Source organism: Cryptomeria japonica, chromosome 11 (genome assembly GCF_030272615.1).
Source record: "Cryptomeria japonica chromosome 11, Sugi_1.0, whole genome shotgun sequence".
NCBI classification, from domain to species: domain Eukaryota; kingdom Viridiplantae; phylum Streptophyta; class Pinopsida; order Cupressales; family Cupressaceae; genus Cryptomeria; species Cryptomeria japonica.
In genome coordinates this window covers 199,964,012-200,248,893 of record NC_081415.1, presented here as the reverse complement: position 1 = coordinate 200,248,893, position 284,882 = coordinate 199,964,012, and the positions used below count along the sequence as shown (strand labels likewise).

Below are 284,882 nucleotides of genomic sequence, written 5' to 3'. Positions count from 1 at the left end.
AATTTTTATGCAAGAAACTTTGAAGCAGAAACTGGAAAGTTAGTCAAAGGGGTTTAAAAAATCGACTCTATCTTGTATATGGAAAATAAGTCTGTCTCTTGTCATCTAGGAGATATGGAAAGAGAGAAACCGATGTATCTTTTTAGATAAGATGGAGCCCCTTGATAGACTGGAATATAGAATAAATCATGCCATAGAGGAAACAGTTGGAGCAACAACATCTCAGTATTTTAACCCGAAGGTCCCGTTAACTCAAGAAGACAAAAATATTCAAGCTTGATGACCGGGCATTCGACTTAGGCCCGTTAATGGGTGTGGTTGGGTTCAATCTAGCTCCTCTTCTATATCTAAGGAGATTTGGAAGCGACCTTTGGAGGAGTGGTGGAAGATTAACTTTGATGGTGCATCTAAAGGTAATCTTGGACCATCTAGTGCAGGATTCATTGTTCGAGATTAGAAAGGGGATGTGGTGGCTTTGGGAGCTCAAAAACTTGACCCATGAACTAACAATGTTGTTGAAGCTTTAGCTGCATTGATTGCAGTCAGTTTTGTAGGAGGATAGGTGTTAGAAGGTTGCATTTAGAGGGGGATTCTCTGATCATCATTCAGACAATAATGAAGGGGACAATTGAGGCATGGCATCTACAAAATTCAATTCTCAGTATTGTGGAAGAGTTAAATAACTTTGAAGACTTCAAAGTGAGTCATGTCAAAAGGTCGGGAAATGTGGAGGCGGACATTCTTTCTAAATGGGCATTAACCTTTGATGAGATAAGTGAAATGAGATTAGAGGACCTTCGACATATTAGCATTGACGAGTTTTATATTTTTAGAAACTACCGAAGATTGAGTAGTATCTGTTTGATACACTTTGAGTACGAGCAGTGGAGATGTGTTATCTTTTTTGGCAGCGGGTAATTATGTTGTGTAGGTTCATCAATGAAAGAGAGAGCCGAATTAAATTTGTCGGCCACTTTCTCTTCTCATTGTTTGATGTTCATTCTAAAACACTGGTGGAGAAGTGTGGAGATGAGTGCTTGAAATGCTTTGTAGGTTTGGAGGCTCTGTGAAGGTTTGAAGGTGGTTTTAGTGTGCAAGGTGGTGAAATGGAGGCGAATTTCACCCTGCAAACGCAAAAGCAATTATGCCCCTTCTAGGTGGATTTAACTGTGAAAAGAGTGCAGAGTTTTTTTAGGTTTTGGGATGAACATCTTACACCATGCATTTACCTCATCATGGATAAGGCTTTTGATATGATAAAGAATTGATACAAGACAAGGATGGATGTTTATTCTTTGATAATGGTGTGGGGTCTGGAGGTTGGTGAAGACACAAGAATAGTGATATGGGTAATGGAGACTTTGGTTCCAAATGAATACCTAGGCGAAATGGAGACCTTTTTGGAATGGTCGGTACTAGTGGAGGGCTTCAATATTGGTGAAGGTGTGGAGTAAGAAGGGCAGGGGATTAAGGCAGTAATAATCTCGTTCATGAGATGGATGCAAGGACAATATAAATTCCATTGCAAGGCAGAGGCACAGAAGGGATGGGATGCCCCGAAGCTCCTGGTGCAGATTAAAGAACTGGATGCAATAATTGAAAGAGCTAAGGCCAAGGCAGAGGGTGCAGGGAGGAGGGTTTTGCATCTAAGGAAGTCGAGAGCGTGTACCGGGTCAGGTGGCGAAGCGAATTCCATGAAGAAGTGCTAATGTTGTTTGGAGTATGTATATGTTTTTGTCTTCCAGTGATTTTTGTTGATCGTGTCTTTGTCAAAAAAATTAGTAACTCTATTATGGTCTTTATATTGTTTCATCGGAGGTTTGATTTTGACATGAATTATGTAGTTTGTGATGTAAAACATGTCGTTTGCGGGTTAGTTGGATCAGATGGGGATGTATCCCGTTGATACTTTTATTGTTTTGGTCTGATGAAATCTAGACTTTAGACTTTGTATATCTTTTTGAATATTAATAAAATTATATTTTACCATTTTTAGCATATATTTTTATTAAATACTTTGTGCTATATATAGATGCCCTTTTTCTTATCATTTGAGCATTTACTGTGGGTGTTTTATATGTAGGAGTGTATTGAAGAAAATGGAGTTGTCCAAAGATTAACTGGCATTGCCAAGACACCCAAACCTGGGCATATAGAACGGTGGAAAAGGCTTTGGAAACTTTCAAGTGTGTTGCGCTAGCAGAGGGAAAGCCTTTACCCCACATTGTTTTTGGGATAAGCTCGTTTAACGTTTAAGTCCAAAACGACCCGTATGATAACTGTCGAAAGATAAAAGGCTTTTTGGCGTGAAGAAGGTTGAAGTTGGTGGACCCCACGTGCACGCGTATCCTGAGGAAACCAAAGTTTTACAACAGACTGGCGAGGATGGAGGTTAAAGATGGAGCAAGTTTGACTGATCGGACGATGATCGCGGAGGATCTGACGGTCGTCGCTATGTCGCAGGATAGAGATGCACGCTGGTTTAAACTTGCAACTTAGTGACTAAGCACATGCAAAAAAGGGGAGGTTAACGAGCATGCAAGTTCGAAGTGGATCAAAAACCATCACTATACCGCAAGATGAAGTTGCACGATCTATATCCCCCGCAACATAGCGACTGCCAAGGTGGCAGATGAGGTGTCGTCCCAGTAGATCTGCAAGCGAGTCAAGATGTGCCATGTGGTGGAGCGCAAAAGAAGAACCCAGGTCCAGTGGTGGATGAAATGGCAAGACAGATCGGGTCCAGTGGTAGTCAAGGTGGATCCGCAGGTGAACCAAAAAGTGACACACGACATGGACAGACAAAGAAAAGAGAGAGTCACTCAGGCAGGGTTAAAGGTCGAGCAGATAAGGACGATCAGATGGTCGGGTGAATTGATCCAATGGTGGTCGCTATACCGCGATCGGAAGATGCTCGATGTGTATTCATCGCGACTTGGCAACTAACCGCTAGTGGTAGACAGTAGACTGAGGTAGTTAAGGCAAACGGTTGAAGTGAAATATTCTGGTGGCGCAAAGCTTATCGAACAAACTCAGGCAGCATGGATCTCAAAACAGACTCACCGAAAGCAACAATTTCATCGACATGAGATTCATCGAAAAAATCAAACGTGGTCCCATCGAAAACAAAAGGTATCGATAAAACAGAAGAATCGATAGGACCTGTGAATAGCTCGCCGATGAGGAAGTTTGGCCAAAAAGATAAAGGGTGATCCTCGAACGAACCTAAAGAAGATACGTGGCACGAATGGATGCACAACGAAGGGAAAAATTCCTGAAAATAATAAAAGGGAAGTGCTTTACGTTATTTAAAAGTGCATTAAAGATAAAATTTATTTATATTTGAATGAATGCCTTGAATATACATCTTAGGGTAAAGTATTGTTTTTTATATAAATGGATGTTATATTTGCTGAATTATTTTCTTAAAATATAAATACTTTGGTTATACTGGACTATATTAAACCAGTATTTATACAAAGATAATTGACTTTTTAAAATTTAAGGTGGAGTATACCTAATTTTCAAATTTAAGGAATTTGATTAGCTTATCTTGTGTGTAGGAAATAATGAGAGGATGATGAATATTTACCGAAGATTATTATCGAGATGGAGAATAGAAGACACATTATTAAAGCATCATTTAGTATTTTTAAAGGTTCTCATTTGTATTTTTTTGTTAAACCAAAGGGTGTGTCCTTTGGAGGGAAACTGTTTGTGCATGAAAGGGTGTGTCCTTTCATATATGCCTTTTGATTCAGATACTTAGGAGTCATTTTTTTATGTAAAAGGTGGGGGGGAATTCACGAGAACAACATACCGCTGTAAGGGCTGAATGCCATTTTGTATTAGGGAGCTCTATAGGAAGAAGAAGTATCATTTTGTGCAAGCAATCTGTAATTAAGTATTTACAAGTGTAGCTTATGTATGCAATTATTTCCTGAAGATTAATATAGAAGGTTCACTATCTCTTTTTCCAAATATTGTGTACACTTTTGCGTTGATGAGTTATCTTTGTCCTATTGATAAATATGTTTGTAAGACTTGCTATGATGTGAATCACATGTCGTTGCATTAAGTGGAAGATTGAGTTCTTATTGTTTGTGTAATGCAAACTGAACCTTCATAGTTGATGAGAAATTGTCTCTTGAGTTGATAAGATATTTTGTCCACAAAGTGTCATATATATCCCTGGATAGAGGCACTGGTCTGTTGTTGATCTTTTAAGGTTTTGATTTGTATGCATTCAAGGTCCTTGATAGAGAAATGTTCTTCCCAAATCCTATATGAACTAATCTATGCAGCTTTCATTTTAGTCCTAAAAGCAATCTCATTTTATATATACATTCACAATTATTTATTTTCAAAGCATTCAGTTAAAGCACATAATAAAGCATTTTTGCAAAACAATAACTTGCAAGTTGTGTAAATTTGCTAAAACGTTTAAATCCACTATAAATAACCTCTTTTGTGCTTGAGAGGAAGAGGCACACCCACCTAGGTTCAGTGGAGCCTAAAGTGCAGAGGAATTTGGTCTTCAACCATTCATATTCGTTGGCCAAGGTTGGTTGGACTACTTGAGGATTTGGCAAGTCTTTTGGTTTTCCAATCTATGGTTTTGGGCACCAACATACCGAGCAAAAAAAAAAATCAAATTTGTAAAGAATAAATAAATATTTATATTTATCAAATTTTTATTTTTTATTTTAATGATAATTATAAAATATGACCCAATCATTAATACTAAAAATTATTCTACAATTAAATTTTAAAATATTTTAATTGTAATTGTATTGCATAAATAAAATATTGTTATATTGCATTATATAAATAAATAAATAAAATAATAGAAATTGGACTTTACTTTAAGTAAAATATTAAAAATAAAAGTAAACTATATGAAAAAATTTAAACTTTAAATTTTAATTTTTACATTAAAAATTACAAGTAAAACAAAACTATAGAAAATAAAATAAAATGCAATATTGAAAAATAAGAAGCCCCTTCATATTTCTTTTAAAATTTATGATTAAAAAATTAAATATTACATTTATTAGTTTTTTATTTTTATCTTAATAATAATTATAAAATATGATGATTAAACTTAAAAGTAACTTTTATATTCTTAAAATATTATGTAATTATTATTACTATATTAATATGTAATTTTTTTTGTAAACATTAAGTTTCCACAATCCATAATTGTATGGTGAAAGCTTCTGGATTTGACTGAGTGTGCTTTTTTGTTATCAACGTTTCGAATCATACTCTATGATTCATCATCAGGATGAGCTAGAGAAGAGAATGAATTAATATATAATTTTTTACCTGAATTAATCAATAAATAAATGCTGACAACAAAAACAATATATATCCTTTACTATTTCTATTATTGCATGTACACATCATTCAAACTAAAGAAAAACATAAAATCATAAAGTAATTACACCTAAAAAAATATTCTAATGACTTGAAAAAATAGGTTAATGCTCAAGCATCAAACATAGCAAATTAAAGGCAATTGAATTTATTGCTCTAATAAATTCATGTGCCTTGTTCACCGTGCAAGGGAAAGGGTTATTGCAAGAAGTACACTTGCTTTTTCACAATTGAATGCATAAATTTTTATTTTATTTTATTTTTTTGAAAAAATAAATTTTCTCCTTACTAGAAATTATTAACAAGAAAGCAAAAAAAGATATTTTTAAGCCATGTAAAATAAAAATTAAAGGAAAGATTTCTCACCCCGTATGAGTAAGGAAAAATGGGAAATGTTTAAAAACATTTTGGCTTCTAAGACTCTGGTATTTTGAGAAGGCAATGATAGAGTCATTTGGACAATGTCAAACAATGGGCAAAATAATTCCAAAGATGGGTTCCAAACAATATACAAGGAGGCGCAACAAATCAGAGATTCCTTGCCCATTTCCCTCTGCTGAGATAAGTTATGTCTACCTAAGACAGGGGCCTTGCATGGCCTTCCATGCAAAAAAGGATCTTAACCTTCGAATACTTCAAGAAAATTGGCTTTCAAGGCCCTTCATGGTGTGTTATGTGAAAAGAGGCAAAGGAAGATCCTAATCATCTTCTTTTAACTTCTTCTTTCTCCAGTCAATGTTGGATTTGGCTCGTCAACAAACTAGGGTGGTCCACTACCATCCCTTCGAGTATTTTGCAACGGTTTTTTGCCTGGCCATCTCTGAAGAGATCAACTCTTTTTGGAACTTTATGGATTGCAGCACCTCTATATTGGTCTGGGAACTTTGGAAGGAGAGAAACAAAAGAATATTCAAGGACAACAAATTATGTGTTGATAGGTTGCTTAATAAGATTGAGGTAGTCATAGTAGAAGTAGTAAACAACAGAAATCTCAAACATATCAAGAGAGAGTACAGGTTTTCGGAATGGGATAATCTTATGAGGAAAAACTGGCTTGGTCTTTGCATTCCCCCATTTGTGGGTGATATTAATAATGATCAACAAACAACAAGGATGCAGTGTGTTTGGTTGGCTCTGCAGTTCGGCTAGCATAAACTCAATTTCAATGGAGCTTCCAAAGGTAATCCAGGGGTTGTTGGGGTTGGTTGCATCATCCGCTCCCACGAGAAGAAAGTTATTGCTTATAAGTCAACTATCCTAGGAGTACCCACCAACAATTTTGCAGAGATGAATGGATTAGTTGATGGTATCCTGCTTTGTAAACAATTGAATATCTTGAAGATTGAGATTGAAGGAGATTTGGCCATTATTGTCAATGCAATTAGAAAATGAGATATTCTCAATTGGAAGCTCAAAGGTCTCCTAGATCGAGCTTTGGAAATTTTAGATTCAATTAAGGACTATACAATCAATCATGTTTATTGGGAAACCAATATATTAGCTAACAATTTAGCTAATAAAGGTGTGGATGGAGAAGAGGTGGTGGCCAGCTCAGCTCCCACTACCACATAAGTTGGAGCTTATTTATTCACCATTTTTCAAAAGAATATGCAATTATTTCATTTGATTTTCACATTTATTGAATGGTTAATAATTATCAATTAAACTGCGTGTGTATGAATTTTGAGGCAAGTTGTTAATTAAACCGCGTGTGTATGAATTTTGAGGCAAGTTGTTAATTAAACTGCATGTGTAGGAGAGTATCGAGAGTGTTCATGTCATTATGATTCGCTACCCGCTCTTCGATAAAAGCAGGTATAACTAGGCTTGCACTTGAAGTGAGCTCTAGAAAAAAATAAGAGTTTTCCAAATTTAGCTTGGTTCCATGGAGTCTACCCCGCGTCTACTGTTAGCTAATAGGCAAATGGCCTTCCTTGGACCCATCAAAAACAAGATATGGAGGGAAATCTTGGAGTCAGAGGATGATCTCGTCAATAGGATTGTGAGACAAGTCTTGGGGGAAGAATTTATTGAGGTAGAGCACCGCTATTGGGTTAACATAGATATCCTGGCAGTTTTCGTCTCAATTCTTCTAGTCATGGGCTTGAAGAAATTTGAGGCTACTCTTATGTGTAGAGCTCTCTTTTAGAAGGAAATCTTAGGAGATCTTAACTTGGTTGTTGATAATGTGGATAAGGACTTGCAGGCCCTGTACCCAGAGGATTATGTGAGTAGTGATGGGCCTAGGGTTTCTAGTAACATTCCCAAAAGACTAATTCTCATCATCAAAGATGAGGTTGCATTTGAAGAACAAAAGCTGAGCATAGCTCAGAATATTGAGTTTCTGCAAAGATGGCTAAGGCAGAAAGCCACCCCAGGTGGAGATTGGTGGACTGAATATATGATTGTTGAAGGTTATGTGTCATGGTCTCCAAACATGGCAGAAGACAGGGAGGTGGAAGAAGTTTTAGAGGTCCCCCAGTACCTCATGAAGAGGCATCATGACAAACTTTCTCGAAAAGACCTAGAGATGGAGGCCTCTTGAGTTGCCAAGCAACAACTCCCCTCGCATGGGGACTATGTTTTTGTGGACTGAGGCGAGATGGAGATGAAAGGCAAAGGAAAGAAACATGGCCAATTTCGTGGATGCTCCTCTGCAAATAAGGACTAAAGTGTTGTTTTTATATATGTTTTAATATCTCAGAAGCCTGGATTTTTGTTTTCTCTACTTCCAAGTTGTAGTTATATTAGATTAGGCTTTGTCAATTCCAGATAAGACGCCTCTATTTTTAGCAGTTATGGACAGGCACGACATGGTTTTCAATTCCCATGCTTATTAGATCGTACATTATGTTGGTGGCTAGTAGATAGTGCCATATAGGGCACCTAGATTATGAAGAAATGATATTATTTGCGTATGCAAAATTTGTATCTTTTATTTTAATCATCAATATAATATCGTTGTGCCTATGATTTAACAAAAAATAAATAAATAAAATTAAAGGTTAACTATAAGATTTTTGTTCAAAAAAATTAATTCATTGTATGATTGGTTAAATTTATCGAAAAATAAAATTGAATGAATGTAATAGTATCCTTTGGCACCTGAATTAACAATAACAAAAAGTAAAGGTTTTTGGTATAGACAAATTATGTACGTCTACCATGGAAAAATATATTAGGAAAAAAGAGCAAGTGTTATTTTGATAAATTTAATTTCATTTATGATCCTCAACAAAATATCACATTTTAGTGAAGAACAATCTAACTTTGCTTTCAATGTGAAACAAACAAACAGGAGAGGTCAAAAGAAGAATGGGAAGAGAGAATTTGTGTATATTGCATAGTTGGGAAAATCAAACAAATAAAACATTTTGTTTTAGAGTGTGACACGTAGAATGACATATGGGCCAATTACACAAGAACTTTAGCAATAACTTCCTTGCAAATTTTGTTCAAATATTAGATGAGTAAGAGAAGAAAAGAGTTCATTGTCATATTAAATAACAATGGAATAACAATACAAAAATAAGGTGACGAGATTTGTTGTATCATAGGATTCTTTAGCTTTGTGGATGTTAAAAATATTCAATTAGATTCTATTGATGACCCTTTTCTAGATTTACTTTTTAAGATTTTCATCATTTTATTATCATTTCATTGACCAATGTGACTTGCCTAACATACATATGCATGTGTGGTTCATGGAATTAAGATATCTCATTGATTGAGGTCAATTTGTGCAACTAGGTAAAGGACGAGACCTTGCAATACCAAGTGAAATTTTAATGGACAAACTTGATAACATGAAGTTAATGACTCCTCAATAAATATACTAAGATTTGATCTACAAAACAAGATACACTTATATGACTACATGGGTATAAGATAGCATAATAAGGTCGAAACTCCATCTTTTGTCATTTCCATTACTTGACCACAATAACCACTCTCTTGCATGATACCCTCTCCCTACATAGAAACAAAACAACTCCCAAAATCCAACAAAAGGTATGGATTAATTTCCACAATAATACAATTACATCATATAAGTAATCATACACAAAGAAAATTCTACTATAATTTACATCACAATGTCATAACATGCATTAACATAAAATCAACTTAAATTAATAATCAATGTTTGAAAATAAAACCTCATTATTTGTAATAATAGAATAATTAAATAATAATAATGTGTATGGGGTCTTACATGATCTATACATATACATGGATAATACATTAGTAGAACCTACACCAAACATCAATAGAAAAAGCATAATAACTTTACTTTTATGTAATTATTATCGCAAGGTGTGTGCCCTTGGTCTCCTTGCATTGTGTAGCGCAGCGCTCAAGTTTGTGACATAGCTTAACCACCTCTTGTGGATTCTAGAAGTCTAGTTTTTGTATCGGGCATTGGCAGGTCGATCTTTTGGTGCAACGACAACCGCACTTGTAACAATTATATCATCCATCAAATGTAAAGTAAATAAAAAAATGTGTAGAGTTGAGTTTAAAATTTGGTGTAGAATCCATGAAAGTATCACTAAAAAAATATGTGGTTTAGGACCCATAAAAGTGTCATTTAATAATGCCGAAGGTGTCTCCTTATATGAAATGGACCAACTGAAATAAAAGATCTATGATTGAAAATGCTCCTTAGCTTGGTAAGATGATTGAAATCATTTGGAGTGTCCATTTCCAATGGCTCAAAATTTATAAAGAGCTTGCAAGACGGAAAGGTCTATTCCCACTTGTACATCCATGTCTATCTATATTCGTTGCTCTATCAATGACTGTTAGAAAGTCGTCGTCCTCTTTCCTTGTTAGCCGATAGGCTTTTGTTGTGGACTTTCAGTCCACAAACTGTCTGAATACATGTCTCGCACTTTGAAACCAGTAGAATTTTTTTCTGAAACATTTTGACGGGATGCAAATCAGTCTTCAGGACAAAACAAAAAATAGATATTTTTTAACCCATAAAATATCTGTTGAGGATTGGTATATGAGGATTTTCTTTGTAAACTCGCAGCAATGAGAACAATAAAAATGCCTTGTTGAAAATCAAGGATAAACATGCTACCGTTGGTGCACGACTGAGAAAATATTGAGACTGGTTGAGATTTTTTTGGAACTGATAGAACTTTTGTAGTGCCTCGCTATCTTCTACTGCCTTCTACCACCACCATTTTTTCCTATAAATACTGCACAGTAAATTATTAAGTACATCAATGCTCAAACAAAACTCACACACCTAATAGGTACGTACAATCTTCCCTTTGTTGAATTGTTGTCCTGTTTGTTGTCTAAGAGTTAATTTTAGGGTTCGTTGAGGTATTTTGTCAAACAGATCACCCACCTTTTGTATGCTTCTCATGCTCTATTCCCAATATTATTTCCTCTTTTTGGTTGTAGGATATTAGGTTGTTATTTAGTATCCTTAGCATGATCTTAATGCACCAACTTTCTTCCTTTACAAGATTCTAAGATTGAGGGTCTTAAATTTTTATTTTCATAGAAGTGAAGTCTAAAAATTCTTCAATTGCTTTTGTGCTATGTGCAGGGGATGCGATCATTTGTTGTGCCTTATGTTAGCCTCCTCAAATGGTTCAATAACTAAGCCCTTAAAGCTATGACTCAGAGATTACACATATTTACTAAGAAGCTATCAGACTCATTATGAAGGTCCGTTTAACTTATCAACCCAGGAACGTGAACTTGAAATGGGTCAGCACAGTATGTGCACTAAGACTCTATTATGGGCATCATAACTTAAGCAAAGAACAATACTGGAATTGAAATACTGCAAATAATTAATGAAGGAAACTGAACTTAAGTTGATAACTAATCTGAATACATGAATCTTAAACTAACACAAGGTACAAGAATGAAATTCCAGACAAACAGGCATGAAACTACTCTGCTTGCTTTGGCTGCAGGAATAGGCATAGAGTGGAGTTTTTTGGTTGCAGGAACAATCCACTACTGAAATGATATTAATTACTAAATGAAAAAGAACTACTAAACTAACTGAACAGAGTTCTCACCAAGTGGTGCCCCTTGAGTGAGACTTCCAAGATTAACACAAGTGTTGGAAACTCGTAATATAATCATATTCATCAAAACATAAATACACAAAATATGACAGCATGTTCTTAAACTATATTTCAGAGTTGAAAGTAAACTTACAACATCAGAGATCAATCCCTTTCAAGAGATCGTCTGAGCTTTTTTAATAGAAAGAAAAACTACCAACTAATTCTAACTAACTAGTCGACCAACTCCACAACATAAGGACGGTGCCATTTATTGAAAGCATGAAAAGAGGAAAGGAAAGATCATGCATGTGCTTAGCCAAGTCAAATAGGACTCCCTCAATAGAGATATAGAACAACATGCCCCTAAATTGACTCACTAGCTGTGCATAATTAATAAAAAAGGTAGTTGCAACATTAAGTAGACAAAGTGTTAAAATTTATGATTGATGAATTCCACAGTGCCAAATAATCACCTGCACGCAAATACTTGCCATGTACAAGAGAAAAATCTATAAACAAGAGAGTGCAAGAATAATTGGCAACAATTGCAAGAAGAATCAGAATTGAATTAACTTTCCAGAATGAATAATTACAATGAGATCAATCTTTTAATAAAGGAGATTGAAACCCTAAAGAAAACCCTAAGGGTTGAATGCATAAAATAAAATAATTATTAAATGCCTAAAAAAGCTTCCTAAATTTAGCTAAAGTGAAAAAAGAAAAGGTGACTTAATTAATTAATCAATATGATTAAATTAATTAAGTAAATAAAACTTTTTACTCTAACACCCCCCCTTAAGATGAATTTAGGGGTTTGCCAAAAAGCTAAGTGCATGAAAGAAGCTACATGCAAAAAATGCAACTACATGCAACAATGCAAATTTGGGTCCTAGCAACAAGGCTTGATGAGGTACCCAATCACAACATGCAAATATTTGTAAAGTGGAGAAAATGAGAAAACGCAGTGGGAAAAAACTCCTATCCAAAAAGAGATGGAAAAAAGAAAGTACAAGTGTCTCAAGAGACTCTTTGAAGAACATGTGTACAACCAACCCCCCCATGAGAGAGGTTTGAGACTGCAAATCCCCCCCAGAATGATAGAACCCCTGTGACGATAGTCAAACCAATGTGTCTCCAATATAGGAGAAACAAAGGTTGCAGACAAAGAAGAGGATACCCCTGAACAAGAGATGAAACCGGAAGGCCTAGATGATGCTCAAAGGAGAATTCATGATGATGTTGTAATGGAATCCCCAAATGATGGTAGGACAACAAATGTATTGAATCTTTCATCTGAGAGGGAATGAACATCCTCTAAAATATCCTCAACAACTAGAATAGGTGGCTCGATGCATGGAGCTACGATGTCAGGCAATGTTGAAGAGGAATCCTATTGAACATAAGCAATCTCAACAAGAGGTGGAGGTGTAGAAGTCACAACACTGGTCTCAGGAGCAACACACAAGTTCAAGTGACCTGACTTCACCTCAACATGGTCTCTTGAAGAAAGAGAGTGATTCTCTGACAGTGGATATGGGGGACCAAAGTGAGAGAAAGAGTACAAGCGGGAAGAATGATCAATTGTCCTTATTGCAACAATATTCCAGTTTCACTGCCTCTGATGTGCATTGAATCTCGGGTGAACTCAACTGTCTTCCTTGTCCTACTATGAAAAATTTGATAAATGGAGAGAAGGTTAGAGGACAATGTTGGAACACATAATACATCATGGAACAGACCATCATTGATGTCGATAGAACCTTTCCCACATACAATCATAATAGTGTTGTTACCCACCAAAATTTGTGGTGTAGGAGAAGCCTGAAAAGATGAGAAAATATCCTGAGAATATTGCATATGATGTGAAGCACCTGAATCAAGAAACCATCTAGAAGAAGGTGGACTAACTGTTACACATAATGCATGACCCTTACTTCTATCCTATCCATCTATCTGGAATGAAGAAGAAGAAGAAGATCTGTGAGAAGTAGAAGAAGAAGAAGGAATATTAATATTGCTCTTTTGAAGAATAGTTGTCAAATCTGAAACCTGTTTTGCATATCCGTCAATATTCTTCTCATAGCACTAAGACTCATCATGATTTGGCTTGTTGCAATAAGCACACTTAGGTCTATCTTTATTCGATTTCCCCCCCTTAGGAAGAGGTGATCCAGAGGACTATTGTGAACTAGAATCTTTCCCAGGTTCTTTGTTCTTCAGCTTTCGTTTTTGCTTTTGTGGCTCCTGAGATGACTATAAAACCAAGGCATGGTTCTGTGATCCGGTGTGAGAGTCCAAATGGGACATATGGGCCTTCTCATGAGTCAGATGATCACAAAACACCTCAAAAGTGGGCATGGTATGATGTGCCCCCATAGCATCCATGATGGAGAAAAAACGTGAGGAGAAAATCTGAAAAGGACCTCGAAGCTTAGTGAGAATCAGGTAGATGCACTATGTATCTGTCTTTGCAATACCAACACCATGCAACTAAGATCACAATGATTCGAACTTCATCAGGAAGTCATCGATGGTAGGAAAGGAATTAGGTGCTAAAGAAGTCAACTCTGCCTCAATATGCAGAGCCCGAAACTTGTTGATGGTGCTAAAGAGAGTCTGAAACTTGATATACGTGGGTCGAGGTGCAGTGCAACCCTCAAGGTGGAACAAAAGACTATCTAAAATATTCAGGGAAATCATCCACAGGGCCTCATCCATGCGGTTCCGATGTTGCATGATCTCAAATGCACGAGTCAACTGAGGTTGAACCTCATCCAAATAGGACCATAATCCCTTTCGCCATGACAAGGTGAATCATATGTTCTTTCCAGTTGTGATAATTGTGTGGAGTGAGTTACTTGATAGAGGAAAGGTTTTCCATGTGAAATAGAGGAAAAATGCCCCCCACAATACAGAAACCCAAACCCTAGCACAAATCTGAATGTTGGAAAGTGCGAAAAAGCAAAAAACACAAATGACTAATCTTTGTGCACCTGATGAATTTTCTGATAAAATTGTCTGCAAATCTAGATAAATCTCAAAAAGAGCTTTCCGACGATAGCTGGTTTTTTGAAAACAAACTCCGGATGCAAAAGATATGGCCCCAGGAAGCTAAAAGTCAACTCTAACTTTGAATGGCAAAAATAGGTGTAAAACGTCAAAACCAAAAAATATTACCTCCAGATTCGAATACGGCTGGGAAAGAGCTTTCTAATGATATATGATATTTCCATTTTTGCCTTAGTATGCTCAATATATCGCGAAAAAAATGCCCCCTTGTATAATAGGCCTTAGAAAAAACTTTTGCCACCCCTGGCGGCAGCCCGAGGAAGGTGGTGGAGAGGCGGAGCGCGACGGCAAAAGTGACCACTACTGGTATGTTTTGACCGCTGGCAGTTCAACAGAGCCTGCGATTGAAGCCGCTACAGTTTCTGTAAGCTGCTGCCTATTGGCGGCTTAAGAAGTCGTTAGTGGGTTGAACCGTCGGTGGTTAATAAAACCGTCGATGTTAAAATATATATATATATATTTTTAAGGTCGTACCCGTACGGATTTGTATGACACAAACCTAAAAAAAAATTCCTCTTGAAGCTGCTGACGCCAAAATAGGTCGAGTAATATGTCAAAAAGACTATAAATGCCCTTTGGAAGCCAACGGTGAGGTCTTTTTTGGTCCAAACTGCTCCAAAAAATAAGTGCCCCCCTGGATCACAAAAAAAGTTGAATTTTCAAACCCTCACAGATCTTATTTTTGAGATTCAAATTGACCCAAGATGCACAAAAAACCTCATTGTAAGGAAAATCTCAAATTTGACGAACAATGTGCATCAAGTCTGGAGCTCCAATACCATGTTAAAATTCATCATTGATGAATTTCACAATGCCCAATAATCACCTGCATGCAATTACCTGTCACGTACAAGAGAAAAACCTACAAACAAGAGATTGCGAGAATAATTGGAGACAATTGCAAGAAGAATCAAAATTGAATTAACTTGCTAGAATGAATAATTACAATTAGATCAATCCTTTAATAAAGAAGATCAAAACCCTAAAGGTTGAATTCATGAAATAAAATAATTATTAAATGCTTTAAAAAGATTCCTAAATTTAGCTTAAGTGAAAAAAGAAAAGGTGACTTAATTAATTAATCAATATGATTAAATTAATTAAGTAAATAAAACCTTTTACTCTAACAAAAAGCTCACTATGTTGATCACTTCTTGACCTCTTCAACAACCACCCAGCTAGTAAGAGTCCTGCTCCATGTTGCAAGTTTCTTCATGGATTGTTTCAAGGTCAAACTTAAGCCCAAAAGATAACAGTTTCTAAGGGAATAACACAGTAAATAGTGTCATCGCAATATCAAAATATAAAGTATCATCATGGACATCATAATAAATCCTTAGAAAATAGGACCATAAACTTGTCTCATCACCTTCCTCTACAAATTGTGAATTATTTTGTCCATTTAGCAATTTTATCACTACTCTTTTCTCAGCCAATCCCTTTTAGCTATAAAACTCTATTTTTGGCCAATCTACTTTATTTGTATTTATATTATTTGTTTTATTTTTTATATTGTCACCGAGGCAAAGTATATTTAATATGCATAGCTCTTAGAATGGTTACATGCAAACTGGGGAGATTGAATTATTAAGTTTACTTGAGCCAGCGTAGCGTTCATAGTAGAGTTTGTATAGGTATGTTTACCAAAGTTTAGTGGTTTGCTCCTATGAGTTGTACTTCTTAATGCGCATTGGATTCTTCTGAAATTGATATTATAGACCCCTAAAACTTGCACAATTAATTAAATAAATTTTAATTATCATTTATCCATCCTATTAGTTAAACCAATGTTTAATTAATATTCCATTTCCTTCTATCTAATCATTAATTAAATACAACATTTAATTAATATCCCCTTTCTTCCATTAATTGAATAAATTCTATTTATTCTCTTCCACAATTTTAACAGCAAATAAATAAATTTTGATAAACCCCACCGCCCCGCCGCCCCCCCCCCCCCCCCCCAACTTGCATTTTCCTACAAATGCAAGTTGCATAAATTTTAGTTGAAATAAATCCTTTTATTTTAAATAAAATTCCTATTTATCCCACTTGCATTCTCCTACATTTTCAATTAACCTCCTAATCATTCTTCTAGAAGTCCTCAAAATCCCACTTAACTAGCCTAAGTTCCTCTAATCATGTCACATCCCTAAAATTGAGGGAATTACTTCTCCAAATTTTGGGAAAGTCTTCAAAATGTGTTGAAGACTTAACCTTTTTCAACAAGCTAACTTGTTGAGTTCCCCAAATTTGTAAGGCTCTTACAAGTTAGCCCCCAAAATCTTCTAAACCATTTAATGGCTCTTACAAGACATCACCCTAGCCCATGATGGTTGTCCCTTTGGCCATCTTCCAACTTTGCACAAGAGTTTAACTCTTGGACAATAGCCCTCATCCTTGGATAATAGCTTTATCTAATGGTTCATCCTCTTAAGGTTAACCCTCAAAGCTTAATAAGCATCTAATGCTTACTTAACATCCTTTCAAGCCTCCTCATGGTAACATTTGTCAATATGAGATTGGGTTGAAGATCTCACATGGATTGATAACTTTCAATCCTAACCCTTCTTAAGCCAATTCAATCTTGCCCATCCATTTGACCAATTCCTCTATAAATAGAGCCCATTTCTTCAATCCAAAGATCCAAGTTTTATGCATCTACACTGTAATCACATAACATTTAGCATTTTTAGCCTCTCTTTGAAAATAGTAATTAGATCATTTAGTAGCATCATAATATTATAATAATCATGTTTTGCATATCATGTCTTAGTAGATCATGCTAGTCTCATATCATATCCATATCATCTTCATGCTAGTTTAATCTCACACCAATCTTATCATTTTGCAACATATCATAGTTTTGTATCTATATCATTATCGCATAACTAGGATCTTAGTTGCATTCATTTAGATCTTAGATCATTCACTATATCTCTCATTGTTTGAGTAGTCATCCCAAGATCAAGTGCTCTTCCAAGTTGAGAGCCACCTTGAATCTAAAGGGATCCTTGCAGATAGAGGACAATGAGACGCACTTAGGGATTTTGATTTCATTTCCTTGTTTATGATTTTCTAACCTCTAACATAATAATTCATTGGTGTGTTTGAGTGGTTTGTGTCTCTCTTGCAGGTACCACACTTCTTGGTATATAGATATATAAGTTTATCAAAGTTGATTTTCCATATTCTGGGACTGGTGTCCCTTCAACACACTGCACTCCACAATATATAAGTAAAACTTGACCTTTCTATTAGTTTTGTTCCCTAAATTACCCCAATATCAATGTCAATCATCTATTCCAAGTTTGAACAAGAAAAATAGATTCCCTAATTACTTCCATGCATCATGTGCATTTCCATTGTTCACTATGCACTGTTTTGTTCTTACCAATCAACTCCTCGTTGTCTATTCTTCCAAACTCCTATATCTACAAACTTTGAATTCTTCTCTTGAATGTCTTCTCAATTCACTACTGTGCATCTACTGACAATTTTGTTTTCTCCATGCTTCAACCCTGTTACTTAGTGGCTCACAACAAGAACTCTTGTTTTGTTAAGCTTCTAACTTATTCATTGCTACTATGTAGCCTTCTCTATCTTCCTCTTCCTCTTACGCTAGAGAGTTTCTTCTCTTTCCTTTTCTCTTACTACCTTGCAAGAGATGTTAGACTATATCCCCCTTCTCCACACACTCTTAGACTTGTACTTTGTCCTCTTCTCTTTTATTGGTGTTTAATTTTCTCTTCTTTCAATCACTACACAATTGCAAGCATTCTTCCCCTCTTATTTGGCGTTAGGTTTTTCACCTTAAGCGTAATTGCTTCTATGTCTTTTTGCATTCAAATTAGTCTTTTTATCTTCAAGTGACATTCGGTGGATGCTCCTACATCACTATAGGCAAGGGAGAAGGTGTTGTAGGTGTATGGCGATATTCACAAGGACAAGTTCGTTGTGAAAATGCAAAATATCGAAGGGGCAATTTTTTTTTATGAAAGTTATTTACGATTCACATTTACTATCTCACATAAATTTGGAGAAATCAAGAATCTACATAGAATATCAAGAAGGTGATTTCATAGTTACTACTATAATTATTGTTAGTGTTTTTGTAATCTATGTTGTCCTCATTTTTGTAAATAAAAAATGAGAGCAAACCCCTTGATTTTTTTTGAAAATTCATCCTTTAAGTCTTTTTGCATGCTTCCCAAGGTTAAAATTTGTTTTAAATCTTGCCTATTTTGGGTGTGTGCCTCTCTTTGATCTTTTTGCTTTTAATTGTTTCGAGTCTTCTTTTTTGTACCTTTAATGCAAAATCGGGTTTCAAAGGCCATAGTGCAAGTTGGGGTCTCTCTAAGTGCATAGCAAGTGAAGTTCATTCACTTCTAATTGGGTCTTTAAGACCCAATTACAAGTAGAGTGGGTTTTTTGTTAAGTCTTTTAATAGTTGCAATAATAACCCCATTTCTCCTTTGAGCCTTTCTTTTTATTTTTAGTCACTTGTAATCGAGTGTTTAAAACTTGATTACAAGTCTTTATAGCACTTGTAGTCAGGTCATTTTACCCCAAATACATGTCATTTTTTTTAAAAGTTGCAAGCACAAGTCTTTAAAACACTTGTAATCAATGTAGGATGACCTGACTACAAGTGCTATTGGGTTTTCAAACAACATTGCTCCTCTTTGAACTTGCATCGAGCTTCATAAAACCTATCTCCCTCTATCTTGACTGCGTTTTTCAAGGGATTCAATAAATGTTTCAATCTTTGAAGCAAGTAAGGAGTGGTTTTCCTCTAATTTGCGTATTAAGTTCCTTGCAAGGGTTTCAAAATCTTAATCAAGATCACATTGACATTTTTGTTGTCTCTCTCAAGGGTTTTCTTTGGCAGCTATTTCTTTCTTTTTTTCCATTTTTGTTCATGCTTTTGTAGATGTTTTGAATAGAAGTTCTCTTTTATGGTTTCTCATATATGAATGTATTTATTGAAAGATTGTGTCTTCCAGAGTCGGGTTGGAATGTTCATTTTACCTTGCATTTTCATCTCATATCATATCGACCTTTTGCATTTTCCAAATCGCGCCTTGTGTATGCATCTCGTGGTTTTCCTTAAAGTTTGTAGTCAGGCCTTGCCAAGTCAAGTGACAAACATGCAAGTTCAATTTTGTATTCGTGTTTTCCTAAATCCATCGTTTGAAGCTATAAGTGCAAGTCTTTAAATGCAAAATACTTGTAGTCGGGTCTTGTAGACCCGACTACAAGTATTTCTCATGCATTTTGGTTCCTTACAGAGTGCTCATTATATGCAACCTATTATATTTTATGCTTTGGCAATTCCAAGATGACTCGTGGTTGGGTTTCCAAGATCCGACTACAAGTAAGAAATTGTCTTTGAGTATGGTATTATTATTGAAAAGGCAAGTTATAATATGAAAACATACTTGCAGTAGAGTCTTGTAGACCCGACTACAAGTATGCTTTGGCATCTTACTTTCCCTCATATGTGCTTGGAATCAGATTACAAGAAGAAGATTGCAAGTTGTATTTCTAAGATTTTGTAACTTCACTTGCAGTCGGGTCTCTAAGAATCGACTATAAGTAAATTTTACCACATTCAAAGTTGTGTCTCTCATGTACATGTTATATGCATATCGTTCTTCCCCATTAAGTTCTTGTTGCAAAGATGAACAAAAAATTTTCATATGTTTGGCGCAATAATATTTACTTGAAGTCGGGTCTTGGAGGCTTGAGTACAAGCAAAATATAGTGTATTACCCTTCATGCTTACTTGTAATCGGGTCCCCAAGACCCGACTGCAAGTACCTAAAATAATCATTTCTCATTTGCTTGGTGAACTCATATTACCACTTGCAATCATATCCCTTATGAGATAATGCTTTTCAAAAAAGTAATTTCATGCATTATCCATTTGAATTGGGTTTTGAGATTCCAATTACATGCATGCATCATTGCTTGCTTTCAAACTTCATTATTCCACTTGCAGTCGGGTCTTGGAGACCCGATTACAAGTGCGAACTGTGTAAGATATTCCACTTGCAGTCACCTCCACAAGATCCAATTTTCCCTCCCATCGTTGTCCAAGCTTATCCATAAAGTATCTTTCAGTCAGCCCAAGTTGTTTCATAATGAAATCCTTCCCAAGTTGTGATGTGAGCATTAGTTTTCAAGGCTTCAAGACTATGGAATCTCCAATTGTTGTTGAAGATATTCTTACCCTTTTGAATTTTCATCACAGTGTTGCAGATTCTTATTCGATGTCAGAAGAGCCGACATCACCTTCAAACAAGAAGATGAAATATAATATGACAAATATCAAAATGAGATTTCTCCCACTCAAGTGGTCTCTCTCATTGATGAGATCCATGACACGGAGATTGGACACATTAACATGTTGGAATTCTTGGAAAGAATAGAAGGTTCACCTACACACAGGATGCCATTGCTCCTGAGTAGTCAAATTCATTTAGTTTCATCTTTCCCAGTGGTTGCCCTATAACCTAAATTTGTGCTTGCATGCACATCTCACTTTGATAAGGAGACTAGAACAATCAAAGATGATGATGGGAACCTCATTATCAGGTTGGATGAAGAGACTATTGATAATTTTTCAGAGTTCCCACAACTCCAATGTATGCAGATATCAAGATGAAAAATGCCCTTGATCATTACAATCAGAGAAGCTTAGATTTCATCAGGCATATCAATGCTAAGTGGCTGAAAATTCCCAGGACTTGCTTTTCGAGATGGCCTAATCTTTATCGCTGTGACTTCATTGAAGAAGTTGGAGATATGATCATCCTTATTAGCAGGATTATGGGTCTAAAACACTCTAATGTGGTTGAGATCTAGAAGTACAAATATATCATGATCATGCAGAAGGAGCAATGTCACATTTTCTGGGGAGATCATCAGTGACAACCTACGTGAGAAGTTGTTGCAAGTTCCTAATAACCTCACCTTCTATATGAATTCATATCTGGTGTATATTTCAGCGTCACTCAGATAGTTTCTTGGTCTTTCCACCAAGGGTGACAGATCACCAGTGCTCGTATAGAAATATTATGATCAGCTGACTCTTAGACCCAACAAAATTCATTATAGGAGAGTGTAGGATGCGTTCTTTGGATACTTCATGTGTCTCTTTGATAAGACCCTTAAGAATAAAAAGGGTCTCTGAGGCATCTTGGAAGAAGGTGAATGAGTATGGTTGCTTGTTTAGGCAGTTCCCAACTTTCACCTACATGAGAGTTGGATGCTTTGAAGGTCAGCCTTACATGCTACCAAGGTACCCTATAAATAAAATCATCCTGATGGAGTTGCAAGACAGTTGATGGTAGTTCATGCAGTACAACTTTCCTATCATAAGCTGGGTATCAATATTTCTTCACACCATATGTTGCAGATTGGTCGGTACTCTTTCAACACTTCAGCAAGAGCCAAAGTAATTGAAATTGAGCTTCAGGAGATTAGGTTTAAGAAGTTTGTCGAAAGGAAGGATTTTAATTACCGAGGGATGAAGGACAAAATTAAAAGAGCCTTCACTCATGTCCATCGTCTGGAAGATATCTGGGTTGATCTTTGTACGGAAGAAGAAATCAGAAGGATGGATTACAACCGACTCACCTTGGAGCAGATTGTTGATCTTGATTTGACCCAGATTTTGCAAGGCATATTAGATGATGGAAAGATCCTTGATTTGGAGTACATAGAACAAGGAGTTTTTTAAAGCTCCTCTTCCTTCTCCTCAATGTTCAAAGAAGGAATGTGACTCTATCTTTGATAGATTTTAACCTATTCTCGCAAATACTAATGCTTGGCTAAAAAACAACAATGTCAGGACTATCAAGGTCAAAGGTGGAGCAAAAATTAATTCAGTTGGACCTATTGGACGAAGATCCAAGGTTGAGATCAAGTCTAAAGAAGGTGCCTCTTCTTCCGGCATAAGAATCAAGTTGAGAGTCAATAGGGCTTTAGTTATCCCTCTGCCAAAAGTGTCACTGAAAGGGAAGAAGAAACCAAAAGTACAAATACAAGTTATTGATGTTGACAATGATACTTGTGAGGAGAGCACAACAGGATCACCTCCTTTTATGGGTTTGGAGTCCCCTCACAGAGCTCTTCCCCAATTATCATTGGATGTATTTATGTCTCCAATTGATATAGGCGTAGATTCTTTCCCTACCGTTCATGTGGAACCTATGGAACCAAGTACATCTACCCGCACTAGTATAGAAGTACCTTTTGAAACCTCTCGTGGTGACTTGGAGAATGTCTTTGATATAAATCCCTCATATTCCATCCAATCTAATGTTTCTCTTCTTGAGATCAATACTTATACAATAGGTTTTGATAAGTTTATGATGGAGGCAAGTCACAATTTGTCATCTAAGTAGACGCTCATTGCTTGTTAGACATAAGCTCCTCCTCGAGTCACAACTATGGTACATGTAGAGCTTGTTTCTTCATAAACCACAATTGTTGTCTTTGATACGAACTCATTAGAACTACCGACATGTCTGAGTTCAATCACACCTAAGAGGAAGAAGCAGGAGATCTCTCCTTATATCTTTGATTTTTGACAAGTTGTGAAACTTAAGCCCAGAGCTACTAAGAAGGCAAAGACAATTTCGCAGGTGGTAGTGGACAATAATAGAATGAAATATGCAAAGGTAGTAGAGCCACTAGCTGAGAAGCCTCCAGAAGAGATGTTGTTGTCAAATTATAGGCTCACCAGGATAGAACTTGGGAAACAAACACATTATAGTCTCAAGCATGATGCCCAATATTTTGTCACTTCTCTAGTCTAAAGCTATGACGAGCTACTTAGAAAGAAGTATGAGCTTAAAGAGAATAATTCACGACTCATCACAGTGATCCAGAAGATTGCAAACTCTTTAGAGTAGGTTGATCCATTAACCTCCTCCACCTCTGAAGAATCTATCAAACAACCGGAGAAGGCTACTCGAAAAGCCAAGGCAGTGGATTCTTGGGTAGATTAGTCGATTGATCAAAGTACCCAAGTGGTGAAGAAAGCATTTCACGTACTAAGTAATATAAGAACAACAAAGGTAAAACTGAACCAGACCTTGGAAACTTCTAATCAAAGTCTCATTTCAATTGAGAATGACTTGAAGATCTGGTATGAGATGGATCAGGTCAAACTAGAAATTCTACGCAACAATATGGTGATTTCGAATAGGGAAAGATACGTAGAATTTGAAGAACTCATGACAAACAAGTAATTGGTCATCAAGGATCTCATCAAATATGTGCAAGCCACCCTTGAGATAAGTGATGAAGCTAAGCAAGATATCATCTCTAGTTTTGACAAACTATCTCGCAAAACCATAAGTCATGATGGAGAGCTACTTGTTGAAAATATGATTCTTAATGACTTAGTGTTGAGCCTTCGTCAGGTGTTAGAGTTAGAGCAGTTTGTTGTAGCTTCAATTCAAAAGTTTACGAATTATCAGGCATTCTTTGATAAAATGAAAACCACTCTCAAAGAACACAGAGAGGCAATAGTGAGGTGTTTTGATGTCATCATCAAGATTGTTACAGTTGCCAGAAATACAATAGGCGTTGATCTTGATGAGTTGCAAAGATCTATTAGCAATTTACAGTCTTTCAGAGTCAGGAATGTAAAGGAATAAAAAGTGTCTCATGACACTTACTCTTTGTTTTATGTATTTTGTTTTTTCGACAAGTTGCATGTAAAGACAAATTTTGTGACTGCAAGTGTTACTTTCACTTGCATCCTTATCAAATGTAATTACATGTAAGACAACTACAAGTTGAGTTAGATTAGGACTGTAGTTGGAACAAGTCATGGTGGTTGAGAGAATTTCTCAAGTTAGTTAGGATCCTCCCTTTTTCTCAAAGCCCCTCTCCTATATATACTCGAGGGTGCTCTATGCATTTTTTTAATCTTTTTGGCAAGCAAGAAAATTCTGTAGAATTTTGCACTTGTAAAGACTTTGAACTTTGAAGTTGTAAATTGTTTATCCTCAAGTAATATGAAGGATTTGGAATTTCAGACTTTGTGTTGAAATCTTACTTTGTGTCCTTTGTGTTCTTATGTCACATTGGAGAAGATTGTTAAGAAGAGCTTCACCCCAAAATATTTGCAGACTTTGTGCTGCAAGTATAAAAAGTGGAATTAGCTTAGTTTGTTGTTAGAAGTTGAAAAAAGTTGCAAGACTTTGCGCTTGTAGTAATTGTCATCTAAAGTAAATTGAAGGTGCATCATACTTGCAAATTGTGTGCTGCCATATGTTGTACGTTGTTTTTATTGCATCATACTTGCAGACTTTGAGTTGTTATATGTTGTAAATTATTCTCATTGCATCATTCTGAAAAGGGTAGATAGGAATTTAGGAACTCAATACTTTGTGCTTTATTGTTGTTTTCCCATCCCGGAGGAAGTGACGAAAGTATTTGTGCTTTTAGGAAACTTGATTTCCTTTCTTGATTTTATCTTAAATTGTTGCTATTATTATCTCATAAATGTTGCTTATTTTCTGTGAAGAGGAAAGAGCATAATCTTTTATGAAAAAAGAGACAAGGTTGTTGTCCCATCCATTTTAGATTACATTAGTATTATTTAAGTGTTAGAAAAGGAGGATCTTTCCCTAAATTAGGCGGTTTATACTCACGTGATGTGGTTGAAACCATAATTTTTGCACATCCTTGTGGGTGCACAAAATTTTCAACCAACAATCTACATTTTCATAATTGCCTTTTGTGGAAAAGGTAGCAATTTTGGTGACTTGATTTGGATTTAGAAGGTTATAACTGCTTTTTAGTTGTAATTCAAAGAAATTCTTGAATTATTTATGATGATGTTTTGATTCGTAGAGTTGTGCATGATGAATTACAATTTTGTAAATATATCAACATTCAATGGATTTAAGTCGTATTACTCCATAAAATAAAAAAGCAATGTGAAATTTATGAGAAGGAAGGTGTTCATCAGCATTGTTGCATTTTATTTTATTAATCAAAACCTTGTTGCATTTTATTCAAGGCACCAAACAAATGACTATGAACAAAATGAAACATTAAAATTTGTTATGAGATTAAATTGTTCATTATGTAAGATTCTTTTGAATAAAACCATGCAGGTGATTTAAGGTCTCTATTATATTATTGATTGAAATTTTGATAAATACGATAAACGAAAATTAATTTTGTGAAAGATAGATGTTGAAAATGTAAAATGTGTTTGGTCTCAAAAACATGTTATAAGTAATCAACTACTATTTTACATTAAAATGAACATAATTTAAATTGAGAAAACCATCAATGTGAAATGAAGAACATATAAGAGAAGAGTTCACACACAAGAAACTACAAATTAGGCTAAAATTGGAATTCATATAGATTTCAATTTAGAATACAAAAAAATATTTTTCTTTTATTTCTATAAATATTAATACCATGACTGAAATTATCAGATAAATCATTTCTGGCATTATCATCATCCTCTTTGTGACTCAATGAAAATAAATTACAAATATATTTAATATTAGTTGCATAGTCAAAAGAAGAAAACATTAATGAATAGGGCATATGAAAATGATAGCTTTAGGAATAGTAATTGAAAGTAGGAAGTACAAGACAAAGCAATTAAATAAATATGGGTTTACAATAATACTTGCTAGAATAATTGAGACCTCCATAGATAGCATGAAGAGAACCGTTGAATATAAATACATATAGATTAACTATAAATAGCTCAGTAGAGTGGGATAATGGTTTTCAAAATATTATTTTTCAAATCAACTGTATATGTTTGTATATCAAAACATATACAATGGGTTTATGAAATAATCTTATAAATATTAAATAGATTGAAAAACTCATACCAATCATCATAATTATTGTGACTAAACACCATTACATTATTTTACCATCATTCCTTTAATGTCATTGCTCTATTATGGTTTTTTATCTATATAGTTAAAATTCCCTTTTACTTTACTAGTATTGTAATGAATTGATAAAAAGACATCAAAAGATAGTTTGAAACAAGACTAGAAAAACACCCACACCACATCCACATTTGTAGCTATTTCTTATGTTCAATTGCAATCTTTCCATGTATAATCTCTCCATGTATTCTAGTCATTCGATGTGTGTTCCTAATCATTGTCTTAATCCAAAGATCAAGAAAAGGAAACAAAGAAGATCTACCCTCTTTGTTAAAAAATAAGTTTTTATCCTTTACATTTACATATCTACTTAAATATTTAAGAATAACATATTTCTAATTCATTCCTTTTGTTGCCCCTTGTAAAATAGTTTTTGGTTCCTTGGTTGAGGGGTACTGGATAGGTGACAAATGGCAAAATATTGAAGGTATACACCCTGGCCTCATCAATCTCAAGAAACATTTGTTTTCTGCTTGGCTGAATAATGAAGAAGATATTCTTATTTGGAAACTTGAGCCCAAAGGCAACCTTACCATTTCTTCCATGTATGGAGTCCCGACTCCAGCCCCCTCAGAGAACCCCTTCTGGTCTAAAGCTTGGATTAAGGGTCTTATTCTGAAGATCAATATCTTCTACTGGACTATCCTCTAAAACAAAATTTTGACTCTAGATAACTTGAAGATTAGAGGTTTTTATCTCCCCAATAGGTGTGTTTTGTGTCATGAGGAGGAAGAGTCTGTGGACCACTTGGATATTCACTGTTCTTTCACTGTCTCTATCTGGGAAAGTTTTCTTAAGAATTTTTGTATGGTTTGGGTGTTCCCTAATTCTATTTAAGACTTGTTCCATTCTTGGAGCTACCATTGGTCTAATCCCTCTTTGAGAACTTTGTGGTAGCTCTCTCTTCCTCACATCCTATGGGGGATCTGGAAAGAAAGGAATAGCCGCATCTTCAGTGATACTTCTCTCCCCCAAGCTGTTGTTTTTCAGAAAATTCGAAGGGCTATAGTGGAGAAACTCAAGACCATTGGAGAACCTTGCACTCCTGTCAATTGCCTGGAAGCTCACATCCTCAACTCCTGGAACCTGAAGAGTTTTGTTAGGATTGATACTAAACAAAGTAAGAGACTAGAAGCTAAGTGGTACTCTCCCCCTTCTGGATGGTTCACAATCAACTTTGACGGTGTTGCTAAAGGCAATCCTGGACTTGCGGGATGTGGTGCAATTCTTAGAGATGAAAATGACATTTGTAAGGAAATTGTTGTTGTTCCTATAGGTTTCCAAACTAACCATATGGCAGAAGCTATGGCTGCTCTCCAAGGCATCCTTCTGGCTAAAAGGTGGAACTATCCTTATCTCTAGATCGAGGGTGACTCTAATAATATCATTAACAGCCTTAAAGGAATTACCAAGCCCTCATGGACTATTAACAATATTATTAAGGTTGCTAGGGACCTTATTAAAACCTTTGATAAATGTTTTAACTCTCACATTTATCGGGAAGCAAATGGCCCCGTTGATTGGGCAACTAACGTGACAGTCACTCATGATAGCATGATTACCTGGAAGGGTGAAGAGGATCTTCTTAATGATGCCAGATCGATCATTTTCATGGATCGATATAACAGCACCTCAAAGATTTTAAATGGATTATATAATGATAAATGACATGACTTTGAGGACTAATATTAATTATTATTATGTCAGTACTAATAATGATAAGACGAATGCCACCTTCTCCCACACTTTCTGGGTTTTTGGGGCTGCATCTAGAGATTTATTTCCATTAGCTATCTGTAACTCTTGAGTTTCTGGTTTGAGCTATGAAATCATGGGAGGTAACAGGCGTCGCTACGAGCCTAGTAATTGTAAAGAATGGAAACAAAAGGAGGAAATATGGAGTATCTTGCAGAAGGGCGGGCTAACAAAGTACATGGAAAGAATCCATGGCAGGGATGCTAAAATCTCTAAGTTTTTAACCAAAAATTGGAGGAAGGGCTCCCTGAAAATGGGAGATAAAACTATCACCATCAACGAAGACCTCATTGCTCAGGTGACGGGTCTCCGGAGGGAGGGAAGTAATTTCTACAAGGATAGAAATCTTAGTAGGGAGGCCATTGAGCGATACCCTGAAACTACTAAGGAGAAGTGTCTGTTTAAGCTTAGAAAGACCTACTACCCTCCCAGGGCCTTTGCTAAGCCTTAGAGGGAGGTTCTGTTTGCAATCAAGCGCTACATCACTATGGATGGCAGATTTACCAAAGTCTACGACTACCATTTCGTGTTGCTCAACCACTTCAGGTATGAAGACAAAGTTAACATGCCCTATTTCCTGATTTTCTCGATGAATGCCACTATCAAAGCCCATAGAGAGAACCCTAAGGGAGACATTGCTATGCACCAAGGTCTAATGGTTCTAATCTATGAACATATTAAAGCTAATCAAATCACTCGCCCCCCGCTTTTTGTCTCTGAATTTGAGGAGGAAGGGTCGGACTCTGAATTTTTTGTGGGTGAGGATTCTGCCGGTGATTCGAAAAGTGAGGTCGAGGAGAGCCTGGAGGACTTCGATGTTGAATTGGGTAAGAAAAGAAAAGAGGAGAGTAGTAAGCCATCCTCTTCCAAGGGTAAGAAAAAAAGCAAAGAGAAGGTCTTCCAGATTCACTCTTCCTCCTCGGAGGAGTTCTCTAAGGACTTTGAAAAGGATGACTCTCTGTCCCCTCAAAAGAAGAAACCTAAATCTTCTTCTCAGAAAAGGAAAAAGCAGAAAAGGCAGGGCAATTCTGAGTCGGAGATGGAGGACAAAGAGAAGAGCAAGGATTCAGATGTGGAACAAAATGTTGAGGAGGAGATTATGGGGGATGGTTTCAACCAGAGTGTTGGTGGTGATGCAGAACAAAATACTAGTGGTGAAGACCCCAAAACTGATTAGGCCAAGGTTGGTAGAAAAATCCCCCCTTCTAACCCTTCTGTTGAGGGTTTGAAGGGGTTTGTGGACACCCTCGACTATCTCATAAATAGTCACAAGAAAGTTGTGGAGGAAAACAAGAACCTGAGTCATAGGATTCAAATTCTGAAGACTATTAGCATCGATGAAGGTAAATCCATGGCTCAGCATGTTGATGATTTGGGAAAGACTATTGCCAGAGATGGAGAGATTAGGGACACTTTCAATCCAAGGTTTGAGCAAGTGGAGAAGGCCCTGGAGGAAATAAAAAAATAATGACATTGTTAGGGACCAAAGAATGGTGGATGCTGAAAACAGACTCAACAAAATCGATACCTGTCTCAGAAGCATTGCTGAATAAAGTTATAACATTCTGAAGGCCTCGGCTGACAACATCAAAATCTTGATCAGTAAGCTGGAGAATGAGAATGGATCCCTAGAGTAGGAACCTGACATGGAGGGTGTGGAAGGTGTGCAAGGACCACACACGAGAACCAGAGGCAAGAAGAGGGAGAAAAAGCCAAACAAGGAAATCGAAGAGCTCAAAGTGGCTTCGACGAATTATGACCTGTTGGTCATCAAGGCTGCTAAACTTCTTAAGTCTTTGTAGGTGTTGCTAGCTGACTGGGTCTTTCTTTCCGGTTTTTTCTTCTTTGTTGTTCCTATTTTTTTGTTGTCTGTTCGGGTTGTTGGCTTTATTGCCAGTCTTTTGTATGTTGTCTTTATGTTGGTCTAGTTGATCTTTGATGATCTTTCTTTTCATCTTTTTGTTAATGGTTTCGGGTCCTTAAAACCTGTTTTTCTAATTAATCAGAACTTATTTCTAATTCGTTTGGAATTGTCTCACACCTAAAAAATGTAACATTGCAAAACAAATTCGAGAACTTTAGCTTGCAAACTGTACCATTGAATGTCTACTGCCAACAAACTGCAACTCTATGTCATCGAAATGTTTTTGAATAGATTGAATTTAAGGTGCCTCATTATTAGCAAGCCAACATAACACTAAATCTAGAGTATCTTCCACCGTCGTTCTTCACTGCACCTTTGAACTACCATCGAAGTCTATAAAGACAACAAATTGTTGTTACTTACTGCTAAATTTTAGATGGAAAGAAAGAAGCAAGCATCTCAACAATATCCTAAGCTGCCTCAACACTTATTGGTTAGCATCAAAAGCTTTTTAATCAGTGGAATCATAAAAGCGTTTCTAGAAGAGTCATAAAAACCTCTGGCCATCCTTCAGTCAACTCTGCATTCTTTCTACAATTCTCCTAAGCTTTGTCTTTTAGTGTTTTATTTATGCAGAAGATAACGACTACAATTCAAACAAACATATGAGTTCCATCATAATTAATACCATTACTCCTATATAATATTGCTAATGACATTGTAAATAAAGCAGCCTCTATTATTTCCTCTAACTTGCAACTAATACATTACTATATCCATAACGAACAATCATTTAACCAATAGATTTCTTACAGTAAAGTTCACCAAGAGGAAGCTTTATAGTTAAAATTAAAGCAACTCTTTACTAAGATTGCTCAAAACGACCATGGGAAACAACAATAAACTCCCTTATATTTAAAAAATAGCTCAGTAGAATGTTCCCTTGTTTTTTTCCCATTTGACCCTCCATGCCTTTTTGGCGTACCACACAAGCTGCAATTTCTAGTTAATATATCTATGTGATATATGCCCCTCAAATTAGATGCATACAAAAAAAAGTAAAAGGTTATAAAGTCATTAAAAATTAGATGCATAAAATTATTGTTGATTTATTTTAAAGAAAAATAAATGGAGGCATATGTTGGACCTCATGCATAAGCTAAATATAATTCATGATATCGCATATTAAGGGTAACAAAGGATTGCCTATTCGTACTAAAGAAAAAGCATAAAGTGCAAGAGTATAAATATGTTGAGATGTCATGGAAATAAGAATATGTGATATCAAGTTTCATAAGAAAAGTGATAAATGTATCATGTTGGAAGAGTAATGGCAATGTATCCATGTAAGATGTAATCATGTAAAGATATGTTATAACCAAACGATGAATTTTTTCTAAAGTGAAAAGTAGGGAATTAGTAGACTTGGATGGATAGTATGTTATGGACCCCTAATATTCTATCTTCCTCAATGTAATAAAGGCAAGCAATTGGGTCATAACCTTAACATTTTTATTTATTAGATTTATTTGTTTCCTTAGGTCAACCCAATTATAACAAAGTGTGTGATTATGCATATAAATAAGGAAGAGCAAGACTCTACAAAACGTCATTAGTTATCTTGTTCAATCAATTTAATTATATTTTGAAAAGCGGAGTCACCTTCTCGAAGTAGAGAAATATCCTAACAAATTATATCATAAAAACAATTAGGACAAAGTAGTTTTTTATATCTATCAAGCCATTATAATTTTTCCACTAATTTCTCAACAAATTTGAGAATCTATGCAAGAAAGTCGCTATCTAATTTTTTACATTTTGTGATCATGTTTTATTGAGTTATTTTTTATTTTACTACTTTTCACAGAGTTAGTTTAAAACTTATAAGTTTGTAGAATTTCAAAGATTTTTTTTGTAATATGAACTAAAAAAAGAAAAAAATGGGTGAAGTCTATTCTTTATAGTCTTAATTTTTTTAATAAAAACACATGTTAAGGGTTGAATCTATATGTTTGACTTTACTTATCTTTTCTTTTTCTCTTTTATCAATCTTATTTTTTCACTAGTTTAACCAATCATAATAGAAAATTAAAAAAAAGAACAAATTTAATTCTTTATTTTAAATAATTGTAAAAATATCATTTATTTATCTTTCTATTGACTAAAATAAAAACAAAAATAAATTTTTTATTTTCTTAATATTACATATTCAATTCACAAATCAAATGTCAAATGAATCAAAAATTTATTTATAATGTAATTAAAAGTATTGAACAATGTTATAACAGCATTTAATGACAATTTATGTGATAAATATAACGAACTAAATGTCACTAAAACGATGGACTCGGAGGGACAAATTTAATTTGTTCAAAGTTTATTTCTAACTCAACCTTTTGTAAGGTTTTCCTATCTTCATCGTGTTTATTTTATGGTACTCATTTATCTTGCATAAAATTTACAATGATTAGAAAGTGGCATTGGGATTTGAATTTTATGTATTACAAAGTACCTATGTTTTTTTATTTCCTTTATTCGTTCTTCCAACTATAATAATATTTTCTTTTTGTTTTCAGATTTTCAAAATTTTAAAAATATCTTGAAATACTAATATTGAGAAATATTAATTAGTATATATAATATATTATTATTAATTTATATTTATATTTTAATAATTTGATATTTTATTTACAATTATTTAATATGTAATTTAATTCATTATTGATTTTTTTTTTTTTTTTTTAAATTTAAGAGTTATTATTATTTTTGTTATATAGTTTCTCAAATTAGAGGTCAAACTTGTCATAGCTAAGAGTTTGCTTTCATTTTTGAAAAATAAATGTAATTAGAAAGATACCATCATAATTTTGAAAAAATAAATTGATCAATCATTTTCATTAATAATTAAAAATTATTTGGTCCGTTAAGGGGTCTCGCTGGGTAAATTCAGTTTTAAAAGAACAAACAAATGGGAGGACGGTGACCGTGGCAACAGGGTGTTGTTGATTCTTTTTATAAGGTGGCCAAGAGGCTTGTGTCAAATCCACCGCAGAGCAGAGGCGAAGCATGGTTGGGAGGCTCTGAAGCTTCTGGTTGAAATTAAGGAGCTAGAAGTAGTGATTGAAATTGCCAAGGTCGGAGCGGAAGGGATAGGGAGGAGAGTGTTGCGTCTAAGGAAGCGAAGGGAGATAGAGTTGAAGAAAACCTAAGACAACTCTGGTTCTCGTCCTAAGAGAAGATCGTGAGTTGGTGTAATTACAATTATTTGGTCTATTTTGTCTGTAGTTAATCCACTTTTTGTTTACATCTTAGATTACATGGATTACTGTAGAAAGGGGCAATTTTTTGGTAGAGTAGCAGTAGTGGTAGTTTGGGAGCATTTTGTTATAGCTTGCCTTAGATGCAGAGGATGTTTTTTAATGATTATACCATGAAATTTATGGAAGATACTATATGGTTATGTACTGCTATATTTGAATATTAATCAAATATAAATTATTACTGAGCAAAAAAAAAGAACAAACAAATGATGCTTGGGAAAAACCGATGGAGGGATGGTGGAAAATTAATTTTGATAGAGATTCTAAAGGGAACCTTGGACCATTAGGCCCTCGATTCATTGTTCGTGATTGGAAAGGGGATGATTTGGCTTTGGGAGAGAAAAAAATAAAGGATGGAACAAACAATGTAACATAACCTTTAGCAGCATTAATGACTGTTAGAATTGGTAAGAAATTGGGGGCTCTGAAAATTCACCTAGAAGGTAATTCACTCATAATCATTCAGGCAATCACGAAGGGGAGAATCAATGCATGGCATCTTCAAAATTCAATTGCTAAAATAGTGAAAGAATTAACATCACTTGAAGATTTTCAAATCAGTCATGTTAGGCAATCTGGGAATACGAAGGCTGACACCCTATCAAAATGGGCTTTATCTTTTGGTGAGGTTGGCGAATTTAGGTTTGAAGAATTTAGGCAACTTTCCTTAGAGGATTTTTATGAGTAAATTGGTGGCAGGTCGAATCTTTTATTGAAAATTCTTATTACATGAGCATAATAAATGCATTGTCTGAAGATGATATGTGAAGAAGGGCGGCAGAGTATAGAGGACACCCAACATTAATGATCATTTTTGTAACGGTTAATAACCTTAAATTTAGCTTGTCCTCCTTTCTCGATGCTTCAACAATTTGTTTCTATGTTGGAGAAGCTTTTTTATTTTATGGAGAAGGGTGGTAGAACTATGGCTACAACAAAACCATGGGGGCAAATTTCACTTTGAAGACAAGCAAACAATTATGCCCTTTCTTCGGAGAGGTGTCTAAAACGAGGTTGAGGGGAATGTTTTTCTATAATGATGAAAAATTGGTTAAGTGTATGCAGTTGATTCTGGGCCAGGGGTTTGGTGTTTTGAGGCATAGGTATAAACCAAACATGGATGTATACTCTTTAATAATGGCTTGCAGACTGGATTTGGGGGAGCCAAAGAGCACGATGAAGCGGGTAATGGATGCAATTAGTCACATAGACTATTTGGATGGATTGGACTCCTTTCTTGAATGAGTAATACCAAGGGAAGGTTTTGATGTTCGGGAAGGTGTAGACAATGGTGAGCAGGAATGTGATGGGGAATGTATTCCTTTTGTTTGTTGGTCGAAGGGGATCTGCAAAGAGCGTTGTACAGAGGAAGCCAGACACGACTGGGAAGCTCTGAAAGTTTTTGTGCAAATAATGGAACTGGAAGCGGTAATTGAGTGGGAAAAGGCAGAAGCCAAGGGCACTGGTCGTAGAGTGCTTCGATTGCAGAAGAGAAAGGCAAAAGATGTGCAAATGGCTGGTGCGGACCTGAGGACCTCTCATGGCGCTAGATAATTTCCCTACTTGTTCCACATTTAAATTTACAGTTCCTTTTGATATTCGTCTTGTCTTTTTGGGGGTTTAGCCCTGCTTTGTTACAAGATGTATTAATCAGGTAGAGCAGGTTGGTGGGGGTTGGTTTTCAATCTGTTAAAACTATAAACTATGTGAGTGGTTTTTTGGTAAAGCTCGACAAAATTGTAAGGGGACAAAATTGTAAGGGGGTATAGGTAGGTAGAGTTTTAGTGTGGTGTTTAAGTTGGAACATATGGCTAGTTTTTGGGTGTTAGCTGTTTTACTGGAAGTTAACTCTAAGTTGTGGTGTACTCTTTTCTGGAAAATGAATAAATAAAAACATTATGACTGAGCAAAATAAAAATAAAAATTATTTGATAGTAAGTTATAAGATTTTGTTGTTTTTTAAAAACCGATGTAGAATATTTAATTAATTTTTTTATGCATTTTTATCAAACGTCATGATTATATATATATATATATATCAATTTAATTTTTGAGTGTACATTAAGCAATTTAACTATAAAAAAAGATAATATAAAAAAGTTGTAATGCTTCAAGATTTGTGCTTAAATTATTAACCCTACTAAATTTTTCGAAGACAAACATATAGATATTGCATGTGGCAAAATAATTTATTTTGAAAGTTATTTCTACTTACAATTTAACAATTTGCAATTATTTTGTTGATTTCAATTCATCCACCGTCTACATATGAATTTTCCCACATTTTAATAAATTATATTATTCTGGTTATATTTGTGCTCTAAGTTTTTTTCATATTTGTATTCTTTGGTTAACGTATCATCTTTTGGGATTTTCATCCTCAAAGGTTAAAAACTTAAAACATATATATTTCATAATCTTTAGACTATTTTGCAAATCATCTTTTGATATTTTCATCCTCAAAAGTTAAAAATTTAAAAAATATACATTTCCCAATCTTTAAATAAATTGACTGAATCGTTCTTAGTGATCTTAACCCAATTCTTTACTAACACTAATTAAATCTTTAGACTAACACAAACAATCACACATTGGTTGGAGCTTGACGCAATGCATCTCTTATTCATAATATGAAACTAAATTTTTTCCATTCACTCTAATATTTCAAAATTAAAATACTTAATAGTATGTTTAAGTCATCTTGCAAGTTAAGTTAGTGGGAATGTACTTAACTATTAATTTAAAGCACCTACTTCTTCTTGACATCATACTAACTTATTTAAAATGTCTGATAAGTAGTATGGTCTAAGTAAATGAAATACATAGTTTCCTCCCAATATATATTAGTCCACAAGTTACAACTCTAAGGTTGCAATTTCATGGAGGCGGCCTCCTTAAAACAATTAGTGGGTGCTATTGAGATTTTTTCTAGAAACATTTTGAAATGGGTCGTCTCATTAATTTTTTAGTATGGTTATGCTTAAAATTTTTAGCCCCAAAATTTATGGAAGCTAATTGGTAATAATTTTAAATATCCAGATAATTGATAAGTGGCCCAAAAAATATTCCTAAACTAGTGGGATAAATTTCTAGCCGTGCCTCAAATGCACCCCCTTAACATTACAAACTAAATATTAGGGGCTCCTATTTATCAAGAAAATATTTTAATTAATCTTGTAACTTTTTTTTTTGCCTCATGAGACCCTCTATTCCATAAAAATAATTCTTTAAACCGTTCCATGGGAGTGCACCCTAAGCATGCATAATACATTGTAAAAACATTCACAACAATTTCAAATTAAATAATTTTTAAAATTTTTTTATAATAATTGTAACATTGTAAACACATTGAAGAAATTGAATTGAGATACAATAGAGTATTTTTTGCCCTAATTTTTATCTATTAATTATATAAGGGATTTTTTTATCATCAAAGTACAAGTGAATGTTTCCAAGTTATTGAAGGTCAAAATAGATCCATACTAAAAGCATATCAATAAAACCAATAAACATATAATAAATCAATATTAATGAGATTAATTTGGAAAGTACAACACTTTGTGCCTCATCGCAATGCTTTGTGCGGTGATTTATGCAATATCACACCCACACATACCTTTCATCAATCATTGTTATGTTATAAAATTTCAACTTACAAATTCACAAGAAACATAGATTACAAAAAACTAATTAAAAATATTTCAAATCTCCTTTTTAGGTAAAAAATAAAACATGCAACAATGATATAACTACTTAATTTTATAATATTTTTAGTAATTGACAATATGGGAGCTTATTCGTAATAGAATGTTGAGTTATGCAAGATCAAACGACAAGATAAATGAAGTAAGTGAAACTTTTCTAGCTTTGTACCTAATTCTCACCACAAAAAAATAACATTTTTTTCTAACCTATCAAAAATTACTATTAAAATCCTTTTGCATAGTCCCCAAATAACTCAAAGCAATTCAATAAACATCTTTTTATACTTACGGTTTTAACTTTAAAATGGAAGTAATTAGAGAGATTCCCAAAAAAAAAACATGATCACAAGTAAATTAAAATTAAAAGCTTTAATTTCTTAATAGATTCTTCTAGTTAAATTTGGTACATTTCTCATAATATACATTTAAAAAATAAAAAATAAACAAATTAGCATCAACGAAGTCAAAGATAAACATCCAAGTCAATTGCACAAGCACTTTAGCAACAAACTCCTTACTTTTTTTGCTCATAGGGGAGACAATCCAAAAAATAAAGGATCTTGTCATCAATCTAAATACCAAAGGAGTAAGCATTCAAGAAAATATGGCGACAAGGTTTAATATTTTTGGCCTCATCAATGTAAAAAATCTTCTACTCTATTTTATTGATGACCACTTTAAATTGGATGAATTTTTAAGACTTCATCATTTCCTTTTTCTTTTATTCAACAATATGATTGAGATCACACATAATTAATAAGTCTCATGATTGAGATCAATTTATTATTACTATGTGAAGGACGTGTCCTTACCATACTAGGTCAAAATTTTATGGATATAATTATAATCTATGGCTTGTCAATCAACATGCTAATATTTGATCTATAAAACAAGATACATTTCTATAACTACCTTCATGTAGGATAGCTTGATAGGATATTTAGACTCCATTTGTTTGCCCTTTCTATTAGTTAACTATGTTAAAAACTCTCTCACATGATACCCTCCTTCTACATAGGGATATAACAACTTCTAGAATGCAATACAAGGTATGAATTAGTTTTCATGACTACGAAATCGCATCATATAAGTAATCATACATAAAAAAAACTTAAATATAGTTATATCATTATGTCATAATATACAAAAAAGTGACATAAACACAAAATCAAATTAAATTTAAAAATATTTTAATATAAAACATCTTTATTTGTAATAATAAAAACAATAGTATCAATGATATTAAATTTCCACAGTTCATGATGAATATTATGACAAGCTTCTGGATTCAACTGCGTGTATTTTGTTTGCACCAACATTTCAAATAAAACTCCATGATCCATCATCAGGATGAGAGAGAGTTGTTGAGAGAAACATTGATGCAAACAAAATACGCGTAGTTGAATCCAGAAGCTTATCATAATAAATAATAGCATCTTTATTACATAATCATGCATATACATGTTGAATTCAATAATAGCACCTACACCAAACATCAACATAAAAAATCATAATAACTTTACACTTATATAATTGCGTCATCCATCAAATTTAAAAGTAATAAAAAGATGCATAGTTGAACTTAAAAGTTGGTATAGAATCCATAAAAGTATCACTTTAAAAAATTATGTTGTAGGACCCGTGAATGTGTCACCTTAACAAACATAAGAATGAAATATATTCTCCCAAATTGGATGCATAAAATTATTGTGGATTTATTTGAAAGAATCAAATGGAAACATATTTTAATATAATGGACATAATGTATAACCAAAAGATAATTTGTCAAATCTCGTTTAAAGGTAAATAAAAGATTGTCCTTGCATATGAGGAAAAGTTGATACTAAAGAAAAAGCATGTTATATAATCATGTAAGTTCCATAAGAAAGGTGACAAAATATACTAGACTATGAACTCTTAAGTGATAAGATATGGTATAACCAAAAGAAGAATATGAACTAGACTATGTAAGTTCCACGTCGGAAAAATAATGGAAATGTATAGTGTAAAGATATGGTATAACCAAAAGAAGAATATGAACTCTTAAGTGATAAGTAAAGAATAACTAGACTTGAAAGAATAAATATGTTATGTTCGTAATATTTTGTCTTCCTCGATGTAATAGAAGTAGGTGTGACATTAATAACCTTAATATTTTTATTTAATAAATCTAGTTATTTCCTTATACCAATCCAATTGAAACAAGGAATGTGAGCCTACTTAATTGTTTATATAAATAAGGATGATCAATAGTCTATCAAATCATCAAAAGTTATCTTATTCAATCTATTTAATTATATTTTAAAATATGGAGATCACTCTCCACCCGAAATGGTCTGAGCATTTTTTATATATCACAAATCACCATAGTATTTTTTTTACTATTTTTCAACAAAATTGGGAATTTATGCAAGGAAGCTACTATCTATTTTTTACCTTTTTGTGATCATTTTTTACCAAGTTACTGTTATTTTACTATTTCTCATAAATTTACTCTATAACTTGTAATTTTTTATAATTTTAAACCATTTTTTCATATTTTAAATAATATCATTAAAAATTAGGATTTATAGCCTTCAAAATATATGTGGTGGTCAAATTTTGGTCAAGGGAGGAACATCAAATTCAATTATACTTCATGTTTTAAATTTATATAGATACCACCACCACCAAGTATTTCTCTTCTTTGGCTTTAGATAAAAATCTAGAGTTTGGAAAATAACCACATTATAAGCCATGTCATCTTTTAGATCAAAGAATTTTTCTACAACCACCAAATCCAATGACTCTTTTCTATCCACCACATAAAGTTGAGAGAAAAGTAAACCAAGATTTGAAATAATAGTAGTATTTTATCATAGATATTTTGTGTGCCCATTTACAACAACTTTGAATGGGGATTTAGATAAGTTTAAATAGGAAGCACTATCTCAATTGAAATCAAAATGAAGCACCTTGAGGTAAAACAACCAACAAACCAAACTAAGAGATAGGGTAAGCTTTTTGAGGTAAAATTTTCATCCTACTCAAAACATATATTCATAAGTTTGATGGTAAGGATGTGACTTCATGGATAAGTCTCATGGAATAATAATTGAAGATTCACCAAACACTAGATAACCTTACTACATTTAGAATTTGAACCTTATCCATGGTACCAAGGGATGATGATTAATAAACAAGGTTAGGTACAATGATTATGAGAAATCATTGTAGTTGATTATAACCTTATAATGACTTAGCAACCCATTATGAGAAATCACAGAAGGGGAAATTATTTCGCCTAGTTGAAAAGTCTAAAATGAATAAGATTTGTAGTTGAATATAATATTGAGCTTAAGAGATTGGTCATCCAAACTTAATATGTGAGACCTCATCAAGGGTTGTAGTTGTATATCAATGGATTTAACAATTGAATTAAGTATGATGTTTAAAGTATTGGAACTTTACATAGTAAGGATAGCTACAAACTAAACATTTGACAATGACACTCTATCACCAAAAGATCCACATAAGATCAAACTACAATACATAGATAAAGAAATGTGACGAATCGAATTGAAATAAATATGACCAACTCTTTTCACCGAAGGAAAATTACTAATTTTTCTCCTTGATGTGGGAACATCTCAAGGGTTAGGCAATCTTGAACCACCCAAAAAGAAAACTATATCCTTGTGTTTTTTCTGTTATTTAAAAAGAAAAAAAAGGAGTTCTATTAAGAGTGGCTTTTTCGTTTTTATAATAATCTACATCAATCCTATGAATGCAATGGCCACAATGCATGAGGGTTGGTTAAGAGTTAGTTACATTACGTGAAGAGAAAAGGGATTATTAATATGCTTGCATGCCTCTGTAGTAATATACTTGGAGCATTTCACCATTAAGTGGCTATATGGTAACATCGAAGAAAGTATTCCCCCTAGGCATGCTATTTAGAGACACCATGAGTTTAAATTTTATGATTAGAAGTGCTAAAACTTTGGTTATTCACATTAAATTTATAGTAACACAATGGGGTATTTTGGCCAATAAGAATTTGCACAATAACAAATAGGAAAATACTCGTGATAAGGATTTTTTATATTCATATTTCATGATCTATGGTGGTGTAAATTTGAATTGCTCAAACTTATATTAATTACCATTTATCTAGAGGTGAGAGGAATATAGTATATGACATATGGTGAATAATAGGGATAACTAGAGTCATTTCCAAGCTACAAGTATACATGTTTGGTGATTTGGGGCCATAGTATTCCTTGTGAAAGACCTAATTGCTGGTGCAAAGAAGTACACGCCTTTTCAATGCTTTTGAATTAATGAATGAAGGGTTGTAAAAGATAATTTTTTTATGAGATTGACTTAAAATATTTTGAGTGCCTTTCCTCAAGGATTATCTAGGAATTACATATATAGACTTGAGATTTGGACTTATTCAAGAAAGAAGGGTTGAAGTGAAAGGTAATATCTTGGATTTTAAGTGAAGGAGGCATGTTCCAAGTTGAAAGGAAGTCAAGGTGTAGAATATGTTCCCTAGACTATTCTAGTGAGGAGATATGTACATAAATTAAACCAAACATGCTATAATGGAAAAAAACATAAAAGTGATTACTTATATGGGGAAAATCCTTTCAAGAGAGAGAGCCCACGATCCAATACAACTCAATGTATTATTTGATAATTAAAGGTTATAACACATATGTAGTGTATAATTATTTACATAAGTTCCACCACAACTCAATGTATTATTTGATAATTAAAGGTCATTAGACATTTGTAGCATACAATTATTTACATAAGTATCACTAAACAAAGATCTAGATTAATTCTATCAACATAAAAATACCTACGAAATTATGAGCAAATGATGAACAGTTAGTACCAAACCGGTACTGAGAGGGGGGGGGGTGGTGAATCAGTACAAGCAAAAACACTTTTCCTGAACCGATTTGACTACAAACAGTGCACTTTGACTGGCAAGCACTAACACCGGTCTAAACAAGATTACTACCAGTAAAACATAGTAAGAATGTCAAACACATAAACAATACATACTTAGCTTTCCATACAATCTAATACCTCATTTCCTCTTCACCCTTATGCATAAACAAGTAATCTATCATCAAAAATATAATGACTGCTAGATCAACATATTTTACCAGTTTGACATAAAACACTAACCCATCACATGAAAGGCATCACACATGACACACTGATTTTTCACATGGAAACCCAACTGGGAAAAACCACGGTGGGGATGAATACCCACAAGATGTTCTTGAACTCTTTTGAAGTCCGCTCTTTTAGGAGCCTAGTTCGATTAGAGACTCTTACAATAGGTTCTGCTAGGAACCGATCTTGCTAGGGATCACCCGGTTACGGGATGGCTAAATACTCGGTTAAAGGTTAGAACCCTGTTAAAGGTTACCTCGCAAGAGGATTTAAGGAACTCATTGAATTGAGTCGCCCTGTTAAAGGATTTACACAAAAGCCTGTTAAAGCTACCCGGTTAAGGGATTTTCTAACTGCTGAAATGGTTAGAAGTTAATAGGTAATACACTGATCTGATAACAGCACTCAATGCCAAGGCAGATCCACTTAAGCTCCCTCTCTTCTGCAATCACACTCTGCAAGTATCAACACACTTATGCAGTCTAGAAAGAATCAAGTATCACTCACTGGGATACACACATACCATTTGCCAACAACCTCAAAATGAAAAACATCATCGACCTTATAGGAAACAGATAGGTCGGTAGCATAAACCCTAAGCCCTAAACATTTAGGTTTTACAATCCAGTCGGTTCAATCCTGACCATTAATCACACTACATCGAATACAATAGTCTTGAACGGATCTCAAGACGTTCTCCAACGTTCATTCTTTGTCGCTTCAAGAAGTTGATAACCCAGCATGCGCTCTCCACCGTTTACAAAGACTTTGCACATTCTCGAGGTAGATAGGATCAATCTCCATGCAAGATCCTCAAGGAAATCCTTCACGCGCACAAGGCTGACGTGGCAACACTATCTGATCTTCATTGCAATGCTAACTCATCACAAGATGTCATCGATTGAATCACACGGGCTTGGAATGCATGAACCGAAAACCCTGAAGTTGAGACTACCAACCGGTAGTCATGCCAAATGAAACCCCAATGCAAAACTTCCATTTACCGATTCTCATACCAACATGCTGGTTCACCTTGAACAAACATACCGCTTCACTTTTTCACAAATACTGGTTTACATCATCATACTGATTCTCTTGCCAGTTTGCTTACTACACCATACTGGTTCATACTTCAGCATATTGACATCAATGACAACATACAATATCATCATGTCATCATGCTCTGCACATATGCCAACAATCTCCCCCTTTGGCATTGATGGCAATATACAAAGATAGCTTTTTGCTTCTGCTTCACATCTTCTCCCCAATACTACAGATATCTTCTCCACTTCACATCTTCTCCCCCTTTGACAACAATGCCAAAGTGGAGGCACAAACAACTATGTCCCACTATGTTGCTCCCCCTAAGGAGTAGCATCCTTCAACACACCAATCCTGAAAAAGATATATTAATGTAAGTCCTGACTGATGTGGAGTACACACCTTTAGTTCACCTCTTGAAGGGGCAACGCCCCTAATTCAACTCTCAAATAGGTAAAGGTAGCTTTCGGTAGAGGCTTGGTGAATATGTCTGCTAACTCCTCCTTACTGGAAACATGTCCTAGTACAACTTCTTTGTTTTGAACCTTCTCCCTCAAGAAATGATACTTGAGCTCGAAGTGCTTGGTTCTAGCATGTAAAACTGGATTCTTGGAGATGTTAATCGCACTTGTGTTGTCACAAAATATACTTACCGGTTCAGATACAGGAACTTTGAAGCCATTTAATACATGCTTCATCCAGATTATCTAGGTGCAGTTCATAAGTGCTACAACATACTCTGCTTTTGCTATAGACTGAGAGATATAGCTCTGCTTCTTACTCATCCATGAGACTAGTCTACCACCAAGAAAGAATGCACCATCGGTTGTGCTCTTCCGGTCGTCCACATTACCAACCCAGTCAGCATTTGTAAACACTTTCAGGTTGAAATCATTACTGTATGGATACCATAATCCATAGTCAATAGTTCCCTTCAGATATCTCAGAATCCACTTGACTGCTACCAAGTGGGATTCTCTTGGACTTTTCTGGAACCGTGCAGTAATACCCACTGCATGTGCAATGTTGGGTCTACTATGTACTACATAGTGCAATTTACCAATCATTGATCAGTATTCTTTCTCATTTACCAACACTGAGTCATCCTCTTTTGATAATTTACAACTAGTCACCATCGGTGTACCAACCAGTTTGCTGTCTTCCATGCCAAAAGTCTTCAACACCTCTTTGACATACTTGGACTGAGTGATAAAGATTCCATCTTTCATTTGTTGAATCTACAGTCCAATGAAGAACTTAATCTCCCCTATAAGTGACATCTCAAACTCCTTTTTCATCTCATCTGCAAAATCATGACTCATCTTTTCATCTCCTCCAAAAATTATGTCATCAACAAATGCCTCACAGATTAGAATCTGATCTCCTTCAGACTTAAAATAGATATTGCTATCTTCACTTGTTCTCTCAAATCCAATCTTCACAAGATGGGAGTGCAAGCATTCATACCATGCTCTAGGTGCCCGCTTTAGTCCATACAAGGCTTTATGTAGCCTACACACCATGTCATTGTCTTCTGATAGGGAAAATCCATCTGGTTGCTCTATATACACCTCCTCTTCTAGTATTCCAGGAATGCAAATTTTACATCCATTTGATATACTTTGAATCCCTTGAATGTTGCATATGCAAGAAGCATACGAACTCCTTCCAATCTGGCTATAGGAGCAAAGGTTTCTCCATAGTCTTCTCCTTCTTCTTGAGCATATCCTTTGCACACCAGTCTGGCTTTATTTCTTACCACTGTGCCATCTTCATTTAGCTTATTTTTGAATACCCATTTGGTGCCTATGACATTTTTATGCTCGGGTCTGGGTACCAAAGACCATGTACCATTCTTTTCTATCTGGTCAAGTTCCTCTTCCATTGCCTTGATCTAGTCTTCATCTTTATGTGCCTCTTTGAATGTTTTAGGCTCAAATTCAGAGATCATGCAAGAGTTTTCTCTAACCTTTCTTCTTGTAAGAATTCCTGCATCCTTGTCTCCTATGATCTACTTTGGATCATGATTAAGCTTTACATACCTAGGAATGATCTTAGTTGTTTCCTCTTGCTTTTCTTCTTCATCCTCATCTTCATCAGCATCAACATCTACTGGTGTAGGAGCACTATTATTGGTGCTAGGCTATTTTGCAACCGGTTCCCAGAAGGTTACTACCGGTTCATCTCCTACTTGCTCACTGTCGGTTTCCTTAGATTTCTCAGAGGTTTCACCAACTCTAATATTGATGCTTTCAACAATTCTCTAAGTCCTATTGTTGAAACATTTGAGAGCTTTGCTCTTTGTGGAATACCCTAGGAATATTCCCTCATCACATTTAGCATCAAACTTGCTCTGATGTTCACTCGTCTTGATATAATATTTGCTACCAAACACTCTAAAGTAGCTTACCACTGGTGTCTTACCGATCCAATACTCATAAGGTGTTTTATCCTTACCCTTTTTCATGAGTACCCGGTTCATTGTGTAGACTGCAATGCTCACCGCTTCTCTCCAAAAGGTGTGAGCAACCTTCCCTTGGATCAACATTGTTCTAGCTGCTTCAACTACAGTCCAATTTTTTCTCTCTGCTAGGCCATTCTACTGTGGAGTCCGGGGGACAGACAGTTGCCTCTTGATGTCGTTCTCTTCACAATACTTGTTGAATTCACCGGAAGTGAATTCTCCTCCTTGATCAGTTCTCAGGGACTTAATCCTCTTACCACTTTCTTTTTCAACCAGTGCTCTTAAGGCTTTGAACTTTCCAAAGGCTTTAGAATTGTCCTTCAAGAATGTGACCCACATCATTCTTGAGCAATCATGAGTAAGAATCATAAAATACCTATCTCCCTGCACACTCCTAGTTTTCACAGGACCACACAAATCAGTATGCACAAGATCAAGTCAATTGTCTACAGTGAAAGATTTACCTTTGAAGGTTGAGGAAGACATTTTCCCCAGTTGACACTCTCTGCACAAAGGATTTTCCAGTTTGCTCAACAAAGGCAATCCTCTAACTGCCTTGATCTTACGGGCCTTCACAATATTATCAAAGTTTACATGGCAGAGTCTCCTATGCCATATCCAACTATCATCAAACTTAGCCATTAGACATGTACTGACATTAGCATTCAACTAAAATAGGTTACCTTTGGTCTGCATACTAGTGGCCATCAGTTTCCCACTCTTACCTTTTATTTTACACACTCCATCTCTGAATTCCAGAGTGAGTCCATTATCATTCAGCTAGGCAACACTCAAAAGGTTGTGTCTGAGACCTTCTACCCAATACACATTGTCAGCACTGCTTTTTCCATTCAGAGAGATGGACCCTCTGCCTTTTACCATACATGGTGCATCATTACAAAAATGAACCACACCACCATCATACTCTTCTAGAGATAGAAACTTACTCCGGTCACCAGTCATATGGTGAGAACAACCACTATCAATAATCCACTCATTGGAATTATCAAAGCAGGAGACAAGAGCTTTCTTGTCTAACACATCTTCCTTAACTGCTACAAACACAATTTCTTCACTTTCTTCATCTTCTGAATCCTCATCAGTGACACCTTCATCAACTGCTACAAAACAGTTTCTCCAGTTTCCTCCTTTGAACTTCTTGAACTTTTTTGATTTGTCCTTATTATCACCAGTAGGACAGTTTACAACAATGTGTCCTATCCTATTGCAAGAAAAGCATTTCAAAAGAAGCTTAGCTCTGTATTTACTGGTTCCCTTAGGAAGTCTCTTGGCAAGAAGAGCTTCAAATTCTATCAGGATCTCCTCATCATCCATTTCTCTATGTTGTCTTGGTTCACCATTGGTACTAGCTTCTTTGCCCTTTCTAGATGGTGCAACAGATGCTCTAAAGGCTAATTCAGTCCTCTAAATACTGCCAACATAATTATTTAGCTCACATGCAGTTAACTTTGCAATGATGGAGTCCAGGGATACCTTTGTCTTGTCTACAGACCTCAACTCCTGAATAGCAGCAACCCTTATTGCATAGACTGGTAATAAGGATCTCAAAACTTTGCTAACAACAGTGGAATCTTCTATTTTACCACCTGCACTCTTGATATCTCCAACAATAGTTTTGATTCTTATTCCATACTGTTGAATGGTCTCTCCTTCAACCATCCGCATGTCTTCAAACTTTCCCCCAAGGCTTTCTTCCTTAGCTTGTTTCACATGCTCATCACCGCCATAGATATTCTCAAGAGCATCCCATACTTCTTTGGGATTCTCTTTATCCTGAACATCAATAAACTCAATGTCAGATAAACTGCTGATTAGGGATTCCATGACTTTCCCATTCTCCTGAATCTCTCTTTTGATCATCGGTAAGATTACCGGTAGGGATAACATAAGCATTCTCAACATAGCTCTAGTGTTGAGCACCCATGCTTCTGATGTATATCTTCATTTTGTCCTTCCATATTTTAAAGTTGTCTCTGTTGAACTTTGGACCTTCCCTCTTCATCATTAGAGTAGAATCTTTTCCTCAAGCAGTTAAGCTTACAACAGAGAGGACCTCGAAGATGCTCTGATACCAATTGATGAACAAATGATGAACAGTTAGTACCAAACCAATACTAAGAGGGGGGGGTGGTGAATTAGTACAGGAAAAAACACTTTTCCTAAACCAGTTTGATTGCAAATAGTGCACTTTGACTGGCAAGCACTAACACCGGTCTAAACCAGATTACTACCGGTAAAACATAGTAAGAATGTCAAAGACATAAACCGGTAACACTTAGCTTTCCATACAATCTAATACCTCATTTCCTCTTCACCCTTATGCATAAACAAGTAATCTATCATCAGAAATATAATGACTGCTAGTTCAACATATTTTACTAGGTTGACATAAAACACTAACCCATCACATGAAAGGCATCACACATGACACACTGATTTTTCACGTGGAAACCCAACTGGGAAAAATCACGGTGGGGATAAATACCCACAAGCTGTTCTTGAACTCTTTTTAAGTCCGCTATGTTAGGAGCCTAGTCCGGTTAGAGACTTTTACAATAGGTTTTGCTAGGAACCGATCCTGCTAGGGATCACTCGGTTACAGGATGGCTAAATACCCGGTTAAAAGTTAGAACCCTGTTAAAGGTTACCTTGCAAGAGGATTTGAGGAACTCATTGAATTGAGTCACCCTGTTAGAGGATTTACACAAAAGCCTGTTAAAGCTACCCGATTAAGGGATTTTCCAACTGCTGAAATGGTTAGAAGTCAACAGGTAATACACTGATCTGATAACAACACTCAATGCCAAGGCAGATCCACTTAAGCTCTCTCTCTCTCTCTCTCTCTCTTATGCAATCACACTCTGCAGGTATCAACACTTTTCTCCGATCTGGCAAGAATCAAGTATCACTCACTAGGATACACACATACCATTTTCCAACAACCTCAAAATGAAAAACATCATCGACCTTATAGAAAACAAATAGGTCGGTAGCATAAACCCTAAACCCTAAACATTTAGGTTTTAAAATCCAGTCGGTTCAATCCTGACTGTTAATCACATTGCATCGAATACAATAGTATTGAACGGATCTCAAGATGTTCTCCAACGTTCATTCTTTGTCGCTTCAGGAAGTTGATAACCCATCACGTGCTCTCCATCGTTTACAGAGACTTCGCACATTCTTGAGGTAGATAGGATCAATCTCCATGCAAGATCCTCAAGGAAATCCTTCACGTGCACAAGGCTGACATGGCAACACTATCTGATCTTCATTGCAATGCTAACTCATCACAAGATGTCATCGGTTGAATCACATAGGCTTGGAATGCATAAATCGGAAACCCTGAAGCTGAAACTACCAACCAGTAGTCATGCCAAATGAAACCCCAATGCAAAACTTCCATTTACCGGTTCTCATACCAACATGCCGATTCACCTTGAACAAACATACCGCTTCACTTTTTCACAAATATTGGTTTCACAAATACCGGTTTACATCATCATACTGGTTCTCTTGCCAGTTTGCTTACTACACCATACTGGTTCATACTTCAACATATTGACATCAATAAAAACATACAATATTATCATGTCATCATGCTCTGCACATATGCCAACACAAAATTCCCCCCCATAAAGGTTTGATGGGTGAATTTGATTTTTAAACTTAGAGTAGATACAAGATGGGTCTCAAATGATAGAGGATGGGTTAAGGTCAAATTTGATAGAGCTACCCAAGGTACCTAGAGGCTCTTAGTATCGGGTTGTGTATTCAGAGACCAAGAAGAGAAGATTTTAGTAGTGGAATCTAGAAAACAAAAGGCCAAGACCAATAATAAGGTTAAGTTTCAAGAAGCTTAGATTGCGTTAATAATATGTAAAATGATGAAATTCAAGAGTATTCATATTCAAGGGGAATCCCAAATTATTTTGAATGTTATTTGACATCAAAGTAATTCTAGTTAAAATAAGTAAAATCCTTCCCTTTATTTGGAATTTGTTGGAAGAGTGTGAGGATTTTCACATCTCCCATAGTTTTAGGGAAGGGAACTCTCTAGCTAATGTCCTTGCTAACTGGGTGATAGAAATGAAGGAGGAGGAGGATGAAATTGAATTAGAGGATATTTGGAATGAACTTGGCAAATATGCAATGGATAGTTGGATGAGAGCATTAAAAGATACTAATGTAGGTTTTGAGTGTGTTCTAATGTTTTGAAGGCAAACTTAAATGAGTGGATATGGTGGTGCCCACTATTTTGTGAAATGATGGTGGGATATATTTATCAAGAAGTCAAGTGTATGAGGTCATATGATAAGAGTGTATTCCATGATTTGTTTGAAGGCTACAACATATCAATTGGCATTCCATTAAAAAAGGTTAGATGGTCACCCAAGGAAAGTCTTTTTAAGTAGAATGAATATGATGTTGTAGGCCATCAAAATAATCCTTGATGATGAGGATTTCATGAAATTTTCATATAAATAATAGAGTAACTCATATGTGTGCCTTGTTTCTAATGGTCTAGCTATTGAAACTAGAGGAGAAGGACATAGTTTAGTGGATAATGGAGACACTAGTCTATGTGAAATGATGGGGATATAAATCATTTTTTAGAGATGGTGATGGTCAAGGGAGGCCTCTAACCACAAGGAAGATGTTGGCCAGTATTCTATTACATATTCAATAGCCTATTGATTCAGTTTTGATATAGCAGATTAATATGGGTGAGGATGCGAGAAGGGGCCAGGAACAATAAGCATTGGGTTTTTTAAGGAAATATTGGGCTTCTCCCAAGGGGTAGAAGTGGTTAATTCTCTAGCCCTTCTACAAGATTTGAAGCGCTTTTAAGATGCATATATGTAAAAGGGTCAATATTTTCATTTTTTGTTATGGAGATGATAGATGGTAAGAAATTCAATGGTATCCTATTATTTTTTATCACATGCTAATGGGCATAGATAAGGGATTTTAAGACTAAGTAAGGAATATGTTGGGCATATTGGGTATATTCTCTATTTTGGTTATCACTATCTTTCCTTTCTCTATAGAGAGATAATTTTGAATATGTAAACTAATGTGTTGTACATTGGGTGTGATATCATGAAACATCAAATGGTAATTAGGAAACCATGAGTAAAATGTGGCATACAAATCCCAAGATAAGAATCCAACACCTCAATCCCAAGATGAGTCCACATTCTAAAAATAGTATTTTCTTCCATTTGCCATGAGTTCATCATAGTCAATTTACCAACTTGGAAAGTCCACTATTTAATTTAAATATACCTTGTGATGTGTCATGACATGCATCATAAGTTCAACAATGTAACTATCTCTTAAAACTCTTGTGTTTTTGTAATTTTTCTTGCATTTCCAATTAAGACACCCAACTTCAAAAGGCCATAATTTTGATTTAGGAGACCAATTTGATTCCTTTCTTGGATTCTAAACCTTAAAGAGATATACATATTGGGAATCCGGGAATCATTGCCGAATAACCTAAAATATTTATTTTGGCCAGAAATTACCTCTATAACCCCAAAAATAAATTTTCCGATTTTATAGTCTAAAAATTGTATTGTTTATATTTTGAACATTAGGAGAAAGGTTGAGATAACTTACCTAACATAAGAACCCGTGTAAGTAATATTAAGGTGAAAGGATAAAATCTTTAAGTTTGAGTGTAGAAGGCTTGCTTTAAATTAGGATGCAAGAAATAAAGATGAGAAACCTCATAATGCATTTGTCAATATATTATTGTACATTACTTGTGAACATAAGGTGCTAAAGATTGTGATGCCCTCCTAAATGGCACAAGATTAGTCTATGATCAAATAACACAAAAACACACAAAACATTAGTGTTAGTCAATCAAAAACTAATCTAAAAAGGCATACCAAAAGAGACACAAAAGACATGCTAATTTATCTAATAAACAAAACACAGATTATGAGGCATCTCCAACTGCCTCTTAGCATGGCTTTAGCTTCTTCTCCCTTGTTCCTCTCCTCTCCAAGTTCCAAAATAGTGTAGCTCTCAGCAGCTTTTTGCACTATGGATGCTTATGGAGGATTGAGATTGTAGTATAGCTCTAAATGTGAAATAAAAAGCTAATACTAATGCTAAAATGATGTATTTTAACCAAAATGATAAGATGTTAGATTGCTTATGCTAAATGCTCTCTAAAAATGTCTATAGCCTAAATGCATACAAGTTTTCAGGATTTGGATTATGAAGGAATGGGCTTTGTTTATAGGAAAAATGGAGCAGTGGATGGCCAGGATTGAAAGGTTTAATCAAGGGTCAAGCTTGAAAGTTGGGGATCCATGTGCACAATTTGCACCAATGACATGATGACAAGTGTCAACATAGGGTTGGGTTGAGAGAAGAGGTTGGAGGCATTAAAGGCCTGAGAAGACCTCATGGTTATCTAAAGGCTAAGGGTCAAGTCTAAATTAGGATTACCCACTGGATTAGGAGTTAATGCAAGGATAAACCTTTGTGCAAATGATTAAGAGATAATCATGGTCAAAGCATTAAAGGCTTGATGAGACCCTTGGGTTGGATAGAGGTTGAGTCAAAACAAATGTTTTAACCATGTGGGAGGGTTTGGGTTAACCATTAATGGTTATTGGAGACTTTGTGGATTAAGTGGTTGAAGGTTGGAAGCTTTCAAAGGTTATCCAAGACTTTGAGACATTTAGTGGTTGAAGGTTGAAAGCCTTTAATGGTTATCAAATACTTTGAGGGTTTGAGAAGTGACTTCCCTTTGCTTAGGAATGTGACAATATTTAGGGGATGGATTAGGCTAATTAGGAAAGGGGTTAGAACAATCTAGAAGGGGATTAGATTTTGCAAGTGGATTTGGTGGGTGAGGGAAAATAGGATTTTATTTAAAATAAAAATTCATTTATTTCAAAATGTGTGCAAGTTGCATTTGTAGGAAAATGCAAGTGGGGTGGGGATAATGATTTAAATAAATGTTTTATTTAATTTATTTAAAAGAGGAAAAGGGGGATTTAATTAAATAAATAGATTTTATTTATTTAATTGATTTGTATTTGGTTTAATGAATTAATTAAAATAAATTGAATAATTTATTTAATTAATAGAAGAATGTTTGGGGATAAATTAATTAAATATTAATTTAATTAATTGATGGCTAGTGGATTTTTAATCAAATAAATACGAAATATTCATTTAATTAAGCTGGACAGATTTATGTGACTACATTTGCCCCTCTTTGAGACGGTGCGGTTTATCGCGTCGTTTCAAAGAAAGAAAAATAGGTGTGAAGAAATGCCCCATAAAATGTAAATTTAATGGGTGGTATGCCCCCTCGAGAGATGGGCTGAAAAATTTCAAAAAAATCGGGCGATCTCGAGAAAAAGAATGAGAAGTGGAGGGGAGGTAGAATAGAAGAAATTAGCAACAACAGTGAAAGAATGGAAGAAAAATAGAGTGAATACGGAGAAACAACAAGCCAGCGAGTACCCTGAGGTCATGCAAGAGATACATAGCAGATGTAGTGTGGGGTTTGGATTGGTGCTATATAATTGATCAAAATTGGTTGGACAATCTGGTGCAATCGGTTGAATTGCCCCGGTCAAGTCAAAGCATGACAGTTGATGTCAGTTGGTCGCTTGGACATGATAAAGTCTGAGTAAGTGAATCAAAGTGACCTAATGTGACTTAGACAATTGATGTAATTGCCCGATGAAGTCAAGGTATATGAAGCAAAATACTCGGTGAGACGTAGACAATTGATGTAATTGTCCGTTGGATTGTGTTTGATTGGTTGATCAATTGATGGTGTGTGCATGTGATGGATGGTTGTGGGGAATCAAGGCAACCCCGTTGAGACTAGGTCATTATGATAAATGCTTGTTGTAGTCTAGGTTTGCCATAATCAATTACTTGTTGAGACCCAAAGATACTTGATCAGAGTATCTGTTGATAGTCTAGGTGTGTGTGAGTCAATGTACCTGTGCAGACAGAGTAACTTGCTTGGCTTATTGGATGACTTAGGATAGGAAACACAATCCCTCCTATTTAGAGATGGATGGTGATGAATGTGGCTTGATTGGGTTGATTGAGAAACGATGTAGGGTATGTGATGCTGATTATTGAGATGGGGAGGGGAGGGGGGGGGTTCAATGTTAGATAGAAGAAATGGAAAACCTATGACTCATTCCTATGGAAGAAGAGGAAAATAGAGTATGCATTATTATGACTATGTATGCATGATATGTAGCTATTATGAATGTATGGATGGGTGGAATGCAACGAAATGCAATATATACAGATGAGATGAGATGACGATACATAGTGCTTTATTTTCATCATTGAGCTTTAAAATGTTGGAAGAGAATACAAGCATCTTGACATAATGATTCAAGATGACCTGAGTATTCCTTTCATGGATTTTATATAGCAAGTTAATACAAGCAACTTGATATAATGGATCAAGTTGACTTGAGTATTGCTTGCGGAACAGACAAGGATTATCATCGTTCATGCATGACTTGGATCGTCCTCCTTGATCTTAGGCTGATCATATCCTAAGACAAGTGCATACCGTACTAAGAGATAAAATCCTTTATCCAGTTTGGATGAGGTAGGAGGAACCAAAGGAAGAGCATTGCACCTGCAAACAAACAATATATACATAAAGAATAAAGAATAAGGATCCTTGGTAATGGTTCATGCCCATATGGTCGAGGTATACGCTGTAGTCAGCAAGCCGTAGTGATCTAGGATTGCATTTGGCATAAGATCACGTAGCTTGGTGAACTTCCCACGTAGACACCATTAGTACATGCCCCAAAACTTCATCGGAAATAATGCGCAAACAAAACAAAACAATGCTGAAAAGATCCCGATACAAATAAACGAACGATTGTACTCACAAATCAACCAAGTATTTGATAGCTTAACATAATTTTCTTGTCAAAGAAAACGTCACTTTTGTCTTTGTTTTGGTAAGGAAGGATGCATCCTTGTTGATGACAGTTTGATTGTTGATGTTGATTGTGTGGTTGATTGGTAAATGGTCATTGTGTGAGTAGTTTGTCAATGTTTATTTTGGTATCTGCATGGATGGGTATGTACAAGGTGTTGCCATGTTTTTGTGTGATTTTTCAATGGTTTTGTCGATGTTTTTGGATTTTGAATTGTTTTGAATGTTTTTGGTATTTTTGCGAGATATTTTTGAATGTTTTTGGATTTTTGATGATTGTTTGAATGAAGAACTTAATGAATCATAAGACAATGTAGAATCCACTTCCATTAATAGGTTAAAGGCATTGCCCCCAGTTTTAGACATGACTTATGAAAAAGCGGAACGCAAGATGCATGGAGTACTATCATAATTACAGAGGAATAACAAGCCATGTTTTTTGGATGGATGGATGTATGTATGAAGTAGATGCGATCGCAACAAGTCTGAAAGACAATGGAGCCATAGCCTTTACGAGTGGCGCCTGTTCGCCAGGTTTTCACCATCGTACTTACCCAAGGTGCCACTAGAGTGGTTGTTCACCGTTTGGATGGATGACTTTTCTTTACTTTTTTGAATGTTTTTGTATTTCTTCAGGACATTTTTCTGAATGTTTTTGGTATTTTCTGGTATGCAGGGGAGCCTGATGCTCTGTACAGCTTAGGTATAAAACCGTTTGAGGTGCATGCTGTTGATTGGATCTGCAAGCGGTTCTCCTTCTGATGTAGCCAACTGATATGCCCCGGACCTGAACACAGCAGTGACAACATATGGGCCCAACCAGTTTGATTCATACTTTCCCTGATGTTCTCTGTTTGGTTGGTTGCAAGGATTCTCTCGAAGAACAAGATCACCTACCTCAAATGTACGAGGTCTAACTCGGTGATTGTAGCTTCTGCTCATGCGCTGCTGATAGGCTTTGAGATGGTTGTATGCAGTTTGTCGCTTCTCATCAAGTAACTCTAAGTCCTGAAGATGGGATACTCTATATGGTTCACCATCTATCAGATTATGCAAGGAAACCCGTAATGATGGTATCTCAACCTCAATAGGTAAGATAGCTTCTGCACCATAGACCAACGAATAAGGAGTTGCACCTGTAGGGGTTCGAATGCTAGTTTGATATGCCCATAGCGCTGGATTGAGTTGAACATGCCAATCACGACCGACATCATTGACTATTTTCTTGAGGATCCTTAATATGTTTTTATTGGATGCTTCGGCCTGACCATTGCCTTGTGGGTAATAGGGGGTGGAAAAGCGGTGTTGGATATGAAATTTCTCACAAAGTTCACAGACATCTTGATTTTTGAAAGGGAGACCGTTATCTGTGATGATGGACATGGGCACACCATACCGGCAGATGATGTAGTTGAGGATGAATGAGGCGATCTGCTTGCCGGTGACTTGGGTAAGTGGAACAGCTTTGATCCACTTTGTGAAATATTCGGTGGCAGTAATAATGAATTTATGGCCATTGGATGAAGATGGATGAATCTTACCCACAAGGTCGAGGCCCCATTGGCAGAAAGGCCATGGTGTCGTGATTGGTTGCAGTTCCTGAGCTGGTGCATGTATCAGGTCGCCATGAACTTGACATTTCTTGCATTTTCTGACAAAGTAGTAGAAATCCTTTTCCATAGATGGCCAATAATATCCATTGCACAGGAGTTTCTTGGCTAGTGACGGACCACTTGAGTGAGTCCCACAAATTCCTTCATGTACCTCTTCCAAAGCCTTTGTTATCTCACCTTGTTCCAGACATCGAAGGAGAGTACCATCAAGACCGCGTCGGTATAGGGTTTCAGCAATAATGGTATATCGAGCAGTTTGGCGAATGAAGGTTTTTCGTTGGTTATTTGATTGGTTGGGAGGAAGGGTGTGATCACGGAGATAGGTGTAGAACTCACCGTACCATGGGGATTCAGAACCGACAAGGCGACATATCACCTCGGATTCAGGGATATCATAAGCGGGGATCCAAAGCTGTTCTACCAAGAACTCATAGCGTGTTGAATTCTGTGGAAGATCTAGGAGAGATGCGATGGTAGCCATAGCATCTGCAACTTGATTCTGATCTCTTGGGATCTACTCAAAGGTGATAGTAGTAAATGATGACTTTAGATTGTCCACCATTTGCTTATATGGCATGAGTTTATCATCCTTGGTCTGATATTCATCTGTTGCTTGTCGAATGACCAGTTGGGAATCGCCATATACTTGCAGTTCTTGTAATTTCCATTGTACGGCTAACCTGAGTCCTATGATCAAGGCCTCATACTCTGCTATGTTGTTTGTGCATGGAAATGTGAGCCTGTAAGACTTCAGGATGCTATCACCTTGAGGTGTGATAAACAGAATGCCTGCCCCCGAGCCGTGCCTGGTGTATGACCCATCAAAATATAGTTTCCATGGTTGTGCTGTTGTGATCATGAATATCTCTTCATCTGGAAAATTGGAAATAAGAGGATGATCGCCTGTGAGTGGTGCATCGGCCAACTGATCTGCAATAACTTGACCTTTGATAGCTTTACGGTCTACATACTCAATGTCAAATTCACTTAGAATCATCACCCATTTGGCCAAGCGGCCTGTCAATGCTGCTTTGTTAAGTAAATACTTGAGTGGATCAATCTTTGCAATGAGTTGTACCTTGTGTGTTAACAGATAGTGCCTCAGTTTAGTAGCTGCTAGGATTACTGCTAGGCAAGCTCGCTCAATAGGTGTGTAATTGAGTTCATAGCCAACCAGTGTGCGAGAGATGTAGTATATAGCACATTCTTTGCCTTCTGCATTATGTTGTGCCAGTAGTACACCCAATGCTGTACTTGTTGCCGAGATATAGAGTAACAATGGTCTACTTGGATCTGGTGGGATCAGCAATGGTGGATTCATGAGATAGTCTTTAAGTGTCTGAAATGCTTGCTGGCATCGAGCATCCCACTGAAAGCGGATGTTCTTGTGTAGCAGATGTGTAAATGGGTGACACTTATCAGCCAATTGTGCAATGAATCTTCAAATGGATTGAAGTCGCCCTTGTAATGTCCTTAGCTGACTGATATTCTTTGGAGGTGGCATGTCCATGATTGCTTTAACCTTTGTTGGATCGACCTCAATGCCTTTGCTTGAGACAATGTATCCTAGAAGTTTCCCAGAGGTTACTCCAAAGACACATTTCTTTGGGTTGAGTCGAACATGGTATTGTTCCAGTCTATCAAAGATTTTATCTAAGATGTGGAGATGTCCTTCTCTAGTGAGTGATTTTGCTAGTAAGTCATCAACATAATCTTCCATCATGGTATGCATCATGTCATGGAAGATGGTGGTCATTGCTCTTTGATAGGTGGCTCCTGCATTCTTTAGACCGAAGGGCATTACATTCCAGCAATATGTGCCCCATGGACATGTGAAGGCTGTCTTATGTTGATCTTCTGGTGCGATCTTTATTTGATTGTATCCTGAAAAGCCATCCATGAGTGAAAGCATGGCATGTCCTGCTGTCAGATCCACTATGATGTCGATATTTGGTAGGGGGAAGTCATCCTTAGGACATGCCTTATTCAGATCTCTGAAGTTAGTACAAATGCGGATGCCCCCTTTTGGTTTGCCAACTGGCACGATGTTGGAGATCCATTCTGCATAATCAATTGGTCTAATGAAACCAACATCCAGGAGTTTCTTGAGTTCTGTTTTGACTAGCACTGCAATCTGGGGATGCATCTTATGAAGCTTCTGCTTGACAGGTTTGGCTCCTTCTGCGACGGTGAGGTGATGCATGACTAAATCAAGATCAAGCCCAGGCATGTCCGCATATGACCATGCAAAGTTGATCTGACGCTGCTGGAAGAACTCTATAAATTTAGGCTGTTCCTCTGGAGTGAGAAGAGATGCCAGATGTATGATATGAGGATTTTCAGGAGTCCCCACATTGTATTCATTGGTTTCCTCGATGAGAATCATTGATCGTTCCTGTTGTGTACTATCAGGGAGAATGTCAAACCCTTCATCCTCAGGCGCCTCAGAGAGGTTTTCACCGTTGGATACGCTCTTTCTTTTTACTTTTGTTGGATCAAATAGTGCCACATTGTGGTTTTCACTAGAAGATCCATGTTTTATTGTTATATTTTTGCAGCTGAAGGGTTTGGCATCCGCCCCGAAGTATGCTGCGCTATTAAGTGCAATGGCGAATCCAGCTTTGTGATCCCTGCTTGGTAGATTATCCTATAATTCCAAAAAGTAAATGATAGCCTCATCGTTCTGGAAGAAGTCAAGACATGGGGGATTTGGGTGGTTCCATTCGATGAGTTCAGGGTGGACAATGGGCATTACTTCATCAACTAGATTAAGTTCGTTAGAGGTATCAGTGAGGGTCAAGACAGTGTGGTGAAGGTCGTTGATGGTACTTTCCCTGTTAGAATCAGGCGTAGGATGAGACGTAGGGTCTGTGGAAGACGTTTCCAGCTCAGGAACCCAAGTGGTCTGTATCTGTGCTTCTCCGTAAACAGGGATGTCTTTGTGTGGCGGAGGTGGTGATGTGTCTTCCTCATCTGAAGTATTAAGCTGTACAGAATCAAATTCCCACTCATGTGAGTCGGTCTCTGAATCACTTTCCAGCATCCGATTGCTATACCATACTGGGATGTCTTTAGAATTAAACACGGCAGGTGTGATTGGTTTATGTATCTTTGTAGTAATCGATGTGGCAGGAAGTTTGATAGGGATGAAAGGATTTGTTACTGGAAGTATTGGTAGTGTTGACTCAGTGACTTCTGCTGGAACTACTGATGCCATAGATGTTGCTGCGGGTTCTGATACAGTTGCCGCTGCTAATGGTGCCGCTGATGGAATTACGAGTTCGTTTGATGGGATGAGTGACATTGGTGATGGTTGCGGTGGAGTTGTGAGCCTCGATGGGGTAGTGGGGATAGTGTTTGATGGTGCTTTGATTATGAAAGGTGTCCTCTTTGCAGTAGGTGGGCAAAATGGTTTGCTGGGTTTTCCTTTGAATCTGAGTTTAGGAAGGATCTCTTTTTCAAAGCCAAGGCCTGTATTACCTTTGGGTTTGAATCCTGGTAGTAGAGGTTCATGTCGCCCTTGTTTGAAATATCCCAAAGCACTCTGACCATCATACCCCATTCTTTGCATAATGAGGAGACCTTTGCCATACTGATCCGTAGGAAGTGTAACTCGTGGTATATTAGTGGTGATGGGATCTTTATAGATCCATTCCGCCAGGTCCTCATCTTGTGTTTCTTCCTCTTGACTCTTTCCAAGAATGAAAGGTGTCAAAGCACATGCTGGTATGTTTAGTGGTTGCTGGAGTAACTGTTGTGGTTTACCATGAGTTCTAGGAGAAGTGGGCATTTGTCCCACACAAAAGAGTTGACTCAAGTTATATTCTCCAGGACCTTCCTCTGCGATCTTCATCTTAAGCTTTTCTTGCTTCGATATAGTGGTGTTTGAACTGGCAAGAGAGGCGGGATTTATATATGATGTGGAGGAAATGGCTTCTCTATTATTAGGAACGGTAATCTCTGGTTGATGGCTGATATTATGGCAAAATGCAAAGGGATTTGCATCGCCCAGGATTGTGATCTCTACACCGTTATGTGGGAACTTGATACATTGATGGTAGGTAGATGGAACGGCTTGCATGGAATGTCTCCAAGGTCTACCTAACAATAGATTGTATGGCAGAGGAAGGTCCAAAACTTGACAGATGATGTGCTTTACCACAGGGCCCACGCGGATTGGTAGTACCACAGCTCCTTTGGATGAACGCTCTGCATCATCATAGGCTTTGATGGTGATCTTCTTGCGAGGATCCATTGATTCTATTGCATATCCCAATGCTATGACCAACTGTAGTGTGCAAATGTTTAGGCCTGCTCCATTATCGATCAAGACTCGCTTGATCCTGTGTTGGTTGATAAAGCCTTCAATGTGTAGCGAAGCATTATGAGGTTGTTGGAAAGAAGAGTTGTCACTTGCGGAAAAAGTGAGACAAGGTGATGACTTTAGATTTCCAACCATGGCTTGAAATTGGTCCGTGTTCAGGTTTGCAGGGACTAACACCTCTTGGAGTGCTTGATCCAAGATTGTTTTATGAGAGGGTGACAGACGCAAAAGCTCCAAAATGGATATAAGTGCAGGGGTTTTGTCTAATTGTTCCACAAGATTGTACTGCTTTGGGATGGAGGTGGTGCCTTGTGGAGCTGCCTTTATGGTGACCTTGCCACGACGTGTAATAACATTGCAATTTGAGGTGGGATTTTTGAAGGTGATAGTTGCAATTTGTTCACTGGCATCATACAGGTGATTTACAGTGTAGTTATACGCAGCCTGCGTATAATCAGTGGTATCAGTGCCTCACCGGGAAGTGGAAGGACCCCTTTGATCTTGTGATGGAAGTGGATTTTTGAACATCAGATGATCATTATTGGTCGTTTTTGGGTCATGTCCTTCAATTTCAATTTCTCCTCGATCAATAAGATCCTGAATGAGGTCTTTCAATCGGTGACAATTACTTGTCTCGTGTCCTCTTCCTTGATGGAACTCACAGTGTTCAGTATCTCTCCACCATGCTGGTTTGACCTGAGGCTCATAGTTTGATAGCTTAGGTAGAGTGACCAAATTTTGAGAAATGAGTTGTCGCAACACTGTTTCAATGGGTTCCCCTAAGGGAGTGTATGTTCGTTTTTGTTTTTGTTGACGAGGTCTTGGTTCATCATGAGACGTGATGCGACCTTGATTGGAAGGAACATTTGTGTTATTCTGAGGTGGAGGGTTTTGTCCTGCAAACCGAACCACAGGTTGTGCATTTTGGATAGTTCGAGCATCCACAACCCCATCGTTGACGATATTCTTGTTTTTGTTCCAGAAGTTCGGTTTATCACTATTGAAGCGCGGGCGAGGACCATCTTTTGGTTCATTAAAGATTTTGATGAGTCCTTTCTTGATGAGTGCCCTTTCACATTTTATACCTTTGGTGATCATATCGTTAAAAGAATCTGTGTCTTTGACATCTAGGTGAAATTCCATTTCTTCGTTTAAGTTGGAAATGAAAATTTCCACTAGTTCTCGTTCAGGTAACTGAAGAGAACGTTTGCTAGACATTTGGCGCCATCGTTGCAGGAATACTGAGAATAATTCACCTGGTTTTTGTTTGGTGTTGCATAGATCAGCCATGGTGATGTCGCGTTTAATATTATAAGGGTAATGAGATAGGAACTTCTGGATGAGTTCCTCAAATGTTCTAATGCCACCTAGTAGTCGGGAAAACCATGATGTGGTTGTTCCTCCCAAGCTTTGGGGAAAAAGGCGCATTAGGTATGTGTCTTCATATGCCACTTCAAGGCAAGCAGAATGAAATTCTCGGACATGATCACGGGGATCTCCCTTTCCTCTATATTTTTTGAATTTTGGTGTTTCAAACCCGCGTGGAAAGGGTGGCATATAAAGATTCCTATCAAACGGATAGGGACAGATGTCGTTAAGTGAGAATTGATTGGTCTTAACACCACTATGAAGTTGTTGGGCGAGATTCTCAACTTGTTGCCGCAACATCTCCATTTCATTTGGAGGAGGAGGTGGTGGGTTACCTCGAGGGATGTTATATCTGATTGGATCTCTACGCCTTTCCTCCTCATGGCGACTTTGTCTTTCTGATGCTTGTCTTAATTGGGAAAGATCAAAGTCTGAGGGGAGTTTGGCTCCTTCTTGAGCAAGTCTTAAGAAGTGAGCATCCGCATTGCTTCTGAGTATTTCGTCAAAAAGTTTGTTAAAGAGAGGGTTATGCTGAGCCCTTTCTATTGTTGCAGGAGTGGGAGTATTTGGGTTTTCGTCATCTGCATTTCCTCCAAGTGCTTCTTGAAATTCATTGATATTTTCCTCTTCTTCTTCTTCTCTTTCTATTTCTCGTTGTCTCGACTGTGATCGGGTTTGAGCCATTTTGTTTACAAGTTTTTGTTGAAGTTGATTGAAGATGATGATGAGTTGTTTGATGAAATGAAAGATTGATGGTTGATGATTTGTGTTGCACGTAGATCTCTAGCACTTTTAAGGTAGATGTAACCGAAATTCCTTCTTTGAATTGCTTGCTTGTTTTGATAAGTTTTGATGTGATAAGGTGTAGAGAAATCTGAGATGTGTTACAGATTTAACTACCTAGTAATGAGAGGATTCACTCATGAACTAGTTTTAACCTGCGTAGATGTGTCTCTTAGGATGAGCTTATCCTAGATGTAGAAACAATCTAAAAAGTGATGTGATGTGTTTGATTTCAAACAATATCTAAAAAGGAATTTTGGGACAAGAACCTCTTAATGTTTTTGAGAGTTGGGACGGATTGATAATGAAGTGATGATGTATGAGTGAGTTGATTGATGAAAAATGTTTTTCAATTTCAATAAAAACTCTGTGTCACAAATGGGACAAACTCTACCTCTTCCCTTTCGGGTGTTGGTGGTATTTCTTGAGCTGTGTTGTAGGTGATGCAGACGTTTGGAAAGAAGTTGGGATTAATCTTTCTTCCTTGATTTTTGTGATAACTCAGAGCTCTATATTGCATAAAAGCTTTGCGGTTCAATGATTCTAAATCAAATTCGTTTATTTTATCTTGAAGGTATAGGCACATGCGATGTAGAAAGACTCTATGGGAGACAAAGATTTGTCAATTGATATAGAAGAATTTCCTCCTTTTGATTAAAGCCTTTGAGCTCAATGGTCTTCTTGTTAAGTTGATATTCCGATGACACTTCTTCTTTCGCAAGATGTGAAGAATGGTCATAAAAGTTGTGACTCTGTGTTGTTTGTACCTTGTTTTTGATGTTTTTTGTTGTTTTTGAAAGATGTTTGGTTGGATGAATACTTGTTTTTGGGATTGATTTTCTGATTTTTCTTTGACAAGAAAACAAAGCAAGCACACAAACATAAGATTGTAGCCTCAAAGGCACAAATGAGTATGGGTCTAGATCAACCCAATCCTTGGACTTGTTTCTGACCCTTCTTTTAGATGTATTTTAAGATGTATTTCCAAAGCCTGAAGTCGGCTCAATTTGCACTAGGTCTGTAAAACGAACACACTTCAAACACTTTTTATCCCTAAGGTCAAATGGCCAGTTGTGATAAATTTAGCCCACATCTTGATATTTCTTCGACTTTGGTACTACATACCTTATGAATCCCGCCGTGGCAAGTAAGGATGTGATATATTAAGTCTTGCACGTGCATAACAAATAGATGATCCCTATGATGGGGGAGTCACCACTTTTATCAAGCCACAAGTGACTTTTCAAAAAGCTATGTTTCTACTCAAGGAAATATGTATGGTGAATATCTTGGGAGCAAAACCATCTATGCTCTTGCACTAAATTATATCTCAAATATCCTCAATCAATAGAACAGGTGGGCTACTACTTAAAGGTGTTTAGTCATGTTCGATGTTTTTGGACATAAGTTCATTCTGCAGTGACTCACTTAAGAGCCTTGTAACTGGTGGTGGGGCCCATTTGTCCTTTCGGCCAGTTACACTGTAGGAACAGCTATACCCAAGGCTACAGCTTTCGCTCTCACCTGATTTCTATAGCGGCTCGAAGGATTTACCGCTCGAGGTCGTTTCCAAGAGTATCGATCCCTTGGCAGGCCTCTCTTAAAAAGATAAAATGTGAGCATTACTAACACTTTTCTCTTGCACCTAGGACCACGAAAGCCAAGGGAGAGGATAGTGTGTGTTAGAGGTAGGACCACTCGACTGACTTTTGTGCACAAGCGTGCCAAACACGTAAAACACTTGTTCTTTTTGATCCAGCATTTGCAAATGTGATCTAACTATTTGGAGATGTTGCTCCAACAGTCATGGTGTTCTTTTTAACTTCAAAAAACAATGTGTTTTTGTATTCTAGAATTTGAAATCCTGGTCAACTTAATGGAAAACACGTTTGCATGAAGTAAAAATCGCTTGCAAAAATCAAAACAAGTGGATCGTGTATTTTATTTGCACCAAAATTTGAAGTGTGGTTTGTAAATTTTAGGTCCGAATTAATGCAAGGAAATCAAATTTGTGTTGTTGATTTTAAGCACCAAAAATAAAGATGAGTCCTAACTAGAAAACAATGAAACTTCTCTTTTTTTTGTTTTGTAGTTTTAAATTCTTTTTAAGCACTAAATGACAAATTTGTGATTTTTATGGTGAGTTGTTAACCTATATCAACAAAAACAAATTAGTAAAAATCGGTGTTCAAGGGGGGCTTCCACAAGCCTAAGATACTCAATTTTTCGGTTACAAATTTTACAAATCCTGATTCTGAAATGCCCTGAAATTTGACTAAGTCTGAAATTTGGAGGATCTTCCAAAAACTAGATTTTGCATTACAACTCCTAGAGGTCTGAAACCCCTCTCAAACATCCTGAAAGTATATATGGAATATAACTTAAAGTACTTCTCTTTTCTCTTTCTTATACTTAAATGTTATATTCCATATATATTCTGCCTCTCACAAACCTAAGAAAAATAATTTTATCAATTACAAGGCCTTTTTTTACAACATTCTGTTACAATAGCGCTAGTCTGTGTGAAAACAGAAGCGCTACTTTAACACAAACGCGCTAGAATATTACAAAAACGCTAAAATAAAAGATTTTTACAACAATACAAAAGCGCTAATATAAATACAAAAGCGCTAATTAATGAACAAAAGCGCCAAAATACTGACAAAAGCGCTAATTCTTTGACAATAGCGCTATTGTAAGAACAAAAGCTCTAAAAGACAAAAAAACAATAGCGCTAAAACGCGACAAAAGCGCCAAAGCGCGACCTGTGTGTCAAGTTCAACATTCAAACATGTTAGGTAACAAAAAAATATCAGAAGGTTGCGTGTTCGATTCACGTCGGGTTCACCAAATGATGCCCTCCTAAATGGCACAAGATTAGTCTATGATCAAATAACACAAAAACACACAAAACATTAGTGTTAATCAATCTAAAACTAAACTATGAAGGCATACCAAAAGAGACATAAAAGACATGCTAATTTATCTAATAAACAAAACACAGATTATGAGGCATCTCCAACTGCCTCTTAGCATGGCTTTAGCTTCTTCTCCCTTGTTCCTCTCCTCTCCAAGTTCCAAAATAGTGTAGCTCTCAGCAGCTTTTTGCACTATGGATGCTTATGGAAGATTGAGATTTAATATTAAGCTTCAAATATGAAATGAAAAGCTAAATACTATGCTATTGATGCTAAAATGATATATTTTAACCAAAAATGATAAGATGTTAGATTGCTTATGCTAAATGCTCTCTAAAAATGTCTATAGCCTAAATGCATACAAGTTTTCAGGATCTAGATTATGAAGGAATGGGCTCTATTTATAGGAAAAATGGAGCAATGGATGGCCAGGATTGAAAGGTTTAATCAAGGGTCAAGCTTGAAAGTTGGGGATCCATGTGTACAATTTGCACCAATAAAATAGTGACAAGTGTCAACACAGGATTGGGTTGAGAGAAGAGGTTGGAGGCATTAAAGACTTGAGAAGACCTCATGGTTATCTAAAGGCTAAAGGTCAAGTCTAAATTAGGATTACCCACTAGATTAGGAGTTAATGCAAGGATAAACCTTTGTGCAAATGATTAAGAGATAATCATGGTCAAAGCATTAAATGCTTGATGAGACCCTTGGGTTGGGTAGAGGTTGAGTCAAAACAAATGTTTTAACCATGTAGGAGGGTTTGGGTTAACCATTAATGGTTATTGGAGACTTTGTGGATTAAGTGGTTGAAAGTTGGAAGCCTTTAATGGCTATCAAAGACTTTGAGAATTTAAGTGGTTGAAGGTTGAAAACCTTTAATGGTTATCCAAGACTTTGAGGATTTTGAGAAGTGACTTCCCTTTGCTTAGGAATGTGACAATATTTAGGGGATGGATTAGGCTAATTAGGAAAGGGGTTAGAACAATCTAGAAGGGGATTAGATTTTGCAAGTGGATTTGGTGGGTGAGGGAAAATAGGATTTTATTTAAAATAAAAATTCATTTATTTCAAAATGTGTGCAAGTTGCATTTGTAGGAAAATGCAAGTGGGGTGGGGATAATGATTTAAATAAATGTTTTATTTAATTTATTTAAAAGAGGAAAAGGGGGATTTAATTAAATAAATGGATTTTATTTATTTAATTGATTTGTATTTGGTTTAATGAATTAATTAAAATAAATTGAATAATTTATTTAATTAATAGAAGAATGTTTGGGGATAAATTAATTAAATATTAATTTAATTAATTGATGGCTAGTGGATTTTTAATCAAATAAATACGAAATATTCATTTAATTAAGCTGGACAGATTTATGTGACTACAGATTGTATTGCTCATGTTGTGAAATTTTTCATAATTGTAGTCTAGGAAAAGTCCTTAGTAAATAAAATTGTAGTAGATTGTAAGATCTACTATATTATAACAATTTAAGGATGGATTTTAATGCCTAGTGACTTGGTATAGTTATTGTAAATGAAATATTACAATATTTTCTACATTTCTATTACTACACTCAAATTTTATTTGATTAGATATAGTTGCTAGTCAATTAGGTATATATTTGGGATGCATGGTTGGGTGCCTTTAATTGGAACCTCCATGCATGACTACATCAAGTGGTATCAAAATGACGATTTCTGAAAACGTGACACCCCCATAGAAGAGGAAGTTTTGTGCATTAGTTACATTTTAGGTAATCAATTAAGAGGGTTGTCTAACTTATTCTTATGCATATGAAATATTGTAGGTAATTAATCAAGGAGATGAGTCATAGAGAAAGAAATGTGTTTCTCAACATTGTAGTGTGTAATGTCCCCTACTAGGAGGCTTCCTATTTCCCAATAATTAACATACATTATTATACCTTAAATCAAATCACTAAACTATAGAACATTTAGTATTTGCAATACAATTGATAGCTACTATATTTAGTCCCCAATAATTACTTATTTCCTAATCATCAATCCTAATGGAGGATGCAGAATTACTATGTTAGGGTGCTAGAAAAACTAATTTCCACAAATAGGCCCAAGGGTTTCAGGATCACTCGTCCATACCACCTTTGGGGCCTCAACTACCTTGCGAGATATTAATACCACCTTTTCCTAACAAAACCAAACTATCCTTATGAGGGGAAATAGACAATGATCAAGGATTAGGATATGAATATACTTATCTCTCATGTATTGTGAATATATACGTAAATGAAATTAAACGTAATTGTTATATAAATATGACTAAAAAATATAAATCTTATCATTTTTGTTATATGTGTCTATAAGAATAAATGTAACAATTTATATTATAGGCTATATATCTACCCCTTAATCGTAGTAGAATTCAAATATAATATTATTGTAAATAAGCATTTAGTTCATAAATGAGATACAACATACCAATCTACTGTTACAATAATTACTTCTACTAATATAATATGATATGTTGCTTCCATGATCTTCTCTTCTCATTATGATCTTATATCTACCCTCATGTTTATTTGAAGAGACGTACCTCTTTATAAAAGCACGTCTTTTAAAAATATAACAATTCATACCCTTGGATCGTACCTCTCCATGATCTCTTAATTATTATGGTGAACAAATTTATTTTATTATGAGAAGGGATTCACTTAAGGAGTCATCCTCATTTCCATAAATCACACCTTTTCATTAAAAGGTTTCTCATGTTCACAATCACACTTTTAATTATAATTGGTTAACTTACCTTCTCTAACCAACTCCTGCTTATAAAATGCCTAACTAACTGTCAAGTCACCATTGTTTATTTATGAGAATTTGTCGTATGTGAATCATTTATTAAGCCTCTGCAATCACCATATTCTACACATGGGAAAATCACATTAATCACCCTATTTTTCTTCTTTCAATGTTCTCACTGTCTTTAGATCATTACAATGTATAAAAATAGTGAATTCTTACTTTGTAAGACCATTTTTATTCTGCATCTATTAGGGTGTCATATCGGGCACATGACAATCCTTAGTTCCTGAATTTGGTTGTCATAAAGCAATGTTATTCATAATTTGTTAAAATAAATTATTTTACCCATAATTAGGAGAGAGTCATCTCACAACAGACCGAGGATTGGAATTTTGCAACGATCATAATTATAAAACAAGTTGCATCATTTTGTAAATGGTTTGCACAACATCATAGATATTTTTCGTGAACTTACATATTAAGATGAGGATTAGAAGCATGATACACATCTATGGTCCGAATTCTTTTTTGGTCTACTTTTGTTATTTTCACGTTCAATATCTAATCCAATCATAAATTTGCCAAAGTTCTTCTTTTTCACATGGTATTAACTTTGACCTTAAAATATAAAGATATTGCCTTGGTCATATTAAAATATTTTTATCAACCCTTGTATGAGTGTCCTAGAGAGATTTATATTTATGCAACTCATCCTTAAGGTCCCTTATATTTGTACTTAGGAATTTGTTTTAATTAGTTGAGAAGATTATTTCTTGAATGATAGTAATCAATAGTTCCTTTATGAGAACTTATTTTGCCAAAGTGTGTTTGGGAGGGATTTACCTAGAATCACAATTTTAGTGCATAGTAAATACAATAGAGGGATACTATTGTCAACTAAAGATTGGTCTGGAACTTGTAGAACATATTAGTCAACATTTATATTATGTTATGCTAGATCATATATTCAACATTCTTTATATATTGCCTACTTTATATGAAGGATTCAACAACCCTTTCTCTCCCTACACCTGTCCCCATTATGGAGCTCAAGGAGCATCACACAAGGTGCCTCAAGTCTATCCCTTTCCAACAAGCCCAACAACACCAAGGACCTCGTCAACTTGGCCTCTTGGCCCACACTTGGGGTTGGCGTACCTGTTGGAGCCTAATGCTCTTACTTCTTTGTATTCTCCCTCCATAATTGGATGGTGAGATTGGAAGGTATTATAGAATCCATCATATAATTTACTTAATCATGATGTGAATAGTTAGTGATAGAAAGGCATTATTACACTGTCATACATATTGTAGTCTATATTAATATTATTATTAAATTTTGCATAAGAACATTATCAGGAATCATATATTAAGCACACATATTAAGCATATCCCCATGCATACCACCAAGAACAAGTATGTTATTGCCTGTAACTTAATAACAGTTCTGATCGATGGTGATTTCAATGAATATTTTTTATTCCTTTCCTTTATATCTCTCAATGTGAGGGAGAGGTCACACCTCTTCATAATGTATGCCCTTTGTCAAGAGACACGTCCTTGCACCAATAGCACCCTTTGAAAGAGTGTAACTCTTCATTATTTTTGCACTTTGAAAGGGATGCAACCTTTCACAATCAGATCTGCACTTCTCATTCCCAAAATTATCCCCCTGCAAATGAGTTCTCTTCTCCCTTTTACACTTCATATTTAGGGGAGTCACAACTTAACATTTCATGCCTTTTGACCATTCATTAACTTTAATCAAATTTAATTATATTTTAATTTAATTTTTTTATTTATATTCTTTTGTATTTTAATTTAATTATTATTATTTATTATTAAATTATATTCCAAAGTGGAGACATTACACCGTACCATGCCTTGGTTCTAAAAGTGAGGACTCTAGAATGGGGGAAGACATGGAAGATAATGAGGATGTAGGGTAGATAGGTGTTGTGAGTAGAATCAACATTGCAATTAGGCCTCGAAAACCCAAACACCAAAGTGAGATCTAGGTGAGGACAAATTTGTAGGCGAGCACAATTTAGGATACTAAAGGAGTGTCATCACAAAGCTTGAAGGGATAGCTAAGTGGATTCAAGTATGATCGAATTTTCGTGCAAGGAACCCGACTTGCAAGTTCTAGTTCTATTAGAGTGAGAATGCCTTCCACGCTCACATTAGGCATACACGAGCATTTTGGCTATGACATATGTATCATTATCTTGATTAATTTTATTCAACCAAATATAATGAGTTTTTACTTATTAAGGAAACCCCTACATGAGATATCCTTAGGCCCCTTTGCGCCCCCAAAAATGCTAGGAGCTACTCCCTTATGACTATAGAGTACCTTCATATTAGATTCATCACAACTCACACAAAAGAGCATGACACAAAAAGCAAGGCACCAAAATCTAGTATAAAATAATTTAACATGATTTTAAATTGATCCTTGTGAAAATCCATGAAGGAGACATGAAATTCCCCATCACAAAACATTAAAATTCAATGTTTGCAAATATTTCTTTCTACTAAAAAACTAGAAATTTCACATGGAATCCGTAGTCAAGACCTCCAAGTTTTAAAGTAAAACAAAAAACAACAAAAAAACAACAAAAACAATAAAAAAACAACAAAAACAACCAAAATAAAAATTAAAAATAATAATAATAATAATTTGGCTTAAAAAATGCACAAGACCTATTCTACGAAGTCAATTTATATTTTTGGACATTTTAAAAAATCAAGCATCATGAAGGAATGACATAGGCAATTTGAAAGTTGTCAATTACAATTTAGATAATTTAATCTAACTGCATAAATTGAATACTACAAAGGAAGTCTTATGCTTTCTAAAGGTTGATCAAGGCATCTAAATGAAAAAAACATTATTAAAATAAGAACAAATGAGGAACTTACCTCATTCTGAATGCACGTCCAAAACAAGAAAGAACTTGTAATTTTTCCAATTTTAGAGGATGGAGTTCTACATACACCAACACAACCCCATTCTTATCCCATCCAATCAAATCCCACGTTTCTCCCATGTCAAATCTACATACACCAACACAACCCCATTCTTATCCCATCTAATCAAATCCCACATTTCTCCCATGTCAAATCCATATGACTTCCTCAAATTCAAATTTTTTGATGAAGGGGTTCGAAGAGATTTCTTCCAATAAAGAAAATTGACAAAACAAACTAAGCTATTTTCTTTTGTTCTATGTTTGACCTTTTCCCATTTCTCTTTCTTTTTATTTTTCACTTTATTTATTTCTCCTTATTGTTTCTCTATCATGCAATTGATACAAAACACATTCAACCATATCTTATTGCCACATTTAAATATACAATTGAATCAATTATATGTACTCTTATTTAACAATATATTCTTAACACAATTAATTTAATCTTATTTTTAATAATTTTTATAATGATAAAATAAAGTTCAAAATGCAACATTTTAATCTATCAAACTTTATATATGGAAAGCAAGGAAATTAAAACATCATTGAATTCATGTATTTATTGGTATTTCTAAAATAATAATAGATTCTAGAATTGCCTCTAATTTGGGTTTGGGTTAGCATAAGTCAATCATCACACATCTCATACTTGAATAGAGTACGATTGAGTATAACAAAGGAAAGACCCAATGTGACATCTCCGAAATAACCACCATTAGGGAATAACTTAGAACTATGTAGCTAGGTGGAGAAATAAATCAATACCTATAACCACTCAACAAACATGTTAAGCATACCAAAAAAAATGGGGTTCCAATAATTTTTTAACCTCATTTTACCTTTTTCTACTCTATAAGCCTATAGTTTTCCTTTGTTTCAGACCTAGGTTTATTATTGATTGGAGATAATTGATGTTAGGCTTGCATGTTTGTGAGCTTCCTTCTCCCTTATTACCTTCCGTTCTCACTTCAATCAATTACCCAAGTTGAAAAAACAAAAATGGGCTAAGTGTAGAGTTTTCTGAGATTTTGGAGTTTTAATGTTGTTTATCCTTTCATACCTTCTCTTTCAATCTTGACTCCTCACTCCAATCCTTGATTCACCCAAGCATTTGACCTTCTAGAGTCTCATGCTTTCTCATGTATTCCTACCATCCCTTCCTTCTCTAGTTCTCTGAAAGTCTCTTATCTTTCAAACTTTTAGACTTCTTCATCCCTTCATCCCTTCATCCCTTCTGAACTTTTACAATTTCTTATCCTTTCATACATTCATTTTCAATCTCAATACCCCAAAGGTTCACCTTTCCTTTGATAATATCATGTTCATGTCATCCATCCCAAGCTATCCTATTTAATGCGTACATGATGTTGACATCATCATTTACTAGCACCATTGCCTCTTCAAAGTTTGAGTCTCTCATCCCCCTTTTTGTGATAGATAGTTTGATGGTGGCCTAATGACCAAATATTTGATGGATCAATGCTTCATTATGATATTATGTAATAACCCACTATACTTAACCCAACAAATTTTTTGACCCTTTTTTTTTTTAATCATTTGTGTTAGATTCAATCGCATACTTTGGGCATCTATCCATTTAGATTAGGCAATCATCCATCCGAAATGAACATCTAACCATACGGGTTAGGCATTTATCCATACGAGACAAGAGGTTTCAGCTATCCAATATAGGATAGGCATCTACCCATACGGGGTAGGAATCTATCCAACTTGGGATAGGAGGTGCTCTGGCTAGAGACTTAGACTCATCGGGACCATTCGGGTCCTGAGTCACTCACTAAGAACTACACTCCTTTAATAGGTGTGCACCAAGGTCGTTGTCCTTAGGAGCAAGTAAAATATTATATTGCAAACTTGAATTCCACCTCAGAATTTGGCCTAAAGCCTTGGGAAGTCAAGCGAACCCATACGGGATTCCTTCCGAGTATGCGTTGAATTACTTTTCCTTTTATTACATTTATCTTTCAATCAAGATTCTTCGCAATCCTTCTTCTTACCAAATCCTAGACCCCATCCACGAATGCCTGAGTACTAGGGACAACTTCGTCCCTAGACTACCTACATACTCGTTTCGGCACGAGATCAAGGTGTAAAGTATGTAGTTCTATTTTTTAATCTATAGTTTAATGTAAACTGTTTGGTGGGTACGCAACCCTTTCTAGGGTCAATGTCCCAGATAGTTTATCTGTGGTTGCTACCCACGATGGTAGCATTTAAGCAAAGGCTCAATATGGCCTATTTCTTGTGACCTAAAACAACTAGATCCTAATACCTATCATAAGCGTCACCCTTGAACCAATTTTCAATCGTCAACAACTCTTCGAGATTAAGTCAAATCTATAAAAACATTTCACTCAATCAACCCTAAAGGGGTTTACTATGGTTTAACTAGTGGATGTAAAATCATTTAAGGATTATCTTATTAAATTATCGATCCAAGGGGGAATTACCCGCCCCTTGGATTTTAACTTCCAAGTGTCCCTTATTACTTCCCGATGATTTATAGGGATGATGCCACAGACGTCGTTGATGCAACTTTATTAGGCGTTAAATGCAGTAGTTCAACACGATGACATTACCCGTAAGCGTGACCCAGAGGCACCGTAAATACCGAACGCTGCTAGGTTTTTATTTTCCAACTCCCTTTGTTAAGTTTTCTAACTAAGAGGTCTAACTCTTATATTCAAATGAAATTAACCTTATTCTAATGTAAATATGATGAAAACCAATATTGAGAGTCAAGCCACAAAATAAACTCTACGTACAAAGAAAAAAAAGTTTCTTGAACTAGAATAAATGAGAGATCTACCATCTAACATCATGAATTATGCAACTAGCATGGATAAGTGAGAAGGTGTAACTTGTATAGAGATAACAAGAAAAGAATAAAAGTGCCCCCAATGGCATTAACTTCATCTTATTCTAAATTTATCTCTTTTATTTTTCTGAAAAAAAAAACCATTGATACTTAGAAAGGGAAAGAAAGATTTCTTTAGTCAGCTTGATCAAATCAAAATTCGAGAATTAAATGAATCATCTAATTAAAAGGCTCTACTTAGAGGAACTTTATGTTAAAATTATTGTGAATGAATTCCAATTAAATATTCCTACTTAAGTTTTCCAAATCACTTTGACAAACAAAATTTCTCCATTTATCTAATTTTAATGTTGACTCAATTTTAGGGACCAATTCCTTTCTCCCCTTTAGAATTTACCATTGATAATAAAACTAGGTTTTTTTTTTTTTCAAATAATTGTAAACATTCCTTTTTTTTTTTTATATATGTATATTTTATATTATATAAAACCCTCAAGTCATTAACACCATTATTATTTTATTTATTTATTTATTATATCTCTTTTTTTTTCATTTATTATAATTATATAAACGCAAAAAATTAAATTAAGAAAAAAGTAATTTGATATGAAAAATAATTCAAAATATGGCTTTTATTGCCAAGCGGGAAGTGGGGCCACGGGTCCCATCACCACTGCGGACCTGCAGGTGCAGGCCTGCAGTGATGAAGGGACAACCGTGGGCCCCTCCACTCCCTCTGCGGCCACTGCCATAGTAGTGACCATAGGGGTAGTGGAGAGTACCACTCCCCAGCGGATATATTAACTCCGCCCCCCTTCGTTTGACTATTTAATTTATTTTATAATTTTATTTTTTCTGAAAAACTACTTTATTTTATTTTTCTTAACGTATAAATTTAATATTGCAATATATATATATATATATATATATATATATATATATATATATATATATATATATATATATATATATATATATATATATATATATATATATATATATATATATATATATATGGTTTTATTCCAATTTTATTAACAATTTAAGAGGGGTATATAAAAATGTTATTATAAAAACAAAAATAAGAATCTACTCACAAGTATGAAAGATAATAGAGAAAATTGTTCCAAATGATTTCACGGGAGCACAAAAAAAATACATTATGCTTGAAATTGATGCAAGAAAATACAACAGAGAGGAGATTTTATAAAATTTCTCTCATGACAACCATGTTCATTTACAGAGAGGAAGGAATTAATTAAAGGTTTTAAGAAGATCAAATCAAAATTAAGAGAGGAAAAATGGATTTACTCTCAGGAATTAAATAAGTTTTGGTACACATGAACAAATTTAAAATCAAAGGAAGAGATTTTCATTTGAATGATTTCCACATGAAGAAAACAAGATTCTTACACGAGTAATTAATTTTCATTCACAGTAAGTTTTATTCACAGGAAAGAAAAGAAAAAAAAAAAGAAAACAAGATTGAAATTAATCTTTAATCCCAGTAAGTTTCATTCACAGGAAAACAGGATTTCATACATGAGAAATTTATTTATTTATTTTCATTCACAGTAAGATTTACTCACAGGAAAGAAGAGGGTAAAACAAGAAGGTGAGAATAATCTTTATTCCCAATAAGTTTCGTTCACAGGAAAACAAGATTTCATACATGAGAAATTAATTAATTTATTTTTATTCACAGCAAGATTTATTCACAGGAAAGAAAGAGAATAAAACAAGAAGAAAGATTAAAATTAATCTTTATTCCCAATAAGTTTCACTCACAGGAAAACAAGATTTCAAACATGAGAAATTAATTTATTTACTTTTATTCACAGCAAGATTTATTCATAGGAAAGAAAAGAATATAACAAGAAAGCAAGATTGAAATTAATCTTTATTCCCAATAAGTTAACCCGGATACTTGAAGCTTGATGTAGAATTCTCTCCGAATTCTTCAACTAGCCTCCCTTGATCCTTTCTTGCAACTTTTTTTGAATTTCTTCAAAAACAACTACTTAACAATCCTACAATGAAATGTGACTACCAGAAAAAAAAACTACTACTTGAGAAAACTTTTCTTCAAAAAAAATAATCAACTCCCTCTTTTTGAAAATTGCATACAATATATAGGAAAAACCCCTTAACTCCACTATCTAGAGAAATTAATTGAAAATGGGATTCTTTTTCCAATATTGGATCCATGCAAAATTGATTAATATCCTAGTGGGGGAGTTACATGCAAGGGAATTAAAGAATGAATATTCCTCTAGAAGCTTCTAATTTCTCCTACAACATGTGCCATAATTGGAAATGGGAAAAATAAATAATTCCTATTTAAATTATATTCTCCAAGTGTGTATGTGGATCCATTATTTAACCCTTTATAAGATTCATTCAACCATATTCAATAGCTCAACCACAAAAAGATATAATAGTAATTGTATCAAATCAAAAGTGATAAGGGAGGGTTATGACATATTAGATATGAACATGCCCACATCCTTGGATTGATATACATGTAAATCAAAGGATGTTTGATGGCCTGGTTTCACAAGGGGAGTGCTAACTTTTTTTATCGAGGCATCAAAGGATTTTATGTTCCTTTCCTAGGTTTGATAGTTAGATAATTAAGTTGTGGCCCAATAGTTCATCGATAGCAACCAGACTACTTTAAAGATGTGTTTCTTCCACCTATGACTCCACAACACCATTAATATTTATTGCATGTTTCACCTTTTTGAGTGTCATTGATGCTAGAAGCAATACCTATAAATGGGAAACAAATTCCCATAATCCACATGTTTAGTAAGGACATGTCATGAGGTATAATTGAAATAAAAAATTATTCAAGAATTTGACATGCAACCATGGTTTCCATCTATACTTGTAGGACCTTTATGCCAGTCTACATGTTTCCCATTATGGGGGACCTATATAGGGATATATGCAAATTGAATTTATCATTTTTCAAAAGGAAGATGAAATTTTGGATTGGAAAAGGGCATAACATAAAGAGAAGTGATCCAATAGAATTAAATATTTCACAACTCCATATTTGGGTATTGCATTTTATTATTGTAATGATTTGGGTGTATCCCATATTTACAATACAACATGTAACCATTCTAAATCAAATGATTACATGTATATTCAACATTGATTTAATGTCTCCTTATACACGATGCACATTTTTAGATGTGTTTATGTTAATCGGTTAGCTAGACGATTGTAAAATCCCCATAAAGATTTTGTAAAGTATTTTCTTAGAATAATAAAGGAAATGTATGGGTATGTTCTTGAATTACTAGGTGTGTGCATGAAAAGTGGACATGTATCTGTATCTGAATACACAACACTTCAATAAGTCATTAGATGCATGGTTAGTAAATCAATAATCAATGAATAATAAAACCATTACAAAGTGACCTATTGTCTTCTAATAGATGTGAGTTTTAGTCTTGCTCTCAAATTTCTTTATGCAACACTAGTGACTAGACAACACCTAAATGAAGGATTTAATCTATATGAGCACAAGATTGAGCTAAATGAATACAAGATTAAGATAGATGAATGAATATTGAGCTAAATGAATTAAACTAATCATGATTAATATGCAATAAACTAAGATGTAATATTCTCAATGCACAAAATCTCAATGAACCTAGAGCAAAAACAACATAATAATAATAAATCTACAGGGTCCTCTGAATGAGAGATGAGAGCCTGAATTTATAGAAAATCCAGGGAGAGACCAACGGTCAAGATAAATTAATGATGAGCGACAAAGATTCTCCAAGAGGAAGCACAATTCAGGTGAATTGATGTGATCGGTTGCTTTTCTCAACTTTACAGGAAATTGAACTAAATTTAAGATAAAATCAGAAAAAACTGGTTTATTCCATATTTTTATTCAATTTTGATATTTAATTGATTTAATTGCTTTTCTGGGATTTTTCAATTTAATTCCTTTTTCAATTTAATTCCTTTTTCAAATTTAATTCTTTTTGCAAATTAATTCCTTTTTATTGATTTAATGGCAAAATTGATTTATTAATTAAATATGCTAGGATATTTAATGAAATAAATAGGATAATTGATTAAAATGATTTACTTGGGTTGATTAATTAATTAAATAAAAAATTAATTAATATAGAATGATTCATCTGCCATGTGACATTGACGATTGAGAAATTAATTAATTAGGTGCTCATGATTGACTTAATTACCTTTGGTTAGGACCTTGGTGATGTAGCCGAGATTAGGGGCCCATGGTTTACGTGACCATTTTTAGGGTATTATATTTGCCCCTCTTTGAATTGATGTGTGAGCAATGCATTGATTCAAAGAATAGTTGATGTCGAAGAGATGTCAGTTCTGAACTTGATGGATCACAAACCGATGAAGAGCGAGATGTTCAGCTTGATTTGAAGCGATGAAGTTGAACAGGTTGATTAGAGCTATACCAATCCCAAACTTGATTGAACTAGGATCGTTGAAGAGCGAGATACTGATCTTGAACTTGATGGATCAAGAAACAAGCACCAATCTAGAACTTGATTGAACTAGAATTGGTTGAGCGAAGAGATAAAAACCGATTCCGAACTTGACTGAACAAGAACCGATTAGCGAAACAGAATGTCTAGCTTGATTTGATGCGATGAAACTGAACACCGATTTGAAGATTGATTTAGATGAGGACAAACTTGATATTCCCCTAGAGATTGACTGAAGTTCGATTAATCTTTTATTGAAAAGATTTTTTGCTCGACTTTGGATGAAGATTTGAAAAATTTCTCAACTTTTGATGATGTAATCACTAATAATGTTGACGTAATATGTATGCCCCCTCGGGAGCAAAATCGAAAGATAGCGAGATCACAGTGATTTCAGGCAATTTTATTTAATAAAATAATTTAGCAATGATCATCTTAGCATGATGATTAATTGGAGAATTAAATTGAGATCAGAAAATTTTTGAGCGCAAAGTGATGTGAAGATGAAAGTGTCAAGTGGTCAACATTGTGAAAATTTGACTAGAAAATTGACGTTAGATTTCAATTTCGATCCCAAAAATGGACTTAGGACAGTTGATTTAGCTAAGAGTACAAATTTTGTGTCAATCGAAGCAAGTTTAAAAATTAGGGTTCCGCCTATATAAGGGGTTGAAGGGGTCATTTTCAGTTCATTTTTACCTCTCAAAGTTCAAAATTTCAAAAACCTTCTCTGGAGCAAAATGGAAATTCATGTTCCAAATCATCGATTCGAGTACCAGAGACGACATAATTGACCTCAAAACTATCTAGCAATGATAAGTGATTGATCCTAAGCCTCTTTTATTCCAAATTTCTTGAATTTTTTATTGAATTGTTCGTTCTAAACTTCATTCAAGTTCGTCTCTAGTTGTTTAGTCGTATGGCCAACTAGAGTTTGTCGTACGAGTAACTGGCTAATTTTCTTTGCTCATATTAAGTCATTAGTTTTGTCGTATGGTGTATATTCTTGAATCGTACGAGTTATTTCATCATATACCATTTTTTCGTCTTGTGTGGAATAGAAACTTGTATAGGATAGTGTACTCGTACAACTTGTAGAGTTTGCTCGTATGAGTTGCTACCCCACTGTGAAAACTCGTATGATAAACAGTGTATATTTTTGAAGGCATAAACATGAATTTTTTATTTCCATGATTGATAAGTTGAATTTGTGAGCACTTTTTACACCTTTCTAACTTAATTTGTATTGCGTACTGACGATTTTGTGTTTAATTTTGCAGGTTCAGATGCCTAATATTCAGTTCAGATGTACATATCTGCCTATTATGAGATTAGTGCGAGACTTATCAGATGCACAAAACAATCACATCAAATTGTGTGGATTTGGAAACTTGTTGCAGATGCCTGATATCCGTGTGAATCACGAATTGTTGATTGCATTAGTTGAGCGATTTCATAGCGAGCATAACACATTCCACCTATCGAATGGGGAGATGAATATCACTCCTAAGGATGTATACATAATTTTGAGGATATCATTTGCTAGAGATAAGGTTGATTATAATGCGACTCCAAGACAGGGCATTGAGGCACTTAGACGCATATTTCATGATGGCACTATCTTGGATCAGTCTATCACTTGGGATGATCTGTTGAGCAGGTATGGAGCATAGTTCCCTCTTGCTTGTGTTTTGGCTGGCATTATTGGTTGCTTCATGATGCCTGATAGGGGACAACAAGGATTCTTATGTGGATGGGGTAGGATGCTGGAGAGATTGCTTATTCATCCAGTCAGATTAGGTTGGGGTTCATGCTTACTTGCGCATATGTACCATGAGATGCATGAGATCACCTATAGAGGGGTAAAGAGTATGGTTGCAGGTGTTCTAGTTTTGCAAATTTGGGCCTGGGAGCACATCCCAGTTTGCAGACCGATTGTGGATGATTTGCAACAGGATGGGCAACCTATTGTATATAGATATTTTAGTTATTTCACACAACCCCACCTGGGCAAGATTGGTTTTTGGAGGAGACAGTTAGATGACCTGATAGCAGTAGTCTAGAGACTGTACAGGGGTCTAGAGTAGTGGGATGACTGGAGGAGGCAACAGAGAGATATGTTTACGACACAACCACTTTTGGGTAGATCTTTGGTTATTATTGAACGTTTTGTAGTTAGTAGGGTTTTGAGGTAGTATGGGAGGCCATAAAGTATCTCCTAGGGGTTTACAACTTACGCTATATTTATGGATGAGGAGAGACAAGGATGGGGGACTAGACTGTCATATGCCCTGACCATGCAAGACTTAGAGGGTTTACAACCACAGAGATGGGATTACCTTAAGGATGTTACATATAAGAGAGTATTGCCCCAATATAAAGATTGGTTTAAGAGACATCCCTTTCCTTGATTCACAGATCTTGGACAACATGCTCCTCATATAGATGAGGGTGACAATGTGTTAGCCCGAGCTCAAAGAGAGGCGACACCTAGGAGGGGTGGAGGAGATCCAAGTGTGAGTAGCAACAAAGCACCAGTAACTGGGCGACAATGGCAGAGGGGAGAGGGAGGATCATTAGGAGCAATTGGCGGAGATGCAAGTGGGGATAGGGGAGGAGAGACCATAGTAGATGTTGAGATGGGTGAGGCAGAAAACCCTGGCAGTGAGGATGCTCCTAGATAAGTATGATGGAGGAGAGAGGAGCAGGGTGGTGGAGGTGAGGAGGGAGGAGCAGGAGGTTAGACACTTGCAGATATCATCCATACCTTGAGGGGTAGAGTGTGCGGCTTGCAGACATAGATGATAGTGATGCAGGAATAGATCACAAAGCGTGAGCGACAGTTGTAGAGCCTAAGGATAGAATGGGACCAAGAGATTCAGAGAGTGAGAGATGAGCAAGACCAGAAGATTGAGAGATTGAGAGAAAAGCTAGTTGCCTCTCAGCGTGAGGTCCTTCACTAGTCTAGCTGAGCAACATATTCTGTAGTAGCTTATAGTGCAACAATGTCGACAAATAGTCAAGTGGTACCATATTCCCAGTACATGGCTCGATCAGAGGGAGATAGGGCACCTAGACAGGATGATGCCCCTATTTAGCAACCACCACCTCCTCCTCCAGGCGATGAGGGTGAGGCAGAGAGTTAGATTTTTAGATATCTCCCAGATTTTGTACTCCTTTTTTATAGTTTATATGATTCTTGCCCCAATTGATAGAATTTATGACATTTGATATTATTTGTACTCTTTGACATTGATGAGATATATATATGAGTCTGTGATTTGAGCTCATTCGTACTTGTGTTATTGATATGAGATGATTTATGAGATGTCTTTCTTTATGATGTTCTATATGAATGCATTTCTTTTTAGTATGTATGAATGTAATGCAGATGAATATGAATGTTTTTGTTTCTTGTTCATATTCAAATAAATGATTTGATGAAGGAAAATGACGATTTAATAATGCAAATGTTTTTTTTTTTGTTATTTTTCATGCAATAGTATGAATGCAAATGAATGCGTAATAGGCTTATGGATCTATATGATATGCTCATGTATGCAAAATGGGATATGTATGAAAACTAGGACTGAGTCACTAGATTTTAATTTGCTTTTTATCATCACTAAGCGGAAATGTAGGAATAAACACAAGAACCAAGGCACAAAGAGCGAGGATGACCAAAATGTCACGTCTTTTTTAATGTAGCAAGCAAACATAAGCATCAAGGCATAACGAGCCAGGGTGACCTAAATGTGGCTTGCGTGCAAATACACCAGACAAAGCAGAGTACCTTCCTTGTCATATGCAATATTGATTATCTTGTCCACAATGACCCTTGTACCATTCTTATCCTAGGACAGATTAAACATGTATCCGGATTGGATGATGAAGAAATTTACTCAAAACAGACAAGGAAATGATTCAAACCTCCCTGTAGCGTACAAATAAATGGAGTCAAGGTATGTGTGGTGATTTCACCTTGATGTGAAGGCACTTATCATAGACATCCAACTTATGAGATGTTTTCAGATCATTGGAATTATTCCTACAAGCAGAAAACAAAGAAAAATATTATGCCCCCAGTCCTTGCTCCTCTTAGTCAAGAAAGACTTCCTCGAGTTACTCAGAGGGAATAATAATTGAAAACCAATTGAAAAGACAACACACAAAGAAAATTTCAATCAAATCTCAAACAGTTTTACTGATTGTTTTCATTGTTCTTGTTTTGCTTGTTTACTCAGTGGTAAAACTTTGTAGTGGATAAGAGATAGGTGATTGACTCAAATTGGATGACCTGGTACTACTGACAGAAAGATGACTTGGTAAAACTGCTTAGGACATTTAGATTGATCAGTTGATTACCCTAAGACTAGGACGTTGATTGGTTTCAAGCCATGAGAGTTCTAAGAAAAACCAGGTTGTCACAAAAGTGATTGAAAGATATGTGCAAGCTAAAGAAAAAATGCAGCACTTCAATAAAAGAAATAAGACTAACCTGGACAACATCCAACAACCATATTGGTCTATGTCATTGTTTTGTTTTGTGTGATCATTGATAGGAATGTCTGGTTTCAAAGAGTGAGTACCACGTATAAGACCGATCTGTTTGGTTTCAAGTGTACCCTTCCTTGTATAAGACATGTTGATATTTGATAGAGTTTGATAGATTGATTAACAAGACATACGATAAGTTTGATTGCAGATGTTGAGAGTTTTTTTGTTGTTGATTTGGTTTGAAGAATGGTCTATGCTTTCTTGCTTTGATTTGTCAGTGATGCTCTGCAAAAAGGATTAGAAAATCTGTTTGATGGCAACACACACAAGAGCACAAGAAACAAACGTTAGTGTTAGCAACAAAAGATTATCCTAAACAGGCATATCAAGAGAGATATTAAGCATGAAATAGAAAGCATATAAACATAAAATGAAATAGCTAATCAAGATGCTCATAGTTGCTCCTCCCTTGTTCCTCTCCTCTCCAAGTCCCAAATGAGTGTAGCTCTCAGCTTTTAGCACTAGCCATGGATGCCATATGGAGATTCAAGATGGTTGAATATGATAAGCAAATACTATGCAAGAGTAGATAGTGATGCTATGAAAAAGCTCTATGCTAATGCCAGTATAACAACAATACTCTAAATGCTTCTCCTTTGCTTGAGAAGAAGGGTTCTATTTATAGAAGAAATAGGGAAATGAAGGGTTAAGATTGAGCAATCTTAACAAGGGTTAGGATTGAAAGTTGGGGATCCATGTGCACAATTGGCACCAATAAAATGGTGACAAGTTTCAACATAGGATTGGGTTGAGAGAAGAGGTTGGAGGCATTAAAGGCCTGAGAAGACCTCATGGTTATCTAGAAGGTAAGGGTCAAGTCTAAATTAAGATTACCCATTGGATTAAGAGTTAATCCAAGGATAAACCTTTGTGCAAATGTTTAAGAGATAATTATGGTCAAAGTATTAATGGCCTGATGAGACCTTTGGGTTGGGTAGAGGTTGAGTCAAAACAAATGTTTTAACCATGTGGGAGGGTTGAATTAACCATTAATGGTTATTGGAGACTTTGGGGATTAAGTGGTTGAAGGTTGGAAGCCTTCAATGGTTTTCAAAGACTTTGAGCCATTTAGTGGTTGAAGGTTGGAAGCTTTCAAAGGTTATCCAAGACTTTGAGGGTTAATTTGTTGAACACACAAAGCATTAATTGCTTTTCAAAGACTTTGGAGTCTTTGAGAAGTGACTCCAATTTGCTTAGGAATGTGACAATATTTAAGGGATGAATTTAGGCTAATTAGGAAGGGTTTAGAAGAATCTAGAAGGGGTTTAGGCATACAAGTGGATTTTGTAGGAAAATGCAAGTGGGAGAAATTTTGGTATTTTCAATTAAAATAAAATCATTTATTTCAATTAAATGGTGTAATTTGCATTTGGATAAATATTCAAATAAATATTAATTTATTTAAATGAGAAAATGAAGATAAAGCATTTAAATGCTTGAAGACTTTGAGGGAAACCATTAAAGGCTTGAAGACTTTAAGGAAAACCATTAAAGTCTTAAGAAGACTATAGAAGGAAGCCATCAAGTTTGAAGACTTTAAAGCCATCAAGTTTGACTACTTTAAGGGAAACCATTAAAGGTTTCAAGTGGGTGAGGATAAATAGGATTTTAAATAAATAATTTATTTAAAATAGTTGTGCAACTTGCTTTTGTAGGAAAATACAAGTGGGTGGAGGATAAAGGTGATTTAAATAAATTATTTATTTAAAATAATTGTGCAACTTGCTTTTGTAGGAAAATGCAAGTGGGTAGAGGATAAAGGTGATTTAAATAAATTATTTATTTAAAATAATTGTGCAACTTGCTTTTGTAGGAAAATGCAAGTGGGTAGAGGATAAAGGTGATTTAAATAAATGTTAATTTATTTAAATGTGAGAGGTGGGATTTTGGGGGATTTAAATAAATATTAATTTATTTAAATGTGAGAGAATATTTGATTAAATAAATATGATTTATTTATTTAATGAATGGTCTGAATTTGGTTAAGTGAATTAAATCAAATAAATTGAATAATTTATTTAATTAATAGGAGAAGAGGGTTAAGATGAATTAATTAAATATTAATTTAATTAATTATTAATTGATGGTTAAATAATCAAATAAATACTAAGTATTCATTTAATTAAGTGGACAGATTTATGTGACTACAGTCAGTTTTTGAGTTTGTGCAGTTTTGGATTTTTTAGGATTTTTTCAAGATATTTTATGATTTTATTTATTTATTATTTTTTTTTGGTTCTTTTTTTTTTCTTCTTTTAATGATTTTTTATGATTTTTTTTCAGCTATGCCCCCAGTATGTAGACCTATATGACATGATGATTTGCAGAATGCATGTGGAGACAATGAATTTTTGATATCACCTATGTTAATGCAATATGCATGATGAAGATGCATTTCCTATTCGAACAAGGATGATTGTGTTTATTTAGCATTTCGTAATACACCAATTGAATTAGACGTACAAAACATTTCATAGATAAGCTGTCAATTGATCCTTAAGGTCCCTTGGAACATCCAAATTAACACACTTAGTGACTATGGTTTACAAATGGAGATGCAGAAAACTTCCCCATTGATTCTTGAAACTTTGATCTTCTTCTGCCCATGTGAGTGCAAATGAGTTAATTCCCAATCTTGTGCTCACTAAAGATCCTTAGCATCCTATATGACTAGCTACGCAGATTATCCTAACTTCAAAAGCATCTCGAACAAAGCCTCACTGCCGGCAAGCTTTTAGAGCTTCGATGAGGTTAGAGACTGTAATTTCTCAAATATTGCTCCATTACCAACAGACATTCATAGCCCTGATGGATTTACTCGCATGTTCCCATAGTCAATCTTTTTGTCGCACTTGTATGCATGATATTTCAGTTATATATCATTGTTCTTTTGCCTTAATATGAATATTTGGCATAACACTTTTCTTTTCTTTTCTTGCCTTGACTTGTAAGTAATGAAACCTACTTGGGTGTGACAATTACAGTGGCGTTGAAGTAGAATTTTAGATTTTTCACTAGTCATATGATCAACTAGGTGTCTAGAATGAATTAGAGGTTTTTTTAATGTGTTTGAGATATAACAATTGATAGATTTTGGGTTAACAAGACTCAAATAGTGAAATTACTACCCAACCATAAATATATTGGCAATTGACACTCATTTGGTTTCTTATGTTGTCATTGATGACAACATTGGCAACATTAGCAATATATTTTGGTTTACCGTCACCGATAGACACTACACCGACATCAAGGATTTCAAAGTAACCGAAAAACTAGGTACCGATATGGGAAGCCAACATCACTTGGAGATCCGGCAAAGCATTTTATAATTCATATGTATTTATAATGAGTCGACATGTATTATCATTTTATATGTAAGCTGACATATGGTATAAATATTTGTAAGGGTATATAAGTCAGTCTATTAGGTCATTTAAGATATAACATTTTTGGAGATAAGATCTAACATGCGAAGTTTATGTATGCGAGATCATTTGTATGCGAAAGCCATATTCTGTAATGATCTGTAGATGATTTCTAAGGTACTCATAAGGTGTATGTTATTTTGGCAAGGGTTTAGGGTTTAAGAACCGGAATAGTCAGAGCCTTAATCGGAACTCAATCAGACATAGCAGATGCATTATATGAGTTCAGTTTTGCTATTTTGTATCAGAAAGTGATTGTAGTCAGTGAGACTCTTTGTGATGAGCAATGTGCTCTAGGAAGTGTGCCTTTCTGCATGTGCAGACCCCTATTATATGTAATATCTCTTCATATGGCCAGTGAACTGATATTTTGGGTCACAAATCCCACCCTTGTTTTTCCTCATTGAGGTTTTCCACGTATAAATTCTTTGTGTTATGGTGTTCATTTATGCGCTTGCATTATTTGTTTCAGTTACATGTATTTATGTTACCAATTGATGAATGAATATTTTGATAAGGCTAAAATCTTATATTTTGGTGGAACACTAGTTCACACCCCCCCCCCCACCACCTCTCAATCTTCTTGGATTCCAACAATTGGTATCAGAGCTTTGTGCCTCAGAGGAAGCCTAACATCTTGAGGGAGATCCGAGATCTGAAATCCATGGAGATGTGTTTAAGGCAACAACTTGAAGTTTCTCTTGAAGATTTTGAAGTTGAAAAAGTTAAGAACATAAAGCTTGAAGATGAACTTAGATCTGCAAAAGAATTCATTATCACTTTGCAAGAAAAGCTATCCAATACTTAAGCTAAAAGGAAGGAATTTTGGGAACAATTGCAAGATCAAGATGATCAAGAAAAGGACACTCTGAAGAACCTATGTCAAAAGATGAGTCAAGAAAATGAATTTATGAAGAATGAAACACAAGCCCTAACTACGAGGATGGCAAAAGAAATTGAAGACATAAAGACAAAGGAAGAAGACCTTGCTAGATCATTGAAGGACAAATCTGAAGACTGCATCAGGTTAGCTCATGAAAATGTTGTGTTGGGAACAAAATTAGTGCAATTCCAAAACAATGAACAAGAACTTGAAAGACAAATGACAATCCTAAGAGATTATCTGACTATTGCAAATGAGTATAAGGACAAATTCAAGGCTAGTTTACCACAACTTAATGAATTATTGGAGAGCCAAAGGTAGAATAAAGACTCCAAAGGACTTGGATTTGAACAAGGTCGGAGCTCCAATACTGCAAATGAAGATCAGACATCTGGTAAGGAGAATGATCAGAACAACCACAACTAGAAGACACCGATAAGGCAATTCAATGCTCACAAATTTAATGGTAGATATTTTGTTTGTAGTAAATTTGGTCATATGGCTAGACAATGTAGAAGTAGAGCAAATCATAATTATAACTATGTCCCTAGTCAATGTTCCAAATGCAATAAGTATGGTCATAAGACAAAAGATTGCAGAATGAATGTAAAATGCCATGCATGTGGAAAGTTTAGACACATGGCTAATCAGTGCAAGTCTCAAGCAACTATTTTGGATATAGAAAAGCAATTCAAATGAACCATGTTACATGTTATGCATGCAACAAGATTGGACACATAGCCAAGTTTTGTAGAAGCAAAAATCCATCGGTTAGCAATGATGGATCAAATGATAAAGGAAAGAAAAAGATCAATGAGATTCAGCATGATTGTACCAAGAGATAGGTTAGGAAGTCAGATGATAAATTGAGAGGTGAAACTGCTCTGGTTACTCAACCGACAGAGCAAAATGTTCCCGCACCAGCAGGAAGCTTGTCTGGCAAAGGGGGTAGGCAAATTTCATGTAAATCCTGCATATTCCTCAAGAAAGAGATCTGGAAGGAAGTTTCAGACATTTGAGAAGTTTATCCGACATATATATGTTAAATCGAGATCTAGTATGTCTCACCGGAAGGCATTTATGTTAATGGTGAATTAGGGTTTCTCGAAGGATGAAAAGTATGATCTGTGTGAATGAATGAAAGAGGAGCTAATTATGAACTTAGGCAAGATTAAGGGAGAAACAAAAGGAGTTTTATGGTATGGTAATCTGTTAGTATGCTCAATGCTTTTCTTTTTCAATGAGATACCGGGTTTGGGCAAAAGGCAATGGGCCTTCGATATACCTCTAGGTAGGCAGATTAAGGGTGCTATCACCGGTTTGGGGAACTTAAGAGATGACAAAGTTTGGGGGTACCTCAAATCATTTTAGAAAACCATGAAGTCAAGGGAAAGAATTCGAAAGCACATAGTTGAGAAATACTCAACTGAAATCTATTTCATGGTGAAAAAGGATGAAACTCTTATGGAAACTGTGATACCCCAAAAGATATGGATTGAGGAAATGGGTTATGATGTAGATGCAAGCATTTTGGATGCATATGCTAGGATTCTTATTGATGCGTCAACAGATGAATCTAAAAAATATTTTGGAACTGCAAAGAAAAAGGAACTTGAAGTTAAAACTGAATTCAATCAGAAGAAGAGAGAGAGGCAATAGAGAAAAGTTAGTCAATTTGTTGAAAAGGTCTCAAAATATATTCAAACTATTATTGATGCCTCATTAGCTAAATAAGTCAAGAAGAGGAAACAACCTAAAGCTCTCCTTGCACCAATTACTTCAGATACTGAGATTGAGGATAAAATTCCTCTCTCTTTCAATAGGGTGCAGAGAAAGAAGGTAGAAGATCCAAAGGAGAAAGCTGAGAAGACAAGGAAGCAGCCGACAAGGAAGGTAACCATTAAGATACCGACAAGTCAGCCAACTAAAAGGAAGCCTACTGAGAAAAAAAAGGCCAGTGAAAGTAACTCCTGCATCATCCAGTAAGAAAAAGAAGAAGAAGGAAGACATAGATGAAGCTATTAAAAGCGGTAATGTATCTATCATTCCACCTATGTCTTGTGTTGAGTTAATAGATGAGATAACAAGGAATGGTATGTTGAAGAACATTCCACATTATTATGAACATTTGGATGATAACGAACAAAAGGAAATTGAGGAAGTAGTTTTGTTATACTTGGACATATATAAGAAGGCTTTATTAGAGATTGCAAAGCAAATACTGACACAATTATATAATAATCTAAATGCTAGAAGATTATCTTCTATGGAGGAAGTTCGACACATAAAGATTCAAGCATTATTAACTAATTGTGGCTCAATTACCTCAGAGGAGATGGATGGGTGTCTTAAGACTGCTAATAGAATGATTTTCAAAAGCAGGCACATGACAGTTAGCCTTATGGTAGGTAGAGTTAAAGAAATAATTAGTGAAACCAATGAGGCATGGGTTAAATTCTTTATTGAAAACCCTAATTCATTTACATCACCCGAAGCTAATCCTAAGTCTCACACTTCAGACATCCCGATTGATGGCAAAGGCAAAGGTGTAGTGGATAGCCCATCCACAATTTTGAAAGATGCCAAGGAATTAAATGCAAAATCTCCGACAGAAGCAAATGTACAGAATAAAGAGGAGATACAGGCAGAAAAGGTTAGTGTATAAAATGAACAAGTTATAGATGTTGAGGACAATAGTCCTCCGGATCATAATGAACAGGTTGTGGAAACAACACATGTGGAATCGACAGTAACAGATGTTGCACCAAGTGGCAAAGCCACTAGTGCAAAAGAAGATGATATAGGAGAAAATAAATTGGAAGAGAAAGATAAAGAGAAAAATTGGGAAGGAGAGAAGGAAAAGGAAGTTAAAACTGAGACAAGTGCTTCTGCACAATCATCAGAGAAAAAGGGAGAGGAATCCGGTAGAGAACCGATAGCCCAGACTACATTGTTGGCAATTACCACTGCAAATGCTAAGCAAAAGAGCATAACAGAGATGAGTTCAACCAAACTCATGATGATTGCAGCTCATAAAATGATCAAGGAAGGGACTAAGGAAAAACAAATAATTGATCATTCCATTCCAATTTTGCTCGAGTTAGTCCTAGAATGCCAAATTAATAAGGGGGCAAGTCCATCCAACAAGCTCAAAATGTTGACTAAGCATATTTCAAAGGAATTTCAATCACTGTAGCAGATCTCTAACCGACATGCTCTAGACCGGTTTGCTCAGGCCAAGAGGGCCACTTTTAATAAGTTGATTGAATCAAATAAGGTATAGATAACAGATAGATTGAAAATGATAGATGATGCTTTGAGGCAATGTACAAATATTTGTCAGGTATGTTGCAATTCAAGTTTACTCATAGCAGGTATAGACAAAAGCATTAAAGATGTACAAAATACAATTGCAAGCATTGTAAATAACTTTGATGGAGTAAATTCTTTAACCACATCTGTATATGGACAAATTTTATTGTTAGAAGTCCAAATTTCAGCTCTTGAAAGAGACGAGGATAAAATCATACGGAGAGCTAAGGAGCTCAGAGGGTTAGTGAGTCCCCAGTTGGACACACTGTATGCACATAAGAAGGTGTGTATAGATATGATGGGAAAGACCACACCAACAGAACTCAAGGAGAAAGAATCTCATGCATATGCCCTAAATGGACTTGTGTCAATTTAAGGGACATTCAAATCCAGTTGAGACACATGCTTGGATTTTTTGAAGAATGCTTACCCGGAGATCTTCAAGCTCATTCAACTCCAATAAGTATTTTTGGGAGACATTCCCCTGTACAAAATTTCATTGATTTATTCATTCTTTGTACCAATTTTTGGCATTGATTCCAAATGGGGAGTGGTGTATGTGAAAAATAGAAAGGAAAAATGTATGGATCATATTTCAGATGGCATATATAGCTCATGGGGAGCAATATCACATTCCAAGATCGACGGGGCAGATAGAAACCATTTTTCACATGAGTGTTGCCATCAATGCCAAAGGGGGAGATCATTGGTAATTGACACTCATTCGGTTTCTTATGTTGTCATTGATGGCAACCTTGGCAACATATTTTAATTCACCGGCACCGACAAACACTTCACCGCCATCAAGGATTTCAAAGGTAACCGACAAACTAGGTACCGGTATGGGAAGCCAACATCACTTGGAGATTCGGCAAAGCATTTTATAATTCATATGTATTTGTAATGAGCTAACATGTATTATCATTTTGTATGTAAGTTGACATATGGCATAAATATTTGTAAGGGTATATAAGTTAGTCTATTAGGTCATTTAAGATATAACATTTTTGGAGATAAAATCTGACATGTGAAGTTTATGTATGCGAGATCATTTGTATGCGAAAGCAATATTCTGTAATGATTTGTAAATAATTTATAAGGTATTCATAAGGTGCATGTTATTTTGGCAAGGGTTTAGGGTTTAAGAACCAAAACAATCAAATCCTTAACCATAACTCAATCAGGCATAGCATATGCATTATATGAGTTCAATTTTGTTGTTTTGTATCAAAAAGTGATTGTAGTCAGTGAGACTCTTTGTGATGAGCAATGTGCCTTCATGTATGTGTGGGACCCTATTATATGCAATATCTCTTCATATGGCCAGTGAACTGATATTTTGGGTCACAAATCCCACCATGGTTTTTCCTCATTGAGGTTTTCCATGTATAAATTCTCTGTGTTATGGTGTTCATTTATGTGCTTGCATTATTTGTTTCAATTACATGTATTTATGTTTATTGGTTGATGAATGAATGTTTTGATAAGGTTAAAATTTTATATTCCGAAATACCGATTCACCCCCCCCCCCCCCCCCCCTCTCAGTGTTCTTGGATTCCAATAAAGTAAAGCGTTGTCACGGGGTGATGTTGAAAATGAATGACCTTAGGACCTCGAAGACTTCATGTTCGAATATATAAGAAAGGAGACGACCCTTGTTTGTCTTGAATGCAAACAAATGATAAACTCGAATAGTTGCCTTGTTGTATTGATGTTGCTATATGCAAATGCAAAAAATTTGCAAATATGATGCATTTGAAAAAGAAACTATATGTGATTCAGTGCTTTGAATAAAATGAGATGCAAGGCAAAAAGCAAAACTGAAACTAACCTAGCCCTTAGATATAATATCGTTTAAGGTGCATGTTATTCATAGGGTTAGGTAGTTCATTGGTCTTTACATTTAAAGAGTTGGATAAAGATGTCTTTTCCAATAGGATATAAGGACTCAACTAAGTGTACATGTTCAACATCTCCCATGTTGATTTCCTTAGTTCTTGGATTTTGTGATGAAACTAGGGTAAAGTCTTATGCAAAGGATTGGATAAGGGGGATGGAAGAGTGAAAAAGAGGTGTTGGATAATGGATCAGATATTGAAAGGTTGGTGCATGAGTGAATGGAAATGTTGGCGAGATCAACATTGGAACGCATCTTGAGGAGTGGTGTGATGAAGGAAAAGTGGATCTCAGATTTTAAGATTTGGATGGAGGCACAACCAGGGATTTTGCGACATAAGGATCCAAAATGGATGAAGGAGGTGATGGAGAAATATATTTGGAATACATTGCTTATACAAGTGCCTTAGGAACCCATATAACTTTTGATTTTTCTTTCTTTTGCTTAGTGGGCCTTTGTGTCCTTTTAGATTTGTCTTCTACTTTTTGGATCACATTTTGCTTTGTTTTGACATGTCGATTAGATGGGACATGTTGATCCTTGAATACATGTGGATTACTTGACTTATGACTTTTATACTTGGCATCCAAATTGCTTGGAGGAGGAAAAGAATGAGTGGATGGATAGGAATGATTCAAAGGTATTATGGATGGATGGAAGATGCTCGAAGATGTATACCTTTATTGATATTGCATAAGGGATGGAGGGATATAGGGTCCTAAAATGGATGGAAGAGGTGAAGGGGAAGGCATGTATTTGGATTTTGGTTTAGTAGGGATACCAACATATTGAGGAATGCCACTGAGGCAATGACCCTTAATATTTTATTTAATGTGGAGAGGTTCTTGCTTGTCAAGGTCTACCCCTTTGCCTTTATAAATATTTTGACTTGTAGGATACACTTAGCTTTGGAAGGATGCGAGTCCATTATGAGGTGGAGGTGGAATGTAGGGAATGATATGATCATGAGAGGGCTATGTAGGCATGGTGGATCCTTGAGGTAAACTTGGAAGATTATGACAAGGAGATGAAGAGATACTTTGATCTTGACATGGAAGAGGACCATTGGATAGAGTAGGAAGGATGTTTGATTCTTCATTTTGAATAGGATCATTTGAAAAGGTGGAAGAGGCATCATGATCTTGCTTAGGAAGTGGATTAGGAATGGGATTTGGAAGGATTATTTGCTCTTGATATGGAAGGGGGTTATCTTGGAAGAAATGGAAAGGTATAAGGGGATCACCATGGGATTCTAGGGAGGTAGGATCTTTTTCAACCATTGGATGGGATGGCCCTTGAGATAGCCCTTGAGGGTCAACATGAGAAGTTTCATCATTAGGTACATTATTTGAGGGATATTGTATGGATTGTTGCTGAGAAGCCTTAGAAGATGGAGGCATCATGGAAGAGATGGAGGTGACATGTGGGCCATTGCTAGACACAAGTTCATAAATTTGATCATGCTTGGTAATGACATCTGGTTTCTCCCTAGGTGTATTATTAGGATCTTCAATTTCAATAACACCATCATCAAGGAGGTCTTGAATTTTATGTTTTAATTCCATACACATTGAAGTTTTATGTTTGTTATGCCTATGATATGCATAGTAATTACTCAAACTTTCACATCCCCATGCGGTCTTGTTAGGCAATATGATAGGATTATGCTCAAGAAGCTCTTCCAAAGCTGACTCAATAGATTGCCCTAAAGGTGTAAACTGTCTATCTAGGGGATAGATGTCTTTTTGTCTTGGTGATGATGTCTTGTGATCTTGTATGAGATTTGGCTTTTGATTTTCAATTACTTTTTGTTCCACCATATATAATTGTTTTAGCATTTATTAAAGTCTAGTGTTCTTGATATCATGAAATTTTATCTCAAGAGGGGTCATTGAATCTTTTTGTTGGGCTTGAATGTCATATGTTTCTCTCTTGAGATCTTGAATTTGTTGGGACGAGGTAACCATGGAGATTTATGATAGTTTTGATTTACAAGAATGGATTAGTTTGCAGTGAGTAAGATTGTCCTTACTTTTGTCAGCTTTCTTATGAGAACTTATGGTTTGAACAGACATTTACAATTGACGTGACCAAGAGCTAGGAGTGATAAAGATGTCAAGATCAAATCAGAGCTAGTTGTTCGTTTGCGGTTTGATTAAGGAGATGAAGACCAAGTTTAGTTTTAGGAACGATCTATCATATATAAGACGTGATCTAAGCAGATCAGATTGATCAGATTTGATGAGTGGTTGATTGAACTAGCTGAGATATAATTGACAAAGTCATGTAACACAATGACAAGGGTACACTATCAAGATTGTTTATGCTCAAGATTAAAATGACTAGATATACGCTCACTGCAGACTGATTAGGCAAGTATGATAGATCTGGAAAAGTACGCAAAAAAGACAGGCTTCTGGATTGATAGAATTAGAGGTTCGTACGAGAAAAGATTGCTTATCAGATGACAATTTAAGGACTTTCAGATGACAAAATGGGAAATTCGTATGAGTTGCTGCTTATTTTCGCACGACAATTAAATTCTTCTCAGACAACAAACTGTTAAAGATGATGATGACTCATATGATAGTTGACAGTTAACCATACGATAATTCCCACTAGGTAGTACGACAAACTAGCAAAGATAAACCCTAGGTGTTAAGACTCATATGACAGTTTGATGTTAACCAAACGATAATTCCCACAAACCAGGACAACAAAGTAGAGGACTCGTATGACACAGGACCGGACATGGACGAGTTTCTGACAAGGATGAAGTTTTGACCACTACATTTTTTGATGTTTTTGATTGTTTTCCAGTTTCAAAGTTTCAATTTTCAGTTTCCAGGACAAAAACACAACAAACATGCAAGATCTAAAGAGACTTCAAACACAACACACTAATTCTAAGGAAGTTGGCTAAGAGAGAAAACCTTTGCTTGCAGACTCAAGACATGCCCAATAGCTAATCAGAATACGACCGCTGAGTCTCACACAATGGATTCTCAATGTCATATTAGCCAACTCCAAACGCTAATGGGGGCACGAAATGACAAGTATCTTGGGAGAGTTATTATCTCTCTTGCACAAAGATTATCCACCTTTTGGAGGTGAACCAAGTAGCTACTATTTTAAAGTTCATAGTAAGGATTTTCGTTTGATATTACCCCTTGAAGTCGCACAAGCGTGATTGAGGCCTATAGATCGACAAGGTACCAAAACAAGATGTAGTCACACAAGCGTGATTGAGACCGCGAGGCCCTACAATATGCCCGATATGAGAGATCTCAAAGAGAAAACTCAAATAATCTCGTCCCTTGAGACTTTAATTTTGAAAGGCCTATTTATTATAGTAAGTTAGAATGCTTGGGTTTATCTATACTCTCTTGGGTTGTTCTCACAGAGTGATTACTTTTTCCCACTGTGACAGGCCCGCTAAAGGAACACAAATCTCAAAACTAGAGAAGCTTCAAGGGTCTAGATTTCTAATTATCTATACAGACAAGAGCATACTCTCCTACCTTTTAGACTTTTCTCAAACACGAAAGATAGATTTGTTCTTTTACCATATCGCAATTTAAGTGCCTAGAAATGAATTAAAGAATACACAATGTTTACTTGAATCTCCTTAGGCAACCTGCAAAAATAATGAATCAATAGTCGTATTGTTTTTTAGCAATGGATTCTTAGACAGGCGTAAGCTTGATTGATAGATTCGTTGACAAGTGTTCTGCAAAAAACCAGTTAGGCTTTGAAAATCTCTTAGATAGACAGAAGATAGATCAGGGTTATCACTAGTAAATCAAATTCAATTCAAGAAACACCCTAAAAAGTATAATGTTTCTAAAATGAGAAAATAAAAAATTCGTACGACAATTCTCACAGAACCAGACGAGTATTCCCAGCGAACCAAATGAGTAAATACTAAATAAAATGACAGAAGCAGAATATCGTACGAAGATTCCCACATAACCATACGACAAAACTCAGAATTCGTACTATGTGATGTAAAAGCTCGTACGACAGTTTGCAGAGACTGTACAAACGAAATTTGGAAAATAAAAGGAAATGATTGTAAGGAAAAAAATTGTAGTTTTCTGCCCCATAGTGGGCACCAAAATGTGTGTGTGAAAAGTGGATCTATATCTATATCTGAATACACAACACTTCAATAATTCATTAGATGCATGGTTAGTAAATCAATAATCAATGAATAATAAAACCATTACAAAGCGACCTATTGTCTTCTAATAGATGTGAGTTTTAGTCTTTCTCTCAGATTTCTTTATGCAACACTAGCGACTAGATGACACCTAAATGAAGGATTTAATCTATATGAGCACAAAATTGAGCTAAATGAATGCAAAATTAAGCTAGATATGCAAGATTAAGCTAGATGAATGAATATTGAGATAAATGGATTAAACTAATCATGATTAATATGCAATAAACTAAGATGTAATATTCTCAATGCACAAAATCTCAATGAACTTAGAGCAAAAACTACATAATAACAATAAATCTCCAGAGTCCTCTGAATGAGAGATGAGATCCTGAATTTATAGAAAATACAAAGAGAGACCAATGGTCAAGATCGATTAATGATGAGCAGCACAGATTCTCCAAGAGGAAGCACAATCTAGGTGAATTGATGTGATTGGCAGCTTTTCTCAACTTTAAAGGAAATTGAATTAAATTTAAGATAAAATTAGAAAAACTGGTTTATTCCATTTTTTTATTTTTTATTTTATTTTTTATTTTTTGATCGGTAAAAGGCCGAAGCCTGAATTTTTTTATTAATTAAAAAAAATGATTACAAACTCCATTTAGTGTGGGCACTAGTAGGAAAGAATGGAGGAAGAAAACCTCTAGTTTTGCCCAAATCCCTTAGAGGTTCAGAATCTAATGATACCCATAAACAAGAAATTGAACCAGATACAATATCCCTTAGGAAAATCCCATCCGTCGGAGCTATATGACAGAGAGATATCATTCTAGAAATTTAGAAGTTCTGAGTGAGTTGCTCCAGCCTAAAAAATGATGGCTGGTTCACCCATGATAGCCTGGATCAAATCCTCAGAAGGAGGTTACAAATGATCTGCAAAAGATCTTTCGGCCAAGATTAGTGTCAGAGAAAACACTACAAAGCTTAAATAAGAGAGCAATGTCAAGAAACTCCCTGAATGAGTAATGAAGCACCAAAAACCTTAAGGGGAAGGCCCTGCAAGGCTTATCGTGACCAAACCTGCATAAAAACCTTCAAACTAATCCTACAACAAGCACTTAACGAGATGTTAGCCCGAAAAAACCACACAACTAGTGGTGCCAAACCTTCACAATTAATTTGCAACATCCTCAGAGACTATAGGAGATTTTAAGACTAAAAGCTCATGTCATAAAAAGCTAAAGACCCTGAGCCAAGCTACAGGAAGAAGATCACATAATCACAATAGAAGCTTACAAAAGCATATGAGGACAATCACCTAACCGAATCATTCAATAACTTTTAAAAGAAAGCAAAGGCCAAGCACTACTTAGACAAAACCAGACATAAACCTGTATACATTTATATAAGAAATTTTACTTATACAAACCCATCTCCAAAAATATTGATTTGTGAATATATATGTGTGTGTGTGTGTGTACATATATATATGTGTATATACATATACATATATGTATGTATATATATGTGTGTGTGTACACACACACACACATATATAGATATATATAAATACATATATGTATATGTATATACACACATATATATGTATATACATGTATATACATATATATATATATGTATATACATATATACATATATATGTATATACATATATATATATACATATATGTATGTATATACATATACATACATATATGTATATATATACATATATACATATATACATATATACATATATATGTATATACATATATATGTATATACATATATATGTATATACATAGTACACACACACACACACACACACACATATATATATCAGTTTAAATTTAAATTTATCAACTGATTAAAAGCTTGGAATGAGTTGAAACGAGCTATCAGACATCAAGGGCCAACAATTCATCCAAGATAAGTAAATACTGCGAGAGTAAAAACGATAAACTTAATCATAAACATTTTCAACATACTAAGTCTGACTTACGAAGGAACGACCCAACTAAAGGAAAAAGAAGCAGAGCTATAGTTTAGAGTAAAATATCTTCGTTAACAGTCATATGTCTAAAAAAGTATTGACTATTATAGGTCGAAAGAAAACTATAAACACTTGAGAGACTTAAGGAGGTGGGAAGCTTGAAACCATGACGAGCACCTCTAACCAACCCAACCTCTCCTAACCCGCTCCTGTGGAGCCTTTTCTCCAGAGTTGGTTGGCAAATTAGCAGGGGGGAAAGCAGGAGAGGAGGAATTACCACATTGTCTGGAACCACTTCGATCTTCTCAGCTTCTAGATAGTTAGCAAACCATCTATTGCACGTCGGTTTCTTAACCTGCAGAAGCAACATAAGGAAGAAGAAATTCCTTCGCCTAATTGGTTTGTAGGTTTCATAAGCTATCGGGTCCTCTATTGACAAAATTGGGTATCTCGGCACCCGATTATTCATCCTGATGAGAATATCATAGTCATGAGGCTTTGGGGCAATGAGCTCCTTGTCGATATTGACTGCCACCCTCTCCAATTCACCAAGTAGTTCCTTCTTGAAGACCTTTTTACAAAGTTTCATTACCACATTCCCGTCATTCTCAAAATGCATAGCCATTGCCAAGAACATTGCGGCAATGTCTGGATTGGCTCTAGTGCGGTCTTCATTCATAATATAGTCATTCCCAAGGGTTTTCAAAACCTCCCTGATGACCAGAGGGTTCAGATGGACCAGGATGCCTTTCAATCTCTCCTCCTTAATTTCTCCTCCAAAAGCCATTTGCCACTTGAGCCCTATTAGTCTTAGCAGAGTATCCATCAGAGCTTTTTGAAAAAACATATAAGCCAAAACCAAGGCAAAACAAACTTAAATAGAGCTAGAATTAAATGTATCGAGAAATATAGCTCATCTTACCATAGAGGGACGATAGATACTGATAGAGGACAGAGATTGAAGGGTCAAGATACGATGAAAGCAATCTCCATGATCATGGTAATTATTACCACCGCCTCTACACGAACGAGCTATTACGCAATTGCTTGCGAACGCAGAAAGGAGGTCACATCAACATCACAAGAATGTCGTCAAGTTGGTACTAATAGAGGGGAGTCACTGACAAGAGATGTCCCGAAAAAGGAATCAATTGCCTCTAAAAAATGGCTAAAAGTCATAGTAAATATGATCTAAATCGTTGCTAAAAATAGAATAATAAAGTAGATAATACTAACTCTTGAAGCACCATAATCTCTTATTCCTATTAGTATACACTATATCTATATGAATATTAATACATATACATCTATATACATCTATATATATATATATATATATATATATATATGCATGTCTATATAAATATGCATATCCATATATACATATGCATACTAATAGACATAAAATCTTATAAGGCTCTAAGAGGTGATCTTAAGAAGATGTATGAAATTAAGCTTTCCACGAAAAAATAAAAACTGAGAGCTTAGAGACACGCTCACTAAATTCTTCGATCTTGGGTTAGCCTCCTAAAGGAACATAGACTCTCCTCCTCCACAAGACCACCCAAGCTGACCAAGGCCCAAGGGCTGGGATAACCCAATTGGCTAAAGAAATTGGGGAGGACCCCCTCCTAGCTGATGAACTGCCCATCAGCTCCTGTATTAGCTAACTCATTCGCTTTGGAATTTCCTTCTCTATAAATATGGTTGAAGGTCTTTTTCTTGAAATCTTTAAGCAGACCAAGAGCTCTAGACAAGAGTGCATTCAGCTTCCAATAAGACAGAGAGCCTTTTCTAAGGCCATTGATAATAATGGCCGAGTCTCCTTCAATGGCCAGTTTGCAAATACCTCTATTTTGGCAAAGGAGACCTTCAATTAGTGCTAAGATTTCAGCCTTGTTGTTGGATTCAAACCCTATGGGTTTTTCTACCCTAGCCAATTCCCTCCCACCCTCATCATGTAGATAACATTCAATGCCTATAGGACCAGGATTCCCTCAGGAGGCACCATCAAAGTTTAGCTTAACCCAACCTCTTTTAGGGGTTCTCCACTTGCAGGCATTTCTTAACTCATGATTGTTAGAGTTGCCAATTCCAATAAAGGAAGGTATCCTCAAACCAAACCACCGCCCCCTCATCTTCTCATCCTAGTAGGTCATCTCTGAGAGATTACTAGGAAATTTAGAGGTTCTACTATTTAAAGTCTCCACTATTGAGGCTTCTATTTTATTCACCAGAAGGGTCCACTCCATCTTTTGCTCCTTGAAGAGTCTCCTATTGTGCTCCTTCTAGAGTTCCCAGATAATCAAAGAGGGGGCTAGGTTCCAAAGCCCCCCATAAAGGGAGTTCTTAAAAAGGATTGGCCATGCCTGAAACATCCCAAGGATGGTATTGGGAAAGGCTGAGAACCACCCTAGTTTGTTGCACAACCACAACCAACACTTAGAGGCATAATTGCAATTGAGAAGGATGTGGTCTTTGTCTTCTTCAACCTCTTCGCACAAGGGACATCTGCTAGGGCCTACATAGCCCATCTTTCTGAATCTGTCTGCCGTTAAAATCTTATTCTATAGAGCTAACCATGAGAACTATCCTGCCTTTGGTAGACACATCTTGTCACAACACAAGGCTGCAGGGACAAAGGTGGAAGAGGAAACCTGCTGGCTTAGGAGGAGATTATAACTATCTTTTGAGGTATATTCTCCTGATTTCGACCCATCCCAGACAAGAATATCTGACCCTAAGTTGAAAGTGACCATCCTTTTCTTAAGGATGTCTTGAAGCAACAATTTCTCCCCAACAGGGATGTTTACTTGATCAAGGGATCTCCAATACCAACCCTTAACTAAGTACCCCTTAGAAGGTGTGATGTAGTCCTTGACATACCTACCCCACATAGATTCAAGCACTACTCTTGACGATTCCAGGTTAACTTTTTGATGAAGGACTGGAAAACTTCCCCAAGAGTTAGACCAGAAGAGGGCTTTATCCCCCTTTCCCAAATTCCATGATAATTTGTCTATGATAATTTTCCTACAATCCAGCATAAAATTCCATATACGCGAGCCTCTTGGAGGGGAGGAATCTCTGAAGAGGCTCGTATGGTCCCTACCTCAAAGACATTTATGATAGAGGATTTGGGCCCACTTAAGATGAGGAGATCTGAACATTCTCCATACTAATTTGGCCCCTAACACCTTGCTTTGGACCTTAATGTCCTTAATCCCAATACCCCATGCCAACTTAGGCCTACAAATCTTGACCTAGGCCATTAGGGAGATTCGTTTCTTCTCTTCCACCCCTTGCCAAAAGAAAGATCTTATATGTTTGTTTAGTACTTCCTTTTTGGACTGGGGCAGGTTAAAACATGAAAGCTGGTAGATAGGCATAGTAGCCAGAACCGATTTAACCAGAGTAGCTCTGCCCATAGAGGATAGCCACTTTCCCTTCCAGGTTGCTACCCTACTTTTAATCTTTTCTACTAATCCATCCCACAGATTAGATGACCCAGACCCATTATCCAAGGGCAAGCCTAGATACTTACAGGGGAGGCTTCCTAGATAGAAATTCAAAATGCCACAAATGTCTTTTTGTAAACTTAACTTAGATTTAAAAAATAAGACTTTTGATTTAGCTGGATTGATTTCCTGACCTGAAGCCTTTGAGTGAGAGTCCAAGATTTGCTTAAAAGCCTGAGCCTCACCTAGATCGCTAAGCCCATATAACATAGTGTCATCCATAAATTGCTGATGCGTTGTAGGGTCAAGGTTGCTGGTGATTCTAATTCCCGTCACCTAACTATTCTCCTTGGACCTAGGAATTGATCTCCCCAAGGATTCAACCATAATGATGACGAGAAAAGGGGATAAAGGATCTCCCTACCTCAAACCCCTAAAGGAACTAAAAAATCCTTCAGGAGTGCCATTAACCATTATTGAGAATTTAGGCGTAGAGATACATTCAAAAATCAAATTAATCCAGACAAAAGGGAATCCAAAAGCTTCTAAGCATCTGCATAGAAATCTCCAATTCACCTTGTCATATGCTTTCCTAATGTCAAGCTTTAAGAGCATATTGGGATTACCATTCTTTTGGATAGAGTGGATAGCCTCCTGAGCTATAATAAAGCCATCGTAAATAGATCTTCCATGAACAAAACCTGTCTGTTCCTCACTAATCAGTAGGGGAAGGAGTTTCTGAAGCTTATTAGCTAGAGTTTTAGAAAAAAAATTATAGATAGTATTGCACAAGGCGATGGGTTGAAACTCATCAAAACGCTCAGGTTTATCCTTCTTTGGGATAAGGGCCAAAAAGGTATTATTAATTTCTTTGAGGATATTACCTGAGTTCCTCATTCCTTCTAGAGTTGTCGTTACTTCCACACCTAAGAAGGGCCAACATTTTTGAAAGAAGCTAGTCGGAAAGCCATCCGGCCTAGGGGATTTGTCTGGGCTCATCTGCATAAGAGATACTTCTACTTCTGCTAAAGAAAATTTAGCAGTAAGAAAATCAATTTGGTCCTTACTCAGAAGCTTTGGGATACACTTGACAAACTTGTCTTGGACAGAACCATGAGGGCTCCAATCAGAATTGAGGATAAGAGAAAATAAATCTACAACCTCTATCACAATGGATTTAGGGTTAGCCACCTCAGAGAAATCATTTAACTTAATCTTGGAGATATGATTTATGACTCTTCTCATCCTCACACTGTTGTGGAAGAATTTGGTGTTCTTATCACCCTCCTCCAGCCATGTCTCTCTAGATTTTTGTTTCCAAAAGACCTCTTCTTTCGCAAGAATAGATTCATGATCCGCAAGGAGTTTTTTTTCTTTGAGAAACAGGGCCTCATCCATCCCATGTCTCATCACTTTCTCATTAACTTCTACCAACTCAGCTTCCACTTGGGCTTTATTGTTAAAAATATTGCCAAAGTGCTCCTTATTCCAATGAATGAGATTCTGCTTAATAATCTTAAGTTTGTTAACAATCTTAAAGATCCTAGACCCAAAGACCTTGGCCACATTCAACCACTCCATTAGAAGCTCGAGGATGTTATCGTCCTTCAACCACATATTCTCAAATTTAAAAGGGCATCTTTTTGGACCAACCTCGCCCTGAATACCAAGTTGAATAGGAAAGTGATCCGATCCTGAGAAAGGTAGAATAGAGGCATCCAAGGTATAGGGAAAGTTGATGAGACTGCCCAATACAAAGAATCTATCAAGTTTCTCTGCAATGTTACTAAACCCTAACCTACGATTATTCGAGGTAAAGGCTTCCTTAACCATATTAATCTCAATCATGCCACTCTGATGGATCCAATCTGCAAAGTCAAGAGAAGCACAAGCATTTATACCTAAGCCTCCTCGCTTCTCATGATGATGCAAAATTGCATTAAATTCCCCACCTAAGATACATGTCTGATTAAGGGTGTTTGTGAAATTCTCAATTTCCTCCCATACTCTTTTTTTATCCTCATTAAGGATAGGCCCATACACATTAATAATGACAAAATCTAGATTGTTTTTGAGGCTAGTAACCCTCCCGCTCATCCAATTGTTGTGAGATTCTATAAATGAAAAGAGGATACTGCGTGGGTCCCAAATTATAGCAAGTCCTCCAGAGGCCCCATTCGCTGGGGCCCTTGTAATCTGTCTAAAGCCTAATCACTTGTCGAAGGAGACTAAATCTTCGTTCCCTAATTTAGTCTCCTATAATAGAGCTAATTCTGGACTGAAAGAGGATAGACATCGCTTGACTAACCTCTATTTGTTAGGAGCATTCAGACCCCTAACATTCCATGAAACAACTTTCATGATGCCTTGGGAAGGACCTTCCCCTTCCCTGCATGAAACATGTCCGTGAGTTTAACCTGACCTTCCACGGTTCCATCATTGGCTCTTAGCTCTGATAAGGATTTCCTACCTCTCTTTTTGTAGGACTTGGCACAATCTGGAGTGGATTTATCATTTGCCCAGAGTTTGATGCCTAAGGTTTCATTTTCCTTGTTATCTAAATCTAGAAAAAGTTCCTCCATGTTTGAGACCACAGGGGGGGGGAGAGAGCCAATATCACCTTTCTAAGATTTTTTTTTCTAAAGATCAAGTTCGTCCTTATCTATTATTTCATCCAATAATTTATCCATGATTTCCTCAGTAACTGAGTCACATAGATAGTTAATAATGTAGTTAACCTCTTCCTCTTTGTGGGCTAGATCCTCCTCTTGATCAACCCTTTCCACAATAATGGGGACTTCCTTGAGATGGGGAGAATTATTAAAGTTGTTTCGATCATCCAATCTAGTAGCCTGATCCAAGGAAAGAGGAAGAGCTTCCATCTCCCTACCCATCCCATCTTTAAAAGCTGAAGAAAGTTCACCCTTCTTGACAAGGGGTATCACTGGATTAGCAATCATACCTAGCTTATCCAATAGAGATTCCACAAGAAAGAAAGGAGAGGAGGGGATCAGCCGATCATCCCTGCTTTGGTCTGCTATAAATTCCCTCTCTTCTATCTCCTCAGGTTGCCTAGGCGGCAAAGAGACTTGCCTAATCACAAACCCTCCTTGCTCCAAATTGAAACTAATGTCTACCCCAGGAATCTTGCTAGATATTGATTGAGAAGAGGGGAATTATGGATCAATGCGGGAGCAAGGTCTAAATCTAGAACTCCTTTGTAAAATTTAGGGTAGATAAGGAAAGATGACATCCCTAATTTAATTTCGATAGGTTTTAAAGTTTTAACACTAATATCCATGTTAATTATCATTACACAGTTCGAGTATTTCCTATTCTTATCACTAATCTCTACAAATTTACCCAAGTGATTACCTATTTTCCTAATAATTTGGATGTATCCAAGTGATTACCTATTTTCCTAATAATTTTGATGTCCATTAATTCTACTGGTAAGTTAGTGATCAAAACTGGTCTATCTATCTTAAAAGATTTCAAATTGTTAAGGTTAAAATCTGAATGCCAATCTAAAAAACAAAAATCAAAACCTTTGAAAGTTGGAGATTTACCTTTTAAGAATTCTTCCTTATGTCTTGAATTTCCACAATCAATATAAAGAAAGCCCTCAATCAAGATAGCCATACTTACTATCCATTTGAAGGAAGACATAAACCAGTTTGCAATAACCTCTGACAGAATTCCAAGTCCCCGCCATCTAGCGAAAACCACAAAGGCTTTACAAAACTGTTGAATCCTCTTAACCAAGTTATCATTAATCTCTAAAATATTTGCCACATCTGAATTAGGGTTCCTATTTGTAACCAGCTCGGCCATTGAGGTTTTAAGAGGTGTCACAACTATTTTTCCCTTGCCATTAGAAGCCTTAGGTCTGGATTGAATATCAACCGACCTTCTATGATTATTATTTATTCTTATTCTAACATTATTGGAGTCAAAGCTGGCCCAGGGAGTTCATTTTATGAAACCTTCCTCAAGATTTTGTAATTGATAAAACCTATTGGAGATGGCCAACTTAGTATTTCCTCGGCAACAGTCATTGCTAGTCACAACCCTCGGAGAGTTTTTAATAGTTTCCCTACGTGACCTCCTAGGTTTCACCACTTGCCAATCTGTCTGCTCCTGAGACAGGGGAGCCCTAATCCCCGGGTTGCAAACCCTAAGCGCATATTTGGTTTGCTCGAAAAACCACTTCTGTTGGGTCAAGTCTGGCGATTTCCGCAGAGGAAATCGTAATGGAAAATTCGCTCGATATTTTCACTGCATTTTCCAAAAATTAGAACATAAAGTAATTCTTTAATTTATTATTATCCTAGCCTAATTTAATAAAATGATTTATTATTTTTATTCAATTTTGATATTTAATTGATTTAATTGCTTTTCTGAGATTTTTCAATTTAATTCCTTTTTTCAAATTTAATTTTTTTTGCAAATTAATTCCTTTTTAATGATTTAATGGCAAATTGATTTATTAATTAAATATGCTATGATATTTAATTAAATAAATAGGATAATTGATTAAAATGATTTTCTTGGAATGATTAATTAATTAATTAAATATTTAATTAATATAGAATGATTCATCTGCCATGTGACATTGATGATTGAGAAATTAATTAATTAGGTGCTCATGATTTACTTAATTACCTTTGGTTAGGACCTTGGTGGTGTAGCTGAGATTAGGGGCCCATGGTTTAGGTGACCATTTTTATGGTATTGCACTAGGTAGACTCGTTTAATAGTTTGCAACTATAATTTTTTTTGTTTGAATGTTCATGTAGAACCTAGCTTGCATGTGTATTTTGAAAGGCACAATCTTTTGATTAAGGCATCACCTTGGTTTCAGTTATTGCATGTTTGAATGAATTTAGAGACTGTTGTCCAATTGGATAAAGGCATCGGTTTGTTATTGACTCTTTCTCCCCATCATCCTCTACACACTTAGAATAAATTAATTTAAACATCTCTTCATTCTTATTAGTTTTAGTATGTTCCAATTGACATGTATGAATGCCCATAATATAAAAAGGGGCTATCATTAAACATGTCAATTGATAGTTATTTAAAAAATCATCTATTCTAATATGGTTCTTAACCTTGAATATTGCAAAGCAACATAAAGCCACAAAGTGACAAGTGAGATAGGGGTGTATTATGTAGTGGGTATGGGTTGTATTAGGGTATGTGTTGTGATTTTGTGGTGATATCTAATATAACATCTCAGGGAGCTCCCCCCTTGGTCTTGTAGAGTCAGAAGTGAAAAGGGTGTTACCCACCTCATTAATTGGTCCCAAGATGCCCAACTTGAATATAGGTTTGTGGTAACCTTTGTATGCTTGACACCCTTGACAATTGAGAGATTATTAGGGCTCAGGGATTTGGAGTCCATAGCTCATATCACCAACATGTTCTCCTAGGTCAATCCCCTTATTAGGTTAGGTTAATGATGAAAAATGATATCAAAGACAATAAACATGTTATATGGTTATGTGACAATTGTGCAAGTTATAATTCGTTGTCTCTTAGAAAATTGTTTATTCTAATGATTGCCTTTTTTGTTATTATATATGAATTAATTACAAATTGAATGTTTCTAAATATAAAAACATACAAACATGTCACATAAACATGTGTTAAGTTCAATAGGTAGGAGAAAAAGGGTTGAAATCTTAGAAATTTACTTTAAAATTTAAAATTCGTGTTTGATTCTCATACATTACATCGTCAATCGCAAGCATTATGAAAATAAACCTAGACAATCAAATGATGCTTTTGAGGCACACATTGAATGCATTAAAGATATCTATGCAAATGAGAGGTAAATGTCAAATAAGGATTATAGTTGTTGGAAGTATGTGCTGATGTATTGTTGTGGTTGTCATTGATGTAAAACTTGTTGTTCTGGTTTGGTCTAGAATGTCTGTGGTGTAGAGATATCTTGCTATGTTGGTGCTATAGGTACTCATTGGCTGTTTCAGAAGTGTTTGGGTCTGGAAAGTGTCGTTGATGTTGTTTATTATGGTTATCTTTGTTGGATATGGTTTTTGTATCATGGATATGATTGTTTTGTGGTCCGGAAATATCTTTGTGTTCTCTGGGTTTTGTAGAATTGTTCGTTGTTGATTGTGATATTCTATGTTAGACCTATCCTTAGGTCCAAATATGATTTGTGGGAGATTGTTTGATGTGTTATGGGTCTCACTGTAGTGTGTGGAGATTTGGATTTGAGTTGCTTCTATTAGAGAGAATGTTTTGACCATTAATTGCTTGTTTGGATGTGTAGCTTGTGGATATGTTATTGGTTATGTTCTAGTGATTGTGGATTGATTAATTGATCTTTGGGAGATGTGTTTTGGTCCTCTCTTTCTCTTGGAGTGGATCAACATGTGTAATTTTGGTCCAAAAGGTATATTTTGGGTTCAGACCAACTTGGTTCAAGATTTGATGATCTATTTTGTATATAAGGACGTGTATTATTGAATTGTGTGTAAGGAAATAAAGTGATGAGGTGTGGAATGCAGATGCATGTTGTGAAGATAATCAAGGAGATTCGGTGAAGGGAAAAGAAGAAGAGTTATGTTCAAATGATATGTGAGTTGTGCTGAGACTATGGCAGCGATATGAGATAAAGTATTGGCAGTTGAGGTATGAGTTGTGTGTATTCTGATTTTGGTCGCTTGATGTAGAGTTCAAGGACAACTTCATGATTAAAAGATCCTTCATATTATTTTTGTATTTTGCCCTGAGTGCAGTTAGATTCAGGTTTTGTGAGTCCTCTTTTGCATCTTGTGCCACAAGCAATTAGCCTTGGTTTGCAAGTCCGAAGCAATTAGCTCTTTTCTTTGTAATCCGATATACATAGTGGATATATTTTGTGGGAAAGTGCTCAGCGTGGTTTTTCCCTATTTGGGGTTTCCACGTGGAAAATCTTGGTGTTCATGTGTTGGATGTGTTGAAGTTTAATTTCCTATGTGTTTCATTTAGTTTTTTTTTGGACTGATTCACCCCCTCTCAGTCCTATCTTTGGGTTCAACAATTGGTATTAGAGCAAGGTTCCTCTTGAGTAAGCTTAATCGCTTAAGGTAGATCCGGTATGGTGCAAGACCTACATTACAAAGTTTCAATCTTTGATGGTACAAACTTTCTATATTGGAAGGAGAGAATGTAGTCCCATTTGGAGACATTGTATAATGGAATTTGGGAAATCATTTAGACCAAATATATACCTCCGCAGGGTGGTGCTTAGACTCTGGATGCGATAAAGTTGGAGACTAATGCGAAGGCTAGAGCTATCATTTTTAGTTTTATAAGTGATTCAATGTTTTGAAGGGTAAAATGATTGAAGGAAGCAAAAGTTGTATGGGACAAGTTGTGTTTGGCATATAAAGGAGATCCGAAGACAAAGTAGGCTAGGCTAATGAATTTGAAGGAGAAGTATGAGTATTTGAGAATGCTGGAAGATGAAAGTGTTGAGAGCTATATTCATAGAGTGAGTGATCTTGTTGATGGCATTAGAGTTGCTAATGGACATTTGAAAGAATGTGATGTTGTTCATAACATCTTTCCAACTTTTCCTAAATCCTACAAGCCACAAAGATGTGCCATACAAGAGAGAAATGATTTGAGTAAGTATACTATTGATGAACTTATCGGTACTTTATTAGCCTATGAGATTTTAGAAATGGACAAAGAGAAAAGGGAAAAGAAAGAAGCGACATTTAATATTTCAAGGCATGATGATCTGGAATGTAGTGGAGATGAAGGTAAAGCAAATTTTGTGAGAATCTTACAACAAGGCACTAGAAAATACAAAGCTAGGTTACATCTGAAATATTTTTTCTTATGGTATAATTGGCATTATGCTTCTAATTGTACTCACAAATAAGACTATAAGAGATCAGATGATGATGAGAAGAAAAAAAAGTTTAATAGACACAACTTTAATATAAGAGAGAAGAAGGGCTTATGTTCTATTGAGGAGCATACATCAAAAGATGAAGTTGATGATGATTCAAATGAAGAATCCTTAATTCTGACAATTGAAGATATCGAGGATGCTTTGAAGAAATTAGAAGAAGAGAGAATAGTTAAGATTGCATTGCATGCTAAGATGGAACCGATTATATGGATTATAGACTTCGAATGTTAAAATCATATGATCGATGATAAAGACACATTTATTAATCTCAAGAAGTATGATGGAAGATTAGTGAAGTTTGCCAGAGAACATGGTGTAGCTATTCGAGGTATTGTAAGTGTTTCTATTGATGGTAAGCATAAAACTGATGATGTTTATTATGTTGAAGGATTATGACATAGTTTGTTAAGTGTGAGTTAGATGTGTAGAAAAGGATATGAAGTGTTGTTTAGTAGCACCGGATGTGTGATCAGAAAAGAGAAGTTTTGTAAAAGAGTTGCAGAAGGAGTTAGAACAGGTGGAAATGTATACTATATCAAGGATAGAAAGGAGAAAAAGTGTTTGCTAGTGCAAAAGGTTGAGATTATTCCAACTATTCTTGAGAAGACAAGTGATATGGAAGAAAGCAAAGAGAAGGAAACAAATGATGATGAATAAGAAGACTTGAGGAAAATTCGTCAAAATTTACTACTAAATATGTTCATGTTGGTGTAAATTATTCCTCATAATTACACCTTACTTAAGTTGACTTAGGGTAATGCATATCGTACTAGTTTGGATATGAGACACTTGGGGAAGTATGGACATAGGGATGATGTATGTAGGAGAAATTCCACCTTTTGTGGTCTTATCTTGTTGTTACATTCCACCTTCAGTGGGCGGTCCACCTCTTGTGGAATATTTTATTACTACTCCTACCTACCCTACCTACCCTTATTTCTCATTGAGCCACATGTCATGATCGTGTGCTCATATATCCATATGGCCTTGGCTTTATAAGCAGGCTCATCTACATTGTAATTTTAATGATCCAGTTGATAGTATTTGCATATTGATTAGAATACAATTTATTCTTATCAAATATATTTGTCTCTCTTTTGTGCTATTCAATGGGCTCTTGATCTTGGCTATTTTCAACAAACTCTTGCATGGTATCAGAGCCATTAGAGTGCCATTAGTTTGCCAATTGAGAGAAATTTGATGCTATTTGGGGTTTTGCATTTTGGACATTTCAATTGCAGGTTATTATTGAAGCTTGTTGGGTCAAATTTGAGGTCACCATTGGATTGAGGAGGTTCAAGAAAGTTAGAACCCTCTTTTGTTTCGTCCAATTCTGACATCCGAGGTCAAATCTAAAGCCTTTTGAAGGTGGAGGGTGGTGACTTGTACCGATAATGATCTACAATTTTGGAGCATTTTTGGCAAAATCGGTCATCGCCATTGCGCTTAGAAGGCCCAAAAACCTTAAGATCGCTTGTCCATTTGTCCAAATCGGAGCTCATCATTGAGTTAAAAAAAAAAATCCCCCCAGCCATATGGATGTTGCAGGTACCATCTAATTAAAACAAATATTTTTTTATTTTTTTGCTTTTAATATCTATAATTTTTTTTTATTAAATTCATTTTATTAAAATCAAAATTCGTATTTATTAATTTGTTGGAGGGGGGAGTCATTTTTTAAAAAAAAATTTAAGTTTTTGTTTTAAATTTTTTTGGGGGGTGTGTGTTTGACTCATAGTTTTGCGGCCCCGCAGGCACCTGTGGGTCAGCCTTTTAATAATATTTTTAAATTTTTTCTTCAATTATTTATAATTAATGGTTTTTTTTTCAATTTTTTTTTTAAATGTGTGTTTTTTCTTTGTTTTTTAATGAAGTGTTTTTAAATTTTTTTTTTTTAAAAATCATTTTTCTTTATTAGTTTTATTGTAAAGTTTTTTGCATATGTTTTTTATCGTGGTCCATGAAACCACATTCTTCTTAGGCATTTGGCTAAACAGAATGCAAGCTTCTTCGATCCTCTCATTCTGTACATAGCCAGATAACATTGCAGTCCAGGAGATCACAATCCGTTGAGGCATTTTGTCAAACAGATTGCGCGCATCATCCACCCTTCCATTCTGTGAATACCCGGAAACCATTGCAGTCCATGTGATCACATCTCGTTCCGGTATTTGGTCAAACAATTTGCGGGCATCTTCAATCCAACCCTTCTTGGCATAATTTGTAATCCTTGCATTGCACAAACTCAGATTGGCATTTATCATTCCTAATCTGTTGTTATTGTTTCGAGAGGATGGCAGACGGTGATGGCATCCAGGGATATTCAAAGAAACCCTTAGGAATGGCGGAGAGGCAGATGTGCCATTTGACGACCATGATTTGGCTCAGTTACAAACTTCTAATCATTGGAATGGCGGATAGGTAGATGCAATGGGCAGATGTGCCATTTGACGACCATGATTTGGCTCAGTTACAAACTTCTAATCATTCTCCTCGATGGGTTGTCAAGGATGGTCGTTGGCGTGACTTGGCTTATGACAAATTCCTGTCGGCTTCGTCATATTTTCGCAAATTTGCAGGTAATTATGTTCCAAAACCTTCACGTTCTTATTATAAATCTTCTGTTCCCAAGGCATTAATATTTCAGGGCATTTTGGGTCCTTCTCCTGTTGATCACCCAAAGACTCCTTTTAAGCATTTTCATTTCTTTTTTGGTTCTAAAAAACCTAGGAAGCATAGATATGTTTCGCCTCAACCGCCATTCAACATTTGTGATGGCTCCCCGCATTCTGATGGTTTTTCCCCATTAGCTTCTTCTAGATCTTCCTCCCAGGATTGTAATCCTTCCCTCCCATCTTATGTCACCTGGCCAAATAACACTTTGGTTTCTAACCCTCACTTCCTTTCTTCCCCGAATGACATTCATGTTGTTAAACGAGTTCCCTTCCATCCAAATACACTTCCCCATAACTCTCCCTCTACATTTTCCAATTCGATAAGGGGTAATCCGCATTCTTCTGTGCAGTATAAGGTTATATTCCCTGATTACATGATTCAGGACTCTGTGAAGTTATTGCATTCTACTGCCCTCATTGGTAAGCTTCTTTCTCCGGTTTCTTTTGGTAAATTGTTAACATGGGCAAAGTCTAATTGGGATGGTATGAAGGATTTATTCCTGTTTGATAAAGATTCTCTATATTTCACTGTGATTTTCGATTCTGAAAAGTATAGGGATTGTGTGCATAGATTTAAAGGGTGGTTTTGTTTTGGGATAGGAATTTTTACCTATGGTTGGTCTTCTCATTTTGATATTCAATCGGTGAAGCCACAGTTTATGCCCTTTGGGTAACTTTCTCGGGTCTTCCTTTGGAGTATCGTGATGTGTATATGGTTGAAATCCTAGCAAACAAATTGGGCATCTTTATTAAGCATGTTTTAGTTCCTTAAAACGGCCTCATCTTTCGGTTAGGGTTTGTTTGTTATTAAATCTGTCTAAACCCATTCCCTCTGAGATTACTATTTGCTCCAAATATGGTGCGTGGATTCAGCCTATGGTAATTCAAGATTCAATCGCTATTAATTATTGTGCTCCGTTACTTGGCCATTTCACCTCTCAATGTTGTGATTCTGATGCACCTTTAGAAGTTTGTTTAGATTTTTCATCCGATTTTTGCCTTTGTTCCCTTTTTAAAAGTAAGGATCGTCAGTCTTTGAAGGATCATAATGTTAAGGATTTTGCTCCTTTACCTCTTTCTATTACATCTCTCGTTCCTTTTTCTGGATATACAGTATGTGATTTGTCTTTGATGGATTTTACTTTTCTCTGCTCTCTGGCCGTGTTCTTCTTTGTTTTGTCTGCCATTCGTCGGTTTTGTTCCGTTTCTTCAAACTCGGTTAAGTTTCTTCCCAGTCCTTTCAAGGATTATTGGTCTTCTGAATTTCGTTTTGAATCTTTTTTGTTCTCCTCTGTGAGTTTTTTTTCAAATTTCTTGTCCTTCGGTTCGGTTTCCAAAATTGTTGTTACCTTCAATTGGTTGCACAAACCATTTCTCTATTAATTCTTCTCCTCATTCTTCTTTTGTGGGTCTGGCGAATGATACCAAAATTGTTCATAGTTTGATTTTTGATAGTGATTCTTTTTTGCCCATTCCAAGGTCTCCTTCTTCTCTTTCCGTTTCTGAAAAGAAGATTCAACCTATTACTTCAGATATTTTATTTTTAGTTTCTTCTGATCTATTTGATGAGATTGTTGCAAAGAAATTTCCTGAATTTTCTTTTTCTTCTGCATCTGCCTCTTCGAGGCCTGTCCATGATGGTTGTCATGTTTCCTCTTCTCAACCAAATTCAGTTGAAGGTGTGGATGCGGATCTTATTGATAGTCCTTCTTCAACTATTTCTAATGTGTATGGATTTGATTTCTCTCAGAAGTTAGCCTTGGAGCAATCTCCTTCTGTTTCCCCCCTATTGTTAAAACTCCTAAGAAGAGGGGTTGGAAACCAAAATTGGCTAAAATTGAGGAGGAGATTGCAGCTAGTATTCAATCCACTATTTAGAGAAATTTTCTTCCCAAGTCAAAACAAGGAAGGCATGTTGCTCTCCTTGTGATAAATGAGGATTTTATCTTGGAATGTCAAGGGCTTAAATGCCCCTGACAAAAGGGGAAGGATGAAGAAATTTCTTGATTCTTCAAAAGTGGACATCATCTTATTGCAAGAGTCTAAACTTTCTCAGGATTCTTTTGATAACATAATTTCCAAATGGTCCCTTTAGAAAGTTGTTCATGTTCCTTCTTTGGGTGCTTCTGGTGGTCTTATAACTTTATGGAATCTTAAATCAGTCAAAGTTGAAATGTTATCTTTTTCTTCTCATTGGCAATTGTTAAAGGTTGACTGGTTTGAAGTCTCTTGTGTTCGGTTTAATATTTTTGGTCCGACTTCTCCTTCAGATAAAATCGACTTATGGGATTCCTTATCTGAATTATTTTTACGATATGATGATTTTTTTGTTGTGCTTGGGGGTGATTTTAATGCTCTCCTTTCCTCGGATGAAAAAAGAGGGGGTAATCCTACAGCTCAGAAGGTTATTGATGACTTTTCTTCCTTTCTACAAGACAATGTGTTATTCGATATTTTCCCTTCTAATGGTTCTTTCACTTGGACTAATAGGAGATCTAAATGCCAGATTGCCTCTTGCCTTGATAGATTTCTTATTTCCCTAAACCTACGTTTGAGCAACTTTTCCTTTTCTTTTGAGATTCTTACCTCCTCATATTCTAACCATTTCCTAGTTTTGCTCAATTTTGATTTATTGGATCATGTTCCCTCTATTAGACCTTCTTTTAAGTTTGAGAAAATGTGGTTCACTCATCCTCATTTTCTTTCTTTATTAAAGCAATGGTGGATAAGTGCTCCATTTTGCAAAGGTACTAAGATGTTTCAATTTTATTCCAAACTAAAATTTGTGAAATCTCAAATTATGGCTTGGAATAAATTGGTCTTTAAGAATATTTTTCATGAAAAAGAGGCAGCTACCAATGATTTGAAGGTTGTTAATGAGGAGATTATTAGACATGACACTAATTCCTCCACTAATTATGTTCAAAAGAAATTGCAAGCTTACTGGGATATCCTTTGCTCCCAGGTTGAAATCTATTGGTAGCAAAAGTCTCGTGAGGTTTGGCTTAAAGAAGGTGACAGGAATACTGCCTTCTTTCAAGCTGCAACCAAGCTTAAACAAGCTGCTTCTATAATTTTTAGTATTAAGGATTCTAAGTTTGGTTATGTCCTTAATTTAGATCAGCAGATTAGAGAGGAGGGGGTGTCTTTTTTTAAGAAAATGTTATCTCCTTCTTTTTCTTCTTCCTCTATGGATCATCATGTGGATTTGCTTTTAGAATCTATCCCCTCCCTTATTTCTCATGAGGATAATGACTTTCTTATGAGGCCTTTTTCTTTAGATGAGCTTCATTCTGTTGTTTTTTCCATGGCCACTGACAAAGCTTCGGGTCCTGATGGGTTTACTATCTTGTTCTTTCAGAAATTTTGGGATTTTATTGGTTTTGACTTATTAATGGCTTTGGAAGAGTCTAGAAGGGGTGGGTATATCCTTAAAAATTTTAACACCACTTATATTGCCCTTATCCTGAAATCTAAGAATCCCCAAACTTTTGCTGAATTTAGACCCATTTCTTTGCGCAACTCTATTTACAAAATCTTCACAAAGGCTATTTATTTAAGACTTAAAATTCTCCTTCCTCATATCATCTCTCCTCAACAAGGAGGTTTTGTTCAGGGTCGGGAAACGCATGAGGGAGCAATTGTTGCTCATAAAACTTTGCATTCCATAAATTCGTCCAATATCCCAACTTTTGTGGTCAAACTTGATTGATGAAGGCTTATGATAAAGTTTGCTGGGTTTTTTGCTCAAAGTTTTGAGAAAATTTGGTTTCTCTAAAAGCTGGTGTAAATGGATCAAGAGTTGTATTTCTATTGCTTCATTTTCTATCATCATTAATGGAGCTCCCTCTGGATACTTTTCTTCAACCCAAGGTGTTAGACAAGGAGATCCTTTATCTCCTTTCTTATTTATCATTATGGCAGAAGCTTTTAGTCGATTGGTTATTAAGCAAAGGGATCTGGGCTTTTGGCAAGGGGTGTTAATTCCTAACTCTGATATTTCAGTCACTCATAACCTTTTTGCCGATGATACACTTTTATTTGGGTCCTCTTCTATCCAAGATGCTACTCATATTAAATTTATTCTGGATACTTATACTGCTAGATCTGGCCAACAGATTAGCCCCCATAAATCCAAGATCTTCATTTTTAATACTCCTTAGTTGGTGGCTGATAGACTTGTGAATATCTTAGGTTTCCTAGTAGACTCTCTTCCTTCTACCTATTTGGGGATTCCTTTCTTTATGGGATCTGCTAAGTCTTCTTTTTGGAATTCGGTTATTGAGAGACTTAAATCTCGTATTTATGCTTAGAAGGCTAGGTGGTTGTCTCTTTCAGGTATGATACTTCTCATTAAAATGGTCCCATCTGCCATTCCTAATTACTATATCTCAGTTCTTCAAGCTCCCAGATCAGTCATCTCCCAAATTGAAAAGATTATTCGATCTTTTCTTTGGAAAAATAACATGGCAGAAGATAAAAAGATTCCATTGATTTCTTTGACCAAGATGTCACTTTCCAAGCAAGTTGGCGGTGCTGGGATTCAAGACTTATCTAAAAGAAATAGGGCTTTTGGGGGCAAACTAGTTTGGTCTATGTATACTAAGCCCCATAATTATTTGGATTCCCAAAATCCTGCTAGGAGCTTCACAATTTCGAATCCTCCACAGGGGTTTACTATTTAGAACTTTATGATCTCATGTAGGGAAGTGGTCTCTAATTTTCTCTCCTGGCAGGTCCATTCGGGGGAGGATATTCTTTTTTGGAAAGACTCTTGGAATGGCTTTCCCCCCCTTTCGCAGTATGATTCTCTTGCTTCTATTTCAGTTGTTCTTTCTCAATCATGGGGAGTTAGATTGGTTGATTATGTAGATAGTGTTGATTTGTTTTCTCACAAGGTCTCATGGAAGGATCCCTATACTGTTCCATTGTCCTTGCAGGAAATTCAAAATTTTAAATCTGTTTTGCAAGATCGAGTGGCTTTCCTTTGTAACATCAAAGATCCACTTATCTGGTTCCCTTCTAAATCGAGAAACTACTCTGTTAAAGAAGGATATTTTGTTGTTCAACAAATGGCCAATCAAAATGCTCCGCATCATGCCTTTTTGTTCAGTTGGAATAATTCAGTATTACCTAAAGCTAGTATTTTTTCCTGGCTCACGCTGCAAAATAGAATTTTGACTAGTGACCATTTAGTCAAATTTAATATTGCAACCTCCTTTTCTTGTGTCTTATGTGGTAAAGCTCTTGAAGATGTCAATCATCTTTTTCTTCATTGTGAGTTTGCGAGTAGTTGTTGGCATTTTTTCCTCCAAAAGTTATCTCTTTCATTCCCTTTACCTTTATCTTTATGGGACATGTTTCAGTCTTGGCCAATTTTGTATTCATCTTCTCTATTTGCTTGTTTGTGGTTTATAATTCCCTCTTCACTCATATGGGCCATTTGGTGGGAAAGAAACAAGCACATTTTTAGATGTTACTCATCGGATTTATTGGTTGTTCTTGGAATTTTGGAAAGAAGTATTATTGAGCAAGTTAATTCTCATGTTCAGAAATATTTTAATATGAATTCAGAGTTATCTTCCTGGGACAATTTTATGATCTCTTCTTGGAAAAGTATCATTATTCTTGTATCACCCACCTTTCCAAGGATTCAGAAAACACCTGTAGACAGAAATTCCATAAAATGGCATCCTCCTAATGCCCCTTTTTGTAAATTGAATTTTGATGGTTCCTCCCGTGGAAATCCTGGTGATTCAGGAATAGGGATAGTTTTTCGTGATCATTTGGGTTTTTTATTAGCATTAAAAGCTATGCCAATTTCTTCTGGCACAAATAATATGGCTGAGGCTTGTGCTCTTTTAGAAGGTCTTGTTATGGTTAAGGATTTGAATTTCAAATACCTTCATATTGAAGGTGATTCGGCTATTGTCATTAATGCTTGCAAGGCAAGAAAAGTTGATAATTGGCATTTCCGATATATTCTTGAACAAATATGGACTCTTCTTGATACATTTGAGCACCTCATCATCTCGCATGTTTATCATGAAGGTAATGCATTGGCTGATTGCCTCGCTAATATGGGTTGTGACAAAACTGTTATTGATTCCTCTAGATTGGGGTGTGATTTGATGAGCTTCCCAAACCTATTAAGTATACCCTGTAGAGAGTCGAGTATTTAATCTTTCTTATTATATGATTTCTCATTTATACAAGTTGATATTCTCTACTCTTGGTGAGGTATATATTTTCATAATTCCATTTGGTTTTGATTTGAGGAACTTTTCTTTACTCGACCATCACTTGGCATTCATTAATGATGAGTTGGTTGTTATTGATGTTGTTCGTGTGTTTGGTACTCTCTTCTAGTGCGAAATCTGGAGATATTTATTTTCACATTGGGAATCCGTCCTTCATATGCCATTTAAAGTTTGGCGTGGCGTTGTTTTCATGATTATCTTTGTATGCTGCTTCTTTTGGTTTGTCAGATTTTTTATGATATATCTTTCTTTTCATTTATGACATAAAAACTTTGGGCTTCATTTCTCTCTAGCGTTTCCGCATTCACCTCTTCTCCTTTGGCATTTGTCTATAATGGCGGACTGTAGATCTCATGTCGTTGGTGTCAGTCATGTTTTGGACCCTTGTGTTTCTTGTAAATTCTCTGTGTTCTTTAGTATATATATATATATATATATATATATATATATATATATTTTGGTTGCAGCTATTTTTTGGTGTAGGGGCATGTCAATTTTGGTTGCAGGAGTTCTTTTTGCAGGGCCTTCAAGATATCCCAGGAACTTATTTTGTAAATAAGCTTGCATGCTCCTATTCTGTAAAATGAGCTTGCATGCTCCTATTTGTAAATGAGCCTGCATGCTCCTTTGCTTATCTCTATTTTGTAACTAGCTCCGGCTAGAGGATTGTTCACTACTTCTCTTCTATAGCCATGTTGATGAGCAATGACCAGAGTTTTTCTTGCTGGTTCTTTTCTCTGGGAGCTCAGTTTGAATTAGTCTTTAAATATATTGTAAAAAATATATTATTAATAAAATATATCAAGTGGCATTGCCACCTTGCCAAAAAAAACATTAAAAAAATTGTTTTTATTAAGATTTTTTAAATTTGTAAAAAACAAATTGTCATTTAAATAAGCAAAATTGGGAACAATTTTTTTTCTTGTCTACCATACCATTTTTGCAGCACCTCTCCAATAGACAGTCAAGGGGGGGGTTGGGGGGGGGGGTGGGTCAAATTGCTCCTTTATATCTCTTGGCGACATTCCCAATTAGAGGCATCTTTATTTGTGGTCTTCTATAGGGCATCTGTTTGGTGGCATCATCTTCATGTTTCCAGATTTGCATCATTATGTTGTATTCTCTTGCATGAGCTATGTTGCAACCCACTAAAATAAAGTGCCACACCTCCTTGTACTTTGTCATTTTTGACCTATTTGATGTAATCCTTATGTACTTAGATTATGAATATTCATGTGAGACTTATATTCTCTTGTTGATAAGGTATTTGGATTGAGTACATCTATCATTAGTGCTCATCTGTTTGTCTCCATGCCTGATCTTCATTTTGTTGCAACGAGTGATTCATCGTCATCGACATTGGTACCTAATTTTGTCACACTTTGACATTATTGGTCAACACTTTGGACCATCCTAGCAGGAGATTCTACATTGAGGGGGGGCTTTATGGTCTCTCTTCTTCTCTCTCTTATGGGGGGACTTTTTCCTCACGTGGGGTTTTGTTCTTCTCATACATCATTGATAATATTGTGTGCTTTCATATCTCTTTTGGGGGGGAGTTTTTTCCCATTGGGTTTTGAACTCTTTCTTTGTTTGTGAGAGATTGCATTGGTTTGTGTGCATTTGCATTCGTACATGGGTATCTAACATGGTCTCGTAGCCAGGATTATCTTGCATTGTTGACTTGAGTCTACATTCCCCTAAGTTGCACTTAAAGGGGGGTGGTGTAAATTATTCCTCATAATTACACCTTACTTAAGTTGACTTAGGGTAATGCATTTCATAGTAGTTTGGATATGAGACACTTAGGGAATTGTGAACATATGGATGATGTATGTAGGAAAATTTTCACCTTTTGTGGTCATATCTTTGTCACAACCCTCCTTTATCACTTTTGGGTTTAAAATACAATTCTATTATATTTTTGATAAGCTATTTAAATGATTGAATGAATATTATAAAAGGATAAAATAATAACACACACACACACACACACACACACATGGAAAATATACATTATTTTTATTTATCTATTTTCCACATCCAATTATGGCACATGTCGTAGGAAGAATAAGAAGCTTCTAGAGGATTCTCCACCACCTTGCATGTAACTCCTCCACTAAGTCTAATCAATTTGCATGAAGTCCAAAATTGGGAAAGAATCTCTTTTTTTAATTAAAACTCTAGGTAGTGGAATAGAGGGATTTTTCTTATAAATGATATGCAAGTTTTCAAAAATGGGAGTTGGTTATTCCATGAAGAAATTCTTCTCTCAAGTAATTTTTTTTAGGTAGTCATATTTCATTTTTTTGAAAATAGCTAAGATTGCTTTGGAGGATTTCTTTCAAGTTTGAAGGATTAAGGGAGGCTAATTGAAGGATTCATTGGGGATTCTACATCAATTGCAAGTATCCAAGTTCTTCTTATTTATTTTATTTTATTTTGAATCATGCATCTTATTCTTGCTGTGAATTAGATTAGATCAATCTTGTTTCAATTTCTTGATGAGAATTAGATCAATTTATTTTAGTTTCTTGCTGAGAACTAGATTAGATCAATCTTTATTTCCTCCCTCTAATGCATCTCTCTGGTTTTTCGAATAGAAATCTAAATCTCATCCTTTGAATAGATTTCGCTGTGATTATTTCCTCTGTGATATTCTCATTTGATTCCATTATCTAGTTATATATTTTCTCTGTAAAAATTAGTTGAAATGTAAGAATAGATTTCGCTGTGATTATTTCCTCTGTGATATTCTCATTTGATTCCATTATCTAGTTATATATTTTCTCTGTAAAAATTAGTTGAAATGAAAGAATAGATTTCGCTGTGATTATTTTGAATCCCTGTGAATGCTGGATAAAGCTCTCTCTCTCTCTCTCTGAATAAATAAATCTTTCTCTGTGAATAAATCTCTCTGTGTGAAGAAATGAATCTCTGTGATTATTTTAAAATTATTTTTAAATCTCTCTTTGAGATTATTTTAGACCTCTCTCTGTGATTATTTTTAAATCTCCCTCTGTGATTATTAGATAAATAAACCTCCCTGTGAGTTGAATAAAGATCTCCCTGCAAAAATTAGTTGATTTAACAATCCTCCTGTAAATGTTGGAAATAAACTATCTCCCTGTGCATACTGGAAATAAATTCTCTATTTCCTTGTGAATACTGGAAAATATTAACCTTCTATTACAAAAAAAATAAATAATTAAAACAATTGTTTGTTTATCCATCTTATTCATGCTCTTATTTTCATAAGTAAATACTCCATTGTTTTAAAAAATTATATATATACAATTATTTCGAATGTAAAAAAAGAGAAGATATATATATATTGGCGGAGATTAATTTATAATTCCGCATGGCGTACGGGGATGGTTATTGTAACCGCAGGGGAGTGGAGGGGGCCCCCGGAGTCCCCTCAACCCCTACGGAGCTGCACATGCAGGACCGCAGGGGGTGATGGGACCCGTGGTCCCCACCCCCTAGTTACTATTAACAAAACAAATTCGTTTTGTTTAATTATTACACTTTGAAAATTTCACTGGAATTTTTAATAATTATTTTAATTAAAATTTAAGTTATTTTTTAATTTAAGTTAATTTAAATTTAAGTTATTTTTTTTTATATAATCGTTTTAATTAAATATAAGTTAATTTTTAATAATTGTTTAATTAAATTTCAAGTTAATAAATTAGCAAAAGATTGAAATCAAAATTATTGTCTCAATTCCTTTAGGGATTTATTGGATTATTTGATCAGTGATTTTGCCCACTTAAAACCAAATAAGTCTTATTATTACGATTTGATCCAAAATTTCCAAAAAGTATAAGCTAATCACTCATGTGGAACTAGTAACTCTATATTTTAATATTTTCACGATCGAAGTAAACATTACTTAATCTCGTATGTAAATGTCACTATTTTTACATCATGTGCATTACATATATGTTTAATTGCATTCATTGATGAGCAAGTTACTTTCCCATTTTCTTCATATAAGTTACATGTTTTAATATATGAGTTCATAATTGTCTTTATCATACCATTATATATAAATTAGTTGAGTTGTAGAAGAATGGTATTTCTTTTTATCAAATGGTACTTGGTTGCCATCAAGTAGTTATTCAAATAATTAATTTCGAAAGGTCTAATTATGTACATTCATTTCGTGATTATTTCAAGCATGATGTTTTCATAGCTCTTAGTTAGAAAACTAAATAAAGGAAGATGGAAACCAAAACCTAGTAGCATTCGGTATATACGGTGCCTCTGGGTCACGCTTATGGGTAATGCCGTCATGTTGAACTATTGCACTTAACGGCTAATAAAGCTACATCAATGACGTCTGTGGCATCGTCCCTATAAATCGTCGGGGAGTAATAAGGGACACTTGGAAGCTAAAATCCAAGGGGTGGGTAATCCCCCTTGGATCGATAATCTAATAAGATAATTTTCAAATGATTCTACATCCATTGAGTTAAACCACAGTAAACCCCCCTTTAGGGTTGGTTAAGTAAAATGCTTTTATGAAATTGATTTCTATCTTAAAGAGATATTGGTGATTGGCAATTGGGTCAAGGGTGATTCTCTTGATAGTTGTTAGGATGTAGTTATTAGGCCACAAACAATAGGCCATCTTGAGCCTTTGTTTAAGTGCTACCACCGTGGGTAGCAACCGCAGAGAAACTGTCTAGGACATTGACCCTAGAAAGGGTTGCGTACCCACAAATCAGTTTACATCAAACCATAGAATAGAAAATAGAACTACATACTTTACACTTTGATCCTGTGCCGAAGCGGGTATGTAGGCAGTCTTGGGACGGAGTTGTCCCTCATACTCAGGCATTCGTGGGTGGGGTCTAGGCTTGGTAAAGGAAGGATTGAGTAAGAATCCTATTTTGAAAGATAAAGATAATTAAATTGAAAAAAAAAAGATAATTCAATGCATACTCAGAAGGAATCCCGTATGGATTCGCTTGACTTCCTAAGGCTTTAAGCCAAATTTTGAGGCGGAATTCAAGCTTGTATTATGTTATTTAATTACTCCTAAGGACGGTGACCTCGGTGCACTTCTGTTAGAAGAGTGTAGTACTTAGCGAGTGGCTCAGGACCCGAATGGTCCCGATGAGTCTAAGTCTCTGGCCAGAGCACCTCCTATCCCGATTGGATAGATGCCTACCCCGTATGGCTAGATGCCTATCCCGTATTGGATAGATGAAATCTTATGACCCGTATGGACAAATGCCTAACCCACATGGTTAGATGCTCATCCCGGATGGATGAATGCCTAATCCAAATGGATGGATGCCCAGAGTATGCGATTGAATCAAACATAATGATTAAATTAAACACAAAAAAAAAGAATGGTAAATTTTGTTGAGTTAAATAGGGTGGGTCATTACAATCTTCTTGTTACATTCCACCTTCGGTGGGTGATCCACCTCTTGTAGAATATTTTATTACTACTCCTACCTATCCTACCTACCCTTGTTTCTCATTGAGACGCCTGTCATGATTGTGTGCTCACATATCCATATGGCCTTGCCTTTATAAGCAAACTCATCTACATTGTAAATGATCCAGTTGATATTATTTGCATATTGATTGTAGTTTATTCTTATCAAATCTATTTGTCTCTCTTTTGTGCTATTCAATGTGCTCTTGATCTTGGTTATTTTCAACAAATTATTACGGTTCAAAAGCATCATTTAAAAAATTAGATAATTGGAGACAAGACAAAAGGTGTACGAACAAGAAGGAAGATTGCAAAAGCTCAAGAACAATCCAATCACTGTTTTCTATCTATGACAGAGCCGAAGACCTACGAGGAAGCAAGCAATGATGAAAGTTGGGTAAAAGCAATGGAAGAAGAATTAAATCAAATTCAGAAGAACAAAACTTGGGAGCTGGTACCTAGATCGGTGGACAATAATGTAATAGGAACTAAGTTGGTATTTAGGAATAAGTTGAATGAGCAAGGGCAAGTGACAAGGAATAAAGCAAGACTAGTAAAGGATATTCTCAAGTAGAAGGCATAGACTTTGAAGAAACTTTTTCTTTGGTAGCTAGGATGGAAGCTATATGCATGTTTCTTGTGTTTTTTGCTTACAAGAACCTTAAAGTTTATCAGATGGATGTCAAATCAACATTTTTGAATTATGAAGATCTAGAAGAAGTTTACATTGAGCAACCATATGGTTTCAGACTGACAGAGGATCCGAAAATGGTGTGCAAACTGATGAAAGCATTGTATGGACTTAAATAGGCACCGAGGGCCTGGTATGCGAGATTGGATAAATATGTGATTCAAAAAAACTTCAGGAAAGGTACAACAGACAATAATCTTTATTTCAAGATTGAGGGAGATAAGTTGTTAATCGCTACAGTTTATGTTGATGACATTATATTTAGAGGAGATGATAGTCTATGTAAAGATTTTGCTAAAAAGATGCATAAATAATTTGAAATGTCAATGATTTTTTAGTTATATTTCTTTCTTGGGTTGCAATTTATTCAATCAGAAAATATAATTTTTATCTCAAAGCAAGTATGTGAAGGAAATGTTGAAGAAATTTGGCTTTGATGATTGCAAATTGGTTACAACCCCTTTAACTGTTGGATGCAAGTTGAGAAAATATGATGAGTCTTTAGAGGTTGAAAAAAACAAATATAGGTCGATGATTGGTGGGTTGTTGTGGGAGCCTGCAAGAAGTCGTGTCCGTTGCCAAAAAGTTGTTTTCCCTTTTTTATTGATTTCATCTTGTTTGACCTAAAGAATTGAGGTACTTAAAGAATGAATCTTGATAAAATTCAGTAATAGAAAACGTAGTGCTCGAAGTCTACTTTCCAAATATGTAATTTATTTTAATACCCAGATCTCATAAGTGAAGTTTGAATAGGCATTACTAAAACCTATAGTTTAAAAGTCACTTTTCAGGACCATACCATGCCTGTATACGACAAACATAATTTGACCTAAATGAAAGTATTTTTATAAATCCTTTTGGGAAAAGATCTGTAACTCACTCACCTTTGATGAGAATATTTTTTTGTATTTTCTTTTACATATTTTTTTTGTTAATTTTTTATTGGGCATGATCATTGTTTTAAAAAATTATCATGTACGACAAGCATAATTTGACCTAAACTTAACATTTTTTGGTTTTTATTTTTTAAACTGTATAGAATTGTCTCTGGTTTGATGCCATATAATTTTTTTTCCAAAAAACTTAGAGACAAAAGTTATTAAAAAACTAAAAAACCCTGTTATTTCAAGTTTATGGACCTCTTTCATTAGTAATTATTTTAAAAATAAAAAATATTGATCCATTTTCTAAAAAAATTACATATTTAGAATCTAGACGGTCTCTACTATAATGGGTTTTCATTGTTTAAAAAAATTCTTAAAATTTGGTGTTTAGATATGTTTTTGAAGTCATTATTTTATATGAAGATTGATTTGGTCTTCAAGTTGCAAGTCAAACCAGGTCCAAGCCAAAGGGTCGGCTCTCCAAGTCATTTTCCAAGCCAAAACCAAAAGTACAACCGAACCAAAGTTTGAAATTTTTAGAAATGGGATCCCGTTTCGTTTTTTAAAATAATTAAAAACACATTTAGCATATGGGATCCTGTTTCCCTTTAAAAAAAAAACAAGCTATATATACATGAAATACAACTTTTAAGTATAAGTCACATTTTCCTTTGTCTTTTTTCTTTCTTATACTTTAAGTTATATTTCATGTATATATTGGCATGATGTTTGAGAGTGGTTTCAGATCTCTAGGAGTTATAATGCAAATTCTAGATTTTAGAAGATCTTATAAATTGTGACGTAATAGAGCATATAATGTCATAATACAACCTATTATATCATAATAGGCTCCATTGTGACATAATAGGTCCTATTGTGTCATAATAGGTCCTATTGTGTCATAGTATGACCTATTAAGTAATAATAGGTCCTATTATGTCATAATACCCCTTAAGAGGACCTATTATGACATTATACCTCTTACTACGACCTATTGTGACTTAAGACCCCTTAGAAAAACATATTTGACATAATAGGATCAATTGTCACACAATAGGACCTATTATGTCATAATAGGGCCTATTATGTCATCATAGGTCATATTATGACATAATACCCCTTAAGAGGACCTATTGTGACTTTATACCCCTTACTAGGACTTGTTAAGGGGTATTATGTCATAATAGGACCTATTGTGACATAATAGGACCTATAATGTCATAATATGACATATTATGTCATAATAGGTCCCATTGTGACATAATAGGTCCTATTATGACATAATACGACCTATTATGTCATAAGACCCCTTAAGAGGATCTATTATGACATTATACCTCCTACTAGGACCTATTATTGATAGTTCTGATACTAAATCTAAGTACAGATCCAATAGCCAACAAGATGAGAGGGGGGGGGGGGGGGGGGGTGAATCATACAAACCTAATCTTCTATAAAAACATCAGATTCAACCTCGGTAACATATACTTTAGTAATATAACCAAAACTGTTAAACATGCAAACTCAAAAGCATATAAACATCATAAACCTCATAACACCAGATTTAACGTGGAAACCCAAATAGGGAAAAACCACTGTGGGATTTCAGACCCACTAAGAAATATACTCTTCTAGAGTATGCTTGGTTAAAAGCAAATCCTATTAAAGATTACAAACACATTGCTAGATGTGACTTGGTTAAGGGATTTCCCTCAGATCTGTTAGGATCTTCACCTTGTTAGAAGTGACCTTGTTAAAGGATTTCAAACACTCAATCAGAATGTCACCTTGCTAGAGGGTTTTACAAATAAGACTGTTAAGTCCACTCGATTAAGAGATTTTCTGTCACTTTCACAAAATAACAGTAATAAAAATCTATCTGCAACTTCACATCTAAAATGCTAAAGCAGATTTTTATTTGTTTAATACAATCTAGACATAGAACTAATCTTGTCCATCTGCTGGGCTTCTATACTTTGTTATTCAAACAGGTCTTCAAGCTTATGTGCTCGGTAATCACTATGTAGCATCCCTGTGCATACACTTGCCCGCATACATTGTTTATCAACAATTCCCTATTTATAAACAATTAGCTAACCGCTCAATCTCCTTGATCACATTTCCCATGATCAATCATAGCCATCAGATCTTCAATCTTGTCTAGGTTCAATGCATCTTTTGATCTAAAAATGTTTTACCCCGCCTAGGAACTTGCATATACTTCTTGGAACTTGTGCTAGGGTATTGCGGTTCAATTTGCACTGTAGATCTTCATGCCGACTTTCCTTTGCCATAGATTCATTAACAAACTTTATTTATGGGATACCAATCATTTAATCAGTTCCAGCTCATCAGATTCCTTCATTAAATAACGCATGAAACCTTTTAATGCATTCTGTTATAGCTCGGTTACAACTTGGTAAATACTAAAATTCACTCGGTAGACATTCCGCCTTCATTAACCGACAGCGATAACCTTAGGGTTTACCGACTAGGTTCCTTAGGGTTTACTGACTAGGTTCTTTGCTTGGTAACATAGTATAGTATTAACCTTACAATTTACAACATATGTATGATGTTAAAACAATCTAAACATCATGATCTCATCATTGTTTGACTCGGTAATAGTTGCCCATTGAATACCTTATTCATCCTCTTATTCATCATAATCTTTCCTGTGTCTTTTACCGACATCTTTATATTCTTCAAATCATACTTCTCAAGATATGGCAACATCATACTGAATTAGAAAATCAATTTCTTGACATCAATGACAAAATAATAATATCAAGACAGTAAACATCCTTAATCAGTTATATCCATAATCATCAACAACCTTCTCAGTATCCTTATTGAAATGTCAACAATCCTTCATTGTCTGTTATAATGCTATATTGCCAACAATTATGACATAAGACCCCTTAAGAGGACCTATTATGACATTATACCTCCTACTAGGACCTATTATGACATAAGACCCCTTAGTAGGACCTATTATGACATATGTAGAGAAAGATAAGTTGGTTGGGAGAGAGATGGTATGTTTAGAGAGAGATAGAGAGGTATACACAGAGAAATATAGGTAGGTGGGGGGTAAGGGGAGGTGTATAGAGAGAGCGGAGATAAAGAGTAAAGAGTTAAGGATGTGAGAGAGAGGTAGAGACATAGTTTTAGAGTTTGGGAGAGAGGGGACAAAGTGAGATAGAGAGGTAGAGAGGGTATAGAAGGGACATAAAAGTAGAGAGGGAATGAGGGAAGGGGGAAGAGATGGAGGGAGAGAAAGATGTTGGTAGGGGGGAGTGAAAGGTATGTATAGAGAGATAGATAGTATGTGTAGAGAAATAAAGGTAGGTAGGGAGTAAGGGGAAGTGTATAGAGAGATGAGATAGAGAGTAGAGAGTTAAGTATGTGAGAGAGAGGTAGAGACAAGTCTAGCTTTTGGGAGAGAAAGGAGAGAGTGAGATAGAGAGGTAGAGAGGAGATAGAGGGGAGATAAAAGTAGAGAGGGAAGGAGGGAGGGTTAGAGAGAGAGAGAGAGAGAGAGAGAGGAGAGAGAGAGAGAGAGAGAGAGAGAGATGTATGTAGAGAAATATAAGTTGGTAGGGAGAGTAACAAAGGTATGTAGAGAGAGAGAGGTATATATGTAGAAAACTAGAGATATGTAGGGAGTGAGGGGAGGTGTGTAGAGAGAGAGGAGACATATAGTAGAGAGTTAGGGATGTGAGAGAGAGAAAAAAGTGAGATATAGAGGTAGAGAGGGGATAGAGGAAGAGTGCTATGGAGAGAGATGAGTCTAGAGCTCAAGAAAGATAAAGAGAGCTAGAAAATGCTGATAGGAGCCTGCTGATTACTGAATTTTGACTAAGTATAAAAATTTATAAGATCTTCTAAAATCTAGAATTTGCAAAAATCACTCCTAGAGATTTGAAATCACTTTCAAACATCTTGCCAATATAGATATGGAGGGAGATGAGTCTAGGGCTCAAAGAAGATTAAGAGATTGAGATAAAAAGAGTTAGCAAATATTGAAATGTTGATTATTGAAATTCAACTAAGTCTGGAAATTTATAAGATCTTCTAAAATTTGGAATTTGCATTATAACTCCTATAGATCTGAAACCACTCTCAAACATCCTGCCAATTACTTATACTTAAATGTTATATTTCATGTATATATAGCCTGTTTTAAAAAAATAAAAAATAAAAAAAGGGAAACGAGATCCCATTTCTTAGATCTAGGCTCGGGATCCCGTCGCTAAGCGAGATCCTGTTTCAAATTTTAGCTCGAGATCTCGACGTGAAACGGGATCCTATTTTGTTTCTCATGTGCTCCATGCGATTTGCCATTTTTTTCTAAGTGTAAAACTTCCACACTAAGTGGACACAACTTTGTGCACTTACCCTTGTATTTGACTATGTCCAGACCAAATATCATACACGTTGTTTGTCTGGTAGCTAGATTTTAGGGAAATCCAAAGTTGACACATGAGCAAGCTATGAAGAGAATTTTCAAATATTTGAAAGGTACTGTGGATTATGGACTTTAATTAAAAAAGGTGGAGATTTTATGTTGAAAGCAAACACTGATGTAGATTGGGTTGGAAGTGGTGGTGCATTCTTTTTAGGGGACATGTTGGTCTCTTGGTTCAATAAGAAACAAGATTCAGTTTCCCTATCTATTGTTGAAGAAAATAATATTGCAACAACTTCTTGTTGTACTCAGGTGATGTGGATGAGATAGACTTTTAAGGATATCAAGGCAACATATGATGAAGCAATTCCTATTATGTGTGACAATACAAGTGCAAATATTTTCACGAAGGTATTTACAAATGATACTTTTGAGTTTCTTTGGGAGAAGCTTGGGGTTACTGCCCCTCCTTATTCTTGCTAGGTGCATTATGGGGATGCTTCTTTCCAAGGGGTGCTTTCATGACTATTTCATGTCCTGGATTGATATTGTTACTTCTCTCAGGGGGAGCAGTGGTGTGTGCAGTGTTGCTGTGACCTTTGTCCTTGATGGAAAAGGGGGAGAGATTGAAAAAGTTTGATCTTTCGGGAGAGATTGAGTAAGTTTTGGCAAATGGTAAAGATTGTGTAGTTCCAAGAGAAAGATTGAGCAGTATTTGAGTTTGGTCAAGCGTTGCCATCAATGACAAAGGGGGAGATTGTTGGAAGTATGTGTTGATGTGTTGTTGTGGTTGTCATTGATGTCAAACTTGTTGTTTCAAAATGTCTATGGTACAAAAATATCTTGTTGTATTGGTGCTGCAGGTGCTCATTGGTTGTTCTGAAAGTGTTTCAGTCCAGAAAGTGTTGTTGATGTTATTTATTATGGTTATCTTTGTTAGATATGGTTTTTGTATCATGGATATGATTGTTTTGTGGTCAAAAAATATCTTTGTGTTCTCCAAGTGTTGTAGCATTGTTCATTGTTGGTTGTGATATTCTATGTTAGACCTATCCTTAGGTTCATATATGATTTGTGGGATATTGCTTGATGTGTTATGGGTCTCACTGTAGTGTTTGGAGATCTGGGTTTGAGTTGCTTGCATTAGAGAGTATGTTTTGACCGTTAATTGCTTATTTGGATGCGTAGAGTGTGGATATGTTGTTGGTTATGTTCTGGTGGTTGCAGATCGATGAATTGATGTTTGGGAGATGTGTTTTGGTCCTCTCTTTCTCCTAGAGTGGACCAATGTGTGTATTTTTGGTCCGAAAAGTATATTTTGGGTTCAAACCAACTTGGTTCAAGCTTTGATGATTTATCTTGTATATAAGGATGTGTATGATTGAATTGTGTGTAAGGAAAGAAAGTGATGAGGTGTGGAATGCAGATACATGTTGCAAAGATAATCAGTGAGATTTAGTGAAGTGCAAAGAAGAAGAGTTGTGTTCGAATGATATGTAAGTTCTGTTGAGAATGTGACAAAGATATGGGATAGAGCATTGGGAGTTGAGGTCTAAGTGGTCACTTGATGTAGAGTTCAAGGACAACTTCATGATTAGGAGATCCTTCTTTTCATATCATTTTTATATCTTGCCCTGAGTGCAATTAGCTTCAGGTTTTGCAAGTCCTCTTTTTTATCTTGCACCATGAGCAGTTAGCCTTGGTTTGCAAGTTCAAAGCAGTTAGCTCTTTTCTTTGTATTCTGATATACATAGTGGATATATTTTGTGGGCAAGTGCTCACAGTGGTTTTCCCACGTAGAAAATCTTGGTGTTCACATGTATTGGATGTGTGTTGAATTTCAATTGCCTATGTGCTTCATTTAGTTTTTGTTTTGGACTGATTCACTTAATACTTATTATATTTAGATTAACCCATTTTTTCATAAATTGTAGTTTACATAACCCTTCTCCATGAACACAAAGGGTCCACTTAATACTTATCATATTTAGATTGAACCATTTTTTCATGAGTTGTAGTTCACATAACCCCTCGCCTATGGACATGAAGGACTTGGACTCAATACTTATCATCTTTAGATTGACCTTTTGTTTCATGTGTTGTAGCTCACAAACCCATTTCCCATGAACATAAGGGGTCCACTTAATACTTATTATATTTAGATGGTATTAACACATGATAAAGATCATAGCCTTTCCAATAGATAACATATCTGAATACTATTCCAACTTAAAAACATAACTATAAAAATTTCCCTCAAATCAAACCCATATAAATATATAATTGATACATCATAACACATTCAATAGAAATGACCCAAAAACTGAGTAAAATGAGTCCCAAAACCAAATGGGCACTTAGCTTATTTCCTACAATTATAGGCACTTCAAGAAACATAAGGAATAAGAAAGCTCGTGAGTAAGGTATGGCAATAGTCCATTCCCCTAAGTTTTGAATCTTCCATTGTCATTTCCCCGACTTTGCTCCACTATGTAGTTTTTGAGTTAATCTTCAGTGACATATTTTTTAAGAGTTGTAGTTCACATGACCCATCTCTATTGAACACGAAGGGTCCACTTAATACCTATCATATTTGGATTGACCCATTTTTTCATGAGTTATAGTTCATATAACCCATTTGCCATGAACATAAAGGATCCACTTAATACTTATCATATTTACATTGACCCATTTTTCCATGAGTTGTAGTTCATAGAACCCATCTCTCATGAACATGAAGGATCCACTTAATACTTATCATATTTAGATTGACTTATTTTTTCATGAGTTGTAGTTTGCAGAACCCATCTCCATGGACATGAAGGATCCACTCGATACTTATCAAATTTAGATTGACTCATTTTTTCATGAGATGTAGTTTAGAGAACCCATCTTCCATGAATATGAGAGGTCCACTTAATATTTATTAAATTTTGATAGTATAAACATATATTAAAGATCATAACTTTCCCTAAAAATGGACATGCCTAATCTCGCTCCAAAATCATGCTATCATACGACCGATAACTTTCATGTTCTGTGGACATAAAAACTGCAGAATAGGCACACAATGGTTGCGGGGCTAGGCAGAAGCGTTGCGGCTGCTGTCCCCCACTATAGTATAACATGAAAGTTATCGGTGTACGATAGATATTTTTGGAGCCAAAATACCTACAACCGCAAAAGATAACATATCCCAATTCTAATCCAACTTAAACAATACTTATCATATTTAGATTGACCCATTTTTCCATAAGATGTAGTTCAAAGAATCCATTTTCCATGAATATGAGAGGTCCACTTAATATTTTTTTTATATTTCGATAGTATAAACATATATTAAAGATCATAACTTTCCCAAAAGATAACCCAGCCCAATTCTATTCCAACTTAAAAAAACAGATTCAAACAAATTCCCATGAAGTCATATCCATATAAATATATCATTGACACACCCTTTTCACACAAATGGGCCCCAAAACCAAGTGGCAATTTAGCTTATTCCCTAAAATTATAGGCACTTAGAAAACATAAGGAATAAGGGCGCTGGTGAGTAAGGTATGATAATAGTCCATTTCCCAAGTTTCGAATCTTCCATTGCCATTTCCCCTACTCCGCTCAATATAACTTATTTATGGGGGGGAAATGCAGCGGTAACGCCACCCTGCAGAGATAAATGTGCTTCCGAATGGCGGAGGGCAAATTGGCGAGGGCCAAAGCCAAGAAGCACGATAAGCTGCGCTACAAGATGCTCTGCTGCTTCACTCGCCACTTTACTAGCGGCCCTCGTGAGCCTCCCCAGGATGTGCGCACCCTTTATGAGAGTTACTGTGGCCAGGGAGGCTCCATGACCCCAGAGGTGTTGCAGAGGTTTCTCAACGATTATGGCGCTGTTGAAAAAGATGCACAGCGGGTGATGGAGATGCTTCGGGAGCGGGGGCAGCTCACCTTTTACCACCACCACCACCTGCCCCTGGATGCATTCTTTGGGTACCTCTTTAGTGATGATCTCAATCCACCTGTTGATAAGAAGGTAAGGTTTTCCTGGTTTTCTGTTTTGCTTTCTGCACATTAATTAGGTATACACGTGGGTTACCCATTTCACTGTTCAATTTCATGGTCTCTCTGCTTTCATTTCTTGTACGAAATGCCTGTCAACCTAATGGGGCGTGGGATTTTCTTTTTGTTATTTAGCATCTTGTTAACAAAAGTAGTCGCTTGGGAAAACGATTTGAAAGTTCAGAGAGGTATAAATTCCAACTGCTATGGTATTGGGTACCAGACGGCTAACAAAGTGAAAAAAAGTGGATCTTTAAGTTGGAAAAAGTGTAGAATAGATAACACATCCATTAATTCAGGCGGTTTAAGTTGATCTCAATCCACCTGTTGATAAGAAGGTAAGGTTTTCCTGCTTTTCTGTTTTGCTTTCTGCACGTTAATTATACTTGTGGGGTACCCATTTCACTGTTCAATTTCGTGGTCTCTCTGCTTACATTTCTTGTACGAAATGCCTGTCAACCTAATGGGGGCGTGGGATTTTCTTTTTAGTATTTGGCATCTTGTCAATAAAAGTATGTAGCGGCTTGGGAAAACGATTTGAAAGTTCAGAGAGGTACAAATTCCAACTGCTGTGGAATTGGGTACCGGACGGCTAATAAAGTTAAAAAAAACAGTGGATCTTTAAGTTGGTTTTAGTTGACAGGTCATTAATTTGTAATCATTCTTCAGTCACTTCTGTCTGAGAAGACTGTCCCATCAGGATACGTACTCGGGCTAGCCAATAAATACCACCCCAAAACACGATGGCAATGGCTATGCAGCGGACAAAATGGCCCGCGCATGCCATGCCTTCTCCATGGATGCCCCCCATGTCCTGACCGCACGGCACTGCACCGCCTTCTGTCCTCCTGCGCAAACGTCAATCAAACCGTACACGTCCACCACCATCAATCCATCAGCTCGATAAGTTAAAAATTTAATTTTTTTATTTTTATTTATTTTAATATAATTGTATTATAATATATAATTATGTGATTTTAACATATATGTAAATTTTAATAATATTATTTTTTAACTTTTTAAAATACATTAGGTAAATAACAGTTTAATTTTTTAATTATATATATATATTTTTTAATAATAAATTTAATTTAAAAATAAAAGTAAAAAAGTTGTAACTAAGTAAAAATATGTGTAGCTAATATAAAAATTTAACACATATATTAAAAAAATTATTAACATAACTTAAAAATAAAAGTATAATATAATTAAAAAGAAGCTTTAAAAAATATAAAAAATATGTGTAACTTGGTTAAATATTTTTAACTAACTTAGTTACTTAGTTCCTTTTATTTTTAGTTTAGTAAATTTTTGATATTTCTTAACTTAAATATGTGTAACTTAGTTACTTAAATATTTTTAACTAAGTAACTTAGTTACTTTTAGTTTATTTTTTAATTTTTTTTAAACTTAAATATGTGTAACTAATCATTAATTTTAACTTACATATGTTAAAATCGCTTAAGTAGTTATATATTATGGATGTTAAAATTAATGATTAGTTACACATATTTAAGTTAAAAAAAATTAAAAAATAAACTAAAAGTAACTAAGTTACTTAGTTAAAAATATTTAAGTAACTAAGTTACACATATTTAAGTTAAGAAATATCAAAAATTTACTAAACTAAAAATAAAAGGAACTAAGTAACTAAGTTAGTTAAAAATATTTAACCAAGTTACACATATTTTTTATATTTTTTAAAGCTTCTTTTTAATTATATTATACTTTTATTTTTAAGTTATATTAATTATTTTTTTAATATATGTGTTAAATTTTTATATTAGCTACACATATTTTTACTTAATTACAACTTTTTTACTTTTATTTTTAAATTAAATTTATTATTAAAAAAAGAAATATATAATTAAAAAATTAAACTGTTATTTACCTAATGTATTTTAAATAGTTTAAAAATAATATTATTAAAATTTACATATATGTTAAAATCACATAATTATATATTATAATACAATTATATTAAAATAAATAAAAATAAAAAAATTAAATATATAACTTATCGAGCTGATGGATTGATGGTGGTGGACGTGTACGGTTTGATTGGACAGTGATTGGCCGTTCCCGACGTTTGCGGACAGTGATTGGCCATTCCCGACGTTTGCGCAGGAGGACGGAAGGTGGTGCAGTACCGTGCGGTCAGGACATGGGGGGCATCCATGGAGAAGGCATGGCATGCGCGGGCCATTTTGTCCGCTGCATAGCCATTGCCAAACACGATATCAATATTTGATTGAAGAAAAATATATTGATAGTAACAAGCGATTTAAGTACTAATATTCATAAAATAGTATGTCAAAATGCTATTTTTGTCTATGCAGCATACCAGATGTATTTTTGGTCGTATTTATTTATAAATTAAAAATTAAAATAAATGATTTTATATTTTAAGTTAATTAATAATCATGGTCAAAGGTGCATCTTGTATGCTGCATAGACATTGCTGTATATTATAATACTTCGCCCACTTTTTCCACTACAAAATCTCACTTTAATTTTTTAATTTGTTTTTATGAAATAATAGTAATTTTTAATCGTATTTAAAATAAAATAATATGTATTTTTTAAAATAGGGGTAAATATTTTTATTTCGGAACTATCAAACAAGGGACCTCATCCTTGACATAAAGACTCAACAATAACATTTGAATGAGATTTGAACCTTGGTGGCAAGATCCACAACAACCTAATTTAACCACACTATGTTAATATAGACTATAATAGATTGAAGAATATAATATTGTTTATAAATATATAATATTTATGATTTTATATATTTTTTTATTGTAAATGGCTAGTAAGTTAAGTGGATTTGATTTTGGGGAAAATCTAATGGTTAAGCGAATTTGACCATAGTATTGGATAGGTGACTTTCATATGACTTTTTGATGCTTTACAGTCTCACCTGCTAAGTAGATCAATTACCCATGCTCATGAGAGATGGGTTTGTGTGAACCACTAATTGTGAATTATGGATAATAAATTTGACTAAAAAAACACACTATGAATATTAATGAAACAATATAATTTGATACATTACAATAAATACCTCCCACTTGTTATTTTAATTATGTTAACTAATATTTTTAAAAAATTATAAAAATAATTACATTTTATATCATTTTAATAGGACATACATTTGTTTTAATTATTTGTTAGAGAGTATTTGTATACCTTTGCCTGTTCTCATTTAGTTTTAGGCCCATTTTGAGATAATGGTTTAATATTGATAAATAAGTAGCAATCTTTTGCAAAGTTGGACTCGTTCCCTTATACCATTATTCATCCTCATTTAGAAATTCTCCCAAACATGGTCTCATCTTATTCATGTATCTACAACATTTTCACATTACATGAATATAAGGTCAATTGTATCAAGATGCACTATGAAGTATATGGCTTCAACAAATCTAACATTTGTTCCCAGTGTCATGTTTAAAAAAAATATTTATCTATTAAATGCCACTATTTCTATTTAAACTCTCACAAAATATCTTTCTTACACCTTTCAATCTTGCATCCAATAACTACTTGATTCATTGATTCTCTAGAAAAATAATTTAGACTAAATATACTTGTGTGTGATTGATACAACCCAATAAATGTCATTCTCACCTCAAAATGCAATTTTGACCACCACCTCATTGGTATTAATTGGACACTATGTGCCTTTTTGTAATGCCTCTTTTTTGAACTTAAATCCAAATGCCTTGTTTTCTTTGCAAGAACCATGTGTATGGTTTGTGAGCATGGTGGATTAAGTGTAGAAATTTGGTGCAATAAATGTATTCTTTAGCATAATTAGTACAATCACATTATATTATAAAATAAATAAATATCAATTATAAAATAAACTAAAACAAAATAATATTATAATGTAAAATAATATTAAATAGAATGATTAAATAATATTATAATTAAATAAATAATATTATAATGTAAAATAATATTAAATAGAATGATTAAATAATATTATAATTTAATATATATATATATATATTTTGGTAGGTAGTAGGCCGAAGCCGTAATATTTTGAATTATTATTATTATTATGTTTGATTAGATTGACCCGAGACCTTCCCCATTTTTATGGAAGGCCAAGAGTCACAGCTTAGAATTCCACTTAGATGTCCCTATTGGGAATTGAACTTGGGTCTCCACAGTGAGAACCCAATGTTTTAACTAGTTAAGCTCAACCCCTTGGACATAATTAAATAAATATTATTATAATCAATCAAGGGGCATTTAAAAAGGTATGCCTTTTTGATGGAAGGGCTATTTAAGAGGCCAAATAGGGAGGAGGCATCATCGATCAACCATTCTAATTCTTGATTTGTACTTTGTTAGAGCATTTAAATTTAGTTCATTATCTTGAGGAAGAAAATCCTCTAGGTCTAGAATTGGAGGACAAAAGCTGACAAATCCTTGGAGTGATATTGGGCAAAATATTTGAAATCTTAGATTTATATTAAACTTACACCAGTGTTGAAGGGGCATTGAGACTACTAGAGTAATTCTACATTCTTTTGGGGTAGAAATGTATCAAGTTTGTGGCTACGATTTGCATATAAGGAGTTTTGTAATAATTAAATAACATTTTCCATATAAATCACTTGCATTAAAGCATGATGATGGTTTTTTTATGATTATTTGTTGCTATTGATATATTGCATTTAATAAGTGTTGCAGTAAAAAGGTTTCATACAACTAATCACTAGGTTTGACATATATAAATTAAATTGTTATTTTTAGGGTAGTTTTGCTAATGGGGCATAATTCAGATATACACTGGATCCATACGTTATATGCAACTTTTGTATTGCCACCATAACAACAATTTGAGTTTGGATTATGGTGTGTAGCCCTTTAAAATCACTATCACAACCAAGACTTTGATCATTGTGCAATTTCATTATTGGTCCTGATGTGACCTAATCACACATCACCCCATCCTAGATAGGGACCCCCCCTACCTGCTAGGCCCTTTTGGTCGTTTGGTTTTTGTTTTTTGGGGTCTTTTGGTGGCAGTCTCGTCAGTCTCTCTGCTTTGCAAGTGTTCGGGGGTGAAATTGATTAAGTTCGCTTTTCGTTTAGTGAATTTGATGAAGTCTAGGGCTTGGTTTTGTCAATTTCAGTGTTTCTGCCTTTAGTCCTAGATTTTATTGGAGTTGAGAAATACAAACTCACAGTAGCCTGAAGTTCTTTTGCAAGCCGAATAACCTGTTACAAGGAGAAGCAAGGAAGCAATAATCTGAAGAACACACAAAACACAGGAAAAATATTCTCAAAAGATGAGAGCTCCAATTCACCAAAAATGTATTGTGAAAAGATAATACAATGAAAAGAAAAATTAACCTCTAATAGGTCAATAAACCCTAAAAAGGGAAAACCCTAGGCTTGCACATAATAATTAATAAAATAATTAATTAATATGCACCTAATGTTAGCTTAAGTGTAAAAAGATAATTGAGAACTTAAAGAATTAAACAAATATTGTTTAATTAATCAAGTAAAGACTCAATTACTCTAACACCCCCCCTTAAGCTAGACTTAGGGAGAAGCTAAAACCTAGAACAACTACTGAAAGCATGAAAGATGGGTCTCGGCAACAAGGCCTGATCAGGTACCCAAATACAAAGAAATCTCTATGAAATGGAGACAAAGGAGAAAACCCAGTGGGAAAAAACTCCTCTCCAAAAAGAGATAAAAGAACATGCTGAAAGAAGGAAGGAAGGCCTCATAAAGACCCCCCAAGGACAACTTCTTTCACCCCAAGCATAGAACTCAACTGAAGATAGCGTGGCGATGCAAAAGGTTTCGTGAAGATGTCTACAACCTACTCGGAAGTGGGAATGTACTCCAGAATGAGAACACCACCCTGAATCAACTGACGGATGAAATGCATGTGAAGCTCAATGTGCTTCATCCGCTGATGCTCTATCGGGTTGCGGGAAATATGAATAGCACTCTGATTGTCACACCAAAGAACAGTGGGACTATCAGGAGGAAAACCAAACTCAATCATCAACTGTCGAAGCCATAAGATCTCCTGACTAGTGAGCACAGCAGCGCGGTACTCAGCCTCTGTAGACGATAATGCATGAGTAGTCCGCTTCTTGCAAGACCATGTGATAGGACCAGAGCCAAGACAGAAAACAAAGCCAGAAGTAGACTTCCGATCAATGACATCACCAGCCCAATCTGAGTTAGTGTAGCCAACAATGTGAGGTTCCTTTGATGTGTAGTGAATGCCATGAGAACTAGTGCCCTGAATGTACCTCAAAATATGTTTGGCAGCTTGCCAATGACTCTCATGAGGATTATGGGAGAATCGAGAGACAAGACCAACCGCAAAGGAAATATCAGGACGGGTGTGAGTCAGGTACAAACTGCCAACCAACTGCCTGTAAAGTGTAGAATCTACTGAAGGAGTGGGACAAGCAGTAATCAAAACAACCCCTGACTAAAATGGAGTGGGAGCAGGCTTGCAATCAAGCATGCCAAAGCGCTGAAGCATGTCAAGAGCATACTTCTGCTGGTGGAGAGAGATCCCATCAGAAGACTGAATCACCTGAAGACCAAGGAAATAGTGCAAAAGACCGAGATCTATCATCTCAAATTGGTCCATCAAGGTACCTTGAATATGCTGAATCATAGAGGATGAGCTTCCTGTGATGAGAAGATCATCAACATATAGCACAAGAATTAGGATGTCACCCTCAAGAAGCTGAATGTATTTTGTGTGATCAGAATGACTGCGGGAGAACCCAGTGGAGAGCAAGAAAAAGTCCATCTTCTCATACCAAGCCCGAGGGGCTTGTTTGAGACCATACAATGAACGCCGAAGTCTGCAAACCAAAGAACTGTTCTGCACAAATCCCTGAGGCTGCTCCATGTAGATTTCCTCCTGTAGATCTCCATGCAAGAAGGCACTCTTTACATCCATCTAAAAAACAGGCCAACTCCGAGAAGCTACAAGAGATAGTACAAAGCGAATGGAGTTCATCTTGGCGACAGGGGCAAATGTCTCGGAGTAATCAATACCCTCAACCTGTGAAAAACCCTTCGCAACAAGACGTGCTTTGTACTTATCAATGGAACCATCAACAGCATACTTGGTGCGATACAACCAGTGACCCCTAACCATCTTTCTGCCCTTAGGAAGAGGACAAAGATCCCAAGTATGATTCCTCATCAAAGAAGAATACTCTTCCTCCATAGCACAATCCCACTCAGGGTGACCTGTCGCCTCTGAAAACTTCTGAGGATCATCTGAAATAGCATGACTCAAAAGACTAGAACCCATAGTATGAGAACGAGTGCGACGAGTATCTGAAGGATCACCAACCATAGGACCTGCCGCCTCAACAGTAAGGCGAGCCCACTTGGGCATCTGAGGTGGAGCGGGTGGAGGTGGGGATGGTGGATCATTAGCACCATCATCAGAATCATCCTCAAAAAGATCCTGAAGGGGTGCAGTGGTCGGAGGAGGCAGAGGAGTAGACACTGGAGTCGGGGTATCCATTGTGGGAAGGCGCTCATCAAACTGAACATCCTGTCGAAACAGGACCTCTCTGGAATCAGGATCAAACAACCTGTACGCCTTAACATCCTCACAGTAGCCAACCAAAATGAGTGGTCGGCTCTTCCGCTCCATGGCTTGCCTTTGAGCATCAGGAATAAAAGCCCATGCCTCACTGCCAAACACTCTGAAAAAGGAAACATCAGGCTTGTCATGAGACCAAGCCTCTTCAGGAGTCATATGTCGAATAACCTTGTGAGGCATCCAATTCTAAATATAGTTGGCACAATTGACTGCCTCAGCCCAAAAAGACGAATCCATGGACCTGGACTGAATCATACAATTAGCCATCTCCCGTAAAGTTCTATTCTTGCATTCAGCGACACCATTCTGCTGAGGGGTGTAGGTAACAGTAAACTGATGCTGCAAACCATGCTCAGTGCAAAAATCTCTGAAAGCCTGATTCACATACTCCCCCCCATTATCTGTACGTATCCGCCGAATAGAACAACCAGACTGCTTCTCTACATATGTCTTGAAGATTTGAAATGAATCAAAGACATCAGACTTGTACTTAAGAAAGTACACCCAAGTGCGTCTGGAGAAGTCATCAATAAAAGTGAGTACATACTTGGCCCCAAAAAAAGGAGTGGGAAATGACATAAGATCACTGTGAATCAACTCCAAGGGTGCCAAAGCACGAGAGGCTCTTCCCTTCGAAAATGGATCTTTGTGATGCTTGCCAAGAACACAGCCATGACAAACACCATCAGTGCAGGAAATTTGTGGGAGCCCAAGAACAAGTGCCTGTGTACTCATCTGCTGAAGATATCTGTAATTGACATGGCCCAATCGCTCATGCCAAAGCTTAGTCACTGAATCTGCATGTGCTATGAGAGATGAACCTGTACTCGAAGAGGGCTCAAATTCATCAAATCTGTAGAGACAAGATGCAGAATCCACACCACCAGTAGCCACAACCAAATCAGGGTCATGGAGGTCCCGAATAACCACATCATGTGGTGAGAACTCAACTGTCTTACCAGAGCCAGAGTGGCAAATCTGATAAATGGACAGGAGGTTCGTCGAGATGTCAGGGACAACCAGAACATCCTGTAGAGTACCCCCATCCAAAGAGACAGAACCTGAACCCAGGACGGAAAGTTGAACTGAGTCACCCACTGCAATTTGTGAAATACCACAAGAGGCAAGAGAAGTAACCAACTGCTGAGTGTGTGTCATATGGTGAAAAGCACCAGAATCTAGAATCCATGTGGACCCATAGGTCGAAGCTCGAGCAGTGAGAGCACGACCTTTCCCTTTGGAAGGAGAAGACACCTGAGGTGAGAAAATGTGATGCTGTTGCATGGCTTCCTCTAAAGCCTCTAACCGTTTCCAACACCTGGAAACTGGATGGCCGTCCTTGCCACACAAACTGCAAGTGTCTCCTGATTTCTTCTTAGTCTTGGAGGAAGACTCACCAGATTGTGAAGATTTTCCTTGTTTGGGAGGAAATGGTTTTGAATCAGACTTAGGAGCAGGCTTGGAGGAATTCTCACTACCTGCAGAAGGCTTCTTTGGCTTCGGTTTCTGCTTTTGTTTCTCCTTCTCCTTAGAGGACTGAGCAACCAATGCTTTGTTCTTGGAGCCTGAGAGCGTATCCAGCTGAGAAAGATGAGACTGCTCACGAGACAATCGCTCACAAAAGACATCAAAGGTAGGCATGTTGAAACGAGAACCCAAGCCATCCATGGTGGAGTAGAAAGCAGAGGCAAAAAACTGAAAGTGACCTCGAAGCTTCGAAAGAATCAAATGAATGCACTCTGTATCTGTCTTGTTCTTTCCACATCCCTGAAGAACAGATCTAGTAGTCTTGAATTTGTTCAAAAAATCCTCTAGTGGGAAAGGAATCAGGTGACAAAGAAATCAACTCTGCCTCAATCTGTAATGCCTGAATCTCATTGACCCTCTCGAAAAGAGAATCAAACTTCAACCACATATCCCGAGGAGTAAGCAACTCATCAAGGTGAAACAGAAGACTGCCGGAGACATGCAAAGAGAGCAAACCCATGGCCTCATCCAACTTGTTCATATGCATAAGAATCTCATAAGGACGCTGCAGTATTGGCTGAACCTCATCCAAAGAAGCCCACAACCCTCGTGCCCTGAGAAGCCTCGTGATGCGGGGCTTCCAGGTGTGATAGTTGTGTGAAGTCAACAATTTAACTGAAGGATCTGCCATGAGAACAAAAAAAAAACTCTGCACCTGCACCTACTTGTTGCTTTTTTTTTTTATTATGTGATCTTTCATAATAGACAAAAGATGCAGAAGGGTTTGTTTGTTTTGAAAGTTTAGGTGTTCTTGATTTCTGATATAAATGACAGAAAGCGAGAAAAAAACACCCCCCCACAATAGAGAAACCCAAACCCTAGTACATAGTAATGAGAAGGATGTAGTGCATAAGCAAAAAAACTTCAAACTGATATTTCATGTACCTGATGAATATTCTGAGAAAAAAAATCACAAATATGAATAGAGCATGCTGAGAGATTTCCAACGCCTATTCGTTTTCGAAAAATTGAGTCCGTTTGCCCATTCTACGGCCTTGGAAGTGTAAAAAAGAAGCCCAACTTTGACTGGTAAAAAGTACAGTCAAACAATAGATTCAGGAAAAAAATCCACCACCATGAGGTCCGGCTCGGAATCACCTTTCCGACGCCTATTCATTCGCCAAAATCCGACTTCGGATGCTCAAGATAGAGCCAAAAAACCAATCCCTCCTCAAAAAGGTTGAAGGGTGGAGCTCTAGTGAAGAAGCTTGGCTCCAGTGGTGCAGCCGGGCGGAGCAACCAAGCGGAGTGGCCGGGTGGAGCGGCCGGGCGGAGCAGGGGCTGAGCGGGTGGCGGTGGCGCTGAGTGGGTGGCGGTGGCGACGCTTGAGCGGGGATGCTGTCGGTGACGAGGGGTGAAGATACCGGCGGGGGCCGCAGACGGGAGTCGGCAGCGGGGGCGGAGGGGCTGCCGACGGGGGCCGGAGGGGCCAGCGGGGCTTGACGGACAGGGCCATAGGTGCCGTACGGCGGCTTGCGGTACCTTCGGGCAACCACAACCCCCAAAAAAACAAAATTTTTGTAAAATTTTTCCTTTGCCCCTTTTGATAGGGTTTTGATTTTTTTTTGACTTTTGAATAATTTTTTTTGAAAAACGTCATGATCTGGCCTGCATGTCGTAAAAAGACACAAATTTTCTTTTTTTTTGAAAATTTTTCTCGATTTGCGTGCCAGGGCCGTACGGCCTGGTTGGGAGAAAAAAAATCACCCAGATGCTTAAGAGTAAAAAATGGACAAATTTTATATGACTATAGGGGTTTTTGGGCCTTCTGAGCACGATGGTGAGGTCCGTTTAGGCCCAAAGTGCTAAAAAAAACCCTTAATCCTAAGCACACAAAAAAAATCCCTGAAACCCCAGATCTGCTTCCAATGCAAAATTCTCAAAAACAGGAACAGATAGCTGCAGATCTGAGCTCTGATACCATATTGGAGTTGAGAAATACAACCCCACAGTAGCCTGAAGATCTTCTGCAAGCCGAATAACCTGTTACAAGGAGAAGCAAGGAAGCAATAATCTGAAGAACACACAAAACACAGGAAAAATATTCTCAAAAGATGAGAGCTCCAATTCACCAAAAATGTATTGTGAAAAGATAATACAATGAAAAGAAAAATTAACCTCTAATAGATCAATAAACCCTAAAAAGGGAAAACCCTAGGCTTGCACATAATAATTAATAAAATAATTAATTAATATGCACCTAATGTTAGCTTAAGTGTAAAAAGATAATTGGGAACTTAAAAAATTAAACAAATATTGTTTAATTAATCAAGTAAAGACCCAATTACTCTAACAGATTTGAGGGGTTTCTGTTAAGGTTTTCGAAAAACTAAACATGCAATTGGAATCAGGACCCTCCAAGGAACCTCCCAATAAAATTTGAGCCAAAATGAAGCTTAGAAAGTTCCTATTTTTTAGGGATTTTACAGAGTCTCGGAATGTCGTCATGTCGCCAAACATCAAACTTGCTATTTTTAGTAATTTCTATTTTTAGTAAGTTTCTATTTATAATAAGTCATTCTGTGTCTTGTTTTAGGGTCTAACGCTGACATTTTTAAAGTTTCTATTTTTGGAAAGTTTGTTCTGGCAAGGACCATTCAGGCAAGGTGATGAAGATCAAGCATTTGTGACTACTTCTAATTTCGGAAAGTCAAGAAGCAGACAGAGAGAGTCAAAATCGGCTAAGTGTTGGAAGCCCATTCCTGGAGTGGAAAGCTCAGAAATCCACCTAAGTTTGGAAGAAGCAAATAAAGGATGGAATTCCCTCTTCAAGTCAAAATCCGCCCCAAGCCAAGGACAAGTGCCAAAATGAAGCTTGCATGGAGAGATGGAAAATTGCAAGAATCCATGCCCAGGGTGAAATAGCGCCATGAAATGGAATTGGGTGCTAAATTTAGGTTGCCTTGGAATTCACAAAAACATCAAAATTCCTCCTCTAAGGCAAATTTCCGCCCAAACACTCAGGAGGGTGCCAAAATTGAGGTGTCATGGAAGAAGGATAAAAATGTTGAATTCCTCCTCCACGGTGAAAATCTGCCCAAGCACTCAGGATGGCGCCAAAGTCAGCAAGTCATGAAGAATTCAAAATATAATGAAATTCCCTCTCCAGTGCAAAATTATGCCCTAGGAAGTCAAAGGGCGCCAAAACTACTTTGTCATGGAATTCATAAAAGGGGTCAAAATTCCTTCCTCCTAGCAAAATGTCGCCCTACTCCCCATGAAGGCGCCAAAGTCGAGGTCATGGAGGAATGCAAAATTATTGAATTCCTTGGCCAGTGCAAAAATCCGCCCCAAGGGAGGGTGCTAAAGTTGATATGCCTTGGAGATTGCTCAAACTCATGAATTCCTTCTCCATGGAGAATTTGCGCCCAAGGGTTCATTAAGGCGCCAAAACACCCAAGGCGTGGAAGATGGAGAAAATTCAAGATTCCAGGGAATGGAGGGATCAATGCCTTGGTTAATGAAAGGGATATCAGAATGGTTAAGGCATGGAAATGATGAATTCCACCATGCAAAGCGAATTCCATGCTCAGGATTGAAAACTGAAGAAATTAGTCTAAGGCATGAAAGTCCAAGGGTCAAGGAGGAATGAAAAGCAAAAATCCCCTCGGGAAAATTTTTAGACACTGAATCTTATCAAAATCTGGTAATTTTTTATGGATTTGGGATCGTGAGGATTTTCTTTATCTAATGGAACCAACTCCTAAATTTTAGGAAGATGTTGAAGAAGCATGGAAAATTCCCTCTGAAGCAGGAAAAGTCAAGCTAGGATGGGGAATCAAGTGAATCTTGAAAAATCTTTCAATTTCCCTTTGAAAGTTGAAAGAATGGAAAGTCATTGAGTTGGCAAAGAGAATATTCTAAGTATGATGCATAACTTAGTGCATTAAGTGAAACTTCTAAATTAGAACTCACTTACAAGGGAAGTTTCTTTTGCATGGCACAGTGATTGGGAAAGTATGACGCATAATAAATTCAGTTGCCAAATTAATGCCTCCTAACTTAGCAGTATGATTTGAAGAATTCTATATAAGCATGGAGAGGCATTTCATTTCTCACGTGCAGTATTTGAGAAAGAAGAATTGGAGTGAAGAAAGGTCATACTTAGTCTTTTTTTATCATTTCCAAAGTGTTTTTCAGGATGGTGGAATCAAGACTACCCTCACCAGGAAAGCATTGATCAAGGCGGAGATGAAAGGTTTCCTTCCTAGTTCCCAGATGAATTCTAGATGGAAGGAAATCAGTGATACAAATTTGGGCACATTCAATCTGGCTACGTTCAAGATCAAAATGTTTGAGACAACAAGGCATAGTCCATCACCAATAGCTGTCAAGTTTGTCAAGAGCAGAATTGTTGCAGCAGCTAGTTTTCCTCCTGCTATTCAGTGTCCAGATTTGATTCTGGAGTGTGCAAAACATTATAATCCAGAGTGGAAGACAATTTCAACGTCACATGGCAGGCTGTTGGCAACATTGACTCCGGAGTCAATTGGTGAAGCTTTCGGAATTCCTTCACACCATTCCATGACATACAGGACTAGCAATGGAGCTAAAGCAGTATATGAAGCAGGTTCTGCCAGGTGTGTTGACTTGATCAATAAACAGTGGTTGCTGAAGCCTAGGCTACACGCCTCCAAAATGCCAAAGACTCTCACTATCTTTGAGTTCAAACAGGAATATGTGGTTCTGATAAAGATGTTGAGTAGAGTAATGGGATGTTCACATTCTTTGAACTTTGAAACATGGATGTTCTTCTATATAGGCGAGATCATGAATGAAAATGGGCTAGTTGACTGGGTCAGATTGATTAGTCATTACCTGCACGAACAACTGAAGAACTTAAAAGAAAGAAAGTCCCAGTCCTTCTCCATGAGCTCCTATGTAATCTACATGCTTGCGCGAAGGGGAGGATTTGATGGTCTACCAGCCAGCGGAATCATGGATTGCGGACCAACGCAACTGAAAGTGCATGAGTGTTATCCCTAGCTGCATCTTCACAATGTTAGTTCTTATAGGATGGCAAATGATACCTTCACTATGTACTTGACGCGGCTTATGTAGAAACAATTGCACTGAAGAGTGTCGCCACAAGCGAAGGCCTTGGTCCAGAAGTATGGAGCCACGTTCTTACAGTTTCCTAAATTCACCTACATCAAGACGCAAGGATTTTCATTCTAGTCATACAAGTTGCCGAGGTATCCATTAGACAAGTTCATACTCCTGGAACTCATGAGGCAGTTAACAACCTATGATTAATTACAGAAGAAGAAAAAGAAGCAGTCTATTGAATTCCCAGTTGTCCTAGGTGACTTCGTGTAAATGTGCCCAGGTTTGGAAGTAGCTGAGAGTGCAGCAGAGGAGTTGGCATTCTATCGCCTGCCATTTTATACATCCAGGGCCCAGTATGATCCTTACCACCAAATCAGGAAGGTTGCTAGCATGAAGTTCATACACAAATTTCACTAAAAAGATTATTGGGCAGGTGCTGAGAATGACCTTGAAGTCCGGAGGAAAATGTATTCCAAACTGCCCCTTGACACCATCAGGATAAGTGAAATTTACCAGGTGCCGGATCGGGTGAAAGAGGTTTTAGATTTAGTGCAACCTGAATTTGAGAAAGTGAAAGATTAGCCCATTTAGTTGCCAGACTGGTCGTAGCCGGAAATTGATGATTTAAATGTCCTGGCTAGACTGGTGCTGAAATTCACTAAGCATTGGGTTGATCGGCAGATAAGGAAGTTGGCATAAGGAAATATTCATTTGACATATCAGCTAATGGGAAGTCTAGATTCCCATAGTGAAGCAACAAAAGGATCTTCACTGACCCAGGCAGAAGGAGAAGTTCGGATTGATAAAGGGAAAAGTGACCCGAAGAGACCAACAAGGAAGAAAGATATCCAGCAGGAAGTTCCACAAGAAGTTCAACAAGAGATGCCATAGGAAGAACCTTTGCAAAAGAGAGCAAGGGTAGAAAGGGTGCAGTCACTGATAGGTTCTTCCAATGTACATGAGGTAGAGATGTTTGTACATCTAGCAGGTCCACCTCCAAAAAATACTCCAGCATTAGATATACTCAGTGTTAACGCTTCGCACGGACCCAATCAACCAAGAGGTCAAAGACAAGAAAGTTCTCCACACCAGGAAGAGACTCGTCAGGATAGCTTCGTGGAAATTATCCTTTGCGAAATGGAAGAAGAATCACAGGAGCAGGAGCACATGGAAGTCCATGGTCACTCCATTCCCGCTCCAGATAAGTTGATAGGAAGGTTGAGGAAGGAACCAGAAAAAGAAATTGATCTAGCTCGGGAATTAGAAGAATTGTTGAAAGGGATGGATCAGCCAGCAGAAAGGAAGGCTCCCCGGAAATTTTCTAAGGTTGTAAGGGATGAGTCTGGATCCCGGACCCTGCACATTGCTGAGCCTGCAGTGGATAAGGACAGGAACGAAATCAGGCAGGAGGATTATGTTATCAGATAGGTTGATCTTGGCTCTGCTTCCACGGGACAAGTAATTGGAGACTTTGAAGAATCTTCCTTGGCCATGAAGGAAAAGATGCTGAAATCAAAGGCGAAGTGTACGAGGCTGAGGGAAGAAAATAGAGCTCTATGCGAGTACATCAGAAGTTTTAAAAGGCCACTCAAGGAGGCGAGTCCTTCATTCATTCCTCCTTTTTCCCTTCCTAAGGAAGTTGTTGATGATGCGGAAGTAATTAGAGCAATGGTACAAAATTCCAGGGAATGGATAGAAGATGTTTACACTGAAGCAGGAAAATTCATCGAAGACTTGGCTCAGCTTCATTCAAAGTTCATAGCTGTCCTGAGCAGATTGGAGACAACGGAAGGATTGTGGGAAGATGTGCACGTATACCAGGACTTAACCATTCTGCGACTCAGGGCTCTAATAAAGATTCCAAGGCAAATTCTAATTGATGGGAAAGTAATTTAGGAGAACGAGGTTTATGACTTTCCCCAGTGGTTCTGCACCATTTGCGCAGGAAAGAACACTTTTGATAAATTCAGCGTGGAGTCCTTAACTTTGAAGGACTCGATCAGAGGGGTGCAGGAGGAAATCATCAATGCAATTGAGGCACTGTTCGAAGGAAACTCAATGATAGTGGAATAACAGTGAACTCCTTGAAATCTCAGTTGCACGAGTTCTTCGTAGGTTCATTCCCTAAGGGACATTTTGCAAATGTTTCTTCATTTTCTAGTATAATGAAGAAGACACAGGAAATCATGATGGAATGGGAAAGCTTCTTTTCCAAGAGCGAGGAAGAAATTGCCTTGATGGAATTCGATATCGAAAATGTGCCAAGTGTCTCCATTAGAGAGCTGGAAGCCGTCGTCAGCAAATTCGTTGCATATGCCATAAATGAACGTGATAATGGTTGTCCATTCTTGGACGAGAATCTTTTGGCTGAATAATGGCGACATATTCATTGTTGGAATATTTTTGACTTTGTGGTAGTCCGGTCAATGCATGTTGAATGCATGAGGAATCTTCTTGCATGCAATCGCCTTATTAATGATTCTCTGACGGATTCTCTGCGCATGTCACCATCGCATGAGGAATGATGGGCATTTATTTCTTGCATGGGAATGCTTATTGTATTTTGGGCATATTTGATGTAATGGGGTGATTTAATGCACTAATGGGCGCCATTTTTGGGCTTTTAGAATAATTGTATATGGGCTTTGTGGGGTATTTATTGCTGATTCCCACCTTGTTGCACCTTGAGTGGGGAATCTTCTTGGGTGAAACCCTAATTAGGGTTTTGCATGTAGTCAATGCCAGGAGCCTATTTAAAAGGGTGACCCCCCTCATTCGAGAGGAGGGGAGATTATTGTTTGAGATTGTTGCTAAGGATTGTTGAAGTAGCCAACTTAATACATTGTTCGACTTTGATGGTGAGTTCTTGTTCTATTTTAGCAATCTGCATGGTCTTGCTCTCTTCATGGATTAGATTTACTTTCATGTTGGTAGAAGAGCTAGATTTGATAGGATTACTTGTTGCAAAGTCCGAGCTCATACTTTTGGTGTGCAGCTGATTGTTGCATACCATGCAAAGTTAGTTTGAGCCCCTTGTTATGTGTGTACGCTTAATTTCGATTATTAGTGAAGATTGTTCGATTCGATGGTCCACATTGGTGATCTGAAAAACCTCTACACACCCTTTGAAGATTGCATCGCCTTCACGTAGTTGTGCTCTGCTGGCGAAGCGAAACATGGTTTGATTTTGCACAAGTGATCCCGTCTCTTGTTCTTAGGATTAGATTAGACTCAACATAGTTCTCTCTATTCTCATTTACTTTCAACATATTTCAAAAATCCAAAATCCAAAAATAGGGCTTTCATTGCAAATCATTCACATAGAAATCCTTGAGCTTGCATAAGTTTGTTATCCTCTTCAAATGAATATGTAAGGCCCCTTGGGTTAACAACAAACCCATCAATCAGTTGAGTCACGTCCACGCATTGAAGGAACTTTGGAGTTAGCCGTTTGAACTTTTGTGCAATCTTAGCATACAAACTAATTTTCATCAAGAGAGAATAAGGTGACCGTTGGTAACTTTATTCTGTGTTCGACGTAGTCATAGAAAACATGTCAATAGGTCCAAGTTTGCGCTTCCAATTAAGGCAAGGGTTACAATTGATATTTATATTCACCACCTCCCTTGCACTTCCAATTGTGGGAGTTATAATTCAAATTTGCATTTCATAATTTGTTTAAAAATATAAACAATTCGAAGGTTTCATGGTGGACCTAATAATTGTCTCATTATATTCCTAAAAGATTTTCAGTGACTTTATGACAGATTTATTTAAGAATCCAGTAATTCAGAGACATACATTCAACCCCAATACAGCTGTGTAATCAGTGATATTGTGCTGATAATTATATGTAAATCAAATAATGTAAAATATTGGGTAAATCTACAATAGTGAGTCCCAAACGTGGGACATTACATTTTTGAACTCGAATGGAGGTGAAAAGTTGAAAACACCTTTGTTCGAAGGTATATCAAAAAGTACCTTCGTTCATAGTTTTTTTTTTTTTTGGTGGAAATGGCATATCTTTAAAAAAAGGTCTTTGAATATCTTTGAATGAAGGTGTCTTCGTTTGAATGAAGGCCCTTGTAATGCCCCTTTTTTGGGATGATATGGTTTATGTTTAGATTGGCCTATTATCGACCCTTGTAGGCTAAGACCGACGGTCAGAGGGTCCCAGTTGGCAGTGCAGGAGGCTTATTCCCATTCCCGAGGTCAGAAGTGTTTAGGATTGCTCTCCGTTTGGTTTAGTTTGACACACTTAATAGTTATAGTAAGTCAGTGGTTGTTTGAGAGGGACCCTTACTATTTTTAGTAAGGCAGTTGGATGCGTAGTGGATGCAGTGGTTGACTCCCTGGTTTAGACGAAATCGAGAAATAATGAGTATTTATGGAGTTATGTTATTTTAATTATTAATAAAGTACAACTTTATTAATAATTAATCATTAAAGGCATTTTATAAAATATTTATTTGCACTTTAAGTTGAGGGATCAATTTATCATTAAAAGGGAGCCATGTTATTTAATTATTGAGGCACCAAGACCAAGGAGAATATTAATTATTAATAAAGAGCAAATTTGGTGATGTTATTAAATAATTAAAAAGGTGCTTTTTAGAGGGAAATCAACCCTTTCATGAGAAATATACAAAGTGCTAAGAGAAGATCGAATTGATTATTATTGAGCATTTGTTTGATAAATTATGTTCTATGAGGAGAAGACAAGGGTTTTCTGCCTTCATCAGCCATTGGGAACGAAATCTCTCATTGGTTTGCAATCTTGAGGCTGTGAAATATCAGTTGAATCATTGCTTGATTGTGGACTTCATCCAAAGGTTCAATCTATGCATTAAGGAGGGTCTTATTCAGTATTTGAGTAGATTATCGCAGGGGTTTTATTTGCAGCCTTTGAAGAAGGCGGCTTTGAGATTGAGGGGGACGAATCTTCAAGTGCCAAGTTGGTTCGATTTCCATATTTATTGCTTGCAAAATTCAGAGTTGCATAAAGGCTGGGTGCACCTTTGTGGTGGTGCGATTTTGACTAGTAAGGTAAGAAAAAAATCCATTCATGCCTTGGTGGTGATCGCTGGGCAGAAAGGAGGCTAGGTGCATCAAGTTACGGGGCAATTATGAAGTCTATATGAAGAAATCGATCAAGTACATGCTGCTACTATTTCATCAACAGGTTCTTTGATGTATTTTGCATTATTATATCCATTTGCATATGGTGCTGCTGTAGATGCACATTTTATATCAGACTTTGTAATGGCATTTGAATTGTAGCATAACAACTTGTACTTGGTTTAGCATATAAATGAAGGTGATACAAGGTTGCATGCCATTTATTTGTCAAAATGCTTAATTGCTGTAAGTGACTAATTGGCATAAAGATTTGCATTTGGGAATTGAAAGAATCATGCTAAGTGTTTGCATTAATACATAGTTGTTGTATTAATGCATGCGGCCTTGACTGTTCCTCGGTATTCAACTTCGGTCAAGGAAAGAGCCATGGCCTATTGCTTCTTGCTGCTCCAAGTGACGACACCAGTACCCAAACTGAATACGTACCCAGAAGTGGATTTTCTGTCATCCACTGATCTTGCCCAATCTGAGTCAGTATAACCAATCAACTTTGGATCGTTGCACATGCTATACAAAATACCATAGTCAAAAGTGCTTTTCACATATCGCAGTACTCGCTTCGCTGCAACCCAATGATCATCTTTTGGAGCTGTCATGAAGCGAGAGATGTTTTTGACAACAAAACAGATGTCAGGTTTAGTGGCAGCGAGGTAGATGAGGCTGCCTACTAGCTGTCTGAATTTTGTTTCATCTACTGCAGGTGTATCAGACTTGGCTGATAGCTTCAGCCCTTTTTCCATAGGTGTGGAAGCAGGTTTACAATCCTGCATTCAAAACTTATCCAGCAAACTGTGGGCATACTTGGACTATGAAATAAAGATACTGTCATTAGTTTGCCACACTTTGACACCTAAGCAATAATGGAGAAGCCCCAAATCTGTCATTTCAAAAGCTTGGCACAAGTCCTGTTTGATTGCAACAATCAAATGTGCTGAATTTCCAGTAATGTTCAAGTCATCCATGCAGACAACAAGAAAAAGGATCTCATCACCAGAATGTTTGACGTACAGATTAGTGTGAGAGGGACTGCGTTGAAAACCATGTTCACCCAAATACTGATCAATCTTAAAGTACCAAGCCCGAGGGGCTTGCTTCAGGCCATAGAGGGCTTTTACCAATCTACAAACCCGATGTTCCTTACCAGGAACCTTGAAGCCAGAGGGTTGAGTCATATAAACTTCTTCCTGCAACTCACCGTTGAGGAATGCACTCTTAACATCTATTTGGTGAAGTTTCCATCCAAACTGAGTTGCAATGGCGAGAAGAAGACGAATGGTACTCATCTTAGCAGTAGGAGCAAAAGTCTCCTCGTAGTCAATGCCCTCCCGCTGTGTAAAACCTCGAGCAACCAATCTGGCCTTGTACTTATCCAAAGTACCATCTGCATGATACTTGACTTTTTAAACCCATTTACAGTTGATATGTTTCTTCCCAGGAGGCAAATCAGAAAGAACCCAAGTGTTATTCTTAAGAAGACTATGGTATTCGGTCTCCAAACCCTTTTCCCACTTAGGAATGCCTTTAGCCTCATAATATGTCTGGGGCTCATGGATGCTGTGAATGTTGGCCATAAGTGCAAAGTTTACTGTATTCTGTTGCTTTCTCTTTCTGCGAGCGGATCTGCCCTCAATAAGCTCATCATCATGAAGATCTCCGATAGTCTTGGCCCACCACTTAGGCCTGAGGGTAGAAGTACCAACATCTGGCAGTGGAGGAACAACATCCCTTGGAGTTTCTGGAACAAAGTCATCTGGATGCGAATCCTGTGGAAAATCAGGTGGTGCTTGATCGACAGATTCCTCATCTTTAGATTCAGAATGCTCTGAAGCCCTCCCATCATGGGAACCAAGAGGAAGACAAACACCAACATCAAGAGTCTTCATAGATTGAGTCGCAGGACTAGGAGTAGTAGAAGGTATAAATGGACCAGTAGTCTCATCAACCACAACATCACGACTGAAAATGAGACGATCTGTCTCTACATCAATCAACCTGTAGGCCTTGTGGTTGTCGCTGTAACCAGTAAACATAAGTGTTTGGCTCTTTGAATCCAACTTAGCACGCTTAGCGTTTAGAATCCATACATGAGCCGTAGAACCGAAGACTTTCAAATGGCCCACTTTAGGCTTGCGTCTTGACCAGGCTTCTTCAGGACTCATCTTCTTGACGACATGTTTAGGTGACCAATTCAGAAGGTAGACTATAGTGTAAACTGCTTTAGCCCAGTATTTCTTAGGAACATTTCTATGTTCTATCATAGAATGAGCCATTTCAGTAATGGTGCGATTCCTACATTCAACTACATTATTCTGCTGAGGGGTGTATGGTGTGGTGAGTTGGCGTTTAATGCTATGTGTAGCACAAAATGTAGAGAAGTCATTGGAACAAACCCCCCCCCCCCCCGCCCCCAATTATCTGACCTTAGAGTGACAATCTGAGAACCAAATTCTTTCTCAACTAAGGCCTTAAACTGCTGAAATGTATTGAACACATCTGATTTATTTTTCAGAAAATACACCCACATTTTATGACTGAAACTGTCAACAAATGACAAGAAGTACTTGCAACCAGTAACAGATGGAGTGTTCATTGGCCCACATACATCAACATGAACCAATTGAGGAACCTTGGAGGCTCACCAAGAATCACCATCCGAGAATGGTGTGCCGTGCTGCTTCCCAGCTTGACAAGCTCCACAAACTCCATGATTTTGAGGTTGGATCTCAGGTAGACCAGTAACCAAACCCTCCCGATATAACTGAGAGAGATAGTGCACGTTTAAGTGCCCTTAATGCTGATGCCAAAGTGTTCTGATGGATGTACTCCTAGCAACCAAAACATGCTCTTGAGAATCACCGGAATCAACAAGTCTATACAAACCATGATCTTCAAGTCCCATAGTGATTGTAGTACGAGTCTCCCTATCAACGATGCTGCAGATGGACGAACTGAAGACAACATCTAATTGAGGAGAATGCCTCATGATCTGAATGAGGAAGAGTAGATTATGTTCCATGCTTGGAACATAGTAGACATCAAGAAAAATTAAATTTCTACCTCCTGAGTGAATCTGGACAGTGCCCTTACCAGCAACTATGTACTCTTCTCCTCCTCCGAAGATTACTGAATCCGAAAATGGTTCAAATTTCGTGAACCAATCCCGATAATGAGTAAAATGCCACGAAGCTCCTGAATCAATATACCAGGCAGAAGAGTGTACTGGATCTGCTGTTCTCTTGGCCATAAAAGCATAGAAAGTAGATTCTTTCTGCTCTGAGTGTTTGGCGACATTTGCTTTCTATTGAGTGTAACATGGTAAATTTTTTAAAAGAGATCAATTCAAATAATCTAACCGTTGCAAATATAGCCGTTAACATAAACATAGCAAGAAGGATTTTTTTTTTTTTAATATATTCAAAACAGGAACATCAATAACGATAACTGAAAGATTAAGTACATTGAACTAAAAATTAAGCATACATGTAAGATTTAAGAAATAAATAACTTGCATGGAATTAAAGAGAGATAGAGTTTAGGGAGTACTTTTCAACTGATGCTAAATTCTGAACTTCAAACTCTGTCATGATACTGGTGAGGAGGGAAAGTATCATTAGGGCACTTTTCCGCCCAACCACGGACTATCTAGTCCTCCGTGCCATATCCTTCTGGATTGGCTTGGCCCTTTGCAGGGAGGTAAAGGAAAAAGGAGAACTCAATGCCATCTGAGACTTGGTGTTAGGACCTACACTCTTAGTCGGTCATACACTAAGGTTAACTCCCTACTAGTATGACGCTCTGACTAGGGTTGTATCTGGTGCTAAAAATCAGATGAGTGCATGCATTATGCAGCACCACCTTGGCCAAGGTTTTACATTGTAAGCACGAATTAACGCGCTGTCAACGATCTCACCCTTCTTGGCAATAAGTCTAGGTTTTAGGAGTTCAACTGAACTCAAAAGGGGAACTAAGGTCCAACTTTTGTGTTAGCGTTCAATGGATACGGTTTTAGTATTCTAAGTGTTATCATTAATTTCTTCCTCATTCTAAGTACAATGTTTTTAAAAAAAAAAATGTATCAACTGAATCCCTAGCTTGGGAAGTTAGGGGGCATAAGAGCCGCCAATTGTACGTACAATTCCTAAGTATGTAATATAATTTGCCGGACATGTCTCTGTTGTCCGAGCCTCTTGAGAATGAACTCCCAATAGTGATGCTAACTACATCATGTACAATAGTGCTCTTCTACCCACTGCCTTCCTAGGCTAGGGTATAGGTTAGTTTAATAACCAAGAGGGTAATCTCAATAAAAATTAATTTATCTAAGAGCTGCCTTGTCATCTCAGTCTAAGAAAGTTCTGAAATCTAGGATAAGAGGTCAAAAATCTTCATTTAGTTGTCTCGGAAATGAAAACCCTTCCCTGGCATGGTACAAGTCTGCATCACTATGCTGGAATATGTCTACCAGTGCATGCTAAGATATGCATACACGGACACATGAGTACAATTACCATTGTGTATACGTCAAATATTATCAGTTATAATCTCACTGGTACATACTTGCCGGTATATGCCCAAGTACGTGTACTTATGTGCACCTGTACCCACACCTTCACATGTACAATGAGTATTCACGGTGTCTAAGGTTTACGACTTAATTTATTTAGGACAAACTTAACAATAGCCTTAACCTTTGAATCACAATAACTTAAATATCATGAAGGGCAGAGATTCTGTGTATAAGATTTATTCTAGTCTGTAGTTAATCGCAGAATGCATGTGAATCTACCTCAACGGGTTAGTTCCAGTTATACTAACGAGGCTGCTAAAGAATTAACTTCATTGTTTAGAAAGATGACAGCAGTATTATCATAATAGAGACGTCTTGCCTTTTCAAAATAAATTGCCCTCACAAGGTTATACTTCTATATATATATATATTTACATATAAGTTACACTTCATAGTTATACAGGTAAGAAGCAATGACATTAACTCATACCATCCTTAATATTCCAACAGTGAACAATCTGTTTTAAATGTAAAATACTGCAGAATATAGATATGTATATTTTTTTACACAAGTTTATCCCTCATCAACAGAGGTATAAGTTCTTAAGTTCTCTCTCTCTTTTTAAACAAGTTTGAAAGGAATTAAATAGTAATTTCCAGATCTGCAGGCATCTTTACATACATATTTGTATATATATACCTATATATATACAAATATATATGTATACATACCTTGTTTCATATTTCATTTACAACTACCCAAAACCTTACACAAATTTAATGGTATTTCATCTTGCTGGTTATTTTTTGCTCTAGCAGAAAACAACAACGTATGTATTCATAATAATAATGTAGAAGGGTTTAAATCCCCACATGAAATCCAAGTAGTTCAGTAAACTACAAGCATTTATATATATAACAGAGATATTCCTGCATTTTCCTTTTATAATTTTGAAGTTTAAGATTAATGGGAGAAATAAGAACAAATTCGCAAGGTTTGGGAAGTGGTATCATGACCGGATATCTTAGAAGAAATCTTTCTCCAAGTCGTCTCTATTGAAACCCTTATTTCCTTAAATGCAGACCAGTGATGGAGATTCTCTAGCAAATATATAGAATATAGCAGCCAGGAGACAAGAAAATGTCGAGCAAGCCCCTTTCTCTGCCGTCAAGGTTGAATAAATATGAGAGAGAAAAATAGAATGAATGCCCTTCCTTTCTTTTTGCTTATGTATTTCGCCCAAAGCGTTATCCTCATTGTTACGCCCTAATACCAGGCAGAATTCTCAGACCGCCCAAGGAGTCATGTTAATCCCATGCTCCATTCTCACGCCTTCCGCATTTCTTGCTTCTAGCAGAGCTTCCCCGTGAAAATATCTTTCCATCCTTCTTCTAAGAAATGAAAGCATAATTAAATATATTTGCTGCTTTTCCTTTTCTTATCAAATGATATCGATATGTATTAGGAAGTAATGAAAAAGCATAAAACTCATTTTTCTTTTTAGTTGCTTACTCTATTCTTAACAAATCTCCTAATACCTGATAATTCCAAAAGGCAAGATAGAGCGATGAAAAAAAGGTTTAATTAAAAACTATATCCCTCACAATTTTGCCATAATATATTTAAGTCAGCACTTAGCAACTTAAGGAGGGACAAACTTCATATCTCCCTTTCACATAACCCTCACTTGATTATAGAGATGCCAATATATAGTTGGCAAATGATAATTTATTTAATTAAAAATAAACATTGCCATACAAATTATAAATTAATTAAATATACATATCTATTTATATTTATATATATGCAACCTATACTCCCTAAAAATACCTGACTGTGGTAGTACGTATACGACCATGTATATGTACTCCCGTACCCAGGTACTCATATAGGATATATATGTAACATATATATATATATATATATATATATATAAAAGTAACATTAGTCCCAACCAACTTGATTAATAAATAATGAAATAATTAATTAATATTAATAATTAATAAATAATGAAATAATTAATTAATATTAATAATTAATAATTATCTCGAGAAGCGACAAACCCTAGGGTTATAAACCCTAAATTCTCTGCACTGACCTACCAGGTTACCTAGCACACTGGCTAACAAGGTCTAACAAGATCAACATAGGTTTACCTGGCTTAGGTTAGGGTTTTCAAACGACATTGATTCCTTTCCTTCCTTTCACCTCCGGACCTGATGATACTTTCCCTCCTTTCGTGGAGGACGATGGTCTCTTGCACACACTTGGCCCACGGAAATCGGTTAGATCCAATCTTGTCTAGTTCTGACAATTAATAATTCATGACAAAAGTGAAACATGATATCATATTGTTAACTGCAATTTCATCAATTTAATCAATCGAAGTACATCAAATCATCATAGAAAGCATAATTATCATCATTCACATATGCATAATTATTTGAACAAATTCATCATTTAAAGCATAAAACTAGGCACATTATACATCATGCAAGTATATCAAAAATGCACTAGGGTTAACATGTATCAGGGTGTAAATATTGCACAAAATCAACTAGGGCACAAGTGGGATGTAACATTGAGACCCTCCCTGCTTCTTCTGTTCAGAAGCCAAATGAATTCGACACTCGACCTTCATGTGACCAAACTTATGACAATAATTGCATTGAACGTTGTTCTTCTTCTTCTTGCTGTCTTGAGAGGAACCAGAGCCTTTCAGCTGAGAAGATTGAGCCTTCCCTTTGTTCTTCGCAGAAGATTTGGCAGAGAACGCTTGCTCGATGGAGGTGGAACTGGTACTGCTTTTAAACTGCTGTCGCCATTGATCTTGCTGTAAAAACTTGTTACAAAGATTGGAAAACTTCAAATCGACGTCAATGGAAGTGATATTGAGTGTTTCGATGAAATGCTCATACGAACGTGGGAGACTCTTCAGAGTAATGACCACCATATCTTCTTCCTCTATTTTTCGACCAATAGCTTCCAATTGGTCGCGAATATCCTTGATCTTTGTCAGATGCTCCTGAAGAGATGTTTTCTCATCCATCATGATCGTAAAGATTATATTCTTGAGGAAGAATGCTCTGCTCTTGTCAGAGGTTTCAAGGAGACTCTTCAAATGATCCCATATCTCCTTCGCACTTTTGTCAGACGGTACCTGAGGTAGTTGCTCATTGGTGACGAAGAGTTTGATGAGCATGACTGCTTCCCGGTTGTGCTCATCCCATTTGTCCTGATCTTTTCCGGCAGTGGTTGGATGTTCAGATGTGCCTATAACAACTGCATCAAGACATCGGTACTAAAAAATTGTTAACATACGCCGCTTCCAGGTGCTGTAGTTGTGGCCGTTGAATTTTTGGTTGCTTTCGAGCATTATATTCGTTAGAGATGCCATCACGTACCCCGAGGTCGAACTGGTGAAGGCATGAATTCCAAGGCACAAAAACCAGCATATGAAAACAAAGCGTTTTTTAAAAATTCTGCAAGTTGGATTTGAAGGTAGAAACTGAAACCCTAGCACGGTTTTCGAGGCAAAAATTTTCGAAAAAACCACAAGGAATTTGTAATCAAAATAATTTTTCGACTAAAGGGTCAAATTTGGGGGTTCAAAAACCAAGGCACGAAAAACGATGCACCCAAAAAAATCCGAAGGCAACCCAAATCAGATCTCGAAAAACTCACGGATTTTGCAACTGGAAAAAAATTTCGCCTTGAAACAGAGGGTCAAAACCCTAGGCGAGAAAAAATTTGCAGACCCATAAAAATCTGATGGTGACCCAGTTGAGGTTTCAAAAAACCCACCAAGAATCTGCAACCAGAATAAAATTTTGACTTGAACTGAAGGGTCAAAACCCTAGTCGAATGTGCAAAAACCCTAGGCAATTTTTTTTTTGCAAACCCAGAAAAATCTGACGGTGAGCCAGTTGAGGTTTCGAAAAACCCACCAAGAATCTGCAATCGAAAAAAAATTCGCCTTGAAATAGAGGGTCAAAACCCTAGGCGAAGTTGCAAAAACCCTATGTCGTTAAAAAACGTGCAGATTTTCTGAGAAAAACAGGTTCCGTGCCCTAGCTCTGATACCATGTGAAAATCAGATTCACTGGTAAAATATCTTAGTTCATATTAACTTGTAAAGATTACAATTTATAGAAATACAAAACATTGTAGAAATTAATGAAATTACCTACCTCTATCTACCTAATACTGTAGATACATTAATGAAATGTAACAACCTAAGTTGACCATTAACAATATAAGAAATTATTATTCTAACAATATTATCAACCAATCATGCATCATTGGAAGCATTCAAAAAAGATCATTTGCAAGCATTTCAATCACATTTGACATCATTCCAAGCAAGCATAAACAAACTGAAACAAAAATCCAGCAAGCATAGAGGTTGTATGCAAAGTGTTTGATGATATTCCTTGAGCCTCTAAGCAACAGTTTGAGGTCAAAACTAGCAAGGGATATTTCAGCCCTAAAAGTGACGTCGTTAATTTTAGATCAGATTAATAGCAATAATCAGAAATAACACAATAAATACTCGAAACACAAGAGTACCCTGGGAAAACCTCCCTCTTGGAGGTGAAAAACCTAGCAACTAAATCTCTGCTTAGATTTAGACAATATTAGTATGTGTCTTCACAACTTTGCTTCAACACTTGAAGCAATGTGAACAACATAATATAACTTCAAACAAGGGCACAAACAGTAGTATGAACAGCAGCATGAAAATCTGAACTACGACAAACTTATCTACAAATATCCTTGACTGAGAATGATGCGCTAATCAGAGAAGATAATTCGTTGGTCAAGGAGCCAAGTTGCATACCATGAAGATGATTCGCTGCTCCTAGAATAAGTTTGCTGTCCCTAGAACAAAACTTGCTGCCTTAGGAAATGTATTCGCTGATCAGACAGTAGGTTTGTTGGCCTTAGAGATGGACTTGCCGATCAGAAGAAGTCATTCGCAGACCCAGTAAGTGATTCGCTGATGAGATGATACAATTCACTATTCTGCTGAAGGTAGATGATCACAGAACTAACTGAAAATGAGTGAATGAATATATGCTTGAAGCATGAATGAACTTTGCTTATATATGTGACTTTATCCACCTAATTCATCCAGGTCGGCTCAAAAGGATAACAATGAATAATAATATAATGCTCTAAACTTGGTGCCCAATATAGGGTCAGCCCCATTACATTTACAAGTTACAATGTTCAATATAGGGTTAGCGCTATTCACAAGTTACATCGCCCATTATAGGGCCAAACCAAATTAAAAGTTACATTGACTATTATAGGGTCGGCTCTATAGTAATTACAAGCTACATTATGCGTTTGGGTCCAGCCCAATACAAGTAATACTTATATTTGATCTGAACTAGCTATTATTTCAACACTTTACATGTCTCAAATTTTCCTCAAATTTTTTTGTTTCTAATCTTGAGTTGGACCAGCAAGTGGAATGAATATGAAAAGATAATTTGCAGGATTGTAGCATTCGAAGTAAGCTTTCCAACAAATATAATATTGAATATATTTAATTTGATTATTATATTTATTATCTATTTTCTAGTGAAGATAAGTTTTCCAGCAATTGGGAAGATCTCCGTTCCACACAAATGGAAAAATATTAAAATAGATAATCTTTTTTTGAAAATGAATTGTGATATAGGTATTGATGTTCTTATTTCAACAATTTTTTTTTAATTTGAATTAATACAAAAAAAGTTATGCGATACTAAAGTAACCTATGTTTGAATTATAGTTAATCTCACTTCAAAAAGTTATAAAAGTTAAATTATGGAACAAAAAATTATGGAAAAATATTTGTGCACTAGATATCGGTGTTATGAATCTATCATTAAAAATTTATAAATTTATCCTTTGTATAAATAAAGTTATGTTGTACCGAAGTAATGCCATTTTAAGAAAACATTACTAAGTATAAAAAATAAAAGTTATGTTAAAAATTCACATTATTTCTGAAAATTAATTTTTTTTAATAATATACAAACAAAATCTCAAAAAACACTAGTTCACATCATCTTCTAATTCTTATCGGTTTGGTTGCTATAGGTGTCAGAAAGTGAAAATTTGGTGAAAAATGCTGATTTTAATGTCTTGCTTTGGCCAAAAAGTGGGACACACAATGTGGGATCACCCTTTTCCATTAGGATATTACAGTATTTTTCATGGTGTAGGGAAATAAATCGAACTTTACCTACTCTTTAATATTAATTAAACTAAATTTAATTTTGCAAATAAAATGTTGAAATTTGAATTGGAATAAAAATAAAAATAATGAAGAAACAATAAGGAGCTTCTTGCATAATATTGACTTTGACTTTTGTGATAAAAGTGATATGTTGTGACATTAGAATAAGGATCTTCTTGCATGATATTGACTTTGACTTTTGTGACTTAAGTGATATGTTGTGATATTAGAAGTGGGATTTGGTACTAAAAGAATGAACAAGGAACTAAGATTCTTATTGCTTTGGACTAGATTGTGTCTATGGGTCTCATCTTTGTAATGTCCCCTTCCAATTTTTGTCCTAGAATTATAATAACAACAAATTAGTGTTAGGGTTACTCTTAACTAAGGTTGGTTTACGATACTTCTTACCAGGAAGATCAACATATTTCAACATAAATATTATGCTTAGATTCAATTATTGCAACTAATGAACATTTAGATTTCATAATACATTTGAAAACTATTATATTTAAGCCCCAATCCCTACTTCTAACCTAATCCTCAACCCTACAGAATAACCATGTTAGGGTGCTAGAAACCATTCTTCACAAATAGTGCCATTGTATGATGTAACACATGCCCATTCCACCGCAGGTCTTATCTATTGCCCTTGTATGATGTAACATGGTCCATTCCACCATAGGACTTACCTATCTTGCAAGGGATTAATACCGCCTCTCCCTAACATTCCCACATTCAACCCTATAGAATAATCATATTAGGGTGCTAGAAACTATTCTTCACAAATAGTGCCTTTGTATGATGTAACACATGCCCATTCCACCGCAGGTCTTATCTATTGCCCTTGTATGGTGTAACATGGTCCATTCCACCGTAGGACTTACCTATCTTGCGAGGGATTAATACCGCCTCTCCCTAACATTTCCACATTCAATCCTTTTTAGGGGCAATAGGAAAGATTAAAGATTAGGCTCCCATATAACAATTCTTAATATATTATGAATATATATGAAATTAAGTATGACTGTCATACATAGTGCAGTCTATATTAATATTACTACTAGATTCTGCATAAGAACATTATCAGGCTTCATATATTAAGCACACATATTAAGCACATCCCCATGCATACCACCAAGAACAAAGATGTTACCGCCTGTAACTTAGTTTTGTTTTGATCTGATCAATGGTGATCTCACTAGATGCTTTTGATTGCTTTCCTTTATATCTCTCAATGTGAGGGAGAGGTCACTCCTCTTCATCATGTATGCCTTTTGGTAAGAGACACAACCTTTCACCATTAGCACCCTTTGAAAGAGTGCAACTCTTCATTATTTCTGCCCTTTGAAAGGGATACAACCTTTTACAATCAGATCTGCACTTCTGATTCCCAAAATATCCCTCCTCAAATGAGGTTCTCTTCTCCTTTTTATATCTTATGTTTGAGGGAGTCACAACTTTCCATTTCATGTCTTTTGACTATTCTTTAACTTAATTAAATTTTAATTATATTATTTTATATTTTAATTTTTATTCTTTTGTATTTTAATTTTATTATTATTATTTATTATTTTAATTCTATGTCAAAGTCGGGACATTACAATCTTGGACACTTTGTTCCCTCTTAGATAAGTCCTTTGCCACTTTTGACCAATGAGATTCATTTTCTTGTTCTATGTAATATCCCCTACTAGGAGGCTGCCAATTTCCCAATAATCAACAGTTATTACTTAATATTATCACGCTGAAAATTAATTTTTTAAACTAGATATATTTATTCATAGTACAATTGATAGTGGCTATATTTAAGCCCCAATTCTTACTTCCTTTCTAATCCTCAACCTTGGATGGGGATTTACTTGTCTAGGGTGCGATGACAGCACCTCCATAATTGGGCCCAGGTTTTAGGAACATCCGTCCAGGCCACCCTTGGGGCTCACCTAATTTGGGATGGATTTACTCCACATCTCCCTAACAACACCATGCCTCCTATTTGGGGGGGGGGGGGAATAAAAATGATTAAATAACTAGGTTGAGTATACTAACTTCTCATGTATTATGAATATATATGAAGTTAAGTATGACTGTCATACATTTTGCAGTCTATATTAATATTACTACTAAATTCTGCATAAGGACATTATCAGGTTTCATATATTAAGCATACACATTAAGCACATCCCCATTCATACCACCAAGAACAAGATGTAACTGCCTGTAACTTAATAACAGTTATCATCTGATCTGATCGATGGTGATGTCATTGGATGCTTGGATTCCTTTCCTTTATATCTCTCAATGTGAGGGAGAGGTCACACCTGTTCATCATGTATGCCTTTTGGCAAGAGACAAACCATTTCACCATTAGCACCCTTTGAAAGAGTGCAACTCTTCATTATTTCTACTCTTTGAAAGGGACACAACCTTTCACAATCAGATCTGCACTTCTGATTCCCAAATTATCCCCCCCTTCAAATGAGTTGACGAAAACATGGTCAAAGAAAGACAACTTGACTCAACTTATGGTTAGGGTTTTCAGATGACATGAGCTCTCTTTCATTACCTCTCGACTTGATAATACTTCTCCTCCCTTCTCGAAGGACGACGAACTCTTGAAAACACTTGGCCAATTCAAACAGTTAGCTTGAAATCTTGTCATAACTCTTGACATCTCATTATTACCAACAAGCGTAAAACATCTTAAATGTCATCATGTTAAATATCAAAACATCAATATAAAAGTCGTGAGTCATCATTTCATTGTATTGAGCACAAATAACATCACTCAATTATATCATGAAACATCTAGGGCACGAATAACATTGCGTAAATATAGCATTAAACAACTAGGGCACAAATAACATGGTGTAAATGTAGCATAAAACAACTTGGGCACAAGTGGGATGTAACACATTATTTTATTATTTTCCTTACCTAACCTTTAATCCTAGCCGACCATTTATCATTTCACCTCTTAATCCTATCCCTTGATTTCCTAAGGTGTCTTCTATATATAAGAGGTTGCTCTCATCCTTATCAACCCTAACTAATCCAGGAATCTAACTAATGCGTCTATTAAGCCTTCAAGTGATCAAGGGACTTCACAATCACAATCACAATCCATTCTTTGTTGAGCTCTTGTGCACACATAAAATCTGAGAGCAAATATATCAAACAAGATCAATGGAGATAGGAAACAATGGAGATCAAACCCTACTAAGCATGTGAATGGTATAATCTTTCTATTTTGTTGTGATTTGCATGTTTTAGGCTCTTCATTGGTGTATGGTGGATTCTTGATTGTAGAACTAGGGTTTATGTGGTTGGATCTTTCATGGTTTTGCAATAGTTTCATCTTCCAAATTTCATCGTATACAAATAGTATTGAAGGAAAATAATTCTTGAAGACTTGGGCATAAAATATCAGGTCCCCAAATTACACATAGTTTCAAGTGCCTGAAAGCTTACACTAAAGACATATATGCTTGAGTTCTTTGTAATCAAAGAACTTCCTAATTTTGGGATTTTGAACAAGGGACAAAAGATAGCACAAATTAAAATTATAATTAGCACAAAACCAAGAATTTGTTATGACTAAGATTGATTTGTTGGTTAGTAAAAGAATTTGATACAGTAAATTATAGTCAACAAAACTTTTCTGATGTTAGCAACTTTCTCCATCAAAGGATACATACACAATCACAGTTGGAGATTGTTGATTTCATGCTGATATCAGTTGTTGATGGCAGAAAAAGAAGACACTTACAAATGTACAAAGTTTCTAGTTATGATTTGTTTTATTCCATGCGAATCTTTGTTGACGGGGTGAGAAATTGTATTAATGTATGTCAGTGACTGAAGTAGGTCATGGAGCTTGTAAGTACTAGTAATAATGGAAGAGAGTCAAAACAAACTCCAACATCTAAAACAAACAAGTGGCTACAATCTCAGTGCAAAACAAAATATCCTAACTAAACAAAAAAGTGGCTTCAATATAAAAGTAATGCAAACTATTCCAAGTAACTTGAAGGGTGAACTCAAAATGAGTAAACCTAAACATTCAAGAAAAGACATATATATTACCAACATTGCAAACAACTATATGGGGGTAGTACCCGTCCCCTAAAACAGATAAAATTGATGAATACCATGGCTGGAGGCGAAAGGCTCTATATCAAAATCCAAATAAAATGGGCTGGCATACTCATAAAGCACCATGATAGATTTGCCCAAGATAAAAAATGTACATACGAAAAATGATTTGGATCAATTGTGCTTCAATGTGGGAATACTCAAGGAGCACAAAGAACATTCATGAAAACTCTCCTAACATCTATATGGCCAAATTTCTCTAGAAGTAGATACACAATCTTGCAGGTTTCAACTTTTGAATGGACAAAAAGCATATTCAAGGTTTGTTGACATCATGCTCATAATGTTTGTTAATGTCACTAGCAGCAGATTACCATTAATCCAAAACAATCATTTTCTTCTTTATTTATATCGAATTCCACTTGTGAAGGGAGTGAAGATTAACTAAAAGTGCTTGCAATGCATGCTCATTTGACTTGTATTTATTTATTTCATTGATGTTACTGAATAAAGATGTGCTGATTTGGCAAAGTGAGAAATTAAGAAAACAGAGTTTGTTAAAAGTTTAAGCAAACATTTGCTGCAACATCATTGAGCATAGGAAGTTATATCATTTGAGAGTTGTTGGTAAATGCTTTCACATGGATTATCTTTCGTTTCCTTGTTTTTTAACGAATTTTAATTTTAATGTTTTTGTTTTTGGTTTTTGTGCAGTCCTGGTCAAGTGTTTAGGGTTATCATAGATGTTGATAATTAGAGGTTGCCTTTTGAAAGGTTTGGGATGATCATATTACCTATCTATAGCATGGGTTGTATAGGTCAACAGTGCACTAAAACCTTGTAACAACAGATTCATCTCTTATGTGTTTGATGTGTAGAGATGTGGTTTTTCTTTTTAAAGCAAAATCAAAGTTGTGTTTATGAAACAATTATGCCAACATACAAAATGTACCTGTGGAAAAGGGCTGGAAAAGGTTGATTATTGACGTGTTTATATGGTGTTATTTTTGATATCTGCTAGGACAACAGTTTCATGATTCTGCAATCCTTTCATAAAGCAATTATCCATGGGATAATTCAGAAGTCAAATACAAAACCTTATCTTATAAAATGCAAGGTCTTTGCCACTTAGATTAAAATTGACAGCATTTTTTGGGGCATGCTTGGCAATTAGTGCAGAAAAATACAAGTATACATATATATTATTTTTACGACTATGACATCTTATTACAAAAAGTGTTTGATTGATATAATATTATAAAACAGTTAAATTGTGATGGTGTGAATTTTCTGACTATACTTTCATATTCTTGCAGATCCACCATGATATGACAGCACCACTATCTCATTATTTTATATTTACCGGCCATAATTCCTATTTAACTGGGAATCAATTGAACAGTGATTGCAGTGATGAACCTATTATCAAAGCACTTAAGAGAGGAGTGCGTGGAATTGAATTGGACATTTGGCCAAATTCAAATAAAGATGACATAAATGTTCTTCATGGAAGGTATGGGACCCAATCAGTGGATATTTAAATTGACTGGGAAACTTGGTCTCTAAAAACTAATTTTCATGGTTTCTAATCGCCTGAATGTGCCATCATGAATCATGAAAATTATTACATGTTCTTTTAGAGAGGCTGATGAGTTTGGATTAGAAGATTGGTTGAGTCTGAAAATTTAGGAGTGGTTTGATGCATTACAGTGTTCAATTCTAATATAGTACCTTGGGGCTTGCACATTGTTCTGAATGTGGAATTTGGGAGCTATGAGATTAAGTTGGTAGTTTGTTTAGATAAATGAACAAATCAAAATGTAGTTACCTTTTGAGACCCACAAAAAATGGAAAGATTGATAGAAGAAAACCTGTTTTCTCGAATTGGTGTTTAGCTTTTCCTCAGTACTAAAAGTGCACTATAACTTACTACTACTACTTAATAAACACAAAAATGAAGATTTATTTTGTAATTTTTCTTTCTAAGCAAGATTAAATATAAAAAGTTAGAGCTAATAAAGCTTTCGTTTGAGTGCATAACTTTCAAGATGGTAACAGGGGTGGACTTTAGAACCGTGGTTTAAAAGTTCTCACATTTCACACTCACACTTCTTGCAGGATGGAAGGGATTGCCTTCTGAAAGTATATCATCTTCATAGCTACACCTGAATTTAACTTTCAAATATTTTCAGTCTATTTTGTTATTAGGAAGTAATAAGCTCCGAACCATACCCACTCATAATTCTCTAGGCTTTTAACATTCACAGGATTCTGATGGAATAGATGCTCCGTACTTTCTCACACTGGGCAATACTGCAAAGCAACATTTAAACAATTATCATTAAGAAATTTACATTTTAAAGAAACGTTTTCCTTTTGTTTTTCCTATACACTAACACTCTGAAAAATATGCATAACATGGAATCTCCCTTGGATGCAATTTGAAATAAATTGTGCATAAATACAAAACTTGCCTTGTAGTTTTAACTGATATCTCTGAAGTGCTTTGGTTGGCATTCAAAGTACAAACTTCTAGGAAATTATTGAATGTTGGAATATGGGTGATTTTTTATTACCCTAATAGATTGTTTTCCATTTCTTGAAATGGAGGTTTTACATTTTAACAAGCAATTTACACAAATCTTCTATACTGTCTGCGTGTACCATTGTTGAAATTGTTGTTTTGTTTTCTTTTTGAAGAAAACATTCTTCCATCTCTTTGCAAACATGTGCTTACTGGAAGGTTTACTTAAAGATCTTCAAAGAAATAAATACTTAAACTTGCAAGTTCTATTAGTGCAATTTGATTTCTAAAATAAGTTTTCAAAGTGAGTGTGTAGTGGACTATGGTACAAATCTTGTTAAACATTTTTATATCATGCTCCATAAGTAGAAGAGAGTGAGTGCAGGTCCTAGTTGAATTTTGATCAAATAGATACCTCACAAATGCAAAATCTAAGCCAAACGGTTGTTATTGTTGTTGATTATTCATAGGTATCGCACAGTAGTTACTCAATGATTATCCACCTTGATGCCTTCCTCCAATCGAAAGAATATAAATATCCAATCAAGGCAGATAAAGGGACATGACCCCAATTGGGGTAACTTGTCAAACAAAGTGAGTGCGATTAAGATACCAAACCCAATAGTCAACCATCAACACTCATTTGTTAAGGAGAATAATACTAACTAAAATATTAGTTAAGGAAGTGAATATTAACCAATATATTCACACGTAGGAACAGACACACAGATTAGTAATTAAAAAATCGCATATATATAAGACAGCGATATCTCCCGCTGCTACAATAACATCAACACTCCCTTTTAGCTAGGGAGATATCTTTCCAAATATCCATGTCATGGATTCTCTCAACATTACACTCACAATGGCTACATGCATTTGTGGAAGAAGGTAAAAGAATACGTGCACAAGTGCCCATCACGGAGTCACTTAAAGTGATGTCGTCATGGAGTCACTCAACATGACGTCCACCATGGCTACTCCCATGAGTGGAAAAACACAAGCATAGAGAGTTCATTACAGAATCTCTCAACGTGATGTCGTCATCTCATCATGATGTTCACCATGGCTACTCCCAGGGGGTGAATAAACACAAGTGCTAAGTCATGGAGTTTCTCAACATGACATCCACCATGGCTACCCCCAGAGGGTGGAACAAGGGCTTTGACCTCAAACTTCTCTCTCACAGAGAAGAATGCATTAACAAGGGCTTGCACCTCAAACTTCTCTCTCATAGAGAAGAATGCATTAACAAGGGCTTGAACCTCAAACTTCTCCCTCTCAGAGAAGAATGCATTAACAAGGGCTTGCACCCCAAACTTCTCTCTCACAGAGAAGAATGCATTAACACAAATCCTCATGATGATGAGGCTCCCTCTGAAGCTTCAAGTTCTTTCATCAACATCCTGACCTCCTTGTCCAAGGTTGCCTCTATTGGTTTGTCAGACTCCCTTTGAATCTCCAAGTACTTGCATCAACCTTCTGACCTCCTCATCCAAGGTTGCCTCTGGCACAACCTCCATCTCCAACTCCGACTCTTTCAGCGGTTCGGAGGGTTCCACTTCAGCAAGGCCTTACTTATATAGGTTTTCCTATTTACTCCAAGGAATCTGCAATCTTTGGTTGGTGCATGTTCCTTGTCTATGCTTCCACATTTTGGCATACATATCAACAAGGGCACTGCCCTCTGGGACCTTAGTTGGCCTCTACAGCTAGAGTGGAGCCAACTCACTGAGTGGTGTTGATTAATTGGAGCGCTGCATGGCCCAAAATACATTTAGTGCCCTCCAAAACAAATCGACCCAAAAAAAAATGTGTTGCTCGGCCCAAAGAATTCAACCACCCACTGCTCTGCCTGGGCGACCAAAAGTCGATCACAAACTGCCATCGTGGGTTCACCTCCTGCTAATAGAGGTAGGGTGCGCCAATGGTGATGGTGAGTCCGTAGGCAGATGGCGGGTTGCTTGGGCGTCCTGCCTCACACGACACGGGCCGTGCTTGGGCGTCCACTAACTGGTTGTTGTCGTCCACTCATGGGTTGTGCTTGGGTGTCCACTCACTAGTCGTCTCGGCCAATTGGAAGACCAAGGGTTGCGATGATGTTATCTTCTTGGGCTGCCCTCCACATGTCATCCAGCACGATGAGAGATTTTGTTCCTTGTAAACCAACATGAATCAACTTCGCCGCTTGCTCTTTAGTTACACCCATAACTTTGTTTGAGTCTTTGAAAAACATGCTGGAGAAGAAAAGTCTTCCCTGCGCCGTCCATGCCCACCACGGCAATGACCGGAACAGTTGAATCATCTATCAAGGAGATGAGATGTTGAAGCTTGGGCTCAATCACCATAGGGTGTGAATATCTAGGCAGGAGACTATTTCCCTTCCACACTGATCTCCTCGTTGCACTGCTTGATGGCAGTTCGGAATGAACTAAATCATGGAAGAGCTTGAGCTGCTCTCCATCTTTCGTAATGGATTTGATTCCTTCCTTCACTTCTTGTTTTCCCCATTCTATAGCGGAAAATTAATTCATCAGGATCGCAAACACAAGAATGGGTGACACTGATGGTGTAAAGAGGATGAACATCATACTCTTCCACAATGTCCTCTGCATCCCAGGCAACGTCTCGAACATTGTGCAACCATTTTTTGACATCCTCATCTTGTAGATAGCGAGTCAACATATTTGAGGCCACCACTTAGAGTTATGAGATTCTTCTTTAACCAATCAAAGTCCCGGGTGAAGTTGCAAACCAGCCCACCCTCTTTAGCTGCTTTTTGGACTATCATCTCAGTAACTTTGCCAATAACACCTTGTGCAATTGCTCCTGCCATTTTAGTCTGTTAGTACTAATACCGAGATCTCTCAAATTCGCATAGACGCCCGACTACAACAGATCGAAGTTGCTCAAGAAAAGAACTCTGTGTTCCACTGTGAGGAAATCACAAATCACCTCAAGGGCTATTTACACTGCAAATCACCTCACGAGCCTTGATCTGGAGTGACATCGCATCAACACCTATAATGAAACTTAAGCATTCGTTTAGTAATGTGAGTTCATCTGGTTGGACGTGCTATACCAGCGGCTCATGAAGTCTAAAGAAATTCACAGATGAAAAGAATCAAACCTCGAGCAATAAAATGACCTTAACAATGCAAGAACTTGAATGCAGAATGAGTCGCTAAAATCCACCACGATCTGTAAAACAAACAAGTCTCTGTGGGCTCTCAAAAACCGATTTATGCCAGGGTTCTGCCAACAAGCCTTTGCTCTCTCTACAGGAATATCCACGACAAGCTAATGTCTCCACAACAAATACCTTGAAACAACTATTGATATTAATGGGAGATAACTATAGGAACATGAGATGACTGGGTATCACGATTAGTGATATCATAAAGAACACAAGCTCAACAATCATTATCTCAAATGTCTCTGGCCTTCACTGCATAGTTGACTGGAGAAAACAATTCCACACAAGGAACAACCCCTACTGGAAAAGGCAGACCAAAAGGAAATGTCGGTCTTTGAATAGCTCCAAGGCCAAAAAAAAAACTCTAAGAACAGGATCTCAAACAAATACACAAATCTCTAAATCTGCTTCAAATCGCACAACCTTAGGATTAGCAATTTTTCATGCCGTTAATTTTGAAGATTGGTGAAATAACAAAATGAGAATTATTCTCACAAATTCCTAAGCTCTGATACCATGTTGATTAATCACAGGTATCGCACAGTAGTTACTCAATGATTATCCACCTTGATGCCTTCCTGCAATCGAAGGAACATAAATATCCAATCAAGGCAGATGAAGGGACATGACCCCAATTGGGGTAACTTGTCAAACAAAGTGAGTGCGATTAAGATAACAAACCCAATAGTCAACCATCAACACTCATTTGTTAAGGAGAATAATACTAACTAAAATATTAGTTAATGAAGTGAATATTAACCAATATATTCACAGGTAGGAACAAACACACAAATTAGTAATTAAAAAATCGCATATATATAAGACAGTGATATCTCCTGCTGCTACAATAACATCAACAATTCTAAGTTGGACTATGTATTTAAAATATGATGGGTGAGAGTATTAACCAATTTATAAATGAAGTGCCTTAAATAAGAAATTTCGCATAGGAGTTTGGATTTACATAATTATTTTCTCTTTCTTGCTATGGATTAAAACAAAATATCTGAGTATACATTTGTTACAAAAGGTAGCTAAAATACTCGTTTAGACATTCATCATTGCGAGTACATCATTGAGCATGAGTATGTGCATGTGTATTTGAGAAGATTGTGTTTCGATCGAGTCAATGTGGTTGTGAATGGATTGAGGAGCTATAGATTTGCATTTCTAGTTACTATAGTAGATTGGAATAGCCAATTGATAGAATGGAAAGGTGGGTCTAAAGAAAAATTATAGGTGTTTAAGTAGCTAGAGATGTCATATGCATAATAGTTCACAAAATTTGAATTTAATAGGGAAAACATTTGGATTTTCCAAAAAAGAAGAGAAAGACCTATGCTCAATGATGGAGACCAATGCTAGATTTTAATAGTATAGAGATGTAGAGAGTAAATAAAATGAGAGCTTAGCCCATGAATTGTGGAATTAAATTTATTCATTTATGTTTATGTTGTTGGTTAAATTACAATATTAGACTACATTGGAATACATTTTAGTAGTCTTTTTAACGAATAACTATTGCACGTGCAATAAGAATTTTAAGTTCATAGGGGATGTATAATATGGCAACCATATAATACCATAAACCACTCTAGATTAACTTGTAAGATAATCAATGTATCCTACATTACGTTAACTGCTATTTTTTTTTTTGGTGAGAAAAGTATCTAGTTAGATTGCAAGCATTTTGTAAGATTCAAGTTTAATTACAATCCAAAATGGATTCAATCTATTTGATCTTATGTTTATGGTGAAAATTGCTATAACAAACACAAATAGATACTAATTGTAGAAGCCCTACCTACTAGATCAACTGAACGGAGTATGGATCGTGCAACAAAAATGGATGAGACTGTGATGTTGTAGCCAAAGTCTAAGCTTGAAGTTTGAAAGAGCAGTTGCTGAAACTTGAAGTTGCTATTGTTGCTTCCAAACAAATACTGACAAGAAAAAATGCATATGAAACAAGTGAAAAAATATGTATAAATGTCAAACCTAAGATAAAAGTTTTTGGTTCTAGTTTGTGAGTTTGGTTTTTGAATTCAACCGATTTTTTTAGAATTTGATTCATTTTGTGTTTGTTCCTATGACTTTTATTAGATCCAAATTTCCATTCTATCCTTGAAACTTTTATAATTAATTTTAAAAAATATTGCTAAATTTAAATGTTTATTTTCTAAAATATTTAAATATCACTAAATTTATTTATAAAAAAGGTAAATTTATTAGAATAATCATATATTCTATTTTCAAAAATATTTAAATTTTTTAAATATTAAAAATATTCAACTATATTTTATTTTATAATTTATAATTTTTTTTGTATTAAGTATGATAGAATCACAAAGCTCATTTTTTGCTCATTCAAGCATCCACGTTACAAATTTATTACAAATACCAGCTCCTTTCGAGCACCAAACTAGAAACAACAATTGGAAGACCAAGGGTCACAACTTAGAAATCCACTTTAAACAATGTGAGAATACAACCAATGGAAGACCAAGAGTCACAACTTAGAATTCTACACAAAGGTGTCCCTCATGGGAGTTGAACTTGGGTCTCCACATTGAGAACTCAATGCTTTAACCAACTAAGCTCAACCCCTTGGACATAATTTATAATTTAAAAAATCGTAAAATAGTATATTTTATTTTAGTACAAATAAAAGATAAAAATATTTATAAAATAAAACAAAGTGAAAAGTAAAATCAGTAATAATAAAAATATATATCCGTACATTTATAAATAAAAATTAAATAGATGATTTTAATCAGTAATATAATTTATATTGATTTATTAAAAGATTTGATTAACCGTAATATTATAAATTTTAATAATCTCCCCAAAACATAACCTATTATAAAATATATAGCTCTTCAATTTATAAATTAGATACATATGTAGTGAAAAGGAGGCGTGGGCACAATGAGGAATATGATTGACCAAAATAAAAAAATTGATAAATGAATGAATGAATCTTTATTAATGTCCACAAGACCAGTAGTCTAAGGGACTAAGAGTCGAAACTCTTAACAATTTCAATTTTTTTTTTGATTTCGACTCTCCTATAGTGAATCTTAATCAAGAAGCCGACAATTTTATGAAGCCGTCTTCTCAAATAGCTCATTAGACTACCAACCTTGAAATCATTTTTATAGAGTATGAATACCTTCATAAGCAGCACATTATAAAATGCCATTCTATTCCAACCACCTCTCTATTGCAAAAAAATGTAGGTTCTATCTTCCAAATCTTCTTTGGGGATCATCCATTTGCATGTCTCATTCCTAAGATGGTGTGAACCGGTTATTAGTTGCACAACCAAAAATTTGGCCTTTCCTTTGAATGTGACCCTCAAATAATCTTTTTCACCATGTGGCATAACTGATATTTGACTAATTAAAAAAAACTACTTAACCAATACGAAAATATGGCACAAATATTGGTTAAATGAGACTTTTATTGAAAACAAAAACATTTTTTTTTTTAATTCAACATGGGCAACTCTCCTTGTCTAAATATCAAATACATGGCTTTCTTTTACAGACCAAAATAAAACTAACTCAAGCCCAAAACAAACTCGTTCAAGTCCTCCTTTATTTAAGAAAATCAAAACCCCTCTTAAAATTACTGCAACCACTTAGATACATGCTAAAATGATTAGATTTAGTTCATTTGTTGCTTATTACGAATATTTGGAGGTTTTAAACAAATAAAAAATTCCTCCATACACATAATAGTCTAGAAATATCTAGAATTAACTCTTTCTAATAGTGCACCTGCACCAGACCACCAGGGAACAAAAGGCTTCTTCATGGGCTCCTGTACATAAGTTCATCAATAATACTACCATGCTTGAATATGTCTGAGGCTGTCATCCATGTAGGCATCCTTCCGTTTGATCAAGTATTGAAGATACTTAGACACTCTTTGTCTAGGATTGATTCAATCTCCTTTGGTTATGTTTTAGGTTGTTGATGTTCGCAATTTATGATCTGATTATCATTAGGTTCAGGTGCATTTATTAAATATTCTTCCTCTTTGAAAGGATATAAATCTGAAATATTGAATATGGGAGAATTTTTGATGCCTCAACACGCCCTCAAAAACCAACTTTTTCCAAACAACAACAAATGCAAACAATTTCTGTCTAGAGGGCGATAGGAACTCGGAAACAAAAAGATAATATAGTGCTCATGTGACAGGAATTACAGTAACCCAATAGAACAATTAATAACCTGAAACCAACAGGGACAATCATTAACTCAGACAATGAACTCCCAAATGTTTATTTATTCCTTCAACACATACATTGATAATTACAAATAAATGCAGGCCATAAGCCTATTCGGCCAACCTTCTCCCTGCCTCTTTTGTCTCTCCATTCTCAAACCTCAAACTGCATACCTCTCTTTTCGTTTGTCCTGCCCATGCTCTCACTATTATGTTCTTCTTAATTCGCACCAAAGTTTTGCCCAATTTTACAGTGTTATTTCCTTCTCCAATCGACCGACTCCTCTGACTGGCATCTCACTCTCTCAATTTGTCCTATCTTCCTCCACTGACCATCCAACCACTCAATTCCTCTTCTGGTCAATTCCTTTCTTTCTCAAAACGAACTTCTTTGCACCCGATACTATCCTTAGCTGATTCTTTTCTTCCTGGTATCTATTTCTTTCACTTAACTGGTCTCTCCTTTCCCATTCTGCCTCCACTTTTCAGCCTCTTTTCCTCTGTTTGGCTTCTCTCCGTTCTCCCTATTTGGCCTTCTTCTCATCGGCCTCTCTGCATTTGTTTTCTTCTTCTCATCCCGTAACTATATCCTCTCTTGCGTTTTTTTAAACTGTCCTCTTGTGCCTTGTTTTCTACTACTATTTTCCACTGTTTTCACCATTACCCGTAACTGCCTCAACCAATTTGTTTCCAAATGTGGACAACATGTCAGATGAGACACAAAATCGACAATCACATACACTAAACCAAACAAAGAAAACAAGTAGATTCACAGTGACCCGATGCTCCTACATCAGTCTCCCTTGGAGACTAAAGAAAACATGTTCTCCTACACATGGGGGTAATAATCAGCATCTATTCCCCTCCATTCTTTTCTTCCTCTTTTTCCAACATCATTCTGAAACAGTCATCATGATTCTCCAACATTGCCGTGCATTTTTCCCTAATTCCCCCTTCCATTCAAGAATTTAAACCCACTATATACTATCTTCCAAAGGTTCCTTGTCCATTCATCCACACACAAAGCAATACAAACAACTTTATAAAAAGTAAAGACTCCCATGTCTTCAAAATGATTCATGTTGTTTTTCGGACCTCGAACTACAACAAAATCTACACTCATCCTCATTAGTCATCCTTAACACCCATTCTTTAATGGCCAACATATACAACAACAAATCATCTTCAACTTCATTATTTACAACACCACCCTCAATATCTTCACTAAAATCTGCATATACTACTTCATATATCTTTCGAGACTGCTCACTACTCAACTGATTAAAATAATGCAAAACAATGTCGTCATTTAGAACCAATAAATTTACCTCTTCCTGTAGCTCTGCAATAACCTCTTTATCATAGGTTTCAATCCTCATTTTCGTGATCTTCGCTCTCCCATTTAACTTCATGTTTCCAACACCATGTTCCTTTGTTTCATTCATTGCACATTCACAAGATTCATCTTCATCTGTATAAAAGGCTTTTGAAAAAGAAAATATGAATTCATTATCTGCTGCCCCCTTATTCAAATCTGTGCTTTCGCTTTCATCTTCTTGAGGCTTTTTGCCATTCACTGAACTTACACAAGTTCTTTTACTTCCACGATTCATTGCTTCAACCTCTGCAACTGTTGTCATCTCACTCAGTGCTTCTTCCTTTTCTCCATCATCCAATGCTTCTGTTGTCCTCGTTTACTTTTCATTACTCTCATCCAACTTCTCCTCTGAATCCATGCCACACTTGTATTTGTTTGTTTTGGACTTTTCAATCTGCTTTTGTTTATTTCCTTATTTCTTTTTATATCTTCTCCTTCTCATGTCCTTTTCATCTATAAGGCCCCATAACTTCATTTCCCATTCATACATGTCATCATCATTATTCATTTCTTCATTCTTTTCATCTTCTTCTTTCAAACTCTTATCTTCAACCATTTCATTTAAAAATTCAAAATCCTCTCTATTTAGTTCACCTGAAGCAATTTGCTTATCTTTTATCTTGCATTTGTTCTCCATCAGTTTCTTCCCATCTGCTCCACGCTTTTTCTTCTTTGTTATTTTATCAGTCAATACTTTTGTTTCTTCATCTTTATCTACATCAGTGCTTTCCTTCTTTTTAGATTCTCCGGCATGCTCTTGACCATCATTTTCCTTTCCATCTTCCGTTTTCTTTTTATTTTCCTCAGGTTCTACTGCCATGTCATCTCCATGGTGTAACCTTGCTTCTCTTTGCTTGGATTCTTCTTCATTGGATTCTTCTTCATAAGTTTCAGCTTGTTGTCTACCTTGTTGCAACATCATCTTTTCATCCTATACTGACTTCAACTTGACTCTTTGTTCATTGATCTTCACCATTTCTTCACATCTTCTACTTTGTTAAATTGTTTCGTCTTCACCATTCCTTGCAACACCACCTTCATCTCTTGCTATCACATGCTTGACCACCCACACTTTGTTTCCCACTCTCTTGAAATCCTTTCTCAACTCTACCATTTATCTATCCCATTCTGTATCTTGCTTCTTCATATTTGTTTTCATTTTGTCTTTCTTCTTGGAACTTCCTTTCTAAACATTCAACAACATCTTCATCTCTTTTCTCTTCTTGTTTTCTTGATACCTCACGTAAGGCTTTTCTCCCTTTTCCCTTATTGCCCAATCTTTTGGTACCCGGGTTCTTCTTGTTAACCTATCAATCTGCAACAAACATCTTTCCAAGAATCTATGAACATAACTAACTTCTTTACCCAAACCTTTGAGACTCTCAACTTCTTCTTCCCAGATCTTTTAGACTCTAATACCAATTTGATGCTTCAACATGCCCTCAAAAACCAACTTTTTCCAAACAACAACAAATGCAAACAATTTCTATCTAGAGAGTGATAGGAACTCAGAAACAAAAAGATAAGATAGTGCTCATGCGACAGGAACTACAGTAACCTAATAGAACAATTAATAACCTGAAAACTAACAGGGACAATCATCACACATGGACAATCATTAACTCAGACAATGAACTCCCAAATGTTTGTTTATTCCTTCAACACATACATTGATGATTGCATTTAAATGAAAGGCCTTTTTACTCAAACAATGTAGGCCATAATCCTGTTCGGCCAACCTTCTCCCTGCCTCTTCTATCTCTCCCTACTCAAACCTCAAACTGTATACCTCTCTTTTCTTTCTTCCTGCCCACGCTCTCGCTATTTTGTTCTTTTTGATTCGTTCCAAAGTTCTGCCCAATCTAATAGTGTTATTTCCTTCTCCAATCAATTGACTGCTCTGACTGGCATCCCACTCTCTGAATTTGTCCTATCTTCCTCCATTGACTCCAACCACTTGATTCCTCTTCTAATTGATTCTTTCCTTTCTCAAAATGAACTTCTTTGCGTCCGATTCTATCCTTAGCCGATTGTTTTCTTCCTAGCATCTATCTCTTCCACTCGACTGGTTTGTCCTTTCCCATTCGGCCTCCACTTTTTAGCCTCTCTTTCTCTATTTGGCCTCTCCGTTCTTCTCCCTATTCGGCCTTCTTCTCATTGGCCTCTCTGCATTCTTTTTCTTCTTTTCATCCCATCACTATATGCTCTCTTGCATTTCTTTTAACTTGTACTCTTGTTGAAAAATAAATTGAATGAATGATTCAATAATCGGATAATTACATTGAACGATATACACACGTATATAAAGAGGTTATAAGACGATGTTCTATAAAAAGAACTAATCGTTAAAGTAAAAGACTAAAGAGCTAAATGCTAAATTAAGCGTAAAAGCTAAATTAAGCTTAAAAGCTAATTACATAAAAAAAGTAAATGACCATTAAACAAGGAACTAAAAATAGGTGACTAACATAGAATTAAATATTCTAATACCCTCCCTTAATGGTCATGCTATCTATCACACCAAGCTGCCCTCTAAATTTGAGAAGCGTTGCCGGGCTCAAGGACTTGGTGAGGGTATCTGCAGTCTGATCTTCTGGAGGAATGTACTGCAGTATCACTGATCCATCTTCAACATGCTGGCGGATGAAATGACAATGAAGCTCCACATGCTTTGTCCGCTCATGGAAGACTGGATTTTTGGCTAATTTTAGAACCCCTTGATTATCACAAAACAAGGGAGTAGGTCCTGGTTGAGACATTTGCATGTCTGCAAGCATCCTATGTAGCCAAATTGCCTCACATGCTGCCTTAACAGTTCCTCGATACTCTGCTTCGGTCAAGGAAAGAGCTATTGCTTGTTGATTCTTGCTGGTCCATGTGACTGCACCTATACCCAAGCTGAAAACATACCCAAAAGTTGACTTTTTGTCATCAACACAACCTGCCCAATCTGAGTCTGTGAAACCAACCAGCCTAGGATCTTTGCTTTTGCTATATAGAATGCCAAAATCAGGAGTTCCCTTCACATATCTAAGCACACGCTTTGCTGCACCCCAATGTTCAACTTTTGGGGCTGACATGAAGCAAGAAATATAGCTCACAGCATAACTGATGTCAGGTGTAGTGGCGGTCGGATAGATGAGGCTGCCCACTAGTTGCCTGAATGAAGACTCATCTACTATAGGTGAATCTGATTTGGCTGATAATTTCAGCCCTATCTCCATAGGTGTAGATGCAAGTTTGCAATCTTGCATTTGAAACTTATCCAGTAGGCTCTTGGCATACTTTGACTGAGAAATGAATATGTGGCTATCAGTTTGCCAAACCTCTACACTTAGACAATAATGGAGAAGTCCCAAATCTGTCATATCAAAATGCTTACACAAATTCTGTTTGACTTGCACGATCAAATGTGCTGCATTGCCAGTAATGATGAGATCATCAACATAGACCACTAGAAATAGAATATCATCACTAGTATGTTTGACATACAATTGGGATCTGAAGGACTCCTCTGAAAGCCTTGATCAATCAAGTACTTATCAATTTTTATGTACCATGCACAAGGAGCCTATTTGAGGCCATAGAGTGCTTTGACTAGTCTACATACCTGGTGTTCCTTATTGGCAACCTTGAAACCTGGAGGTTGCGTCATGTAGACTTCTTCCTGCAAATCACCATTGAGAAAGGCACTGACGTCCATTTGATGGACTTTCCATCCAAACTGAGCTGAGAGAACGAGGACAAGTCGAATGGTACTCATCTTGGCTGTGGGAGCAAATGTCTCCTCATAGTCGATGCCCTCCTTCTGTGAAAACCCTTTTGCTACTGATCGAGCCTTGTACTTATCAAGGGTTCCATCAGCTTTATGCTTGACTTTAAACACCCATTTGCAGCCAATGGGCTTCTTCCTTGGAGGAAGATCTGACAACACCCAAGTGTTGTTTTTTCGGAAGACTATGTTGCTCAGCTGCCATAGCCTTTCCCACTCTGGTACACCTTTAGCCTCAGTATATGTCTGAGGCTCATAAATACTGTGAATGTTGGCCATAAGAGAAAAATTAACTGTGTTTTGCTTGCTGTTGCCTCTATCTGAGGCTCATAAATACTGTGAATGTTGGCCATAAGAGAAAAATTAACTGTGTTTTGCTTGCTGTTGCCTCTAACTGATCTATCCTCAATGAGCTCATCGTCATGAAGATCATCAATGGTCTTGGCCCACCACTTCGGCCGGAGAGTAGAAGTACTAACATCTGCTGCAGGATGAAGATTACCTAGAATATTTGGAGCAAGCTCCTCTGCATGTGGATCCTGAAGGTCCTGAGGAAAGTCAGGTGGTGCAATGTCATGCCTGGGAGACCTCACAACTGTAGAGTCAACTGGATCCCTCCCATCAGGTGGAGCTAAGGGAAGGCGAACACCCATACTTGCAGCCTTTGGAGGCTGATCCTTAGTGCTCAAATTAGGAGAGGAAGGATGAAAAGGCCCTCTTTCTTCATCAAATACTACATCTCGACTGAATATGAGGTGATTAGTGTCTATATCAATTAGCCGATATGCCTTGTGGTTATCACTATAGCTGGTGAACATCAATTTTTGACTCTTTGGATCCAGTTTGGTGCGCTTGGCATCTGGAATCCAAACATAAGTTGTAGAGCCAAAAATTTTCAAATGACTAATTTTGGGCCTCCTGCCAGACCAAGCTTCTTCTGGAGTCATCTTCTTAACGGCCTTTGTGGGAGACTGCTTCAAAAGATAGACTGTAGTGAAGACCGCTTCCGCCCAAAAGTGTTTTGGAACATTTCTATGCTCCAACATAGACCGAGCCATCTCAGTGACTGTACGGTTCTTGCGCTCAACAACACCGTTCTGCTGTGGGGTGTAAGGTGTGGTAAGTTGATGCTTAATGCCATGTGATGCATAAAAGTTGGTGAACTCTGTAGAACAAAATTCCCTTCCATTGTCGGACCGAAGAGTGACTATTTGACAGCTAGACTCTTTTTCCACTAAGGCCTTAAACTTCTGAAACATGGTGAGCACCTCCGATTTCTACTTAAGAAAATAAACCCACATGCGTCTGCTGAAATCATCAACAAATAATAGAAAATACCTGCATCCAATGATTGATGGAGTGTTCATGGGACCACAGATATCCGCATGAACGAGCTGCAAGACCTTGGATGCTCTCCAAGCATCTCCATCTAAAAACGGAGTCCTATGCTGCTTTCCAACTTGACACGCTCCGCAAACTCCATGATTCCTTGTGTGAATCTTAGGTAATCCTACGACTAGATCCTCTCGAACCATCTGAGAGGGATAGTGGACATTTAGGTGTCCATATCGCTGATGCCAAAGAGTGTTGATGGAAGTACTCCTAGCTGCCATGGCGAGCTCCTGAGAACTAGTAGAATCAACAAGTCTATAAAGATCTTGATCCTCAATGCCAACTGTAGCTGTAGTGCGAGTCTCCCTGTCAACAATGCTGTAGTGCGAGTCTCCCTGTCAACTGTAGCTGTAGTGCGAGTCTCCCTGTCAACAATGCTGCACTTATGCAACCCAAAGACGACATCCAACTGTGGTGAATGTTGCATATTCTGACTGACTGATAGTAGATGGAGCTTCATACTAGGTTCAAAGTATACATTGAGGAATATCAAATCCCTCGCACCAGATGAAATCTGTATGTTGCCCTTGCCAACAACAGCATACTCTTCACCTCCACCAAAGATCACTGAATCAGTGAAAGGCATGTACTCTGTAAATCAATCCCGACGATGTGTGAAATGCCGAGAGGCGCCAGAGTCAATGTACCAGGCTGATGATTGAACATCATCAGATGAGGTTTGGGCCATGAACGCATAGAAGGCAGATTCCTTCTCATCAGGATGTGTGGCAGAATTGGCTTTCTGCTTTGACCCTCCCTGTTTGGATTGCTGGGATGCTATCAATTTCCTGCAATCTTTCACCAAATGGCCATATATATGACAGTAGGAACACTGTAAGCTCTTCTTCTTGGAAGACTGCTGAGGTTGACCTTGACCTTGTCCTTTCTGTTGGAAGGATGGAGCTTTACCCTTGTACTTATGCGAAGCTAAGGCTGTGAAAGCCTGTTCAGTGGACAAACTAGCGCTGTTTCCAAAATGTTGCTTCCATCAATCCTGTTGTAGCAGCTTGTTGCAGAGATCAAGAAACTTCAAATCAACACTAGTAGAGGAGATATTGAGCGTATCAATGAAGTTCTTGTAGGATCTGGGAAGACTTTTCAGTGTGATCAATACCATATCACCTTCCACCATGGTTCGCCCTATAGCTTCCAACTGGTCACGGATGCCCTTTATCTTTGTAAGATGTGCCTCGATAGATGATTTCTCATCCATCTTGATAGAAAACAACATATTCTTCAAAAAGAAATCTCGGCTCTGGTCGGACGTTTTATGAAGATCCTTCAAGAGATCCCAGATCTCTTTAGCTTTTTTACCTGAAGGCACCTGAGGGAGTCGATCATCTGTGACTGAGAGTTTGATAAGCATGATAGCCTCTCGATTCTTTACATCATGTTTGTCTTGATCATCACTTGTTGTTGTAGGACATGCTTCCTTGCCCAAAACAATCTGATCAAGGCAACGGTACTAAAAAATGGTCCACATGTGCTGTTTCCAGCTGTTGTAGTTGCGGCCGTTGAACTTCTGATTGTGTTCCAACATGATGTTGGTTAATGATGCCATCACGGAAATCGAGGTTGAACGAGGTCAACTGAGTGAAAGCAAGAGACAAAAGATTCTGATTGAAAAAATCAGAATAGAAGCAGCTGCAAAAATTGAAACCCTGGAGGGGAATTTTGGCACGAATTCCAAGGCACAAATTTCGAGGTTTGGGAGAAACCCAAAAATTAAAATTTTATTGTGAATTAAAACCTGTAAATTTTCTGATAAAAATCAGAAAATAATAATCTGCAAAAAAAATCAAAAAAAATCTGTACCATTGGCACAAATCCCAAGATATAAAAATTCTGTCACGGATCCCAAAATGCGAGATTCTGAAAAACCCAGAACAATCTGCAGAAAAGAAAGTGATATTGGAAAAAAATAATTTGTAGAAATAACCACAAACCCTTCCGAAAATCACAAACTCTGGCGAAAATCGCAGAACCCACGATCGGGCACAACAAAAAATTGCGGCACTTATGGAGCAAAAATTTTGTGCAGAAACGCGATTGTTAAAACCATGAAAATCGTGTTTAAGAAAAATCGCGATTATGGAAAAAATGGTGCCGATAAAAACTTGGCATAAAAAAAAATCGCGCCAAAAGCGGAGGGTTTTGAAGACGAAAAATCGCGTCAAAACGCAGGCTAGAAAGTCCGACGGGGGTCAGAAATAAGAATGCGAAAATCACGTTGATAAAAATCGTGGCGTTCAGAAAAGAAAAAATCATGATTTTTCCAGAACTGCGCAAAAATAACCGGGTGCCCTAGAAAAATTTGCTTTCTTTAGACCTGAAAAAAACCCTAGCTCAAAAAAAACTCCCATAAAAGAGACTTTTTAAAAAAAACCTCTTAAAAAAAATTTCAAAATTTTTCCATAAAAAAATTCTGATTTTTTTAAATTTTCATGCTTTGATACCATGAAAATTAAATTGAATGAATGATTCAATAATCGGATAATTACATTGAACGATATACACACGTATATAAAGAGGTTATAAGATGATGTTCTATAAAAAAAACTAATCGTTAAAGTAAAAGACTAAAGAGCTAAATGCTAAATTAAGCGTAAAAGCTAAATTAAGCGTAAAAGTTAAATTAAGCTTAAAAGCTAATTGCATAAAAAAAGTAAATGACCATTAAACAAGGAACTAAAAATAGGCGACTAACATAAAAAAAATTATATTAATACTTGTGCCTTGTTTTCTACTTCTATTTTCCACCGTTTTCACCGTTGCCCGTAATTGCCTCAACCAATTTGTTTCCAAATGTGGACAACATGTCAGATGATACACAAAATTGACAATCACATACACTAAACCAAACAATGCAAACAAGCAGATTCACAATGACCTAATGCTCCTGTATCAAATTCCCTTCCCCTTTGAAAGGATATAAATCTGAAACATTGAATATGGGAGAAATTCCAATGTCATTTGGAAGCTCTATTTCATGGGCATTTGAGGAAAATTTTGTCAAAATTTTACAAGGACCAAACTTTTTGAATTTCAACTTGTATTCCTTCTTGGGAAATCTCTCTATTCTTAAATGTTCAAGAACCAAATCTCCAACTACAAAATTTACCTCTTTCCTGTTCGAATCTGCTCTTTTGTTGTAGTTTTCTTGAAGTTGTTTGAATTTCTCATGCAAATCTTGTAGTTATTGCAAACTCTTCTCCATCAGCACTTCTCATTTCTTGCTTGCACAAGTTTCTCAACTCATAAAGACCTCTTGGATGCATATCATATACAATCTGAAATGGATTAAAACTTGTACTTGTGTTTGGTGAATCATTGTAGGAAAATTCTACTTGAGCAAGTACTTGATCCCATTGTTTGGGATGTTCACTTACTAGTCTTCTTAAGATGTTGCCAAGGCTTTGACTACCTCAGTTTGTTCATTTGTCTAAGGGTGGTAAGCTGAAATAAAATTGAGATTTGTTCCCAACTTCTTCCAAAGAGTCCTCCAAAAATAGCCAACAAACTTAGTATCCCTGTCAAACATGATACTTCTAGAAGTCTATGCAATCTTACTACTTGATAAATAAGTTGACAATGTTAGCCGCATCACTTGTTTTAGTACATGCTATAAAATGTGCTATTTTGAAGATTTTGTCAACTACAACAAATATTGAATCATTACCCTTTGAGACTTCGGTAGTCCAAGTACAAAATCCATATTGGTTGAATACCATGGCCTATTTGGAATAGGAAAAGGCTGATATAATCCCGCGTTTTGGCTTCTTCCCTTAGCATGTTGGCAATATTTTGCAGCTTTCAACAAATCTCTTCACATTAGCTTGCATTTTTGGTCAAAAATAGTATGCACTCAATTGAGCAAGTGTCTTGTTTTTCCTAAAATGTCTTGCTAAACTGCCACTATGTTTCTCTTTCAGCAAGTCCTCTCTCATTGAACAATTAGGAATTCATAGCTTGCAACCCTTGAATAATAGTCCTTCTTGAAGCATGTAGTCCTCCCATGCACTTGTATCTTTACATGTATGATCTTCACGTGCTGCATTAGCCTCCCTGAAATCTGAATCCTCCTTGTACATGTCTTTCAAGACATCAAATTCCAAGATATTCACTTTAGATTCCTACATAATAAGATTTCTCCTACTAAATGCATTTGTAACTTTGTTAGATGGTCCACTTGTATGCTTGATAACAAACTTCAGATTCTTGCATAATAAGATTTCTCCTGCTTAATCAGTCTGCAACTTTGTTAGATTATCCACTCGTATGCTTGATAACAAGGGTAAAATTTTGTAAAAACTTAATCCATTTTACATGCATTTGATTCAATTTAGTTTGATTACTAATAAATTGTAAGGCATGGTTATCAGCGTACAATATAAATTCTTTAGGCATTCAATAATGCCTCCACTTCTTCAAAGCTTGGACAATGGCATAAAATTCTTTGTCATATTAAGAATACTTATTTTTGGCATCATTAAGCTTCTCACTGTAGTAAGCGATTAGCTTACCTTCTTGGCTTTGGACAAAACCTATAGAAATCCCACTAGCATCACATTCCACTTGAAAAAGTTTACCAAAACTAGGTAACGCTAGAATAGGTTGTTCTGTAATCTTTTTCTTAAGTAACTGAAAGCTTCTTTCAACTTCCTTAGTCCATTGGCATAACTGTTTATTTCTCTTAATTGTTTCCACAATTGGAGCACAAATCTTGCTAAAATCTCTTATAAGCTTTCTGTAGAAGCTAGCTAAACCTTGAAAGCTTCTTACCTCAAAGACATTCCTTGGAGTAGGCCACTCTATTATGGCTTTGACCTTCTCCTTATCCATCTTCAAATCTTCTCGTGATATAACAAATCCCAAATAGATCAGTTTTGTCTTCATGAAAGTACACTTGTTAAGATTGATTAATAATTTCTCTTTTTGTAGCTTATTCAAAACCATTTTGAGATGTCTAAGGTGCTCCTCCTTTGAATGACTACAAACTAGAATATCATCTAAGTATACAATGACAAATTTATGTGTGAAATCTTAAGCGCTTCATTCATAAGTCTCATGAAAGTGCTTGGTGCGTTTGTGAATCCAAATAGCATCACTAGCTATTCATAAAGCCCATTGTTTGTCTTAAATGCTATTTTCCATTTGTCACCCTGGTTGATTCTTATATGATGATATCCACTTTTTAAATCTATCTTAGAAAAATATCTTGCGCCATTTAGACAATCCATCGAATCATCAATTTGAGGTAAAACAAATCTATACCTGATTGTGATTTTGTTGATGGCTCTTGAATTTGTACACATTCTCCAACTTCCATCCTTCTTTGGACTCGACACTGTTGGAACAGCACAAGGACTCAAACTTTCTCTTACTAGCCCTTTGTTCAACAAGTCTTGTACCTAATTCTTGATTTCTTCATTTTCCTTTGGAGTTATCCTGTAAGCTGCCCTGTTTGGTATATTGGCCCCTACAATGATATCTATATGATGACTAATGCTTTTCATTAGAGGTAATTCATTAGGTAAGTCATCTACAACAATATCAACAAACTCACTTAACATATCTTGAATTTTTATAGGCAGATCAACTGACTTTGTTTTGGTAATAACTACTCTTGGCTTACCAATTAGTGCAAAACTTACCTCCTCATTTCTGATTTGGTTTAGGAATTCTTTACCACTGACCATCAACACTTTAGGACTCACTTCTTCAACTGCATTCTCATCTTTTAAAGGGATGAGTGTGTGCTTCTTTCCATCTTTTTCAAAAGTGTAAGTATAACTTCATCCATCATGAATTGCTCTCCTATCAAATTGCCAAGGCGTACCTAAAAGAACATGACAAACATCCATTATCATAACATCACATGTTACTTGATCTTTGTAACTTCCTATCTGAAATTCCACTTGACATTGTTCATTTACCAATACTTGATGTCCTCTTTGTAGCCAAGACACCTTATATAGAGTTGGATGTGTTGTCTTCTTTAGGCCTAGATTATCAACCATTTCAATGGACAGACAGTTGTTAGTACTTCCACTATCAATAATAACCTTAAAACATTTACCTTTAGTCTTGCATGTGGTTCTAAACAATGTTTTTCTTTGAGTAGGCTCTTGAATTTCTTTGTTAGGCTTTAGCAAGACTCTTTTCATGAGCAATGACTCTCCAATCTTAGGTGCATCTTCATGAATAGGTGATTCTGCACTCTCCTCTTTAGCTTGAGCAATATGTGCATTCCCTTGACTTGTTGTAGGATTCTATGACCACATTTATTACATTTCAAACATTTTCCCAAAAACCCTCTACTTCTACCTCTTGGGTAAGGTCTTCTACCTCTAAAAGAATCATTACCTCTTGGGAATTGTTCTCGATGATATGAGTTTCTGGCCTCTTCTTTTTGAACTTGCAGCTAACCTCTACCACTTTGTTGTCCTCTACCTTTACCCCTTGAATTTTGTGTTTGTTTTTTGGTTAATTTTTCATCTGCCTTGAGAGCACACTGATATGCTTCTTCAACTGTTCTCAAAGACAAAAGGCTGATTTCATCTTGAATATTGAATCTCAATCCATTGAGATATCGAACCACCTTCGCAAGATCATCTTCGAGATGACTAGCTCTAATGGTCAATCTTTAATATTCTTCTATATAATTTTTAATGAACATTTTTTTTTTTGTCTAAGATTTTGTGTTTTATTGAAAAGACTATGTTGATAATCTTTGGGCACGAATTTACCTTTTAATTTAGCCACCATCCTATCCCAGCTCTTGATCTTGGGCTTGCCTTTCTTTCCTCTTTCATCTTGTACTTGATCCCACCAAAGGGATACATGACCCTTCAATCCGGTTAGTGCAAACTTCACCTTTTTGTCTTCTTCTACGTTCCTATACTGAAAGTATATATCCAATCAATTAGCTCCTCGACATTTAGGTTGTCTTCATACATGGGTACCTCCAATCTTGGTTTGGGACTTGCTCCCAAAATTGCTCTAGCAACTCTTGCTTCAACTCCTACTTCAAACTTTGCCTCTTCGTCTTGAGGTTCGTCCTCTCTATCATTGACATCTTCTATGTTGACTCCTCTTCTCTGTGCAAGCTCCGTAGCCTGCAACCGTTCTTGAATATTCCTCATCTCCTCTAGAATTTTTGCATTTGTAGCTAGTTTTCCTCGACCTCATCCTCTTCCACGGACTCTAAATTTCATCTCTTGGTAGAGGTCTTCTCTCACACTTTCAAGAACTATTTCCTTTTTTGAATACCAATAATGGTGTAGGGATAAAGAACAATTTGCTTCTGACACATAAATTTTAATTTTCAATAAGACTAAATCAATTTTTCTTCAAATTATTCAACTAAAAAATCTAAAACATCAATAGAAATAATACTATGTATCATTTACCTTTTGTTTGCCCTCTCGGGTAAACGGTTAAATGCAGAAAGTAAATGCACAAAACATAATGGAAATATATTAAATAACCAGTCTCTGTATTAATTCAACAGTCCATGTACATCAAGTGCTTATAACATTACATTTGACACGACTATCATGATCCACTTTGAAGGAAAGGTACGCAATATATAATACCTGAAGGGGTGCGACCAACCGTCGCGTCCAATTGCCCTTCGGGACGACTAACTAACTGACCGCCGTAACTCATTATTATCGACGACAACATAAACATAATATGACAACATAACATAATGATTATTCCTGGCAACATCATCCCCCCCAAGAGAAAAGAAGTCGTCTCCGGACGACTTAATACAAAATAGAGATGACATTAAACAAAACTGTTGACGCCAGTCGAGCTCGGAACTTATACACCTGTTGCGTCCTCGCTTAAAAACCCTTTTCTGCTACCATCCTATGCTCAAGTGCGGATTTCACCATTAGTGCTTCCTTTGACATCACAATCCTCTTGTGCCTAACCCAAACTTGTCTGCAAAACATGCTTTTCAGTCTCAGCCTCCACCAACTACTACTCAAATGATACTGTCTCCCTAGCCAATTTGTCCTCGATAGCCACCGGCATTGCCCTCTCGGCATCCAACTTCTGGGTACATTGAGCTACGTCTCACACTAGTACTGCCTCCAACCTGGTGGTCAGCTCCTCCCGAGCCCTCTCTGCATCCACAAAGGCAACCTCACGTCCAACCGAGACATACTCCAAGTTCCTCAAAGCGTACCATTCCTCTTGGAGGTGGCCACAACCCGCTGGCACAAAGGCTAGGAGACACCTCAAATCCTCCATCACACTCCCCAAAGGCTAAAAACTGAACTGAATAACTCCCTAGTGTCATACAACTGCACGGACCTGCAATGCCTTCCCTCAAACTCTGTTTGTTCCCAACCTCCAAATCCGTCTCCCTCTACAGCTTATGGCTTCCCCGCCAATGCTTAGCTGCAGGCTTCTTTCTCATAGTACGAACAACCACAACACTTCCCGTGGTATTTTGTAGCTCAAAAATAAACTGGGGGTCTGGGGGCAACGCCCCTGGCGGGGTCGAGGGGCAGCGCCCCTCGCGGGGTCCGAGGGCAGGGCATCATTTCTGTGATGTTTTATGATGTCAAAACCCTTCTTCTACACTCCAATATTTTCAGTGTCCAGGCTCCAGATGTCATCGAATAATTTTTCAATCTGGTCGTCGTCGTCTTTTTTTTTTTTTGTGTGTTTCCTCTGTAATGTCCCCGGTCATGCAACCTCCCCGTACGGTCAACAACAGCACTGACACCTCCGCGGGGTTTCCTTCTCCTTCTTTTTCCTTGCGTGGGCTGTGTGGTGTGGGGGTTTGTTTTAAGTGCGGCGTGCGGGTGTCCACCGCCGGTGTGACCACTGCACGGTGGTCCCACCGCACGGTGGGTCCACCTTCGGTGGTCCCGCCAGTGTGGTCACTGTACGGTGGCCCCATGACTTATTCTTTTTTTCTCTTTTATTTTTTTTTATTTTTTGTTTTTTAATTGTCCAGATTCGGCTCGGGTTTCGTGCCTCCGGGATCGCCTTTTCTCGATTTGCCTCGCCTGAGGGTCTCCCGCTATGGTCTTGTGCCTCTCAAGTTCTCGAGTCCCCTTCCATCCTCTCGGGTTCCCCTCTGGGCTCTCAGGTGCTCTTTCGGCCTCTCAGGTCCCCTGCGTGCTTCACGTGGTAGGGTTTCAATTTGGACCCGTTGGTGGCAAGTCTATTTTCAATGGCCATCTAAAGACTTGGAACCACAAATTCTATAGGGACCACGGTCTCCTTCCTGTACATAAGAAGAAGAAGAATAATAAAATTTTTGAAGGCTACAGCCTTCAGCACTGGATTCCAGTCATCTCCGACAAGGATGATCTTGGGGTCACTCATCCCCCCGAGGCTTGTCTCCTTTAAATTGGCTTCCTGGTATTTAATGGGCTCTCCATTCGGGAATTGGTGTGTCGGTGTCTCGTTCATCGAGGCCCTCCCTTCCTTGTACTCGCCATATTCTGGGGGAAATACATCCGGTTCTTCCTCCATGCTCAATACATTGTATGAGGGTGTAAATAATTCATAATCTCCCATTTGCCAATGGAAGAGGCCATTCAAGGAGTCCCCGTTGTCCCATGAGCATGCCTCTAGTTCTAACACCTCTTCGTCACTAGGCTCCATGCAGCGTCCGTCTCCGCCCTCCCCCAACTAGTCTCCCTCAGATTCCGAGTCGAAGGAGGATGCCAACTCCTCACTCACCATCTGCATACGGAGATCGATCATGTACTTCCTCCCCACCTTTTCCAAGGAAAGAGTATTCCGCTTCCAGTTATGGTTTGCTTTTGCTGCAATGAGCCACCCACGCCCGAGAATGGCGTCATACCCTTTCTGCTTCAGGGGAATTACTATAAAATCCAGTACGAATGGCTGTGTGCCAATCATCACTTGTTGGCCCATGAGGGTACCAAGGGGTTTAATCCCATGTTGATTTGCCCCTAGTAGGTTGAACGTGGGGGGCCACAACGTAGGCTTTCCCAATTTTTTCCATGTGGCTTCTGGGAGTACATTTACTCCTAACCCTCCGTCCACAATAGTGTCTGTCAAGGTAGTCCCCAGTATGCCCATTTCTACCACCGCCGGTTGGCGTCCGTTGTTGACTACTAACAACATGGGATCGACCGTGGGGCTTAGGACCTCCCTTAACGCAGGGTCGGCTGTGGGGCTAACGACCTCCCTCATTTTCACCTGTGAGGGTATGGAGTTTAAGATAGCCGTTTTTAGCTGCGGCATGGTCTCCAGGATGTCTTGTATTCTCACGGGTACCTCCATCTGCAATATTTGCCCAATGATGTTATTTTCCGCTTCCGTACGGGATGATGTACACGCCACCTCGTTGTCCCGTCGTTCGGCCGTCATCTCACATTCAATATTGGCCTTTGCCTCCCGTAATCTCTCCTTCTCCGTATGGGGGTCGGGATAAGTGGCTTTTTTCGTCTGGGCGAGGGTGATCGCCAATACTTCTTTCTCACCAGTCTTCTCAGCCTTCTCAATGTTGAGGAGATTAACCCCTGCCTGTGGGCAATTTGCGTCCTCATGGTCGCCTGGCCCACACCATCGGCAGAGGTGCTGAGGGGTGGCTTCCTTCGTGCAATCACGGGCGAAGTGCCCCCACTGATTATAGGCCCTACATTGGATAATTGGCCGGCCCTTGGCGTCATACTGGATACGGCTTACATTATTGTTATTGTTGCTATTCCTTCCGCCGCCACGTCTGTTGTCCCGGTAACCTCCAGATGATACCGTTGTGTTGGTTTGCGAAGTTCCGACGGCCGGCTGCTCTTGCGTGAAGAGAACTTGTTGGTTCTTGGTTTTCATATTGTAGGGACATTCCTTTGTCAAATGTCCCGCAATCTGACAAATGTCGCAGAAAGCCTTCTTGGGGCAGGACCCCTTGGTGTGTCTGTCACTCCTACAGTCGGTACACCACATGTCGTTTTCTTCAGTCTTACTTGTACTCCCCTTCATGGCTTTGAATTCTTTCAGCATTCGTTCCATGTCCTTTTGGAGAGCGTGCACCTTTTTACTCGATTCGCCATTGCTGCTGCTTTCCCCGTCAGAGTCTTCATCATTGTTAGATGAATATTTATTACTTTTCTTCTTCTTTGACGTTTTGTATTCGCTCTCTAGGTCCATCGCCCTATTATAGGCGTCGTCATATGACGTCGAGGGTACAATTTTCATCTTTTTTCGTAGGGAGGATTTCAATCCTTCAACGAACCATCGTTTCTTCAATCCATCTACTGGTTGGCTTTCCATTTTACCTAGCAATTCCTTCAGCCTCCTGCTGTATGCTCGTACTGTCTCCTTGGTACCTTGTTTGGTACTGTATATCTCCGTTACAATTTCATTGTCATCACGGAGCAACCGAAACTCCTCCGTGAATTCCTTCTGTGGATTGGCCCATGTGGCCACTTTTTGCTTGTCCACATCGGAGTACCAATTTATGGCAACTCCACGTAACGTGGCTGGGAACTGTTGTACCGAGTCATCCTGGTCTGTCACTCCGTTGGTAAACCAAATGGTTTCACATGTACGGCAGTGCCGTAAGGGGTCTTCCTTGCCGTCCCCTGTGAACTTTGGCAATTTTTGTTTACTCGCCATCCCGGGTCGTCTTCCTGGGGGTGGCTGTGCCTGTGTCTGTGGCCCTACGCTGCTTGCTCCGACGCCTGTGGTGTGTCCTGCATGGGCGACTGGAGGTACGATGTTTTTCCTGTTGTGTGTGGCACCTACACCCGTATGGTTGCCCTCCCCTTCGCTCTCACCCGCGCCCACTCCTGGTTCCCGTTGGTGGTCCTCACTTTGTGGTGTAAGGGATAAGTTTCTGAACCGATCCCGGGTCTCTTCGACTAGATTTCGCCGCAACCTTGTTTCTTCCAGAAACTCCTCGTGGCTCCGCGCCCTACGGTGTTCTGGCGACGCGTAGAAAGTTCCCTCGGCTTCTGCACCCTCCGTGACACCTCCTTGGTTCCCCTCGGGCCACCCTTCGGCAGGTCGTCCTTCGGCAAGTTGCCTCAGCCTCCGTCTTCGTTCTACTCGCTGCTCCAAAATCAAGGCCCTCTGCGCGGCCTCCCACTCGTCCGTTTCTGCTTTTTTTCTTATTTCTATCTTTATTCAATAGATTGGGCATTAATTGTCATACATTTCCATAATTCGCAATACATTTCCTCAAATACAACTCGTGTCAATGACACTTTTATTTGAATATAGAAGATTCAAGGTTCAATTTCTTCTTGGTCTGGCGCCATCCCGCACCTCCAACGCTGTCCACACGGCACTTGGTGGGGTTTTCGCCTTCGTCGCCTCTCGTCGGATGTAGGTCTGGATGGCTACCGGAGCAGAATTGAGAATTCTCTCGTTGCGCTGTCTTCTCCTGTGTAAAGTTCTGTTCGGGCGTCGTCGGCCTCTGGGTTTACCTCACCAACGGGTAGGCCCATCGTGTCCGTGGGCCATCCACGTCTTCCGTTCCCGAGTACGTCTAGGCAACAACGCCAAATGTTTGCCCTCTCGGGTAAACGGTTAAATGCAGAAAGTAAATGCACAGAACATAATGGAAATATTTTAAATAACCAGTCTTTGTATTAATTCAACAGTCCACGTACATCAAGTGCTTATAACATTACATTTGACACGACTATCATGATCCACTTCGAAGGAAAGGTACGCAATATATAATATGTTAATGCATGGTAGCTTATGCAAGATAAGATCTTCCTAACCTTCCTTGTTCTGTTATTTATCTACATGCTTCATGTCTGACTTATATTAAATGCTTTAAGTTATCGGGTTAAATTAGCCGATACATACTTGCTATCGGATGCATAAACATTGGCACCGATTCACATCTGTTATCGGGCTTAATTATATCGAGCATATTTGTTATCGGGTTTAATGAATACACCGCTTCATTTGGCATTAACATTGGTTAACAAATGCACCGGTTGGATTATATTCATTGTGCACTTTGAATCATCGGTGTTTGTATGAACCAATTCATTAAATTGATCAGTCATTATATTATGATATTACAATATGCTATCGGGGGTTTTTGAACCGATAATCAGCATTGTGTTAATGGTATAATTGTAAAGGCACCGATCAATGGGTGCATTGATCGGTCATGCCTAAAAGGCATGACCGGTCAATACACCAATTGACCGGTTACCTAAATAATATATATGCCAATTGAATTCATTTGGAGAAGACATAGAAAATATTAAATGATCTCTCTCCTTCAGACCTGCAGATAAAAATCAGATTTATTAGACATTGACATAATTCCTCATATCCATATATAGCATTCATAGTTCATAACTTGTTCTTTAATTAAAATTGAAATAACTTTACATAATACCCGAAGGGGTGCGACTAACCGTCGCATCCAATTGCCCTTCGGGACAACTAACTAACTGACTGCCGTAACTCATTATTACTGACGACAACATAAACATAATATGACAACATAACATAATGATTATTCCTGGCAACACCTTTCACCTTTTACAATAGCTTTGAATTCTTAACACTAGTATTTTGTCTTCTTATTGGCAATTTTTGACAGATTTGCACACTATTCATTCTCCATCAACCTTAGTGGCCCTTTTCAAAAACAGGATCTGGCTTCTATGAAGTCGGTGGCTTCTCTTCTTTCAAACAAACTTAAGCTCCTTTTTCAAAACAACTTGTGATCTGCTAATGATTGGCAGCTGCAACATACAACTCTCCTTTCTCTTTGGTTTGGCAGCTTTCACATTAGTAAATAACACCATATTTTCTCTTTAACAGCGTCTTTGAATCCTCTCAAACCTGCTTGTTCTTAGGTGGCATGTACGGTTATCCCATGCGCCCTTTCCAGCCACAAACTCTTGGATCGACACTCCTTTGACTTTGCTTTTAATCCGTGATCACTCTATTCAGCAATCGATGTCCTTCAACAATAATAAAAATAGTCTCAAATAAATCCCTGCAATCTCTTCTCAAGCTACGACTTCTACAAATAGCTGCATCAGCTCTTCACCCAACAATCACTCCAATCACAGACATTGATCTCAAATTCTTGCAGACCCTTGACGTTGGCTGTGAAATCCTCTGTAATCTCCATTGGCTGCGACCTTCAACTTTTATCGTTTTACCTTGGTCTTAATCTGCGGTATCCACACGAGTCTGCTTTGCTCCTACTTCCTTCAATTTACTCTAGGATCTTTTCTCACCTAACTTTCTTCATGAACCTGTGCTCTCTTGTCCTGGAATTTTCCTTCTTTGTCTTTCACCATTTATCTTTTCCGAATTCTTCCTCAAATAGTAAATGATTGTAGAACATTAGCGGCATGTGGTCGTTCCTCAAATAGTGATGACAGTTCCCTACAAATTAGAGAATTAAACAACCATAGGAAGATAGACTATCCTCACTACCTCACAAATATGTGACTCTCTAATTCAACAGTCTTGACAACAATTCCTTGTTTTCCGCAACAATACTTGACAGCTATGCCTTTGTTCTTCACATCTGACAATTCTCAGCAGTGACCTCTTTCAGACAGCAGCCATCAAACACAACTCTCACAAACAAGCCCAACAGAGACACTGAAGATCACACTCTCATAATCTGGGCCCTCCCTTTACGGAGTTTGGCCCAGACCAGCTTTGATACCAATAATGGCGCAACTGATATTTGACTAATTCAAAAAACTAACACGAAAATACGGCACAGATATTGGTTAAATGAGAGTTTTATTCAAAATACAAATATATATATTTTTTTGTTCAACATGGGTAACTCTCCTTGTCTAATTGCTGAATACAAGGCTTTCTTTTGTACACCAAAATAAAACTAACTCAAGCCCAAAACAAACTTATTCAAATCCCCTCCTAAAGTTACTCTAACCACCTAGATACATGCTAAAATGAATAGATTTAGTTTTATTTGTTGCTTATTATGACCATTTGGAGATTATAAACAAATAAAAAATTCCTCCATACATGTAATAATCTAGAAATATCTAGAATTAACTCATACTAATAATACACCTGCATCACCATGTTCCCATGTGGGGTTGAATTTTTTTGACATAATGATCATTTTTTCAACCAATCTGTTTTGACCACATAGCAGTCCTAAATTTTTTGTAATATGATTTTTTTTCTCTTCATTAGTGTTGGGGCATTCATGGCAATTTAATGTCCCATTTACTCATCCACTTGCTGTTTTGTTTCATCCAAAACATCTTTCTTCAGTCTAATTTCTCTTCCACAACCATTTTGGGCCAGCAATGTCTATCCATGTTTTCAACTGTTTTTAAGAGTTATCGCTGATTCCTCTATCAAAAACATTGCTGCTATCCATGTTTTCAACTGTTTTTAAGAGTTATCGCTGATGCCTCTATCAAAAACATTGCTGCTTCAGCCAGAAGAATATAATTTGGAACCGTTGATTTGACTTTGAGATTCATAGTAATTAGATGCTTCTGAATTCTTTCTACTTGCTTCTACTTGTGGTTTGACATGCAGCTCCTCCATGTCTTACAACCATGTTGGAAATATTGTCATTGATGTCAAAGTCAGATTAATAAGGATTCTAGCATTAATATCAAAGGAAGAATGAGGAGATTATTGGATGTTGCCATTGATGTCAACGGTGAGAAGACAATATTGTCATTGATGTCAAAAGTGCTTAGTCAAGATTGTCATTAGCTGTCTTTGATACCAAAGAATAATCAATGTCAAGAAAATGATGCACACAAGGGAAGAAAATGGAGAAAGAGACGATGGAGAGAAGGTTGATAGTGTTTCTCAACGACACTTTGGTTTTGAGTCTTGATTAATAACAAGAAAGAGTTATAAATTTAGACTAGCAACATGTCCTGAACAACTTGATCAACCTTCACCGAGTTCTGATATTATGATTGCGGTCAATATTTGTACACTAGTCAATATGATAATTGAATCCCTTGCAAAATGTTTATGTGATCATTAGTGATGGAATTTTAGTGTGATATGAGTTACCAAAGTCCATGAAGGAGTGATATGTTCTGCTATGAAAGGACGCCACAATGAAATACAAGTTTGAATTTCACTACAGCAGAAGAGAATATCATTGGTGAAGTAGATGCTCGTGCTTTGCATAGCATAGAGGGAAAAAGTAGTGCTATGTGCATTTGATGTTATTGAATTTGGATACTTCGTTGGAGGAACTAAACCATGCAAAACTATTGTTTTGGCATCAGGCTTTGTGGAATAAGTTTAAGCATGAAAGGTGTATGCATACAATGAATATATTATGAAGTATAGCAAATAATAGAAGATAGTGATTATGCATGTAATTACAATGAGCAGCAGTTCACATATAAATAAGCAGCAATCCGTAAGCATTTGCATCATTTATGATCTTGGGCATGATGGAGTGGCATGATGAGCAAGGAATTTGTTTTGAACAAAGAACACTTTATAAAGAACAACTACAAAGCTGACTTCATGGTGCGTAGTGATTTATTGTATAGTTTGCAACGTATACATACTATAGTTTGCAACATATGTAATTTTCTGGCCGATTTGTCAAGGAAAAAGCATAAATAATATGCTGGCCGTTTTGGCCAAGGAGCGATTCATTATAGTGTAATGATATTAATATAGTAAAGACAAGGTGAGATTTAATTAGGTTTAGCTGCCACTAAACTAATCTTTCTTAAAGCTAGTGATTACAAGGGATTATTTTAGACAATAATTGATATATAAGCAAACAGAAACAGGTGCGATTTGGTAAGACAAGTCAGCAAATTGTTAAAAAGTAAAGAGGTGTGATTATCAAGATGCATTTTGCTTGTCCAAGAGGTGTGATTTGGAGAGTTATCTTTTGAAAAGAGGTGTCTCTTTTTGATGAAGAGGTATGAAGATGAGTGGTATAAAATAAGATAGAATGAGGCAGAAAAAAATGTGCGAGTATGTGAAAAAAAAGAAAGATCTTTGAGTGAGAAGTGAGTGAATGGATTAAATATTATTCAGTTTTTGATAAGTACAAATCTTTATGAAGAATATATGGTGTTTATGAAAAGAGGATAAAATTAGTGATTGAGTTAAACCAATAATGATATGACCATTCAAATGGTTTTATCTATATCAAAGGTGTGCATCTTTTCATGAAGACATGAAGATATAAGATTATCATGGGAAAGTTTTATGTGATAGTGTGTTATGAGTGAACAAAGCAAATAGATCAAGCATATACACCAGATTTAAGGAAGAGTCATTAATAAGGAGATAAATTGCAGATTTAATGAAAAGAGTATAAGGAGTTTATAGCAGATTTACATGAGAAGATTGTGATCATAGTCTCGGCAGATTTATGATTAGTTTATAACAGATTTAAGAAGGGAATTATAACAGATTGAAGAAGAGAGTTATAGAAAAATTTGTTGAGAAAAAGATTATCCATCATCCGTTGTAGAAGCAACATTGATAAGGTGGAAATTTGAATGAGGGTTGGTGCCTCTAGTAGGTTGGAGCCTATGAAATTTGTAAGAGATTATTATATAGGCAAGTAATTTGTCATGGTTTTCTCCTGTAAGAGTTTCCTCATAAATATCATGTGTTATTGTGTTTTACTCATGTGCATGATTATTGATGTTGAGTAAATGATGTTAATACTATAGATCAAGTTTTAAATATAATTGTGTGCTCATCAAACCATAGAGGACAACCAGTGTGACTGACAAACCAAAAAGGATATTCTTGGTTTTCCAATCCCATAACTCTACTTTCCTACATCTATTCTGCATAAGGTAAGACACTCTCCAACCTCCATGAATCCTTTTTGTTGTACATGTCTCCTAGTTGAGTTTGTTGTGAAAATCAATTCCTAGATACTTGTATTCTTCCACTATCTCCAACGAGCTCCCCTGAAAGATGAAACTAACTTGCTGCTTCTTCCTTATCAATGAGAAGACGATGAATTTGGTTTTGTTGGTGTTTACTTGCATCCCAACTTCTTGGTGAAAGAGCTCTAAAGCCTTTAAATGATCTCACAAGCTAAGCTTTGGGCAGTTTTAGCAATGAGGAAGATCATCCGTGTATAAAAGTAACTTCACCACATAACCAGGAAGCTGAATACCCCCCCATCAATATTGTCTAACCATTCTTCAAGCTTGTCAATATATAAACCAAACAAGATGGGGGATAGAGGGCAACCCTGTTTGACACCAATGTCACTACCAATGTCACACAATCCACCACACTTTGTTCATCATAGGTTTTACAAGTAATACCACTGGATCTTGGCCACGTTTTCATACCATTGTAGCCATTTAGGCATGTGATCTGCAGGGTTCATTCTTTCTCAGAGGCTATTTTCTATGATAGTTTCTTCATGACAGATTCCTCTTTTGAGAGACCCATGCTCCAATAAGCTATTATTTTATTATTATTTATGAACATTTTATTTGTTGCTTCTATTTCTTAAAACCATGACACCTTTATTAAAATATTTTGTATCCTCGTTGGGAAAATAAGGATATGACCTACATAAGGTAAATTAATTAAAAGGGGACATTACAGTCTTCCCCTGGTGAAACCAGACTGAAATTCTGAGTTTTGAATACACCTAAGAATTTTCTTAGTTATGATCTTGTGAGAAACTTAACAAAGGGATCTTAGTTGATCTTTTTTCGATCTCTCAGGCTGTGATTGCTTCTGTCTATCTTATAAGTGTGACTGGACAGGATGAATTTTTGTGACTTGCATGACTGGAATCCTATTGCAGATAATTCCTTTTATAGAATGCCAAAATTTCTGATGGAGTTGGGTTGGAAACCCATCAGGCCCAAGGGTTTTTTCTGTTCATAACAGACTTCAGGGATTGCTTTCATGAGCTTTCTTGTTTTGCATAGTTGTGATAGTGACAAGAATATGCTTATGGAAAAAGTTCTTTTATTCCCATCTGTCAAATGCAGATTCTGTTAATAGCATTGTTACTTGGATGTAGGAGTGATCAGGATACTGGTGTGCATCACTTGTGGTTGACATGTAGAGTCACTAAAACTTGGGTACATAGGGTAAAGGCTCACTTGTATTGGGGAATAATACAATATATCTGTATATGCATAGTTATGCAAAAACTCTATTAGAAATTCAAAATAGATATACACTATACAGGTATAGGGTAAAGGTGTGCACTGGCTTTGTACCCCTCTGTACATTTTTTAGTAGTTATAAAAAATAGTTCTACTTATGATCTCTGTTTCATTTTGGATATCATTCACTACATTACATGTCCTTTTCACAATACATTTTTATCCTTTTGAAATAACCTGTATTTTGATTTCTTCCTTTTATCTGTATCGTCCTGGATTTATGTCTATGGAACTGTTCTTCCTGTATGCTAGAAAGAGTGGAACCTGCAAAATGAAGGTGAGCACATCAAGCATACCAATGAAACATTATGTTAGAGGATTCAATAAGAACGAAACATGTTAATCAATAAAAACTCAAAAAGCGTCTCATTGTTCTCTATCTCCAAGGATCCTTCAAATCAAGGTGGCTCTCAGTTTGGAAGAGTACTTGATCTCTAGGATGAATACTCAAAGAATGAGGGATACTTTGATAAAAGATCTAAATGCAAGTGCAACCAAGATCTTAGTAAAGGATTTTGATATAAAATTAGATAATGATATGTTGTAAGGATGATGATATTGATATGAAGCTAAATTAACATGAGCAAGATAAGATTGTATTTGATATTTCTGCTGAATTGTATTCCCAATATTTTCACGGTTCCAATATATTAGTTTTGTTTTGGCATATTTAGTCTTTGGCCTTATATAAGATATGATATTCTTAAAAGTAACCATCTTCCTTTCACATTGGTCTATGAGGCTCTATGTTGTTTGTGTTGATTTTAGTCTTTTAGATTAATTCAATGCTCAGAAAATAGGAATTTAACTTAATTTCCAGATTATATGAATTGCTGTTAGTACTTAGGAATTTCCAGAATTAAGTAAAAGTTAAGAAATGAACAAAATGAACACACAACACACAAGTACCCTGGGAAAACCTCCTAGGAGGAAAAACCCAGCAAGAAAGATCCTCAGATCTGATTATGCTTTAAATACAATATTCTGATTACAACACTTATCTCTGATTGCTGTCCAAACAGCAAGTTGCCAAGGTGATGTAGAGTGATGCCCTGGTTGTAGATGATCAGATCAAGACATCCACCAGCAGAAGATAACTTCGATAGGCTGAAGCAGCATGTAGCTAAATGTTCTTGCAGTTCACCAAGGAGCAGATTCGCCAAGTGTAGGAGGGCAGATCACATTTAGGATAGGAGCAGAGCAGATCGCATTGTATGTGTGATATGAAAATTGTATTTACTTCATTTGATGAACTCGTATATGTATCTTCCTCTAGGTATAAACCTCTAAAGTCGGCTTAGCATAAAATAACCTTTATTTTATTTATTATTATTCCTTATCATGTTTTTATAAAGCCACATCAAGTGGCGTGAGGATAGGGTCTGCCCTATTTTATGTTGGCGTGAGAGAGAGGGCACAGCCCTAAGAGTGGCGTGTGGGAGGAGAAGGGCCCAGCCCTACGAGTGGCGTGTGAGAAGGGAGAGAAGGGCCCAGCCCTTGGCGGATTCCAATGTTGCCTTTGGAATCCGCATTCTACGTAGTTACAATCAACAGTTTGGTCCTTTGGGCAGCTACTGGATTCTATCTATTCACTGGCTTTTGCTTATAAGTTTTTAATTTTTGAATTGGATCCTTGAATTTGTTAAAGCATCTCCATTTTAAAACTATTTCTAATGAAGTTTGGTGATTTTGGAACTGCACAGAACACTGACTGCTCCTGTGAAGTTTATTAAATGTATTCAATCGATAAAAGAGCATGCATTTGTTGCATCAGAGTATCCTGTTATTATAACATTGGAGGATCACCTTACTCCAGAGCTCCAGGACAAATTAGCCAAGGTAGCTAGTGAATCTCATGTTCAAATTGGTTCCTTTCATGTTTTTTTTTAATTGCAAATAGTTTCAGAATGTAGTTCCAACTTCATTTATATTTTTCAAAATAATGCTGTAACAGATGATGACTGAAACATTTGGGGATATGCTCTTCTACCCAGATCCAAATGACTATAAAGTGCTCCCTTCACCGGAAGATCTGAAACATCATATAATCATCTCAACTAAACCACCCAAGGAATATCTAGAAAGACAGAATTCTGCAGATCTTGAAAGTGGGGGCAATGAGGGAAAAAATACCGGTGAAGAGGAAACATGGGGAGATGAAATCCCAGATTTTGAGAATGTGGAGCCTGATGAAAAGGTTTTATCCGATTAATCACTTACAGTTGCATAAATTTTGTGAAATTTATTTTAATTCTGCTTCATTTCCCTTAATATTTGGTCATATTTTACGTTTTGGCAAATGTTGCTTCTAGGACATACTTCATGCTGCCTAATAAGTGTACTTATGTTTCCAGCTTTCCTGTTGGACTGATAGTTTGAAGTGTCTGGGACTGTAGGATGCACATGGTGTTGGCTCTGCAGAAGAAGATTTGGATGATGACAATGGAGTTCCTCGAGAGAAAATTGAAACACCAGGGTACAAACAACTTATTGCCATCCGTGGTGGAAAGGTCAAAGGACTGTCCTTGAAAGATATACTGAGAGTTGATGATGACTATGTTAAACGTATCAGTTTAAGTTTACCAAAATTGAAAAAACTTGCAAAGTTGCATCCAGATCATATTGTTAGGTAGGGCAGTATTTTTTTTTATCATCTTTTTTTCTGTTTTATTCTTTAATGTAAGATTACAGATATTTGTGAATTTTTACAATATTTTATGGCAGATTTACCCAGAAAAATATATTGAGGATATATCCAGAGAGTACACGTGTCATGTCCTCAAATGGTAACCCTTTTTTGGGTTGGACACATGGTGCACAGATGGTTGCGTTCAATATGCAGGTTCTTTTTCATTCTTTCCTTTAGTGAGTGCTGGCATCATGCCGGTCACCAAAAGCTACAATCCCACATAAACTTTTCACGCTATTTATAACTTTTCATTTAGACCTAATCGAGTGAGTTGTCTATGCTTTAGAACTGAAATATGTAGCCAACAGCAAGGCTTCCTTTGCTTTGTGATGTTTATTATCAGTTTAGTGCTAACATGCAAACATGCTGATTTTGTATAGTCTTTTCCTAGATGTCATTTTAAAGTTTGTATTGATTTAGTATGATAAGATTATTCTTAGGGAAATTCCTGTACTAATATTAACACCATACAAAACTAGGAAGAAAAATAAATTGTTTGCTTTGTCAGTTCTGAATCAACAGGACTGCCATGTTGATTTCTAAATCCATTTCCTCTGCTGGCAGCATTTCCAGCTTATGCTCACTGTTTTTGGGTATCCTTGCCTTTCACTTTTAATGGCTGAACATGTGATGTTTTTTCATTTTTTGCCATCTTCGCAGGGATATGGAAGAAACCTCTGGTTGGCTCATGGTTTTTTTCGGGCTAATGGAGAGTGTGGTTATGTCAAAAAGCCTAACATTTTACTTCTAAATGCAAATGATAATAGTGACGATTGTCAAGATATTTTCAATCCAAAAAATCCAAGGCCAGTCAAAACAACATTAAGGGTAAGCCTTGTAAACTGTACGTATCTCATTATTTTTAATTTTAATGAATCTTCCTTGATTACAGTTAAAAGGAAATTGTACTGCTACTAAGCCTTGAAGCACTAATCCTTAATTTCTAAGTTCATTTATCAACATGCTTTTAGTATTTCTTTTTTGAATCTAAATCATTTGAATAGTCAAAAGACTAAAAGCCTGTATAATTGTCCCCAGTTACATCTTCACAGTCAATTTGAAAAGAATATCTCAAAATCCAATTGTCAATAAGCGGACACAAAAATAGGTTTGTCCAATGAAACTGGAGCAAATCTGTCTATTGCTTTCCAGAATTAAGGGTTCATGTATGCAATATATACATTTTTGTCATTAATAGAGTAACCATATAATAGTGTACTTTCTGAGATGTATGTTTGCTAAGCATTGGATCTTGTTATTATTTTCTATCATTGTAAGATTGTGTATGAAGGTTTATGCTTTTGTGGGCCAGTGTTTTGTTCTTCTGTTTTCGCTTCTACTTCTCACATGATTGTGGTTTTCTAAAAACATAAAATGCTTGATGGTAAGTTTTTGATTGGAAGTTACTGTGTCAAAAGGGTACAGTTTACAGGCTCTTGCATATGTCACTCGATGGTAATCTCAATTTTTCAACCTTTGCTCAAAATTTGAGTCATTGACATAATCAAGACAACTGCAGAATTAGCAATCATAGTATCAGCATGCTGGAGCATGTCGTCATGTCATGCGTATATATATTATTCAAGGTACATTACTGGTCCATTTTCCAACATAGAGGATTTAGATGGTTCTAGAAAACTGAAGTTTGTTTATTTTTTGACTGAACAAGAAATCATTCCTCCTGTGATTACTTGCAAATTGTAATCACTGGTCATTGGGATCATGCACCTTTGGAGATTTTGTTGAAGTTTTAGTCATTGATGTCAATGTTGAGCGGCTTGAGCAGCTTAACCAGCTTCAGCTGGCTGTGTGTTTTCTTCAGCAGCTTGCTTGTGTGCTGATTGTCTTCATGTCATCTGCTTTGTCATCCTATTTGCCAAGTCAACAAGTTTGCCACCTCATCGAATTTTTGTTTGAAGATTCCAGGGACCCCACCTTTTTGTTTCAAATGTTTAATATTTCTGGTTCAAGCTTCATCGAATATTTTTTTTTGTCATAACGGCTAAGTCGATTTTTAATATTTTGTCCGGAATCCGAGCTGGAGCAGTTTTATTTTGAAACGGAAATACTTCTGTGTATGCGACTTGCATTAGCTAAGTGGAGCTATTTTTGGAGTCGAGGTTCCTGCCGCTGTCAGAATTTGAAGATTAAAGCTCCGAATTATTCACTCTGCGGTGCGTTAAAATTTAAAAGTCGACGGCTAGGAATTGTTTATTATTCACTCTATCTGATGTCGTGTGGCTGCCTGTGCGTGAAAATATTCGGGCTTCATTTTTTTTCGAAGGTTCAAAATGTCGGAGAAATTTGCAAGGTGATTTTATAAGCTAGACGTGCTTCCTTATGGCGGCAGAATTAAATGTCACAACTTATGAAATAATAGTGGAACTGGCATGTGCGTTTGGATCTGGCTGGGCGTCGTCATGTCCTGCGTCTTTTTTTTTTCCTTCATGCGATGGTCAGATTCTTTGAAGTATCGTGTGCAATCAATGTTTTTGCAGACAAGCGTTGTGGCTGGGTTGTAATTCCTTTTTCTGAAGTCGTGTTTTTCCTAGAAAGAAAATCGGGCCTGTCTGAATGCTAACCCATCGAATTTCTGAAAGGCACGGGGCCTTGAAATTAAAAAAAACGGCTTCATTATGTCCTGTAAAATTGGTGGTGAAACAATTAATTGACCATCATTCTTCTATTCGGTGCGAAAATTTTAAAAATGTGTTATCAAGTTGAGATGAAGTTATTGCCGAAAAGGTGTGAAAAAAAGTGTGTTGATGAATTTTTATAAATAGGGTCGCTGCATTTTACAGTATTATCTTAGTGACCACAAGATTATAACAGAGATATATCTGTTAATTTGAAGGACAATTCTTAGTCTTCAGCCCTGTGTATGGTATCATTGTGATAATCAGTTCGGTGAGCTTATTTTGATGGTGCAGTACTACTGTGTGTTGAGTTCTTAATAGCAGAACATACAACAGAGAGATGCAGGGACAAAAAAAGTACTGAAGCAATTTTTTTTATAAAATATCCTTTTGTAAGAGAGTTGGTGCTCTCAAAAGTGTCTGTATGGTTACCTTTCTCAGTTGGTGCTAAGTAAAGGGTTGGTGCTGAGTAAAGGGTTGGTGCCCTCCTGATGTTTTTGTAATCTGGGTTGGTGCCCACTTTAAGATATTGAAGAGATTATTGTGCCATGGTTTTTTACCCGAAAGGGTTTTCCACGAGAAAATTTCTGTGTCTGTCTATGTGCTTAGCTTGCATTCATATATTTACTTTTCAAGTGGGTTCAAGTTTTGTTAGAGGTTTTTAAATTCTCCAATACTGATTCACCCCCCCCTCCTCCTCTCAGTATTGGCTGTGTGTTTTTCAGATTTTACATAAATCCCACTTCAGTGTAGCTTGAATCCGGTTGCCTTAATAAGCAAGGGATAGCAATTGATCCTGAGCCTCACTGGCTCAAGATTAATGAAGCCTTGATAGACCCAACTTCTCACATTTTTTCCAAGGAATTACTTGTTATCTTTTAATATAACAATAGTCAGTGTCAAAAGCTTGATATGCTGCTGATTCTGTTTATTTTTTTCTTTTTAATATGTAAAGAAGACTATATTGGGTTATAAAAATCATGATTAATGGGTGGTTACAAGTATTGTTGACCTCGGCCCCCACACAGGCAGTTCGTGCTCTATGGTTAAAAGTCTTGTATTAGGGGCATTCAATTTCCATTTTAGATCTTTAAAACAAGAATTACTGTTTTTATCCCTAATTACAGAGAAATACGGTAGTTTAATATCGCATTCAATTTTGTGTACCTGATGCCTAGATTTTTGTTCCAGTTAGCAAAGAGGGGTCCAACTTATTCCCCCCAGTTTTTGTCCCAATTCCAGTGACTAAGAGTAGTTGTATCCGAGATCTTTTGAACCTAAGAATATATTCAAACAAAGGCAGGCATTAGTCTCTAAGTCTCTCTTACAAAGAATGCTTCTCTGTGGACCAAAAATTCGTCCCTTTTTGCCAATTCAGTTGTCAACAACTTCTAGTGGAGGAGCAACCAGGGGAACAAATGCAGTTTAGGGAGATGTTAAGTGTTCCAAATACTAGAAACTTTCTGTCAGGAAAGGGGTAATTGGAGGCCTTAGACAGACTTTTGAAACCCTTTTAAATTTGGTAGATACAATCCTCGTAGACATTTTCCTAAATTAAATATATGTCAACATGCCTAAATCTGGTCAGTTTCAAGTTCAGATTTGCGATCTAAGAATTATAGCTAGTGATCAAACATTCCAACAAATTCCAATCATTGTATTACTTGTATAATTTGAAATCAGTTTGAAAAGGAGAATCATTCCAGAAGTGCTTGACCTGGGTAAGAATTAGGTGAATCGATCTACCAGTTCCTGAAATTCATTGATTTGAATGTTTAATTTAGTATCCCAAAGACTTTAAGTCTACATCTGAGCATTCTCACCATTTCTTATTTTCCAGGATACCTTATCATTGATCAGCTTGTATCGCTCCAGTAGTTTGTCCCAAATAGTGGAGCTTTCATGGGAAGTAGGGCCTTTTAGAGGAGCTCTTCTGGGTTCTAGCCTTAAGTATACGTGCCAAGAATGATTTTATGGTAAAGATGGTTCTGAGTGTCTCTCAATCTCTAAACTTACTTTTCTGCCAGAGGTTGACTAACTTTGGGAGGTAATCTAATGCCAAGCCTACCATCCTTCTATCCTCCAGGTATTGCATACTTGATCCCACATAACCAAGGTGATTTTTTTTTCTTTCCAACTTACCTCATCCTCATAAAATGACTCTCATACTTTCCTCTATTTCCATGAGATTTATTTTGGGGACTGTGAGGACCAATTGGATGTATATGGGGTTGGAGCTCAACACAGATTTCATGAGTAGTTCTTCCTGTTAAGTGGAGCCAAGAATCAGACGAGTTCAAGATTTAACAATTGAGATTATCAAAGAGATCACACTAATCTTTGATTTTAAATTTTTAATAGAGAGCAACATCCCTTGGTAAAGTGTCTATCCCATTCTCTAAATTTGAAATGAAAGATTGCATCAGTTATTTTCTGTAAACAGAAGCTGTAATTCAGGTAAGAAACTATTCCTGAGATTGTGTTAGCATGTTTTGCATTGAAATATTAATACATCTGTGTAATACACTTACTCCCACATAACATCCTGCCACGGATTTAACCCAAATATTTTCCAACATGAACATAAAATCAGATTAAACATGAAACTCTCACAAGCACCATTGATGGATTTCAAAAACAGCAGAATACCAACGATGACACTTGCAAAATCACAACATTAGAACTGAGCTCCATTTGTTAATAAATCTGCAACTACTACTATTTGGGAAAGTAGCAAGCTGAAATCTAACTACCACAACTACTACATCTGCTTTCTAAAATCCCAACACACCAATGAATGTGAATTACCTTAAAGCCAAAAGCTAAACACTTTATGGGCCTCTCACATGCAAGTGTCAATAGAAAAACCATGATAATTAGTGTCCCAGTTCAGGGATGCAGAGTTTGTTATTGAACACCTATGGCATTATCAAGCCGAGAAGTTGCAAAGTAATAAGCTGCTACTTTTGGGGAATGATCAGTGGTTGGTATTTTCTTAGGAGATATGCTTCAATGGGGCTTTTGAAATTTTCATATCATCATCTCTAATGATGTGGGTTTTTTGGATGTTACATAGAGTTGCTTGATGATTGCAATAATTGGTGTTCATATTTTACAAGTAGAGGTCAGCGAATCTTACAATTTGGCACTGTCACCTAGCTTTTCTTAGCCTTTGATTACAACTAATTTTAGAGCTTTTATTGATGAGTAGGAGATATTTTTTCAGTGTATCAAATTATGATGTTTTATCAGGATTTTAATTCATAGATTTTGAGTCAAAATCATTGATCCATATTATGAGTAGGGATTCACACAAACCCATCTCTCATGACCATTAATAGTCAACTTAGCACTCATTGTATCTAGGTGATGCTCACAATGGTTAAGCGTTGGGACTTCCCACAAGGTCACCCATCACAATAGTAATCTCAATCAAGCATGCTTAACAATGGAGTCTCCCTCAAGATCAAACCCATTTAGCTTGTTGTCCCATCGGCAATACCTTTTGCACATGTTGTGTCTTATGAACCACTCAAATATAGAGCCCCATTAACTCATCTATTGGAAACTAGAAGGTATTTTTTTTATAGCGTATCAAATTGTGATGTTTTATAAGGATTTAGTTGCATATTTTTTTGAGACAATTCATTGACCCATATTTCATGAGTAGGATTTCATACAAACCTGCCTCTAATGAGCATGAATGGTTTGGTTAGCACTCATTGCATGTAGGTGATGCTCATAGAGATGAAGCATCATGACTCCCTAGGAGGTCTCCTATCCTAGTTCTTCTTATTTCAAGCATGCTTAATCATGGAGTTTCCTCTAAGATCAAATCCACTTAGCTTGCCACCCCATTTGCAAAACCTTCAATTAGTGTTTTTCCTTGTGAACCATTCATTATAGAGCCCTTTTAGCTTATATAATGACACATAAGATGCATTTTTTATCCTTCATGATGAATCAATAATGATGTTTTATTAGGATTAATTGTGTAGTTTTTGAGTCAAACTTATTAACCCATATTTCATTAGTAGGGGTTGACACATACCTATCTCTCACGAGCATATTGGTCCATTTAGCACTCATTGCATCTAGGTGATGCTCACAAGGGTGAAGCATCGGCAATTCTTGAGACGTAACTCATCCTAGTACTGCTTTGACTTAAGTGCACTTAACCATTGAGTTTCCCCAAGATCAAACCCACTTAGCTTGCTACCCCATTTGCAATGCCTTGAACAAGTGTTGTGGCTTATGAATGATTCATTATAGAGCCCCTTTAGATTGTCTAATGACAAGGAGGTATTTTCTATTGCATATCAAATTATGATGTTTTATCAAGATTTAACTACATAATATTTGAGTCAAACTCATTGAACCCATATTTAATGAGTACAAATTTAGATGAACCCCTCTCTCATGAGCATGAATTGTCTACTTAGCAGTCATTGCAATGCTCACAAGGGTGAAGCATAGGGACTTCCTAGGACATCACCCATCTTAGTACTACTTTGATTTGGTGCACTTAACTATGGAGTTTCCCCCAAGATCAAGCCCACTTAACTTGTTACTCTAATTGTAAAACATTCATCAAGTGTTGTGCCTCATGAACCATTCATTATATAGCCTCTTTAGCTCATCCAATGACCATGTAGGAGGTATTTTTCTTAGTGTATCAAATTATGATGTTTTATCAAGATTTAATTGAATAGTTTTTAATTTGAACTCATCAATCCATATTTCATGAATAGGGCTTCATATGAACCCACATCTCAAGAGCATAAATGGTCCATTTTGTAGTTGGTGTAAAATGACTTTGTAATGTTGTTCAAATCCAACAATGTATCATTTACATGTTGGTTTGTGGGTAGTTGTTAGGAGGCATTTACTAGTAGTTGTCAATGTTTGTGTTAAGTGGTAGGTCTCAAAATCTTTTCTCACACTCCTAGAGGAATCAATTTGCTTTAGGGCCAGGAAATGTCGTGTGGAAGTGTTGATTTTTTTTATGCACATACGAAAACAGAATAAAATACCAAGGTATCTTATCCCTTCTTGAACAAAGTCTCTCAAATGCTATGCTTCACGATCAAATGAGACAACTCCAAGGTTACGAAATGTCAGGTCTTGACGTGTGGATAAGCTCAATGGTTTGATGTGATAACGCTGGAATCACAAGGAGACATACACAATTGTTTGGATTGACTTGGAATAGGCTACGTCGATGACTTAAGATTTTGCAATTAAGCTCTTGATCTAATCTAATAAGGATTTCTAAAAAAAATGACAAAATGAATAGGGTTTAGGAATTTCTAATCTAAAACCTACAATGCAAGAAATATTGAATGATTCAATGGAATCCTACTAGGCAAGGTCTCACCATCAAAAGAACAATTTGACACAAGCTTAGTGCAATCATCTAAGGTATATTTCATAGATGTTCAAATCATTACCATCAAACATTGATACCATCAGGGCAATGCATAACAATGGACCTGCAATAATTGAAGTTAAGTTCATATAAAATTCCAGTTGACCACACAAGGCTAACTTACAATCAGCAAGAAGCTAGTGATATGGATTAAAAGGATTCCACATAAATGCACTCAACAAATTCTTTCATTCAAGCTAAAATACTTGAAAGCAAATTCTAATCTAAAATTCTAATCTAACTTGGAGGCAATGAGAAGCAGAAATGCATACAACACTTAAACAAAATCACCAAACTTCAATGATTGTATTCAAATCTGCAGCATGTAGATGACAATTCTCAAAAATCTCTCCCTTACAAATGAGAGGCAATGGGGTTTATATAGAGTCTCACATGAAATGAATGGCCAAGATTCATTTAGAATCAAGGGCCAAGATCATGCCAACACAACCCTAGAGTTGCCCTAATTAGGGTTTACATCAAAAAAGGAATCACCAACATGTGATCCAATAGAATAATGTCTAGTCATCAAAGAAGGAATCTTCTAGAAGATTCTAGCTTGCATCCCTCTCTCTAGTAGCATATTCCAGGAATCTAACCAAAACTGAATCTAACTCCTCCATGGGAATGTTGGGCAAACCCTCTTGCTGCGCATCTATCACATCCAATGCATCAGAACAAGCATCCAAAGTATTCTCCCATTCGGGAATAAGCTTTTGTGAACTATGGACATGGATCAATAGGGAAACCAAAGCATCAATTTGATTCTTCTTGAAAGAATCCAATTGGCTGAAGTACATGAACTCAAAGAAACGGGACTTGGACTCAGCTCGGACTCGACAAGGCCGAATCGGGCTCGGACTTGGGACTCGGAGTCAAACTCGGTTGAACTCGGGAAAGTGAAAAACTCGAGAAATTTAGAGATTTTTAAAGATTTAAAACTTGTTTCATGCACCCTTTATTGAATACACCTTAAAGACACAATAACATCATCAAACTTAGCTCATTTGATTACATACACAAGTATACATCAATCACATTAGCATAAACGCAAATTGTAGCTGAAGGAAATAACAAACATAAATATATAAATATTGTCAAATGTATACAATATTACAAAATTCATGGAATAAAAAATCCATGTCATCATATGATCATCATCAAATGTTCCACACAAATACCAAAGGTAAATACAACTACAAGCCTATGGCTCAGAGGAACATGCAACCTCTCACCCTGGCCCCCTACGAATGCGTTTAAGGTACATCCTGGATGATTTGGCAGCCATAGTCGCTCCTCGTGACACCATGCCATGCTCACCAACATTAGGAACATCTGTGTCACTATTAGTATCTCCTGTCTCTGCTCGTGCTTTCTGCTCCTCTTCCATGGCTACAACCTCAGCCTGTATATCTACCTGGTCGATCCAATCAGTGTCAGACTCCGAGGTTAAATTTTCCCTACTTCTATCGATGCAGTTTCCCCCCATATTTTTCAACAGGGGTTTGGGGGCAGTGCGGTGCTATTTGGTAAAGGCATCAGGTGTTATTTTTCTATTGGCTGACATGTTGTAACCCTAATTTTTCTCATTCTCAGGCGGAGGTTGTAGTGAACAAAGACGAGATTATTCATTTTAAAAAAACTTTAAAAAATGCATTTTTTTGGCCTTTTTTGGGCCTTGCCACCGGCTGAGTCCCAAGCACAAGACTCGCTGAGTTTGGCGAGTTTATGCCAAACTTGCCAACTCGACAAGTCTGGCGAGTTCGCCCTCTGGACTCAGACGAGTCCGAGTCCGAGCTCGCCAGACTCAGGGAGCATGTCTCGTATTCGGACTCACCAGACTCGAGGAGCATGTCTCGTACTCGGACTCGCCGAGTTTGGCGAGTCCGAGGCGATTTTCTGATCTTTGCATGAACTTCATCTTTTCTCTCAATTCTTCTAAGTGCATACCACTATAAGCATTGACATCTACCCCTAACAATTCATCAATGGATGTAATGATCTTTGATAGAATCTCCTGAATTGATCCTTCCATCTCTGCACAATCTCTTCGTGCATGCTCATAAGTTGATTTTCACATGGCCAATGAACAATACCAACCTTGGAAATCATATCTATCTCCTGCATGTACAACTCCCTCATGGATCAATGTGGACATAGGAACTTTCTTCAACACTCTGAGGCGGGGAATAGTCTTCTCCTAAATCGATTGGAACTTATCCCAAACTCCCTCTAAATCTTGTGTCCTATATGCGAGAATAGTCGTCCTGTCAAATGCCTGGACAAATTGAGTTAGGAAATCATCCGCTTGCTTTGTAACATCTTCAATCCATTTACCAAACTTTGCATGCGTATTCCTTGCTGCCTCATGATCAAAATGGAGTCCACGGTCAACTGCGATAGGCGAGACAAAGGTGGGATCTTCACGCCTCACCCTTGCAATATATTCCTTCAGTTTCTTGTTCTCAATCTCTAGCATATCTTTCTTCTCAATCTTTCTATCCAACCTTGCATTGATTGCTTGGATTGTATCATCAAGTTCTTGGAACTCTTGTGTCTTTGTATTCGGTCCAAGGGCAACTGAAGTGATTTGGTAATCCATGGGAGTAGCAGCATCCCTAGTCACATCACCTATCGGGATAGCCACCTGTGCAATCCGCATACCTGTTTCATCTCTTGCTATATTTGAAAGCATCCTAGCCTTCTTTGGTTCCTTCTCCTTAGTATTCTTGGCTAAGTAGTCATCAATGTCATCAATAGGCTGAGCCTCTACCATCTTCTTACTTTTCTCCATGCTTTGCAGCAACCAATCGAGAATGGTGGAAATTTCCATCCCATCATTAAGACATCTCCCGATCAAGTCCCCTCAATGCGGATATAACATCATCATAATCATCCTTATCCTTGGTTAAATCATGAACATTACACCCCAAGCTAACCTCCAACTGAACAATGGGAGATCTTGGTTGTTCTTCGTCTTGATTTGGTGGCGCGAACTGTGTTGTAGCATGCAACTCTTGAATATTCTCTTGTAAAATTACTATATTGGAGCATTGTTCAAACTCTTTGCTTTGCTCTGGCATGTTGATTTCCTTGATCAATGAGGAACTGGCGGTGGGAAGAGGAACACTGAGCTTTTGCTTCTCCTTTGTTTGCCGTTTTTCAATATCCTTGCCTCTTGTTTTGGATTCTCCAGGCGTACTCTTCCTTCTTTTGGGAGCTTGACTCTCCTCATCGTCATGTATCCTTACTTCACTGGTCATTCCCTCATCATCATCAAGAGAAGGATCCACTTGTTTCATCTTTTCATAGGTGAAGGTGACACCCATTTCCACCAATTTCTTCATATATGTGTCCACCCACTCTGGAGAATTCATTCACTTCTCGCATAAGTTCACTCAAATCCACCACCTTAGGCTGTGTCCAATTCGGTGCTAGGATGGGTCTACTCACTTCATTTTCATATTGTGGATGAGTATGATCACCGTCATCAATTATCTGGTCTGGAATAGTTAAAAGTTCTTATTTCCTCATGAAATCAACTAACATCCTGGACCACATCCTCTTTCTTACTGCATTTTCATCCATGAGATTTCAATGTTGACCTTATGTATGAACCTATCTTCCTTGATCCTCACAACACTCTTGTGCGGATCAAATCTATCTCGACTCTTGTATGTTCCAAGGTGATAAAATACAAGCTCATCAATGACTAAACTAGTTGCAACTGCATTGTGGCACACCTTCGTCAGCTTCCCTAAAATAATAGGGGGAGTAATCCCTGTTCTGTGCTTCTCCTTCTGGATAAAATCAAATTCCAGAAATTGTCTCACCACTTCAAGTAGGATCTTTCTGTCAATAGGATACCTAGGAAGTTTGTAAGGTTTGGATCTAAATCCTTGAATCCGTATGTATGTGAAAGTGGGAAATTGTATATACCAAGAATCATATTTCTCAATAAGTGTTGTTGCATCCTTGGACAATCGTTTGTGAATTCCGCCTTGTAGTAGCCTCATGATGTGCATGGTGAATGCATCATTCACCCTCCTATAATTTTCAATTCTATGCATATCAAGTTGCGGATAACATTCATAGACTCTACACTCCCCTGGTCCATTCCCGATCTTGCCTTAGCATATTAATCCTTTGTATGTGATGAATCTTGCAAGCAAGCATACAAGGTAGGAAGTCATGCTGAAGGACCTTGGCTTTTCCACATTTCTCAATCGAAAATCCAAATTGTCACCGATGATCTTGGACCAATTGACCACAATTCCTTTCATTATATCCTGGACAAAATAGAACATCCAACCTTCAAATAAGGCACCTTGAGGCATTCCCATCACTCGATTGAGTAGGAATAGTAGATCACTATACTCATCCTTAAAATCTGTGCATATGAACGTCCTGGGCATCTTGGAATGGTGAGGCCTTTGCTCAATCGTCCACTCCTTATTCACTATCACCATACATGCATCTGCCCTTTCCTTAAATTTGGCATCATATTCATCTTGAGTTTTCTCCTGCATATCCGTAGTCCTAGGAATCCCGAACACCTCTACAATTGCGTCTTCAGCAAGATATGCAAGCATAGTCCCTTTAGGAGATTTGATCATATGTGTGCTTGGGTCATAATGCCTTGCTTACTCCATGACTAGTTCATTGCACTGTATTGATTGCGGAAACCTAGTGGCTTGGTATATGCCACTCTTCATGATATTTGCATAGGTAGGAGAAGGAAGCTAGTTCTTATTTCCAAACATTCTTTGCTGCATCCGCTCCATATCCAGGAATTCCATGTTCGTGTCTGTGATCTTCTTCCATCGAGATGACAATTGAGGCTCCGGATATAATCCCTTTCGCAATATCTTCAATTGTTCCTTTCTATCTCCAATCTCGGTTTTAGGCATGGTACCCGTAGAAAACTAGAAGTCAAATATCATGGAAAATCATCTAAGTAACTAATTTCCACAATTATATAAGTTTATGATTTTTAAAGATTTTGACCAATTTAGGGACTAAAATCAAGAATTTTATCCATATTCATCATGAATTCTGGAAATAGAATGGAAATTCGATAGGAATAGGGTACAAAAGCCTTATAAAACCTTCGTTTTCAGACACGTATGAGGTCTGATATAAAAAATTAAGTCTGAAAACAACTTAGTATACTCAGAAAATTGTCAAAATAAGGTCAAAGAGTATACCAAAATTCTGGAAACGCTTTGAAAAGGATGTGATAAGGTCTGATTTTCAACTCTTAAAGTCTGAAGACACCCTTCCAAGGTTGGCAATGACTGCCCTAAGTCTGAACACAACTTGCAACCTGTAAAAATTAGTCATTTGGAGAGGTTGCAGCCATGTAAAACACTTGTGTTTGATAAAATTTACCTTTCCAAAGTGAAAATTGCTAAGTCTGAGCTCAAACAAAGGGCTGTTAACAAATAAATAAGTCTGAAGACAATCTGGAAATGGTGTTTCAGACTTATATCAACAATGGAAGCTCCACCAAATGTCTCCAAAACTCACTAAAATGAGTGTACAAGTGAAATCACTTAAGTATGGAGAAGCTGCAAATGAAAGTTAGTCTGAGGACAACCTACAACAATGGAGTTTCAGACTTATAGCAGCAATGGTGAACCTCAAAAAACACTCCAAAATGACCCTTCAATCAAATCGCCTAAGTGTGGAATGGTTGGCAAGCTGAAAATGAAGTCTGAAAATGCATACTTCAGCCAACAATGGTGTCCAGGCAAGCTCCAGCAATGGTGAAAAACTCAGGTCTGATCACAATGGCAGCCAACCAGCATCAATGAAACTCAGCAAACCAATAAAATCACCTCACAAAGTGAAGTGACCAGCCACCAAACAAAATTGTGGCATCTCCAATCATGGCGCCACCTTGCAAAATCGCCCAATGTGGCCCAATCTGCAACTAAACTTGCTGAAGCTCCCCTTTAATGGCAATGCCTAGGTGTATTTGGGCAAAATCACCCTTCAATCGGCAACTCCAGCTCACAAAATGGTGTCCAATGGACACTTAGAAAAAATCGCCTTGTCTAGCAACTCTCCAATCAGCCACCAAAATGCCACTTGACTGTCACAATCAGCACTTATAATATTATTTTAATGCTGGGGCAGGTTCTTTTAAACTTGTCTTCACCTTGTTACTTCACCTCACCGGCAATGTGGGATAAAACTTTGCCTCTTATACTTGCCTAGTAAAATCAATTTGCCTTAGGAAAAATATTTGATCATTAATAATCGATGCAAATCATTAAATAATTGTTTTTAATTATTAAATAATCATTGTCAATACAAAAACAATTAATTTGGGCCCACTTGTATTAAATTTAATTCACTTTTATCACTTTTGGGCCAATTGGGGAAAAACGCCCCATGTCTCAATAAAAATTCAGTTAAAAATTCATCATTAACCATCACATTTGCTAATTTGGGGAAAAACGACCCCTATCCAAATAAAAATCCAGATCAAAAAACCATCATAAAGCACATTTGGGGAAATTCGCTACTCATCAGGACAATTGTCCACATTAAAATCCATAAATTTCGCTCACAAGCTGACTTGGGGAAAATTGATCTCCATCTGGATAGTCGATTTCATCCGCATGAAATTCATCTGCATTCCTAGGGGAAAATGACCCTCATTAGGAATATTTCCAACATTTAGTCAAAAAAATGGGCCTCTTGGGGGAAATTGCCCTCCATCAGGAACTTGAATGGGGAAAATCAGGGTCCATCGGAAATTTGCTCAAAAAGATGGGGGAAAAACATCCTCCATCGGGAATTTTGACATTTAGACCTTTAAAACTCGTTTTCCATCGGAAAATGGTGATTTTCACATTCAAAAACATTTGGACACCTCAAATTTCATCATTTTCCATCGGAATTTAGCCCTATTTAATTGGATTTTGAGCGGGAAAATTGGAATTCATCGGGATAAAATATAAATTTGACTTAGTTAACCTCCTAGAAGTGAAAAGACAACTCCTAAAAGACCTCTTGACGCTCAGGCACAAAAATATCACCGACTTACCACACTTAGACACATTTATGCTCATAATCAAAACTCATTACAACTTCCTGACTTAGGCAAAATTAGGATCACACAATCATTTTGACACTTTTTAAAACACTTGATCCTATTGACTCCTAATCTCAAAATTTGCAACCCTAATTGCATACCTGGACATGATCATTTCAAAATCGAGACCCCGTCATTAAAAGCTCAAAATTGTTGTCTCACTGCGAAAACCCTAAACTAACAAGACACGAAAAGCAGGAAAGAGGGGGTCCCCGTTTGCAATGGGGCGATGTGTGAAAATGTCACAACAGGAAGGTAGATTAATTAGCTTATCAACAGAATGTGGGTGATTACAAGCCAATGGCAAAGCGTGGATATTCTCTCCTTCACTTTGAGCCTAGCTAGACCTAGGAGAGTGTTCCTAGAGGTATTCTTAACATGATTAATCACAAATGAAGATAAATGAATTGAAAGTGCTGCAATATATCCATTGTACACTTGGCCCCAAAAGTTGTCATGACACCGAAGACCAACTTATTGCACATAATACCTTTTTTTAAGTTGATAAAAACATCATTGCATAAATGCAACATGAAGGTATGCAAAACATGATTCCTTAGGATAAGAACTCTTATGGCTTGTTGCAGATGCTTCCTAGGATGAATCATTGAATCATGAGATGCATGCAAATTACATGAGATGCATACAAATTACTGACCTACTCCTTGTTGATTTTAACACTTTCAGATTAACTAAAACTCAGAAAATCAGAATTTGTTTACTAATTAGATTAGAGATTTATAGTTTTCAGATTTAAGCATAGTAAAGAAAGAGAATGAAATAAAGATAAGACACAGTTACCCTAGGAAAACCTCCTAGGAGGAAAAACCCAGCCAGAAAAGATCCTCAGATCTGATTATGGTTTAGATTCATATGATGATTACACACTTATCTGGAGTACAGATGTTGCTGTCACAAGAATGATGGCATAGCAGTCTACAAGATTAGCTCACTGACAGAGATCATGATTTGCAGTCCTTCCAAACTGATTTGCTGTGTATGAACAAGGGTTCGCAGCACCTTCAACTGGTTCGCAATTCTTCTATGAGGTTTGCTGAGCCTTCAATGGAGTGTGCTATCTCCTAATGATGATCTGCTGCCTTCTATGTGTGTTTCGCTGAACATGAAGATGATAGAAGCAATCGCTACCTCAATGTATATATTTCGCATGCCTTTTTAAAACTGAATGATTGAATTGTTATGAGAGGTATGTGCTTATTTATATGAGGAGCAATACCTCTAACATGTCGGCTTGCCTTGTAGATTGAACCTTCTAATTTAATTAATTTATTTAATCCGAAATGGATAGGGTTGGCCCTATCAAGATGGCGTGTTGGGTTTGAGTGTAGCGTGGAGACTTTTGAGGAGAAGCCGAGAGGTATAGGGCCTAGCCCTACACGTTGGAGAAGGGGCTAGCCCCCTTAGTCGGATTCCAATGTTGCCCAAGGCAATTGGAATCCGCCATCCCTAATTACAAACAACACTCCTAAAGTATCGACAAAAGATGTTTATCATTTTGAGAGTATAGTTGATCATAAACCTCTAGGATTGGTGCCTAGTCTAGTGTACAACAAAGTCACAGTTTACCAGGAGAAACAACAATTTTAAATCACAATAGAATATGATTAGCATACACACACACCGAATATTGTTGCCGAGAATAATCATTATGTTATGTTGTTATATTATGTTTATGTTGTTGTCGGTAATAATGAGTTATGGCGGTCAGTTAGTTAGCCGACGGGTAGGTAGTTGGAGTCGCGACGGTTGTGTCGCACCCCTTCGGGTATTATATATTGTGTACCTTTTCTTCGAAGTATCATCATGATAGTTGTGTCAAATGTAATGTTATAAGCACTTGATGTACATGGACTGTTGAATTAATATAGAGAATGGTTATTTAATATATTTCCATTATGTTCTGTGCATTTACTTTTTGCATTTAACCGTTTACTCGAGAGGGCAAACATTTGGCGCCGTTGCCTAGACGAACTCGAGAACGGAAGACACGGATGGCGCACAGACACAATGGGCCTACCCGTTGGTGAAGTAAACCTGGAGGCCGACGACGCCCGAACAAAACTTTACACAGGAGAAGACACGGCAACACGAGAATTTTCAATTTTGCTCCAGGTAGCCATTTAGACCTACGTCCGACGAGAGGCGGCGGAGGCAAAAATCCCACCAAATGCCGTGTGGACAGCGTTGGAGGTTAGCCCGGCAGAAAACCGGTTGATGAACCACCTCCCTCGGTTGCTTGCACAGGCATTGCTGGCACAACAAGCCCGCCTAGAGGAGATTGCCCAGGAAGAGCGACGACAACAAATCCTGCAACGCTACGAAGAGAACAGCTGACAGGTAACAGAACGAGATGGCGCCAGGCCAGGAGGAAATTGAACCTTGTAATAATCCCGACACACTGCTGATATAAATTGTGGCCGAAAGGCAAAATAAAAATAAAAATAATAAAAGTTTTTTTGTGTACATGGGGCGTGTGTTTGCTGTGTATGGAAGTGACTTATGCCCAATAGACTAAATAAGGACAAAAATAAAAAGATACAGAGTGACGAATGGGAAGTGGCACAAACCGCGTTGAATCTCAGACAGCAGATAGAACGAAGGCGTAGGCTAAGGCAGCTTGCCGAGGGACGACTGGCCGAGGGGTTGCCCAAAGGGAACCCAAGAGGTGTCACGGAGGTTGCGGAGGCAGAGATAGACGGAGAGAACTACACTGTCTACACTGTTGTAGGGCTGCCAGAAGGAGTCACGGAGGGTGCCAAAGGAGAACTCTACAGTTCGCCAGAATACCACCGTAGGGTAAGAAGTCGGGAAGAGTTGGTGGAACAAACAAGGCGAAGTCTAAACCTGATCGACGCTACCAGAGACTTGCTAAAGAATTTGTCCATTTCGGAGGACAACCGGAGGGAGACAGCGGAAGGTGCCGAGGGAGCACAAGGGTACCGTACGAGAGGCAATTTGTTTGGTTCGGTGTCAACAACTTTTTCCGGAGGACCCACGAGTGGAGGTTCAGTTGCAGGAGGCGGAGGATCACCAGGTACAAGCACACAAGGAATTAGAGGAGCGAGACCCAGCGGAGGGATGGCGAGTAAACAAAAATTGCCAAAGTTCACAGGGGAGGGCAAGGAAGACCCCTTACGGCACTGCCGTACATGTGAAACCATTTGGTCCGCCAACGGAGTAACAGACTAGGATGACTGGGTACAGCAATTCCCAGCCACGTTACAAGGAGTTGCCATAGATTGGTACTCCGATGTGGACAAGCAAAAAGTGGCCACGTGGGCCAATCTACAGAAGGAATTCACGGGGGAGTTTCGGTTGCTCCGTGATGACAATGAAATTGTAACGGAGATATACAGTACCAAACAAGGTACCAGGGAGATAGTACGGGCATACAGTCGGAGGTTGAAAAAAATCTTGGGTAAAATGGAAAGCCAACCCGCAGATGGATTGAAGAAATGATGGTTCGTTGAAGGGTTGAAATCCTCCCTACGGAGGAAGATGAAAATTGTACCCCCGACGTCATATGACGACGCTTATAATAGGGCGATGGACCTGGAGAGCGAACACAAAACATCAAAGAAGAAGAAAAGTAATAAATCCTCATTCGAGGACGATGACTCTTCATAGGAAAGCAGCAGCGACGACGAGGCTGGCAAACAGGTGCAAGCGCTCCAGAAAGACATGGAGCGAATGAGAAAGGAATTCAAAATAATGAGAAGCACTGGTTGGAACGAAGGGGACATATGGTGCACTGAGTGCAAAGAGGAAGGGCACACAAAGGGTACTTGCCAAAAGAAGGCATTCTGTGAGATTTGCCAAGTGATGGGACACTCCACCAAGGAGTGCCCATACAACATGAAAACCCGAAGTACGCAAATGAACCAGGTGCTGTTCACGGAGTAGGCCACAACATCCGCACCAGCGAGTACCGGCCAACATACTAACACAACGGCATCATCTAGAGGATACCGGGACAACAGACGCGGCAGCGGAAGGAATAGCAACAATAACAATAACGGAAGCCGTATCCAGTATGATGCCAAGGGCCGGCCAATTATCCAATGTAGGGCCTGTAATCAGTGGTGGCACTTCGCTCGTGATTGCATGAAGGAAGCCACCCCTCAGCACCTCTACTGTTGGTGTGGGCCAGGCGTGGGCCAGGCGACCATGAGGACGCAAATTGCCCGCAGGCAGGGGTTAATCTCCTCAACATTGAGAAGGCTGAGAAGACTGGTGAGAAAGAAGTACTGGCGATCACTCACACCCAGACGAAAAAAGCCACTTATCCCGACCCCCGTACGGAGAAGGAGAGATTACGGGAGGCAAAGGCCAATATTGAACGTGAGATGACGACTGAACGACGAGACAACGAGGTGGCGAGTACATCATCCTGTGCGGAAGTGGAAAATAACATCATTGGGCAAATCTTGCAGATAGAGGTGCCGATAAAGGTAAAAGACCTTCTAGACTCTATGCCACAATTGAGGACTGCCATCCTCACCAATGTGCAAAGCACCGCATCGTCGAGTGCACCACAGGTAGGGGTTCCTGCCACCGCATTATCGAGTGCACCACAAGTAGGGGTTCCCGCCACCGCATCGTCGAGTGCACCACAGGTAGGGGTTCCCGCCACCGCATCATCGAGTGCACCACAGGTAGGGGTTCCCGCCACCACTTCGAAGAGTACACCACAGGTGGAGGTTTCCGTCAGCTCTTCGACTGACCCGATGTTACTAGCCTTGAGCAGTGGTAGACACCCAGTTGTGGTAGAAATGGGTATCCGTGGGACCATTCTAAAGGACACCATTGTGGACAGGGGATCTGGGGTGAATGTACTACCAGAAGAAACATGGAAGCGGCTGGGGAAGCCCACCCTATGGCCACCCACATTCAACCTGGTGGGAGTGGACCAACACGGCATTAAGCCACTCGGCCTGTTGATGGCCCAGCAAGTGACAATTGGTACGCAACCATTCTTGTTAGATTTCGTGGTTATTCCCTCAAAGAAGAAAGGCTATGACGCCATCCTGGGGAGAGCGTGGTTGATCAACGCGAGGGTAAACCACAACTGGAAGAAAAATACACTCTCCATGGAGAAGGGAGGGCGGAAATATACCATTGACCTACACACCCAAGATGTCGGTGAAGAGCTCGCCTCTTCCGACTCAGACTCAGAGGACTCTAAAAAAGGGGAAGGGGGTCCCGATGAAAGCAAGGGCAAGAACGCGATGGAGCCGAACAGTGAAGGGGTGCTCGAATTGGAGGGATGTTCTGAAGATGAGGTATGCTCACTTAACGGGCTCTTCCACTGGCAAATGCAGGATTACGAAATGTTCCAAAGCTACAGGCTCGAAGTAGAGGAACCAGAGAAACCAACAGAGGTGTACCTGCCAGAATACAAAGAATATTGGAAGGGAGATGCCCCAAACCCTGGTGACGTAGATAATCCAAAGAGTGTTGGCCATGATTGGAACCCTGTATGGAAGACCGCAGTCTTCAAAATCTTTATTATCCTTCTTCTTCTTATGTACGGGAAGGAGACCGTGGTCCCTGTAGAAATTGTGGTTCCAAGTCTTCGGATGGCTATTGAAAATAGATTGGCCACCAACGGGCCCAAATTAAAACCCTACCACGCGAAGCGCGTAGGGAACCTGAGAGGCCGGACGGACACCCGAGAGCCCGGACAGACACCTGAGAGGATGGAAGGGGACTTGAGAGGCCAGGCAGGCGACTCAAGAGGCACAGGACCACAGCAGGCAACTTTTGGGCAAGGAAAACCGAGAAGGATGAAGAGCGATCCCAGGGACAGGGGACCCGAGCAGACGACTCTCTAAGACAACTAAATTAGGAGATGAGAAAAAAAAAAAAAAAGAAGAAAGAAAGTACGGTCGTATGACAGGCGACCGTACAGTCAAAAATTTATTTAAAAAATGAAAAACCGTACGGTTGTACGACAGCGACCGTACAATCAAAAAATTATTAAAAAAAATAATAATAATAAATTAAAAAAAAAAGGAATGGACCACCGTACGGCGGTGACCACCGTGCGGTGGGCCACCTCGGCGGTGGCAACACTGACGGCGACCACCGTGCGGTGGGCCACCGGCGGTGGTAACACCGTACGGTGGATGCCATCATGCGGTGGTCAACCGCACACCCAGCATAAACCCACGCGCAGCCGCACACAAAGCCGCTTCGTCGTCATGGTCCGCCGTACGGTGGAGGGGTGTAGGCCGCACAATCGAAGGTGCCAGGGAGGTTGTTGGCCGAGGTGCCATCGGGGACATTACAGTGCCAAAAAAAAAAAAATGACGACGGCCAGATTTAAAATGATTTGCTGGAGTTTGAAGCCAGGACACTGGAAATTCAGAGTGGAAAAGAAGGGTTTTTGGCATCTTAAAATATCACAGAAACGTTGTGCGCCATGGACTTTCGTATGGTTCTGAGGGTTGTAAATTGTTGTAATGCGCTGCCCCAGGACCCCGCAAGGGGCGCTGCCCCTCGACCCCGCTGGGGCGCTACCCCAGACCCCGCGAGGGGCGCTGCCCCTCGACCCCACTAGGGGTGTTGCCCCCAAACCCCCAGTTTATTTTGAGCTACAGAAGACCACGGGAAGTGTTGTGGTTGTCCGTATTGTGAGAAAGAAGCCTGCAGCTAAGCATTGGCGGGGAAGCCATAAGCCGTAGAGGGAGACGGATTTGAAGGTTGGGAACAAACAGAGTTTGAGGGAAGGCAGTGCAGGTTCGCGCAGTTGTATGACATCAGGGAGTTATTCAGTTCAGTTTTTAGCCTTTGGGGAGTGTGATGGAGGATTTGAGGTGTCTCCTAGCATTTGTGCCAGCGGATTGTAGCCACCTCCAGGCAGGATAGGCACGCTTTGAGGAACTCGGAGTATGTCACGACTGGACGTGAGGTTGCCTTGGTGGATGCACAGAGGGCTCGGGAGGAGCTGACCACCAGGTTGGAGGCAATAGTCGCGTGAGACTTAGTTCAGCGTACCCAGGAGTTGGATGCCGAGAGAGCAGCACGGGTGGCTATCGAGGATAAATTGGCTAGGGAGACAGTATCATTTGAGTAGCAGTTGGTGGAAGCTGAGATTGAAAAACATGTTTTGCAGACAAGTTTGGGTTAGGCACAGGAGGACTGTGATGGCAAAGGAAGCAATATTGGTGAAATCCGCACTTGAGCATCGGATGGTAGCAGAAAAGGGTTTTCAGGCGAGGACGCAGCAAGTGTATAAGATCCGGGCCCCACTGGCGTTAGTAGTTCCTGCCGTTCATCTCTATTTTGTATTAAGTCGTCGGAGTCTACTTCTTTTCTTGGGGGGAATGATGTTGCCGAGAATAATCATTATGTTATGTTGTTATATTATGTTTATGTTGTCGTCGGTAATGATGAGTTACGGCGGTCAGTTAGTTAGCTGACAGGTAGGTAGGTGGAGTCGCGACGGTTGTGTCGCACCCCTTCGGGTATTATATATTGTGTACCTTTTCTTCGAAGTATCATCATGATAGTCGTGTCAAATGTAATGTTATAAGCACTTGATGTACATGGATTGTTGAATTAATATAGAGACAGGTTATTTAATATATTTCCATTATGTTCTGTGCATTTATTTTCTGCATTTAACCGTTTACCCGAGAGAGCAAACAAATATATGATATCAAACAATTGAATATGCTTAAGAATCCATCTCCAAATTGCAAAAACCCATATGAAATAAATAAGAGACCATTACAAAACTTGCAATGACCTAAAATGTTGCGACATTCATCAAATCTTTATTACAATCCTACTAGCAAACGTGGCAAGAGGAAACCTTAAGCTATAATGCTATCACAATTCATAACTTAGAAGTTCTTTTGAAGATCTTCTAATGGTCATGGAGATATTCAGTAACTAACATCTTTTACAATGCAACGACCTCTTTGTGATTTACAAAACATGTTGTAGTCTAGGCAATTGTACTTATAGGAGTTGAAACCTTAGATGTTGCTTAATGATTGTAGTCTCATGGAAGCAGAAAATGACTAACCCTTTGTCTAGAGAACAAAATTGTATACATAATTTTTTCTTGGTCTAGATGTTAGGATGTGGAGAGAAAATTAGGGAAGAGATTAAGGGTTGTGGGAATTGGGAGCAAAGGAGGATTGGAGATTGTGAGGAAGAAGGGATAGAGAAGAAATTAGGATGAATCTTGCAAGTCCAGAAAGCATATGAAACTTGATTGGAATTTGGTAATGGGAGAATGTGGAGGTGCAGAAGAGGATAGGAGGTTGAGAGGTTAGGACAAAGAAGTTTGGAGGTCCATCAATGACCCACAAATTGATGAAGGAAAGAAAAAGATGGACTCGAAAGACTTAGTGAAACTTTTATGTGGTACTTGCGGTTAGGACTAGAAGTTAGATAATTAGAAGAAGTTCAAAACACCATTGAAATTTCACAACTTCGCTAAACTACAAAAATTGAGAAGATCCTAGACTTAGAACTTCTCAAATCTTTTGCAACTCCCAACATTTGATTGGAACATGGAGGATGATGAAGAATAACATTTAGGAAAATATGACCAAGGGATACCCATTTAAAGATTGCTTAGGTTGGTTAAAGGTGATGGGCAAAATGAGGCCTAATGCACAAGGGGTTTAGTACTTAAGCAATTTTTTGCATTGTCAGATTGAGATATCTTGGTAACCATTAAATTCTTTAAATGAGTTTTCTCATACTTAGGGATAGTAGTTTGATCCTTGGATGATCATCCCTAGTCTACTTTATGTAAGAACTTCATTGTTTTTTTTCTTCATCATAGCAAGTATTAGTCTTACTAGATATAAGAGAAAACATTGGTGTTATTGCCTTAAAGAAGTTGAATCTGATTAAAGGCATTAATGCCTTTACGCCCAATAGAGGTGGAAAGAGACCATAACATGGTTAAGACCAAGAGATTAGATGATCTCTAAGGCCAGTGGATTAAAGAGACTAAAGAAGACAACTAGAGGTAGTTGAAGACACTCTATCGATGTAAATTCAAAGTTGAATCTCGACTCAGAGTAGAAGTTGGAGTTGGATCCATAGTTGGGAGCGAAAATATCAAAGCATTCATCCCACTACAAACAACCATATAGAGGAAGAGTGGTTGGAGATGGCTGTTAGCCGCATTATTGTACACGGGAATAAGACTAGTTAATTATGTGTAATAGTTTTGGTTAGTTGGCAACCGAGGGGTGGTAGTTGCGGTGCGACGGTTGGCGCTCGCACCCCCTCGGTATCTTTATATACTTCAGAATGTAACTTGCAACACACAAATTATGAATGGAATAACATATCTTATACTTGTCTGATATCGATGGCGTTCTTATTCTGCATTACGTAATTTATGCTTTAAGTTATTCACCCGATAGGGCAAACATTTGGTGTCGTTGCCTAGACGTACTCGGGAACGGAAGATGCGGATGGCGTACGGACACGATGGGCCTACCCGTTGATGAAGTAAACCTAGAGGCCGACGACACGCGAATAGAACTTTACACAGGAGAAGACACTGCAACGAGAGAATTTTCAATTCTGCTTCAGGTAGCCATCCAGACCTACCTCCGACGAGAGGCGACGGAGGTGGAAATCCCACCAAGTGTCGTGTGGACAGCATTGGAGGTGAGCCCGACAGTCAATCGATTGATGAACCATCTTCCTCGGTTACTTGCACAGGCATCGCTGGCACAACAGGCTCGCTTGGAGGAGATTGCCCAGGAAGAGCGACGCCAACAGATCCTTCAACAGTACGAAGATAACAGCCGACGGGAAGCAGAACGGGATGGCACCAGGCCAGGAAGGAATTGAACCTTGAATCTTCTATATATTCAAATAAAAGTGTCATTGACACGAGTTGTATTTGAGGAAATGAATTAATAAAGACGTGTTTTGATTTATGTATTGAGTTATGGAAATGTGCAACAATTAATGCCCAACCTATTGAATAAAGATAGAAATAAAAAAGCAGAAACGGACGAGTGGGAGGCCACGCAGAGGGCCTTGATTCTGGAGCAGCAAGTAGAACATAGACGGAAGTTGAGGCGACCTGCCGAAGGGTGGCCCAAGGGGAACCAAGGAGGTGTCACGGAGGGTGCAAAAGCCGACGGAAATTTCTACGGGTCGCCAGAGCATCGTAGGACGCAGAGCCACGAAGAGTTTCTGGAAGAAACAAGGTTACGGCGGAATCTAGTCGAGGAGACTCGGGACCAGTTTAGAAACTTGTCCCTTACACCACGGAGTGAAGATCACCAGCGGGAACCAGGAGTGGGCACGGGTGAGAGCAAAGGGGAGGGCAACCATACGGGTGTAGGTGCCACACACGACAGGCAAAACACCGTGCCACAGACACAAGCACAACCACCCCCACGAAGATGACCCCGGATGGCGAGTAAACAAAAATTGCCAAAGTTCACAGGGGACGGCAAGGAAGACCCCTTACGGCACTGTCGTACATGTGAAACCATTTGGTCCACCAACGGAGTGACAAACCAGGATGACTGGGTACAGCAGTTCCCAACCACATTACGTGGAGTTGCCATAGATTGGTACTCCGATGTGGACAAGCAAAAAGTGGCCACGTGGGCCAATCTACAGAAGGAATTCACGGAGGAGTTTCGGTTGCTCCGTGATGACAATGAAATTGTAACGAAGATATACAGTACCAAACAAGGTACCAAGGAGACAGTACGGGCATACAGCAGGAGGTTGAAGGAATTGCTGGGTAAAATGGAAAGCCAACCAGCAGAGGGATTGAAGAAACGATGGTTCGTTGAAGGATTGAAATCCTCCCTACGAAAAAAGATGAAAATTGTACCCCCGACGTCATATGACGATGCCTATAATAGGGCAATGGACCTAGAGAGTGAATACAAAACATCAAAGAAGAAGAAAAGTAATAAATACTCATTTGACAATGATGAAGACTCTGACGAGGAAAGCAGCAGCAGTGGCGAATCGAGTAAAAAGGTGCACGCTCTCCAAAAGGACATGGAACGAATGCTGAAAGAATTCAAAGCCATGAAGGGGAGTACAAGTAAGACTGAAAAAAACGACGTTTGGTGTACCGACTGTAGGAGTGACGGACACACCAAGGGGTCCTGCCCCAAGAAGGCTTTCTGCGACATTTGTCAGATTGCGGGACATTTGACAAAGGAATGTCCCTACAATATGAAAACCAGGAGCCAACAAGTTCTCTTCACGCAAGAGCAGCCGGTCGTGGGAACTTCGCAAACCGCCAACAATAGTGCATCATCTGGCGGATACCGAAACAACTGGCGAGGGGGGAAGACCAATAATAATAGGAGTCAGATCCAATATGATGCAAAGGGACGGCCAATGATCCAGTTTCGAGCCTGCAATCAATGGGGCCACTTTTCCAAGGAATGCACCTCAGAAGAAACTCCACAAAAACTATGCAAATGGTGTGGGCCTGGAGACCACGATGATGGAACTTGCCCAAAGTCTGGAGTGAACCTGCTCAACACTGACAGGACGGAGGAACGGGTATTGGCAATCACACAGTCATAGGCAAAGAAGGCCACATACCCGGATCCCCGCACGGAGAAGCAACGGGCGCTGGAGGCGAAGGCTCAAGTAGCGAAGGAAATGTTGGCACAAGGGAACACCCAGGAAGCGGCAAGTACTTTCCGCTCTGAGGCCGAGGAAAATATCCTGAAGCAAATGCTGCAAATTGAAGTACCTGTGAAGATGAAGGACCTCTTGGAAATGATGCCGCAATTACATACGACACTCCTATGTACGGTGCAAGTAACTCCGCATAGTTAGGCGACCCGGAATACGGATGTTTCTGGCGGAACACCTACAGACCCATTGGTTCTAACACTATACAATGGCCGGCACCCGGCGGTGGTAGAAATGGGAATACTTGGCACCATTTTGACTGACACTATTGTTGACGGCGGGTCCAGAGTGAATGTGCTTCCAGAAGAAACCTTGAAGCAGCTTGGCAAGCCGACACTATGGCCGTCAACCTTCAACTTACTGGGAGCGGATCAACATGGTATCAAACCCCTTGGAACGCTCATGGCGCAACAAGTGACCATCGGGACACAACCATTTATCCTCGACTTCGTGGTGATTCCGCTCGCCAAGAAAGGATACGACGCCATTCTGGGCAGAGGGTGGTTGGTGGCAGCCAGAGTGAATCACAACTGGAAGCGTAACACGTTGTCAATGGAGAAAGCCGAGCGAAAATTTACTATCGACCTGAAAACACAACTTGTGAGTGAAGAACTAGCGTCAGAATCGGAATCAGACGGCGAGGGCGGAGTTGACGGAGGAAAGTACGGAAGGGAACCGAACGAGGAAGGTGTCTTGGGAATCCAAGGATGTTCCGAGGACGAGACCGATTCCCTTAATGGGCTCTTCCACTAGCAAATGGAGGACTACGAGCTGCTGTATGGGTGCAACATGTTGCAGGTTGATGAGGAGCCGGACGAGAACGGATTTCCGCCAGCGTACGGGGAATTGTTGTGACCATTTCACACATCGCCCCATCGCAAATGGGGACCCCCTCTTTTTGCTTGTTTTTCGCTTGTTTTCGCTTTCGTTTTTAGGGTTTTGTTAGTCCGTTAGTTGTCTGGATTTAGGGCTAAGCCTTAGGGTTGTAAATATTGCCTTTTCAAGCCAAAATCCAGTCACTTTTGAGAATTTTTTTGAGCTTCTTTTCTAGAATGCAAATTTTGAATGAAATGAATTCGCCAGAATGGTCTAATTTTCAATTGGAATGTTCATGCAGAGCTTAAACTTGTCTAAGTGTTGACTGTCAATATGAATTTTTGTCTGACTGAATATTTTGACCAAATTTTGACTTTTTTGAAGTTTGATCCTGGGCATCGGAATTGATTTGTTTTTGCCTCGTGAAGTGTTAAAATGTGAAAAATCTTGTTATTTTGGCCTGTAGGAGCAAAATCGCTCCTGTCCCTCAGTGAAGGACCGGAGCTACAATTCAAATTTCGCCTTGTCCTTGCAAGATTTTGAAAACTTAATGATTTGAGGACGTCCGAAGGAAGATACTTTGCCAAATGAATATAATTTGAGATGCAAAAAACGAAGGAAAATGACCTATATTGACTAAATCGCTCTTGTCCCTCTCCAAGGGACCAGGGCGAGGTACCTTGTAGCTCTCGTCCCTCTCCCAGGGACCAGAGCGATTTCCTCCATTTTGCAAAATCCAGACAAGGGTCAAGGCAAGTTTACGTTCAAAAACGAAGGAGAACATGAGATGAATGCATTGAATATAAATTGAAGATTTTTGGGACGTCCATACCAGCATTAAATGCCTAGTTCGCTCCTGTCCCTCTCCAAGGGACCAGAGCGATTTTTGATATAATTGCCTTTGTTGCAAAATTACAAACAATGTCAAGGCATGGGCGGATAGAGTGAAGAAGGACGACTCCGTTGAATATAAACTTGGAACCTGGCAAAGTAAGATGAAGGCCACAAAGGAAGGATCGCTCCTGTCCCTCTCCAAGGGACCAGGGCGATACAATGGTGATGATGCGTCCCTCCAGAGTTCAAGGTCGTCCCTCCAAGGTTCAAGGCCGATCCAAGTTAGGACGAAGGGTGGCGAGGACATTTCAAGGCATTTCCATCAAGCGCAACGTTGCAAAGGTCATCACATGGAAGGATTTGCACTATAAAGACCTAGATCGCTCCTGTCCCTCTCCAAGGGACCAGAGCGATATTTCTATTAAAGCATCGATTTCAAAAGACAAGCAAGTTTCAAGCTACCAAGAGGGTCGAACGGACATCATTCCACGCAATGAAGATGATTGCAAGTCGGTACAAACAAGAACAAGCATGTTATGATGAACTTCGCTCCTGTCCCTCAGGAAGGGACTAGAGCGATACTGATATATTAGATTAATCCATGCAAAATTTACGTAAGGACAAGACATTGCAATGTTTTGGAAGGTCCATGATATGGTAAAAAGATGATAAACAAGAGTTTTGAACGTGAAATGAGCATCATTTTGAGCATGGAGACTAGATCGCTCCTGTCCCTCTCCAAGGGACCAGGGCGATTTGCTTTGGATTCCTTGTTTTGCTTCAAGATCAAGCTAAGTCAAGACGTCTTAAGATAGCATATGGTCCAAGGCATCGTTTGAAGACAATTTGCAAGAGTTTTTAACGTCCAAACATTGCTAATCGAGGTAAAAGTCTCCCATCGCTCCTGTCCTTTGGACAAGGACCAGGGCGATATCATTAAAAACACTCACGTTCCTTCAAAGATCAAGGCGACATGAGGATAGGAAATGCGAAGGACGACATTTGGAGGACATTGCAAAGGAGATCAAAGTGTAAAGTTGCCAAGGTCAAGGAGAAAACATGGATCGCTCCTGTCCCTCTCCAAGGGACAAGGGCGATGGTCCCTTTAAATACGTCCAAACACATAATGAAGCGAATGGGAATAAGCGCAAAGGACACAAGCAATGATTTTTCGAAGGTCAAAGATACAAGATGAACATAAAAACATGGAGATCGCTCCTGTCCCTCTCCAAGGGACCAGGGCGATAATGGTCATAGGATGCACTTGCTCGCACAAGGAAGAAATTCAAGTTCGAAAGACCACCAGATGATCGATTTGGGACGTGGAAATGAAGGAATTTAACGTCGAAAATGCAAGAATCATGCCAAAGATGGTGAATCGCTCCTGTCCCTCATCAAGGGACCAGAGCGATGAGGTACGTCCCTCTATTTACATATTTTTTGGCGCCAAATTAAACAATTCGAATTTACTTTAAATGCTAAATCAATTTAAAAATTAAAAAAATCCATTTTTATTGGCATTTAATGTGGCGTTAACATTTATTAATTATTTTTGCCTTATTTAAAAATCGAAATTTGCAATTAAAAAACGCAAGGCATTAGTAATTAATTAATTAATTAATAAAAAAAAAAATCGATTTGAGCGCTCATATATGGAGGTCGGCCTTGTTATTTCATTACAAATCATTTAAAAAATGGTTTTGTTTTTATTAAGTCGGCCTAAGGGGTAAAGGATGCAAGCGCTATATAAGGGGGGTAGAATTATCATTTTCTACATCATTATTTTTACCTTCCTTTATGCGAGTTGACAAGAGGCGAATATAGTGCGAGTTTTATTTATCCAAGGTGGCAAAGACACTCCAAAGGTGGTGCGAATTGCATTAAAGACCAAGGGTGGCGCGCTTAGACATTCAAAAGGTGGTGCGACTTCAAACCAAAGGTGGTGCGACTTCAAACCAAAGGTGGCGTAGACATTCCCAAGGTGGTGTGAGGCGTGCGAAGTGTGTTGGAAGAGGTGTGAATTGCATTGAAGATCAAAGGTAGAGCGAATTTGAAGATCCATCCAAGACCACGCCTAAGGCGAATTTGCTAAGGACTTGGTGATTTATTTGTGCGAAATTGAAGATCACATTCTCTCCAGAGGTGGCGAAATCAAATTTGAGGGGATCATATTGAAGATTATCTTTATACCTCAATTTTGCTTAGGCAAATTTTGTTTTTGCATTCTAGAGTTAGCTCTCTATCGAGGTATGGCGATTTAATTATTATTGTTTTATTCATTCATCGTCATATTTCAAATTTTGAATTTTAAAATCTCTTAGCTCAATCGTTGTATTTTAGGAAATGATAACTCTAGGGACTTATCATGAGGTTTCCTAAAATCTATCTCTCTTATCTACGTTATTTATTGCAAAATCTATTTCTTATAATGAAATGTTGTGTAGGTATGGCGACCCCAAAGGCGGGAGCATCCACCAGTCGCTCGGCTCTCATGAAAGAAGATCAGAAGACTGAAGAAGTGGAGACCAAGATCGTGTCCAAGTGGAGCAACATTGGAGATACAAACTTGGGGAACTTTAGTACGAAGAAGTTCCGAGAGGTCCCTTACATCGGCAAGCCATCACCTGTCGCCCGGAGAATAATAGAAAGTGGCATCATCAAGGCGGCCGGTTTTCCTCCAGCTATTCAGTGCCACGAGTTGATGATCGAGTGTGCCTGTCATTACAATCCACAGTCCAGGACAATTGTGTCCAATGAGGGAAACACTTTGGCGTACCTTTCAGAGGAGGCCATAAGTGAAGCCTTCCATCTTCCAGAGCACAGGGACATGATATACAAGAGCATTGAAGGAGCCAGATCAGTGTACGATGATGATCCAGATGCTTGTCTAAGCATAATCAACAAGAACTGGCTACTCAAGAGTCGTCCCCGTCTGAGCAAAGTACCGAACACACCACACCGGATCGATTTCCAAGAGGAGTACAGAGATTTGATTACCATGCTCAACAGAGTTACAGGAGCACCTCATGCCTTCTATTTTGAGAAATGGATGTTTTATTTCATCCAGGTGATTGTTCAAGGAAAGGGTACAATACATTGGGCTAGGATAATTAGCCATTGCTTAGACGTACAGTTGAGAAGACTCAGGGCTACTAAGTCCTTCCACATGAGTTCATATGTCATCTATGCCTTAATCAGGAGCATTGAGTACGCAGGACTACCTCACAGAGGAGTGATTGGAAGAGGACCCGGCGAGGTCAGAGTTTGTGAATCCTATACCCACTTGCATCATCCACCAGGGAAGAACTACAAGTTAATCAATGATACTTTCACGATGAACATCACAAGGACGTTGCAAGGAGGGATTCACAATAGATTATCTCAGGATGCCCAGGAATTAATCAAGAGGTACGGTGCTTGGTTCATTCAGTTTCCCAAGTTCACTTACATTAGAGTGTATGGATGTCCTTTACCTCCATATATGTTGCCGAGATACCCGACAGACAGGATTGTGTTACTTGAAGTAACAAGGCAGTTGGCAGCATATGTGAAGGCATTCAGACATAGACATCAGAATGGAGTTCAGGTACCTATTATTTTGGGTAATTCAGTTGAGGTATGTCCCAATGTCTCAGCCATGGATGACGCAGAGAGGGAGTTAGCCTTGTATCCTTTTTCATCTTTTGCTTGGAGGAATAGTTTTGATCCTCATGGACATTTAGAGGAGACAGTCGGTAGAAGATTTAGACATGAGTACCAGATTGAAGATTTTATGATGAATCTCCTAGATGATCTCGAAGTGAAACGAAAGATACATTCTAGATTGCCTTTGGATTTCATCAGGAAATGTAAGATTTACAGAGTGGCCGACCAAGCTCAGGACAACTGCAGGCACATCCAATCTTCATATGATAGAGAGAGCAAAACAATTAGTTTGAATTGGAATGAGCCCGAGGCCGTGGATTTAGATGAATTGATGGCACCAGTCTTGTCTTGTACTCGCAGATGGGTAGACATTCAACATCAGAAGTTGAGAGAACAAGGCATAGCCATGTCTTTTACTTTGGAAGAAAAGCCAGCCGAAGGTGGAGCCAGTGTTAGTGAAGGCAATCCTAATCCTAGGAATTCAGGAGAAGGTAACCTTCGATGTGCCAGTGAGGGCAATCTCCATCCGAGAGGTTCAAAGAGAAAGGAAAGATCAGAAAAGAAAGAGCCTTCCAAGAAAAAGCAAGGTGCTAACAAAGATCAAACACCAGGTACTTCTTCCAGGCCAGAAGATAGAACAGTTCGAGTAGAAGAATCCATGGAATCGATGGTACAGAATGATAGACAGGAGGAAGAACAGGCACAGCATGTTTCATCCGATGGATCTCTCCAAGACTATGGTTTAGATAATGATAATGAAGTAACATCTCCTCCCAGACAAGAAGAAGTAGTACACAAAGAAATTCAAGTTCAAGAGACAAGATCAAATATCCCAGATTGGTTGAAGGAAAGATTGACTAAGGTGATCGTAATTGAGGACGAGGACAGTGCAATCGATCTAGAGAGCCTTGTTGGACGCTCACATATGACAACAGAAAAGAAGAAGGCTACAAAGATGTCCAAGATGATTCGAGATGAGACTGGATCTAGAAAACTGCAGATAGCTACACCGGCGGCAGACAAATATGAGGGTGAGATCCTAGCAGAAGACTATCATATACAGACTATTGAGTTAGGACCATCCACAGCAGAGCAGACTTTAGATGATGCCACCGACACATTTGAGGCATTGAAGGATAAATTTAGAGAAGAAGTAGAGAAGAATAGAAAGCTTGAGAAAGAGGTCGGTGCATGGAGAACATATTTCAGTCACATCAATGAACCTTTGGGACGTCAGGATCCAGTTAGATCACCATTGCAGGCATTGCCCCTTCAATCAATCAATGAAGCAGAAAGATTCAGGAATATGGTCCAGCGTACATGTAATTGGATGGATAGATCTCACACGGTGGCCATTGAGTTTATTACAAGGATGTCGAAGATCACCCACCAGGCTATCCAAGTTCTTGAGATAATCCACAGATTGATGGCAACAGTAGCTGCATTTGCCCATACCAAGGACGTTGTCATTCCTGTCTTGAAAGTTATAAGACATACATCCAGAAGAATTTTAGCACAAGAGAAGATCTTGGAAGGCGATTCTCACAGTTTGTTTCAGTGGTCAACCTTACTCCATATAAAGAGTGTTCTCTTTGAGGACATCAGTATTAGATGTGGTCAAGTTGAGGAGGTGATCAATCCGATCCAGGACAGAGTATTTGAGGTACTTCGTACCATTCTTGGCAGAAGGATCGAGGTCGAGACAGATGTGGATTTACAAGAATTTGAAGATAGAATCAAGATCATCTTCCGCAAGGACGCAGATGTTACAGATGAGCAGTATGATCAAATGTATGCCACCATGCTCCTAATTGATAGAACAAAGGAACTTGAACCTACCTGGGACACAGCTCTTCTAGATGCATTTGATCAGGTTATCCACTTAGAAGAGAGTATCAAGAATCTTCCCGAGATTCCAAGCACAGAAATCGAAGGAATCGTGACAAAATTCATTGTATATGCTAAGAAAGAGAATTGGAAAGGGAATAAGATTCTAGATGAAAGGTTGTTACAGATGACATGACATCTTATTTCTCATTGGCTGATACCTCCTAGATTTTTGTGCCAAATTTAATATTTGGCTATGTATTTAATATTGTTCAGTAAAAGGGAGGTCATTTGTAACAAACCCTAATTAGGGTTTAGGTGTCATGATCTTGTCCATTGATTTACTTTCAATCTGGACCTTTCATTGTAACTGGGGATGCTATTTATACCCCCATTTTTCATTTCATTTGTAACAGAATAGTCAATAGAGAAATAGAGAATAGAGTTGAGAAATTAAAGTTGTAAGCAATTTTTATTTTGTAGCAAGATTGAGTCTTGAAGAGAGAAGTTCAAGCAATTGTTGTATATGATGACTTGGAAATCAATAAAATATTGAAGTTATGGTGTTTTGTTGCAAACTTCTTAAGTTATCTTCATGGTTGTTGGATGTACTTGAATCTCGCTCAATCAAAGTAGTTTGTTAATTTGAAAGGCTAAGTGTGAGATTTGATATTTGGTAGGATTCGCAATCCAAACCACTAGCTTCTTGCTGATTGTAGGAACGCCTTGCGTGGTCGACTGGAAAACATTTTGAGTCCTTAACCTTCAAGCATTTTCGCACCTAGGATATGTACCTTCGTAGTAGTGTCCTTGGTCTTTGATGCATTGAATACCATTATTACCTTAGAAGATCGCACTAATTTCAATTAAGTTGTTATCTTATGGCAAAATTGAAGTTGGTTGAGTCTTGCCAAATCTCATTCATGCTAAGTCGTTCATAGGGTTAGGCTAGATTAGACCTCTTAAACCCTATCTTCTTCCATTTTTTGAAAGTTCTTTTTAGATTAGTGAAATCTTCGAACTATTGAATCCGTAAGAAGCCTTGAAGGAAACAGCAAATCACATCATACCACTAAAAGCTTGTCCACACGTGGAGACCCCACTAAAAGAACCTTGGAGTCTATCTAACTGATCCTTTTTGCAGATCTTCAGCAGTTAGAGACTATTTTCTCAAGAGAGGATAAGATGCCTTTAGGTATTTTATTCTGTGTATGATTGTGTACAAAATACACGTCAACAGGAATACACCGAAGAGGATGCCCCTGTCAACGAAGTACCAGCGCACAGGTTTGACATGACGAAACCAATCCGGTACGAAGAGTCTGTAAAACCTACAAACCTTGGCACGGAAGCAGAGCCAAGGAACATCCTGGTTGGCGACGACTGGAATCCAGTCTTGAAAGCCACCGCGTTTAAAATATTCATGGAATTCAAGGATGTATTCGCTTGGACGTATAAGGACCTCACAGGGGTGCCACCAGAATTGTGTGTACACCAAATTTCACTCGTACCTGGGGTCGTACCTGTACGGAAGAGGCCGTACAGAATGAACAAAAACTATGCGGCGAGAGTGAATGATGAAATTGAACGTATGCTCGAAGCCAGGATTATTTTTAAAGTGCAGACCAGCGAGTGGGTGTCGCCCATAGTGATATCCCTTAAAAAGGAGGCAAACCAGATCCGAATCTGCGTGGATTTTAGATGCCTTAACGCAGTCACCATAAAAGACCCATTTCCAATACCATTTATGGATAGCATCTTGGAGGAAGTGGCCGGTCATGAAATTTATTCATTTATGGATGGATTTTCTGGGTATAACCAGATATCCATTGCCGAAGAGGACAAATTAAAAACCACCTTCATAGTGGAGGATGGCGTGTACGCGTATAATCGAATGCCGTTCGGATTATGCAACGTGCTAGCGACATTTCAACGGATAATCCTTCACATATTTGAAAAGATGTCAATAGGGAACTTCAGGGCGTTCCTTGACGATTGGTCCATCTACAGTAACCAAGATACACATCTGGCCGCACTTCGCGAATGCATGGAGAGATGCAGGCGAGCCCGCCTAGCACTCAATCCCAAAAAATGTAGATTTATGGTGCCTCCAGGGAAGTTGTTAGGACACAGTGTGTAAGGCTGGACTCAAGACTGACCCAGACAAGATTCGGGTGATAGTGGAAATGGAGGCACCGACAGATGTCACGGGAGTCAAATCCTTCCTAGGACACATAGGGTATTACAGGCGATTTATCAAAAATTTTGCTCGAGTATTCTGCCCTCTGGATAAGCTGACAAGGAAAGGTGAACGGTACACATGGGGGACGGCTCAAGAAGAGGCCTTCCAAGAACTGAAGTCACGGTTGGTGGGTGCGCCAATCCTAACATATCTTGACTGGGACACAGAGTTCCATGTACACATGGACGCATCCAATTTTGCCATAGGGGCCACACTGGCGTAGGTTGGCGATCACGGGCTAGATCACCCGGTCTACTTTGCAAGCAAACTCCTGTCGAAGGCAAAGAAAAATTATAGCACCACAGAAAGGGAAGCCCTCGGGATGTGTTGACGTGTATTTTGTACACAATCATACACAGAATAAAATACCGACAGGCATCTTATCCTCTCTTGAGAAAATAGTCTCTAACTGCAGAAGATCTGCAAAAAGGATCAGTTAGATGGACTCCAAGGTTCTTTTAGTGGGGTCTCCACGTGTGGACAAGCTTTTTAGTGGTATGATGTGATTTGCTGTTTCCTTCAAGGCGTCTTACGGATTCAAAGGTTCGAAGATTTTACTAAACTAAAAAGGAACTTTCAAAAAATGGCAAAAGGACAGGGTTTAAGGAAGTCTAATCTAGCCTAACCCTATGAACGACTTAGCATGAATGAGATTTGGCGAGACTCAACCAACTTCAATTTTGCCATAAGATAACAACTCAATTGAAATTAGTGCGATCTTCTAAGGTAATAATGGTGTTCAATGCATCAAAGACCAAGGACACTACTACGAAGGTACATATCCTAGATGCGAAAATGCTTGAAGGTTAAGGACTCAAAATGTTTTCCAGTTGACCACGCAAGGCGTTCCTACAATCAGCAAGAAGCTAGTGGTTTGGATTGCGAATCCTACCAAATATCAAACCTCACACTTAGTCTTTCAAATTAACAAACTACTTTGATTGAGCGTGATTCAAGTACATCCAACAACCATGAAGATAACTTAAGAAATTTGCAACAAAACACCATAACTTCAATATTTTATTGATTTCCAAGTCATCATATACAACAATTGCTTGAATTTCTCTCTTCAAGACTCAATCTTGCTACAAAATAAAATTGCTTCTAACTCTAATCTCTCTATTACATCAACTATTATCTCTCACACTATTCACTATTTTTCTATTCCCTAATGAAATGAAAAATGGGGGTATAAATAGCATCCCCAGTTACAATGAAAGGTCCAGATTGAAAATAAATAAATGGACAAGATCATGACACCTAAACCCTAATTAGGGTTTGTTACAAATGACCTCCTTTTTACTGAACAAAATTAAATACATAGCCAAATATTAAATTTGGCACAAAAATCTAGGAGGTATCAACCAATGAGAAATAAGATGTCATGTCATCTGTAACAACCTTTCATCTAGAATCTTATTCCCTTTCCAATTCTCTTTCTTAGCATATGCAATGAATTTTGTCATGATTCCTTCGATTTCTGTGCTTGGAATCTCGGGAAGATTCTTGATACTCTCTTCTAAGTGGATAACCTGATCAAATGCATCTAGAAGAGCTGTGTCCCAAGTAGGTTCAAGTTCCTTTGTTCTATCAATCAGGAGCATGGTGGCATACATCTGATCATACTGCTCATCTGTAACGTCTGCGTCCTTGCGAAAGATGATCTTGATTCTATCCTCAAATTCTTGTAAATCCACATCTGTCTCGACCTCGATCCTTCTGCCAAGAATGGTACGAAGTACCTCAAATACTCTGTCCTGGATCGGATTGATCACCTCCTCAACTTGACCACATCTAACACTGATGTCCTCAAAGAGAACACTCTTTATATGGAGTAAGGTTGACCACTGAAACAAACTGTGAGAATCACCTTCTAAGATCCTCTCTTGTGCTAAAATTCTTCTGGATGTGTGTCTTATAACTTTCAAGATAGGGATGACAACGTCCTTGGTATGGGCAAATGCAGCTACTGTTGCCATCAATCTGTGAATAATCTCAAGAACTTGGATAGCCTGATGGGTGATCTTCGACATCCTTGTAACAAACTCAATGGCCACCGTGTGAGATCTATCCATCCAACCACATGTACGCTGGACCAGGTTCCTGAATCTTTCTGCTTCATTGATTGATTGAAGGGGCAATGCCTGCAATGGTGATCTAACTGGATCCTGACGTCCCAAAGGTTCATTGATGTGACTGAAATATGTCCTCCATGCACCGACCTCTCTCTCAAGCTTTCTATTCTTTTCCACTTCTTCTCTAAGCTTGTCCTTCAATGCCTCAAATGTGTCGGTGGCATCATCTAAAGTCTGCTCTGCTGTAGATGGGCCTAACTCAATAGTTTGTATATGATAGTCTTCTGCTAGGATCTCACCCTCATATTTGTCTGCTGCCGGTGTAGCTATTTGCAGTTTTCTAGATCCAGTCTCATCTCGAATCATCTTGGACATCTTTGTAGCCTTCTTTTTCTCTGTTGTCATATGTGAACGTCCCACGAGGCTCTCTAAATCAATTGCACTGTCCTCCTCCTCAATTACGATCACCTTAGTCAATCTTTCCTTCAACCAATCTGGGATATTTGATCTTGTCTCTTGAACTTGAATTTCTTTATGTACCATTTCTTCTTGTCTGGGAGGAGATGTTACTTCATTATCATTATCTAAATCATAGTCTTGGAGAGATCCATCGGATGAAACATGCTGTGCCTGTTCTTCCTCCTGTCTGTCATTCTGTACCATCGATTCCATGGATTCTTCCACTCGAACTGTTCTATCCTCTGGTCTGGAAGAAGTACCTGGTGTTTGATCTTTGTTGGCACCTTGCTTTTTCTTGGAAGGCTCTTTCTTTTCTGATCTTTCCTTTCTCTTTGAACCTCTCGAATGGAGATTGCCCTCACTGGCACATCGAAGGTTACCTTCACCTGAATTCCTAGGATTAGGATTGCCTTCACTAACACTGGCTCCACCTTCGGCTGGCTTTTCTTCCAAAGTAAAAGACATGGCTATGCCCTGTTCTCTCAACTTTTGATGCTGAACGTCTACCCATCTACGAGTACAAGACAAGACTGGTGCCATCAAATCATCTAAATCCACGGCCTCGGGCTCATTCCAATTCAAACTTATTGTTTTGCTTTCTCTATCATATGAAGATTGGATGTGCCTGCCGTTGTCCTGAGCTTGGTCGGCTACTCTGTAAATCTTACATTTCCTGATGAAATCCAAAGGCAATCTAGAATGTATCTTTCGTTTCACTTCGAGATCATCTAGGAGGTTCATCATAAAATCTTCAATCTGGTACTCATGTCTAAATCTTCTACCGACCGTCTCCTCTAAATGTCCATGGGGATCAAAACTATTCCTCCAAGCAAAAGATGAAAAAGGATACAAGGCTAACTCCTTCTCTGCATCATCCATGGCTAAGACATTAGGACATACCTCAACTGAATTACCCAAAATAATAGGTACCTGAACTCCATTCTGATGTCTGTGTCTGAATGCCTTCACATATGCTGGCAACTGCCTTGTTACTTCAAGTAACACAATTCTATCTGTCGGGTATCTCGGCAACATGTATGGAGGTAAAGGACATCCGTACACTCTAATGTAAGTGAACTTGGGAAACTGAATGAACCAAGCGCCGTACCTCTTGATTAACTCCTGGGCATCCTGAGATAATCTGTTGTGAATCCCTCCTTGCAACGTCCTTGTGATGTTCATCGTGAAAGTATCATTGATTAACTTGTAGTTCTTCCTTGGTGGATGATGCAAGTAGGTATAGGATTCACAAACTCTGACCTCGCCGGGTCCTCTTCCAATCACTCCTCTGTGAGGTAGTCCTGCGTACTCAACGCTCCTGATTGAGGCATAGATGACGTATGAACTCATGTGGAAGGACTTAGTAGCCCTGAGTCTTCTCAACTGTACGTCCAAGCAATGGCTAATTATCCTAGCCCAATGTATTGTACCCTTTCCTTGAACAATCACCTGGATGAAGTAAAACATCCATTTCTCAAAATAGAAGGCATGAGGTGCTCCTGTGACTCTGTTGAGCATGGTGATCAAATCTCTGTACTCCTCTTGGAAATCAATCCTGTGTGGTGTGTTCGGTACTTTGCTCAGACGGGGACGACTCTTAAGTAGCCAGTTCTTGTTGATTATGCTTAGGCAAGCATCTGGATCATCATCGTACACTGATCTGGCTCCTTCAATGCTCTTGTATATCATGTCCCTGTGCTCTGGAAGATGGAAGGTTTCACTTATGGCTTCCTCTGAAAGGTACGCCAAAATGTTTCCCTCATTGGACACAATTGTCCTGGACTGTGGATTGTAATGACGGGCACACTCGATCATCAACTCGTGGCACTGAATAGCTGGAGGAAAACCGGCCGCCTTGATGATGCCACTCTCTATTATTCTCCGGGCGACAGGTGATGGCTTGCCGATGTAAGGGACCTCTCGGAACTTCTTCGTGCCAAAGTTCCCCAAGTTTGTATCTCCAACGTTGCTCCACTTGGACACGATCTTGGTCTCCACTTCTTCGGTCTTCTGATCTTCTTTCATGAGAGCCGAGCGACTGGTGGATGCTCCCGCCTTTGGGGTCGCCATACCTACACAACATTTCACTATAAGAAATAGATTTTGCAATAAATAACGTAAATAAGAGAGATAAATTTTAGGAAACCTCATGATAAGTCTCTAGAGTTATCATTTCCTAAAACAACGATTGAGCTAAGAGATATCACAACTCAAAATTTCAAAATTTGAAATATGACGATGAATGAATAAAACAATAACAATTAAATCGCCATACCTCGATAGAGAGCTACTCTAGAATGCAAAAAACAAAATTCGCCTAGGCAAAATTTGAGGTATAAAGTAATCTTCAATATGATCTCCTCAAAATTGACTTCGCCACCTCCGGAGAGAATGTGATCTTCAATTATCGCCTTGGACGTGGTCTCAAATGGATCTTCAAATTCGCACTTTGGCGTGGTCTCCAAGTCCTTCGCAAATTCGTCTTAATGTATCCTCAAGCTCGCACTTGGTGTGGTCTTCAAATTCGCACCACCTTTTGATTGCTTACGCCACCTTGGTTGGAATTCGCACCTCTTCAAACACACTTCGCACTCCACACAAGATGATACTAGCGCCACCTTTGGTTTGAAATCGCACCACCTTTTGATAACTTAGCGCGCCACCCTTGGATGAATGAAACTCGCACTATATCGCCTCTTCAAAATTCGCATGAAGGAAGGTAAAATAATGATGTAGAAAATGAAATCTCTCACCCCTTATATATAGCGCGTTCATCCTTCACCCCTTAGGCCGACTTGATAAAAATAAAACCATTTTTTAAATGATTTGCAATGAAATGACAAGGCCGACCTCCTTAAATGAGCGCTTGAAATCAATTTTTTTATTAATTAAATAATTAACTATTAATGCCTTGTGTTTTTTAATTGAGAATTTCGATTTTAAATAAAGGCAAAAAATAATTAATAAGAGATAACGCCATATTAAATGCCAAATAAAAATGGATTTTCAATTTTTAAATCGATTTAGCATTTAAGGAAATTTAAATTGTTTAATTTGGCGCCAAAAATATGAAAATAAAGGGACGTACCTCATCGCTCTGGTCCCTTGGAGAGGGACAGGAGCGATCCATGATTTTGGTCTTGATTCTTATGTTTTCAACGTTCAACTCCTTCATTTCCATGTCCCAAATCGATCATCTGGTGGTCCTTCGAATTTGAATTTCTTTCTTGTGCGAGCAAATGCATCTTATGAGCATTATCGCCCTGGTCCCTTGGAGAGGGATAGGAGCGATCCTAAGGTTTTTGCTTGAAATTCTCCATTTTGGTACGATCCTTTCCTTGTGTCATCTTCCAGATGCCATTTAAAACCTTGTGCGTTCTTGTCTTAACGTGATTTTCAAAGAATATCATGCGTTTTGCCTAACATCGCCCTTGTCCCTTGGAGAGGGACAGGAGCGATCTCCATGTCTTCACGTTCATCTTGTATCTTTGACCTTCGTACCTCCATTGTAAGGCGAATAATATCATTGCTTGTGTCCTTTGCGCTTATTCTATTTGTCTTCATTATGTGTTTGGACGCATTAAAGGGACCATCGCCCTTGTCCCTTGGGGAGGGACAGGAGCGATCCATTATTTTTCCTTGATCTTGGCGACTTTTAAACTTCGATCTCCTTTGCAATGTCCTTCAAACGATATCCCTTACCTTGCCAACCTCGCTTCGCTTTGATCTTTGTAGGAACGTGAGTGTTTTTTGATAGAATCGCCTTGGTCCTTGTCCAAAGGACGGGAGCGATATGGAGCTTTTACACTATTTGGCGATGTTTGAACGTTCAAAACCCTTGCGAATTATCTTCAAACGGTGCCTTGGCCCATATGCAATCTTAGGACGTCTTGACTTAGCTTGAACTTGAAGCAAAACAAGGAATCCAAAGCAAATCGCCCCGGTCCCTTGGAGAGGGACAGGAGCGATATGATCCCTAGGTCCATTTTGGTGATTATTTAACGTTCAAAACTCTTGTTTATCATCTTGTTGTCATACCATGGACCCTCTAAGACCTTGCGAAATCTTGTTCTTACGTAAATCTTGCATGAATTGATCAATACATCCAACATCGCCCTGGTCCCTTCCTGAGGGACAGGAGCGAAGTTCATCATTGCGAGCTTGTTCTTGTTTTTACTAACTTGCAATTATCTTCATTGCGTGAAATGACATCCTTTAAGTCCTCTTGGTAACTTAATATTTGCTTGTCCTTTGAAATCGATGCCTTAATGGAAATATCGCTCTGGTCCCTTGGAGAGGGACAGGAGCGATATGGGTCTTAGAGTGCACATTCCTTCCATGTGATGACCTTTACAACCTTGCGCTTGATGGAAATGCCCTAAAATGTCTTCGCCACCCTTCGTCTTGACTTGGATCGGTTTAAACATGAACAAGAAGCAATACAATCATTGTATCGCCCTGGTCCCTTGGAGAGGGACAGGAGCGATCTTCCCTTTGTGGCCTTCATCTCACTTTGCCAGGTTCCAAGTTTATATTCAACGGACTCGTCCTTCTTCACTCTATTCGTCCATGCCTTGACATCATTTGTAACTTTGCAAGGAAAGCAATTATATCAAAAATCGCTCTGGTCCCTTCCTGAGGGACAGGAGCGAACTAGGCATTTAACACTGGTATGGACGTCCCAAAAATCTTCAATTTATATTCAATGCGTTCATCTCATGTTTTCCCTTGTTTTTGAACGTAAACTTGCCTTGACCTTTGTCCGGATTTTGCATAATGAAGGAAATCGCTCTGGTCCCTTGGAGAGGGACGAGAGCTACAAGGTACCTCGCCCTGGTCCCTTGGAGAGGGACAGGAGCGATTTAGTCAATATAGGTCATTTTCCTTCGTTTTTGCATATCAAATTATATTCATTTGGCAAAGTATTTGCCCTTGGACGTCCTCAAATCATTAAGTTTTCGAAATCTTGCGAGGACAAGACGAAATTTGAATTGTAGCTCCGGTCCTTCACTGAGGGACAGGAGCGATTTTCCTCCTGGAGGCATTTCTGTGCTCATGAAAATCTTCAATTTATATTCAATGGAAAGATCTCGCCGTTCTCCATCACTTCAAACGTAAAATTTGTCTGGACTCTGCAAGGATGATGAGATATTTGAAATTGAGCTCCCGTCCTTCACTGAGGGACAGGAGCGATTTTGCTCCTACAGGCCAAAATAACAAGATTTTTCACATTTTAACACTTCACGAGGCGAAAACAAATTAATTCCAATGCCCAGGATCAAACTTCAAAAAAGTCAACATTTGGTCAAAATATTCAATCAGACAAAAATTCACATTGACGGTCAACACTTCGACAAATTCAAGCTCTGCATGAACATTCCAATTGAAAATTAGACCATTTTGGCGAATTTATTGCATTCAAAATTTGCATTCTAGAAAAGAAGCTCAAAAGCTCTCAAAAATGACTGGATTTTGGCTTAAAAAGGCAAAATTTAAAACCCTAAGGCTTGGCCCTAAATCCAGACAACCAACTGACTAACAAAACCCTAAAAACGAAAGCGAAAACGAGTGAAAAAAAAAGCAAAAAGAGGGGGTCCCCATTTGCGATGGGGCGATGTGTGAAATGGTCACAACAGGATGGTGTACTCCGTCCAGAAATTTCGACATTACTTGCTGGCCACCCCGTTCACATTTTATGTGGACCACCAGGCATTAATGTACCTGGTAAACAAGCCAATTATCCAAGGACGAATCAGTCAATGGCTGCTATTGCTGCAGGAATTTACATTCAACATTATCGTAAGACTTGGGAAGAGCCATGTGATAGCTGACCAGCTATCGAGAATCCAGTCAGGAGAACTAGCCAAAGGAGTGAATGAAGATTTTCCAAACGCTCACTTATTTCACATCGCGGTCCTCCCCGCCTGGTACGCAAGCGTGGGGGAATACTTGTCGACATCACGGTTTCCGAGGGAGATGCCACCAGGAGAAAGAAGGAAACTGGTACTGAGGAGCAGGACATTCCAACTCATTAATGGCCTCTTGTACAAAATGGGACCCTTCCAGATCCTACGGCGATGCGTCCTAGAAGAGGAAATTCAGGGCATCCTAAGGGAAGCACATGAAGGGCTCGCAGGTGGACACATGGGGCTCGACACCACGGCCAGGAAAGTTCTATTGGCAGGACTGTGGTGGCCGACACTACATAATGACGCTAGAGAGTGGGTGACGAGCTATGACACATGCCAACGGGTCGAACGGCCATTGAAGAGGGATTTTATACCCCTCAACCCATCGAATGCCCAGGAACTGTTTGAGAGATGGGGATTGGATTTTATCGGACCATTAAAACCAAGTAGAGCCCGACGGTGCAAATACATTGTAGTGGCAACAGAATACTTGACCAAGTGGATTGAGGCACGGGCTTTGCCAAACAACTCGGCGGTCAATACAGCAAAATTCATCTATGAACACATCATTACGCGGTATGGGATTCCAATCCAACTGACGAGTGACAAAGGAGGACATTTTGTAAATCATATAATCCGATTGCTAACAACGGAGTTCAAAATCTTCCACTCCTTATCAAGCCCCTACTATCCGCGGGCGAACGGCTAGGCCGAGGCGACCAATAAAATAATCGTGTCGGTGATTTATAAGTCTTGCGGAGTGGAGAAGGATGACTGGGAGGAGCGCCTACCGTTAGTACTTTGGGCATACCGAACAACTTACAAGGTAACTACTGGACAGACTCCTTTCCAGCTAATGTATGGACAAGAAACCGTGGTGCCAGTTGAATTCATGGTGCCGAGTCTCCGAATCGCCATTGATAATCGACTTGGTGACATGGAAAGCCTGAAAGAGAGACTGTATGCTTTGAACAAAGAGAGACTGTATGCTTTGAACAAATTGGATGAACGAAGGATGATGGCTCAGTGGGCGACAAAGATAGCCCAGCAAAGACGGAAGGTATGGCACGACAAGCATCTTCGGCGAATGAAGTTTACTCCTGGGCAGTTGGTGTTGAAATTCAATGGAAGGAACGAAATCAAACCTGGGAAATTCAAAGTGCGATGGCTAGGGCCCTTCAAGGTACGCGAGGTTAATACCAACGGGGCGATTAAGTTGTGGACGCTGGACGGGGAGGACCCTCCAATCAAGATGCTTGATAGACTAAATCAAAAAAAAAAAAACCGTACGACGACCGTATGGAGCAAAACAAAAAAAAAAATGCACGACCGTACGACCATACGACAACCGTATGGAGAGGAAAAAAAAGAAAAAGAAGGGCATACGATGGTGGGGCCACCGTACGGTGGACCACCGGCGGTGGATACCACCGTGCGGTGGACACTGCCGTGGGTTAAAAACCCCGCACAAGTACGCAGACAGCCCGCGCAAGTCCGCACAAGAGGAAAAAAAAGGCCCACGCACATAGCTCGATCGAGCACCGCACAAGGGAGCATCGTACGGTAACACCATACGCGCAATCCGGGGAAGGTTATTTGAAAAGCGGCAGACGGGTTTTGTTTTTTTAAAGGTTATAAAGCAGAATTGAAGAAGTAATCTAGGACTAATGGACATAAACAGGAACAAGGCAGATTGGCGAAAACAGTTGCAGCCGTTAGAAGACAAGTTGCAGGGAGGGCAAAAAGAAACGAGTGCAGACACAGGCAAATGGATTTTGCCATCTGAGGTGCGTATTGCAGGTAGCCTCGGTATGAGCACCAATCAAAAAAGCAAGAAGCATCGTCCCAAACCCTTGGCGACAAAGGACAAAGATGAAATAACGACAGATAATATTATGTTCGAAGTTCTAAATGGAATAGACTGTCAGAACTGGTGGGCGAAGACACCTCCAGATGACCTGATAAAGAAAAGCCTTCGCCAGGCACAGGTACATTGGGCTGTCCAGATGCCAGTTTTTTCTATAAAGGACTTTGAGGTGGTTTTGCGTGCCATGATTAGCAGCTATGACAGACATCGCCACCAGTTGGTATTTGATTATCAACACCAAAGGATAACAGTGTCATTCACGGCAAGCGAGTTCACTAGGGTATTTGGCATACCGGGGGTGAAAGGGAAAAAAATAGACACTTCACAGAAAATATCCCCAGAAAATCATGCCACACTACTGCAGTTGATGTTGCGCGATAACCTTACCCAGGGAGAAAAAGATAGCCTCAAGAGTGCAGGCAAGAGTCGAGGGGTGAAGAAACAATTTTTCGCCAAGGGAGTATGGCGATGCCTGTTGTCGGTGGTGAAGAGTCGCCTCACAGGTGCCAACCGCGCATCGGACATAGCCATTACACAGATAGTGTTGATGAATGGGTTGCACAATGGAGTGGTATATGATTGGGCGTCACTATTGGCGGATAGGATGGACGATTTCATGACGCTGCAATACAAAAAGTTCTACATGCCGCATCACACCATTGGATTATTCCTCGACGCAGTCCGCACGCAGATCACCCCAGGCTCACAGTCATTGGAGCCACAGGAGCGTGTTGCACCAGACCAGCCGCCCATATTCTATTGGTCACACTTGGATGTCTTGGCACATGGCACAGAGGCACGTTTGGGCACAAAAAGAAAGAAGGCTGCCATGTCCGATACGAAGTCTGACACAGAAGAGTCCGAGGCTGAGGATGCAGAAAGTGGCAGGGAGGAATCTGCAGACACCTCCTAGGTAAGCGAAGGGAGCTTCCGACTAGCAGGGAGAAGAGGCGACCAGTTGCCTAAAGAGGGGATAGTGGAGTCGACAGGTACAATAGGGTCTACTTTAGCATCACAGGTGCAGATCCACTTTACACCAGCCCGCTTACCGGAGACTTGTCAGTTGGCGGTGCCGCGGTCCTTCGGGACAGTGAGTGTAGTCACCACGGTACCAATTCCTAGCTTCGGGCAGCCTCGGGTGACGATAGCCATGACACCACCACGAGTGGAGACCTTGGCGAGTGCAGAGGCTTCCATGGTGCACGATGTGCCGGATGTGACAGGACAGGATGTGCCAGGGTTGCTCGGATATATGCAAGAGGCAATGACGGTAGCAGGCACTCTTCATGATGACCTCACTAACTGGTTGAGCCGTTACCAGATGGCACACGTGGCACCGACGAGAGAGGCCACTCTATCTCCAGGGCAGACCATGTATTCCTTGGATGTCATTGATCTCGAGGAAGGGAGTTCCCTGAGCAGCAGGGCGGTTTAGAGGGTTGCCTCACCCCTTGCGCTGGTAGTAACCAGTCTGTATAGAGTAGAGGGGGTGCCTGTGGGGGTGCCTGTGGGAAGTCAGAAGGGTGCAAAGTTGGAGCAGTTCATTACCGAGATGACTCTGAGAACACAGCGGCTTGTGTCATCTGCCACGCTCTAGGCCGATGCGACCATGGTTGAGCGGATGGAAGGGTTGTTGACCTTTGCCCGCACCGGATGCCGAGCTGAGTTTGAGAGGTGTTTTGAGTGTGTTGGGTGGCCTAACACGGAGAGCCTGGCAATGCTGGAGGCTTGGCGCCCCACTGAGGGGGTTGGCGAGACCCGGATGCAGTTGTTGGTGAGAGAGGTCGAGCAGGCCTTCCGTGAAAGTTATCTGGAGCTTCGGAGATCACAAGAGACGGCAACCACAGTTGAGGCTTTGAGGGTGGCAGCAGTAACAGCTCGGGAGGAGCTGACTACCAGGTTTCGAGAGCTAGAGGCTACCATGGCACAGAACCAGATAGCGATGGACACTTTAGTAGTAGAGAAGTCTGCCTTGCTGATACAGTTGGAAGAGGAGAGGGCATCGAGGGAGCTGCTGGAGACTCGGTTGGTTAGTGCACTGGAAAGTGTGGACAAGAAGGATAAGGAGGTGCTCGAGGCAGCCTATATGGTAAAGACTGCTATGGAGCGGCAGATGGTCGCGAAACGGGATCTAAAGAGGAGGACCAAGCAAGTGTATGAGCTCCGTGGGCGCTTGGCGTCCACCGCTACACCACCCGAGAGGGCAAACAATAGCTAGACATTTTCTCTCACTTGAAGCATGCATTGATCTTACAAACCAAGTTTTGTTGGAGGAAAGAATTGAATCGCATAAGAGTGAAATGAAGTTAAAAGACTTTTTGGTAGACAAAGACCAAGAAGCATATTAGAGCAATCTTTGAGGCATCAAAGAATTGCTCATTGAAGAGTAACTCAGGCCCCTAACACCCAAATTAAAAGTTGGGGTAGGAAGATGAGTGTTTGAAGGTGGAAGTAGTGGTGTTCAAACTAGGGAGGTCTGTGGAAGGGTTGATATCATTATGATGTTGGTTGTTTACTTGTACCCGCATATTAAAAATGAAATTTTGCGAAGCAAGAGCCAGATCGAGCATAGGACAATGCACACCATCACTCAAATGCAAATGCAAGTATGGCAACAAACCAACTGCAATCCAATAAAATTATTGCAAGGTAAGGGCTTCAAACCATTGAATCAATTTATGTGGTGGATTTATTACAAAGTATTTTGAAACTTAGAAAAGCTACAACTTAGTGAGATGAGATAGTGCATGACACTACGCATGTAGAAACTAGTAATAACGAATGGTCCCATAATTGAATTGCAATTGTCAAGAGGCTAGATGATCAATCCCATGTGCCCATTAGGGCACATAAATTAGCAATAGAGCACATGGAGATCCTTGGAAGGAATCTAATTAACACAATTACTAATGATTGGTGTGTCTATACTTCCAAAAGGCATTTGGAAAACTTTGGGTAAGTTGACTATTTGACCATCAACTTTCTAGTTGGTAGGAGCATATCAACAAGGAATCAAAGTGCTTGGAATCCTCATGAGCAAAAGGTAATCATTGGAGCTCAAGCATTTATCATTAACTTTGTTGTCATCTCATTAGTTAAAATAGTGTATGATCCATTCTTAGGTTGGGGATGATGATAGCAGCCAGAGTTTTTGATTAGTGGTAAAATAGGTTTTGAAGGGACTTGACACCCTTTACAAATGGATTTTACTAGGATTTGAATCCCACAAACAAAATGTTGCAAGAAAATAGATCATACACAACAAGCTGCCACTAACAGAATGCTGCAAGAAGATGGATCTTAGACATATAGCAGCCAATCAACAGTAGAAAAGAGTTTTTACAACATCAAGGCCAAAGCCATAAATCGCACCAGCTCAAGGACACAACCATCTTGAGCCTTGAATACAATAAGAAAAGCATTAAGAAGCATAAACTATTAATCTCCACTTTCCTTCGATGCAGAAGCACGAAACCTCCAATTTCCCAAAGCTCCACCTCAATAGGAACAACAAAGACAAAACTGAAAACACCACTTGAACAAAGGGCAACATCAACCCCCTTACTGCATATCACATTTTCTCCTGCAATACTCATTTCCACCTCAATAGGAAACAATATCACCACTATAGGAAGATTAGAAGAACCAACAATCAGCTGCAAAACTTCAAAATAGCCCACCAACACTCTCTCCACCTCAATAGGAGAAACAAGGGTGAGATCACAAAAAGGCAAAGGAGCCTCCTTGCAACTACACCAGAAGGTAAAAGCAAGGATATCCAAGACATCCAAAAGCCAAACCACATGGGTTTCAAAAGATATATTGCTCATGGAGCACTCCACCTCTAAGGGAATAACCTGATCAAGAGCCAAAGAAAACCTCCCCACATTCACCACTAACCAAAAACAGAAACCTGAAACCGGGCCAAGAGAAATAATGGCCACAATTTTAGCCAAAGGGGAAAGCACAAAAACCCCTTTCACAACATGGGAGGCAGCACTTGTAGAACACAAGATGCCACTAAGAGGGGGGATGAATCAGTGGTTTCCAAACTTAAGCCTTATTAAACCTTGACTATGTGTACCGGTTAGCAGATCTAACACAAGGTGGATATAACGGTGAGATAGGGAGATGACTTCAAAGGCAAGCACACACAAAAAGAACATCACATAACACTGGATGTACCAAGAAAACCCAACATGGGAAAAACCTCAGTGAGAAATGTTGATGGAGTCTACTGCTCCAATCCAGCCTCACAATAAATCTATTACAAAGTTTAGGGCACCAACCCAAGGAGCACCAACCCCTACACCGAGCTCCAACTCAGTGATCACAATGATTACAAACAATACAATAGTTGTATCCCGGTTACAAATGAATTTTGTAACCTCTGCAAATAAACTCTTTACTGGTTCACCTCTGCTCTGTTCTCTATCGATTCTCTGCTCAAACTGTTCCTGCTCTTCTTCACTCTCTACTGCAACCTTACCGGTTTAGCCTCTACCTCTTCTCTACTTGTTTGCTCTTCTCTGACACACTACCTCTTGTCACTACCGGTACTCTGCTAAATCTCTCTGAATCTTCTGCTACTCAAACTATGCCATATCTGACCTCTTCTCACTCTCTCTCTGCTCTCTTCACTCACTGCTACCTTCTTATCGGTTCTAACACTACCAGTTCATCCCACTGTCAAGCTCAATGACAGTCTACCGGTTGAACTCTTGTTACCGGTTCTCTCTCAAGCACTCAATCACCTCTGTGATTGTCGGTGGGCTCTTTGACTGACTAACTCTCTTATTTCACTTCCTTCACCGGCATCACTCTCTTGTGCAGCAACACTAGCTCTGGTCTTCGATCTGCACATTTATATGTGAGCATTCCCGCCAAAAACGTAACTTCAAACTTTGGCGCGCTAGGATTCCTACATCAACCACAAGACATATCAAATCAGATCGGATCTCTTCTCTGAAATAGTCAACCTACAACCAATCACCCATCATCGCCAATCTCGCAGCTTCCAAAACATGTTTGCTATATTTAGCAAACATGGCAAACTCATAATCGACCTATTTTTGTCAGACATATTTAATGATCTCTTGATTGCCACTCCAAATCTGATCTGCACCAGGACATCCAACATCGATCAAAGCATGCCATGGATCACCACTGTTCGTCCTGCCTCGAGCCGCAAACTTCTACTCTCGACCTGTGATTTACGCAATCGACATTAATGTCGGCCAATCACCAACTACCTCACCAACAACTTCGATGATGCACTGTTCATTCGCCACTTGGAGACCACGTGGTGACTCTCGGTATCCAACTCAGCTCAGTCACCTATGTCAGTTTAGACTCTGTCACCAACCACATCATACACTACCGGTGCTTACCTATTGGTTCTCTAACCCTGTCGGTTATACCCTAACGGGTTAACCTTCATGTCTGCACTTTACTGTTCTGCCGATTGGGTCACATTTGCTCGGTCACCAAACTTAGACACATGTCCATCTGATAGGAGCACATCACTTTGCCTCTTTGCTCTCTTATTGGTTGCAAGATAGTCTCAAACATCAATCATCAACATGCATCTCTGTTGATATCAGCAACCCGGAGTGAAACCATGTCTGCAAATGCTAGACCTTGCCTTCATCATCATTTTGCCGGTTCTCTTCTCAACCGGTTTGCCAAAGTGATAACATCATCACCACTTACTCTTCCTCTTTTGTTCTGGTGGCTCATCATGCCTTCCCTTGCTGATCCGGTGCACATCTTTGGTTTCATGCACCTAAGGCATCTTTGTGTTTCACTTGTTCATCCGGTACATGCCTTCAGTCACCTTCCTTTAACTTCTTTGTCTTATCCCAGAGCATTATCACTTACCAGTGGGAGTAGATCCTTGTCACTCATTCTGCTTTCCAATGACTGATGGGAATGGTTGTCATCATATTGTGCTCAGTCTGCTTTCAATATTGGATCAATATGACTTCCTTGTATGAGCAGACATAACTTCAACTTGATGTATGATCTGATTGAGCACACTCTCTGTCAGTCTTCTCTTCATCCTATGACACCATCTTTATCCGATGGGAGTCCTGTTGTTTCACATCCAAACATCCAATGCATACCAGTTGTCCGCACTTTCTCCATTAGCTCAACCTTGCTTGCTTGCCGGTTGGCAACCATACATTGTCAACACATCACTCACTGATTGTCATACCATACCGGTCTCCAATATTTATGTCTTCAACACAAGCCAACACTAACTTGTGTACCGGTGACTTCAATGACCACAATGCTGGTCGGCATCCTCTTCTTACCGGTGACAGGCTATACCGATAACATGCTATACTAGTTGACATCAATGACAACACAATGCCAACAACACCACCCAAGCAAAACAAACAAAGAAAAACTAGGGGGGCAATAATTCCCAGCCTACCCCTCAAACCAAACACCACAAGCAACAAGGTAAAATCAAAAGATAGGAAGATTAGGCTTATACCCTCCAAAACAAAGCTCCTGAGACGAACAAAACTATCGAAAAACAAGCCAGGATAGCCATGACCACAACCAGCAACAAAAGATTTGGTGCACACCATAGCCAAATCAGCTATCATAGGCCCAGGAAACACAAAACCCTACTACAACACATAGATCTCTACACAGGGAAAGGGCACATAACAAAGCCCCCACCATGAACAAGACCACAACTCATATGAAGAAATGGAAAACATAACTCTCCGCAGAGCCCAAAATAGCATCTCTAACACCTCCCTCCACACCAAAAGAAACAAAAGTTTCCGTGACAAAATGCCAAAGGAAGTAGCCAGCTACAAGAGCCATCTTGTCTTCAGGGAGAGTGAAGAAGTTACAAACCCCAAAAGACAAACGACACCCAAAAGAAAAGCGCCCGGTCAACAAGAGAACACTGCAAAGACCAAACCCTGCCTCGCTACAACACCTTCCACAAACACCGTGCCTAGAAAAGGCACCAAGAACGAACTAGACACCACAGGGAACATAGGAACCACTTGCGGCCACAATCTCAAACCAAATAAAAAGATCTAGCCAGTCAAGATCAACGAGCAAACCAAAACAAACCTCCAAGCCAATGTGAGAAACAACAACAAGGAAGGCTCAAACTGGGAGATTGCAGGCATCAACAGAGATAGCAGAAACTACAAACGAAGCTTCAACAATAGCAGCACTAAAAGAGAGACTCACGAGCCACATGGAAACCAAGCCCTAAAGCCAACACACCCCTGAGCGCAAATGGTAAGATTTGTGCCTTGCACCCAGTCATCCACATCTGAATTGCCTTCATCAGACTTTGCATCTTCACCACAAACCCTAACCCCACCCCCGCAAGCGCTCCCGCCTCTGCTCTCCATGAGTTGCTATGATGTCCCCTTCTTGTTGACATCAGATATTCAGTGGGATTAGCCTATTACTGACCCTCGTAGGCTAATAAGGTTGGATAGAGGGTCCTTTGAGGGATGCAGCTTCTCCAGTGGTCAGAGTTTTGTAGGTTTGGCTTTTGTTTGGCTTCATTTGGACTCCGTATGCATTACTTACTATTTATAGTAAGTCAAAGATGTTAGAGATGGACCCCTGTTATTTTTAGTAAAGGGGTATGGGCATATACAGCTTCATCATGTCAACTCCCAGTTCAGATGACACTAAAAAATGTTGAGTAATAATGGAGATATTAATTTTTATTTAGTTTAAATAAACATTAATGGTTGACCTTATATTATTAAATTATAATATAATATAACTTAAGTGAGGGTCGTGGCATCATGAGATGGGGCCATTTTGAATTAATTAATGAGGCTCAATTATCAAGACAAATATTAAATGACTTGGTGCACTTTTTATATTAAATGTCATTTAATATTAATTAATGCATTTATGGAGGAAAGTCGAACTTTTTGTGGAGAATATATAATGCCTCAAGAGAATTGAAGCTATTATGATTATTATGCTGTGAAATTGTTGATTTCTTTGGAAGAGGAAGAAACCTAGGGTTTCAGACTTCCAGACCATTGGAGAACGTGCAAATCTTCAATGTGGTGCTGCTCTGAAGTAGTGAAACATCTACCGAATTGCAGCCTATAGGGAGAGCTTCACTCAAAAGTTTTCATTGTGAAGAAGTTCATTGTTTTTGTGCTGATCATTGAATCTACATCTGCAAATCGGAGAGATTGAATTTGTGAAGGGATTTACCACATGTGGCATCAATCCCAAACCGTCGTACTTTTCCATCTGTAGCTGTACCATTTCAAAAAGTACAATTTCATGCTTGCAGCTGTGAATAAATTCTAAGAAAATTAGAGAGGGGTTGCAGGGGTGTAGGAAGACAATACGCAACAACCAGAGGGCACATAGACTTCAATCTGAGTGTTGGCACATTTTCCAAGGCAGCCGTACACCTTCAGCAGTAGCAAAAAGACAAGGGTTTTCATTGCCAAGCAATCCATTTTGTCCAGGTATGGTTTATTATGAACAACAATTGAATAATCGAAGGAATACATAGTGCATTTACAGTTATAAGTTAATTTGTTAGTTGCATGCCAAGTGTTTGTGGAAATGACAATTGGCTGTAGGTGCACATTTACATATAAAATTTCTGATATATGCATTTGAAATGACCGAGAGAAGTTGCAATTGCCTCTTGTTCTTTGCTTAGACATTGTAGTGTTAGTTGCAAGCATTCAAATCATATCCCATGCCCATTTAAGCAAACGAATTGGACTGAAATCTCAGATCAGCGTACATAGGGGTTGCACGAGAATTGTTTGACAAAATTTGTGTGTGTCTAGAGCTGGAAATTTAAGTCAGAACCTGCAAGAGTTCCTACAGTGGTATCAGAGCAGTTCCTGCCATCCTGTTGGGGTTAGAAATCATTGAGCTCACACGGTTGACATTTGAGTGACCAGCACTCTTGCATTGTTTCAGTCATGGGAAAGACGAAGTCCATTGAAGAAATATTGATAGAATTCATGCAGGCCTTTCAAGACTATGATAGGAATTTAACAAGGTTTTTACAACATCTGGAAATTTTGGATCCCTTGTTTGCAAAGAAAAAGAAAGCAAACACTAATGCCAATAATCCTATCGGTGCAGAGAAAAAGGATAAGAAGGTGAAACTTGAGGAGAAAGTGAACATTTTTAGCGCTCAAGAAGTTGTTATCAGTTATGATAACAAGTCTGATTTTGATGACAGCAGTTGTCCACTTAAGAATGAAGATGAGTTGAAAGTCGTGGCAGGTCCAGAAGATGTTATGGAAGTGACATTGGGTGTTGGCACTCATGATACTAGTGCCAAGAATGAAGATCGCATACGAAGGTTGACCCACAACAGTTCTGATTTACATTACAGCAGTAGTAAAACTTTGCATCAGGTGGACAGCAAAGAGGCACAGGGTCAAGGAGTTGTTCAGGATGGTCATGTCGCTCCTCATGAGACACAGTTGTGTGAGGAACTAGTTGTTGTTATCGATCAAGCACCTGCTTCTCTAGATGAGAAGTCTACTAGCAGTCTACTCCATAATGTGCAGCCGATTAAAGATATTGATTCTATGAATGTTTCGGCCTACAACAGGGATGATGAATCAAATGTTGTGTCAATTCAGCAACATGACACAATTAGAGAACATGACCAAGAATCCAATGATGCAACTAGTACACGTTATACTAGTCTCTTGGTGGGTGTCGTAGAGATCATGTTTGACAACCCATATGAAAATGTCTTCCAATCAGCCAATGATGATGATGACTCCACATCATATGTCAATGTTGATGCTTATGTTGGATCAGTTGAATTAGTCCCTACTTATGGCGCGACTTCTTCTTGGGACGGATCTACTTTTGACAATAGTAATGTTCTCACTTCCTATTCACTGTTGGACATGAAAGATGGCATTCATAGCATTGATATGGGTGATGAAGGGCACTCTGTTACTTCATGTGTATCTGATTTCTCTCATACACTTGCTAGTTCACCTAATTTGGAGAGTCAAATGAAAGTGACTGAAGATAAAATTGTTGCAACTCTATCACGTTTTGATGACATCTATGGAATGATGGAAAAACACCTTTGGAAGAAACAATTGGAGGGGAGACAACAGGGGCTCAAAGAGGAATTCTCATATTTGCTAGTGATCCAAGAAGGGCTGAAAGTAATGAAATCAGATTATCTACATCTTCTTTCAGATCGTGATCATCTCCTTGGTCTTGCTCAGATTTAAGGAAGAAGAAGTAGACTCACTTACTAATGAGCTCAGGAATACTAAGGACACCCTAGAGGCTACCTTAGTGGCACTTCGGCTAGCTGAAAATCAGATTGGTGAGCCTAATCAAAAATCAAATTTGTCACACTCTACTTCAGCTCAACAATCTAATGTAACAATTGAGGAGGACCAACAGGTAACCGAAGTTGATGAACTTTGGGTGGATGAGATGGTATAGGAAGGTTTTGTGAACAACAAAGAGATAGTTGCATATGAGCATGATGCTGATTGTAAATCAGCTGCCTCACATTATGATACAAATAGCAGCTTTGAAGTTAAGACCTTAACATGGAGTGCAAATCAGTTTCAGCGGGTTGAACCTCTTGTTGTAGTCTATGAAAATGCGTATCCAGAAGTGGAGGCGGTAACACAGGCCATGGGCCAAGTTGATAGGATTGGCACACTTGTTGATTATCTCATATAACATTGGTCTCAGGATGGAGTTTCCATGACAAGCTTACAAACCATCAGACATGCATTAGGAAGGGTTAAAGCAGATATCTCAGTGTTACTTTCTGATATTGATTATGCCTCTTCATGTGATGAACAAGATAAATCATACTATATTGTGACTAATGATTATGAGAGTGCAATATCCAGTGATGCTAGTAGTTCTACTATCACTGAGGTTGTCATTGATGATAGCACGAGGGTTGGTCGAGATGAGTATGATTCATTTGCATTCGGTAGGCCGATTGTGTTTAGTGATGAGCCATTGCGTAGGTGTGGATTGGCTCAGGGATTATATCATCCATTGTGAGATGGAGGGTTGCCATCTACAGAAGATGGGACTAGAGGCTGCAAGTACTTGATTCAGATGGTTGTAGGAAATTATTTGCAGGGACACCAGTTAGTTTTCCATCATACTAATGTGTATCCAACAGGGTTGGTCACTCTTATATCACCGAGATTTTGTAGAGATACATGGTTACAGGGTGATTATGGTGTCAGTAGCTGCAAGCTGGATTACTTGCTGAGTCAGCACATCCGTGGGAGTCTAGCAGAGGTGAGAGATAGTTGTGGAGTTGCAGATACCTTCAGCGATTTGTATCTCTTCATGGCAGATGGATGTGAGTGCAGTTTGCTTTGGGACTCGAGTGACGACAGGGTTAGCAGTAGTTTGGGTGGGTTCCATTGGTTGGCTTCACCACTTCTGGCATGGTGAAGCTGAGATCAAAGTTGAGCAACAGGAGTTTGAGGATCTACGTGGCATGCTTCTATTCGAGGTTTGGGATCTTTTGGGTGCATCGGGATTTCAGACAGAGCTCGCAGAGGAGTTTATGGGTGTGCACATGATGCCGAACACGTACATTTTTACTTTTGACCCTCATGTGTGTGACCTTTTTCAGATGTGCAGTTCAGTGGCACATGTGATGGACAGTTTGTATGACAGCATACCTTGTGCCAAGTTTGGTAGCAACCAAGATCAGTGTTATGAGTTGCCTCCACTTGAGACTCTTAGTCCAGTGACACCAGATGGCGAGGAAGAGTTGATTCAGTAGGTTCAACTTGATATGTCAGTGTTACAAGAGTTGTTTGATGACAACAGGAACATTGCACGTGTCTTCACTTGGGATCCAGGTGGAGGAGTCTATTTGCCATCGAGATTGCTTGTGGACAAGCAATTTCGGGAGGGGTGGACTGTGATGTCCCCTTCCTATTGACATTAGATATTCGGTGGGATTAGCCTATTACTGACCCACATAGGCTAGTAAGGTTGGATAGAGGGTCCTTTGAGGGATGCAACTTCTCCAGTGGTCAGATTTTTGTAGGTTTGGCTTTCGTTTGGCTTCATTTGGACTTCGTATGCATTACTTACTATTTATAGTAAGTCAGAGATGTTAGAGATGGACCCCTGCTATTTTTAGTAAAGGGGTATGGTTGCATGCAGCTTCATCATGTCAGCTCCCAATTTAGACGACGCTCAAAAATGCTGAGTAATAATGGAGATATTAATGTTTATTTAGTTTAAATAAACATTAATGGTTTTGAGCTTATATTATTTTTGAATTAATTAACGAGGCTCAATTATCAAGACATATTAAATGACTTGGTGCACTTTTTATATTAAATGTCATTTAATATTAATTAATGCATTTATGGAGGAAAATCGAACTTTTTGTGGAGAATATATAATGCCTTGAGAGAATTGAAGCTGTTATGATTATTATGCTGTGAAATTGTTGATTTCTTTGGAAGAGGAAGAAACCTAGGGTTTCAGACTTCCAGACCATTGGAGAACGTGCAAATCTTCAATGCGTTGCTGCTCTGAAGTAGTGAAATATCTACCGAATTGCAGCCTATAGGGAGAGCTTCACTCAGAAGTTTTCATTGAGCGAATTGGTGAAGAAATTTATTGGTTTTGTGCTGATCATTGAATCTACATCTGCAAATATGAGAGACTGAATTTGTGAAGGGATTTACCACGTGTGGCATCAATCCCAAACAGCCGTACTTTTCCAGCTGTAGCCGTACCATTTCAAGAAGTACGATTTCATGCTTGCAGCTGTGAATAAATTCTAAGAAAATTAGAGAGGGGTTGCAGGGGTGCAGGAAGACAATACGCAGCAACCGGAGGGTACATAGACTTCAATCTGAGTGCTGGCACATTTTCTAAGGCAACCGTACACCTTCAGCAGTAGCAAAAAGACAAGGGTTTTCATTGCCAAGCAATCCATTTTGTCCGGATATGGTGTATTATGAACAGCAATTGAATCGAAGGAATACATAGTGCATTTACAGTTATAAGTTAATTTGTTAGTTACATGCCAAGTGTTTGTGGAAATGACAATTGGCTGTAGGTGCACATTTACATGTAAAATTTCTGATATATGCATTTGAAATGACCGAGAGAAGTTGCAATTGCCTCTTGTTCTTTGCTTAGACATTGTAGTATTAGTTGCAAGCATTCAAATCATATCCCCATGCCCATTTAAGCAAACAAATCGGACTGAAAACTCAGATCAGCATACATAGAGGTTGAACGAGAATTGTTTGACAAAATTCCTAAGTGTCTAAAGCTGGAAATTTAAGTCAGAACCTGCAAGAGCAGGTTCCTACAGTTGCAATGCTTCGTGTGCTAATTGATAGCAGCCAAACTTGATCACAATTGGAAAAAGAATAATCTCAATTGATTTGAAGAATCAACTAGTAAGTGGGGAAATAGCTTCCTTGGATTCATTAGATTTTGATTGCAAAAAAAAAAAATGCATAGAGAAGCATGATTAGGGTCCCATGGAACTGAACAAAAAAGGAACCATAGGATTGTAGTCGTGTTTGGAAGATGAAACAAACTCCATTTGCTGCTTGTTTCTGTTGGTGTTGGAAATAAGCCACACCCGGACTGGTGATGGACTGGTCCAAGAAGGGCTAGTAGCTCAGTGGTAGAGCACTCCAGCAGCGTATGGAAGGTCCTAGGTTCGAGTCCTAGCTGATCCATGTCTCAACATGGTATCAGAGCCAGGTCCAAGCTAAGAGCCAGGTCCAAGCTAGGAGCCCCAAGCACACGAGAGGTGTGGCTTAAGGGGGGTTGTTGGTGTTGGAAATAAGCCACACCCTGACCGACGATGGACTGGTCCAAGAAGGGCCAGTAGCTCAGTGGTAGAGCACTCCAGCAGCGTATGGAAGGTCCTAGGTTCGAGTCCTAGCTGGTCCATGTCTCAACAATGTCATTTGCAAATGGAGGGCTGTGAAGTATTTCCATTGAACTGTAATTTTATTGAAGCTAGAAAGATTTTAATGAAGAGACACAAGGATTGAGAGATGACAAGAAACAACCATTTAATGTTGAGGAAACTTAGGTAAATAATTGTGAAAAGTTGAACAGTTCATCTGTGTTGAAAGAAATAAATAGTTCACACTTTATAATTTATTCTCAAAGTTCAGAAGCTATAAATATGGTTGATTCTGTGTTCTAGGAACGAAACCAAATTCAAACATTGATCACAGAAGTTTGCTGCTTGTTTTATTTGCAAATGGAGGGCTGTGAAGTATTTCCATTTAACTGTAATTTTATTGAAGCTACAAAGATTTTAATGAAGAGACACAAGGATTGAGAGATGACAAGAAACAACCATTTAATGTTGAGGAAACTTAGGTGAATAATTGTGAAAAGTTGAACAGTTCATGTGTGTTGAAAAAAGTAAATAGTTTACACTTTATAATTTATTCTCAAAGTTCAGAAGCTATAAATATGGTTGATTCTGTGTTCTAGGAACGAAACCAAATTCAAACATTGATCACAGAAGTAATGAAGTTACAAGTGCAAGTAATAATATTAAAATAAAAATTGATTTGGAGCCTATGACTACTTGTGCTAGTGAATGTTAGAAATGACGTTGTTCATGTTGTATAATATACCATGGCATCGAAGTATGAAGAAGATGATTGGAGTAGACTTCATAGGCAAATGATGAAAAGGGAAAAAGTTATCATACTGCAGGTTGGAAAGAAATGTAATGAAAGTCAGAGAAATTCAGTCTGGGCCTCCATGAAAGAAAGAAAAATTATAAATAATAAAGGGAAAAATATTACTTTACAATGGGTGGGAAGAATAAAACTAAAAAATAAATAATAACAAAGCACTTTATTTGCCCATCGTACAGTCTCCAAACACTTAACAAAAGATCTTAGTGTACAATCTCTTCACCAACTTTTCATCACATAGGCCCTTAAAAAACTTCTCACCATACAATAATTCTAGGAATTTTAAAGTTTGATTGTATGACAATTTCTAGAAGTCTACACCATACAACCTCTTCAGGAATTTTTCATTGTATGACTTCTACCTCAACATCTCCACCATACATTGTTTCTTCTTATGCTTCACACTCCTTTGTAGTTCACTGTATATTTGTTGAAAATTGTGTTACCATTGTATCCTTTGTTCAAGGAAATTTAATTGTACAATTTGCACGGGACAACCTTCAATCATCAATTTCTGCCATGCATGTTGCCTATTCTTTTATTGTATGGTTTAATCATTTCTCCCATTCTGTTGTTGTTGTAAGACAGTCTAGCAATTTTTCACCCATTGTCTACTGTGGCAGCCCACTGCTGCTCATGTACAACCGTTGTGTGTGTATCGTGTTGAAACAATTGTTGCATCTTCTATTATATCCCTACAACCTTCTGCAATTGGGTCTTCCTCAGAATATGGATTTGATAAAACTAGGGAGTTATTCTAGAAAGTTTTTGAATTGGGAGAAGGCACGTCCCATGCCTATGGGAAGATTGAACAAGATTTTCATGATGGGGATAATTTTGGAGTGCCTGAAGTACCATTTGGGTACAAGTTTAGTTTGTACAAGTGTTTTTAGAGTCCAGTGTATGTTCAAACTTTACTAGTTGTTTGTTTGGTCCTTCTACACATTTCATTAAATTCTATGGCCACTGGTGACTACAGCTCTATACAATACTCTACCTTCCGGATGTGCTGATGATCACAATGTATTTCATAAGTTTTACTTTCTACTTCTAGCTGAAGACACCATTGCCAATTTTTAGTTAGTTGTGCTAGAAGCTCGACATTTTTAGGATCTTTGTCCATATTTGGATGTGGAATGCCCATTAGTTGTGGAACGTTTAGTTGTTTTAGGCTTTTAGCTAACAAAGGAAATCATTAGCATGATGGTTCTTTTTTCGCTATAGTGTTGTCATGATTTTGGAAAACTTTCTGTGATATTATTTGATATGATTTTCCATGCTTGTGAACTTGGAACCCAACCCCCTTTTTTTGGAAGGGGGTGGGGAGGATGATATAGTTAGCATAAAATGACTTCGTAATGTTGCATTAAGTTGTTTGTATTTGTCTATGTATTATTTACTTCTCGGCTAGTGGGTAATTGTTACGAGGCAATTATTAGTGGTTGTTGATGATTGTATTTTGTTTGGAAAGCATCAAATTTATTAAATAGGCTTCTGGCAGTAAGGGAAAAATTCTAATCATTGGTCTACTTCTGTGTAAGAATTTCATAAAGATATACTTCTGTTACTCCTATATTTTGTTATTTTGGTTCATTATTGCTAGTACTGGTCTTATTAGACATACGAGTAAATACACTTATAGCACTAATTGCATCTACGTGATGCTCACAAGAGTGAGGCATTAGGACTTCTTGGGAGGTCACCCATCCCTATACTACTTTGACTCAAGCATGCTTAACCATGGAATTTCCCCCAAGATCAAGCACACTTAGCTTGCTATCCCATTTAGATAACCTTTAACAATTGTTGTGTCTTACGAACCATTCATTAAATAGCTACAGCAGGTATTTTTTGCAATGTATCAAATTGTGATGTTTTACTAAGATTAAACCAAGTTTTTGAGTAAAACTCATTGATCCATGTTTCATGAGTAGGGTTTCATATGAACCCATCTGTCGTAAACATGAATGGTCCACTTAACATTCATTACATCATGCTCATAGGGGTGAACAATCGGGACTTCTTGGGAGGTCACCCATCCCAATTCTGCCTTGACTCAAGTTTGTTTAAATATTGAGTTTCCCCAAAGATCAAGCTCACTTATTAAGTGTTAGTGTATTGTGAACATTTCATTGTAGAGCCCCTTCAGCTCATTTGAGGACAAGTAGGAGGTATTTTTCATAGGATTTAACCATATAGCTCGAGTCACACTCATTGATCCACATTTAATGAGTAGGGGTTCACATGAACTGATCTCTCATGAGCATGAATGGTCCACTTAGCTCTCATTGCATCTAGATGGTGCCCACAAGGGTGAAGCATTGGAACTTCTCAGCAGATCATACATTCTAGTACTAAATCGACTTGGGACTTCTCAGGATTTTATGTTCCCAAATTGCATATTTCCCTTTTTTGTGAATTTCTTTTTAACATGTTACCTTTGTGGAAACAATAAGTATGATTTTCTATTGAACTGAGATGAACATTTTGTAAATCAAATCTCCTGTCTATCTAAATGGCTTTCACATCTTTTACCCTTTGAATCACCTTTGCAAAATTTGGCGAAGTCATATGAATCTGTCCAAATTTTTTGAGGACAGGTTTATTGCCAACGAAGTGCATATTTCTAAACATATCTAGGAATATGACTTCACAGCAATACACGTCCATATTTCGACAATATATGCATGATGTGCATACCTTGGTATTGATCATGGATTCTAGAAATGCTTATCATGTTAAATACGTTATGCTTCTTGGTCTCATTCTTTTGGGTTTAACGGTTATCATGATATTTCAACTTGGGATTTTTCCTTTTGCACTCAGTTTAAAACATTCATGGGATTAATGCCTTGAGATTTTTCAGGTCAAAGTCTATATGGGTGATGGTTGGGTACAAGACTTCAAGAAAACTCATTTTGACCTTTACTCTCCTCCTGACTTTTATACAAGGGTATGATTGCTTTTTCCATCAATGCCACATTATTGTACTTTTAGCCTAGTTTTAGTTGGTAGCTTCTTTTACTTGCTTATACTATTTCTATTGGTTATATTCTTAAGTTCCATCTGCCTATTTTGACCATCCATGGACATTAATTATTTTTTCTTTTTATACTCCAATGGATTTTGGATCTTCAGGTTGGGATCGCAGGTGTGCCAGCTGATACAGTTATGAAAAGGACAAGGGCAATCGAAGATAACTGGATTCCTTGCTGGGGTGCCGAGTTTAGCTTCCCTTTAACAGTCCCAGAGTTGGCTTTACTTCGTGTTGAGGTGCATGAGTATGACATGTCTGAAAAAGATGACTTTGGTGGTCAGACATGCTTACCTGTGGCAGAATTGAAGACAGGAATTCGGGCTGTCCCTCTCTTCAACAAGAAAGGAGAAAAATACCAGTCTGTGAGGCTCCTCATGCGCTTTGAATTTGTCCCATCATGAGTTGCTAGAATACGTATCTTAATTATTGTATCTATCCTTTAGGCATCCTTAGCCTTGTGGACGTTAAAATTGGTTTCTTTCCTTCTTTCTTTCTTTCTAGGTGGTTTCCAACCTCGTTCTATTTCAAAGTTACGACATATTTCAAAGGTGCCTTTATTATTTTATTGTTAAAAAAAAGTTTCCCAAAGTCTAATGCGCCTTAAAAAAATGTGCAACTAAAAATTGTTTGTATGGATGAATTAACTGTTAAGATTCAATAAAGATTTGAAGCATTTATTATTATGTATCAATTATGGTACTTTTTAGTTGTGTTGGAACCTTTGAGATTGAACTATGTTTTTTTGCTGGTTCACACTAATCAATCACAAGCGTACACAATAACCGATGTTTAGGAGATTTACATGAAATCTATTGCATCAATTTAGTTCATTCATATTTGAATTGTATAATCCAAACGAGAATCAAGTTCAAAGCGAAATGAATAAAAACACTAAATTGTATAGATATATACAATAGCAAGTATCAAGTATTTATGATGAATTAAACTAGCAATTGCACTTTGGTGTGCAATGGGTACGCTGAAAATGTGTGAAAGGTCAAATAGGAAATATTTTGGTCTATTTTTGTATACATTTATGTAGTACATGAGGTCAATTGGTAGCATCAAATGATGTTTGTGTAACAAAAGCCTCAGTGAAGAATTGATAGCTTCAAATTGACTATGCAACCACTTACTAAGACCTAAACATGATTGAAATAAAATCTTTGAATCTAGATGATAATTACACTCCATTACCAACAAGCTAATGTTATGTTTGCAATAGTGGGAGACAGAGAGAGGGATAGGGATAGCAAGAGGGAGAGATAAAGGGAGGAAGAGAGAGGAGAGATGGAGATGGATATGGATATGGAGGAGACAAATAGAGAGAGAGAGAGGGAGTAACAAATACCCAAATAGATATAGATGGAGAGGCAAAGAGATACAAATGTAGAGGTCTAGGAAGAGGGAGACATGTCTAAAGATAGAAAGGGAGAGAGGAAGAGGGAGATATAGGGAGATATAGAGGAAGAGGGGGAGAGAGGGAAAGATAGAGTGATATAGAAATAGAGATATAAGTAGATGTAGAGAGGGGTAGAGGGAGAGAGAGAGATGGATAGACTAACAAATAGAGATAAGTAGAGAGACGATTAGAGATGGAGACAAAGAAAGAAAATTAGTGGGAGAGAGAAGAATGGCAAAATACATATATATGGAGAGATATATATGTGAAAAGATGGATATATATGGGTAGAGAAAGGGAGAAGAGAGGAAGAGATGGAGGGATAGACATGGTATAGGGAGGGAGCTAGGGAGGGGGATATAGAGATATACAATAGGAAACTTGGAGTGAATTAGAGAGAGTTAGAGATAGTGAGGTATAGATAAAGAGGGGAGAAGAGAGATAGAGATAGAGGGAGCAAGAGTGAGAGAAAGAAGATAATATAGACAAGTAATAGAGAGGGAGGGAGAGATAGAGAGGTGGAAGATAGAGACATGTAGATAAATATAGTGGGGAGAAATAGGGAGTGCATATATGAGTGATAGAAAGATATGGAGAGAGATAGTGAGGAAGATAGATATATATAAATAGATATAGACGAGGGAAAGGAAAGGAGAGATAGATATAACTTGGGAAAGATAGAGGTGAGAGAGATAGAAAAATGGAAAGAGAGAGGAAGAGGGAGAGGGAGAGGGAGGCAATTAGAGAGGAAGTGATGAAGCTATATAAAGATACAGATATAGGAAGTGATATAATATAATATTTAAAAATATTCTAATATATGATAAACAATTTATACTTTATATTTATCATTTATATATATTTTAATTATAAAATAATATTATTTAAAAAATAAATAATTTAAATAAATATTTTTTCTTATATTAAAAATATATCTAGTATTTATATTATATTAAAAATAAAATAAAACATAATTATATAATAAAGATAATTATTATACAAATTTTATATAAACTAAACATGTGTTATTATTTATCAATATCTGATTAAAAAGTTAAATAATAATACTATTTAAAATCAATTTTTTTATACATTATAAAATCATGAATTATTAAAATTAAAAAGTCTTAGTTTATTATTTATATTATATTTAATATATATATTATAATATAATAATTATTAAGAATTATAAATAAAATAAAATTTAAAAGATTATGAATATATAATTAACTATTTATGTATTTTATTTATTATTTATATATGTTATAATTAGAATATAATATTATATATAAATAAAACTAAACAAAAAAATATTTATAGATAATATTTTTTTTATTTACATTATAATAAAACATAATCATATTATAAATTTCCTGTAAACTAAATATATTATTCCAATTACTTTTTAAATTACATGTAATACATAAAGTATATAATAAATATAATATTGTATAGACGTAAAGTTAAACAAATATATATTTAAATATATATATTTTTGTTATCTTATATTTAAAATATACTTGATAAAAATTAAATCACAATTTTTTACATTTTGAACAAAAATTTGTAAAGATTTACTTTTGATATACAATATAATAATGATATTATATGACATATATTCACCATTTAATAATATAAACTCAATAATAATTTATTTAAAAATCAAAATAAATTTATAAAATACCAAATAAAAAAGTAATCCGATGGCAATATATTTTGTATGGGCAAATCAAAATAAGATGTGGATAAAAAGGGATGAGAAAATTAAATCCAATAGTTGGTCATGTGCACATTTCGAGGATTTCCCTTTGGTAAACTCCTCCATGTATGCGACATTACTAAACAAAGAAATATTATCCACTTTTTTATATAGTGAATGGAAAAGTAAAATAAAATTTTAATGGTTGGCCAAAATGTAAAATCGGCAAGACACTACGTGGAAGCGTCATTATTTCATTAAGAAAATTATTATATTATTATATTGTAATTAATATTAAATCATTATTATATTATGATATTATAACTAATAAAAAAATATTAAGATGATTATATCATTATGTTTTAATATATTCTTGTTATTATATTTTTTATATTTTTATTAAAATCTTTATAAAAATAAAAAATAAAAAATACCAAATTATTATTATGATATCAATATATTTTGTATTTCTATTAAACTCTTTACCAATACAAAAAAATTACTAATACTACATTATTATTATTATTATTATTATTATATAATCATATCATTATATTTTTATTTTATATTTCTCTTTAGACAAAAGTGGATTTTATGTAGGGACACTTTCAATCGCATAATAATGTTAGTTTTAATCTATTATTATACTACTATTATATTATATTTTATATATACTAGCATATTTCTATTTTAAAAAAATATGTAAAAGACATTAAAAAATATGATAACTCTTCATTATTTTATTTAAATAATAAATATATTAGTATATTTTAATTAATATTAAATTATTTTTATATTTTAATATTGTAATTAATCGTAAATTATTATTAAGATATTTATATTTTATTAAACTCTTTATGAAAAGAAAAGAAAACAGTTAAGACTAATTACTATTCTTATATTATTATATCATTATATTTTTATTTAATATCATTATCCTTCAAATAAAGTGGATTTTATGTACAAATGTTTTCAATCCCATATGCTTCTATTGTAATACGCCTTTTGACCTAAAAAGAAATATAGAAATATTTATGTTTTTTCTTGCATTTAAGTGGCACAAACATGTTAAATCAAATGATTCCGGGTTTAATTAACGAATGTTTTTGCATCCATATATGAGTGTAATATGCCTTTGACATAATTTATAACTAATTATGTTACATTACCATGGTCTATAAGATTTTCTCTGAAAAGCTTTGGATAAGATTAGGCATTGAGGATTTTGTCTCATATAAATAAAATTGTTGTAAAGATCAAGTAGAGAAATCTTAAACAAATTTGAAAAATAATTAATGTAATAAAATAAAATGATATATTAATTAAAAATGATTAATTACATTAACAATCTATAAGAAGTATAAGCTAACTAGTTACAAAATGCATATATTAAGTACTTATATTATAAAGAAAGAAATATTTTTTTAACTTAAATTTTAGGACAATTGATTAAATATACTTTGATAAATAAATATTCCAAGACTAAAAGGTGGATTAAAAGAGATTTTGTATCAAATGCTTGGAATTTAACTTAATAAAATAAGGTATTTAGCACTTTTGTTGATGTAGAATTCAGCTTAGCCATGTTTTCCAAATTGATTCGTCCTTGAAGCAGATAAATTGAGTAATTAGTCGACTACATTGGAATCAATAAGATACCATTTTTTGGTCTGGTCATTTTTGCAAATGTAGATTTTCCCAACATAGCTATGGAATCAATCCTAGAAGTGCAAATATAACCCTTCAATTTGATACCATTTTTTGGTTGGATCATTTTTGCAAATGTAGATTTTCCCAACATAGCCATAAGGGCAAATATAACCCTTCAATTTGAATATGATGTTTTTTTACTTTTATCTTTAAATCACCCCACTTTCTGAACTTGTATAAAGAATTGTGAGGTTGAGATTTTATGTGTGATGGGGATAGCATCTCCATTGTTTTAAACCCTATAAGGATCTCAAATCAAAGGCTTTTGACAACAATCAAAGAGAAGAAGCATGCCCTTGAACATTGAATGCAATGTTGATGTCAAACAAAAAACACTTTGATGTTCTTAATATGTAATATATATTTGATTATGCTCTCTCAATTGTAGGTTTTTAAACAATTTGGGGTTATTCTTTAAATACAACTCCAAGGGTGTAAGTGAGATATTTTATTGTTTAAATCAATTATCTTATGTACTCCAAAATGCCATAAATTGACACTATGTTTCTCTTTGATCACATTTTGTCTCATTGAACTCGGAGTACACAATTGACTAGCATTAAACATCTTGTGTTGATCTAAGTAATTAAATCATTTATTCATATCCATGCTTATCAGTTCATTGCATGCCTTCCATGCTTTTGCAAAACTATGATTAACCTCATACGATTGTTTCATTTTCTAAGATCCAACTGCCTCTACTCCCATTTATATTTACAAATTTTTAACAACTTTATTTGAGTTTCAATATAAAGTATAATTTTGCATAAGCTAACCCATCTCACATATCTTTGATTTAGCTTACCTTTGTCATGCAAATATTGCAATACATGATGATCAATGTGCAATACAAACTCCTTTGGCAACAAATAATGTCTCCACTTCTTTAATACTTGTTTTATGTCATAAAATTCTTGATAATAAATTGAATATATTTCCTTTGCATCATTCAAATTCACATTGAAACATGCTATTAGTCTTCTTGGCTCAACACTACCCTGATTGCATTTTTTATTGTGTCATAATTAACCCACGAGACCTAGTTAAAATTTGGAAATGCAAAACAATGGTTGTTCTATCACTTTCTTTGTTAGCAACTCAAAACTATTATCTACCCTTCATGTCACTTGAATTTTCTTTTAACTTCCCCAATTGTTTCAATTATTGGTGCACAAATACTATTGAAGATTTTGTTGAACCTTTTAGAGTAAATTGTCAAACCATGAAAATATCTTACCTCCCCAACATTCATTAGTGTAGGCCTTTTGATAATTGATCACTTCATCTAGATCTATTTTTAGTTATTTAATTGAAATCACAAATCCCAAGTATACCAACTTCTTTATGAAACTACATTTCTTCAAATTGATTAGTAATTAGTTTTCTCATAGCCTTTACAATATTGACATGACATGCTCTAGATGCCCTCCTCTGATCTTATTGGAAATTAAGATATCATTAATATAAACAATCACAAAATTATCCCAACATTTCTTTAATACCTCATTCATCAACCTTATAAATGTACTTAGTGTATTAGTCAACCCAAAGGAATAACCAACCACTCATTCAACCCTTCATTAGTCATAAATGGTGTCTTGCATTAATTTTCTTCTTCGATTCTTATTTGATGATAATTGTTCTTCAAATCAATCTTTCTAAAGCACTTCCCTTCACTCAAACAACCCACTATCATCCATTATTGGTAGAGAGAATTATACATGATTATGATCTTAGTAATTGCTCAAAAATTATTACACGTCTTTTCATCAACATTCTTCTTGGGTGCTTTTAATATAGTTCATGTATTTAAAATTCATTTGCTCAACCCTTTAGCTAAAAAATCTTGCATTTGGTGATTCAACTCCTCATTCTCATGTAGAACCTTATTTTGCAAACTTGCTTCTCAAAATTAGGTCCACATGATGATTAATACTAATGATAATACATCTAGCATATTGCCTGAGATAATATCTTTGTACTCTATAAGTAATTTTGATATTTTTTGTTACAATATCTTCTCATTAACTACAATGGTGACTGTTGTACTTGCAATTCTACATATCCTAGGAATCAATGCAAAACTTACATTCTTATGTCCCAAACTATCTAGGAACGTTCTCCTATCTACAAAAAAAAAATTAGCATTATTGCAAACTTGGTCCACTTTGTTTTTTAATGGAACCAACTTGTGTCTTCTACCATTATTTATTATAGTGTAGATATTTTCTCTTCCATCATGTGTAACACTCTTATCAAATTGCCATGGTATCCTCAATAACAAGTGACATACATCTATCAACATGATATCACATAAGACTCCACCATAACATGTTTCTATCTTAATCCTCACCAAATATTGCCTTTTCACCATCACCTTATGTTCCTTTTGTAACCAAGAAATCTTATATGGATTTGGATATTCTAAACTCTTTAATTTTAGCTTATCGACCATTTCTAGTTAGACACCAAATTATTAGGAATAACATTGTCAATAGAAAATTTAAAACACTTATCTCTTGATTTATATTTCATCTTGAACACATTCTTCATTTGCATTGGCTCTTCTTCACCATCACATATCAACAAAACTCTCCTCCTTTTGAGTGATTCCCCTTTTTTATTCATCTTTTAATTTACCGATCTACTAGGTTCTTCATCTATACATGTAGTTCTTGCATTACCTTGTGATCTCTTGCTTGTTTTCCTTTGACTTTGATGACAGTTAAATGTTCTATTACCTTTTCCATGTTTGAAAAAAGTACCTTGAAAAGATCTCATCATTTCTACCACATCTTTGTTTTCCTCCCTAATATACATCACTTTTGTCATTGCAATATGAATATACGGTCATTGTATCTATTATTTTGGTAGCAATTACCATCATCCCTTTCTTTATGGTAGGCATTACTTCTTTCACCTTCATTACAACAAATATTATTGCCATTGTGACCTATTTATTACTATTCTTTCTTTTATATATGGTTGTCTATTGTTTCATTGTGATGTCTCTCTAGAATCTTCCTCTATCTCTTTGTTGATTTCTCTATTCCAAATATTTTTATTAACTTCTCTTCTACCTTGATTGTAAATTATGCTTCCTCTATTCTTGTTATAAGATCACTAAGCTTAAAGTTCTCCCTGAATACTCCCTCTCAATCCTTTGATATATATTGGAACCTTTTCAATACTTAAATTACACTATGTATTTTCCTAATGATCATCTTGTAGAATTATTTATTATGCTTTTAAAGATTTTCTATATTTTTATCTTAGATCACATAATATTTTAAACAATTCTAATTTATAATCAACATGTATGAATTTCTTCTTTAGTTTCATAAGTATCATATCCCACTTTGTAATCTTTTATTTTATCTTCTTATTTCTTTATAATTGTACTTCTTTCCATCAAACATATCCTTTAAATTTTATTTTAGCAAATCCAACCCTTTGAAGATCTATAATTTCCTCATACTCAAAATATTAATGTACATTCTTTATCTTATCAATCAACTCTTTAAAATTAAAATCACTAGAATTATTAAAAATGTAAATTCTATGTCTCTTACCAATTTTTTATATAGTCTTCAACATTTTCACTTGACATGTTTCTTTCTCTTCTAGGTTTTCTAGGTCCTACTCAACAATTTACACATCTCTTTTTATACTCACATCTTCATCGCTTTCATCACCATCTCTAGGGTTTAGACCTATTTTCCTATCATCTTCTACAACATCCAATCAAAATTTTATTTCAAACATTTTGTTTGTCTTTTCAACTATTGGAGAAAACAAGATTACTTGTAGGATTAGTTCCATGAAAAATTTGCAAGATAAAGAAATACTATTATATTAACAAGTAAAAAAATAAAAACTCCTTGCATATAAAGTCAAGGATGAGGAGGTGAGAAAGTAGGATTAAAAGTTGGACTACCTCTCCAAGAGTGAAAGACATGTAGGACTTTTGGGACAAGTGTGGGAATACTTTTAGAGTTCATGTGATGTAATTAAAAAGTGAGATATTTCTCTTAAGTAAGCTTAAATTAGTGTGAATAAATTTACTAGGTACTAGATAAAAGTAAACTAGGAAGGTAATGTTTCTTTTCACATCAACATCACCCTTAAGTGATATTTAGGGAGAAAGATAAATACTAAAATATTCATGTACTATCCACATCTTTCATAATAAAGTAAAAATGAAAACCTATTGAAAAAAATATCTTCTCCAAAAGAAATAATGAGTAAACCTTTTGAAAGTATTTCCATTCAATATAGGAACACGAAGATGAAAAACTCCTAAACGTGTAGAAGTAGTAAAATTTTCTAAAAAGAATTAGTCTCTATTAGAATCAATGAACCACCAATGAATGTAGGTTTGAATAAAAGAGGAAGAAAACACTGCATGAATGACCTCAAGTACACTACTCAACCATGAATACATACATGACACAAAGGAAAAAGCTTTGTGTGAAGTTGAAGACACAATTGGCACTATGATGAAGGAGACATAAAAACACTTGCATGAGTGACTTGAAACACATTGTTAAAATGTGCACTTGGTGCTCTATACAAGCACCAAAAGCCTACAAATCTTGATCAACTAAAAATGTAGAAAGTTGTTTCGTTGAATCCAAGGAAGGACTAGCATAACCATGTGATGATACACCCCATGATGCTGACAAGGGAGATATATTGACAAATCAATTCAAGTGTGGAAAAAAAAGTGTGTAAAGGAATGTGAATTGCAACATTAGGTTTATTGATGTACAAGAAATGAATATATGCATGAGGTTAAAATTTTATTAATTATTTGTTATCTCATGATAGAAAAAATTAAGGCATTGTACAATCATCATATTGTTATAATATAGTGGGAGTACAAAAGAGACATAATATGATGTGCAAAATTCTCTACCATCGAACACAAATCACATAGACACTTTATCTTAGTGTGTTTCCAAATAATTTTAGTTTTATAAAAAAAATTATAAATGTCCGAAAAATAATGATTTGTGTTAATCTAATGAAGAGACCACAAGAAGACATAGATTATGTATATTGCAACCTTAAAATACAAAAAAGAACTAAGAAAATCAAACTCCAAAATTTTTTAAAAAATGATGTAAAATATTCACCTTAGGAAAAACTACAAAATTTGAGTATATTTTTACAATTTGAAAACCTAAATCAATCATTTATAACACACAACTTCACATCTATTTAGAAAATATGCTATCAAAGGCAAAAAAAAATTAGATGTACTATTAGATTTGTTTTTGTATCCTCCTAAACACACCAAAACAAATTTATTGCCCAAATATGAAGTGTTGTAAATGAAAATACAAGTTTAGGGCACTTTAGAATGCAACTGTGAGGTCAAATTTTCTCTACAATGCACTATTTAAAAGCAAGATCTAAAAACTATTGTAAATTAAATAATGAATGGGAATGAATTTGCAAGCTTGCTTTGGTACCATGATGGAGTAGTCAAGATCACTAAGGTGGGTGGTGGGCTAGTGAGATTGTTGGTGTAGGATGGCATAGAAGTTATGGTGGTGGGCAGTGGCAATAAATAGGATAGGCCATTGTGGTTTAGATGTGTTTAGTGTTAATGACCACGAAACTTGGTAGAGACAAGGAGGTATCTAGTTGTTGCATTTGGTGGTAGAAAATTAGTGGATAAAACCCTCTCATCTAACTATGTGCAATTTCACACAAGGATACCTATTATTTAGGTAGCTTCTACAATTTTGTTTTGATTGGATAATAGGTGGATTCCTTAGCGCCTAATGTTTGTAAATATGTGATGGTTCCTTTAGTGCCCATCACTTTTAATCTATTGTTTTTTTTATAATAATAACTATTGTGATTATCCTAAAAGATATAAAGTGAAACATATTGTATGTTGGATTCACATTGAATAAATATAAAGCGTAATTAGGTATTGTAGTTGTGTTAATTTATCACATTCAAAGGGAATTCTTAGCATTTTTTCCTATTATATTAAAAATAATATTTGTTGTATTGGACCTAATCTTATAATAAATTTAGACATTTGTGTTGATTGAAAATGAATTGAGTGAAAATCTCCTATCAAGGATATCATAGATAAGGGGATTGAACTACCCTTTTAAGAATTATCTACTTGGTGAAATATAGTTTGTAAATCATGTGTCTATAAGAAACTAGACTAGATAATACTTGGATGAAATTCAAGACCTTACCCACTCTCTTGGGAAATGAGAAATAATGTCCAATGAAGCGAGAGAATCTTTGTAGGCCTTGTTCTAATATAAATTTTTTGGTAGTTTTCATTACCGAGTTTCTCTCTTATAAATCTTAGATAGTTGCTTAGGTTAGTGCCTTTGAAGCTTGAAATGTCTCTTGTTAGTATATTTGGCCCTTAATCTGCATGGGAAAATTTAAAAGTTGGTCTTAAATTAAGTTTATCTTGAGAATTGATCAAGATATTTAATAGATTATGGTGGGGAGCTTCAATGCTAGAATTGGATCTTTTAGGAAGAGGTGGATTTGTGTACTAGGGAGATAACTAAAGCTTAATATCCTTTCTAACATATTCAAACTTATGGGATGTTAAACCACAAAGGGGTTGGTTCACCTAGACTAATAGAAGGAAAGGGATGGACAATATTATGGCAATTATTGTTAGATTCATGGCTTCCTCCCTTTGGTTACATTCTAATAATATAATTTTATTTGAGGATGTATGTGAGGCTAGCTCAAATCATTGGCCAATCTTAGTGATCCTAAATAAGGACAAGTTCCCTAGAGTAGTACCCTTTAGGTTAAAAAAATGTTATTGGACTATCAAGACTTGGATAGGATCATCTCTAATTTTTAAGTGGCTCACATTCCTTTCTCAAAACCAAAATGTCCATCTCCAATAGAAAGCGTAAAAATCTAAAACTCTATGTAAAGGAGTGACAGGCTCATTTTTAAAAATCTATTCCAAAGAACATATGATATAGAGAACAAATGGTAAATTCAAAGGAATATCCAAGATAATTAGGTTTATGGATCTCTAATGAAAAGGAAAAAGATGTTGCAAGAAAGCTTTATGTAATAACCCATCATACTTAACTCAACAAAATGCGACCTCTTTTTTTCTTTTTTTGTGTGTGTTTAATTTAATCATTGTGTTTGATTCAATCGCATACTCTGGGTATCCATCCATTTGGATTAGGCATTCATCCATCCGGGATGAGCATCTAACCATACGGGTTAGGCATCTGTCCATACGGGACATAAGATTTTATCTATCCAATATGGGATAGGCATCTACCCATATGGGGTAGGCATCTATCCAATCAGGATAGAAGGTGCTCTGGCCAGAGACTTAGACTCATTGGGACCATTCGGGTCTTGAGCCACTCACTAAGTACTACACTCTTCTAATAGGAGTGCACCGAGGTCGCCATCCTTAGGAGTAATTAAATAACATAATACAAGCTTGAATTCTGCCTCAGAATTTGGCTTAAAGCCTCGGAAAGTCAAGCGAATCCATACGAGATTCCTTCCAAGTATGGAATGAATTACTTTTTCCTTTATATTATACTTATCTTTCAAATTAGGATTCTACTCAATCCTTCTTTTTACCAAGCCTAGACCCCACCCATAAATGCCTGAGTACTAGGGACAACTCTGTCCCAAGACTGCCTACATACCCGTTTCGGCACGGGATCAAGGCATAAAGTATGTAGTTCTATTTTCTACTCTATGGTTTGATGTAAACTGATTAGTGGGTACGCAACCCTTTATAGGGTCAATGTCCCAGATAGTTTCTCTGCGGTTGCTACCCACGGTGGTAGCACTTAAGCAAAGGCTCAAGGTGGCCTATTGCTTGTGGCCTAAAACAACTAGATCTTAATACCTATCATAAGCGTCACCCTTGACCAATTGTCAATTGACAACAATTCTTCGAGATTAAAACAATTTCATAAAAGCATTTCACTCAAACAACCTTAAGGGGGTTTACTATGGTTTAACTCAGCAGATGAAAAATCATTTAAAGATTATCTTATTAGATTATCGATCCAAGGGGGATTACCCACCCCTTGGATTTTAACTTCCAAGTGTCCCTTATTACTCCCCGACGATTTATAGGGACAATGCCACAGAGGTCGTTGATGCAGCTTTATTAGGCGTTAAGTGCAGTAGTTCAATACGACGGCATTACCCGTAAGCATGACCCAAAGGCACTGTATATACTGAACGCTGCTAGGTTTTGGTTTTCCAACTTCCTTTATTTAATTTTCTTAACTAAGAAACTTATGAAAACATCATGCTTGAAAACGATTATGTCTTGAACATGCAAAATTAGACATTGCAAACTTAATTAATTGAAAT

The 284,882-nt window shown here is 37.3% G+C and overlaps 1 protein-coding gene across 2 annotated transcripts; it reads left to right on the top strand.

The window, feature by feature from the left end:
- The first annotated feature begins 134,395 nt into the window (after positions 1–134,395).
- Positions 134,396–272,388, top strand: LOC131041262 (phosphoinositide phospholipase C 2). Of its 2 annotated transcripts, none has more exons than XM_057974289.2 (9): positions 134,396–134,893; positions 170,413–170,609; positions 206,431–206,566; positions 206,682–206,924; positions 207,124–207,356; positions 207,452–207,569; positions 208,077–208,244; positions 271,531–271,617; positions 271,803–272,388. In XM_057974289.2, exons 1-9 carry the CDS (start codon positions 134,537–134,539, stop codon positions 272,100–272,102), a joined length of 1,839 nt encoding a protein of 612 aa, XP_057830272.2. In that variant the 5' UTR covers positions 134,396–134,536; the 3' UTR covers positions 272,103–272,388. The 2 variants fall into 2 exon arrangements, with proteins under 2 accessions (XP_057830272.2, XP_057830280.1); XM_057974297.2 differs by lacking the exon at positions 134,396–134,893 and adding an exon at positions 135,194–135,257.
- Positions 272,389–284,882: the final 12,494 nt, after the last annotated feature.

Excerpts from the sequence above, each read along its gene's own strand:
- LOC131041262 (XM_057974289.2), top strand. The coding sequence starts at position 134,537 with ATGTGCTTCCGAATGGCGGAGGGCAAATTGGCGAGGGCCAAAGCCAAG. Across the intron at positions 206,567-206,681 it reads TCCAGGACAAATTAGCCAAG|ATGATGACTGAAACATTTGG; the intron begins GTAGCTAGTGAA and ends ATGCTGTAACAG. Across the intron at positions 207,570-208,076 it reads TGGTTGCGTTCAATATGCAG|GGATATGGAAGAAACCTCTG; the intron begins GTTCTTTTTCAT and ends CCATCTTCGCAG.